Source organism: Erythrolamprus reginae, chromosome 4 (genome assembly GCF_031021105.1).
Source record: "Erythrolamprus reginae isolate rEryReg1 chromosome 4, rEryReg1.hap1, whole genome shotgun sequence".
Classification (NCBI taxonomy): domain Eukaryota; kingdom Metazoa; phylum Chordata; class Lepidosauria; order Squamata; family Dipsadidae; genus Erythrolamprus; species Erythrolamprus reginae.
In genome coordinates this window covers 21031948-21320305 of record NC_091953.1, presented here as the reverse complement: position 1 = coordinate 21320305, position 288358 = coordinate 21031948, and the positions used below count along the sequence as shown (strand labels likewise).

General features: G+C 42.1%; 1 protein-coding gene across 4 annotated transcripts; it reads left to right on the top strand.

Annotated features, from left to right (window-relative positions):
* The first annotated feature begins 140076 nt into the window (after positions 1 to 140076).
* On the top strand, positions 140077 to 286949 carry ARHGAP20 (Rho GTPase activating protein 20). Of its 4 annotated transcripts, none has more exons than XM_070749755.1 (15): positions 140077 to 140269; positions 166783 to 166868; positions 229951 to 230121; positions 241612 to 241761; positions 243093 to 243134; positions 245117 to 245201; positions 248689 to 248766; positions 252481 to 252547; positions 267532 to 267720; positions 268338 to 268516; positions 276283 to 276444; positions 277989 to 278098; positions 278858 to 279047; positions 282862 to 282976; positions 284473 to 286949. In XM_070749755.1, exons 1-15 carry the CDS (start codon positions 140147 to 140149, stop codon positions 286149 to 286151), a joined length of 3426 nt encoding a protein of 1141 aa, XP_070605856.1. In that variant the 5' UTR covers positions 140077 to 140146; the 3' UTR covers positions 286152 to 286949. The 4 variants fall into 4 exon arrangements, with proteins under 4 accessions (XP_070605856.1, XP_070605855.1, XP_070605858.1 ...); XM_070749754.1 differs by having other exon boundaries at positions 166780 to 166868; XM_070749757.1 differs by lacking the exon at positions 140077 to 140269 and adding an exon at positions 141257 to 141450.
* Positions 286950 to 288358: the final 1409 nt, after the last annotated feature.

Genomic DNA, 288358 nt, shown 5'->3' with positions numbered 1-288358 from the left:
CCCCAAACGCGCGCGCGTTGCTGGGGAAAGCGCGCGCGTTTGGGGACTCCCTATATCCGCTCCCCAGCTGGGGAGCGGATCTAGGGAGTCCCCAAACGCGCGCGCTTTCCCCAGCTGGGGAGCGGAGCTGGGATGTCCCCAAGTGCGTGCCGCCCGCCCGCCCACGCCGTTGCTCGCGCCGCCGCTGGGGTCTTACGGGGGCAAGAGGGGGAAGACCCAGGGAAGCCTCTGCCCGGCGGGGAAACTCCACCATCTATGCATGCGTGGAAGGGCACGCATGCGCAGATGGTGGAGTTTACTTCCTGGTTGAAAACTCGCGAAATAGCCCTTTCGCGATACTTGAACACGCGAAACTCGAGGGTTCACTGTATATGAAGGTCTTGGCATACACAGGAAGAAAACCGAATATGCCAAGACCTTCATACCTGTACCCGTGCGATTGGGGAAACCACAGGGAGGGTGGAGGCCCTGTTTCCTCCCAGGAGATTCCTAGAGAGGCCCCACAGAGGCTTCTCCCTGCCTTTTCCGGCCCTGTTTCCTCCCAGGAGATTCCTAGAGAGGCCTCACAGAAGCTTCTCCCTGCCTTTTCTGGCCCTGTTTTCTACCAGGAGATTCCTAGAGAGGCCCCACAGAGTCTTCTCCCTGCTTTTTCCGGCCGTGTTTCCTCCCAGGAGATTCCTAGAGAGGCCTCACAGAAGCTTCTCCCTGCCTTTTCCGGCCCTGTTTCCTCCCAGGAGATTCCTAGAGAGGCCCCACGGAGGTTTCTCCCTGCCTTTTCCAGTTACAGTTTCGGAGGTTCGGGTTTGTAAGTGGAAAATGGTTCTTGAGAAGAGGCAAAAAAATCTTGAACACCCGGTTCTTATCTAGAAAAGTTCATAAGTAGAGGCGTTTGTAGGTAGAGGTACCACTGTATTTGTATCTATCCTAGTCTCCCCTAATTTTCAAATTCAGCAAAAACATGTGATGTATGTATGTATGTATGTATGTATGTATGTATGTATGTATGTATGTATGTCTGCAGGATGCGGTGCCTGTCATAAATATGAGGTCTGGTCATCAAGCTGATTTTTTAATACCATTCTCACCCTGAATAGAAGGTAAATGAGGCAGTTAGTAAGTGAGTTAACATGTGTGCCTTGTTATTAATCACTCCCATATTCCACGTCATATCCCACATATCACTTCCGCCCGCATGAACTTGTAGTTCTGTCTTTGTTCCGTTCTTCTCCAGACGCCATTATGTAAGCTGCTTATATTATTTTGTCTCTCAAGACATTGTTTGTTTTCTGTTTTATAAATAAAGAAATGCTTGTTTTTACTACTACTGATTGGACCTCGTTATATCCATCACCTCGACGGTTAATTAAAGTTCAAACGGACTTTGTTATCCGTGACAAGGACTATCTATAATCTAAAAGCCTACTTGCAAAAGTAAGCCTGCCCAGATACCTTCAGGAATTAGGAAGAGCATTTTGATTGCATTGGCGCTTCAGTTCTGAAAATCTTCCTTAGGAGCTATTTCCTCTTACCCTTTCAAAAGCAGCAATTCAAAAGTTATATTACTCCTATTGACCTCTGGTGGGCTAATAAGAGAATTTTCTCTTATATTTACCGCTATCTTCATTATTTTAATTCTTTTTTTAAATGATAACAGGTATTTTTTAAAGCTGCCTAGGAGCCCATTGAGGTCGAAAGTTAAGATGTACGCATTATTGACAAGCTTGTACCACACACAATTTCTCTGCAGAAAAATCCATACTGGGCTTCTGGCATCTCAAAATAGAGCAGGAAAGAATGCTGTTGTCAGTTGGTTAGTTTCACAACCTTTTTGCTTTTCCATGATTAATGAGCAAGACACAATGGGTATGCTCGGACCCTATGCTAAACTATAAACAAAAAGCTTACCAACCATAACAACTAGCACAGCACATTCAATCATTACTTGGTCTGCTTATTTTTCTGACTTTAGATGTTTCGCCAACGCAGCCATGTTAAAGTGCATCTAGACAAATCGCATTAGAGCAGTATTTTTGAAATTAACACCCTTGAAAATGTCCAAAGATACTTCACCAGAAAAGCCCTTCACTCCACCACTCGAAATAGAATACCCTACGAGACTAGACTTTCAATCCTGGGCCTAGAAAGTTTAGAACTAAGACGCCTTAAACAAGATCTAAGTATTGCCCACAAGATCATATGCTGCAACGTCCTGCCTGTCAGCGACTACTTCAGCTTCAACCACAACAACACAAGAGCACACAACAGATTTAAACTTAATATTAACCGCTCCAAACTTGACTGTAAAAAATATGACTTCAGTAACCGTGTTGTCGAAGCGTGGAACTCATTACCGGACTCCATAGTGTCATCCCCAAACCCCCAACACTTTACCCTTAGATTATTTACGGTTGACCTATCCAGATTCCTAAGAGATCAGTAAGGGGCGAGTACAAGTGCACTAGAGTGCCTTCCGTCCCCTGTCCTATTGCTCTCCTATATCTCCTATACCTTTCTTCTATTCCTATATCTCTTCCTCTACTCTTTCATTGATATGTTCTATTACTATATCTTCTTTTCTATTATTTCTTAGATATATTTTACTATGAGTATCTCCTCTATAACCTTCATCATGTATTTTACTATGTGTATATAGATATATACCCACTAAAACCATCATTGTGTATTGGACAAAATAAATGAATGAATGAATAAATAAATAAATAAATCTCAGCAACTTTCAGATGGTGTGGACTCCTACTCTCAGAATTCTCCCTCCACCATGGCTGGCTGGAGAATTCTGGGAGTTGAAGACTGCATGTCTTGAAGTTAAAACAATTGAGAAACACTGGTTACAGAGCAATGGGTCATCCCGATGAGTATCATCAAGAACTGGCTTTATGGACCAATGGTTCATAACTGTTTACCTATGTCACAATGATATCCAATTGTATATCTTCATCCCTGGTAAGCTAAGCAATGTTCATTCGTTCACTCATTCATTCATTTGATTTCTATGCTGCCCTTCTGTTGTTGATGTCCTAGAGCAGTGATGGTGAACCTTTTTTCCCTCGGGGGCCGAAAAAGCATGCACGCACACTGTCACACATGCACGAGTGCCCACACCCCTAATTCAATGCCTGGGGAGGGCGAAAACAGCTTCCCCCGCCCTCTGGAGGGCAGAAATGGCCTGTTTCTCAACTTCTGGTGGGCCCAGTAGGCTTTTGCCCTCCCCAGGCTCTAAAGGCTTCCCTGGAGCCAGGGGAGGGCAAAAATTCCCTCCCCCATCCCCCCAGAAGCTCCCTAGAAACCAAAAACACCCTACCAGAGCCTCTGTGAGAGTCAAAAATCAGCTGGCCGGTACACACATGTACGTTGGAGCTGAGCTAGGGCAATGGCTCACGTGCCAACAGATATGGCTCCGCGTGCCACCCATGCCATAGGTTTGCCATCACTATCCTAGAGGCTGCGGGGTCTGGATAGGCGTCAGCTTAACCCTGGCAAGACTGAATGGCATTGGCTTTTAGGGACAATTCAAAGTGTTGGTTATGACCTATAAAGCCCTTCGTGGCATCGGACCAGAATATCTCCGGGACCGCCTTCTGCCGCACGAATCCCAGCAACCGATTAGGTCCCACAGAGTTGGCCTTCTCCGGGTCCCGTCGACTAAACAATGTTGTCTGGCGGGTCCCAGGGGAAGAGCCTTCTCTGTGGCGGCCCCGACTCTCTGGAATCAGCTCCCCCCGGAGATTAGAACTGCCCCCACCCTCCCTGCCTTCCGTAAACTCCTTAAAACTCACCTCTGCCATCAGGCATGGGGGAATTGAGGCATTCCCCCTCCCTCCTCCGGGCCTACATAATTTATGTATGGTGTGTCTGTGTGTATGTCTGGTTTAATAATGGGTTTTTTAAAATGTTTTTTAAATTTATTAGATTTGTTATGAATTGTCTTATTGTATGCTGTGAGCCGCCCCGAGTCTACGGAGAGGGGCAGCATACAAATCTAATTAATAATAATAATAATAATAATAATAATAATAATAATAATAATAATAAAATAACTTCCGTATGTGGAAATTTACAATCTTTGGAGCTGGATGGGTTACACTGTCCCAGACAGACCCAATGCACAGTCTGGAAATTGTTCTGGATTTAGGACTCCTGCTCAAAGAACAGGTGGCAATTATAGCCAGGGCAGCCTTTGCACAGCTTCATCTTGTGCGCCACGTTGCGCCCATTTCTGGCTAGTGAGATTTTATTCTCAGTCACTCATGTCCTAGTCATCTCCAGAATGTAACATGCTTTACACGGTGACTGCTCTTGGAGAATATCTCCAAGCCGAAGTAGCGCAGTGGTTAAAGTGCAGCATTGCAGGCTACTTCAGCTGACTGCTAGCTGCAGTTCAGCAGTTCAAATCTCACCAGGCTCAAGGTTGTCTCAGCCTTCCATCCTTCTCAGGTGGGTAAAATGAGGGTCCAGATTGTTGGGGGCAATATGCTCTGTAAACCGCTTAGAGAGGGCTATAAAAGCACTATGAAGTGGTATACAGTGTTCCCTCGATTTTCGCGGGGGATGCGTTCCGAGACCGCCCGCGAAAGTTGAATTTCCGCAAAGTAGAGATGCGGAAGTAAATACACTATTTTTGGCTATGAACAGTATCACAAGCCATCCCTTAACACTTTAAACCCCTAAATTGCAATTTCCCATTCCCTTAGCAACCATTTAGATCAGGGGTCCCCAAACTTTTTACACAGGGGGCCAGTTCACTGTCCCTCAGACTGTTGGAGGGCCGGACTATTAAAAAAACGTGTGAACAAATCCCTATGCACACTGCACATACATTATTTAAAGTAAAAAACAAAATGGGAACAAATACAATATTTAATATTTATTCTTCCTTTCTCTCTCTCTCCCTTTCTCTCTGTCCTTCTGTCTTTCTAGTTCTCTCTCTTTCTCTCTGTCCTCTCTCTCTCTTTTTTTTTCTCTCTCTTCTCTCTTTCTCTCACTCACTCTTTATATCTCTCCCTCTCTCTCTCTCCCTTTCTCTCTCTCTCCCTTTCTATCTCTCCTCTTCCTTTCTCTCTCCCTCTCTATCTTTCCCTCTTTCTCTCCCCCCTCTTTCTTTCTCTCTCTCTTCTCTTTCTCTCACTCTTTCTCTCTACCTTTCTTTCTCTTTCTCTCTCTCCCTTTCTCTGTCCCTCTTTCTTTCTCTCTGTCCCTCTCTTTCTTTTTCTCTGTCCCTCTCTTTCTTTTTCTCTGTCCCTCTCTTTCTTTCTCTCTGTCCCTCTCTATCTTTCTCTCTGTCCCTCTCTCTTTCTCTCTGTCCCTCTCTTTCTTACTCTCTGTCCCTCTTTCTTTCTCTCTGTCCCTCTCTTTCTTTCTCTCTGTCCCTCTCTTTCTTTCTCTCTGTCCCTCTTTCTTACTCTCTGTCCCTCTCTTTCTTTCTCTCTGTCCCTCTCTTTCTTTCTCTCTGTCCCTCTCTTTCTTTCTCTCTGTCCCTCTCTTTCTTTCTCTCTCTTATCTCTGTGTGGGGGGGGAGGCGGCTGCTTGAAAACCCCTGACCTCCATCGCCTCCCCCCCACGGCACAAGGCGAGCACACCTCGCCGCTGACACAGGCGGCGGGGACTGCCCTGTCCCCGTCCCCCTTGCGCAAAACTACGCAGCCCCAGATCGCTCGCTTCTCCAGCCAGCAAAGCCGACTGCCCGGCTTTGCTGGCTGATGCAGGAAAGGAAAGCCTCACATTTAAAAAGCACGCCACTTTCTGGGACTGCGGCGCCGTGGTGGCCTTCAAGCGCGGCCCTTCGCGGCGCCCCCCACCCGTTCCTGCAGGAAGAGATCGGGCACTTTACCGGGAGGTGGAGGCGGCGTGGGGCCGGACGCTGGGTGCCGGGGAGGGCGAAGGCGTGGACGCGCCTCTCAGCTGCACAGCGGAACGGGGATGGAGATCCGCGGCGGAGTCCGGCGCTGGGGCCATGCGGGACCGCTCATCCAGGCGCGCGTGGACCGGCAAGCCTGGATGAGCGGTCCCGCATGGCCCCAGGCTCCCAACGCCGGACTCCGCCGCGGATCTCCATCCCCGTTCCGCTCTGCAGCTGAGAGGCGCGTCCACGCCTTCGCCCTCCCCGGCACCCAGCGTCCGGCCCCACGCCGCCTCCACCTCCCGGTAAAGTGCCCGATCTCTTCCTGCAGGAACGGGTGGGGGGCGCCGCGAAGGGCCGCGCTTGAAGGCCACCACGGCGCCGCAGTCCCAGAAAGTGGCGTGCTTTTTAAATGTGACGCTTTCCTTTCCTGCATCAGCCAGCAAAGCCGGGCAGTCGGCTTTGCTGGCTGGAGAAGCGAGCGATCTGGGGCTGCGTAGTTTTGCGCAGGGGGGACAGGGGGACAGGGCAGTCCCCGCCGCCTGTGTCAGCGGCGAGGTGTGCTCGCCTTGTGCCGTGGGGGGGAGGCGATGGAGGTCAGGGGTTTTCAAGCAGCCGCCTCCCCCCCACACACAAACTTAGCCATGGTGCACTTAGCTGTGACTTTCAGTGGACAGTTTTTCACTCACCGCGGAGGAGGAGGGGAGGAGGAGGTGGAGAGGCAAGGGGGCGGGGAGGAAAGCGGCCCTGCAATTGGCCAATTTCTTTCTCGCCTTTAGGGAGAGGAACTGTTGCTGCTCTGCCATAGGGCAGCAACAGTTTCTCTCCCTAAAGGCGACAAAGGAAGGGGCCAATTGCAGGCCCGCTTTCCTCCCCGCCCCCTTGCCTCTCCACCTTCTCCTCGCTGAGCAGCCGACCGCGGTGAGTTGACAGGAGATTCGGGAGCTTATTTTATCGACCAGTAAAATCTCGTGAGCTTGCCACGGGCCGGTTAAAAGACCTCGTTGGGCCGCATCCGGCCCGCGGGCCGTAGTTTGGGGACCGCTGATTTAGATTATTACTCACCATGTTTCTTTATTAAAGTTTATTTAAAAAAATATTTATTAAAGGTGGACGAAAGTTTGGTGATGATATATGACGTCATCGAGCAGGAAAAACCGTGTTATAGGGGGGAAAACCGCAAAGTATTTTTTCATTAATATTTTTGAAAAACCGTGGTATAGACTTTTCGCGAAGTTCGAACCCGCGAAAATCGAGGGAACACTGTATAAGTAAATGCTATTGCTAGTGCTATCTGAAAGCTCCAACTGGGGCAAAGTGTGGCAGTGCAAGTAGCAATGTGTGCTCCAAGAACTCAACAACTTACACTTCTCCTTTGTGGGCTGAACTGGTTGCCAATTAGCTTCTGGATCCAATTCAAGGATGGTTGATTATGACTATTATTATAGTATTATTAATAGATATTAATAATATTCTTAATATTCTTAATAAATAATATTAATATTATATAAATACTGCCTATAATTTTGTGGAGTTAATTAACATATATAGACTATATGCACATGATACTTGGTTACTTGGGGTGGAGTGGAGGTACATTTATTGCCAGAAATTACTGTATTTTTTGGACTATAAGATGCACCGGTGTGTAAGACACACCAAAATTTCAAGAGGTAAGTAAGAAAAAATGTTTTTGCTTTGGGTTTATTTGGGAGGCCTGCAAAGAGCTCCTGAGGGCTGGGGGAAGGCAAAAATGTCCCTGTTTTTGCAAAAAAAAAATAGCTTGTTGTCTCCCCCACTTGTTTTTTTGCAAAAGCAGGTGTGTTTTTGCCTTTCCACCGCCTCCAGGAGCTTTCTGCAGGCTTCCCAGACCCTCTGCCTATACCAGTTTTGCAAAAAGTGGGTCCATTTTTTGCAAAAATGGGGCACAGGGGCAGAGCTTTGGGAGGCCCCAAAATGGATGTATCCGGTGTAGACGGCACACCGACATTTCCACCCTCTTGTAGGGGGGAACAGGTGTGTCTTATACTCTGAAAAATACGTTACTCAAAAGGAGATTAATTGTAACCCAGTCCCTGGTTTGTTTGGGACAAACTGCCTTATTTCAGTCCAAACTAACAGAACAGAATTGTTCAAACAGTTTGAAGGGGTTAATCAACCCTTGATAGAGCATTATGTCTGTTCTCCATGCTTCTGAAACAAAGACAATAATTAGAGAGGCCCTGAAAAAAATAGATGTCATCATCCAGCTGATAACACGTAAAGATAAGGTCATTGGTGATTGGACATTTCAGGTACATGGAAGTTCACAGAGAGAAATCAGCCATCTCATAAAAACATCTCTGAAAGAGTAGTAGATCCTTGGAACAAACTTCCAGCAGACGTGGTTGGTAAATCCACAGTAACTGAATTTAAACATGCCTGGGAGAAACATATATCCATTGTAAGATAAAATACAAAAAATAGTATAAGGGCAGACTAGATGGATCATGAGGTCTTTTTCTGCCATCAGTCTTCTATGTTTCTATGTTATATAATACTAAATATTTTACTATTGCAATATCAACCCTAGTTTTATACTCGTTCTTAATAATAATTCATTTAAAATCTGTGATGTGTATAGGGACTTGGGAAAACTAATTATATCCTGATTTAATAAATCCTTTTTTAATTATTGAAGACCCCAAAATGTCAATTGAGATCAAATGCACAAGAGCACATTGTTTACAATTCTTTCAGTGAAATCAAGCCTTCCTTGTTAGAAAGTATATTTCAAACATCTGCCTTTCAAAGTACACACAGAATTATTATTTCAAGAGATCTGAAGTGGATGGCAGATGTAATCCTAACTGGCAGGGACACAAGGTTGCTTATTGTTTCATTAAGACACAGGAAAGCCAAGTAATTACGCCTATACTTGGTTGAGAAATTAAGATGACTAATGAAGAATAACAGCTTTGAACTGCGACTCTAAGCATGAATCCTGTAACAATTCATTATGTATGAGAAGCAGTTCTGAATACTTGAAAAGTATTCAACAAGAGATAGGTGACTGGATGATTATGGTGATGATGTTATCCATTCAGCTGAGTCCGACCCTTGGCAATCTCAAATACAAACCAATCAATAATAATAATAATAATAATAATAATAATAATAATTTATTAGATTTGTATGCTGCACCTCTCCGAAGACTCGGGGCGGCTCACAACAATAATAAAAACAGTGTAAGATTGAAACAAATCTAATAATAAAAAAGATATATAAAAACCCCAAGATTAAAATCATACAACACATACATACAATGCAAGAAGCGTAGTTAACAAGATGTCTGAATTCCTCCTCCTCCTAGACTTTAGTAACCGAGTAGTTGATGCATGGAACTCACTACCTGACTCCGTAGTATCATCACCAACCCCCCAAAACTTTATCCTTAGACTATCTACTGTTGACCTCTCCCGATTCCTAAGAGGTCAGTAAGGGGCGTGCATAAGTGCACCAGCATGCCTTAGCTCAGAGCCATCTCTCAGTATGGCGATGGCGCCCTGAGCATGTCATGGCCCTTGGAAGCACAGCGCTGCTCCCAAAGGCCACAACTCGCTCGGGGCGTCATCACTGCGTGCGTCAAGAGATTCTTGCAGCATGGGAGAGCAGAGAGCAGGCCACGCAGCCAAAGTTCAGGCAGGGTGCTTTTGTTGTTGGCCCCAGCTGCAGCTCTAGGCGCAACAACGAGATTTGGCTGCTGCGCATGTGCATCAACTGAAATCTCTCACGCGGACATCCTTCCTGCAGCAACAATTGCTAGTTTCTTTGATTCCATGCATGCACGACAGCAAAAAACCTGGTAATTTTTACTGGAATTACACCAGTTGTGTGTGAACAGTGTGTGCATGCCCGGCAACTGTGGAGCGAAACTACACACTCCATTGCTGCCACCGGAACTGCGTCCCCCACCATTCCGGGTCGGGACCATCCCTGTGTACAGGGACAAGTTATCTGTGGAACCACATTTTCCTAAGGACATCTACCCATCCTACCAGATTAGATAGAGTAGGCGTTCTCCTAATCCCTTCCTTTAAACTTTGCCAACTTATGACTGCTAGAAAGCATGGCTTGTCCATGGCAACTCTTGCCCGACAAAATATTATTCTCCCTGCAATTTGACAAGTCCTTACCATGTCCTAGCCTTGTGTGAAGCACTAAAGACCTGGCTTTTACCCCTAGCACTGTGATAAGATGAGGTGACAGAACACCAAAATCTTGGCATGCACCAGGTTTTGGTTTTCATGTGTTTTGATATTTGGTTCGGTTAGTAGCATTAATATAATTTTTATATTATTTTAATTTTAATATCTTAATTTTTATTTGAGAGGTGCCCAATTTGTTATAATATGGGCAGCTATATAAATGCTATAAATAAGTAATAAACAAGAAAGAATATATTTACCCTCCTAATTTATTAATATGCTACTATAATGTCTTGAATTGTATGTAGTCTTTTGGGTGTGAAGTGACCAGAGTAGAGGAGAATAAAGGATTCACAAGTATTTGAGAAAATGTTTTTTGTGATGCAGCCCTGAACTCTTATTTATTTATTTTATTTATTTATTTATTGGATTTATATGCCGCCCCTCTCCGAAAACTCGGGGCGGCTAACAGCAATCGTAAACAGTGTACAATAATAATCCAATACTAAAAGCGAATTAAAAACCCCTTAATATAAAAAACCAAACATACATACAAACATACCATGCATACAATTGTAAAGGCCTAGGGGGGAAAAGGAATCTGGCGGCAGAGGTGGGTTTTAAGTAGCTTACGAAAGGCAAGGAGGGTGGGGGCAATTCTAATCTCTGGGGGGAGTTGGTTCCAGAGGGCCGGGGCCGCCACACAGGCTCTTCCCCTGGGTCCCGCCAAGCGGCATTGTTTAGTTGACAGGACCCGGAGAAGACCCACTCTGTGGGACCTAACTTATCGCTGGGATTCGTGTCGCAGAAGGCGGTCCCTGAAGGCGGTCTTAGTCTTTCTAGCGGCTGCCTCCTCTGTAGCTTGTGGTCAATGACCACAACCAATCACTTTTCCATTGTTTTAATCCATGAATCTCACATCTTGCATGCCATATATTTCCCTCTGCCTTAATACAATACTTCACATTTTCCTTCCTAAACATCTTGCTTTCCTCAGCCCAATCTGTTGAGATTACATTGTAGTTTGGTTATGTTTTCTAAGGCGTTTGCCAGACTTCCCAATTTTGTGACATCTATAAATGTAATAAGTAGCTCATCAATTCCTTTTTCCACATCATTAATAAAGATATGGACTAATACTGACCCTAAGAGAAATTCCTGCGGGACCACAGTGGTTCTGCCCTCCAGTTTGATGTGCTCTGATGACGGACTCTCTGAATGTGTTTAGCTAGCTACATACGGATCTACCTTATTGTGGTGCATCCCAACTACATTTTAATAGCCTGCAGGGAGTATGTAAAGCTGATCTTCAATTCAATTCAATTTATTAGATTTGTATGCCGCCCTTCTCCGCAGACTCGGGGTGGCTCACAGCAATAATAAAAAAACCAATATACAATAGCAAATCTAATAATTAAGATATCTAAAAACCCTTATTTAAAACAATACATTCACACAAACATACCATGCATAAACTATATAAGCCAGGGGAGATGGCTCATTTCCCCCATGCCTGACAGCAGAGGTCAGTTTTAAGACGTTTTTCGAAAGGCAAGGAGGGTGGGGATAATCCTAATCTCTGGGGGGAGCTGGTTCCAGAGGGTTGGGGCCGCCACAGAGAAAGCTCTCCCCCTGAGCCCCGCCAGACGACATTGTTTAGTCGACGGGACCCAGAGAAGGCCAACTCTGTGGGACCTAACTGGTCGCTTGGATTCATGCGGCAGATGGCGGTCCCAGAGATATTCTGGTCCAATGCCATGAAGGGCTTTATAGGTCATAACCAACATTTTGAATTGTGACTGGAAACTGATCGGCAACCAATGCAGACTACGGAGTGTTGGTGTAACATGGGCATACCTAGGTAAGCTCATGATTGCTCTCGCAGCTGCATTCTGCACGATCTGAAGTTTCCGAACACTCTTCAAAGGTATCCCCATGTAGAGAGCGTTACAGTAGTCGAACCTCGAGGTGATGAGGGCATGAGTGACTGTGAGCAGTGACTCCCGGTCCAGATAGGGCCGCAACTGGTGCACCAGGCGAACCTGGGCAAACGTCCCCCTCGCCACAGCTGAAAGATGGTTCTCTAATGTGAGCTGTGGATCAAGGAGGACGCCCAAGTTGCGGACCCTCTCTGAGGGGGTCAATAATTTCCCCCCCCAGGGTAATGGACGGACAGATGGAGTTGTCCTTGGGAGGCAAAACCCACAGCCACTCCGTCTTATCAGGGTTGAGTTTGAGTCTGTTGACACCCATCCAGACCCCAACAGCCTGAAGTATTTTTATATAAAAATTTGGAATATAATTTCCACTGTTTTATAATTTATCCATTAGTCTGTAAGTATCTTTCACTTTTTGCGTATTATCTAAAGAAAATCAGAATACTTTGCTTTATTATATAAAAGTCTTCGGAGTCTTCGGAGTCTTCGGAGAGGGGCGGCATACAAATCCAAATAATAAAAATAAATAAATAAATAAAATGAATTAAAAATATATCCTTTGATTATATAACAGATCTCTTTCATTACCAATATATGACAGTGATATCACCATCAGACTTAAAAGACTTCTCAATATAGATTTTGTGGGCTGCCTTAAGTCATGTGATAGCATTTAAGCATAGCTAGTATTATTTTAGTAAGGAAGAATAAAATTATTATTAATTACTCTTCCCCACTAAAGTTTGAATGCTACAATTTAAAAATTCCTGATACCATATCAGCTGGATATCCTTATTCTACAAATCTTTTAAATAAATATATAAGCTGTTGTAGATAAAAATTATAAAATGTGAATTAAAGATATTGAATTCAATGTTTACAAGACTTTTGCCAAGCATTAATTTATTAGTCAGGATCATTGGTCAACTATGCTTGATTACATTTTGTTCTGTCCAGCTTTCTCTCCCTTTTTTGTGGTAATATATTACTGATTCCCCCCACCCAGCTTCCAAGTTTCTTTAATATTTCGACTCTATCCAAGCCAATGAGGAGGAGGTCACAATCAAACATTTGTGGGATGTTGGACTACAGAACCATGACAATACTTGGTTTGCGTTCTCTATAAACCGGTAAAATCTATGATCTAATCAGATGCTTTATCCAAATCCAATACATTTTGTGGAATTCATTTGTTTCAAGCATTTTTCGTATTAGACTATCTTTCATCTGCTCTTTTTAGTACAGTACACTCCAATAAATGTACAGCAGTAAATTAATCATGACAATTATTCCCAAATTGAAGGAGCAAGTATTAACTGAACTATTATTAAAATAAACAGATAACTTCAAACACATATTTTATTACTTGCAGAAAACTCCAATGGTCATATTGTAGCTGTGTGTGAATGTTTGTGTGTGTGTGTGGATACTCCAGGCCTATTGGTTGTACATCTGGAAAACTATTATTCTCTAGCTAGTGATCTCATTTGACTAATGCACACCGTCTAAGGGACAAAGAGTAAAATGATGATTTATTTGGAATTCTTACTGAGTTTGCAATTTGTTTATCTGCAGAAAATGATCGGTATAGGTATCAGTTCTCAACCACTATGATGCCAACACTATGCACTATACATGCTGAGCCTTTTCATACTTGGGTTGTTCCATTGCATACAAGAATGCAAACTGGGGGGGGGAGGCAGTTTGCATCACAATGTATCTGTTGTCATTTTCACTTCCAACTCCATTCCCCTCCCAACCCAGAAACAGTACCTATAAATACTCCAATTTTAAAGAGAAACTATGGCCCAGAATACTAGATGGTCATCAGGAGGGATCAATTTAGATGCTTGCTCACACGTAGAGCTTAATGCCCTGGTAAGGCCACACTTGGAATACTGCATTCAGTTTTGGTCACCACGTTGCAAAAAATATATTGAGACTCTAGAAACAGCGCAGAGAAGAGCAACAAAGATGATTAGGGGACTAGAGGCTAAAACATCTGAAGAACGGTTGCAGGAACTGGGTATGGCTAATTTAATGAAAAGAAGGACTAGGGAAGACATGATAGCAGTCTTCCAGTATCTCAGGGGTTGCCACAAAGAAGAAGGAGTCAATCTATTCTCCCAAGCACCTGAGGATAGAACAAGAAGCAATGGGTGAAAACTAAACAAGGAGAGAAGTAGCTTAGAACTAAGGAGAAATTTCCTGACAGAACAGTTGATCAGTGGAACAGCTTGCCTCCAGAAGTTGTGAATGCCCCAACACTGGAAGTTTTAAAGCAAATTTTGGATAACCATCCATCTGAAGTAGTGTAGGGTTTCCTGCCTAAATAGGGGGTTGGACTAGAAGACCTCCAAGGTCCCTTCCAACCCGTTGTTGTTGTTGTTGTTGTTGTTGTTGTTGTTGTTGTTGTTATCGTCGTTTGGCAGGCCCCAGGGGAAGAGCCTTCTCTGTGGTGGCCCCAGCCCTCTGGAACCAACTCCCCCTGGAGATTAGAATTGCCCCCACCCTCCCTGACTTTTGTAAACTACTCAAGACTCATTTATACTGCCAGGCATGGGGGAGTTGAGATATTCCTTCCCCCAGGCCATTACAAGTTATGCATGGTATGTCTGTGTGTATGTTTGGTTTTATAATACGGGTTTTTAGTTGTTTTATTATTGGATTGTCACATGCTGTTTTTATCATTGTTGTTAGCCGCCCCGAGTTTATGGAGAGGGGTGGCATACAAATCCAATAAATAATAATAATAATAATAATAATAATAATAATTATTATTATTATTATTATTATTATTATTATTATTATTATTATTATTATTATTATGTCAATACAACACAGCAAACGAGATCACTATGCTGGATTTCGTATTCCATCACCTGTCAGGCGCTTCCCAAGCACCTAGGACTGCGTGATGTAGCGGCGAATTATGTTTGCCGATCCCAGTAAAGCGGCCTTTTGCAATTGACAGATGGAGATTTTGTCAATTCCGATGGTTTTCAAGTGTCCGCTGGGATCCTTTGGCACTGTGCCCAGCGTGCCAAGTACCACTGGGTTCACTTTCACTGGTTTATGCCAGTGAATATTATTATTATTATTATTATTATTATTATTATTATTATTATTATTATGTGTGGTAAGTATTCTCTCCCTTCAGTTACACTGAAGATCTGGTCCTTATATTAGAGAAGAATTTTCTACAATGAAAAACACTACTGTACATATTTATTTATTTATTTATTGGATTTGTATGCCGCCCCTCTCCGTAGACTCAGGGCGGCTAACAACAGTAATAAAAACAGCATGTAACAATCCAATGCTAAAACAACTAAAAAACCCTTATTGTAAAACCAAACATACATACATACAAACAAACAAACATACCATGCATAAATTGTAAAGTCCTAGGGGGAAAGAATATCTCAGTTCCCCCATGCCTGACGGCAGAGGTGTCAATTCCCTACCAATTAGAAGCCAGGATTCAATGTGTTGTTAGAAGGAGCCTGGTTTCCAGCATTGTGCATGCATCGCCATCTTATTTTTAGCTTTTTCTGGGGAGGGAGGTTGTTTTCATTTATTTTTTTGCACTGTGCATGCACGCAAGCGTGAAAAGCAAGTTAAATTAGAACCCACCCTTGGTTCAATTGTATCTGATTCTATGAAAACAGCCTGGAAAAGTCCCTGCAGTTTTGTTGTTGGGTTTTTCAGAAGTGGTTTGCCATTGCCTTCTTCCTAGGACGGAGAGAAAATGATTAGTCCAAGGTCACCCAGCTGGCTTTTACTGAAGTCTCCCACTTCGCCTTCTTTTCTTTTTCTTTTTTAAAATTTTTTTTATTTTACAAATGTGACATACAAGACAAAGGAAAGAAACCACATAAAAACATATATATACAACATTTGGGAAATGAAAGTTTCCCCACTTTTTTTTTGGATATTTGATCAGAGAATTACACTTCTTTTACATAATATTAATTTTTGAATTCTTTTATTTGACGTGTTGCTTGGCATAAATTTTTATTAATTTATTTCTTTTAGCCAATCATAAAATTTTGCCCATATTTTATAGTAATCTGATTCTTCTTTTCCCTCTAATCTTTTGGATAGCCTGTCCATCTCCGCACAGTCTAGTATTTTTTTAATTATTATGTTTTCTTCCGGTATTTTATCTGTTTTCCACTGTTGGGCATATACTATTCTGGCAGCTGTTAGTATATGTATAACTAGATACAGTAATACCTCATCATACGAACTTAATTGGTGCAAGGAGGAGGTTCGTAAGACGAAAGGTTCGTAAGACGAAACATTGTTTCCCATAGGAAACAATGTAAAGTCAATTAATCCGTGCAACCAAAAAACCCCCCGGAAAAAAACGGCTTTCGGCGACTGCTGGGAAGCCGCGCGGCTGTTTTAAAAGGTGACAGCCGGCCTGGGGGGCTTCCCAGCACCCCCCCGAACCCCGAACCCAGGTTCGGGGGGGTGCTGGGAAGCCCCCCAGGCCGGCTGCGACCTTTTAAAAGAGCCGTGCCGCTTCCCATCTGTCTCCTGAAGCCGAACGGCAAAGCCGAACTTCCGCGTTCGGCTTCAGGAGACAGGTGGGAAGCGGCGCGGCTGTTTTAAAAGGTCGCAGCCGGCCTGGGGGGCTTCCCAGCACCCCCCCGAACCCCGAACCCAGGTTCGGGGGGGTGCTGGGAAGCCCCCCAGGCCGGCTGCGACCTTTTAAAACAGCCGCGCCGCTTCCCACCTGTCTCCTGAAGCTGAACGCCAAAGCCGAACTTCCGCGTTCGGCTTCGGGAGACAGCTGGGAAGCGGCGCGGCTGTTTTAAAAGGTGACAGCCGGGCTGGGGGGCTTCCCAGCAACCTCCCGAACCGAACCCGGGGTTCAGAAAAATTTTCCCTCTTCTTACGAACTTTGTTCGAGTTACGAACCGGCTTTCGGGAGGCTTCTGGGAAGCCCCGCCGCTCGGCTGTCACCTTTTAAAACAGCCGTGCGGCTTCCTAGCAGTCTCCGAACGCCGGTTCGTAACTCGAAAAAAGTTCGTAAGAAGAGGCAAAAATTTTCTGAACCCCGGGTTCGTATCACGAGTTGTTCGTAAGACGAGGGGTTCGTATCTTGAGGTACCACTGTATCTTACTTCTTTTTCTATTTTTTTTATTAAAAATACCCAATAAATATAATTCTGGTTTTTTTTCGATTTCTTCATTTGCTATTTCTTTTAACCAATTTGTCATTTTATTCAAAACTTTTTTGCCTGTGTGCATGTCCACCCTTGGTGGTAGAACGTGCCTCTTTCTTTTTTACACTTCCAACATATTGGAGAGGTTTTTGGGAACATTTTTGCAAGTCTTTCTGGCGATAGGTGCCACCTGTAGAACATTTTTAATTGATTTTCCTTGAATGCGGTCAATCTTGTCATCTGCCAATTGTTAATCCATAATTTTTCCCATTTTTCCGGTTTGATTGTGTAGCCAAACTTCATTCCCCAGCTCATCATATTCTCTTTTACAATTTCCACTTCTGTCTCATAACGGATCAAAAATTTATATATTTTACCGATTAATTTTTCATCATGTTTTAATAGTGTCCTGTCCATTTTCATTTGGTGTAAATTAAATTACATTTAGGGGGTTTTTTCACCCTCACTGCTTTCTTGCCTAACCATTCCTAGGTCCACTTGAGAACTTCATCTTGAAAAAATGCTACGCTAATATAATAAATCTCCCTAATATAAACTCAGAGTGAGAGTTGGCTTAATTGCCATTTCCATTAACTGCTTACATGAAAATATTCTGATGAGCTTTGGCAGATTTTTCCTAACACTTTGGGTTTTTTTAGAGAAAAAAAAACCCTGTTATCCCTTTGTGTGCATGAGTGTTATTTTTGGATTTCGGTGCTAATAAAACACCTTCCCAATCATATTGGAGAGCTCAAGAAGAAAAAAAACAGTATCTGTTTCTAATTGTTTTCTTATTGTTGGTTTTCAACATCACATCATTCCTGCTGATGTCTGCTGAAAAAAGCCTTCTGGGGGAATATAATATTTCTGGCTGTGAGACGGTGATCAGACTGTATGGCAGGATGTTTATGGGAAGGGAAAAAATGTTTTGATCTGAGGCTTTTTTTTTTTGTAGGTGGGGATTCCCTGTGTTAATTTGGATATGATTCGGAATGATGGATTATTTTGTATGGTTTAATCTTGCGTTATAATCAGGAACATTTTTACTAATAGCCACTATTTTTCTGCTTTCAGTTAAGGTAGAGGTATATACAGTATTCCCTCGATTTTCGCGGGTTCGAACTTCGCGAAATGTCTATACCACGGTTTTTCAAAAGTATTAATTTAAAAATACTTCGCGGGTTTTTCCCCTATACCACGGTTTTTCCCGCCCGATGACGTCACATGTCATCGCCAAACTTTCGTCTGCCTTTAATAAATATTTTTTTTAATAAACTTTAATAAATAAACATGGTGAGTAATAATCTAAATGGTTGCTAAGGGAATGGAAAATTGCAATGTAGGGGTTTAAAGTGTTAAGGGAAGGCTTGTGATACTGTTCATAGCCAAAAATAGTGTATTTACTTCCGCATCTCTACTTTGCGGAAATTTGACTTTCACGGGCGGTCTCGGAACGCATCCCCCGCAAAAATCGAGGGAACACTGTACAACATATTTTTGCTGAATTGAAAAGGAAGGGAGACTAGTATAGACCTATTTCAAGGTTATTTCCTCTCATCAGCTAGCCATACCCTTATTGAGATTTGAACCATTAAAATCACCCTGGTATTCCCAAATATGGAAGGAAGCAACTCTGCATTCCTTTTTGCCTCTCGGCCCCATGCAGGGGCCATTCCAAGGCAGATAAATTGTTTTTATAGTTGACAAACTATAATTTACATGTTTATGTACTGTATTTTTGTTGATAAGTAAAAAGGAAGGGAGCCTAGTATAGATCTATTTCAACCTTGTTATGGTCTCATCAGCCAGACATACCTTTACTGGAATTTGAACCTGTAGCGTGCTGCCTGCAAGGCAGGGTATTAACCTGTGTGCTACAGGCTCGCTTCCGAATATCCTGCCTTGCATGTAGCCTGTGATATGTAGCATATAAATATCACAAAATAATATAAATTATTTTTATATTATAAAATATAAAATTTTTAATTTTAGTTTTTTAATTAGTTTTTAATAGGAAAGTGAACACAAGAACAAGGGGAGCACAATCTGAGGTTAGTTGGAGGAAATATATTATTTTACTGAAAGAGTAGTAGATGCTTGGAACAAACTTCCAGTAGACATGGTTGGTAAATCCACAGTAACTGAATTTAAACATGCCTGGGATAAACATATATCCATCCTAAGATAAAATACAGGAAATAGTATAAGGGCAGACTAGATAGATCGTGAGGTCTTTTTCTGCCGTCAATCTTCTATGTTTCTATAAATAAAATAAAATAAAATAAATAATCTACATTTCTAAAGCTGGCCTTAGCTTAATATCTGCTTGGGGGCAGGGGCTCTGAGTTTCTGTTGCCCTTAAGATTTTTATTTCTCTTAAACATTTTATCCTATTTTTTAATATTTCTCAAAATATTTCATTCTTCTAGGAGAGGGGTGGGTGCTAGCTTTCTACAAAACAATAAAAATGACAAATACAGGTACAAACAAACGTAATGCATGAAAAAAGTACAAAAGCTGAAGCACTTCACACATTATCTTCAGGCACAAACCAATCCTTTAGTCTGCGAGAAAAGCCAATTTTGCATTGCCTTCTGGTCGGAGCCATCTGGCTCTCCAAGGGGGAGGCTGTACATCCCAGCCTGTTTGAACGAAAGGCATCACTGTGTGAGAATTTGGTGTCAAAGCAGCTCCATGTATTTCTTCTTTAGCTGAGGACTAACCCAAATAATTAAAAGGTTGCCTTTCCTTATGCAGCAGTGAACATGGTTTCCTCACCCACTGTGCTTCAGTTATTTTAGGAGTCTAAAAGCAGATGCTGGCTAAATTTAGCAGGGGTGAAATTGGCAAGAATTCTGGCTATTCTTCCCTTTCATCAGAGGACAAAGAAGATTTCAAATAGCCATGCTGTGTGGGGTGTGCAACTGTGCATGTGTGTTCCTTTTTGCCTATAATGGAAAGCGATGGAGATATTGAATGGCTTTTGAGTCCTCTTCTTCTTCTTCTTTATTATTATTATTATTATTATTATTATTATTATTATTATTATTATTATCATCATCATTATTAATTTATTATCATTATCATTATCATTATTATTATTTTTTAATTATTATTATTTTATTATTATTATTATTGTTATTATTATCATCATCATCATCATCATTATTTATTTATTTATTCATTCATTCATTCATTTATTTATTTATTAAATTTGTATGCCGCCCCTCTCCGCAGACTCGGGGCGGCTCACAACAGCAAAAGAAAACAATATACAGTATAATACAAATTCAATAAGTAGAAAGCTAAAAACCCATAATTTTTTTTAAAAAACATGCACGCAACATACCATACATAAACAGTATAGGCCTGGGGAAGATATTTCAGTTCCCCCATGCCTGATGGCAGAGGTGGGTTTTAAGGAGTTTGCGGAAGGCAAGGAGGGTGGGGGCAGTTCTAATCTCAGGGGGGAGCTGGTTCCAGAGGGTCGGGGCTGCCACAGAGAAGGCTCTTCCCCTGGGACCCGCCAAACGACATTGTTTAGTCGATGGGACCCGGAGAAGGCCAACTCTGTGGGACCTAATCGGTCGCTGGGATTCGTGCGGCAGAAGGCGGTCCCGGAGATATTCTGGTCCGATGCCATGAAGGGCTTTATGGCCGGTAGTTGCTAAGAATGGCTGGGTCCAGGGAAGGCTTCTTGAGGAGGGGGCACAAAAGTGCCTCCTTGTAGGGATCCGGAAAGGACCCCCTCCCCAAAGAAGCATTGACAATCTCCTGGACCCAGCTCCATGTCACCTCCCTGCTGGCGGAGACCAGCCAGGAGGGACACGGATCCAGTAAGCAGGTGGCGAACTCACAGCTCCAATGGCCTTGTCCACTTCATCAGGTGTCACCAGATCAAACTCCTGCCAGACAAGTACGGACCCCAGTCACCTCGACTGACTCGTTGTCAGTCGACTCTGTTATCCAATTGGAGTCGAGTTCCCCGCGGATCCGAGCGATTTTATCTGAAAACACATATTTCCAATGGTTTAGGAACCAAGACACCACTCTTCTATCAGTTTCCAAATGGGTTCAACCACATGCAAATAGACTTCTACAAAAAAAACACAAACCCTGTATCATGGGAACTTGTGAGCCAAATTTCTGATTCTTTGCATTTTTTGCAATTTTTTAAAAAAATTCGGCACTGCGCATGTAAGCGCGCAAAACACACCCGCGAGGTGCGGCCATGCAGAACAGGAGGAAGCAAACCAGCAGCAAGGTAAGTTAGAACGCACCCCTGAGTTTGTTAATAATTTTATTATTTTATGGTAGGGGGCAGTAATGGACTGCTGCCCCCACGGGGGGGGGGAACGCAGTGGGGGTAGTAGGTTTATGCACTATTTATTGAATCCTTAATAGTTTTTTAAATTGTCCTTCCCTCTCTAGCACCTTAGTATGATCCTTAATTACTTTTAAAATAGGAAATAATCAAATAGTATATTTTTACCCATAAACGTTTTGATCATTTTAATCATTATCTAGAAGTGAACTTTTATAGCAATTGAAGAAAATTGAGCTACTTGCCCAATCTGTTATCATACTGAACCTTGTGGTTTCAGTACAAAACCTTAAAATGTTCCTGTGCTCCTCAACAAATAATGCTGTCTATCATTTGTCCTTTTTGTGGCTATTCAATGAATGAGACTTAATCAAATGAAAAAGAGTCCAAGCAGCTATTTGAAAACCTTTAAGCCACCCCCTGGTCACATGATGGTCAAGCCACTTCCACCTGGCCACAAAATAAGCCACATCCACAGCGTGGCAGCAAATTTTTTGGCAGCCCATCAATGGTAGGGGGTCACCAAGCCATGGGTGTATTAAAGGATCATGGCATTAGGAAAGTTGAGAACTACTGTCATAACTCATAAGATAAATCACTCAGTGATAGTCATAGGATACTAAATAAGGGATCAGCATAAATCATACTAGGATGTTAAATAAAAACAATCAATATAAATAATAAGATAAAGGGAACAAAATTATAGTCAAAGAAATTGATATCTAAGAAGATATCGAAATAGGTGATTGGAAAGAGGAGAAGCATAATAATAATAATAATAATAATTATTATTATTATTATTATTATTATTATTATTATTTATTGGATTTGTATGCCGCCCCTCTCCGTAGACTCGGGACGGCTAACAACAATAATAAACACAACATGTACAATCCAATAATAAAAAACAACTAAAAACCCCTATTATAAAACCAAACATACACACAAACATACCATGCATAAGTTGTAATGACCTAGGGGGAAGAGCTATCTCAACTCCCCCATGCCTGGCGGTATAAATGAGTCTTGAGTAGTTTACGAAAGACAGGGAGGGTGGGGGCAGTTCTAATCTCCGGGGGGGGAGTTGGTTCCAGAGGGTCGGGGCCGCCACAGAGAAGGCTCTTCCCCTGGGGCCCGCCAAACGACATTGTTTAGTCAACGGGACCCGGAGAAGGCCAACTCTGTGGGACCTTATCGGTCGCTGGGATTCGTGCGGTAGCAGGCGGTTCCGGAGGTAATCTGGTCCATTGCCATGTAGGGCTTTAAATACAGCCGTACTAGATAGTTTGACAGTGTTGTGGGAGTTACATGATGGCATGTGCCTTTAACCACACAGCAAGGATGCTTGGTGATTGGCATGTGGTTGACTTTTAAGCAACGAAGTGCTTTTAGCTTGAAAATGGAGCAGTTATAAAAGCAACAGCTTTTGCAAGCCTTTTCTGCTGCTTTTTTTCAAAATTCTGGCATCTTTTCAAAATCAAAACCAATTTTCTGACCTTCGTTTATTAAAAATAAATCTTTTTTTTTAAAAAAGTGTTCTGACCGATGATGATTTCCAGAGCTGAAGCTCAGCATGAGTGCTTGACAAGGTCCTTTCTAGAACTGGATGCGGTAAAATAATGCCCGAGATTATCTGTACATTTAGAGCTGTTAGCACTAATTTATCCCAGCTAGTCTCTCTAGGGATGCAAGATAAATAAAACCTTGAGCAACAATGAAGGTGATTATATTTAATGACGACTCTGTTTGTGAGGAGTTTATAGGGTGTTAGGAGGGCCATGAAGCAAACAACAAATTGAAGCACGGATCAGGAAAGAGCAGGCATTTTAGAAGGATAAGTAAAATCCATTTGGATACAATGAACAGAGCAGATGATCTCATCGGTTTTTCAAAACAGTTGATTGATAATAGGAATTTTACCAATATTTATGACTTCAGCAACCAAGTTTTCGAAGCGTGGAACTCATTACCTGACTCAGTAGTGTCAACCCCTAACCCCAAACATTTTTCCCTTAGACTATCCATGATTGACCTCTCCGGGTTCCTTAGAGGTCAGTAAGAGGCGTACATAAGTGCACTGGTGTGCCTTTCGTCCCCTGTCCAATTGTCTTTTCTTTCTCTCACTTATCATATATATTTTCTTTCTTTCATATATCCTTTCCTCTAAGTTCACTTTTACCCTTATATATATTACTACATGTCTATTTTTCATCCTATGTATTTGTGTATAGGACAAATGAATAAACAAAATAAAAAATAAATAAAATGTACAGAAGGTTATCAATGTCGTTGAGTAATTGTCTTGTAAGGAGGATTACATTTCATAGAAAAAATATATAGAATATATATACATAGTCCATAATAATGAGTAAATGAAACATCCTTATAAAGGACCCAGAAAAGGGAAAAATTGAAAAATCAGAAAAGAAATATAGGGAAGAAAGAGATAGAAGGAGGTATGGGAAATAAGGAAAGGGGTGAAGGAGATCAGCACAATCGCAGCCGTTTGCAGGATATGCAACATAATAGTAGGGTAGAGTAGTAAGTGTATGTGATAAAAAGATATAAAAAATTAATATGAAATTAAATCCATAGTAAATAATTATAAATGAAATAGTGTGGTTTAATTCTTAATTCGGGTTAGTTTAGAAATTGATAGAAAATTGCAAAAATTGAACGTGTATAATTTTAGAAGAGTTGTGCGTGCGTGTGTGTACATACACTTTATATAGTAAATAATCCGGGGGGGGGGGGGCTACTGCCCGGACAGGGAGAACACAGTTGGGTAGCAAAAATGGAGCTCCACCCCAGAGCACCCAATTTGCACTGAAAGATGTTGAAACAAAATGCATAAGCCACACCCACAGTGTGGTAGTAAAAGTTTTGGTAAACCATCACTGCTCGTGCCTGTCAGTCATCAAAGAGCCAGTCGCGAAAGCAGTGCAAGGCTCCGCCCACTCACTCGGACGCCACTATTTGGGTTCTTTTACCCTCTGCGTATGCATGGGTGGGTGGGCGGAGCCTGGCGCTGCCTTCACGACCGCTCTCCGATGACTGACAGGCACAAGGAAACCAGGAGCATTTTACCCTTGGTATAGCAATAGTATACATTCTGGCTCAACATAAGAGCACATAACAGATTTAAACTTAATATTAACCGCTCCAAACTTGACTGTAAAAAAGATGACTTCAGTAACCGTGTTGTCGAAGCGTGGAACTCATTACCGGACTCCATAGTGTCATCCCCAAACCCCCAACACTTTACCCTTAGATTATCCACGGTTGACCTATCCAGATTCCTAAGAGGTCAGTAAGGGGCGAGTACAAGTGCACTAGAGTGCCTTCCGCCCCCTGTCCTATTGCTCTCCTATATCTCCTATACCTTTCTTCTATTCCTATATCTCTTCTTCTATTCTTTCATTGATATGTTCTATTACTATATCTTCTTTTCTATTATTTCTTAGATATATTTCACTATGAGTATCTCCTCTATAACCTTCCTCATATATTTTACTATGTGTATACCCACTAAAACCCTCATTGTGTATTGGACAAAATCAATAAATAAAATAAACCTCTTTGTAAAATGAAACCTGCCAATTTCTCACAGATCCCACTTCTTCCGACACTGTCTAAACAACACAGGCTGCCTAGCATAAAAGTCCATTCATCGTCTGAATTAATTGCAACATCGAAAACCTTACAAGAACACTTATCAGGATGATACAGCAATGTGTTTTAATAAGCATTTCAAAATTCAAAGATATTTTTATGACGCGGAGGAAGGGGGGAGCTAATTAATTTCAGGCTGATTATGCTTGTAACATAACAAGGGCTGGCAGCTTCATCTCAAAGGACAAAGATGAAACAAGCCAGCATATATAATTATAACTGATTTCCATTTTCCTTCACTCTGTAAAGATGAATGACTGAAGTCATAATTAAACCCCATGTTGAATCAGAGGCACTTTGTGTGAGAGAGAAAAAAGATGTTTACATTAAAGGTGGTTTGTGCAAGAAAAATGACAAAAGGAAGAAAGCTCTTCCTACATGGTTTAATTAAGAGAGAAAGGTGAATTTGATATTCCAAACGTTGGCGAGGCAGCTATTTATTCTCTTGAAAAAATAGTAGCAGAGACGGTACTTAGAATCTACTTTATTAAAAATGAGGCACGAGAAGAAGCAATAAAAAGGACTTTAAAAATAGGGTTTCTTTACTATCTACAAGGGCCATGTTTGCAGAAAACAATAACACACCATAAATTTTGGCCAACTGCATACTGTGCTGCAGATGTGTGTAACTGTACTTTGTGCCTGCACTTCTAGCCTATTTCATCTGGTAAGATAAATGACTGAGGTTGAAACATCTCCTAAGCAATAATGAGTTCTGGCTAGGAAAATAAAATCTGCGCTGGGGGGGGGAATTATTGACACCCCTCAGAGAGGGTCCACAACTTCGGTGTCCTCCTCGATCTACAGCTCACATTAGAGAACCATCTTTCAGCTGTGGTGAGGGGGGCGTTTGCCCAGGTTCGCCTGGTGCACCAGTTGTGGCCCTATCTGGACCGGGAGTCACTGCTCACAGTCACTCATGTCCTCATCACCTCGAGGCTTGACTACTGTAATGCTCTCTACATGGGGCTACCTTTGAAGAATGTTCAGAAACTTCAAATCGTGCTGAATGCAGCTGCGAGAGCAATCATGCAGCTGCGAGTCTACGGAGAGGGGCGGCAGACAAATCTAATAAATAAATAAATAAATAATAAATCATGGGCTTCCCTAGGTATGCCCATGTTACACCAACACTCCTCAGTCTGCATTGGCTGCTGATCAGTTTCTGGTCACAATGCAAAGTGTTGGTTATAACCTAAAAATCCCTTCATGGCATCGGACCAGAGTATCTATGGGACCGCCTTCTGCCGCACGAATGCCAGCGACCAGTTAGGTCCCACAGAGTTAGCCTTCTCCGGGTCCCGACAACTAAACAATGCCATCTGGCGGGACCCAGGGCAAGAGCCTTCTCTGTGGCAGCCCCGACCCTCTTGGAACCAGCTTCCCCTGGAGATTAGGATTGCCCCCACCCTCCTTGCCTTTCATAAATTCCTTAAAACCCACCTTTTCCATCAGGCATGGGGGAACTGAGTCATCTTCCCCCTGGCCCATATAGTTTATGCATGGTATGTTTGTGTGTATGTCTTGTTCCAAAACGCACTACCGTAGCATAGCACCTTTCGGTTACAGTAGCAGTCATCAGTGATGTTAATGCTTAAATAAAATGTTATTGAATGCTTTTAATATTACAAAGGAAATGATAACATTTTAAGCACCGAAATTCAACGTCCCATTTTCAGATTTTTCCGTTTGACCAAAAATCCATTTTTAGAAACCAAATATCATATCCATAAGTATTTTTACTTTTTCACATTTACTGTATCTTTTCTCTGAATGTATTTCTTACTATATATATATATGCAAAATCCTTTAATGAAAACTATGTAAATTTCAAAGGTCAATAGTGCTACAGGGTGTCCAGAGAACTTGCTTTCAATTTCAGTTTATAATTATTATAAATTGCAAGTGCTGTAATTGCAAACCACAATTATTTGACAGTGTTGGATTTTAGAAATCATATAAGGAGCCAATGGATTTTTCATCTGAATCCAAAAAGCCTTATTTCAGAAATGTTCTATTCTTCCTTGAACTCAAGAGGCCCTAGTTGGACTGCTTTTTAGTATGAACAATTAGTGCAAAAATCTGCAATGTTTTCATCATGGTCAGGCTGCACATTTATCTTTGTAGAAGCATTTGGCAAGAGTCGGGAAAAGCTATCTGCTGAGCATAAAAACAAAACAAAGTATTGGATTTCATTCTTTCTTTTTCTTCTCCACGGCAGAAGTTTGGGGGTTTTTTTGTTGCCTATATAAATGTGTGTCAAGGCAACATTGCAGTAACCCTTGTCTGAATTAATTTCCTCTTTTGCTATCTCCAATTTAAGCAATGTTTTGATCAGCTCTGAGCAAAATGAAAGAAAATGAGACATTCTGGGGGAGTGATGGGGAACCTATGGCACAAATGCCACCGATGGCATAGAGAGCCATATCTGAGGGCATGTTAGGCATTTTTTAATTTATTTATTTGTTTGTTTTGTCAAGTGAAGATATAATAATATTAAGATACATGACACTAGTAAAAGTAAAAATTTGAAAAAGAGTATTAGAAATAATAATATTCAAATACAGTGGTACCTTGTGATATGAACCCCTCGTGATACGAACCCGGGGTCCGAAAATTTGTTGCCTCTTCTTACGAACTTTTTTCGGCTTACGAATCCACCGCAGATCGCAAAATGGCGCTTTGCTGGGCGCCACCGCCCAGCTGTCACCTTTTAAAACAGCCAGGGGGGCTTCTCGGCATTCTCCCGAACCTGAATCCGAACTTTTTGGGTTCGGATTTGGGAGGCCGCCGAGAAGCGCCACCGCCCGGCTGTCACCTTCTGAAACAGCCGGGGGGCTTCTCGGCGTTCTCCCGAATGCCGAACCCGGACGTTCGGGTTTGGGTTCGGGTTCCAGAGGCCGCCGAGAAGTGCCTGGCTGTTTCAGAAAGTTTTTGTGATCGGTGGCGGCGTTTTCGGCCGATCTTATTTATTTATTATTATTATTTATTTATTTATTATTTAGATTTGTATGCCGCCCCTCTCCGCGGACTCAGGGCGGATCTTGAGGCTAGAAAGGAGGTGGGGAAGCCTAATAGGGAATTCCATGAGCGGAGCTTTGACGTCACGAAGATGTCCGACCGGTCATTATTGTTGTTGTTGTTGTTGTTGTTGTTGTTGTTGTTGTTATTATTATTATTATTATTATTATTATTATTATTATTATTATTATTATAGAAACATAGAAGATTGACGGCAGAAAAAGACCTCACGGTCCATCTAGTCTGCCCTTATACTATTTCTTGTATTTTATCTTAGGATGGATCTATGTTTATCCCAAGCATGTTTAAATTCAGTTACTGTGGATTTACCAAACACGTCTGCTGAAAGTTTGTTCCAAGCATCTACTACTCTTTCAGTACAATAATATTTTCTCACGTTGCTTCTGATCTTTCTCCCAACTAACCTCAGATTGTGCCCCCTTGTTCTTGTGTTCACTTTCCTGTTAAAAACACTTCCCTCTTGAACCTTATTTAACTCTTTAACATATTTAAATGTTTCGATCATGTCCCCCCCTTTCCTTCTGTCCTCCAGACCAGTGTTTTTCAACCAGTGTGCCGTGGCACACTAGTGTGCCGCGAGACATGGTCAGGTGTGCCGCGAAGAAGGAAGCTCAGGTTCCGGTCTCATAACTTTTTGCTGAGAGAGAGAGAGAAAGAAAGCAAGAGAGAGAGAAAGAGAGAGCAAGAAAGCAAGAGAGATAGGAAGAGTGAGAGAGAGAGAAAGAAAAAAAAGAGAGAGAGAGAAAACAAGAGTGAGAGAAAGAAAGCAAGAGAAACAGAGAAAGAGCGAGAAAGAAAGAAAGAGGGGAAAAAGAGAGAGAGGGGGGGAGAGAGAGAGAAATGAGCAAAAAGGGGAGGAAAAAAGAGAAATGAGAAAATGATTGAGACAGAGAATGAGAGGAAAGAGAAACAAAAGAGAGAGAGAAGTGACTCTTGATTTAAAGCATATGACAAAAAGCACCCAAAGAATAAGAGAGAAAACCCCCCCAGCCCTCACCTGTTTTTGGAAATGGTTCAAGAGTGTGTATACACACACACACACACAAGGGGGAAGGAGACAGGGATGGAAAAAGAGAGGAGAGTGTCTTAGGGTGTCATTTTGTGTCATTTTGGTTGGTGGTGTGCCCCAGGATTTTGTAAATGTAAAAAATGTGCCGTGGGTCAAAAAAGGTTGAAAATCACTGCTCCAGACTATACAGAAGTCTTTCCTGATATGTTTTATGCTTAAGACCTTCCACCATTTTTGTAGCCCGCCTTTGGACCTGTTCAATTTTATCAATATCTTTTTGTAGGTGTTGTGGTTAGCTCTGGCCCAGCTCCTGTCCCAAGGACTGTGGATGTGGGGGAGACATCCACATGCTGCAGGCCTGTTTTGCCCCCCCCCGGTGGAATCTGCTGATGAAGGCTCCTTTGACCAAGAAGACATGAGTGACAGGGAGGAGGAGAGTGTGGCAGACAGCTCAGAAGGAGAACAATTATCTAGCTCCTCCTTGGATTCAGAACAAGAGTTAATGATACAGCCACGCATGCAGAGAGCGATGCATAGGCAACAACAACTGAGAGATTATTATCAAAGAAAATGAGGCCACCTGTGGTTGGGTGGGGCTGTGGTGATTAGTGAGGCTGCTATAAATAGCAGCCTGTGGGTTTGGCCATTGTGGAAGATTATCTGATCATTGTGTTTCGTGACTGCTTTACTGACTTTGACCTTTTGTGTGCTGATTTTTCCCTGCTTTGAAACTAAACCAGGGCAAAGTGTGTTTCACTTTGTGAAAGAAGAAGGATTGTGAATTGCCTCACAGCTGCAAGCTAAGTATCACAGAACTGATAAGGGACTTGTACAAATTACCAGTTTGTTTGGAGACAGTGCTCTTGGCTATACCAAAAGGGGGCTTAGTTTAAGTGACTGTTCATTATAAAGAACATTGTTTTGAATTTTCAAACGTGTGTGTGTCTGAAATTTGTACCTGTGAATTTTTGGGAGGAGTCTACCAGAGAGCCCGACAGAACAGTAGGTGAGGTCTCCTATCTAATGATAATTAATTATCATTATTATTATTATTATTATTTAGTGCTTAATTTATTTTCCTTTTAATGTAGCCATTACTACAGTTTAAAGATACAGTCGTTCTATGTGGGGAATTTAATAAAAGGGTCTGTTTTATTTGCTTCATGTGCTGCATCTGATCAGGCAAACTTCTAAAGGAATCTGCAAACATTTTGGAGAGCTCTCTATAGGATTCACCACTGAGAATGGGGTACATACTTGTAGTGCTTAAGAATGTCCCATCCAACCCTCGCCAAGCCTGTTGGCCAGCAATGTAGTTTACATTTCCTTTGCTCCACCAGCTTGAATATTTATGAGGTGCTATATGATTTGGTGGTGTCTGGTTCCATGTCTGATTCTGATGTCATCTGTTTTAAATTTAGAATGTCAGTTCTGTTTTCTAATGCATACTAATTTGTTTCTTTAACAAACTATAGAAAGAAAGGGGGGAAAAACCATACTGATACGTTGCATAGAAAAAAAGCCATGGTGATTTAGAAAATTCCTATTTGACCATGGCTGAATTTAGTTATGCTTAAATATGACTGTGTTGAATACAACACAGTTGGGTGGGTTCATACAAAATAACTTTGATACTAATCTACGATACATAGTCATATTAGAATCTGAATAAAAGAATCTGAACTCCAAATACGAACTGAATAATCAAATTATCACAGATAACCCCCACTTGGTTAAAGACCTCGGTATACTAACAACAAAAGATTTAAGTGCCAAAGCCCACTGCAACAACATAGCCAAGAAGGCTTCAAGAGTTGTAAACCTAATCCTACATAGCTTCTGCTCTGGCAATCTCACACTACTTACCAGAGTTTACAAAACTTTTGCCAGACCCATCCTCGAATACAGCTCATCCGTTTGGAACCCATATCGCATCTCAGAAATCAACACCCTGGAAAATGTCCAAAGATACTTCACCAGAAGAGCCCTTCACTCCTCCACTCGAAACAGAATACCCTACGAGACTAGACTTTCAATCCTTGGCCTAGAAAGCCTAGAACTAAGACGCCTTAAACAAGATCTAAGTATTGCCCACAAGATCATATGCTGCAACGTCCTGCCTGTTGGCGACTACTTCAACTTCAACCACAACAACACAAGAACACACAACAGATTTAAACTTAATATTAACCGCTCCAAACTTGACTGTAAAAAATATGACTTCAGTAACTGAGTTGTCGAAGCGTGGAACTCCATAGTGTCATCCCCAAACCCCCAACAATTTACCCTTAGATTATCTATGGTTGACCTATCCAGATTCCTAAGAGGTCAGTAAGGGGCGAGCACAAGTGCACTAGAGTGCCTTCTGTCTCCTGTCCTATTGCTCTCCTATATCTCCTATACCTTTCTTCTATTCCTATATCTCTTCTTCTATTCTTTCATTGATATGTTCTATTACTATACCTTCTTTTCTATTCTTTCTTAGATATATTTTACTATGAGTATATCCTCTATAACCTTCATCATGTATTTTACTATGTGTATATAGATATATACCCACTAAAACCCTCATTGTGTATTGGACAAAATAAATAAATAAATAAATGAAAAATTAACTGAATTCAGATAAAATGCTAAAATACAACCGGTCACACAATTTCAGAGCTATAAAGTATGTGTGTCAGAGAGGGAAAGACAGAGAGAAGAGAAATGACAAATTATGGATTTACAGCTTCTTATTGTAGTTATGATAACTTTTATACTGATCCATAATTAACTGAGCTATGGTTTATTGATTAATCTCAATTGATTGACTAATTGAACCATATAATAACTGCATCCACATACTTGACCCACAAAATCAGGTCTATAACTCCTGAAGTATATAAAACAGGTCCTCTAGATTAAGAAGCAAAATGGCAGTTTTGATATCTCCTCTTTCTTATCCTTCATTAGAGTTGAAAAAGTCAAATGTGGCCCTTCTAGCACAAGCACATCCAGCTTAACATCACTCATGTGCCTGTGGTAGCTTGAGCACTCTGCCAACAAAAATGGGCTCCCAAGCTCCGTTTTCAGCTACCATGGCCTCCTGCAACCCTCTGCCAATGAAAATGAAGCTTGGGAACCTGTTTTCTCTGGCAGAAGCATCACAGGCAGTCCTTCGCTAGTCCCAGTATGGCCCCACAGGCCAGATCTAAGCACCCCGTGGGCAGGATCCCCATGGGTCTCTGGCTCTGTTCCCTCTAAGCTGCTAAGGTTTTTCTTACTTTGAATGTTCCGGGCGGGCTGGCAGGGGGATGGGGAGCGTGCGCACCTGCACGCCCGACATTGAAAATCACCTTCACCGGCCTCCGCTGCGAGAAGAACGGAGAGAGAAAGAGAGAGAGTGAGAGCAACAGACAGAGCAAGATAGAGAGAAAGTGAGAAAGAGAGAGAGAGAAAGAGGGGGGGAGAGAAAGAGATAGTAAGTGAGAGAGAATAAGAGAGAGAAAGAGTGAGAGAAAGAAATCAAGAGAGAAAGAGTGAGACAGAGAGAAAACAAGAGAGAGAAAGAGAAAGAAAACAAGAGAGAAAGTGAGAAAAAGAGAGAGAGAAAGAGCGGGGGAGAGAAAGTAAGTAAGAGAGAGAGAGATGAGAGAGGAAGGAAGAGAGAGAGAGAGGAAGAAAGCAAGAGAGAGAGAGAAAAGAGTGGAAGGAAGAGAGAGAGAAAGAGAAATGATAGAAAAAAGGGGAGAAAAAAAGAGAAATGAGAAAATGATTGAGGCAGAGAATGACAGGAAAGAGAGAGAAACAGAGAGAGAAGTGACTCTTGATTTAAAGCATATGGTAAAAGCACTTAAATAATAACAGAGGGGAAAAAACCCAGCCCTCACCTGTTTTTATTAATAGTTATGTTTTTGGTTTTGCTGGTTGTTTTAGTTTTAATAGTAATGGATTTTGGGTTTTTTAAATTATTAATTTCTTTTAATAAAAAGAAGGGATTTTATTTATTTATTTGCTTGTTTGTTTGCTTGTTTGTTTATTTGTTTATTTATTTTTCTATGCCGCCCAGTCCCTAGGGGACTGCCGCTCAGACACTATACTTTTCCGCCCACATCGGAAAAAAATTAGAGGGAACATTGGTCTCTGTGCCTTGAGATTGACACCCTTGCACTAGAGGAAACTCTCCTGAAACAACTTCTTCATCCCCCTCCACCAAAACTCTAAACCAGTGTTTCCCAACCTTGGCAACTTGAAGATATTTGGATTTCTGGGAGTTGAAGTCCAGATATCTTCAAGTTGTCAAGGTTGGGAAACACTGCTCTAAACTGATCTAACTTCACCATGCTTTCAATCCCAGTTTCAATATTGCCATCTTCCAAAGTTGATGAAAATAGAAGTATCAGCAGAGTTATTGCTGAATAACTCAACTTGGCCATTGAGTTGAGCCATTTTGTGTACTCAAACAATATAGGGCCCACAGATTTGGGTTGCCCAAATTCAGATGCCCACAAGATAGCCGAAAAGAGAATTTTCCCTATTTCTTTGTTGCCTTTTGGTGGTCATCTTCAGCAAAGGTCAGATGGTCCTAACAATATGGGAGTGAGTTGTACAATACATGTTTAAGTAAAATAAAAACATAATAACTAATCAATCACATTTGAGCTGAGATCTAATGGTAAACAAAGGCTTATCAATACAGAAAATTAGTAATGGATTCATCAACATCCTTTCCAGTATGTTGAACAAGGAGAATAGGAAACATGTTTCTTTCCTGTTTTAATTAACCACACTTTTTGTACATCTGAAGCCAAATTATGCTACTTTTTAGCAACAGAAGACAGAAATTAGCCAAATTCATACAGCATCTGTACAAGATGTACAGATTGCCTTGTTTCAACACCTATTAAGAAGGGCTTAGAGTTCATGCGGAATGCTAAATTGCAATTAATGAGAAACAGAACTTTTTATATGGTTCTTGTCTCTTGTTGCCTAAAAAAAATAACATTTCAGAAATAAAATATATTCATAACTCTGAAAGGTTTAGACAGAAATTAAATACCTTTCATAAATTAAAAATGTCACCCATATCCTAATTGCCCATATTTCACTACGGTTCAGAATAACGTCCAATAACTTAGGGAGTACTATGTTCTTCAGCTCAAAACACATGGCCAGTTCAGGGACAATGAGAGTTGTGTAAAACACAAAGAACAGCAGATTGGGAAACCTGGCCTGAACTCACATAACATCCAACATTTGCAATTTAAAATAGATACATCAGCATATCAAAGCTATGAGTAACCAATGTGAGCAATCCACAGCAATCCACCGGGTATAGTGGGCGACTTATAGCATAAAGGAATTTTGGAGCTAGTCGTTTCCAGAAAATACGGTCTCCTGGGAAACATTTTTTATATATATATATATATATATATGAACGCGGAATGCTACACATATGGTGCGTTTCAAAGCTTTTGTGCATATCTAGTCTCCCTAGCACTAAGATAGAACTATGTTTAAATAGAACGGTGTTAAATAGTTATCTGCGTTAACTATGTTAAATAACAGGCAAGGGTAGAAAGTATGATGATACTGATCGGGCAAATGTCCTTTGAAGAAGGGCTTGGGCATCCTCCTCGATCCACAGCTGACCTTGGAACATCATCTGTCGACTGTGGTGAGATAGGCGTTTGCCCAGGTTCGCCTGGTGCACCATTGCAGCCCTATCTGGACAGGGAGTCTTTACTCACAGTCACTCATGCCCTTATCACCTCGAGGCTCGACTACTGCAATAGTCTCTACATGGGGCTATCTTTGAAGAGTGTTCGGAAACTGCAAATTGTGCAGAACGTAGTCATGCGAGCGGCCATGGGCCTGCCTAGGCAAGCCCATGTCTCTCCAACACTCCATGGTCTGCACTGGCTGCCAACTGGTTTCTGGATGCAATTCAAAGTGTTGGTTATGACCTACAAAGCACTGGATGGCATCGGACCAGACTACTTGCAGGACCGCCTTCTGCCGCATGAGTCCCAGCGACTGGTTAGGTCCCACAGAGTCTGCCTTCTCCAGGTCCCATCAACTAGACAATGTCGTTTGGCGTGATCTAGGGTAAGAGCCTTCTCTTTGGTGGCCCCGGCCCTCAGGAATCAACTCCCTCCTGGAGATTCATATTGCCCCTACTTTTCCCGCCTTTCGTAAGAGTCTGAAGATGCATTTATGCCCCCAGGCCTGGGGTCATTAGATGCTACACCCTGTCTGATGAATGTGTTGTGAGCTTGTTGACTGAATGTGTATGTTAGTATTTTAATTGGTACTTAGGTTTTTTTTAGATTATCAATTTTAATTAATTGGATTTAGGATGTACAGTGTTCCCTCTATTTTCGCGGGGGATGCGTTCCGAGACTGCCCGTGAAAGTCGAATTTCCGCGAAGTAGAGATGCAGAAGTAAATACACTATTTTTGGCTATGAACAGTATCACAAGCTTTCCCTTAACACTTTAAACCCCTAAAGTACAATTTCCCATTCCCTTAGCAACCATTTAGATCATTACTCACCATGCTTATTTATTAAAGTTTATTTTTAAAAAAATTATTAAAGTTGGATGAAAGTTTGGCAATGACATATGACGTCATCGGGTGGGAAAAACCGTGGTATAGGGAAAAAACCCGCAAAGTATTTTTTAATTAATATTTTTGAAAAACCGTGGTATAGACTTTTCACGAAGTTCGAACCCGCAAAAATCGAGGGAACACTGTACAGTATATTGTTTCCTATATATTGTAAGCCGCTCCAAGTCTTTGGAGAGGGGCAGCATATAAATCCAATTAATAAATAAATAATAAACAAGTGAAATACAAATAGTCCTGGACTTCAAACCACAACTGAAATTGGAATTTTCATCACTAAGTAATTTATTTATTTTATTATTTATTTATTTGATTTTTTATGCCGCCCTTCTCCTTAGACTGAGGGTGGCTTACAACATGTTAGAAAAATTTTGATTTTTTTTTTCCTTTTTTTCCTTTCTGGGCTCTGGGTATGTTTTTCCTATCGCAGTAAAAGAGTTTGAGTGTGTATAATTTTAGAAGAGCTGTGCGTGTGTGTGTGTGTACATAAACATACACTTTATATGGTACATAATGTATATTTTTGTGTGCCTGTGTGTTATATGTATGTATGCATATGGCATATATACATAGAATTAAATAGTATATTTTGGATGTTCAGTAATAGTAAACAGATAGGGAAATTTTATCTCTCTGAGGCAAGGAGAGGCCAGGCACCCAAACCCTTGACACGAGTGACATCAAGTTGGCCACCTTTAAGCCAGTCGCATGACCTTTAAGCCACCCCCGGTCACATGATCGTTAAGCCACACCTACCCAGTCACATAGCCAGCAAGCCACACCCACAAAATAAGCCATGCAAACAGTGTGATAGTAAAAGCCCTTCACTGGATGTATATATTTGAAAGTACATTTTTCCACCAAGTTGAAATATCAACCAAACAGAAGGGATGATAGTACATTCTGTTTTTTCTTAGTTCAAACCTGCAATGCAATTTTAGAAATTGGCAGAACATTCTGAGATTGGAGTGTTCTGATCAAAGCATGGGATTGTTTGGCAATTTAAAGTAGATATTATTTTTTGAAAAAGAGAATTGCAGCTAATATGATAAAGCTCCTTGGTTGCTGATTAACTGCATATTAATTTATCACAATTTTGGGATCAATCAATGTATTTTGTAGTCATTCTCAAATCTACAGAACGTACTTGACCTGCTGTCAGATTTGGAGAATTTTTTTAAAAAAAATATTGAACAAACATTATACCTCTCGGCAGCCTTTTCAATTCTCTTAAAACTTGTACTCTTATTTCTGTCCCAAGCACAACAATGCTTGGACATTATAGAGAAAGACTCCTGTAATTGACTGTTGTTATTCAATATTTGTGAAACACAAAGTTAGCCTGTATATGCAATTCATATACAATTTATTTATTTATTTATTATTTATTTATTTATTAGATTTGTATGACGCCCCTCTCCGCATGTGCAGTACTAACATATATAAGTGAAGTCCAAGATGTGGCCTATAGTAAATTATAATTTAGTCACTAAAATTATGTTAAATATGATAGTATCTAAAATTACAAACAAAGTAATATTATCTAAAATTTAAATGAATTACAGTTAGATAGAGTGCGTCGTGGAAATTTGACCTGTTAGGATCTGATAGAGCTTCTGTACACAAAACCTAGGTGAGTGGTGGGTTCTAAATGATGTTGCTACTGGTTTGTGTGCTTGTGCGTGCACAGAAACATCCCAGGTGGGTGGGTGGAGACTCTTGCCAGTAGCGCTACTGGTTCTAAGAACTGGTCCAAACCGGGAGCAACCCACTGCTGACCTAGGTACATGAGTTGTGACCAAAGGTAGCTTGACCATGAGCAACATCTAGGCATTGGCTGAACCTGGGTGGCCAGAACATCTATTAATCAGAAATAGGTGGAATCTGGTTATATTATTCCTTATATTGCTTTGAATCTGGTTCGGAACTCTCCCTAAAAGGACCCATGGAGAACATATTCTGTAGTTTCTATCTCTCCGGAATCACAATGGCTATGCAATAAACTATATGACAATCATTTTTATAATACTTAACACAGTACTAATATTCTTTGTTTAGTATATGTAAAATGTTATTATTATTACTATTACTACTACTGCTGTTTTTATTTAAAGCTTAACTCCAGGGAGGATGCTACACTTAATAATAACTTCTTGGCTACACTCATTTTACTCCGTATGAACAGCTGGTAGTATTTTGCACAGCACTTGGACATGTTACTATATTATAAAGTCCAAGTTAAAAGAAATATAATCTCTCATCTCATCAAAGCAAATAAATTCATGATGTGCAGAAAAATCTTACCCATCAAAATCTTTCATACGATGATCAGGGAAAAGTGCTGTTATATTTATGGGTCAGTTCCTGCATGCAATAAAAGTAGCAATTAAATAACCCCTTCTCCACTAGGTACTTTTAAACTTCAAATCCTTCTCTACTAGGGATTTTTAACTTCAAATGTATGTACTTCTTTTCTCCGTAAAATATATTTTTTTCTTTAACAACACTAGAAAGTATCATGTTAGGTCCAAATTTAATGAGTACTGTACTTATTTGTTCAAATCTGCAAGTATTGGGTATTAGGGGGACTACAATCTGGTCTGAAAAAAATCCAAATGACCAATAGATGTAGCAAAGAAATAGGTACAGTAAACTCTTCTCTTTTGCTGACATCTGAATTAGATAACAGGAAGGGAGATCATGATCATAAGAGACAGAAAGTTAGACCTTGCCCCTCTGGCCAATAAAGGTGATATATGGTGTGATTGGATTGTATGATTGTATACAGTGGAACCCCGACATAAGAGCTGCTCTACTTAAGAGCAACTCGAGATAAGAGCTGGGAGGGGAGAGATATTTTTGTTCTACTTACAAGCCCAAATTCGAGATACAAGCGCCAAGGAGCTGTCTCCTGAAGCCAAACGCTAACTTCCGCGTTCGGCTTCAGGAAACAGCTGCGAAGCGGCGCGCATGTTTTAAAAGGTTGCAGCCGGCCTGGGGGGCTCGGGGGGGGTGCTTGCAGCTTTCTTTCTTGCTCTTTTTCTTTCTCTCTTTTACCTTCCCTTCCTCTATTTCTTCTTTTCTTTCTCCTTCCCACCTTCTTCCCTCCCTCCCTCCCTTCACTCATTCCTCTCTTACTCTCCCCTTTCATAAGTTTCCTTGCTTCCTTCCTCTGTTCCTGTCCCTTCCCCCTTTCTTTCTTTCTTTCTTTCTTTCTTTCTTTCTTTCTTGCTCTTTTTCTTTCTCTTTTACCTTCCCTTCCTCTATTTCTTCTTTTCTTTCTCCTTCCCACCTTCTTCCCTCCCTCCCTCCCTTCACTCATTCCTCTCTTACTCTCCCCTTTCATAAGTTTCCTTGCTTCCTTCCTCTGTTCCTGTCCCTTCCTCTTTCCTTCCTTCCTTCCCACCCTCCGTCCATTCATTCACCCATTCCTCTCTTGATCGCTTAAAGCCGGTCCCTGGTGCAAAAAGGGCTGGGGACCTCTGTCCTACAGGATTGGGTGGCAGAGAAGTTGAACATATGTAAATTTAAAAGTTTAAGAAAGTTTACAAGTTAAGTGAAAGAAACTTCATTATTCATTTATATGTACATGTACATTTCTTCATTAAAAACATGTCTTTTCTGCATAATTTAGACTAACTTTGTGAGTTTTTTGAGGGCTGGAACCAATTAAAATTATTTACATTAATTCCTATGGGGAAAAGTCGTTCGAGATAAGAGCTGCTCGACTTAAGAGCCCAGGTCCGGAACGAATTAAACTCGTATCTCGAGGTACCACTGTATTACATAGAGGTTTTAGTCGTATTTTTAAATATTAGATTTGTGCTATATGCTTATGTCTGTATCTATTCTGTGAGCCGCCCTGAGTCTTCGGAGAAGGGCGGCAAACAAAACTAATTAATAATAATAATAATAATAATAATAATAATAATAATAATAAGCATTGCATGGACAGTTTTTGGAGAAGATTGAAGGCAAAGTGGATAAAGAAAAGACCTGGTCATGGCTTACAAGTGGAACACTCAAAAAGGAGGCAGAAGGACTAATACTGGTGGCACAAGAACAGGCCATTAGAACAAATGCTGTCAAAGCCAGAATTGAAAAATCAACAGACGATCCATAGTGCAGACTCTGTAAAGAAACAGATGAAACAATCGATCACATACTCAGCTGCTGCAAAAAGATTGCACAGACTCACTACAAGCATAGACATGATGCTGTGGCACAGGTGATCCACTGGAACTTGTGCCGGAACTACCATTTACCAGTGGCAAAGAACTGGTGGGATCATAAGCCCAAAAAAGTGGTTGAAAATGAGCAAGCAAAACTACTGTGGGACTTCCGACTTCAGACTGACCGAATTCTGAAGCATAACACACCAGACATTGTGATCGTGGAGAAAAAGAAAGTATGGATCATCGACATCGCAATCCCGGGGGACAGCAGAATTGAGGAGAAGCAGCTAGAGAAATTAGTGAAATACGAAGATCTAAAAATCGAGCTGCAACGACTCTGGCATAAGCCAGTGAAAGTGGTCCCAGTGGTCCTTGGCATGCTGGGCGCAGTACCAAAGAATCTCAGCGGACATTTGAAAACCATCGGAATTGACAAAATCTCCATCTGTCAATTGCAAAAGGCCGCTTTACTGGGATCGGCAAACATAATTCGCCGCTACATCACGCAGTCCTAGGTGCTTGGCAAGTGCCCGACTGGTGATGAAATACGAAATCCAGCATAGTAATCTCGTTTGCTGTGTTGTACTGACATAATAATAATAATAATAATAATAATAATAATAATAATAATAATAATAATAATAATAATAATAAATTGGTAAAGGCAATCAAACCAATTGATAGTTTGTAGCTAGGTTAGGCTGACTTGATCTTAGCAGCGGTGGGTTGCTTCAGGTTTGGCCCGATTCTAAAATGACATTATCAATCTTAGAACTGATTTGTTCTTTGAATTAATTGTTCAGATGTTTTTTCTTCAATTTTTCATCTATACAATTAAATTCAAGAGGTCTTGAGTGCAAAAGACCATTGAGTATTTTCCGGTGGAGAACCGACTGAACTATTTGAACACAAAATAACATACTGTATGTATATTGTACCGTGTTGTTTCTGGCACAGCTAACAAAATTTCAGCTGTGTAAAGTTCAAGCACAAAAAAAAAGCCCATCAAAACTTTCCCTAGCAACATGAAAGCAAAATGCACACAAGCATTAGCAGAACTGGGGTTTACAAAGTACCTCCTTGATAAGAAAGATAAAAATGACACTCAAAGTGTGTACAAAGACTTCAACTGATTGTGGATAAACAAACACTCATTGAATGTGCTTATGTTAGAACTGTAAACTCAAGAGATCAAAAATCTCTGTAAGAGTCTGTATATTTTCTTTTTATCATTATTCTACTTTGCTCAAAATTGTTTTTCAGAGTAAATTTTGGCAACTTGACAAAAAGGCACCGTCTCTAGGGACCGCCTGCAGTCCCGATCTCTCTTTTTTGTGATAGTTATTCAGCAGAAAACTATCAGCAGAAAACTATCAGAAAAAGAAAACTTTTTCCTGAAGTAATGGAATCACAAAATCATAAGTTTGATTAACACATTGCACTAAACTCATCAACTCGATGTTCGACTACTGTAACGCTCTCTACATGGGGCTACCTTTGAAAAGTGTTCGGAAACTTCAGATCGTGCAGAATGCAGCTGCGAGAGCAATCATGGGCTTCCCCAGGTATGCCCATGTTACACCAACACTCCGCAGTCTGCATTGTTTGCTGATCAGTTTCCGGTCACAATTCAAAGTGTTGGTTATGACCTATAAAGCCCTTCATGGCATCGGACCAGAATATCTCCGGGACCACTTTCTGCCGCACGAATCCCAGCGACCAGTTAGGTCCCGCAGAGTTGGCCTTCTCTGGGTCCCGTTGACTAAACAATGTCGTTTGGCAGGACCCAGGGGAAGAGCCTTCTCTGTGGTGCCCCCGACCCTCTGGAACCAGCTCCCCCCAGAGATTCGAACTGCCCCCACCCTCCTTGTCTTTCATAAACTTCTTAAAACCCACCTCTGCCGTCAGGCATGGGGGAACTGAGACATCTCCCTGGGCCTATACAGTTTATACATGGTATGTTTGTGTGTATGTTTCCTTTTAATAATGGGTTTTTTAGTGTTTTTAAATTATTAGATTTGTTTTTACATTGTCTTTATTATTGCTGTGAGCCGCCCCGAGTCTACGGAGAGGGGTGGCATACAAATCTAATAAATAAAAAAATAAAATAAAATAAATATACCGTAATTTGGGTTGTTTAGTTTTGAATTAATATGTTGTGTGAATCCAAGGGGATTGCTTTGTACATCATTGATCATCATTGAGTATATTACATCAATACACTTTATTTATGATCAGAAGGGCCAAAAGCAAAGTATGTAATTATAATTTGATATTGGGTAAAACAGTTTAATAAATAAAATATTTAATAAATATTACATAACAGACTTTAAATCCCAGCTCACTTATTTGTTACTAAAAGCTTTGTTTTCTTAGCCGTAGTTAGAATGGTTGCATTGAATTAAAATGCAAACAAAAATCTATTGAAAAATCACCCACACTAACCAGGTATTCCACTTTCTAGGATAATAATCCAATCTCCATAAAAGTAGCTGGGTAAAAATATTATTGAGACAAACTGAAAGGCACTGCAGCAATTCAGAACACCATAAAAAGAAAATATACTACCTATACATCATCTTCTAACAAAATGGTTACCCATATAGCTTTATCTAAAAGTTTCTGGCCACTCCACCCAGTATCAACACAATATAAACATATTTAAACAAAGGTGAACATACTTACTGCTCTCAATCAACATTGTGTAAACCACAGCAGGTCAGGAGTAAAACAAGTATTTTCTATGAAATGGCTAAATAAAACAATTTCTTTAGATATATGTAATTTCAATTTAAATAAGATTGACCCAACAGCTTAATGATACCTGCATGACAAAAGTGATCAGAGACATCATGAAATCAAGAGCGCAGAATGACTGAACAAAATTATTGTATTGCTACAAAATCCATTTGCACAAAGTAGTGTGCTTCGCTGTTTTAAAATTGAACATAGCTAGTTTAGCAATTCCTTGAATGATTGCATAAAAACCTGACATATGAAAATAGCTATTTATTTATTTTTTTATTTTATTTTATTTATTCATTTGTCCAATGTACAAATACATAGGAAGAAAATAGACATGTGTATCACATGATTCTTGACAAATGTATATTTTATTTTATGTACGTTGAGAGCATATGCACCAAGACAAATTCCTTGTGTGTCCAATCACACTTGGCCAATAAAAATTCTATTCTATTCTATTCTATTCTATTCTATACAAAAGAGGGTGAAGGTGAACTTAGAGAGGAGGATATATGAAAGGAAGAGAATACAGTGTTCCCTCGATTTTCGCTGGTTCAAACTTCGCGAATAGCCTATACCACGGTTTTTCAAAAAATATTAATTAAAAAAACCTTCACGGTTTTTTGCCCTATACCACGGTTTTTCCCCACCCGATGATATCATATGTCATCGCCAAAATAATAATTTTTGCAAATAAATAACAAAAAAAATAATTATTGTTAATAAATAATTATGTTTATAAATATCAGGATCACTAAGTGTCTTATTCAACAGTGAATACCAGTAATAATGATGAGTAAATGGTTGTTAAGGGAATGAGAAACTGCAGTTTAGGGTTTTAAAGTGTTAAGGGAGGGCTTGTGATACTGTCCATAGCCAAAAATGGTATATTTACTTCCGCATCTCTACTTCGCGGAAATTCGACTTTCGCGGGCGGTCTCGGAACGTATCCCCCGCGGAAATCGAGGGAACACTGTATATAAGATAGATGAAAGAAAGGAAAGACAATTGGACAGGGGACGAAAGGCACACCAGTGCACTTATGTACGCCCCTTACTGGCCTCTTAGGAACCTGGAGAGGTCAATTGTGGAGAGTCTAAGGGAGAAGTGTTGGGGGGTTAGGGGTTGATACAATTGAGTCTGGTAATGAGTTCCACGCTTCGATAACTCGATTGTTGAAATCATATTTTTTACAGTCAAGTTTGGCGCGGTTCGTGTTAAGTTTGAATCTGTTGCGTGCTCTTGTGTTATTGCGGTTGAAGCTGAAGTAGTCATTGACTGATAGGACTGGTTGCAGCATATGATCTTGTGGGTGTTTTAGGCGCCATAGTTCAAGGCTTTCAAGGCCCAGGATTGTTAGTCTATTTTCATAGGATATTCTGTTTCGAGTGGAGGAGTGAAGGGCTCTTCTGGTGAAATATCTTTGGACATTTTCAAGGGTGTTGATGTCTGAGATGTGGTATGGGTTCCAGACAGATGAGCAGTAGTCTAGGATGGGTCTGGCAAAAGTTTTGTAGGCTCTTGTGAGTAGAGTGAGATTGCCTGAGCAGAAGCTTTGTAGGATCAGGTTAACAACTCTAGAGGCTTTTTTGGCGATATTGTTGCAGTGGGCTTTAGCACTTAGGTCATTCGATATTAGTATTCCAAGGTCTTTTACTGAGTGTGGGTTAGCAGTGAGAGATTGTTTATTCAGTTCGTATGTGCGATTAGGATTCTTTTTGCCAATGTGGAGGGTAGAGCATTTGTTGGTTGATATTCCACTGGTTTTAATCATAGTTTTACTCTCTGAAGTGCTTTATTCACCCAAACCCAGGATGGTGCAGGGGGGTAACAGTTGACACAGGACCACAAAAATTTGATTTATATCTTTGAATAAACTTAGAGCAGTTCCCTCCCTGAGCCTCACCCATGTTATACAGTTGCTAATAAAGATAAAATAGGGTGGGGTTAAGGTTAAACCGTATCTGCTAATTCCTGGGAGAAAAGACTAAATAAAAATGTAGTTCATCACCGAAATTTACTATGTTGTTTTGGCAGTTTGCTTCATCGTGTGGATTTCAATTACCTGAGCCCTGTTTTCTTCACTTTATATTGAAGACATATTTGTGGCTGAATGTGGACTATTTAAGCAACCTCCACCTACTTTAAATGTAGCCCTGTAGACAGATGGTATATCTGGATTGCAAAAAACAAATTAAAATGAAAGAAAATTGGAAACCCTAAACCCAAATTTAGAAAGGAAAATTAAATTGATACCAAGAATAAATATTAACAAATCAAAGCATTACTATACCATTGAGAAAATATAAAATATAAAATTGATACAATAACAAGAAAATCAAAAGGTTGTATACATATGTAATAAATATGTAATAATTATTAAAAGGAAGATATTCCTTTTTGTATTATGTATAAGCTGCAAGCCAATCACACTACCTTTTAGGTGGTGCAGACTCTAAGCAATGATACCAAACATTCTATGTATAAAGCAAGATGCTTTATTTTCTTTTTCTTTTTCCTTTCTTCTTTCTTTATGTGTATGTAGTGTATATATTGTTATTTTGTCATTTTTTGTTATATGTTTTAATGTATATATTTAATAAAGTCTTTAAAAAAAATAAAAATAAATGTAGCCCTGTGCATCAGGCAAAATTTATTCTAAGCCCCATTTCCTAATTATTTTGATGTTCAGGTTATAGCTGTCATCTAGTGTTAGAGATGAGGAAAGAAAATAGTTTCAAGATGATTCAGGAATCTGCCTTTTTAAAAGATGTTTGCTTTTCAAATGACATTTTTTAAAAACTGAATTTCTGCTATTGTTTATTTGTGAGTTTAATTATATCTCAGGATAATCTGGAACTCTAGGCAAATATTGACTAATTGTATAGCCCCAACTGTAGAAAATTCTATTTCTCTTGTTTTGGAAGTAATCTTGATATGAGCATGAAAGTTGCAAAAGATTGGGAACCTTGTTGAAATTTGCTTGTATAATCCAGTTTGACACCTCTTGGCCTACTACATACGGTACTTTCTGCTCTGTCTGCATGAAGTTGAATGTGTATACAGTGATCCCTCGATTTTCGCAATCTCGATCTTCGCGAAACGCTATATCGTGATTTTTCCCACCCGATGACGTCACTCTCTTCCTTCCTTTCTCATCTTTCTTTCTCTCTCTCTTTCTCTATCTTGCTTCTTCCTCTCTCACACTCTCTTCCTCCCTCTCTCATCTCTTTCTTTCCTTCTCTCTCTTTCTCTATCTCTCCCCCTCTTGCTGGCGGGCGGGCGAGCGGGGGCATCAGCGAGGAGCCGGGGTTTCCCCTTTGCATGGGCGGCGGGGAAACCCCGATCTTCGTCTGCTCGCTGCTGCTGCAGCAGCAGCGAGCAGACGAAGATCGGGGTTTCCCCGCCGCCCACGCAAAGGGGAAAGCCCGATTCGGCTCCTCGCTGCTGCTGCCGAGCAGATCAGCTGCTGGGCGGCCGCAGCAGCAGCGAGCAGACGAAGATCCGGGTTTCCCCGCCGCCCACGCAAAGGGGAAAGCCCGATTCGGCTCCTCGCTGCTGCTGCCGAGCAGATCAGCTGCTGGGCGGCCGCAGCAGCAGCGAGCAGACGAAGATCCGGGTTTCCCCGCCGCCCACGCAAACTCCACCATCTGCACATGCGCGGCCTTGGAAAAAGGGCGCGCATGCGCAGATGGTGTTTTTACTTCCGCAACCCTACATCGCGAAAAATCAATTATCGCGAGGGGTTTTGGAACGGAACTCTCGCGATAATCGAGGGATCACTGTATTTCATATCCATGTCGCTTTATCTTCTATTCTCTAGTCTTTGGAAACATGTCTCAGTGCCATCCTGGTTAATGGTTTAGCAGATTAAAGTGGGTCAATGAGATGAGTGACCATTCTTCCTTCCTTCCTTCCTTCCTTCCTTCCTTCCTTCCTTTTTTTTCTATTTGGTGTGGGTTATCACCTTTAAAGCCCTAAATGGCTCAGGGCCAGACTATTTATGGGACTGCCTCCCTCTTCATACCTCACTGCAGCCAGTAAGGGCCCACAGAGTTGGCCTTCTCCAGGTCCCGTCTGCCAAACAATGTCGGTTGGCGGGACATTGGGGAAGAGCCTTCTCTGTGGCAGCTCTGGCCCTTTGGAACCAACTGCCTCCACCCTACCGGTCTTCCGGAAAGACCTGGCTTTTCCATCAGGCCTTGAATTAGGCTGGTTGCAAGTACAGTGGTACCTTTATTTAAGAACTTAATTTGTTCTGTGACCAGGTTATTAAGTAGAAAAGTTTGTAAGTAGAAGCAATTTTTCCCATAGGAATCAATGTAAAAGCAAATATGCGTGCAAACCCATTAGGAAAGAAATAAAGCTTGGAATTTGGGTGGGAGGAGGAGGAGGAAGAAGAGGAGGAGGACAGTCGCTGCCCAGAGCGAAGGGAGCATTTCTTTTCTCTGGGCGTTGGCAGAGATTTATTCCCTCTCCAAGCGCCCAGAGAAAGGAAAATGCTTCGTTCACTCTGGACTGCCAAAGCCTCCTTAAGCGCCACCGAAAGGCCCCTCTGGCAGCCCAGAAAAACCCGAGATGGCCGGGATTAAAGGGGGAATGGCAGGAAACTGGCCGGGCCTTCGTGCTGCTCTCAAATTTCTTGGGGAATTGTTCCAGGCTCGGGTTCTTAAGTAGAAAATGGTTCTTAAGAAGAGGCAAAACAATCTTGAACACCCGGTTCTTATCTAGAAAAGTTCTTAAGTAGAGGCATTCTTAAGTAGAGGTACCACTGTATGTCTGTTTTTTATATTACTGTTATTACTGACCTTTACTATTAGATTTTAACTGTTTTTATTGTTGTTGTATTTATGCCGATTGTTAGACATTCAGAGTCCGTTTGGAGTGAGCAGCATATAAATACAATAAATAAATACAATAAATGAATAAATACATACATACATACAAACATACAAACTTATTCTGTGGATGCAGATGTGATTCCTTGTGGTTGCCATATTAGAGGGGTTACCAGACTTGGTTGAAACAGTTATCTTTGTTTATTCGCTGACAGGAGCAATACAGTACACTCTCACGGATTCTTTATAACAAATTCTTGGTGCGCTAACAAGCAAATGCCGCGAAACACAGTATTTATACAAACCAGCCCCAGCAACAGGCAACTTGACATTGATACAATTTTTAGTGCCAAAGCAGCCAACCAATCAGTAAAGAATATGCAAATCCTAGAACTTTTGACTTTTCCCTAATAACTTGAACTGCATATGGTGGTACCTCATCATACGAACTTAATTGGTTCCAGGAGGGGGTTCGTAAGGTGAAAAGTTCGTAAGATGAAACAATGTTTCCCATAGGAATCAATGTAAAAGCAAATAATGCGTGCAAATCCTTCAGGAAAATCCCAAACTTTAGAAGGGAGGTGAACAGAGGGCAGGGAGGAGCAGCTAAAGGGGGCGGGTGGAAGAAGCAAGGCTAGGCTAAAAGGTGAGTGGGACGGAAGAAAGGCAAGGGGGGCGCCCCTCCCTTTTCTTTCTTAAAAAGACACCGTTTCAGTGCCTTTGCAAGCATGCAAAATCTTTACTCCTCCAAGCTGCCCCTCCCTTTTCTTTCTTAAAAAGACACCGTTTCAGTGCCTTTGCAAGCATGCAAAATCTTTACTCCTCCAAGCTGCCCCTCCCTTTTCTTTCTTCAAAAAAGGGGGGGGAAAAGAAACCCCTTCATCCCAGCAGCAGCTGCTTAGTTTGGAAGAAGAGGCAAAAAAATCTTAAACACCGGGTTCGTATCTTGAAAAGTTCATTAGAAGAGACGTTCGTAAGATGAGTTACCACTGTACTTAACAAAGAGCTCCTGCATTTCAAAATTATTGATAGCACCCTTGGAAGTGGAAATTAATTCTGTTCCCTATTTCTCTTTCCTAGTTCTATAACTGAAAATCTATCTGTCAGATTAAGTTTATTCCAGGAGTCTTTCTCAATACCTTCTAGCATTGTGTAGCAAAGAGATGGAGACCGCCAAAGTCTTATGCCATGCCTTGTCTGTTTAGGCTTAAAATACTGAAACATGCATCTTGAGATCTTCCAGTAGTTTTTGCTGTCTTTAATAATCAGAATGAAAGGACACAACACAAAATGTCCACTTGTATGTACAAGTGTTGCTAAGTAAATGTAGAACACAAGTCATGGGTGCCTGCACACTGTCACTAAAGGTTAGTAATTTGTTATCTCTAAACATAAACACCATTATAACATGCAAAGAACATCATTAATCTCTTGTCACTTTTGGAGCATACAAGTTTCACTATAGAGTCTGGAAAACTGACAACTCTTTGTATTTAACTCTGCAGGTAGCCCATATGATTGATAAATGAACCTACGGTAATGTCAAAGACCAACGTTTCCAAGAAATGTTTGAAATGTCCTAGAATCAGCCTCCTTCAAAGTTGAAATGGCTGAACATCTGATTTTTCAACTTGACGTGCTTAAAGATACAAATTCCAAGGCATGCAAGGTAAAACTGAAAGAAGTAAACTAATTTGGTCCTCTTTAACAAATTTTCATTAATTAATCGTATCTGTTTTTCTCTTCTGGAAGTAATTAAAGAAGTCGAAGAATTATGTTCCCTTTTGTATACCTATAATTTTTATAGAAACATAGAAGTCTGACGGCAGAAAAAGACCTCATGGCCCATCTAGTCTGCTTTTATACTATTTTCTGTATTTTATCTTAGGATGGATCTATGTTTATCCCAGGCATGTTTAAATTCAGTTACTGTGGATTTATCTACCACGTCTGCTGGAAGTTTGTTCCAAGGATCCACTACTCTTTCAGTAAAATAATATTTTCTCATGTTGCTTTTGATCTTTCCCCCAACTAACTTCAGATTGTGTCCCCTTGTTCTTGTGTTCACTTTCCTATTAAAAACACTTCCCTCCTGGACCTTATTTAACGCTTTAACATATTATTAATGCTTTTGATTGTAGTAGTAAAATCTAACTAAAGAAAGAAAAAAGAATAGGGAGAAATAAGTACAAGAAGAAAAGAAAAAGAGAAAAATAAAAGTAAGAATATAACAGAGACAAAAGAAGTGACTTCCAAACTTCATCACAAGTATAAACAAATGTAGTAAGTCTTCATCCTCTCTAAAATTACAAACAATGATCTCTCCATCTCATATTGCATGTTGTATCTACAAAAAAAAATCCATACAACATAATCTTTTCAGTCCTGATATCAGCAGAAAGTCCATAAAGGGTAACCAGAACAACATATCCTGTTTTAACAAATAAACTAACTGTGTATCCCATTCTTCAAATATGCTAGTTTTCAAGATGTGTTAAAGTATGGTGCTCTTACTTCCTGGCCATTATGGATGTACCAAATCAAAAGCCGAACAGGCCAATAAGGCTAAAACAAGATGAAGGGAGTTGATTTTCTGATCCTGGATCTGTATCCTTTCTACTACATTGGACTAAATGGGCATTATGTTTTTGTTAGTACAGGGTACATGGTTGTTAGGGATTGCCATTGTAAACTGCATATTGTACACTTGTACCAAACTTGTGCTTAAAGAGTTAATGTGCACTTAAAGAGTTAATTTGTACTTGAACAGTTAATATTCAAGGCTGTTTCGTCACTTCCTCATTGAAGCTATAAAAGCTTATTATTCTGCTCAGTCATTTCCTTTTCACTTTGCCTGAGAGAGGGGGAGCTGTGTTTACGCTTCGTGCGTATCTTCTTGTATTAGCTTCGTGCTTATAATCTATATTGTATCTTGCTTTATGCTTCCAATCTTGTGCTTATTATCCTGTATTTGCTTCGTGCTTATTCTGGATTGTTTATATTTTGTTTATATGTAAATAATACTTATTTAACTAAGTCTGTGTCTTGGCTTTATCACACATCCATGCTCTGTTAAAATTCTCTGCTCAGTGATGTCGACGGTTTCATAGCCTAGCTATACCGAGACAAACCAACAGTTTTGCACCTATTTTATTTCAACAAGTTTTTTGGCTCCATGAATGGTAGCGGTGGAGACGACAGGGGGGCAGGAGATAGTTAACTTAATCTCATACATGTGTATATTTATTACTTAGATTTGTATGCCGCCCCTCTCCGTATATAAAGCTTTGGATGCTCTCATACCCTGTGTAGGCCTGGTTTTTGATGGGATGCGGCAGCGGTGGGTTTCTCCTGGTTCGGACCTGTTTTTAGAACCGGTAGTGGTGGTGGCAAAAAGCTCTGCTCACCTACCCAGGATGTTTCCACACGTGTAAAAGCATTGTGCGCACACCCGTGAACTGGTAGCAAACTAATTCAGAACCCACTACAGGGCTGCAGACCAGTACTGGTCCGGAGCCTAGGGTTGGGGACGTCTGATTTTAAGTGTACAGTTAAAAATTTGAAGAGGGAACCTGAGAATTTTCTAGGTCAAAATAAGATTTATTGTTGCCTAATGTAAAGCCCAAGATAATGCTCATCTCCATTTCAGAATTTGACATAAGTTGGCAGATAAAGGATTTCATCTTCCATCGAGTCCTTAGCAGATTTCTTTAAGGGGTTCTAGATTAAACCACATTGTATGTACCAGCACGTTCATTATTTTTAAAAATACTGGAGAGAATTTGAAAGCACACTCTAGGAATTCGTTAACACTCTATTCCCAAATCCTCCTTTTGTCTCTATCACTTTGCTTCATGAAAAGGGTTACCACCTCTTAGAAAACAACGTGCATATTCAACACCTGGATTAGCTATCACTGTTTATGTATTGAATCAGTATAAAATCAATATTAGCTGTAGTTCGATTGAAATTGTCCATCACCACTACTACCACCATCATCAAATGTAAGTGATTCGATAACCTCTTTAAAAAAATTTTTTAATCTTTATTAAATATATACATTAAAAGACCTCACAAAATAGACAATACTGTATAACATAATATAAACAGGAAAGAAATAAAAATTAAGTTGAAAAGTAGAAGGAAAAGGAAAAGATTAGAGAGATTAGATTAGATTAGATTTATTGGATTTATATGCCGCCCCTCTCCGCAAACTCGGGGCAGCTCACAACAATAATAAAAACAGTACATAGTAACAAATCCAATGCCCATCAATCTAATTACAATTTTAAGTTAAAAAATTCATAAAACAGAGAAAGAGAGAAAAGAGAAAGGGTAGTTATGCCAACTATCTAGTTGATATTTTCTTAACAAATGACCTATGATTTCCGTTTCTATAATGGATGTATACTACCCCTCACTTTTGATTATTTACAGTGAAGTTTTTATTAGGTTTAATTGTATGTATGTGATCTTTACCAGTTGTTATGTGTTTCTATTGATGAACAGTCATTTGAAATTTGGTTTGATAACTTCTTTATTATGAATCTGAAAAAGGTTTTCCCCCCCACCCATTCTGTCATTATTCATTCTGAACATTCTGTTCATTTCAAAATAATAATAATTTGCCTAACAGTAAGACATCTGGCAGCGACAATCTTTTTGGGTGAACTGTGATCTAAGTTAATGTCAGAGAAATCTGATGGAAAATGACTAAGCTATTAAAGTTTGTTTTATTTTTCATAATCTGTTTTTTTCATAATTCCTGTTTTTGTTACAGGACTTCTTATTTAACTGAAAATAATTGTGGTTTTTAGAAAAGGGGAGGATGCAATGGTTGACTGAAACTCTAAATCCTTGGTTATGAGAATGGTATGGACATATTTAAGCATTCATTGCTGCCAGGGCTCTTAGCAATTTCTCAATCTTGTGCCACTAAGCCCTGCCTTCATGCTTCCTATCGCCAAATCCTTTAAATTGTTGATGGCTTTCCACAATAGGATTGGGATCATGCCAACTAGCAATTACAAATAACATGAAAGGATAAAATTGACTAAGACGGGTATGCTGCAGTCAGAAGAATAACAAATTTTCATGCTCATGAAACCAATGGATTTGCCCATAGTTTATTCCTGGTGAATGAGTTCTAATGATGATGCATCGGCCTTTGAAATTATGGACTTCATCAAATATGTAATTAGAAGACCACTCTATATTGCTTTGATTTAAGATGGACAAAGGGAAAGTGCGTCAATCAAATATATAAATAACTTTTTGGAATGCCAAGATGATTGGAATGGTTATTATCTAATGGAATTTCTCAGCAACAAATTAACTATTATTTTATGAGAAGTACCGTAGTTGGCCACCTGAACATTCCATTTCTGACCTTGTTAAAAGAAAGTGATGTATGATACTCTTGTTTAAATGTTGTCATGGGTCTCCTTATGCTTTTCTTGTTTAGTTTTTACGTTTTGTGTTTTGCTGCATTTACTTTTTTTTAAATATTTCATCGAAACCAGCTGAGTTATATAACAATAAATTCATAAAACTTTTTTTAAAAATTTTGGACATGAGACAGAACTAGCTAACTTATATCAGGGCACTGAACTTCTGGCCCTCCAGATACAGTATTAGATAATTAGAATTCCAGATGCTAGAATTAGTTTCAGTCAATACAGCTAATGATAATGGAAGATGGGAGTTGTAGTCCTAACAGTACATGGAAAATTATATGTCCTCTTTTCAGCTATACAGGATTTTTATAATGGATCAGACGTTTACATTGCTTCTTATTAAATATTTGAGTGTGTGCATGCCATTCTTTTAATTTTTCTAAAAATATTTTGCCTGACTTTTCTTGAACTCTAACAATCTTAGTTGTTTAGGAAAAATAACACAGAAGTTGCTTGGGTAACCAAGCAAGTTTTGACCACCTACAGCTAATATTCAGATGATAAATGATAAAAAGGGGAATATTCAAAAGATTGGTTGTCAGATTATATGAGGCTCATTATGAATTTTACTGAAGATGGAACTAAGAGTCAACAATGATATCACTACATTTTTATTGTGTTTACATGCTGTGCTGAGAAAGAAAGGCATGGCTAACATCATCATTTGATCTAGCTCTTCTTTACATAATGCATTTTAACTGAGGTTTAACTTATCCTGTTAACTGAACTGAAAAAGCTACCATCAAAGTACAAACTGCAAAGTAGATTTGTAACTTTGATTTGGCACAGTTTGCAATGCATGTTTAGTGCATGTTCAAAATGATAGACGATTTAGGTTTCACAATGCAACAGGTTGTGAGAATGATGACAAAAGAACAAGAGGAAGAGCTGCAACCAAGATATTTATTTATTTATTTATTTATTATTAGAGTTGAAAGGGACCTTACAGGTCATCAAGTTCAACCCCCTGCTTCAGCAGGAAATCCTACATCACTCCAGCCAAATCGCAGTCCAATCTCCTCTTGAAAATGTCCAAAGTTGGGGAGTTCACAACCTCCGCTGGCAGGCCGTTCCACTGGTTGATCGCTCTCACTGTCAGGAAATTCTTCCTTATCTCCATGTTGAATCTTTCCTTGGTCAACTTCCAACCGTTGTTTCTCGTCCGACTCTCTGGTGCCCTGGAAAATAGTGTGCTCCCCTCCTCTCCGTGGCAATCCCTTAAGTATCTGTATACAGCTACCATGTCCCCCCTAGCCCTTCTTTTTATTAGACTATCCATGCCCAGTTCCAGCAACCTTTCCTCGTATGGCCTGGTTTCTAGTCCCCTTATCATTTTAGTTGCTCTTTTCTGCACCCTTTCCAGAGTCTCTATATCTCTTTTGAAGTGTGGTGACCAGAACTGGATGCAATACTCCAGGTGTGGTCTGACCAGGGCCTTATAGAGTGGTATTATTACCTCTCTGATCTTGGAGTGTATCCCCCTGTTCATGCATCTTAGGATTGTGTTGGCTTTTTTACCTGCTGCTGCACATTGCTGGCCCATGTTTAACTGGTTATCCACCGAGACTCCAAGATCCCTTTCACAGTCACTTATGGTTCACTTATTGACCAGACAAGGGGATGAAAAGTAATTTGAGAAGATGTCTCAGGCTTGACCCTCCCTAGTTCTCTTTATGATTTGGGGGGGGGGCAGAAGAGGCACATTGATACTTGCAAGATTATGTTAGTCTAATCCAGGGGTGTCAAACACATGGTCCATTGGCCAGATCTAGCCTGTGATTAGTTGCAGAGTTAGTCTGCGGGCAATCCAGGAGACAGCAAGGACCAACCCCTGCCACCCCGACCCTGGCCACACCCACTGTCAGCCGCTATGAACAGACCACACCCACCCTGGCCCAACAAGGGCAAACAAAATCCCGACACAGCCCACAGCGGGATTGAGTTTAACACCCCTGATCTAATCCTATAATAAAGTAGTATTAGTATTCATTTGGTTTTCTAATCTGGTGTGCCATGGAGAGCTGGCAGGAAAATACATTAAGCTTTAGTTTGTTTCTTAATCCATATTTAATAACAACAACAACCCTTCATGGCATCGGGCCAAAATATCTCCGGGACCGTCTTCTGGTACATGAATCCCAGCGACCGGTTAGGTCCCACAGAGTTGGCCTTCTCCGGGTCCCGTCAACTAAACAATGTTGTCTGGTGGGACCCAGGGGAAGAGCCTTCTCTGTGGCAGCCCCGACCCTCTGGAACCAGCTCCCCCCAGAGATCAGAATTGCCCCCACCCTCTTTGTCTTTCGTAAGCTCCTTAAAACCCACCTCTGTCGTCAGGAAGGGGGAAGTGAGATATTCCTTTCCCCCCAGGCCTATACAAGTTATGCATGGTATGTTTGTGTGTGTGTATGTTTTGCTTTTTAATAAGGGGGTTTTAGTGACTTTTAATTATTAGATTTGTTATACATTGTTTTTATTATTGCTGTGAGCCGCCCCGAGTCTGCGGAGAGGGGCGGCATACAAATCTAATAAATAATAATAATAACAACAACAACAGAGTTGGAAGGGACCTTGGAGGTCTTCTAGTGCAATCTCCTAGATAACAAATGGTTATCTAGCATCTTCTTAAGAACTTCCAGTGTTGGAGCATTCAACATTGAATGCTGACATTGGCACTCCTGTGAGCATACATACAATTGTGAGCAGGATAGAGAGGATAAATATAGTAAAAAAAACAGGGTGTCCAGCAAACCTGGAAAATGGAAATCAGGGAATTATCAGGGAAATCGGCAGTTTGGGAAATATCAGGGAATTCATGAAAAAAATGGAATAAATCAGCGGGGGGGGGGAACCAAACTGTATTAAAATGTTTAAAAGTCAGGGGAAAATCATGTAAAAAAAAAGTATTGCACTGCCTGGCAGAGTCAAGCAGAAATGAGCATAACTATGGCAACAACTTGCTTCCTCGGCTACCGATATTTCTCCATGGCTTAGCTGTTTGGTATGATGTCATCTATGACCGTGCCTTAACTAGATCGCCAGTTACAGGGAAATGTCAGGGAAATATCAAGGAATTTCAAAATGCTTTCCCCCTGGATACCCTGAAAAAAAAGAGGGTGGTTATTTTTTCAATTTCTTCCACTATTGTTATATACTATAAAGTCCTTCATGGCACCGGACCATATTATCTCAGGGACCACCTTCTGCTGCACGAATCCCAGCGACCAGTTAGGTCCCACAGAGTGGGTCTTCTCCGGGTCCCGTCAACAAAACAATCTCGCTTGGCGGGACCCAGGGGAAGAGCCTTCTCTGTGACGGCCCTGGCCCTCCGGAACCAACTGCCCCCAGAGATTAGAATTGCCCCCAAGCTTCTTAAAACCCACTCTGCCGCCAGGCATGGGGGAACTGAGATACTCTTCCCCCCTAGGCCTTTACAATTTTATGCATGGTATGTCTGTATGTATGTTTAGTTTTATAATAAGGGTTTTTAACTGTTTTAATATTGGATTGTTATTATATGCTGTTTTATTACTGTTGTTCAGGGCCGCCGATAGACCGGTATTACTGGGAGTGGTGTCACGGGCCCGGCGAAATTGAAAAATGGGGGGAGGGCCGGGGCCCGCCAAAAACTCCCCAACCCCGATTGCAACGAACTCTGCCTCTGCCGAACTTCTCCGACAGCCCCGCACCTTCTTCCCACCCCCGCGAGGAAAGAAGGCAGGGAGGCCGGCAGACAGGCAGGGAGCCCCGATGGCAGCCGCGGAAGGAGGAGTCACTGCGGGGGTCCGGAAGCCAAGCCACGCTGCTGGGGAAGCGGAATTGAGGAAGCCGGGAGAGGGCTGAGCCCGGCCGGCTACTCTGCCGATCTTGTGTCCCCCCCCGAGGATTGCGAGGGCAAGAGAGCCGCGCCTTTCGGCCTCCGGAGGTGCTGGGCCGTGGTTTGGGGGGGTGAACACCGCCCGCCGCCCGGAGCCAATAGCTTCTTTTCGCTTGCATTCCTGCTGCTGGCGCTTGTAGCAGGTAAGCGCGAGGGGGAGGCAAGTGGAGATCCAGGTCCCTCTTTTCATGCATCCACTCAGTGAGCCTTTCTTTGGAGTTGCCTTTTTCTTTCTTTCTTTCTTTCGTTCTTTCGTTCTTTCTCTCTTTCTCTCTTGCTCTTTCATTCTTTTTTCTTTCTCTTGCTTTCTTTCTTTCTCTTTCTTTCTCTCCTTCCTTCTCTCCTTCCATTTCTTTCATTCTCCATCTCTATTTTTATTTCTCTTTCATTCTCTTTCTTTCTTTTCTCTTTCTTTCTTTCCTTCCTTCTTTCTTTCTTTCCTTCTTTCTTTCTTTTGTTTCTTTTTCTTTCTTTCTTTCTTTCTCTCTTGCTCTTTCATTCTTTTTTTCTTTCTTTTGCTTTCTTTCTTTCTCTTGCTTTCTCTCCTTCCTTCCCTCCTTCCATTTCTTTCATTCTCCCTCTCTATTTTTATTTATCTTTCATTCTCTTTCTTTCTTTCCTTCCTTCTTTCTTTCTTTCTTTCCTTCTTTCCTTCGTTTGTTTCTTTTTCTTTCTTTCTCTCTTGCTCTTTCATTCTTTTTTCTTTCTCTTTCTTTCTTTCTCTTGCTTTCTCTCCTTCTTTCCCTCCTTCCATTTCTTTCATTCCCCCTCTCTCTTTTTATTTCTCTTTCATTCTCTTTCTTTCTCTTTCTTGCTTTCTTTCTTGCTCTTTTTTTCCTCTCTTTGACCTTCCCTTCCTCTATTTCTTCTTTTCTTTCTCCTTCCTACCTTCTTCCCTCCGTCCCTTCAGTCCTTCCTCTCTTACTCTCCCCTTTCATAAGTTTCCTTGCTTCCTTCCTCTGTTCCTGTCCCTTCCCCCTTTCTTTATTTCTTTCCTTCCTTCCTTATTTCTTTCCTTCCTTCCTTCCTTCCCTCCCTCCATTTCTTGCTTTCCTTCTCTTTCCTCCCTCACTCCCTTCTTTCACTCCTTCCTCTCTTCCTCTCCCCTTTCACACCTTTCCTTGCTTCCTTTGCACCCTTCCTCTGTTCCTGTCCCTTCCCTCTTTCCTTCCTTCCTTCCCACCCTCCGTCCATTCATTCACCCATTCCTCTCTTGATCGCCCCTTTTACCATTCCTTCCTTCCTTCCTTCCTCCCTCCCTCCCTCCCTCCTTCCTTCCTTCCTTCATAGCTGGCCGCGCCTTTCTTCCCTTCCTTCCAGATGGGAGTGCCCCCTCAAGACACCAGCCCGATTGCTGGTACCCTGCTTTTTCTCTCCCCTCGTCCTTTCCAGTTCCTCGCCAGTGTCTGCCAGGTGTGGGATCCCCCTCCCCTCTCCCCTCGCTAGAAAGCACATGGTTTTGTCAACAAGGCCTCTTCCAAGAAGGGAGAAGTGCCAAGGAGCCGTAAATAAGCCATGCTCCACCTGACCAATGCCAGGAGGCTCTTTCTTTCCCTCGCCGCTCCCGCTTCTTTCTTTCTCCTGGATGAGTCCACACAATCGGCTTAACCCAGTTCCTGAAATAGCCTATGGCAGTGTTTCCCAACCTTGACAATTTGAAGATATCTGGACTTCAACTCCCAGAATTCCCTAGCCAGCGTTTGCTGGCTGGGGAATTCTGGGAGTTGAAGTCCAGATATCTTCAAGTTGCCAAGGTTGGGAAACACTGGCCTATGGGACCACCTCGCTTGGCATGAAGCGGGAAATGATCCCCAGGGGATGGAGTGGCTTGGCGACTTAAAATAGTTTTAAAATGGCGGGGGGGGGCCAGACACTTAGGCTGTATGGGGCCCCAAAATTCCTGATGGTGGCCCTGCTGTTGTTAGCCGCCCCGAGTCTACGGAGAGGGGCGGCATACAAATCCAATAAATAAACAAATAAATAATAAAATATAAAGACAGACACATTCAAAAACTATATTTATTTAATAGCAACGGACTGCACATTGCAATAAGTATAATTTTAAAATAGCCACACAATTCCTGAAAACTAGATTAATTCTTTGATGTTGCTTACAGAGATATAGATTAGTGGGTGATCTCCAGCCACTGTTACAGTTGTCACTGAGGAGAAAACAGCCTGTTATTTAATTTTAGTGGCTGGGAATGAAAACAGCTCAGAATTTTTGCCAGGAATCTGTTTATAAAGAAAGGAGAATATTCTTCTCTTTATCATTCAAAATGAAAGGCAGTGGCTCAGAAAAGATAAAAGATCGGAGCTTTCAGTGGAATCCTCTGTAAGATCTAGGGAATGCGATATGCTGCCATGGTCCATACTAATGGTTTTCAATAGAAGGCAAACATTGCAAAATGCTTAGACCGAGCATCTGCGTTCAAGATTTTGAAATGTTACAAGCAGCATGTAGCTGCAGTTTAATATGCTTTCTGGTGTTCTGATCAGAATTTGATCCAGAATGTAAATTAAGTCACATTTTAATTAACATTATAGTTCATTTCTCCAACCTCCATTAAGTTTTATGAGGAAATTTAAAAGATGCATTTAGGGAGATTCTGCTAATAACATCAGTGGTTTTTTAAAAATTATTATTATTATTATTATTATTATTATTATTATTATTATTATTTAATTAATTAATTAATTAATTAGATTTGTATGCCGCCCCTCTCCGAAGACTCGGGGCGGCTCACAACAATGATAAAAAACAGTATTATAATGAAACAAATCTAATATTAAAAGAAATATATAAAACCCTATCATATTAAAACCAGACAACACATACATACCAAACATAAAATATAAAGAGCCTGGGGGAAAGGTGTCTCAAATCTCCCATGCCTGGCGGTATAGGTGGGTCTTGAGTAGTTTACGAAAGACAAGGAGGGTGGGGGCAGTTCTAATCTCCAGGGGGAGTTGATTCCAGAGGGCCGGAGCCACCATAGAGAAGGCTCTTCCCCTGGGGCCCGCCAGATGGCATTGTTTAGTCGACGGGACCCAGAGAAGGCCAACTCTGTGGGACCTTATCAGTCGCTGGGATTCGTGCGGTAGCAGGCAGTTCCGGAGGTACTCTGGTCCAATGCCATGTAGGGCTTTAAAAGTCATAACAAACACTTTGAATTGTGACCAGAAACTGATCGGCAGCCAGTGCAGGCCATGGAGTGTTGTAGAAACGTGGGCGAATCTGGGAAGTCCCACGATGGCTCTCGCGGCCGCGTTCTGCACGATCTGAAGTTTCCGAACACTTTTCAAAGCTAGCCCCATGTAGAGAGCGTTGCAGTAATCGAACCTCGAGGTGATGAGGGCATGAGTGACTGTGAGCAATGACTCCCTGTCCAAATAGGGCCACAACTGGTGCACTAGGCGAACCTGGGCAAATGCCCTCCCCGCCACAGCCGAAAGATGATGTTCCAATGTCAGCTCCAAAGTAATCTAATTCCTGCTGATAGAAAGTGGAAATAGGAACTATGTAGCTCAGGGGTCCACAATCCCTAGTCCCACGATGGCAAACCTATGGCACATGTGCTACAGGTAGCACGCGGAGCCATATTAGAGGGTATGCTAGACTTTGCCATGTTTCAGCTCCGGCCAGCTAATTTTCAGCCTTGGGAAAGGCTGTTTGGTCCTCTGGATGCTTCAGGGAAGCTTCCCTGAAGCCCCGGAGGCAAAAAAAATTCCCTCAACAGACAAAGCAGAAGTTCAGAAAAATGCACTTCTGGTTTGCTCGTTCTGCTGTTTTTCGCACTCTGGGAAGTTCAGGGAAGCTTCCTGAAGCCCTGGAGTGCAATAAACAGCACAATGGGCAAATCGGAAGTGCATTTTCTGAACTTCCGGTTTGCCCGTTGTGCTGTTTTTCGCACTCCGGACAATGTACCCTCTAATTTTTTTTCAGTCTGAGCGACAGTCCCTTTGGGACTGGGCGGCATAGAAGAATAAATAAATAAATAAATAAATAAATAAATAAATAAATAAATAAGAAAAAATCCCTTATTTTTTATTAAAAGAAATTAATAATTTAAAAAAACCAAAATCCATTACTATTAAAACTAAATCAACCAGCAAAACCAAAAACATAACTATTAATAAAAACAGGTGAGGGCTGGGGTTTTTTCCCTCTGTTATTATTTAAGTGCTTTTACCATATGCTTTAAATCAAGAGTCACTTCTCTCTCTATTTTTCTCTCTTTCCTGTCATTCTCTGCCTCAATCATTTTCTCATTTCTCTTTTTTTCTCCCCTTTTTCTATCATTTCGCTCTATCTCTTCCTTCCACTCTTCTCTCTCTCTCTTCCTTCCTCTCATCTCTCTCTTGCTTTCTCTCTCTCTCTTTCCCTCTCTCCCCCCTCTTTCTCTCTCTTTTTCTCACTTTCTCTCTCGTTTTCTTTCTCTCTCACTCACTCTTTCTCTCTTGTTTTCTTTCTCACACTCTTTCTCTCTGTTGTTCTCTCTCTTTTGCTATCTCTTTCTCTCCCCCCTTTCTCTCTCTCTCTCTCTCACTTTCTCACTTTCTCACTTGCTGTCTGTTGCTCTCACTCTCTCTCGATCTCTCTCTGTTCTTCTCAGTGGAGGCCGGCAAAGGTGATATTCAATGTTGGGGGGGTGCGGGCGTTTGCGCACGCTCCAAATCCCCCTGCTAGCCCCCCGGAACATTCAAAATAAGAAAAGCCTTCGCCGGCGAAGGCTTTTCTTATTTTGAATATTCCGAGCGGGCTAGCAGGGGGATAGGGAGCGCGCGCAACCGCTCGCGTGCCCCCGACATTGAATATCACCTTCACCGGCCTCCGCTGCAAGAATGCCTGCTCCGCCTCTCCTGCAATCCCCTTGCCGAGAGCCCGGGACGAAAGTGCTCTCGGCAAAGGTGAGACGGGCAGGGTGTGTGTTCCGGGTGCAGGAGGAGCCGCGCCGAAAGGCAGGAGGCGGCGGAGGAGCAGAGGGGGTGGGCGGGGGGCAGCGCCGAAAGGCCGAGGGGCCGGAGGAACTGTGGGGAGGCAGGGGCGGCCGCGGCTCCCTTCCCTTCTGCTCCCGGCGCCTCCCTGCCCCCCCCTGCGGGCTGGCATGGGGATGGGGAGCGTGCGGCCGTGAAAAAGACTGTGTGGGGGGGTGTATTTTGGGGTGCGTGAGTGCACGCGTGCGCAGCTTTCGGGGAACGGTGACTCCGGAACTTCAGAAAGCTTCCCTGAACCTTCCGGAGTGTAAAAAACAACGGCAAAACAGAAGTGTGTTTTCCCAAACTTCTGGTTTGCTCACTTGGCAGAGATGGGCTGCTAAGGTGGAATGGTGATGTGTGCTCACTCCTGTGGCTCTGAGTGCTAGCGGAGTCCGGCGCAATTCTGCTACTGCAGATGTGCAGGTAGCAGAATTGTGCGCGGAGATGTAGGTACGCCCGTGTTTCGGCACATTTTTTTGCTTCGGTGTGTGAATGGAAGCAAAAAGACGTGCCAAAACACGGGTGCCTGCATTGGCTGCTGATCAGTTTCTGGTCACAATTCAAAGTGTTGGTCATGACCTTTAAAGCCCTAGATGGCATTGGACCAGATTACCTCCGGAACCGCCTGCTACCACACGAATCCCAGCGACCGATAAGGTCCCACAGAGTTGGCCTTCTCCGGGTCCCGTTGACTAAACAATGTCATTTGGCGGGCCCCCAGGGGAAGAGCCTTCCCTGTGGCGGCCCCGGTCCTCTGGAACCAACTCTCCCCGGAGATTAGAATTGCCCCCACCCTCCCTGTCTTTCGTAAACTACTCAGGACTCATTTATACCGCCAGGCATGGGGGAGTTGAGATATTCCTTCCCCCTAGGCCATTACAAGTTATGCATGGTATGTTTGTGTGTATGTTTGGTTTTATAAATAAGGGTTTTTAGTTGTTTTATTATTGGATTGTCACATGCTGTTTTTATCATTGTTGTTAGCCGCCCCGAGTCTATGGAGAGGGGCAGCATACAAATCCAATAAATAATAATAATAATAATAATAATAATAATAATAATAATAATAATAATAATAATTATTATTATTATTATTATTATTATTATTATTATTATTACCTAGCAGAATTGTGCTGGACTCTGCAAGCACTCAGAGTCACGGGGGTGTCACCGTTCCACCTTAGCAGCCCACCTCTGCCATTTGGGCATTTTTTTTCACCAGGCTTCAGAAAGGCCGGTGCGCATGCGTGGGGGCACTGTATAGAGGTGGGTGCACATGCATGGGGAGGGGGGGGAAGGGGTGTGAGCATGTGCACGCATGCTAGCCCAGCCCTACTCACCCCTTTTGGGTCTTCCTAGATATACCCATGTCTCTCTAACACTCCAGGGACTGCACTGGTTGCCGATTGGTTTCCGGACACAATTCAAAGTTTTGGTAAAGACCTTCAAAGCCCTACATGGCACCGGACCAGATTACTTACCGGACCGCCTTCTGACACATAAATCCCAGCGGCCGGTTAGGTCCCACTGAGTTGGCCTTCTGCAGGTCCCGTCAACCAGACAATGTTGTTTGGTGGGGCTTGGGGGAAGAGCCTTCTCTGTGGGGGCCCCGGCCCCCTGGAATCAGCTATCCCCAGAGATACATATTGTCCCCACCCTCCTCGCCTTCCGCAAGAGTCTTAAGATTCACCTATGTCGCCAGGCCTGGGGCAATTAGATCTTGCACCCCTGACCAATAAATGTGATGCATGGTGTGATTGGATTGTCTGATTGAGTAATATATAGGATTTTTAGCTGTAGTTTTATATTAATGTATTAGATTTGTTTTGTACTTGTGCTTTGTTTTTATATATATGCTGTGAGTTTTCAGAGAAGGGCGGCATGCAAATATTATTATTATTATTATTATTATTATTACTATTATTGATAATAATATTTATTTATTTATTCAATTTTTATGCCACCCTTCTCCTTAGACTCAGGGCGGCTTACAACATGTTAGACCTTCTTATAGTTTTCCACTAAATAAATAAATAAGATAATGAATGAGATTGCTCACATTCCATACAAATGGAATGGTATAGTATCACCTACATGGGATTAGAAGACTTCCAAGATCCCTTCCAACTCTTGTTATTTTGCATTTATTTATTTATTTATTCATTCATTCATTCATTCATTCATTCATTCTTCATTCATTCATTCATTCATTCATTCATTCATTCATTCATTCTTCATTCATTCATTCATTCATTCAATTTTTATGCTGCCCTTCTCCTTAGGGCGGCTTACAACATGTTAGCAATAGCACTTTTTAACAGAGCTAGGCTATTGCCCCCACAATCCGGGTCCTCGTTTTACCCACCTGGGAAGGATGGAAGGCTGAGTCAACCTTGAGCCGGTGATGAGATTTGAACCGCTGACCTTCAGATCTACAAGTCAGCTTAAGTGGCCTGCAGTACAGCACTCTATCTGCTGTGCCACCCCGGGTCATTAATAATAATAATAGTAATAGTAATAGTAATAGTAATAGTAATAATAATAATAATAATAATAATAATAATAATAATAATAATAATAATTGAAAAGTATTGAGACGCCAGACCAAGAGTTAAACAGTGGTTCCCTTTATTCAGCTCTTTCTGCAAGTGACAATCAGCTGGGAACTCACCAGCCGGCAATGAGAAACTCGGCTCTATTTATACTCTTAAGGCTCGCGCCAAAAGAGCTGTCCCGCGTCTGAGCCAATCAGACGCTACCTTGTCTTTTCAATCTGCCTGGAGACAGCATTCTCCTCAGGCAACTATTTGCATGGCATATTTACATACTTAACACCCCTCCCTCCTTAGTCAATTGCATACTGTCCATCAGTTGAGCCATGTGATGAAATCCTCCAATCGAGTAGGTCTGCGCGAGGCTCGCTCAGACCTGCGCAGATCAGTTGAGTCAGGGACTTCGTTGGTGGAGGTTGGCTCTCTGTCGGATCCGGAGCTTGGCTGGGCCCGAGTGGGGGCTCCGGCCCGCACCGCTGTCTGGAATGGAGCTGAATCGACGTCGGAGGAGGAGGATGGTGGCTCGTCGGTGTCGAGGGAACGTTCCAGCCTCGGTAAGCCCAAATCTACATCCAATAATTCTGGTTGTACATAAGAGTCTGCTTTGGGGGAAGATGTTACAATGGCGGTTTGCTTATTATCAGAGTTAATCCGCCCTCTTAAGTAATCAATGTGCCGTTTCCAAGTACGGCCATCCTCTGTTTGTACAAAATATGTTTTCGGCCCCGTTTGTTGAATGATTTTCCCTTTTACCCATTGAACTCCCCCATCAAAATTTCTGGCAAATACACATTGGCCTAAATACATGCTTCTTTCAGGTAATACAGACATTTCACCTTGACCCATGGTATTTGAATAGCGAGGGTGCAACCTGTCTAAAGGAGACCTTAGTTTTCGCCCCATTAAGACTTCTGCAGGGCTTTTATGGGAGGCAGCATTAGGTGTCATATGTTGCATTAAAAGGAATTGGTCTAATTTATGTTGTATTTCCCCAGGGCCTGCTCTGCGCAGCGCCTCTTTCGCCACACGTACGTAGCGTTCAGCCAATCCATTAGCCCATGGGGAGTAAGGGGAAATTAGCGCATGCCTGACCCCTAGGTTACTCAAGAACACCTCAAACTGTCGGGCGGTCAGTTGTGGCCCATTATCTGAAACAAGTACGTCAGGACACCCATGGGTTGCAAATAAATGATACAGAGCCTTAATAGTGGCACATGTGGTTATATTTTGCATTGCCACTATCTCTACCCACTTAGAAAAAGCATCCACGACAACCAAGAAATACTGGGATCCAATGGGGCCAGCAAAATCTATGTGTAACCTGGACCAAGGTCCAGTGGGCTCTTCCCATTCCATAGGGGCAGTTCGAGGGGGATTGGGCCGTGACTCCTGGCAAGGGTCACACCTGGCTACCCAATGCTCAATATCGAGATCAAGGCCCGGCCACCACAGGTATCCTCTAGCCAACCCTTTCATTCTGACAATGCCTGGGTGTCCCACATGTAACATAGTCAGTACCTTCTTCCTAAGTGTTGCTGGAATGACCACTCGATCCCCCCACAGTACACATCCTTTTAGGTAGGACAATTCTAGTCGTTTTGTCTTAAATTCTGCCAGTCCCCTCTCCTCTGGTCCCCCATGCCAACCCCTGTGTATACAATTTATGACTGTTTGAAGAATTGGATCTGATTTAGTATGCTCAGCCACTTCCCTGGCTGAAGTTAGAGGGGTTTCTTCTATTTCTAATAGTAGTACATCTTCAGAAGAAACTGGGTCTTCCCCTCTTTGTGCCAAAGGGCACCTACTTAGTCCATCAGCGTGGCTTATAGCTTTCCCCCCCTTATGGATTAAGGTATACTGATAACTGGAGAGGAATAGAGCCCATCTAATTAGTCTAGGGGACATGAACGGAGGGGTAGGTTTATCTGAAGACAATAGTCCCAAAAGGGGTTTGTGGTCAGTTATTAATTCAAACCTCCTTCCAAATAAGTAGTTATGAAATTTCTTAATGCAAGCTATTAAAGCCAGGGCCTCCTTATCCAGCTGGCTATAGTTCCGTTCAGAGGAGGTTAACGTTCTAGAGAAAAACGCTATAGGTGCTTCAGTATTGTCTGGCATTACGTGGGCCAATACTCCGCCCACCCCATAAGCCGAAGCATCGCAAGTAAGCCTTATGGGCAAGACCGAACTGTACTGCACCACCACGCTATTAGAAGTCAATAAGTTTTTTATTAGAGAAAATGCTTTGCGTTCAGGTCTGCCCCAGGTCCAGGGAATTCCCTTCTGAAGGAGTCGGTGGAGGGGTTCTGCGACCATTGCCTTCTGTCTCAAAAAAATAGAATAAAAGTTCAGAAGACCTAAGAAAGCTTGTAGCTCAGTCTTATTTGTTGGTTCAGGTGCTTCGGCAATTGCTTTTAATTTTTCAGTTGTGGGGTGGATACCCTGACTGTCTATTCTATACCCTAGAAATTCAATGCTTTTGGTGCCCCACACACACTTGTCTGCTTTTACTCTGAGCCCTTTAGATTGGAGGCGTTGTAGCACAGCCCTGATCCTATGGTTCAATTGGGGAATGGATTTAGCCGAAATTAGGATATCATCGAAGTAGGGTATGGTTCCTTCAAGACCCGTTAAAACACGCTCCATTAGACTCTGAAATATACCGGGGGCTATGCTTACCCCGAATTGCAACCTGGTGCATCTGAAGGCACCTCTGTGTGTGACAATTGTCTGGGCCAAAGAGGTTGGCTCATCGACCGGAAGCTGCAGGTATGCCTGAGCAAGGTCGATCTTTGCAAAAACCTTTCCTTCTCCTAAGGAGTGCAGGAGGTGCTGAACCACTGGTATGGGATAAGGGTGATGCTGAAGGGCCTTATTTATAGTGGATTTATAGTCCGCACAGACTCTTAACGAACCGTCCGGTTTTAATGGTGTGACAATTGGAGTCTCCCATGGCCCTTGCTCTACAGGGACTAGAATTCCCTGAGCGATAAGTTGGTCTAGCTGGTGGTCTAGTTTGGGCAGTAGAGGTAAAGGAACCCTTCTTGGCTTCAGGCGGATGGGTGGAACCTTTGGGTCTATGGAGAAAGAAATAGGGTCCCCTTTATAAGTTCCCAAAGTGGGGCTGAATACTTCAGGAAACTCATGTACAAAGTCTGGGGTATCAGAGGGAGATTGAAGCATACATATGCCAGAGATCTCAATCCCTAAGGGGGGCATCCAGGTTAAACCAAGGAGGGAATGCCTTGCCCCATCTACAATTACCAAAGGTAGGGAACATTTTACAGATTTGAATTGTACAGGAATATCAACTTTACCCAATACAGGGATGACATGTCCCTGGAAATCCCTTATAATTAAAGTAGTTTGAGTTAACTTAGATTTACACACATTTGGCATATACATTTTGAATTTGTCCCAAGGCATAATAGAGTGTTTAGACCCGGTGTCCAGTTCTAAATCACAAGGCTTGCCATTTAGAAGTAGAGAAATAATGATTTTGGTGCCTTGCGTTGCATTTGCGCAATTTACGTAAGTTTGACAGTTACCTCTGTTGTAGTCGCGGTTAGCGGCTGAGTTGGTTTTCCGGTTGAAAGATCTTGGAGGCCGGTTTTCTCGTGCTTGTGGAGCCTGGTAGGAGAATCGCTGTTGGCGAGGAGCGGAAAAGGTTTCTTCAGGCAGGGGAGCCCGGCAGGCCTCAGCGATGTGACCGCGCCGATTGCAGCGGCGACAGATGGCATCCCGGAACGGGCAGCGAAGTCGCGGATGATTTCCCCGGCAACCCGGGCATGGGGCTGGTGGGCGAGGGTATCTCGGTTGTCTTGAGGGGTCGTTCGGAAGCAGTAGGCATGTGTCGGCGGCGGCGGCTGGAGGGCTGAGGTCGTCTGCTGGGTCAGCTGCAGAGGAGATTTTGGAGACGGATTCTTTGTTTACGTGGCTTTGGAGGTCCTTGGCTGCTGCTTCGGCGACCTCGGCAGTCTGGGCGAGTTTAATGACGGTTTGCAAAGTAGGTTCGTCCTCGGTGAGGAGTTTGTTACGCACAGTGGCGTTTTTCATGCCGAATATAATCGCGTCTGTTAGTCGAGCTTCTGGGCTGTCAAAACGGCATTTTGACAGTACAGTTCGGAGTCTGGTGGCGAATTGGTTAATAGACTCAGCTTCTCGTTGGGCCATCCTGGAGAACTGATGGCGGTATACCACAGCTGGCTTCGTGGGTTTGAAATGACCCGCAAGCTTGGATTGTAAGTCTGGCCACGGCACGTTCTTGGCTGGAAGCGGATCGGTGAGCGTTTGAACCAAATCGAAAATTTCGGGGCCGCAATAGTTAAGGAAGATGGCTCGCTTTCTGTCGTCTTCGGCGGTCCCCATACCGGCGGCTTCCAGGAAGATTTCGAAACGGGTCATGTAGGCTTCCCAAGACGCCTTTTCGGGGTCGAAGTAGTCGGGTGCTCGGCCGATCTGCGAAGGATTCATCTTGCTCGTAGGTTCTCTCCGGTTCTTGTCGCCAGTGAAAAGTATTGAGACGCCAGACCAAGAGTTAAACAGTGGTTCCCTTTATTCAGCTCTTTCTGCAAGTGACAATCAGCTGGGAACTCACCAGCCGGCAATGAGAAACTCGGCTCTATTTATACTCTTAAGGCTCGCGCCAAAAGAGCTGTCCCGCGTCTGAGCCAATCAGACGCTACCTTGTCTTTTCAATCTGCCTGGAGACAGCATTCTCCTCAGGCAACTATTTACATGGCATATTTACATACTTAACAATAATAATAATAATAATAATAATCCTATCCTATCCTATCTTCACCACCACCAAGTGAAATCTTTCTTTTTGTTCTTTCTTTTATGCCAGAAGCTGTTCACGATAATGGAACAATCTGAAGTGAAAATGTTCCCCCGTTATTGCAGAACCCATCCAGAGAAAGACCCGAGCTGCTTCCAAATAGCAGGCAGAACTATTTGAAAAGCACTTAAATTGACTTAATTAATGATTTTTCTTTTAATGGGTTACTCCCCTCCAACCCACCCCCGTACACATAATAATATGTGTGCTCTATGAATTGGCTCAGAATATTCCAAGCCAGAAAGAACACAGTGTTTTATTCTTTGTAATTTGCCAGCATGGGATTCTGCAGGCAGGCCCAGTGGGTAGGAATGGCCTGAACCGGTCCAGAGAACATCCCTGCTGGCAACTCTGTCACAGACATTTTTTAAAACCCTGGGAGAATAGGAACATCTCATTCATCCATGCAAACAGATCAAGCACTAAGCGAAGGAAATGTCAAAGGGGAAAAACAAACGCCCTGTGCACCCCTGCTGTCGGATCATGTATGACATGAACTATATGTGAGTCAGCAATCCCATGCACATTTATTTGAAGTAATTCCTATTGAACTCCCCAGGGAGTCCTTGCCATAGGATTAGGTTCTGTAAGCGATAAAATATCAGCTAGATTTACATGTTGAACCAAGCTCTACAATCTTGCTTTAAGGAACAAGCCAATTATGTCTTAGAAACATAGAAACGTATCAGCTAAAAAAGTTGGATAAGATCTGTAAACTGAACAAACAACATGTGATATATGTATTTATGAAAACAATAAAAAGAAATTAAAAAGAAAAAAAGAAACATAGAAACATGGAAGATTGACGGCAGAAAAAGACCTCATGGTCCATCTAGTCTGTCCTTATACTATTTCCTTTATTTTATCTTAGGATGGATATACAGTATGTTTATCCCAGGCATTTATTTATTTATTCATTTCTCCAATACACAAATACATAGGAAGAAAAATAGACATGTAATAGTAATATATATAAGGGTAAAAGTGAACTTAGAGGAAAGGATATATGAAAGAAAGAAAATATATATGATATATGAGATAAAGGAAAGACAATTGGACAGGGGACGAAAGGCACACCAGTGCACTTATGTACACCCCTTACTGGCCTCTTAGGAACCTGGAGAGGTCAATCGTGGAGAGTCTAAGGGAGAAATGTTGGGGGTTATTGGTTGACACAATTGAGTCTGGTAATGAGTTCCACGCTTCGATAACTCGATTGTTGAAATCATATTTTTTACAGTCAAGTTTGGAACGGTTCGTATTAAGTTTGAATCTGTTGCGTGCTCTTGCATTGTTGCGGTTGAAGCTGAAGTAGTCATTGACCGGTAGGACGTTGCAGCATATGATCTTGTGGGCAATACTCAAATCGTGTTTTAGGCGCCGTAGTTCTAGGCTTCCTAGGCCCAGGATTATTAGTCTATTTTCGTAGGATATTCTGTTTCAAGTGGAGGAGTGAAGAGCTCTTCTGGTGAAATATCTTTGGACATTTTCAAGGGTGTTGATGTCTGAGATATGATATGGGTTCCAGACAGATGAGCAGTAGTCTAGGATGGGTCTGGCAAAAGTTTTGTAGGCTCTTGTGAGTAGTGTGAGATTGCCTGAGCAGAAGCTGCATAGGATCAGGTTAACAACTCTAGAAGCTTTTTTGGCGATATTGTTGCAGTGGGATTTAGCACTTAGGTCATTCGATATTAGTATTCCAAGGTCTTTTACTGAGTGTGGGTTGGCAGTGAGAGATTGTTTATTCAGTTCAGCATGTTTAAATTTAGTTAATGTGGATTTACCAACCATGTCTGCAAGAAGTTTGCTCCAAGCATCTACTACTCTTTCAGTAAAATAATATTTTCTCACGTTGCTTCTGTTCTTTCCCCGATTTTTTGGTGATTTTTGCTTCTACGCATGCGCGGAAGGAAAAATATCAACAAAAACCACCAAAATCTCACTCAAGTGTGCATCCTCACATGAGATTTTGCTTGGTCTGCATACGCAGAAACCAAATCACACATCAAAAGGCACGCGTGCACCCACCAGACACCCGCACACCCGCAACGACCTAGGAGGGCGCACTGGTAGCATCAAAGACGAGGGCCTTCACTGCTTAGTGAAGGCCCTAGTTCTGTGTTAGCAAAAACTTCAGAAGAGAAGGATTTAGGGGTAGTGATTTTTGACAGTCTCAAAATGGGTGAGCAGTGTGGTCGGGCAGTAGGAAAAGCAAGTAGGATGCTTGGCTGCATAGCTAGAGGTATAACAAGCAGGAAGAGGGAGATTGTGATCCCGCTGGTGAGACCACATTTGGAATACTGTGTTCAGTTCTGGAGACCTCACCTACAAAAAGATATTGACAAAACTGAACGGGTCCAAAGACGGGCTACAAGAATGGTGGAAGGTCTTAAGCATAAAACGTATCAGGAAAGACTTAATGAACTCAATCTGTATAGTCTGGAGGACAGAAGGAAAAGGGGGGATATGATCGAAACATTTAAATATGTTAAAGGGTTAAATAAGGTTCAGGAGGGAAGTGTTTTTAATAGGAAAGTGAACACAAGAACAAGGGGACACAATCTGAACTTAGTTGGGGGAAAGATCAAAAGCAACGTGAGAAAATATTATTTCACTGAAAGAGTAGTAGATCCTTGGAACAAACGTCCAGCAGACATGGTGGGTAAATCCACAGTAACTGAATTTAAACATGCCTGGGATAAACATATCCATTGTAAGTAAAAATACAGGAAATAGTATAAGGGCAGACTAGATGGACCATAAGGTCTTTTTCTGCCGTCAGTCTTCTATGTTTCTATGTTTCTTAAGGCCAGTTTTTCACACAACCGTTGCAGCATCCCCATGGTCACATGATCGGAATTCTGGCACTTGGCAACTGACATGTATTTATGACAGTTGTACTGTCCCAGGGTCATGTGATCATCATTTGTAAGCTTGTGCGAAGTCAATGGGGGAGGGCAGATTTTTTTATGTACCCTTGAATTATATGAATTGAATGGTCCTGCCTCAGCTGTGAACCAAGAAGGCTTTAGCAAATGTTCTCTCTCGTCTTCATGAATTGTTAGTACATTGGTACTCACCTGTTTTTGTGGTTGCCATGTATTAAACTACTAATGGTAGTCTGTGACTGTAAAGATGCAATATGTCTTTAAGACCTTTGGCTGGTTTGGCCATAAGAGGGCGCCATTCCCTGTGGGGAGAGTTATCTTTGAGAGTAGCTTTGTGCGGTTTCTACTCTGTTATTGATATCTGTATATATTTGTAAATAATACTTTGTTAAATACAGTGATACTTCGTCTTACAAACGCCTCATCATACAAACTTTTCGAGATACAAACCCGGGGTTTAATATTTTTTTGCCTCTTCTTACAAACTATTTTCACCTTACAAACCCACCGCTGCTGCTGGGATGCCCCGCCTCCGGACTTCCGTTGCCAGCGAAGCGCTCGTTTTTGCGATGCTGGGATTCCCCTGCTGGGATTTCCCTGCAGCATGGCAAAAACACAGAAGTCTGGAGGTGGGGTTTCCTATGGAGGGGATTCTCAGGGGAATCCCAGCAGCGCAAAAACGGCTGGCAAAAGGGGTGAATTTTGGGCTTGCATGCATTAATCGCTTTTCCATTGATTCCTATGGGAAACATTGTTTCGTCTTACAAACTTTTCACCTTAAGAACCTCGTCCCAGAACCAATTAAGTTTGTAAGACAAGGTATCACTGTACTAAGTCTGGGTCTTTTAACGGCTAGGCCACATAAATCTAAATTAACACGGTAGTGCTTACGTCTGGATAAATACACCTTGATCTGTTTTGTGATTCTGGTTTTGTCACTCTGCTGTGTGTATGTTGAGGGTTTCGCACAAGGCTGCACCGAGACATACTAACATGAATCTCAGTGGATCTTTGTGAGGCTTTTATTTTTACCAGAAAGGGATGGGCAATTTTGCCTATTTTAAGCAGTTCCAGTCAAAGATTCTTGTGAATAACAGATTGCTGTGATACCGTGCTTCCTACAATTAATCAGACTTAGCTGCAGCAAATTATTCCGTTTCCTATTTTGAGCTTTATTTGGGGTGGGGTGTTTTTCTGAAAACAACTGAAATAGCAATAGCACTTAGACTTATATACCGCTTCATAGTGCTTTACAGCCCTCTCTAAGGGGTTTTACAGAAATGGTGATGGCAAATTATCAGGTTCTATTTATTGTTACTAGCAAGGGTAAATAGTGCCTGCAGTGAGTGGTTAAGGATGGAGGCAAATGATGAGTTACAATATACAATATACATGGCACCGGACCAGAATATCTCCGGGACCGCCTTCTGCCGCACGAATCCCAGCGACCGATTAGGTCCCACAGAGTGGGCCTTCTCTGGGTCCCGTCAACTAAACACTGTCGTTTGGCGGGTCCCAGGGGAAGAGACCTTTCTGTGGCGGCCGCACGAATCCCAGCGACCGCTTAGGTCCCACAGAGTGGGCCTTCTCTGGGTCCCGTCGACTAAACACTGTCGTTTGGCGGGTCCCAGGGGAAGAGACCTTTCTGTGGCGGCCCCGACCCTCTGGAACCAGCTCCCCCCTGAAGATTAGAACTGCCCCCACCCTCCTTGCCTTTCGTAAACTCCTTAAACCCACCTTTGCCGCCAGGCATGGGGGTATTGAGATATCTCCCCCGGGCCTATACAATTTATGTATGGTATGTCTGTGTGTATGTCTGCTTAATAACGGTTTTTTAAAAATGTTTTTAAATTATTAGATTTGTCTTGAATTGTTTTATTGCTGTTGTGAGCCGCCCCGAATCTACAGAGAGGGGCAGCATACAGATAGATAGATAGATAGATAGATAGATAGATAGATAGATAGATAGATAGATAGATAGATAGATAGATAGATAGATAGATAGATAGATAGATAAATAGATAAATTACAATATGATTGAGCCATGGTGGTACAGTGGTTAGAATGCATTACTGCAATTACAACGATTTTTTGTGAAAACAAATCTTTATGTAACTAAATTAATTGATAAAGGAGGTTTAAAAATAATAATAATAATAGAGAAAACATTGATAACCAAAAAGAACAACAGTGAATGCCGATGACTTCTATTCACCAGAAAATAATTTTATATGCAACAGGACTGTAACTCTCCTTCTCTCAAGAGGAAATTGATGATATTTTTATATTATTTGTAATTTTGTAATTGTCCAGGTGTTTTTTGTTTGTTTAGAAGTGTATGTATGTTTTTCTATTTTCTTTTTTGTGTATTGCAAATATTGCAAATATGCCCATAGACTAGCACTGACTGAACCTGTTCTGTGATGTCATTGTGACATCACCAACAGGTTGCTACCAGTTCAGGCAAACTGGTCCGAACCGGAAGGAACCTACCTATAAACCAAATGCAATACTCACAGCCTGCAACCACTAGTTTATTTTCGGATGCTAACAAAACACCAGCGTGGCAAACACAGCAACATGAAGGAATACCATAAACAATACGAGGAGGTTCTACTAGCCCTGAACTGGAAAGGTGGGGCAAGAAATGGTAGCGGCAGAGTGTGCTTGACATATGGAGCCCATCAGATAAGTACGTTGATTCTTGGAGCACCTTGATTTCTGCAAGGTTAGATTAACCCAGAGCAAAATAATCTCAAACTGGAATCAGAAAGAGAGTTTCTTCATCCCTTCGCTACTATTCGCTTATTCATTTATCAAATTTTACTTTTAGTTCATTCTTCTTTTTTTGCACAACTTTAGCAGAGAGAAAAAGCCACATTAAAATGTATATGCCTTTTTTGCATTCTAAAGTGGTACCTCTACCTACAAACACCTCTACTTACGAACATTTCTAGATAAGAACCGGGTGTTCAAGATTTTTTTACCTCTTCTCAAGAACCATTTTCCACTTACAAACCCGAACCTCCGAAACTGTAACCGGAAAAGGCAGGGAGAAGCCTCCGTGGGGCCTCTCTAGGAATCTCCTGGGAGGAAACAGGGCTGGAAAAGGTGGGGAGAAGCCTCCATGGCGCCTCTCTAGGAATCTCCTGGGAGGAAACAGGGCCGGAAAAGGTAGTGAGAAGCCTCCAAGGGGCCTCTCTAGGAATCTCCTGGGAGGAAACAGGGCCTCCCAGTCCAATCACACACATTATTTGCTTTTACATTGATTCCTATGGGAAAAATTGCTTCTTCTTACAAACTTTTCTACTTAAGAACCTGGTCACGGAATGAATTAAGCTCGTAAATAGAGGTACCACTGTATTTGCTAAATGGATGCGGGCGCACGTGTGCATGCATTGGGGGCGTGGAGATGCATGTACATCTATTTCTGCTACCAGAGCCCCAATCCCAGCTGTATCGTCTGCAACCCATTACTGAGTGCAACCAGAATCTCAAAACAGATCAAGGTATATTTATCCAGATGTAAGCACTACCTTGTTAATTTAGATTTACAGAATGAGCCGGGGTGGCGCAGCAGGTAGACTGTTGTACTACAGACCACTGAAGCTGACTGTAGATCTGAAGGTCAGCGGTTCAAATCTCATCACCGGCTCAAGGTTGACTCAGCCTTCCATCCTTCCGAGGTGGGTAAAATGAGGACCCAGATTGTGGGGGCAATAGCCTAGTCTGTTAAAAAGTGCTATTGCTAACATGTTGTAAGCCGCCCTGAGTCTAAGGAGAAGGGCAGCATCAAAATTGAATGAATGGATGGATGGATGGATGGATTAATTAATTAATTAATTAATTAATTGAATGAATGAATGAATGAATGAATGAATGAATGAATGAATGCAGAATAACAAGAGTTGGAAGGGATCTTGGAAGTCTTCTAATCCAACCTCTTGCCCATGTAGGTGATACTATACCATTCCATTTGTATGGAATGTGAGCAATCTCATTTATTATCTTATTTATTTATTTATTTAGTGGCAAACTATAAGAAGGTCTCTAGTAGTTGTTGTTGTTCAGCTAACTTATTTTATTTATTTATTTACTTATTTATTGGATTTGTATGCTGCCCCTCTCCGCAGACTCGGGGCGGCTAACATCAGTAATAAAACAGTATATGACAATAATCCAATACTAAAAACAGTTAAAAACCCATTATATAAAAACCAATCATACATACAGACATACCATGCATAAAATTGTAAAGGCCTAGGGGGAAAGTGTATCTCAATTCCCCCATGCCTGGCGGCAGAGGTGGGTTTTAAGCAGCTTACGAAAGGCAAGGAGGGTGGGAGCAATTCTAATCTCTGGGGGGAGTTGATTCCAGGGGGCCGGGGCCGCCACAGAGAAGGCTCTTCCCCTGGGTCCCGCCAAGCGACATTGTTTGGTTGATGGGACCCGGAGAAGACCCACTCTGTGGGACCTAACTGGTCGCTGGGATTCGTACAGCAGAAGGTGGTCCCTGAGATAATCTGATGAAATAAATCGGGACAGCTGCATCTTTTAATAAGATTTGTTAGTGAGAAACGGTGCTATAAGATTACTGACAGAAACACCAGCCTGAAGATGACGAGTGGGACCTCGTCGAAACGTCGCCAGAAATTTCCAAATCCTACACGGGAAGAGACCCGAATATACCAAGACCGTCATACCTGTACCCGTGAAAATCTACGAAAACAAACAAATATATATATATATATATATATTTGTTTTCGTAAATTTTCACGGGTATATGTATGTAGATTGTTCTGAGTTCGGGTTTTGCCCTGTGTAATATTTTGCATGTCTATTCACATCACCGAAACGTCGCATAGACATGCAAAATATTACACAGGGCAAAACCCAAACTCAGAACAATCTACATATATATATATATATATCATATACTGTATATTCTCTCCTTATCTTTTATATCATATATATTCTCTCCCTCCCATCTACTTCTCTTCTTTTTACTTTCTATCATTATATATATTACTTAATGTCTATTCTCTTCCATTTGTATTGTATATTGGACAAAGAATAAATAAAATAAAAATTAAAAAATTGTGTGGATATTAATAATTCAACCGATATGGAATCCCTCTGTTACCCTTTGGAAGAGGAAAGCATTTATTGGTAGATTTTAGATTAATGACAGAAGTTGGTTGATTTTAATGGCGAGCATAATCCATTAGTAGCAGCCATCCATGCTAAAAAATAAAATTAATTTATCAGAAAAAGCCACTGAAATGGCCATGAATGATGTAAAAGTTGCTGTTCAAAGGCTGTATATTAAAGCAAGCTTGGACGTGGAGCACAATCATTTTCGCTAGGGCGATGAGACAATGCTCCTTTTGTGTTTCCCATCTTAATGGCCAATAGCTCAGCTTCAAAACAGAGGTCACTTTTATTATATTTAGTGACTCTCCCAGCCCAATAACACTGTAATAACAATTCCACGTCAGAGCACATCAAAGGCATCAGAGAGGCTTTCCCCTAATTTTTATGCTTATAATCAAAAGGCCCCAAGGAAGATCTTTTTATTTGACTGCACAGTAGACAATTAAAGTAGGGTCAGATAGGATCTTCTGCATTCAGGAATTGATATGCAAGAAGGATCTGAGTTAAGTCACACCCATAATAAATGGGGCAGACTTCCAAGAGGGCAAATGAAAGAGGCATTTTTTTTTCCAGTTGGCATACTATACTATACCTTTTGACGAAGAGCCTTGACTTCCCCATCAGATAGATTGGACTTCTCTTCCCACAACTGTCTGGCAATGGTTCAAGAGAGGCTTATTTATAGATACCGGTTGATTTTATTTTTATTTATTTATTTTATTTTCATTATTTATTTATTTAGTCCAATACATAATACACATTGAAGAGAATAGATATGTAGCAATATAACTAAAGAAACGGATAGAAGAAAAGATATAAAAGTATAGGTGAACAAATTTGAAAGGAAGAAAGGATAAATGAGATATAAGAGAGACAATTGGACAGGGGACGGAAGGCACACTGGTGCACTTATGCATGCCCCTTACTGACCTCTAAGGAACCTGGAAAAGTCAATTGTGGATAGTCTAAGGGAGAAATGTTGGGGGTTAGGGTTTGACGCTACTGAGTCAGATAATGAGTTCCACGCTTCGACAACTCGGTTGCTGAAGTCATATTTTTTACAGTCAAGTTTGGAGCGGTTAATATTAAGTTTGAATCTGTTGCGTGCTCTTGTGTTGTTGCGATTGAAGCTGAAGTAGTCATTGACAGGTAGAACAGCATATGATCTTGTGGGCAATACTTAGATCGTGTTTTAGGCATCGTAGTTCTAAACTTTCTAGACCTAGGATTAATAGTCTGCTTTCGTAGGGTATTCTGTTTCGAGTGGAGGAGTGAAGGGCTCTTCTGGTGAAGTATCTTTGGACATTTTCAAGGGTGTTGATGTCCGAGATGTGGTATGGGTTCCAGACAGATGAACTGTATTCAAGGATGGGTCTGGCAAAAGTTTTGTAGGCTCTGGTGAGTAGTGTGAGATTGCCAGAGCAGAAGCTACGTAGGATCAGGTTAACAAGTCTAGAGCCTTTTTGGCTGCATTTCCACACTGCATTGCACTTCAATTTTTTCACAGGAAAGAAGCTACCTATAAGCCACTGTTCAATTTTGACATAAATGGCTTCTTTGGCCCCTCTTTCAAACCAGCAATCCTCTCTGTCCAAAGTATGGACTTTGTGGTCTTCAAAAGAGTGGCAGGTGCAGAAAGTAAGAAATGAATAAGATGATGTAAGAAAAGGAAACATGGCTGAAAGTAGGTTACATCAAATGGCCCTTCACTCCTCCACTTGAAACAGAATACCCTACGAAAGCAGACTATCAATCCTAGGTCTCGAAAGCTTAGAACTACGTCGCCTAAAACACGATCTAAGTATTGCCCACAAGATCATATGCTGCAACGTTCTTCCTGTCAATGACTACTTCAGCTTCAATTGCAACAACACAACAGCACGCAACAGATTCAAACTTAATTTTAACTGCTCCAAACTTGACTGTAAAAAATATGACTTTAGCAACCGAGTTGTTGAAGTGTGGAACTCATTACTTGACTCAGTAGTGTCAACCCCTAACCCCCAAACATTTTTCCCTTAGACTATCCACTATTGACCTCTCCAGGTTCCTTAGAGGTCAGTAAGGGGCGTGCATAAGTGCACCAGTGTGCCTTCCGTCCCCTGTCCAATTGTCTCTCCTTATCTCATTTATCTTTTCTTCCTTTCGAATATGTTCACCTATACTTTTATATCTTTTCTTCTATTCTTTTCTTTACTTATATTATTACATATCTATTCTCTTCAATGTGTATTATGTATTGGACTAACTAACTAACTAACTAACTAACTAACTAACTAACTAACTAACTAACTAACTAAATAAATAAATAAATAAATAAATAAATAAATAAATAAAACCACTGACAATACCTTGCTATTTCATTTGTATATTTGGAAGCTGTCACTAACTTCGTTGGTACATATTCCTACTTTATACAATGGTTATTGTTCTTTCATTTCAGAAACTCTTCAATTCTTCAGCCACAACATTCTTGGTCTTCCTCTTTTTCTTGACCCATCCTCTCTTCTTTCATCTACAGTAATCCCTTGCTACTTCACGGTTCATCTTTTGCGGATTTGCTATTTCACGGGTTTTCAAAGGGGGTTTAAATCCATTGAAAAATTTTAAATCCATTAAAAGTTCATAAGATTCTTCTACAGTATTACAGTACTTTATTAAAGAAACTAGTATGATATCACATATAGTTCCAGCTGAGAAACATTATAGAGTGACTGTTTAATGCAAAGGGTGAGCTTTAAAAGTCGAAATACTCGTTAAATACATGAAAAATATCTTTCCTCTACTTCACGGAAATTCGTTTTTCACGAGTGGTCTTGGAACACATCCCCCGCGAAAAACGAGGGATCACTGCATTTGTTTAGCGGTTTAATCCCTATTGTTTCTGTATCACCAAATTATGCTTACTGCCTTTCTATTAGCCATTTTGTATTCCCTCTGCATTCCTTCAGCACTCATTCAATCCTGACCTTAATTTTCTGGTTTTACTACACATGCTTCTTAAATTCAACTGATGTTCAACTGACTTTTATATTCCCTTTAACATACTCAACTCTCCCTTCCATATACCAAATATGACTTCAGTAACCGATAAATTGACAGAGACATTGTTTTCTTTTACAGGTTATTCTCATTTCTTTCAGCAAATATTTAATGAACAACAAACATTCATTCCTTGCAGTTCCGTTCCAAGACCCCTCGCGATAATCGATTTTTCGCTATGTAGGGTTGCGGAAGTAAAAACACCATCTGTGCATGCGCACCCTTTTTTTCATGGCCGCGCATGCGCAGATGGTGGAGTTTGCGTGGGCGGCGGGGAAGACCCAGGGAAGGTTCCTTCGGCTGCCCAGCAGCTGATCTGCTCGGCAGCGCAGCGAGGAGCCGAATTGGGGTTTCCCCTTTGCGTGGGCGGCGGGGAAACCCCGATCTTCGTCTGCTCGCTGCTGCTGCGGCCGCCCAGCAGCTGATCTGCTCGGCAGCGCAGCAGCAGTGAGCAGACGAAGATCGGGGTTTCCCCGCCACCCACGCAAAGGGGAAACCCCGATTCGGCTCCTCGCTGCGCTGCCGAGCAGATCAGCTGCTGGGCGGCCGAAGGAACCTTCCCTGGGTCTTCCTCGCTGATGTCCCTGCTCGCCCGCCCGCCTGCCGCCCGCCCGCCACCCGCCAGCAAGAGGGGGAGAGATAGAGAAAGAGAGAGAAGGAAAGAAAGAGATGAGAGAGGGAGGAAGAGAGTGTGAGAGAGGAAGAAGCAAGATAGAGAAAGAGAGAGAGAAAGAAAGATGAGAAAGGAAGGAAGAGAGTGACGTCATCGGGTGGGAAAAATCGCGATATAGCGTTTTGCGAAGAACGAGATCGCGAAAATCGAGGGATCACTGTATAATTGATTATTTATTTATTTATTGATTGATTGATTGATTGATTGATTTGATTTGTATGCCCCCCTCTCCGTAGACTCGGGGCAACTCACAACAATAACAAAGACAATGTAAGAACAAATCTAATAATTTAAAAAACACTAAAACCCCCATTATTAAAAGCAAACATACACACAAACATACCATGTATAAACTGTATAGGCCCGGGGGAGATGTCTCAGTTCCCCCATGCCTGACGGCAGAGATGGGTCTTAAGAACTTTACGAAAGGCAAGGAGGGTGGGGGCAGTTCTAATCTCCGGGGGGAGCTGGTTCCAGAGGGTCAGTGCCGCCACAGAGAAGGCTCTTCCTCTGGGTCCTGCCAAACGGCATTGTTTAGTTGACGGGACCCAGAGAAGGCCAACTCTGTGGGACCTAACTGGTCGCTGGGATTCGTGCAGCAGAAGGCGGTCCTGGAGATATTCTGGTCTGATGCCATGAAGGGCTTTATAGGTCATAACCAACACTTTGAATTGTGATCGGAAATCAGCAACCAATGCAGACTGCGGAGTGTTGGTGTAACATGGCCATACCTAGGGAAGCCCATGATTGCTCTCGCAGCTGCATTCTGCACAATCTGAAGTTTCCGAACACTCTTCAAAGGTAGCCCCATGTAGAGAGCATTACAGTAGTTGAACCTCGAGGTGATGAGGGCATGAGTGACTGTGAGCAGTGAGTCCTGGTCCAGATAGGGCCGCAACTGGTGTACCAGGCGAACCTTGGCAAACATTCCCTGGTTAATGTCAAATATTACAAACCCTAAACATAACTTTTGATATTCAATACATTGTTTTAGATCCGTGATGGTGAGCCTATGGCACATGTGCCACAGGTGGGATGCAGAGCCTTCTCTGCGGGCATGCCAGCTGGTGCCCCAACCTAGCTCCACCATGCGGGCGTGCGGGCCTACCCCTTGCTAGCTAATCTTCAGGTTTCTGTCACGCATGCATGAGGGGTGGGGTGTTGCGGTTTGAAGGAAAATTAAAGTCTGTTAGGACCTTAACCCCGCGGAGGCCAATGGATGAAAGCCATAGTCATTTGTTCAAACAAGATATTTATTTAAAAAAACAACAGAAATAAACAAATAAAAGATTGTCTCGAGGGACAGCATAACATATACGTCTTACATGATGGAGATTCTTGGAGGAGAAGAGGAAAGGAGTGAAGAAGAAGGAGGAAGTTGAGTGAGATTGGCAGGATATTGCATCATAATAGGAGGATCTAATAAGGCACACATTAGTTAACTGTTTCATTACTGAGTGTCTCTGAGGGGCTGTCAATATACAGCGTGACATGGGAAGCATGCAGGGGATGCACACATGCTTGTACGGGGGAGTGAGATACATGTGCAGGGAGCGTTCACAATGTATTTTGGGGCTTCACGTGGCCCCACACCCCATTTTGGGCTTGGAAAGCCTCCTGGACCAACCTGGAAGCGAAAAATGGATAAGGATGGGGGCAGGGGGCATGTGCTGGGGGGGCGGGGGAGCACAGGGGAGTTATGTACTCATGCACCAGAGGTTGCATGCATGGGGCAGGGCACAAACGGGGCACATACATGCATGGGGGTGCACACATTGCATTATAGGTGTGGGCGCACATGGGCGCTTTCAGCATGCGAAGACAGAAAAGGTTAGCCGTCACTGTTTTAGATGATTACTCCTGATTGTAACAGGGATTCATTATTATTTATTTTATTTATTTATTTAATTGGATTTGTATGCCGCCCCTCTCCGATGACTCAGGGCGGCTCACAGCATATACAAAAACAAAACAGTAATAATAATATGGATCCAATTAATTAATTGATTGATTGATTGATTAATTAATACTACATTAAAACAGCCATTAAATTTAATTTAAAAAGAAAATCAATCAAACCAATCATTCAGCACTCATACTTAAAAACAATAATTGGGCAGGGGAAGATTTAAAAGTCCCAAGCCTGGCGGCAAAGGTGAATTTTTAAGCTCTTTCGGAAGGCAGTGCGAATCTCTGGGGAGAGCTGATTCCAGAGGGTCGGGGCTCCCACAGAGAAGGCTCTTCCCCTAGGTCCCACCAGCCGACATTGTTTATAATAAGAATAAGAATAATAATTTCTTGTCCTGTCTTTTGAAACAAGTTTGAATTCCAAAGAGCAATACCTATTCAACAGAAATTGAGAATTATGTTGGAGATTGATGATGTTCAGCTGTTTCCAATTTTCAGTGAATTATTATGTATTAGTTTTTAAAATTATGTTTATTATTTACTTATTTAATTAGTTTTGAGATTATCAGACAAAAATTAACCAATAAAAATATATTTATTTGTTATCAACCCATCGGGCCATTAGAAAGAGTATTTGAATCTAGACAAGTGAAATGAACATTTTCCCTATCCAATAAGAGAGCACATCAACTTTTAAATACAGTGGTACCTCGAGATACGAGTTTAATTCGTTCCGGACCTGGGCTCTTAAGTTGAGCAGCTCTTATCTCGAACGACTTTTCCCCATAGGAATTAATGTAAATAATTTTAATTGGTTCCAGCCCTCAAAAAACTCACAAAGTTAGTCTAAATTATGCAGGAAGACATGTTTTTAATGAAGAAATGTACATGTACATATAAATGAATAATGAAGTTTCTTTCACTTAACTTGTAAACTTTCTTAAACTTTTAAATTTACATATGTTCAACTTCTCTGCCACCCAATCCTGTAGGACAGAGGTCCCCAACCCTTTTTGCACCAGGGACCGGCTTTAAGCGATCAAGAGAGGAATGGGTGAATGAATGGACGGAGGGTGGGAAGGAAGGAAGGAAAGAGGGAAGGGACAGGAACAGAAGAAGGAAGCAAGGAAACTTATGAAAGGGGAGAGTAAGAGAGGAATGAGTGAAGGGAGGGAGGGAAGAAGGTGGGAAGGAGAAAGAAAAGAAATAGAGGAAGGGAAGGTAAAAGAGAGAAAGAAAAAGAGCAAGCAAGAAAGAAAGAAAGAAAGAAAGAACGAAAGAAAGAAAGAAAGAAAGAAAGAAAGAAAGAAAGAAAAAAAGGGGGAAGGGACAGGAACAGAGGAAGGAAGCAAGGAAACTTATGAAAGGGGAGAGTAAGAGAGGAATGAGTGAAGGGAGGGAGGGAGGGAAGAAGGTGGGAAGGAGAAAGAAAAGAAGAAATAGAGGAAGGGAAGGTAAAAGAGAGAAAGAAAAAGAGCAAGAAAGAAAGCTGCAAGCACCCCCCCGAGCCCCCCAGGCCGGCTGCAACCTTTTAAAACACGCGCGCCGCTTCGCAGCTGTCTCCTGAAGCCGAACGCGGAAGTTAGCGTTTGGCTTCAGGAGACAGCTCCTTGGCGCTTGTATCTCGAATTTGGGCTTGTAAGTAGAACAAAAATATCTCTCCCCTCCCAGCTCTTATCTCGAGTTGCTCTTAAGTAGAGCAGCTCTTATGTCGGGGTTCCACTGTACTAGGATATCATTGATTTTCCTCTCCATTAGTGTAATGATCTAGCTGGCCTTAGATAACCATTTCTGTTTATCTAAGGCCATTCCAGAGACTACTATACATCTCTGTCCTCCAGATATTCAATCCCACATTCTATAACTAGCTAACAATAGAAGCATTACAAATTCACAGATCCCTCTAGGCAAGTTGATAAGAAGTCATATATACATGCACACATACATACACACCGTAGATGGTACGTTTATTGCAAAATGCAGAAATCATATCAAGATAGATATGCATAAAAAAATACACACACATGTCTATGTCCCTGCCTATTCTCTCCAGATTTTAAATGGTAGATCTTTCCCTTTTTCTAGGCAGCAAAAACTGGCCCATTCTATTGAAAATAGGGAACATTACGTAATAATTATATCTGTCCTGAGAATTATTGATTTCCACCTCATTGTCTTCAGTCCTTACCTGACCAGTAAAGTAGTTAGCAGTCATCTTTCGCAGATGCTTTATTTTGGATTCCTGGACTGAACGAAAAGATTTGTTCAATGGCCTAAAAGCAGGGGTCCCCAAACTTTTTACACAGGGGGCCAGTTCACTGTCCCTCGGACTGTTGGAGGGCCCAACTATATAAAAAAACTATGAACAAATCCCTATGCACACTGCACATACCTGGTTTTAAAGTAAAAAACAAAATGGGAACGTATTATTTAGAGGAGGGAGAAGGTCTGAAATTCATATATGTTTATGTTTTGTTTTTAATTTTCTTTTGTTGACATCTGATTGGCTATACAAGGTTTTCTTGGCTTATGAAAAACGTATAAAGAAAGAAGGAAGCACTTTGGCATAATGGTTAATAAGTTAGAAATATAATTGGTGTTGCACTTTTTGAAGGAACATTAAGGAGGGAATTTAATTAAAAGAAAATGAATGTAACTGGATGACAAAATTAGAAAAAAAAACTTTTGCAACTTTTTTGATGATTGATATTAGTTACTAACAAAATACCGCATTTTATTCATGGAAAATTAGATGGTACACTGTGTTGTTTGAATGTATGTTGAGAGAAAAATTAAAAAAATTACCCCTGCCCCCCAAACAGTCCTTCCTTCCTCTGTCCCTCCATTCATTTCATTCTTCCTTCCTTCCTTCCTTCCTTCCTTCCTTCCTTCCTTCCTTCCTTCCTTCCTTCCTTCCTTCCTTCCTTGTTCCCTCCATTTCTCCTTCCTTCCTTCCTTCTTTCCTTCCTTCCTTCCCTCCTTCATTCCTCTCCACTTCTCCTTCCCTCCCTCTCTTTCCCTTTTCTTTCTTTCTCTCTCTCTCTTTCTTTTCCCTGTGCTCTTGTCACTCATTGGCAGGCCGGATAAATGGCCTCAGTGGGCCGCATGTGGCCCGCGGGCCGTAGTTTGGGGACCGCTGCCTAAAAGTGTAATTCTAAAAATTAAATTACTTAATTAAATCATTTAAACAACTTCAATTCTGTGACTTCGTAATAGGATAAGCTTGTTAAACTTAAATGTTTATTTACCAAAAGAAACAAAGGAGGCTACACATATTTAACTCTGAAATGCCGACACACACTTTTCTAATTATTCTGTTTCTAATGAAACTGGGGCTTAGGTTTTGGCATGAGCTTGGATATAACAGCTGCACATATGAGTAAACAGTATGGCCCAATGTAAAATCAATGCTCCATCGCATTCCCTCGCTGACCTTTGATGCATCCTTCTGCTGGATATTCTCTGTATTCTGTGGCTTTCTCTATTAATCTACTGTGGTTTTAACCATTCATCCTGTTGCACAAACTGACCTAGATCAAAATCTTGTGTATGTGTGTCAAAAATTGCTGGAGCATTTCAGTTTATATTATGCAAGAACAGCATATTTATTGCTTAGACAGTTTACTTCCCCCTCTAGTGTGAAAGGGGGAAAAACATTACAGGAGGAATATTACATCCTTGGGAAGCAGGGAAGTGGATAATGAGAAAGTTATAGGTAATAGGTTACAACATTTGTTCTTGGCATGGCAAGCAGGAAATGGTTAATCTGGCGGTTGGGAACCACAAAGAAGACAAGATGGAGCTTGTTTGAATATCATTGGTGGAATTACAGACAGGCAAAAAACTACTAGAGATTATTTCTAATGATTATTTCTAGAAGACAAAGTAAACAGGTATTTATAAAAGGTAATGTAAAAAGGTAAACATGTATAATTCAAAGTGTTGGTAATGACCTATAAAGCCCTGCATGGCATCAGACCAGATTACTTGCGGAACCGCCTTCTGCCGTATAAGTCCCAGCGACCGGTTAGGTCCCACAGAATCGGCCTTCTCCAGGTCCTGTCAACTAGACAATGTCACTTGGCGGGGCCAAGGGGAAGAGTCTTCTCTGTGGGGAGTCCAGTCCTCTGGAATCAGCTCCCCCCAGAGATTCACATTGCCCCCCCCACCTTCCGCAAGAGTCTTAGGCTTGCGGCAATTAGATCTCAGCCTCCTGGCCAACGAATGTTATGTATGGTTGTAGTTTGAATGGGCATGATTGATTTTTAACATAATTGGGGATTTTAGATTAGTTTACCTAGTTTTAATTAATTGGATTTATCCACTGTATTTTATTGTTTCCTTTTATATGTTGTAAGCTGCCCTGAGTCCTCAGACATGGGGCGGCATATAAATCCAATAGATAGATAGGTAGGTAGGTAGGTAGATTAGATAGGTAGATAGATAGATAGATAGATAGGTGATAGATAGGTAGGTAGGTAGGTAGATTAGGTAGGTAGGTAGGTAGGTAGGTAGATAGATAGATAGATAGATAGATAGATAGGTGATAGATAGGTAGGTAGGTAGATTAGATAGATAGATAGATAGATAGATGATAGATAGATAGATAGATAGATAGATAGATAGATAGATAGATAGATAGATAGATCCCCCAGTTACAAGCGTATCAAAAACACTATTTGAATGAACTTAATTTAATCAATAAGCCACTGCTAATAACTGGCTTAGCAGTGGAGACACACACACACAAATCAAAAAAGCAATCCTTTCTTGCAGAAAGTTAGCTGCTAATTAATTTTCATTTGCAGCTGATGTAATTCAGACAACTAACTCAAAATAATGCAGTTAGTTCTTGTTATCTTACATAATGTCCAAGGGCTTGGCAAAATGGCCAAGAAATCCGAGCAGAGAAACAGGGATTCACAAGGCAATTCATGACAGACACATGAGAGTAAACTATTGTTCCCTGCAGCCTTTCAGCTGCCTCTACTGTTCTTAAGTAGACTAAGGGAGTAGCCAATTAGCCCCCATTCTTACTCCCGAGGAGACCTCCTCTGGAGTAACCATTCCTGTCTCTTGGCAGCTCTGCAGGCTCTGGCATCAAGAAGAGGCGAAGCTACTTCTTCCTCATCGATGCTATGAGGTGCTGGAAGTTCTGAAGGCCCTGGCTGAACCTTTGCCTTTGGCATTGAGTCCTTGCCATCCTCTCCACTATCCAACTCACAAGCCACTGGCGCATCACCAAGTCGGTCTCCTCTTGAACAGGATCCGCTATCAGCTGCATGGGCTGCTGGTGGACCACAACACAACCCACCACTGAAATCACTGTAGTTGTTAAGAGAATCTTGAGCAAATCTATTTCCCCCCATTCACTTTGCTTGTTGAAAGCCAGTTGGGAAAGTCATGAACGGTGAATATGTGACTCCAGGATATTGAAGCCATTGTAAATGCATGTTGCTTGTCTTCATTTGTCTCCATTCCATGCAAAATAAAAATAAGCTCTCAAATCAGCCAATGTAATCAAATATACTGCTCAAAAAAATAAAGGGAACCCTCAAATAACACATCCTAAATCTGAATGAATGAAATATTCTCATTGAATACTTTGTTCTGTACAAAGTTGAATGTTCACAACAGCATGTGAAATTGGTTATTAATCAGTGTTGCTTTATTATTATTATTATTATTATTATTATTATTATTATTATTATTATTATTTATTAGATTTGTATGCCGCCCCTCTCCATAGACTCGGGGCGGCTTACAGCAATGATAAAATCAATATATCATGACAAATCTAATAGTTAGAATCTAAAATAACAATAATACATTTTAAAAGTCTAAAAAACAAGAAACCCCAAAATATAAAAACATACATACAGTCATATCATCCACAAAAAACTACATAGGCAGGGGGAGATGTTTCAGTTCCCCCACGCTTGACGACAGAGGTGGGTTTTAAGGAGTTTACAAAAGGCAAGGAGGGTGGGGGCAGTTCTAATCTCTGGAGGGAGCTGATTCCAGAGAGTCGGAGCCGCCACAGAGAAGGCTCTTCCCCTGGGTCCCGCCAAACGACATTGTTTAGTTGACAGGACCCGGAGGAGACCAACTCTGTGGGACCTAACCGGTCGCTGGGATTCATGCAGCAGAAGGCGGTCTCGTAGGTACCCGTAGGTGCTTCCTAAATGGACAGTTTGATTTCACAGAGGTTTAATTTACTTGGAGTTATATTGTGTTGTTTTAAGTGTTCCCTTTATTTTTTTTTGAGCAGTGTATATTCAGAGCTGGTTCAGAACCAGCCCAAAACCTACAGTTGGCTGTGCTATTGGTCCTCCACTGATTTGGGTATTTTTAAAAGTTTCATAGAAAAAAAGGAAAATGTAATACTAGAGTGTGTCTTTATAGAAGCATCTAGATTTGGGATCCAAACAACCATTTTTGCTCCATGCTGAAATGAAACCAATGTGGTAGCACTTCTGCTATTAATCCAAATACTATTCTATAGTAGTAATACTTTTCCCAGAATGACTTGGCTACGATTCCCTTGTAGCGCCATCCCCAAACAGAAGACAGAGAAACTGCACTCAGTAATATATTTGCTTTCCCAGCTCGCAGCTCCTGCGACTAGGAGTGGTTTTGAACTTTGGACATAATGGTCTAACTGGTAAAGGATGGAATGCTTCTTTACAGTGTCACATCTGTTGCTCCAAAGTGTAATTAGTTCTTCCAGTAACTTGGAAGCTTTCTTGCTTCAATGATACCATTCCTGCTTTATTTAACTGTTACGAGAGCTCAGATTTCAGAGCTCTTCAAATTTCCGAAGAGAAATTTAATAAAACATTTCTTTATTACAGCTCCAATATAAACAAAAATGCAGCAATCAACTGCAATCTTTTCAAAACGGAATTATTGTAAATATGTTTAAACCTGGAAGACAAAGTGAATAGGAAAGGTACTGTATGCCAGAATATTGGAATAGCCTGATTCAGAATGCTTACGATATGGCGATCAGTCATTCAGGTTAGCAAGAATTAACAAATTGCCCAGTTACATTTAGTAGATGATTCTTTTGTTTCTAAAGGGAAAAACGTCTTTGTTCACTACTGGAAACCTTCTATAATGCCGAATCAGTAAGAATATTAAGATACACTATTATAAAATATTAATATACACTAATGACTGCATCTCAAACAATCCATCTGTTAAACTACTGAAGTTTGCAGATGATACAACAGTGATCGGACTCGTTCGAGACAATGATGAATCCGCATACAGACGGGAAGTTGAACAACTATCCTTGTGGTGTGACCAGAACAATCTAGAACTGAACACACTCAAAACCATAGAAATGGTGGTAGACTTTAGGAGAAACCCTTCCACCCTTCCACCTCTCACAATACTAGACAACACAGTATCAACAGTAGAGACCTTCAAATTTCTAGGTTCTATCATATCTCAAGACCTAAAATGGTCACCTAACATCAAAAACATCATCAAAAAAGCACAACAAAGAATGTTCTTTCTGCACCAGCTCAGGAAGCTCAAACTGCCCAAGGAGCTGCTAATACAGTTCTACAGAGGAATCATTGAGTCTGTCATCTGCACCTCTATAACTGTCTGGTTTGGTGCTGCAACCCAACAGGACCGACACAGACTTCAGAGGACAATCAGAACTGCAGAAAAAGCAATTGCTGCCAACCTGCCTTCCATTGAGGACCTGTATACTGCATGAGTCAAAAAGAGGGCAGGGAAAATATTTACTGACCCCTCACATCCTGGACACAAACTGTTTCAACTCCTACCCTCAAAACATCGCTACAGAGCACTGCACACCAAGACAACTAGACACAAGAATAGTTTTTTCTGAACGCCATCACTCTACTAAACAAATAATTCCCTCAACACTGTCAGACTTTCTACTAAATCTGCACTTCTATTCTACTAGTGTTTCTCATCATTCCTATCACCCATTTCCTCCCATGTTGACTGTATGACTGTAACTTATTGCTTATATCCTAAGATTTTTATTAATATTGCTTCTTCATTGCTTATTTGACCCCTACGACAATCATTAAGTGTCGTACCACATGATTCTTGACAAATGTATATTTTATTTTATGTACGCTGAGAGCATATGCACCAAGACAAATTCCTTGTGTGTCCAATCACACTTGGCCAATAAAATTCTATTCTATTCTATACGAATATACAGTACAGTGATCCCTTGAGTTTCGCGTCCTCGAGCATTGCGAAAGGGCTATATCGCGATTTTAAAGCAATTGTTACCATCTCGATCCTCGCGAACGCTATATCGCGATTTTCCGGAAATTTAAAATAAAAAAATAAAAAATACGTGCTTGGTTTTTCCCGCCCGATGATGTCACGCGTCATTGCTGGTTGGCCGAAATCTCGGCCAATCAGCTTTGCCATTGCAATCAGTTTTGCAACTTTTGCAAAAGTTTTTGCAGCCGTTCCTTCGAGCCGTTCCTTCGAGCCGTTCCTTCGAGCCGTTTCTTCGAGCTGTGTCTTCCATCTGTGCCTTGGAGTTGTTGTGCCTTGCATCTGTGTCTGGGATCTGTTTCTTGGATCTGTGTCTGGGATCTGTTTCTTGGATCTGTGTCTGGGATCTGTGTCTGGGATCTGTTTCTTGGATCTGTTTGTGAAGACTTCTTTGAAGATGGCACCTAAACGTTCCATGCGGAGTGGAGGCGGCGATGCTAAAAAGACCCGGAAGATGCTGACAATCAAGGAAAAGATTGAACTGTTGGACATGCTGAAAGCGGGACATTCTAATGTAGAGGTTGGTCGCCATTATGGGCTCAACGAATCGACTATGCGATACATTAAGAAAGATGAGAAGAAGATAAGGCAAACTTCTCTGATATCATTCAACAAGGCTGCCAAAAGAGTAGTGACGCCTAGAAACAAACGCCTTATGAAGATGGAAGCTGGTTTGTCTGTGTGGGTAGAAGACTGCCGAAAAAAGAGCATTGCTTTGGATACAAACACTATCCGAACCAAGGCGCAGCAATTGTACAACCGTCTTGAAGACACAGATGCAGATGGGGTAGACCGAGGTAAGGACTGGTGTTTTTTATAAGTGTATTTAAGTGTTTTTTAAGGAAGGAGGGAGGGAGGGAAGGGGGGAGAGAAAGGAAGGAGGGATGGATGGAAGGAAGGAGGGAGAGAAAGGAAGGATGGATGGATGGAAGGAAGGACTGTATGCTTTCATTCAAGTCACTTCTCTCTCCCCCTTTCCTGTCATTCTCTGTAGATGAAGGCGCTGATGACCCTGGAGACCCCCAGCCGTCAACATCTTCTGCTTCTTCAGCCTCAGCCCCAGCCACATTCACAGCAAGCAAAGGGTGGTTTGAGAAATTTCAACGGCGCTATGGCCTGAAGAGTGTGTCATTGCACGGAGAAGCTGCCTCAGCAGATACAGGTGCAGCCGAAAACTTTGTCCAGGGCACGTTTAAAGACCTAATTGCAGAAGGGGGCTACCTTCCAGAACAGGTGTTCAACATGGACGAAACAGGCCTGTTCTGGAAGAGGATGCCTTCAAGGACTTTCTTGATGCAAGATGAAGCCAAAGCCCCTGGCTTTAAGGCCATGAAAGATCGGGTGACTTTGATCATGTGTGGGAATGCAGCAGGCTTTTTGCTGAAGCCAGGGCTAATCTATAGGTCACGAAATCCAAGAGCCTTCAAGAACAGAAATAAGAATTCATTGCCAGTGTACTGGATGCATAATCCTAAAGCATGGATTACAAAACCCCTCACGCGGGACTGGTTTCATCAATGCTTCATCCCACAGGTGCAGGTTTATTTGGCTGGCAAAGGACTCAATTTCAAAGTGCTTCTCCTAATGGACAATGCTGGAGGCCATGATCACCTGGAACATGAACATGATGGGGTGCAAGTCGAATTCTTGCCACCAAACACCACATCGCTTATCCAGCCGATGGATCAAGGTGTTATCCGCGCATTTAAGGCACTGTACATGCGCAATTCTCTTGCAAGCATCGTGGAAGCAATGGATGCTGATGCAAACTTCACATTGAAGGCCTACTGGCGTCAGTACACAATTGCATCTTGTCTGACGAACATTCAGAGTGCCTTAATGGATATGAAGTCACAGACAATGAATGCCTGCTGGAAGAAATTGTGGCCAGAAGTGGTGCATGCTCACAGGGGATTTGCTCCCGAAGAAATTCAAGATGCTGCAGTCCAGAACTCTGTGAAGCTGGCACAGGCACTGGGTGGAGAAGGCTTTGTTGACATGACACCAGAGGAAGTCAATGGTTTGCTTGATGAGCATGGCCTACCGCTGACAGACAGAGATCTGGAGGAGCTGACCAGGTCAGCGAGTGAAGAAGAGGAGGAAGAGGGAGCTGAAGAAGCTGAGGAACAAGAAGATGTTGGTCTAACGCTTGAGCGGCTTGCAGAAATGAACAGAGCTGCTGCAAATCTCCAACGCATGGCGGAACTTTGGGATCCCCACATGACTCGCTATTTTCAATTTAAGGCCTCCCTTGACAACACCATTGCACCATACAGAGCCATGTTAGCCAAGGAAAAGAAAAAGCGCCAACAACTGCCCATAACTATGTTTGTCACGAAAACCAAGAGGTCTGCCACAACATCACCTGCAGCGTCCATTGTAGACATGGTGATAGAAGAAGATCCTGATTTATCCTAGTTATGCTAACCCCCCCCCCAAAAATGTAAAACTGTAAATAAATATTTTTGTTATTTCTATCAGGATGACTAAGTGTTATTCAATGTGTACAGTACAGGTACAGGTACAGGTAGAGGTACAGTACAGTACATTAAGGGGATGGGAAATGGTAATTTGTGGGTTGACAGTGTTGGGACTGAGTGGCATAGAGAAGAATGAATGAATGACTGAGTGAATGAAATTCAAACACAGGTGAGGGCTGGGTTTTTTTATTCTGTCATTGTTTAAGTGCTTTTTACGAACCTGGTTAAAAATTAAGTTTGGAATCACAAACTAAAGTTTCCTCACTGAGAGCTAGCAACTTGGTTGGGCAGGGCAAAAAACCTGGTTAAAAATTAAGTTTGGAATCACAAACTAAAGTTTCCTCACTGAGAGCTAGCAACTTGGTTGGGCAGGGCAAAAAAAACTGGTTAAAAATTAAGTTTGGAATCACAAACTATAGTTTCCTCACTGAGAGCTAGCAACTTGGTTGGGCAGGGCCAAAAACCTGGTTAAAAATTAAGTTTGGAATCACAAACTAAAGTTTCCTCACTGAGAGCTAGCAACTTGGTTGGGCAGGGCCAAAAACCTGCTTAAAAATTAAGTTTGGAATCACAAACTAAAGTTTCCTCACTGAGAGCTAGCAACTTGGTTGGGCAGGGCCAAAAACCTGGTTAAAAATTAAGTTTGGAATCACAAACTAAAGTTTCCTCACTGAGAGCTAGCAACTTGGTTGGGCAGGGCCAAAAACCTGGTTAAAAATTAAGTTTGGAATCACAAACTAAAGTTTCCTCACTGAGAGCTAGCAACTTGGTTGGGCAGGGCCAAAAACCTGGTTAAAAATTAAGTTTGGAATCACAAACTAAAGTTTCCTCACTGAGAGCTAGCAACTTGGTTGGGCAGGGCCAAAAACCTGGTTAAAAATTAAGTTTGGAATCACAAACTAAAGTTTCCTCACTGAGAGCTAGCAACTTGGTTGGGCAGGGCCAAAAACCTGGTTAAAAATTAAGTTTGGAATCACAAACTAAAGTTTCCTCACTGAGAGCTAGCAACTTGGTTGGGCAGGGCCAAAAACCTGGTTAAAAATTAAGTTTGGAATCACAAACTAAAGTTTCCTCACTGAGAGCTAGCAACTTGGTTGGGCAGGGCCAAAAACCTGGTTAAAAATTAAGTTTGGAATCACAAACTAAAGTTTCCTCACTGAGAGCTAGCAACTTGGTTGGGCAGGGCCAAAAACCTGGTTAAAAATTAAGTTTGGAATCACAAACTAAAGTTTCCTCACTGAGAGCTAGCAACTTGGGCAGGGCCAAAAACCTGGTTAAAAATTAAGTTTGGAATCACAAACTAAAGTTTCCTCACTGAAAGCTAGCAATTTGGGCAGGGCAAAAAAACGGGGTGAATCGGGGAGAGGGGCGAATCGGGGAGAGCTAGCAACTTGGGAGGGCAAAAAAACGGGGCGAATCGGGGAGAGGGGCGAATCGGGCGGGCGGGGTGTAGCGGCGAGGAGCTCGGAGGTGCTGGGGGTGGGTGGCCGGCATGGAAAGTAAACATTGCCAGCCTCCGAACTGCCGTCGCCCCACCATCTGCGCATGCGCGGCCATTTTTTTTAAAAAAAAGAGAGATCACGCATGCGCAGATGGTGTTTTTACTTCCGCGCCGCTACTTCGCGAATAATCGATTGTCGCGAGGGGTCCTGGAACGGAACCCTCGCGATAATCGAGGGATCACTGTATTCAGAAAGTTAAAATTAAATATAACTTTAAAAAATATTCCTAAAATATCGAAGAATCATTTATACTGTACTTTGTCAGTGCTTTATCAGATGAGATGGAAATATATACATAATAGATAAATTATGTTTAAGTTATTATTTAACTCAGGGGTCCCCAAACTTGGCAACTTTAAGACTTGTGGACTTCATCTCCCAGAATTCTCCAGCCAGCTATGCTAGTTTGAGAATTCTGAGAATTGAAGTCCACAAGTCTTAAAGTTGCCAAGTTTGAAGATCTCTGATTTAACTACTCGCAACAGAATACCCTACGCAACTAGACTTACAATGCTAGGTTTAGAAAGCTTAGACTTATGTTGCCTTAAACACAACCTAACCATAGTCCATAAAATAATCCGCTTTCAACGACTACTTCAGTTTCAACCACAACAACACACGGGCACACAACAGATACAAACACAAAGTAAACTGCTCCAAACTCAACTGCAGGAGTTACAACTTTAGTAACTGAGTAGTTAATGCATGGAACTCACTACCTGACTCTGTAGTATTATCACTTAATCCCCAAAACTTTACCCTTGGACTATCCACTGTTGACCTCACCCGATTTCTAAGAAGTCGATAAGGAGCATGCATAACTGCACCAGCATCCTAATGTTTCTCTCTTATTAGTATCATGTATATAAACATTGTTATATCTTTGTATACTACCAATACGTACTTGGCAGAATAAATAAATAAAACCCTGTTTCTATAGGAAAATTAATGAATGTGTGAGAGATCACCCTTTTCAAGAAGTGTTAATGGAAAATTAAGTAAGTGGGATTGGACATAAGTTCATTTTAAAGACAAGTTCATCCTCATGGAAGCAATATATTTTCCCATGGAAATCTGTTTTGCTTAAGTCAACCTACTCTGTACATTCCATTTCATTACAGATGGTATAAAACAACTTTAAAGAATAACGAAAAAGCTCTCCGTGAAGTGTCAAGGGGCAACACAATTCCGTGGAATAAGCAGCGTGTGTTTATAAATAAAAGAGCTTGCCAGACAATCTTGATTACTTATTGTGACAGTGTTTTAATATTCCTGGACAATAGGAATGCTGACAGTGAAAGGACTCTGTGAGTTCGTTAAAATAATTGATGCAATCGCACTTCAAAATATTGATATTGGCATGGATACAGACAATATCGCAGAGGCTGGATATTGCCAGAAAAACTATAAACATAAGGTTACAGCAAATCACATGCTATCCAACTGAGCAAGGATCTCAGAGAAGTACCAGCTGACATACTTTTACTGATCTGTTTCAGATGCAAAATGCCTTTAATAACAATCTGATTAGCTTCTTAACAGAAATTTTAAAATGGGAAGAGAAGAAACCATGGGCAGAAATCTATATTTACAAATGAGAGAATTACATAGAGAATAAAACAAATACAGTGGTACCTCATCTTACGAGCGCCTCTTCTAACGAACTTTTCGAGATACGAACCCGGTGTTTAAGATTATTTTGCCTCTTCTTCCGAACTATTTTCACCTTACGAACCCAAGCAGCTGCTGCTGGGATGAAGGGGTTTCTTTTTTCCCCCTTTTTTGAAGAAAGAAAAGGGAGGGGCTGCTTGGAGTAGGAAAGATTTTGCAGAGAACAACGTGCTTGCAAAGGCACTGAAACAGTGTCTTTTGAAGAAAGAAAAGGGAGGGGCAGCTTGGAGTAGGAAAGATTTTGCAGAGAACAACGTGCTTGTAAAGGCACTGAATGGGTGTCTTTTTAAGAAAGAAAAGGGAGGGGCAGCTTGGAGGAAAGATTTTGCAGAGAACAATGTGCTTGCAAAGGCACTGAAACGGTTTTTTTTGAAGAAAGAAAAGGGAGGGGCAGCTTGGAGTAGGAAAGATTTTGCAGAGAACAACGTGCTTGCAAAGGCACTGAAACGGTGTCTTTTGAAGAAAGAAAAGGGAGGGGCAGCTTGGAGTAGGAAAGATTTTGCAGAGAACAATGTGCTTGTAAAGGCACTGAATGGGTGTCTTTTTAAGAAAGAAAAGGGAGGGGCAGCTTGGAGGAAAGATTTTGCAGAGAACAACATGCTTGCAAAGGCACTGAAACGGTCTTTTGAAGAAAGAAAAGGGAGGGGCACCCCCTTGCCTTTCTTCCTTCCCACTCACCCTTTAGCCTAGCCTTGCTTCTTCCACCCGCCCCCTTTAGCTGCTCCTCCCTGCCCTCTGTTCGCCTCCCTTCTAAAGTTTGGGATTTTCCTGAAGGATTTGCACGCATTATTTGATTTTACATTGATTCCTATAGGAAACATTGTTTCGTCTTACAAACTTTTCACCTTACGAACCTCCTCCTGGAACCAATTAAGTTCGTATCATGAGGTAACACTGTTTATAGATTTTTTAAAAAACCAGGCTGTGCTATAAAGGTTGATTCTTCAGTTTATTGATGAATTCAAGAATTTAGAGATGGACTTTAACTGATGGTCATGGGCGTTTTAAAAGGAAGCTGTGTATAGGACTGTATCAATTTGGACACTTCGTACAATTTCCTGAATCACAGACAGAAAATCTTAAAACCAGCTACGGAGGAGCAATAAAGATGGAGGGTTATTATCTTCTTTCCCATGCTTGGAAGCTTCCCAGGTACAGTGGTACCTCTACTTAAGAACTTTTCTAGATAAGAACCGGGTGTTCAAGATTTTTTTGCCTCTACTTAACAACCATTTTTTACTTAAGAACCTGAGCACGGAAACATTTCCCAGGAAATTTGAGAGCAGCACGAAGGCCCGGCCAGTTTCCTACAATTCCCCCTTTAATCCCGGCCATCTTGGACTTTTCTGGGCTGCCAGAGGAGCTTTTCAGTGGCTTTCCCCCTCTCGCCCGCCTGTGTTTCTCTCTCTGGTGCAGTGTATGGAAGGCAGCCTCGCGCCAGGTGTATGGGAGGCCTCCTCCTCACGGCTTCAGAGTCCCTCTTTTTTTTTTAAGCCTTAAAGTTTTGGATTTTTAAAATTCCCCTCCCCTCACTGTCTTCCTTTGACAGCGACTATCCTCCTCCTCTTCTTCCTCCTCCTCCTCCCCCCACCCAAATTCCGAGCTTTTATTTATTTCCTAATGGGTTTGCATGCATTATTTGCCTTTATATTGATTCCTATGGCAAAAATTGCTTCTACTTAAGAACGTTTCTACTTAAGAACCTGGTCACGGAACAAATTAAGTTCTTAAGTAGAGGTACCACTGTATATAAATTTACATGCTAAAATATGAACATTGGGGTAACATTTAAAATAGAATTATGCAATATTCACCAGTTTAAATTAATTGGATTAGAATGTTTAAACTGTTACTTTTATATGTTGTTGTTGTTGTTGTTGTTGTTATTATTATTATTATTATTATTATTAATTAGATATGTATGCCGCCCTTCTCTGAAGACTCGGGGTGTTGTAAGCCGCCCCGTGTCCTCGGAGAGGGGCGGCATATAAATCCAGCAGTCTGTTCAAATGCTGTTGATGGACATCTTCGATGTTGTGCTTTCAAATTCCATCAGATTGGAATCAGAATTCCATCAGATTGGAATCTTTTCAGTCCCGGTTGATCTGTGAAGTAAGATTTTGGGCCACCCTGGAAGCAAACTATCGCTGAGAAAATGAAAAATATTTAAGTCTTAGCTAGCTTTGGCATCTTCTAAAGATGTTGGAATTGTGTCATCTCAAATTCCCCAATTCTCATTTGTCTTTGCAAATGCAAATTTGCTGAAAAGGTACAGAATGAGACTTTTAAGTTACACACCACACACCCCCTCAATTGTGAGAACATTGTTTTGTTCAAGTTGATGCAGGTTTGGGCTCAGGTGCATTTTCTGTTTTGATGTCTTAGCTTGAAAGTTTGTGGTTGCAGAGAGTGGACACTTGACAGGGAAGTGCACCCGAGGATTGATTGATTTGACGGAAGAATTGTCTCTTAGAAGCTTGGCGTGCCGATTGTTTTTCAGCATTGCAATGTAATGAAGTAATGCAGAAATTACGGCATCCTTCAAAATGTGGCATTGCAAATATTAAATTCAGTGCAATGTCTAAAACAAGCCACTTATTCTGAGAAATGCTATTACTATAGATTGTAGCCATTCAAGGCAACAGCATTTAGGGCCTGAAAAAATACAGATTGTATTATATCACACTGTAAGTCATCCGAATTCCTATAAGATCTGACATACATCTTCACATGTCTAAATTATAGTTCATGGACAATGACATTTTATTTTTTGGACTGCTCAAAATTAGCCCTGTGGGCAAAGAACTTGTCCAGAATCTAAAATGCATTAATTTTCCTATCAGACCTCAAGAAAACATCAATTGCCACTTATTTTTTTCAACCAAAAGTGAACTCCTGCTGGACAGAATATAGTAGTAAACCTCAAAACAGCAGGCAGAACTAAGATACTGGTCCTTTGGATGTTATTCTAGGCAATACTTAGGCTTAATTAATTGCAGGAACTGGGCATAGCTAGTTTAATGAAAAGAAGGACCGGGGGGACATGATAGCAGTGTTCCAATATCTCAGGGGTTGCCACAAAGAAGAGGGAGTCAACCTATTATCCAAAGCACCTGTGGGTAGAACAAGAAGCAATGGATGGAAACTAAATAAGGAGAGAAGTAACTTAGAACTAAGGAGAAATTTCCTGACAGTCAGTGGAACAGTTTGCCTCCAAAAGTTGTGGGGAAAAGGAATCCTCAATCTGAGTATTGTATTGGCAGTTCTGTGTTAGCAAATACTTCAAAAGAAAAGGATTTAGGGGTAGTGATTTCTGACAGTCTCAAAATGGGTGAGCAGTGCAGTCAGGTGGTAGGGAAAGCAAGTAGGATGCTTGGCTGCATAGCTAGAGGTATAACAAGCAGGAAGAGGGAGATTATGATCCCGCTATATAGAATGCTGGTGAGACCACATTTGGAATACTGTGTTCAGTTCTGGAGACCTCACCTACAAAAAGATATTGACAAAATTGAACGGATCCAAAGACGGGCTACAAGAATGGTGGAAGGTCTTAAGCATAAAACGTATCAGGAAAGACTTATTGAACTCAATCTGTATAGTCTGGACGACAGAAGGAAAAGGGGGACATGATCGAAACATTTAAATATGTTAAAGGGTTAAATAAGGTCCAGGAGGGAAGTGTTTTTAATAGGAAAGTGAACACAAGAACAAGGGGACACAATCTGAAGTTAGTTGGGGGTAAGATCAAAAGCAACATGAGAAAATATTATTTTACTGAAAGAGTAGTAGATCCTTGGAACAAACTTCCAGCAGACGTGGTAGATAAATCCACAGTAACTGAATTTAAACATGCCTGGGAAAACATACAGTGATCCCTCGAGTATCGCGAGGGTTACGTTCCAAGACCCCTCGCGATACTCGATTTTTCGCAATATAGTGGTGCAGAAGTAAAAACACCATCTGCGCATGCGCGCCCTTTTTCCATGGCCGCGCATGCGCAGATGGTGTTTTTACTTCCGCACCTGGGAAGACCCAGGGAAGGTTCCTTCCGCCGCCCAGCAGCTGATCTGCTCGGCAGCGCCGCAGCAGCGAGGAGCCAAAGATCGGGGTTTCCCTGCCGCCCACGCAAAGGGGAAACCCCAATCTTCGGCTCCTCGCTGCTGCCGCGCCCGCCGCTTGTCCGCCCGCCGCTTGTCCGCCCGCCGCTTGTCCGCCCGCCGCTTGTCCGCCCGCCACTTGTCCGCCGCTTGTCCGCCCGCCGCTTGTCCGCCGCTTGTCCACCCGCCGCTTGTCCGCCGCTTGTCCGCCCGCCGCTTGTCTGCCGCCTGCCTGCCCGCCCACCCGCCGCTTGTCCGCCCGCCGCTTGTCCGCCGCTTGTCCGCCGGCCGCTTGTCCGCCGGCCGCTTGTCCGCCGGCCGCTTGTCCGCCGGCCGCTTGTCCGCCGCCTGCCTGCCCGCCTGCCCGCCTGCCCGCCGCTTGTCCGCCCACCGCCTGCCCGCCGCTTGTCCGCCCGCCGCTTGTCCACCGCCTGCCTGCCCGCCCGCCCGCCACTTGTCCGCCCGCCGCTTATCCGCCCGCCGCTTGTCCGCCGCCTGCCTGCCCGCCTGCCCGCCGCTCGGTGCACGAGAGAGGGAAAGTGAGAAAAAGAAAGAGAGCAAGAGGGGGAGAGATAGAGAAAGAGAGAGAAGGAAAGAAAGAAAGAGATGAGAAAGGAAGGAAGAGAGTGAGAGAGAAGAAGAGAGAGAGAGAAGAGTGGAGTATTTTTTAATTAATATTTTCTGAAAAATCGCAATATAGCATTTCGCGAAAGCCGAGATCGCGAAAATCGAGGGATCACTGTATATCCATCCTAAGATAAAATACAGAAAATAGTATAAGGGCAGACTAGATGGACCATGAGGTCTTTTTCTGCCGTCAGACTTCTATGTTTCTATGTTTCTATGAATGACCCAACACTGGAAGTTTTGAAGCAAATGTTGGATGTCAGATGTGTCTGAAGTAGTGTTAGGGTTTCCTGCCTAAACAGGAGGCTGGACTAGAAGACCTCCAAAGTCCCTTCCAACTCTGTTGTTGTTGTTGTTGTTATTTAATTAATTATAGCATGGATATTTAGGAGATAAGCAAATCCTTGTAGACTAAGCTGCTGTATTTTTATACTTTTTAATTGGATGGCCTCTTCCCAAAGGAACTTGAACTGGGTTTTGAGTGAAATCTAAAGAATATTCCCTAGCTAGCCTTTCAGAATCATAGCTCCACTTTTCATATGCTTCTCTGAAGATGGATAATGTTGTGGTTGGCTCTGGCCCAGGGAATGGGGAGGTGGATGCAGGGGGAAATTCAACATGTCACAGGCCTGTGTTATTGCCGACAGAATCAGATCAGAGTTTAGTTTCCTCGGACGAAGAAGAAGGTGGGAGTGACTCGGCAGAGGAGGGCTTGGCACACAGCCAAGGCAGTCAATCTTCCTTATCTTCTATAGCTTCAGATGATGACATGGACCCACGCAAGCGCAGAATTATGCGTAGAAGAAACCAAGTATAAACATATTACAGGAAATAAGGAAGGCCACCTGTGTTTGGGTGGGGCTCCAGTAATTAGGGCTGCTGCTATAAATAGCAGCAGCCGGGTTTGGCCATTGTGGAAGAATATCTGTTGCAGTTTCATCAGGAATCTTGTATGCTGGACTTTGTTGAAGTGTTTCTGGTCTTTAAATTTGTTTATAGGTACTCTCTGACTTCTGACTTGTCACTTAGGGATCATTCAAAGTTATGAAGGACTCTCCCTCCCCCCCCCAAAAAAAGCTATTTACAATCTGATGTTGGAGTTCTGACGTCACCCCTCACAGTCACATGACAGCATTTTGACAATTGACCTGCATTTACAGCCCTTTGCAGCATTCTGTGGTCTCATGACCACAATTGACTATGATTTTGTTTGAAGTCAGTATTTCCTTCTCAGGTCAAAATAAACAATGGCTTCATTTTAACAATTGCAATGTGTCATTTACAGATTGTGGTATTTGCTTTACAACTGTTGGGTTTGCATAATGACCACCACAGAAAGGGTTGTAAAAACAAGCCCAGGTTACCCACTATCATGACTTATGACTGTAATTACCAGGCTCTATCTATCTATCTATCTATCTATCTATCTATCTATCTATCTATCTATCTATCTATCTATCTAATTTGTATGCCGCCCCTCTCCGTAGACTCAGGGCAGCTCACAACAGTAATAGAATAAACAATGTACAATACAAATCTAATAATTAAAACTAAAAACCCATAATTTAAAAAACATGCACACAACATACCATACATAAACAATATAGGCCTGGGGAAGTTATCTCAGTTCTCCCATGCCTGACGGCAGAGGTGGGTTTTAAGGAGTTTACGAAAGGCCAGGAGGGTGGGGGCAGTTCTAATCTCAGGGGGAGCTGGTTCCAGAGGGTCGGGGCCGCCAGAGAGAAGGCTCTTCCCCTGGGACCCACCAAATGACATTGTTTAGTCGACGGGACCCGGAGAAGGCCAACTCTGTGGGACCCAATCGGTCGCTGGGATTCGTGCGGCAGAAGGCGGTCCCGGAGATATTCTGGCCCGATTACAGTCATAAGTCAAGGAATACCTGTATTTTAATTGTAAATATTAGGGGTGAGAAAAGGAGCGCCTGAGCGACATGTCAGCCCTTTTATACAGGGCATCCGACGCGCCCTGTCAGCCTCCCAGACCATGCACTGGTAGCGCAATGACTGGTGGGCAATCTCGTGCATTCACCCCCAACAGTCTCACCCATCCACCCCCAACAATCGGCAAAAGCCAGGTCCATGTTATCCAGCCCTCGACGCAAATGCCTGCCCGCCACTGAAGCGTCCGGCCTTACAATTTTATTAGTAAGCTGCGCTGAAAAAGGTAATTATCATTATAACATATCTGTCTCTATCGATCTGTTGTCAATCCTGTTTCATTTAGGTTTGGCATTTGACAGCTTTTGCACAGTCATACTTCATATCCTAATGCCCTCTAGATTGCTCACCATGGTCAATACTGGCTAAGAATTTTACCATGTACTGTCACAACCTCTCACAAACATGTATTGGGTAATGTTGTTATAAACAATAAAGTCTGGCATGATTTTTTTTAAAAAGACATACTGTTACAGAAAAAGAGAAGTATGGACATCCTAACCATAGAATCTCAATTTATAGTTCCTTCAACTCGTCCCAGAATATATGGATGAAGGTTGATATTGTTGGAAAGCTTAGGATGACACCAGTAGTATGTTTTTGAAGATGTGCAAAAGAGGACACATTTATTGCACGTTGAATGTTGCATAAATGAGAAGATTTCAAGAGGTGACATGTCCTTGACAACATGAGCCAACTGAAATTCTGTCTTTCACAACAGTTGAAGATATGTGAACTTTATTTATTTCATAGATTTATCCTTTTTCCCCCAACCTTTTAAAATCATGCAGAGAATAGAAAATAGTTTGTGGGGAAAGCAGCCTTCAACTTTTGCTTCTATAAATACTTTCTGACACCCACAGGCTAATCTGTAAGATTGGGATAATAGTGAAACTACTTTGCAGTTCTTTGAAGATAAAGAAGTTAAATCCCAAAGCGCTTTGTAAATGAAAGAAGGCATAATAATGAGAGTTAACTGACAGGTGGTGCTATAGTATAGGGCTGGTCCGTAGACCAGAAAGTCCCTGAATAATATCCCATCCCCAGTCTTAGAGCATATCTGAAATATGTTCTTAAGCAGGTTTTTTTTTGTGCTCATAGCAGCTTGTCAGCTTAAGAAAATCCTGTCAAAGTTGAGACACTCTGACAGCAGCCTGTAAAGTATTCAGTGGGCTACTATAAATGACCTTCCCTGGTTAATTCCCCCGATTTTCTGTTTTCTAACATTCTAAAAAAACAGTTGTTAATTGTATGCATTCTTCTTCCTGTCTTACAAAGTTGAATTCAGTTCATGTTTTGTCGGGCTCTCTGGTAGAATCCTCCCAAAAATTCACAGGTACAAATTTCAGACACACACACGTTTGAAAATTCAAAACAATGTTCTTTATAATGAAAATTCACTTAAACCAAGCCCTCTTTTGGTATAGCACAGAGCACTCGTCTCCAAACAAACTGGTAATTTGTACAAGTCCATTATCAGTTCTGTGATACTTAGCTTGCAACTGTGAGGTAATTCACAGTCCTTCTTCTTTCACAAAGTGAAACACACTTTGCTCTGCTTTAGTTTCAAAGCAGGGAAAAATCAGCACACAAAAGGTCAAAGTCAGTAAAGCAGTCACGAGACACAACGATCAGATAATCCTCCACAATGGCCAAACCCACAGGATGCTATTTATAGCAGCCTCACTAATTACCACAGCCCCACCCAACCACAGGTGGCCTCATTTTCCTTGATAATAATCTTTCAGTTGTTGCTGCCTCTGCATCGCTCTCCGCATGCGTGGCTGTATCATTAACTCTTGTTCTGAATGCAAGGAGGAGCTAGATAATTGATCTCCTTCTGAGCTGTCTGCCACACTCTCCTCCTCCCTGTCACTCATGTCTTCTTGGTCAGAGGAGCCTTCATCAGCAGATTCCACTGGGGGCAAAACAGGCCTGCAGCATGTGGATGTCTCCCCCACATCCACAGTCCTTGGGGCAGGAGCTGGGCCAGAGCTAACCACAACAGTTCATATAGTGAGAGTAAAAGCATCAAAAGACACAGGTAGTCAAGCATAACAATCTGCTTTAACATTTAAAAAATATCCGTTGTTATTGTCCTGTAGGACAATTTTCCTGTTGGCAGAATATTTTTTCAATCTCTTTTTCTTCTTTCCCTTTACTTTTACCAGGACGTTTGTTTTCATTTAAAAAAAAAATATTTACTGACCCCTCGCATCCTGGACACAAACTGTTTCAATTCCTACCCCCCAAAACGTCCCTACAGAGCACTGCACATCAAGACAACTAGACACAAGAACAGTTTTCCCCCGAATGCCATCACTCTGCTAAACAAATACTTCCCCTCAACACTGTCAAACTATTTACTAAGTCTGCACTAATATTACTACTATTTTTTTCTTATCGTTCCTAGCACCCATTTCCTCTCACTTATGACTGTAACTTGTTGCTTGTATCCTTAAGATTTTTATTAATATTGATTGCTTCTTCATTGCTTATTTGACCCCTATGACAATCATTAAGTGTTGTATCTCATGATTCTTGACACACGTATATTTTCTTTTATGTACACTGAGAGCATTTGCACCAAAGACAAATTCCTTGTGTGTTCAATCACACTTGGCCAATAAAGATTTCTATTCTATTCTAAAAGTCCTTGAGGTGTTTTTGAAAAATAATCTTGCAATGTTTTGAACCAGCAACTTTCTCTTTAAAGAGCAATTGTTGTAAATGTGGTGCTATTTTAACACTCAATATAAATACAGTGATGCCTCGTCTTACAAACGCCTCGTCATACAAATTTTCGAGATACAAACCCGGGATTTAAGATTTTTTTGCCTCTTCTTACAAACTATTTTCACCTTACAAACCCACCACCGCCACTGGGATGCCCCGCCTCCGGGCTTCTGTGTTTTTGTAATGCTGCAGGGGAATCCCAGCAGGGGAATCCCAGCAGCACAAAAATGGGCGCTTTGCTGGCAACAGAAGTCCGGAGGTGGGGTTTCCCAGTGAGGGGAGCCTCAGGGGAATCGCAGCATCCCAAAAACACAGAAGTCCGGAGGTGGGGTTTTGAGGACTTCGGTGTTTTTGCGATGCTGCAATTTCATTGATGCTCCCTTCACTGGGAAACCCCACCTCCGGACTTCTGTTGCCCGCAAAGCGCTCGTTTTTGCGATGCTGGGATTTCCCTGCTGGGATTCCCCTGCAGCATCGCAAAAACACAGAAGTCCAGAGGTGGGGTTTCCTAGTGAAGGGAGCATCAGTTTCCCATGGAGGGGAGCCTCGGGGGAATCCCAGCAGCGCAAAAACGGGTGCTTCGGCTGGCAAAAGGGGTGGATTTTGAGCTTGCACGCATTAATCACTTTTCCATTGATTCCTGTGGGAAACATTGTTTCATCTTACAAATGTTTCACCTTAAGAACCTCATCCCAGAACCAATTAAGTTTGTAAGACAAGGTATCACTGTATAGAAGACATTTGAGACCATGGTAACTATTGATCGTTGAGGTTAGCCTGGTATGAAGTAAAACAACTCAAACCAGACAGGCGAGCTTGAGGTGATGGGAGGAAAGCAATATTGTGGAATTGGAGGAGGAAAATGTGTCCAGAAGTAGCATTTGTGTTTTCGGGGATGGGGGTAGGAGGGTGAGTAGAAAGCCATATTACCTATTGTTGGCCTCTAAAAATGGTTGCTTGTTTATTCTAGTGATGGGTCAACTGGTAGTGCAGATAAGCTCTTAGTCCTGCTGCTGCTGTGCAATACAGGAATGATCTTTGTGATGGCTTGTTGCAAGGATTATTGAAATAATGGCTGATTAAACATTGGGTTAAGCCTTAATGCTGTTTGCTTGTTTTTGGCTTACTGTGACACGTGAATCAGGGTGTTCTGGTTTGTTCAAGCAACCAAGCATTAAAAACCATGGCTTAGTATTATGTGAGAAGACAATAATTGCATATACACATATCGGAAAGCTCAGAAATTTATAACTACAAGTTTTATGCATGCTTACTTGAAATCCTTGCTTTACTAAAGAAATTTGCATAAGTTTAAAGTAATACTTTAAAGCAATACTCCTCGGGGAGGGGCGGCATACAAATCCAATTAATAAAATAAAATAAAAAATACTTATTTGAGCAATGTATATGCTGAATAATAAACAGCACTGTCAAGATTAGGTGTGCAAGCGTTAACAAAATAATGATAATAGCTTTTTATTATTTTTTATTATATAGGAGACTGAAAGATTTATCTGTGAACAAAAATGTTGGTTTATACTTATAAAATCATTAAAGCAAGCTTATATTTGAGTTACTTTCGAAACTACATATTCTCGTCCAAAATTCACAAATTGCCCCAATTTGTATATAAATTTAAATTAAGAATAAGAAAATTCCACAATATAAGGACCTGCAAACAGAATCATTGTGGCAAAAGAAAGCAAAGACGATGCCAATAGTAATAGACATCTGGAGTACCACTTGAAAACTATCAACATTGATAAAATCACCATTAGTCACCAGGCAAAAGCTTGGAACAGCTTTTATGTCCTGAGACATTGCCTTTAGCATCATGAAAAACTATAATATCTGCCTATTCCATGTCCTTGGGAAGAACTCGATTAGCTATTAAAAATGTTGAAGATAGCCTAAACATTTAGCTGACTGTGTGACCAACCATAATAATAAAAAATAAAATTTTAGCAGTGTCTCCATTCCCTTTAAAGGTATCTCATTCTCTTCCTACATCCCATCATCAAAGAGCCAAGGAAAGCTGAAATTGAAATACGTACTGTACTAATGAAAAGTATCAATTCTGACAAAATGGACAGCCTTGGGCAAACCCTAGCTCCAGTCATCCGAAGATGCCATTATAATTTTAGATTTGAAATTATCGCCAGAGGTGATGTTCTGGGTGTCTAAAAGAATCAGCTGCATTGCCAACAACGTATGAGTTATCTAATTAGCTATCATATAATGCAAAGACAAATGTCTCATTAGTATCTTATTAACTCCAACACTTACGTAAGGCTCTGTTGTGCAATTCAAAGTGTTGGTTATGACCTATAAAGCCTTACATGGCATCAGATCAGATTACCTGCGGGATCGCCTTCTGCTGCATGAGTCCCAGCAACCGGTTAGGTCTCACAGAGTTGGCCTTCTCCAGGTCCCGTCAACTAGACAATGTCGTTTGGCGGGACCTAGGGGAAAAGCCTTCTCTGTGGGGGCCCCTGTCTTCTGGAATCAGCTCCCTCCGGAGATTCGTACTGCCCCCTCCCTCCTCGCCTTCCTTAAAAGTTTGAAGACCTATCTGTGCTGCAAGACTTAGGGCCATTAGACCCTAGCCCCTTGGCTGACGCGTGTAAGTATGACTTACTCTACAAATGGGAGTGAATTATTTTAAATGTTATTAGGGTTTTTTAAGACTTTTTAGCTATATTAATTGGATTTTTAGATATGTGTACTGCTCTCTACATGGGGCTACCTTTGAAAAGTGTTCGGAAACTTCAGATCGTGCAGAATGCAGCTGCGAGAGTAATCATGGGCTTTCCCAAATATGTCCATGTTACACCAACACTCCGCAGTCTGCATTGGTTACCGATCAGTTTCCGGTCACAATTCAAAGTGTTGGTTATGACCTATAAAGCCCTTCATGGCACCAGACCAGATTATCTCAGGGACCGCCTTCTGCTGCACGAATCCCACTGACCGATTAAGTCCCATAGAGTGGGTATTCTCTGGGTCCCGTCAACTAAACAATGCCGCTTGGCTGGACCCAGGGGAAGAGCCTTCTCTGTGGCGGCCCCGGCCCTCTGGAACCAACTCCCCCCAGAGATTAGAATTGCCCCCACCCTCCTTGCCTTTCGTAAGCTACTTAAAACCCACCTCTGCCACCAGGCATGGGGGAATTGAGATACTCTTTCCCCCTAGTCCTTTACAATTTTATGCATGGTATGTCTGTATGTATGTTTGGTTTTTATATTAATGGGTTTTTAATCGTTTTTAGTATTGGATTATTATTGTACGCTGTCTTATTATTGCTGTTAGCCACCCCGAGTCTCCGGAGAGGGGTGGCATACAAATCCAATAAATAAATAAATAAATATTGTTTTGATATGTTGTGAGCTGCCCCAAGTCCTCAAAGAAGTGGCATTCAAATCAAATCAAATTAAATCAATCAATCAATCAATATGCTACAATGTGATGTTGAAATTTTTTTTTTGCTAAATGCTCAGCAAATACTCATTACCAGCTGTGTAGGGTGGGGTCATGCTAATCAGAAGGAATAACCACAAAGGATGCATGTAGGTCAAAATCAGCAAATTTGTTTATAAAAAAAGACCAGAGCTTCAATCATTACATCGGTGGCACAGTGGTTAGAGTGCAGTATTGCAGGTTACTTCTGTTGACTGCCATCTGCCTGCATTTTGGCAGTTTGAATTCCACCAGGTTCAAGGTTGACTCAGCCTCCCATCCTTCTGAAGTAAAATGAGGACCCAGATTATTGCTGGCAAAATGCTGACTCTGTAAACTGCTTAGAGTAGTGATGGCAAACCTATGGAACCATATTGGAGGGCACACTTTGCCCAATTTCAGCTCTGGCATGCGCCAGAGGATTTTTGGCCTTGGGGAAGACTGTTTCACCCACTGGAGTCTTGAGAGAAACTTCCCTGAAGCCCCAGAGAGTGAAAAATGGCCTAACTGGAAACCAGAAGTCCTGAAAAATGGATTTCCGGTTTGCCCATTGTGCTGTTTTTTGCACTTCCCTGAAGCCTCTGCAGTGTGAAAAACAGCACAACGGGCAAAACAGAAGTCCGTTTTTCAGAACTTCCAGTTTGCTCATTGGGCCGGTGTCCAATGAGGGGGACATATAGCTTCAATCGGGGATGTCCATTCTGGCATAACTAAAAAGTGGTCTTTTTTATATCATTCCAAACCTCCAATAATGCCTTTCTAATTGTATGCCTCTTGAAATAGGAGTGTGTTTTATACTTCTCATACCATATAAAAGCATGCCAGCCTAGCATTAAGTCATGGCCTTCCAAATTTAGTAACCTTCCATTTTCTAAAGTAAGCCATTCTTTGATCCAAGATAAAGCTGCTGCTTGATAATATAGTTTGGTGAGATTTTTTTAACACTCCGGCAAGCCTCATCTTGACTTTTGAGATGTCCCCTCTGTTGTCCTACATTAAATTGCCTTGTTAGGACAAGTACCCTACATCACTCAATATATCAGCTGGAATTAGATTTGAGTAGAGCTGCCGCATGCTGTGGGCAGAAATGACTTATTCTGTAGTTTCTTTTTATGATTCAAGACTCTGCAACACATAACATGGATAGTGTCATGGCTTCCTTATGGTCTTTTGTCACATCTTAATGCTCTGGTGAGAACGTCAAATAACCATGGATGTTTAAGCTCAGCGAGAAAATCAACCGGGAGAGGATGCAGCTAAAATTGCAAAGACCCTGCTATCAGTTTGTTTCTGATTCAGTAAGGCGGTGCTTCTCAATTATTTTCTGTTACGTCCTCCCCCCTCCCCAGCAAGAAGTAAACATTTCACGCCCGTCCCTGTTCTGCCTGACCGGCCTCAAGCAATGATTAATGGTCCAGGAAAGAAGGTCAGACACACACGTGCTTAGTTAGTCAGCAAACTTGTATTAAACAGTAAAGAAAAAAGTCTAAAGCAAATGGTCCTTACTTTCAGGAGTAACACATAGGATTCTTTGAAAATTCAATCAGCTACAAAGTTCAGTGAAAAGCCAACAAATACAAAAGTCACGGAGCATAAATATTCCAAGAGTCTCTGAATATTCACAGCACAAAAGCAGCAACTTTTCCCAGAGTTTTCAACTCCCACAATGCTGAGTTGAAATCCAAGAGCAGGAACTTCAAAGCAGGAACAAACGACGCCACACAAACCACCCAGATAATCAGCCACAGTTTGCCTTGGCCCCGTTTCCATTTTATGCCGTTAGCCCTCATTAAGGGAGCCACACCCAGCCCAGGTGTGCTTATCATGCTTCTTAAAGCGATCCCTTCTTTGCAAGGCCCTTCGGTTGCGTAAATTAATGTATTGTCCTGCAGACGAACTGAGAGAGGATAAACTGTCTGACGAATTGCCAGCCCCCTCCCCTGAACTGTCTGCCAATTCTTCCTGGCTGTCAGACGCATCTTCCTGGCTGTCTGCTACATCATCCTGGCTGTCAGCCAGGCTTTCCCAGTCACTGTGTGCCGTGTCTCCCCCATCTGTGGGGGCAACAGCTGGCCCAGGCCCAAACACAACAGTCCCTAACTCTCCGATTTGGGCCCCAATGGAATTTTAGTATTAATATTTATTATTTTACTTATTATACGCTGCAAGCAAAGTATTGGCTGGGGAAGGCTGCTTTACCCACTTACCTGGGAGTAAATCACACAAGCCCTTCATGGCACCGGACCAGAATATCTCCGGGACCGCCTTCTGCCGCACGAATCCCAGCGACCAGTTAGGTCCCACAGAGTTGGCCTTCTCCGGGTCCCGTCAACTAAACAATGTCGTTTGGCGGGACCCAGGGGAAGAGCCTTCTCTGTGGCGGCCCCGACCCTTTGGAACCAACTCCCCCCAGATATCAGAGTTGCCCCCACCCTCCTTGCCTTTCGTAAGCTCCTTAAAACCCACCTCTGTCGTCAGGCATGGGGGAATTGAGACTTTCCCTCCCACTAGGCTTATAAAATTTATGTATGGTATGTCAGTATGTATGATTGGTTTCTAAATTGGGGTTTTAAATTAACTTAAATACAGTGATACCTCGTCTTACAAACGCCTCGTTATACAAACTTTTTGAGATACAAACCCGGGGTTTAAGATTTTTTTGCCTCTTCTTACAAACTATTTTCACCTTACAAACCCACCGCCGCCGCTGGGATGTCCCGCCTCCGGACTTCCGTTGCCAGCGAAGCACCCGTTTTTGCGCTGCTGGGATTCCCCTGAGGCTCCCCTCCATGGGAAACCCCACCTCTGGACTTCTGGGTTTTTGTGATGCTGCAGGGGAATCCCAACAGCACAAAAACGGGCGCTTCGCTGGCAATGGAAGTCCAGAGGTGGGGTTTCCCAGCGAGGGGAGCCTCAGTGAAATCGCAGCATTGCAAAAACATGGAAGTCCGGAGGTGGGGTTTCCCATGGAGGGGAGCCTCAGGGGAATCCCAGCAGCGCAAAAATGGGCGCTTCGGCTGGCAAAATGGGTGAATTTTAGGCTTGCACGCATTAATCGCTTTTCCATTGATTCCTATGGGAAACATTGTTTCGTCTTACAAACTTTTCACCTTAAGAACCTCGTCCCGGAACCAATTAAGTTTGTAAGACAAGGTATCACTGTATTAGATTTGTTTACATTGTATTATTATCGCCCCGAGTCTGCGGAGAGGGGCGGCATACAAATCTGATTAATAAAATAATAAATAAAATAAATAAATACTGAACTTAGTGAAGCCTGTTTATGGCTAGGCAGGCACAGGCTACCATGGTTAGGGATCTCTTTTGATATGGGGCCAGGCCAGCTTAATCAAGCCGATGTTTTGGGGTCGCCGGCCTGGCCCATAAATGCCGCGTCTGCCGGGCACTCACAACAAAGGTTGTGGGAGAAGGCTTTAGGGTGCTGTTTGAAGCTTTCACCCAGCTGCAGAGGATGCTCCTCCTTGTCCAGCAGTAGGTTCGCCATGCCATTCAGCACCCGCCAAGAACAAGAACACACGCAGATGCCCTGCCCCAGCTGGCTGCCTTCTCTTCTGGGCTTGGAGCAGCATGTAACTGGGAAAACACTCCCCGTCTGGGAAAATCAATTGAGAGGGACCACTCATGTTCCCCGGGGTGATACATGCCCCTGGCATTGCTTCACGCCCCCCAGGGGGGCACACCCCACAATTTGAGAAGGACTGCAGTAAGGGATGAATGGTTAATGATTAGATTAGATTAGATTTATTGGATTTATATGCCGCCCCTCTCCACAGACTCGGGGCGGCTCACAACAGTGGCAAAAACAGTACATAGTGACAAATCCAATGCCCACCAATCCAATTACAATTTTAAGTTAAGAAATTCATAAAACAATCCCAATATATATAAAAAACAAGCACACAATCAATCAAACACCAAAACAACATGGGCAAGGGGGAGATGTTTTAGTTCCCCCATGCCTGACGGCAGAGGTGGGTTTTAAGGAGTTTACGAAAGGCAAGGAGGGTGGGGGCAATTCTAATCTCAGGGGGGAGCTGGTTCCAGAGGGTTGGAGCCACCACAGAGAAGGCTGTTCCCCTTGGTCCCGCCAGATGACATTGTTTAGTCGACGGGACCCAAAGAAGGCCGACTCTGTGGGACCTAACCAGTTGCTGGGATTCGTGTGGCAGAAGGCGGTCCAGAAGATATTCTGGTCCGGTGCCATGAAGGGCTTTATAGGTCATAACCAACACTTTGAATTGTGACCGGAAACTGATCAGCAACCAATGCAGACTGCGGAGTGTTGGAGTAATATGGGCATACTTAGAGAAGCCCATAATTGCTCTCGCAGCTGCATTCTGCACGATCTGAAGTTTCCGAACACTTTTCAGAGGTAGCCCCATGTAGTGAGCGTTACAGTAGTCGAGCCTCGAGGTGATGAGGGCATGAGTGACTGTAAGCAATGACTCCCGGCCCAAGGAGAAAGATTAGAGATTGAAACCAGAAAGGAGTCTTCCAAAGGGAAGACATATCACCTTAATACAAGTTGCTCCACCAGACACACATCAGATATGATGGACCAGTGTTTCTCTACCGTAGCAACTTTAAGATGCGTGGATTTCAACATCCAGAATTCCATGCTGGCAGGAGAAGTTTGGGAGTTGAAGACCACATATTTAAAATTGCCAAGGTGGAGAGTCATTGTGTTAGACTCAGAATCTGAGACACATCTCAGAATCTTCAAGTAACACATGTATGGAAGGGGTGTGCTTCTTAACAAATAGTTAGTAGCCATTTCCCCATTCTTGAAAGCCCAGCAGGTAAGATCACCTGGATCTGAATAATTGAATTTTAAAAATCTACACACATTCTCTTATTTTACCAGCTTGAAGTTGTTACAACAATTGGTGGTAGGTTGCTGTTGGTTCAGACTGGTTTGGCCGAACCAGTGGCAGAAATTTGCCTCCATTCACCAAACCGGCAGTGACGGTCAGCTGGCTACACCCCGGAACTGGTCCTCCGGTCACCATTCCTTGAAAGTGGCTGTCAAAAAACCCTCTGCGCATGTGCAGAGGTTCATCTCCCTGAGATGACGTAGCACTTCCGACGTGGCACAAACGAGGTAGCACCATCCCTGCAACAATTGGTATACAGTGATCCCTCGATTTTCGCGATCTCGATCTTCGCGAAACGCTATATCGCGATTTTTCCCACCCGATGACGTCACTCTCTTCCTTTCTCATCTTTCTTTCTCTCTCTCTTTCTCTATCTTGCTTCTTCCTCTCTCACACTCTCTTCCTCCCTCTCTCATCTCTTTCTTTCCTTCTCTCTCTTTCTCTATCTCTCCCCCTCTTGCTCTCGAGCGGCGGGCGGCGGGCGGGCGAGCAGCAGCGAGGAGCCGAAGATCGGGGTTTCCCCTTTGCGTGGGCGGCGGGGAAACCCCGATCTTCGGCTCCTCGCTGCTGCGGCGCTGCCGAGCAGATCAGCTGCTGGGCGGCCGAAGAAACCTTCCCTGGGTCTTCCCCACCGCCCACGCAAAGGGGAAACCCTGATCTTCGGCTCCTCGCTGCGGCGCTGCCGAGCAGATCAGCTGCTGGGCGGCCGAAGAAACCTTCCCTGGGTCTTCCCTGCCGCCCACGCAAACTCCACCATCTGCGCATGCGCGGCCATGGAAAAAGGGTGCGCATGCGCAGATGGTGTTTTTACTTCCGCACCACTATATCGCGAAAAATCGAGTATCGCGAGGGGTCTTGGAACGTAGCCCTCGCGATACTCGAGGGATCATTGTATGCTTATTTGGCAATGTCAGTCAGTTTCTAAAATTCCTGGTCTGCAAGAGGAGATAGACAAAATGTGAAATATAAAGTAAAGTTGTATTATATAGAATTTGTTTTTAACTGATTCTGTAACTACTTTTTGGACTTGATTTTTCTCTTGTGTCTTATATCCTTCATTTTTGGGTGCATGATTGCTTTAACAAATGAAGAATGTACAAGTGTTGTGCTGACTGCATAGGTAGCAGTCGCAGAAAATCTTAATGAAAGCTAAGTCATTTTCTTAAAACAAAATCAAAGGGATGAGATAGCAAAATATAATAGCCAAGAGAAGCAAATGTTGGCAAAGAAAATAATGATAATAATTGGGCTTGGGTTTATAATAGTTATTGCTTTCCAGACAAAATGTCAAGACTTGATGACTTTGGGTTATATTCAGGATAGTGCAAGACACAGAAAAAATAGGTGTGCCCCAATTAGTCAACAAGAATCTGGATGAATTATTTGATCATACACAAAGAACTGGAGTCTAGAAATAAAAGAAGGTTGTCAGAAAATTACTGTGGCTGTCAAATTGCCATGAACTCTGGTGGCCTGGACAGATGTGCTAAATGCTTCACAATTGGGTTATTTTCCCCCCAAACTGCTCTAAATTAGCCAATGCAAAGGATTGCTTTTGTGGGTTTATTGGCAGGGTGGTGGCTCTAAATTTGATAGGCAATGCACGATTTCACTTCCTGAAATTTAATCAGGCACCTCTTCTTAATCCAATTATACATGCAAGCAAACAAAGTAATCAAGTCTTTCTCGTTCCTGATTGTCTCTATGACGTCTTCTGCTGTGGCACCTTTCTTCAAAACAAAATGGAGCCTAAACTAGAATCTTAAGCCCAAATCTCTTTGTAATGCGACACAAAACATAAAACACCAAGATATACATGTTCACAAACCTAAAACGTTTGATATTTTGGTAACTCAAAGCATTCTAACAACCGGTCAAGTCATTTGGTTAAGCAGCAATAAAGGTCAAATGCAAAGAAAGGGACATCACCTCAAAGTTGACCGTGAGGAATTTGGCTATTTTTATCCATTAAAATGCTGACAATATACAATTTTTGTCTTCCTATCACAGGGAAGACACCACCCAAAAGCAGCCCCTGCTTCCAGAGCCCATAGCAACAGCCATATTTCAATTTATTCTCCTTCCAAATATTTCCCTGAGGCATTCTTAGAAGTATAGAAAATGGTTTTGCAATGAATTTCATTATTAACCCATCCAGTTCAGAAATGACCAATCTGTGACCCCTTGCAAGTCACAACGCTGTTGTCAGCCCCTGAAACGTCTTGCAACACATTGCAGAATTTTGACACAGAGATTAGCAAAATGTGATGCAGGGTTTTTTTTTCTTTTGGGAGTGAGGAAACTTAGCATTTTTAAAAAACAGAAAAATCCAAACATTTCTCAAAATAGGAAGACCAAACTCTTTGCTAACCGTGGTTCTCAAAAACTTAAGATTGCCCTGATCTAACCTGATACTCTCCAGAAGGTATTACAATGTCTATCATCTCAATGGCCATGGTGGCTATGAATAATAATTGAAAGTCCAAGAGATCTGGAAAATGCTAGTCTGCACTGACTTTTTGAGCATTTGTGTTGGTTATGACCTATAAAGCCCTTCATGGCATCGGACCAGAATATCTCCGGGACCGTCTTCTGCCGCACAAATCCCAGCGACCAGTTAGGTCCCACAGAGTTGGCCTTCTCCGGGTCCCGTTGACTAAACAATGTCGTTTGGCAGGACCCAGGGGAAGAGCCTTCTCTGTGGTGGCCCCGACCCTCCGGAACCAACTCCCCCCAGATATCAGAGTTGCCCCCACCCTCCTTGCCTTTCGTAAGCTCCTTAAAACCCACCTCTGTCGTCAGGCATGGGGGAATTGAGATATTCCCTTCCCCCTGGGCTTATAAAATTTATGCATGGTATGTCTGTATGTATGATTGGTTTCTTAAATTGGGGTTTTTTTTACATTACTTTTAATATTAGGTTTGTTCATATTGTCTTTTTACTGTTGTTAGCCGCCCCGAGTCTGCGGAGAGGGGCGACATACAAAACTAAGAAATGAATGAATGAATGAATGAATGAATAAATAAATAAATAAATAAATTTGGGACAAATTTTTCTTCTATAATAACTCTTGACAATGATCGGCCGGCTCAAAATCACCTAGAAAGGTTCCATAGTTGATGGGGTCTTTGACCTCCTTAATCCAGCCCCTTCACTTTTATACCATACATGGCTATCAAGCAAGATGTATCAATGTAACCCAGAACCTTTGTTTAGCTTTTTTGAACAAACAATTCCTTTCCCCAAGTGATGTCAGCACATAAAGGTGTCTTCTAATGAGTCAGACCCTTAGTCCAGCTCTAGTGTTCTGACTCATGTTAACATTCTTACTACAGCTCGGTGTACGTGTTTAGCAGCTTTGTGCTGGATTTAATCTCTTTATGGTGTTAAAAGAGAAATATAGAAGATCTAAAGACGCTTTGAGGACTTTTAGATGGAGTTCCCCTAACATCACGATCTAAAATACATATACATGAAGTCAGGAACAAATATATGATTAGAAGCAGTAAGAAAACACAGGGAAGTTAAGAAGCATAATTTGTCTCTTCTAGACTTTCCTTCCAACTTGTCTAATGGTAAGTGAAAGAGGCAGGGCAATTGCACACTAAAATCTTCACCTGAAATAATCTTTTGGCTGAGAAACAGCAATGTTCTTATTAAATAAATTATTTTTAAAGTGGTTTTTTTTGTTGAATTGGGGATGCAAATTAGTTCCAATGAACAATGATTGTAACTACTGGTAAGTGGATCTGAGGAATTGGTGATTAGGGGACGTTTTATGGCTGCTGGCTATATATGTAATTATGATTGCAACATTCCCATATGTAAGAAGTAGGATTCAGGAATTGAAAAGCTTGCTTGCTTGCTTGCTTGCTTGCTTGCTTGCTTGCTTGCTTGCTTGCTTGCTTGCTTGCTTGCTTGCTTGCTTGCTTGCTTGCTTGCTTGCTTGCTTGCTTGCTTGCTTGCTTGTTTATTTATTTATTTATTTATTTATATATCGCCCCTCTCCGCAGACTCGGGGTGGCTCACAACAACAATAAAACAATTCAAGACAAATCTAATAATTTAAAAACATTTTTTTAAAAACCGTTATACACACAAACATACCATACATTAATTGTATAGGCCGTGGGAGATGTCTCAATTCCCCCATGCCTGCCGGCAGAGGTGGGTTTTAAGGAGTTTACGAAAGGCAAGAAGGGTGGGGGCAGTTCTAATCTCAGGGGGGAGCTGGTTCCAGAGGGTCGGGGCCGCCAAAGAGAAGGCTCTTCCCCTGGGACCCGCCAAACAACATTGTTTAGTTGACGGGACCTGGAGAAGGCCAACTCTGTGGGACCTAATCGGTTGCTGGGATTCGTAACTTATTTATGAGGATTATGCTGCAAATCCTGCCTATTTATATAGCATATATAACAATTTTTTAGCAAACTCTTATCCAAGAGAACAAGATGAACTGAAGATTGCCAAGTTTCATTGTGCATAGAATAAGACACATTTTAATACTTTCTCAAATAAGCCACAATTGGCTGAATTCACATATTGTGCTAAGTTATACACCCCAATTTATTAATTTACTAACTTTATATAGTTGCCTATATCACCCTTCTGGGCAGCAAACAAATAAAAAAAATAAAGCCAAACAATTAACATTATTAAAACAAAATCATTAAAATACAATAAAAAATAACACAGGGGAGAAAGCATTACCTAATACAATATAGCCATGTAATAGGCTCCATCACATTTCCATGGCACCCATAGGTCAATGGCAGAACCAAGTTTTGATTTCTGCAAAATCAATAAGCTAGGACCAATCTCACCTTGTGGGCAGGAGAGATGATGTTCCAGACAGTGGGGGCCACATAGAAAAGAGTCTTCTCCTGGGTTACGCCAAACAAAATTCATGTCCATAATGCCGGTTTCCAAATATTACAGTATAAATCAGTGATGGCGAACCTTTTTTTCCTTGGGTGCCCAAAGAGCGTAAGCGTTCACTATGACACATGCATGAGTGCCTAGACCCATAATTCAATGCCTGGGGAGGGCAAAAACAGCTTCCCCCACCCACGGAGGCCCTCTGGGGGCTGGAAACAGACTATTTCCCAACTTCTAGTGGGCCCAGTAGGCTCACGTATTGCCCTCCCTAGGCTCCAAAGGCTTCCAAAGGGTAAAAATGCCCTCCCCCATCCCTCCGGAGGCTCTCTGGAAGCCAAATACAGCCCTCTGTGCAAGCCAAAAACCAGCTGGTCGACACACACATGCACACTGGAGCTGAGCTAGGGCAAAGGCTTGCTTGCCAGCAGATATGGCTCCGTGTGCCACCTGTGGCACCCGTGCCATAGGTTTGCCATCACTGGTATAAACCAATAATAATCCAGCAGATGATTAATGGTTTCATTGGCAAAATGTGCTAAAATATACAGGTATGCCTCCAGCTATGATTACAAATTGACCCCAACATTTCTGTTTTATTTTTTATTTTTTTTATTTTTTTATTTTTTATTTGTTTGTTTATTCATTCATTCATTCATTTATTTATTGGATTTGTATGCCTCCCCTCTCCGCAGACTTGGGGCGGCTAACAACAGCCGTAAAACAGTATATAACAAAATCCAATATTAAAAACAGTTAAAAACCCATTATATAAAAACCAATCATACATACAAACATACCATGCATAAAATTGTAAAGGCCTAGGGGGAAAGTGTATCTCAGTTCCCCCATGCCTGGCGGCAGAGGTGGGTTTTAAGCAGCTTATGAAAGGCAAGGAGGGTGGGGGCAATTCTAATATCTGGGGGGAGTTGGTTCCAGAGGGTCGGGGCCGCCACAGAGAAGGCTCTTCCTCTGGGTCCCGTCAAGCGACATTGTTTGGTTGACGGGACCCGGAGAAGACCCACTCTGTTGCTAAGCGAGAGGGTTGTAAAGTGAATTTTGCTGCATTTTACCACCTTTCTTGCCAGAGTTGGTAAGTGAAACACTTACCAACTCAGTTGTTAAATTACGAGGGTCGCCAAGTAAGCAATTCACCACATTTTTTTCTCAGCCTACAGTTTATGGTACGAATGCGAAACTTTAGATATACAGTGGTCCCTCGATTTACGCGTTCTCGATTAGCGCGAAACGCTGCAACGCGGTTTTTCAAAAAATATTAATTAAAAAATAAGTCCGCGTTTTTTTCCCTACATCGCGGTTTTTCCCGCCCGATGACGGGGAGGACTATTATATACAAAGTTATTATATAATTCTTGTTCCCACAATTGTTTTCCATCCTTGATATCATATATTCTGATAAAATAGGATCTTTGTGGATTGTCTTTTACAAGGCAAGCTACACCACAGCATTTCTTTGACCACATACCGTAGCATTGCGCTCCGCTGCATATATCTGGACCACCATAGAGCACATTGTCACGCATTTCTTGCCGAGGAAGCCGAAGAGGCTCTCGTTCTCCTGCGGGGTGAGCAGCAGGGAGCCCACGTTGGAGACCCTCCGCGGCGGCGGGGGCTGCTGCTGTTGCTGCTGGCTGTTGTTCATGGCGGCCGCCGGCGGCGCCCGGCCGGGATTGCCAACCTTTCCGCCGCTGCCTCTCTTAAGCTCGCCTGGGGGCGGTTGGGGGGTTGGGCCCCGCGTCTCCTGGAGGGTGGCGGCGCAGCAGCCTGCCTCCCCCGCGCTTTACTGCGGCCGCATCGGGGCGGCGACCTGAGGGGGCGCCGCGAGCGGGTTGCGGAGCGGCGGCAGCAACTCCTGAAGGGGGCTCCCGCGCGAGCCAGCCGGGAAATCCTCGCGCCTTCCGCCCGCTCTCCCGACAGGCACTAAACTTCCAACTTCTCCCCGGCGCCGGCCGTGCAATCCAACATGGCAGGGAGCGGAGGCGCGGGCGAGACCAAATGCCGCGGAAAGCAGAGGGGAGGACGTGGGGTCGAGGCGCCTCGGGCCGGCCAGCCCACGTCGCCGCTTCTCGGCCCGGCGCCCCTCGGGTTGGACTCTCTTTCAGCCGCCGCCGGTCCGGAGAGCGTAGGCGAGGCGGCCCGCGGTTCACCATCCACATCCTCCAGTTTGTTGTTCTCATGGCGCTCTGGCAATTCTCCATTCCTTTCGTCCTTCAGAGCTTTTAAGAATGACGGTGAGCGGGGCGAATCGGGCAGGCGGGGGGTAGCGGCAAGGAGCCCGGAAAAATCACCATTGCATTGCCAGCCTCCGAATTTGCGTCGCTCCACCTTCTGCGCATGTGCGGCCAGGGCGCGCATGCGCAGAAGGTGTTTTTACTTCCGCATCCAGTATAACGCGGAAATCGGTTAGCGCGGGAGGTCTTGGAACGTAACCCCCGCGCTAACCGAGGGATCACTGTACATTATTTGAATTGTCAGTGCATTTGTAAATTTTGCATTTCTTCAGACAGATAGCATAGCTGCAACACTGTTTCGAAACGGCGTCTGTGAGTGGTGTACTTGTGTCGTCATTGAATTTCTCACTGCGGAGAAAGAAACTATTGGGAACATTCACAAACGTTTGTATATAGATTATGGAGAATCTGCAATCGACAGAAGTATGGTTAGTTGCAGAAGACATTTTGAGGATGACAAAGAGGTGATTCTCACAGTGCAGAAATGGCTTCGTGACCAGAACAAGGAGTGGTACTGATGGGGCATACATGCCCTTGGGTCTCGCTGGAGGAAGGCCATAGAACAGGACAGAGATTATATGGAAAAATAGGGAGTGTAGAAGAAACATCATACTTTCTTGTGTGTAAGTTTCATTGTGTTCAATAAATAATTGTTGAAGAAAAAAAATGTGGTGCATTACTTTCTGGGCGGCCCTCATAATTGTATGGTTGTTAAGTGAATCTGATTTCCCCCTTGACTTTGCTTGTCAGAAGGTCGCAAAAAGTGATGCCATGACCTTGGGACACAGAAAGGGTCATAAATATGAATCAGCGGTCAAGCCCCTGAATTCTGAATATGTGACTGTTCTGTCGGGCTCTCTGGTAGACTTCTCCCAAAAATTCACAGGTACAAATTTCAGACACACACACGTTAGCTTGCAGCTGTGAGGCAATTCAAAGTCCTTCTTTTTTCACAAAGTGAAACACCCTTTGCTCTGGTTTAGTTTCAAAGCGGGGGAAAATCAGCACACAAAAAGTCAAAGTCAGTAAAGCAGTCACGAAACACAATGATCAGATAATCCTCCACAATGGCCAAACCCACAGGCTGCTATTTGTAGCAGCCTCACTAATTACCACAGCCCCACCCAACCACAGGTGGCCTCATTTTCTTTGATAATAATCTCTCAGTTGTTGTTGCCTATGCATTGCTCTCCGCATGCGTGACTGTATCATTAACTCTTGTTCTGAATCCAAGGAGGAGCTAGATAATTGATCTCCTTCTGAGCTGTCTGCCACACTCTCCTCCTCCCTGTCACTCATGTGTTCTTGGTCAGAGGAGTCTTCATCAGCAGATTCCACCGGGGGGAGACAAAACAGGCCTGCAGCATGTGGATGTCTCCCCCACATCCACAGTCCTTGGGGCAGTAGCTGGGCCACAGCTAACCACAACATGTGACCCTGTGGATGATGTGGTGGTTGTAAGGGTGACAAATGGTCATAAGTCACTTTTTTCAGGGCTGTTGTGACCTAAAGGAACTTTTGTCACTTGAGGACTACCTGTGACTATGAAATCTGCCCCCACCAAAATGCAGATTACAACAACGAAATATCTAACTCTTTGCTGTTTAGTGGCTATCTGGAGTTTCGTAGCACAGATCTGATAGCCCTAGTCTTAACACAATGCAGTGTACCTACCAAAGTGAGAATCAGTTTGATAATAGTATTTGTAAAAGGATCTTCGCATTTTAATTGATCACAAATTGAACATGTCAGCAATGTGATGTGACTTTTAAAAAATGCAACTGCAACTTTAGGCTAAATCGCTAGAAATATAAATTTTTCTAACAAAAGAGGAGCGATATTGCGCATACCTCACCTGACATAGCTCATCCAGTTCTGGATACTACAGGGGATTAAGATAAAGGCAGGCAATGATTATCAGTGGAGTGGAAATTAAGTCTTTTAGGGTGAGACTGAAAGAACGGTGTATGTTTAACCTTGAACAGAGATGACTCAGGAGGCACATACTAACATTCCTTAAGCATCTGAGGCATTCACACAAATGAAGGCATGACTTGTTTGTTATTGTTGCAAACTTTAGGACACAGAATCATAGTCTTCAGTAATAAAATCATTCTGGTTGGATGATGATGATGATGACGACGACGATGATGATGACGATGACGATGACGGTGACGATTATTCTTATTATTCTTATTATTCTTATTATTATTATTTATTGGATTTGTATGCCGCCCCTCTCCGTAGACTCGGGGCGGCTAACAACAATAGTACAAATCATCATGTAAATCCAATACTAAAATTAATACTAAAACAATTTAAAAACCCTTATTTATAAAACCAAACATACATACATACAAACAAACATACCATGCATAAATTGTAAAGGCCTAGGGGGAAAGAATATCTCAGTTCCCCCATGCCTGACGGCAGAGGTGGGTTTTAAGGAGCTTATGAAAGGCGAGGAGGGTGGGGGCCATAGTTCCCTCTAAGCTGAGCAGTGAGCAATCGCTCACTTAAAAATCATCATCAACTCAGAGTTTTTCAAACCTGCCCAGAAGCCGAGAGGGAAAGAGTGAGAGGGAAGGAGAGAGAGAGGAAGAGAGAGAAACAGATAGAAAAAAGAGAGGAAGGAAAAGAGAAAGAAAAAGAATGGGAGTAAGGAAGAGAGAAAGAAAATCAAAATCTAGTTTGAAACTAGCTCAACTATTTAAGTGGCATTTTGATATTGATAGAGTTTCCCTATTATGAGCTCACTGTTATAGACACACAGTACAGTATTTTATTTTGAAATTCTCTGAGGCAAAACAGGGTGGGTTTTTTGTTTGTTTGTTTGTTTGTTTATTTATTTATTTAATATTTCTGTGCCGCCCAGTCCTGAAGGGACTGTCGCTCAGACACTATACTTTTCCGCCCACCCCCCCAAAAAATTAGAGGGAACACTGGTGGGGGCAATTCTAATCTCCGGGGGGAGTTGGTTCCAGAGGGCTGGGGCCGCCACAGAGAAGGCTCTTCCCCTGGGGCCCGCCAAACGACATTGTTTTGTTGACGGGACCCGGAGGAGGCCCACTACCGGTCGCTGGGATTCGTGCGGCAGAAGGCGGTCTCATAGGTACCCTGGTCCGGTGCCATGAAGGGCTTTATAGGTGATGACCAACACTTTGAATTGTGACCGGAAATTGATCGGCAACCAATGCAGACTGCAGAGTGTTGGTGTTACATGGGCATTTTTGGGAAAGCCCATGATTGCTCTCGCAGCTGCATTCTGCACGATCTGAAGTTTCAAAGGTAGCCCCATGTAAAGAGCATTACAGTAGTCGAGCCTCGAGGTGATGAGGGCATGAGTGACGGTGAGCAGTGACCCCCGGTCCAAATAGGGCCGCAACTGGTGCACCAGGATATTAGGAATCATGTCCTAAAATAAGAGCAGTGGACCCAGGGACCTCAAGAGACTGTCTGGATGTGTTCTGCTTTGGAAACCAGAATTCAGTGGATGTACAGTACTAAAGTGAAAGTGGATTAGATGGCTTCAGAGCAACCTATTCTAATCCTCTGATTATAGAGGATTCCCAGATTTATTATGCATCCTAAAGCCCATTGGATAGACAATAACTCCCAATTGGATTCAGGGCAACCTATTGCTGAATCAATATGCTTGGGACCATCCTATCAGGCTGCAATCCTAAATTTATTTTTTCAAAAGTGAATTCCAAAATGATCATGAGCACTGAGATTTTAGAAAACGTGCTTGTGATTGCAACTACAGAACAGTTCTGCCTTTACTGAATCTGCAGTGGGTCCACATTTATTTTTTCAAAAGTGAATTTCAAAATGAGCATGAGCACTGAGATTTTAGAAAATGTGCTTGTGATTGCAACTACAGAACAGTTCTGCCTTTACTGAATCTGCAGTGGGTCCACATTTATTTTTTCAAAAGTGAATTTCAAAATGAGCATGAGCACTGAGATTTTAGAAAATGTGCTTGTGATTGCAACTACAGAACAGTTCTGCCTTTACTGAATCTGCAGTGGGTCCACATTTATTTTTTCAAAAGTGAATTTCAAAATGAGCATGAGCACTGAGATTTTAGAAAATGTGCTTGTGATTGCAACTACAGAACAGTTCTGCCCTTACTGAATCTGCAGTGGGTCCACATTTATTTTTTCAAAAGTGAATTCCAAAATGAGCACGAGGACTGAGATTTTAGAGAATGGGCTTGTGATTGCAACTACAGAACAGTTCTGCCTTTACTGAATCTGCAGTGGGTCCACCATTCCATCTTCATGAATAGCATGAGAAGAGAAATCTTAGGCAACACATACACACACTACATGAACAGGAATATCAATCTGCTAATTTGGGACCAATGTTTTTATCTGCTTTTCAGACTGAGATCAGGCACATGTCATACGAATGCCAGAAAAAAGTCTGATCAAGGTACAAAATAAACCAACATTATTTAAATCCTTACTCCTGTACTGGGATCGTTTGCTAATGTTTTGCTCCATGGTGTGCAATTCTTGGCTTATATCCCACAAGGCTCACGGAAATAAAATGTGACATTTTCCAATAGGATCTGCCTTTACGTACTTGAAAGAGTCTCCTTATGTTCCTAGGATGTGTACACTATGCCTATTCTTTCAGCCGGCTTGAAGCACTACATGTTCTCAAACTTCTAGAAAACACAGTTCACCAAGTCCCGTTTCCTCTGAGTCATGTCTAGTACTTGCAAAGCTGTTGTGCACAGCATTCTGCTGGCTTTCTTGACTAAAGAGGGAAAGTAATTGAGCAGTAAAAGCCAATAAATATGTACAAAAGTGACACTATTTTATTCCAGTCAGTGGGGAGCATTATATGGTATATTAAACTTATTTGAATCCTTGGTTTATGAGCCTGGGTGGATCCACATATCATGTTATTTTAAATAATGGTTGGGTTCACACAATATTCTAATCCCGAACCAAATATATAGAATATGAATATCCAGCAATAAGATTTATAAACAATAGGCTATGGTTTAATGTGATTCTGACTTAGGGTATCCTGTATGAACTTTAACAAAGTGCATTCTGTTTATTTGTGGCTAAACCAAATGTGCTTCACAACTATGATTAACGGTCATCTATATTTTTTAGTCTTCTTCTATCTCAGGGGTGTAAAACTCAATTTAATTGAGGGCCGCATCAGGGTTGGCTTTGACCTCTGGGGGCTGCGTTGGTGTGGCCAGGGTGGACTTTTATTTATTTAATTGGATTTGTATGCTGCCCGTCTCCGAGGACTCAACGACATGGCCAGCTCGACGGGTGTGATGGCCTCGTACAGCCCTCTGCCAGTGAAAATGGAGCTCAGATGGGGGCAGTAGTGGGTTCCTACGGTATGGTAGCGAAAATTAAGCTAATGCTCAGCTCCGCGTCTCCAGCATAAATGCGTGTCCAAGTGAGATTTTACTTCTGCGCATGATTATTTTATTTATTTTATTTATTTATTCGATTTTTATGCCGCCCTTCTCCTTAGACTCAGGGCGGCTTACAACATGTTAGCAATAGCCCCTTTTAACAGAGCCAGCCTATTGCCCCCAGAATCTGGGTCCTCATTTTACCCACCTCGGAAGGATGGAAGGCTGAGTCAACCTTGAGCCGGTGGTGAGATTTGAACCGCTGACCTACAGATCTACAGTCATCTTCAGTGGCCTGCAGTACAGCACTCTACCTGCTGCGCCACCCCAGCTCAATTGCACATGCTTTTACATGCAATTAAGCACAATTACACCCAAGCACGAGAGTTTGGTAAATTTTTGATTCTGTCCATGCGCGGAAGCAAAAAAAATATCATTGAAATCTCTTTCGTGTGTGTGTGTCCCCCTTGCAAGATTTCGTTTGCATGAGCAGAAGCAAAAAATCTCACTTGGATGTACACACGCACACACCAGAGACATGGAGCTACGTACACAACACACCAGTAGCAGAGAGAGCAGCAACCTCCACCTGGGTGTTGGGGTTGCATGTGGCTCTCCTGAGCTGTTTTTGCTGGCAGAGGCGGTCTTTGCTGCTTCCAGGGTTGCCCCACAGGGCCAGATCTAAGCACCCACGAGCCAGATCCAATCCGTGGGCCTTGAGTTTAACACCCTTGTTCTACCTAATTGCCAAGGCCTACATGAAGCGGAATGTCTTTCAAAATGTCGCAAATAATTAATAAGTGGATTGTCTTAGAAAAGTGTTCCCAACTTGATGTTCTTTGACAATGTAGTAACTACAACTACCAACTAGAATTTATGAAACCCATATACAGTGTTCCCTCGATTTTCGTGGGGTATGCGTTCCGAGACTGCCCGCGAAAGTTGAATTTCCGCGAAGTAGAGATGCGGAAGTAAATACACTATTTTTGGCTATGAACAGTAACACAAGCCTTCCCTTTACACTTTAAAACCCTAAATTGCAATTTCCCATTCCCTTAGCAACCATTTAGATTATTACTCACCATGTTTCTTTATTAAAATTTATTTTAAAAAAATATTTATTAAAGGTGGACGAAAGTTTGGTGATGATATATGACATCATCGAGCAGGAAAAACCGTGGTAAAGGGGGGAAAACCACAAAGTATTTTTTAATTAATATTTTTGAAAAACCGTGGTATAGACTTTTCGCGAAGTTCGAATCCGCGAAAATCAAGGGAACACTGTAATTTAAAGTTGTAGAAACACTGCTCTAATCCCTCATCTATTCCTTTATATCAGGGGTGGGCAATTAATTTTGCCATGGGGCCGCATGAGAAATTGGGATGGTTTTAGAGGGCCGGATCATGGCCTGGCCTAAACACCCAGACCCACTCTACAGACCCCCAATTGTTTGCTTTACGGCAACACGGTGCACCACAGTCACTGCGCTGGAATGTTTACGTGGCTTCTGTGCTCGGCCGCTCTTGGTAGGAGGTCGGGATCCGCTCCAGTGCAAGGATGAAAGAGCTCACCACATCTGCCGGGACTCCTCCGGTTCCTGCTTTCCTCATGATTCATCAGGAAAGCAGGAACCGGAGGAATCCCGGCAGACACGGTGAGCTCTCTCATTCTCACACTTGAGCGGACCCCGACCTCTGTGGACCGGTCACAGACAGCGGGCAGGCCGGTCACAGACAGCAGGCAGGCCGGATGTGGCCCACGGGCCGCCCCTTGCCCAGGCCTCCCACCCTTCCACCTCTCACAATACTAGACAACACAGTATCAACAGTAGAGACCTTCAAATTTCTAGGTTCTATCATATCTCAAGACCTAAAATGGTCACCTAACATCAAAAACATCATCAAAAAAGCACAACAAAGAATGTTCTTTCTGCGCCAGCTCAGGAAGCTCAAACTGCCCAAGGAGCTGCTGATACAGTTCTACAGAGGAATCATTGAGTCTGTCATCTGCACCTCTATAACTGTCTGCTTTGGTGCTGCAACCCAACAGGATCGACACAGACTTTAGAGGATAATCAGAACTGCAGAAAAAACAATTGCTGCCAACTTGCCTTCCATTGAGGACCTGTATACTGCACGAGTCAAAAAGAGGGCGGGGGAAATATTTACTGACCCCTCCCATCCTGGACACAAATTGTTTCAACTCCTACCCTCAAAACGTCGCTACAGAGCACTGCACTCCAAGACAACTAGACACAAGAACAGTTTTTTCCCGAACGCCATCATTCTACTAAACAAATAATTCCCTCAACACTGTCAGACTTTCTACTAAATCTGCACTTCTATTCTACTAGTTTTTCTCATCATTCCTTTCACCCATTTCCTCCCATGTTGACTGTATGACTGTAACTTATTGCTTATTTATTTATTTATTTATTTAGATTTGTATTGCCGCCCCTCTCCGCAGAATCTTATATCCTAAGATTTTTATTAATATTGCTTCTTCATTGCTTATTTGACCCCTATGACAATCATTAAGTGTTGTACGACATGATTCTTGACAAATGTATATTTTATTTTATGTACGCTGAGAGCATATGCACCAAGACAAATTCCTTGTGTGTCCAATCACACTTGACCAATAAAAAATTCTATTCTATTCTATTCTATATAGAGAAGTGTGCAGTGCTATGCATAAACAATCACCGTAATAAAATAAAATCAAAATGGAGCTCTATATTTCCTGGAGAGGAAAACATGAGGTACAGGACACTGATTCTAGGTCAATACAAACAGCCAAAAAAAAAAAGGTGACAAAATATGTTATGGGCACACCCTCAAAGTTGAGACCAATCCCAGGAATCTAACAGGGTGTGAGTATGTAGCACCTGGAGCTTGTGGTTCATTTAACTTTGTGTGAATTTCTTACACATAATGAAGTTTCAGAAAAACATCAAAAGGCATATTTAGTTACTTCTGTTCTCATGGTGTGTGATTCTCAGTTCCTCTGGTATTAATTCCAACCGAGCTTGGAGAAAAGTCAAGTATGTGAACTTGGTTTTAACTTGTAGCATCTCTATAATTATGCCATGTTTGTTTCACCCTCAAAGGAGCTTCCGCTCTTGAGACTTCCAAGATTTTTCTAGAACACAAAGAACCAGAAAATCCTCAAGCTGTTATCCAAGAACTCAAACTAATTCAGTGCTTGTTCGCTTTTTTGAAAAAGAAGATGTCTTTGAATTAAAAAAGAAGCAATAAAAGAATGCAGCAAACTTAACTCATAAGCAGGAATCAACACCAGGATTAACATCAGACAAACAATCAAGGACTTACCAACTCAGACAAACAAGCAGTAATGTCCAGCCTAAACAAGGAAGTTCCAAAGAAAAAACAACATCTACAATGATAGGGCAAGCTACAGTATATAAACAGAGAGCAAACTTCCTTGCATCTAGCACTGAGAGTGTTATCTAGCCAGGTAATGAAACATCTGCATGAAAACGATCAGCTTCAAAGAGCACCAAAAGAAGTTTTTCGTTTGCAGAAATATGCCTCCATATTAGGCTCACACACCATGTTTCTTTAAGCCATGTTTCTTTAACCGGACAATGGCTAGATACACACATGCTAGGTCCAAATGTTGTTTGATGTAGTATATTTTGAGAATCCAGGCAGCATGGTTTACAAACTCAAGATTTATTATGTAATGCAGTGATGGCGAACCTATGGCACAGGTGCCACAGGTGGCATGTGAAACCATATCTGCTGGCACATGAGCAGTTGCCCTATCTCAGCTCCAATGTGCATGTGTGTCCTGGTCAGCTGATTTTTGGTTCTTACAGACACTGGGTGGGCAGAGAGCCTCTGGGGGAATGGGGAAGGGAGTTTTTACCAGGGAAGCCTTTGGAGACTGGAGAGGGCGAAACACAAGCCTACTGGGCTCATCAGAAGTTGGGAAATAAGCCATTTCCAGCTTCAGAGGCCCTCCAGTGGGTGGGGGAAGCTGTTTTCACCCTCTCAAGGCATTGAATTATGGGTGTGGGCACTCACACATGCGCGATAGCGCATGCCCACGCTTTTTCGGCACCCAAGGGAAAAAAGGTTCGCCATCACTGATGTACTGTGTTATTCAAATCCAGCCAACTGTGCCTTAATAGATTCCTAAAGACAAAATTGGCCATTTCAGTCAAAAGATTAATCCCACTGTACAGTGTAAAAATAAAAATTAAAGCATCCTCCTTTGATGTCTGTCTAGCAACTACTTCAGCAAATCAAATAAAGAAAATACTGTAAAGGACCAATCCATGGATGATTGCTTTGCTAATAAAGCACAACAAAGCAATAAACTAATCTTATTGTTAATAAGTTTTGGTAACATTGAATGTTTATGCATCTTTCCATATTCGTTTACTCCATGCTTACATCCAACAAAAGAGAACGGGTGTGTGCAGTGAAGGGCTACTAAATTTTTTACTACCACACTGTGGGTGTGGCTTATACAGGACGCCCTGCATTTTCTTTCAATATCTTTCAATGCAAATTGGGTGCTCTGGGGTGGAGCTCCATTTTCACTATCCCACTGCATTCCGCCCCCCTTCATCCAAGCAGCAGCCTACGCTTGGGTATATGACAGCCTTACAAATACAGTATACAATATCTACCATCCATGGATGTCTATGAGGCTGGAGGAATTTATTTAATAAAAATAAATATTGCAGTCACCACACTGAATCTTCTTTTAAAAAAATTTTGCATTGCATGTGCAACTGATATACAGTGGTACCTCGACATACGAGTTTAATTCGTTCCAGACCCAAGCTCGTAAGTCGATCAACTCTCATCTCGAACGAATGCCTTTAGACTTTGTTTTTCGCGCCAAGATAACCGGAAGCAAGGAGATTCTTGCGCCACCTAGTGGAAGCTCGGCTCGTATCCCAAATTTGAGTTCGGGTGTCGAACAGAAATTTCCCTCGTGTCGTGGCTCGTAACTTGGAATATTCGCATGTAGAGCAGCTCGTATCTAGAGATACTACTGTATAATCATAGCCATTATCTTGTCTTTTTTTTACTACCCTCTGTGAAAGACACCTGCATTTACAAGTTATCTTTTCCAATACTAATCAGGTCTGATTTTTTCTTCTTCATTGGATATCATTTCTATTCCTTTGATCATATATTATGCATCCTGTAAACATATTGCTTGATGTGTTTCAGCTTCTCTGAACCTTTCTTAAAGGATGGAGTTAAAGAATTGGACAGAATATTTAATTCAGAGTCTGATCAAATGAAATGAAACAATTACTTTTCATGATTTGGAAATAAAACTCACATTTGGCTACATTATTTGCTGGTTCATATTAAATTTGCAATTATTCTGAGTTCTGTTTTGTCAAGTCAGGTATTCTCCATCTTTTGCTGGGTATTAAATTTTTGCTTTTTAAGTGAAGAACTGAAGGTTTATAACAAGGGTTTGTCTATAAACCAGTGGTGAAATCCATTTTTTTTACTACCCTTTCTGTGGATTGGTGGGCATGGCAGGGAAATGATGCTGCAAAATCTCCATTCCTACCTCACTCATGGGGAAGGATATTGCAAAATCTCCATTCCCAACCCACTCTGGGGCCAGTCAGAGGTGCTATTGGCCAGTTTTCTGAACTATTCAAAATTTCCGCTACCGGTTCTCCAAAACTTGTTGGAACCTGCTGAATTTCATACCTGCTATAAAGAAACCTTGAATTAGGATAGATTTACACAACACATTAAGTTAATATGCAATTGGCTAGTTTGTCTTTGTCTGTTGTATGGGCACAGCCAGTGTGCTTAATTTATGATTCACTATGTAAGAGAACCTGACCAAGTACTTATGAGTTATTAATAGATTGCATCAAGCTCATGGAAGAATTAGCAGAGTGAATAATATACAGTTTATAGAACATGGAAATAGATTTCACTGCTTCTTCACTGCTACTCTGCACCTGCCTCTAATTAGCGGCTTAAGCAAAGATAAATTAGGACTCACAAGCTAAATATCTGCCTTTTGTGAAAACAAAAACCACTTCCCCCCCCCCAGCCATGTTAAATTAACTTTACTTTCTGCATTTGCAGCAAATGAATCTATCATGCTTGCAGGTTTTGCATAACACCAGAAGTTAAACTATGGTTAGTGGGTTTGTGATTTGGTATGTTAATAGAATAGAATAGAATAGAATAGAATTTTATTGGCCAAGTGTGATTGGACACACAAGGAATTTGTCTTGGTGCATATGCTCTCAGCGTAGATAAGTTAACATAGTCACAATATCCTAGTCAAATTTCATTTAAAATTTGGAACTTTGTTATAATTTTACTGAATAATTATTTAAGATGATTTTCTCCTCAGGGAATTGTACAGTACTTAGCTTTGGGATAGTTTTTAGCAGTGAAAAAATAGGAATAAAAACTTCAAAAATATTTCATTAAATGAGCATTAAGTGACATACTTAAGTCCTATCGATATATACAGTGTAAATATACAGTGTTCCCTCGATTTTCGCGGGTTCAAACTTCGCAGAAAGTCTATACCACGGGTTTTCAAAAATATTAATTAAAAAATACTTTGTGTTTTTTTCCCAATACAGTACCACAGTTTTTCCTGCCCGATGTCAACATTTGTCATCGCCAAACTTTCGTCCGCCTTTAATAAATATTTTTTTAATAAACTTTAATAAATAAACATGGTGAGTAATAATCTAAATGGTTGCTAAGGGAATGGGAAATTGTAAATTTAGGGGTTTAAAGTGTTAAGGGAAGGCTTGTGATACTGTTCATAGCCAAAAATAGTGTATTTACTTCCGCATCTCTAATTTGCGGAAATTCGACTTTCGCGGGCGGTCTCAGAACGCATCCCCCGCGAAAATTGAGGGAACACTGTAAATGGATACCCTGTTTTCCCCAAAATAAGACATCTGCACCTGTGGAGGTAGCAAAATCGTGCATGGAGCTCTAAGTGCGCCCGTGTTTCGGCAAGCATGGAAACAAAAAAAAGTTGCCGAAACATGGGCACACCTGAGGCTCCTTGCGCAATTTTGCTACCTCCACAGGTGCAGAAGCAAAATTGCGCTGGCCCTGCAAGCACTTACGAGCCACGGCGGCGAGCGCACTTTAGCATTCCAGCTAGTAGCTGAACATGCATAATCAATGGCTATATGTAATAAAGGTGCTAATTCTCATATGCAACTTCACATATGAAGACCCTCAATGACCTTGTTTGTATGGCATTTTTAAATTATAGTAACAAGCTATCTAAATTTTGGTTTAATATGTTGTTCGAACCCTTTCCATATGGCTCATTTTCTGGTTCAATTGTTATGAAAACCCATATGGTTGGGGTTAACTGATTAAATCATAGTTAAAATGGGAAGCATTCATGTTTGTTTTAATTTCTCCTTCGCAAAGCCAAGGGCTTCTGAATTCTACACCCATAAGCAGAGAAATGTTTTTTCCCCCCCTTGGAATGGAAGTCAATCACTGTTTCCTTGTTTCAATATCCTCGTTCAGAGCAATCCGATACCTGTACTACTCATTGATTCACTCAATTTCTTTGGGTCAGCAGCAATTTGACCGTAGCTGTCTATGGCTAATTCGCAGGAGGGATACTGCAAGTGATTTTTTTCTTAATGTAAATGTTCAAGCCACAAAAGTATGGGCTTCATTTTGTGTTAGAGAAACAATCTTGTTTCTCTCTATCCTAGCAAAATAAACCTGCAGGAGGTCTTGCAATATCGACAACTTTGGTCACAATTCCCTCATTTTTACAGTTGACCAGCAAAAATATGCCTATCTTATTTTTCAAACTATTCATGGACTTCTGACTCATTTGTATTTGTTTGTTTGTTTGTTTGTTTGTTTGTTTGTTTGTTTGTTTGTTTGTTCGTTCGTTCGTTCGTTCGTTCATTCATTCATTTATTTATTGTTAGAGTTGAAAGGGACCATGAAGGCCATCGAGTTCAACCCCCTGCCTAAGCAGGAACCCTATAATACACCAGTCAAGTGGCATCTTCTCTTAAAAATGTCCAGAGTGTTGGAGTTCACAACGTCCGCTGGTAGGTTGTTCCATTGGTTGATCGCTCTGACCGTCAGGAAGTTCCTCCTTATCTCCTTGGTCAGCTTCCAGCCATTGTTCCTCGTCCTGCCCTCTGGTGCCCTGAAGAATAAAGTGATCCCCTCCTCTCTGTGACATCCCCTCGTATACTTGTAGACTGCTATCATGTCCGCTCCGGCCCTCCTTTTCTCTAGGCTATCCATGCCCAGTTCCCTCAGTCTCTCTTCGTAAGTCTTGGTTTCCAATCCCTTAATCATTTTGGTTGCTCTTTTTTGCACCTTCTCCAGAGTTTCAATGTCTCTTTTGAAGTGTGGTGACCAGAACTGAATACAGTACTCCAGGTGTGGTCAGACCAGGGCGTAGTAGAGTGGTATTAAGGCTTCCCTGGTCTTGGAGTGTATTCCCCTGTTGATGCAGCTTAGGATTGTGTTGGCTTTTTCAGATGGCAAACATTGTTGGCACATGTTTAGTTGATTGTCCACCAAGACTCCGAGGTCTCTTTCGCAGTCGCTTCTGCTAAGAGGGGTTTCTCCCAGGTTGTATGTGTGTCCATGTAATAAAGACTGGTATCTTGAATTCCTTGTTTTACAACCATTATAACAAACTGATTCATGAAACTTTCCTTACCATAATCATCACAGAAGCAACTTGGTTTTAACTGATCATTGTTATATCCAACCTTTTTTATAACCATGGCAACTCGATATTAGACTTGCAGGGGTCTGCAACCTTGGCAACCTTATGACTTGTGGACTTCAATTCCCAGAATTCCTCAGTCAGCACATGCTAGTTGAGGAATTCTGGGAGTTGAAGTCCACAAGTCATAAAGTTGCCAAGGTTGCAGAATGCAGATCTCTGTATTAGAGGGATTCTGAAACTCACTTCAAAACAAAACCCGAACCTCAGAATTCTATAGTTCTAAGATTATGTAAAAGCACTTTACATCAAATCTTAAACAGTTGAAATAGTTCCCTCAAATCTAAGATCTATTTTTAATGATTCTACAATGTTTTAAATAAGTATTATCTTTTAACTGTTGTTTTATAACTATTTATTTTTCACCTTAGAGTGCTCTTTCCATTTTCTTTTGCAAATCCATTAAAACAATCAACACAGAAAAATAAGCACTTGCTAATCAGGGATAGAAACATATTGGCAAAAGTCTAGGAAAGGAGTTGCTATTCCACATGCAGCTACCAGAAAATGACTTCATTAAAACTTATTTTAAAGTAAGTAGATTGTAGACAGACAGGTTATTTTTTCCCTGAGAGTATACATTTTTTCAATATTTTTAATTCTGTAGACAGGATGTGGTCAGGTAAAGATTACAATATTTAGCAGTTTAAAAAATAGCAAATTATCACTATTTTTATGACACACATTGATGTATATGCATTTCCATTTAAAATCAGTACAGGAACTTATTTTTCCCAACAACAACTAATAAGTGGGATAAATTGCATTGACAGGAAATTAATTAAGAAAAAATTTACTCAGTGACATTCCAGGGCTGATGGCAAACTAGAACTTGCAGTCCTGTTCCTAGTTTGACACCTTATTAGCTATAACATGTTGATTCTCATGGGTTGGGTTTTAAAAAAAATATCCGGTCCTTTTAATGTGCTAGCATTTTTAAATTATGTACTGTAATTCCTTATTCGAAAAACCACCTGGTGGGTATAAAACACTTGATAAGCAGCATAAATTTGGCTATCACATTAGAAAACACCATGTACTGTACAATAGAACCACTCGCCACGACCATAATTTGTTCCATAATTTTGATCGCAAACCGATTTGGTCGTAACCCAAACCTAATTTTGGAAATTTGGTGCTTACAAAAAAAAATGGTGCGGAAGGGAAAATCAGGTGTAAAAAAAATATATTCTTGGGTCAGAATTCGATTTGGTCATTGTCAGAAGTGTCTGTGATCAGAGGTTCTACTTTATGTAGAAAAACATGACGTAAGAAGGTATTAGATGAGTGTCATTTTCTTATCCTGTTGTCCTAGAATTCAGCATGATATACAGGGGAGCATTCTCTTTGATTTCAGAGAAATTATGTGAAAAAAATGAGTTTCTTCCAAGTTGAAAGATAGGATAAAATATAAAATAGCAAGAAGTACAAAGGTATGCACAAGCTGCTTGCTGTCATAGTATGAGAATGTTTAACTTGAAAAGTCAGCTAAAATTGCTTTAAAATGAGATCTAATATTCCCTTAAATCAGCAATGAGTTTGAATGCGAGAAAGATAAGACAAACAAGAATATAAACTTAAAATTTCTGGCTCTACTTTTCCTAGTCTCCCACACAGCATTACAGATGTTTCTTATTTTAAAAAAGCATTTTCTTTCTCCTCACATCACAAGTCTTGCAGAGCTTAACAGATGCCCCTTATTTTTGTAATTTTGCATAATGCAGCATCACTCTGTAAAGTTAACAATCCAGCTAACAATCTTCATATAACTTCATCATAAGCCTCTTTATTTGTTCTAATAGCATGAATATGGATTTTTTAAAAAAAGATGTAAGTTTTAAACTGAAAAGTTCATTCTATCAATAGTTTTGAAACATTTCCATTAAAAATACTGGGAATGGAAGACTAAGTTTATTTTACATAAATTCTACAAATTTTACACAATTCTACAAATTTTACATAAATATAAATTCTGGTTTGTCGTTGGTGAAAGGAGCTTTATTCAAATTTGTTATAGCCACGCAGATTTGACTGATTCAGAATTGCAATTTACTTAACCATGGTTTATTGAATAAACTACAATTGGAAGATTTTACCTGAAGGTAAAGCAAACCATGATTTGCAAGCCATAATGGCTAGATTTGCACAGCTAACTTTGTCAGAACAGGAAAAAATGCATTCTATGTAAGTCTAGTCAATATATTTTTCATTTTATTTGCTTCTGTGGCAACTTCTTTATTTCACCTTAGATACTCACTGCATTTTTTTGGAGATGCGTGATTTCAGGCTATATATTTTGATAAATCTGAAAGTTGTAGACTAGACAGAAATCATACATATACATGACAAGGAGCTTGTCTGGCATAGTGCTTAAGGCATCAAGGTAATAAGCAAGAGACTTTGAAGTTCTAGTCCTACCTTAGGTACAAAGCATATACAGTACAGGTATCTCGCAGAAGAATCACAGACATGCTAAAGACATTTTGGTCTAGCATGTTGTGTAAATCCATCCAGTTCACAGTTCAATATGTTGCGAGAAACAATTTCATAGAGCATTGAAGTCCAGGTAATTTCCAGCACAGTATAGTTAAAATAGTCAAGATGGATGCTGCAACGGTGTGATCAGATTTCGGCCTTTATATTTGTGCATTGTGAAATGGGCAAAAGTTCGATTTAATGTTGTGGACATCATTTTGACCATATCTTGGGGACACCCCCCCCCCCACACCAAATCTAGCCAAATGCTGAACGTAATGTCTGTGGCCAATTCTCCACATTATTAGTATTATTGTTGTTGTTATTGTTTGTTGTTGTTATCATCATCATCATCATCATCATCATATTTGTATGCCGCCCATCTCCGGGGTCCTTATTATAAGTAAGCCATACTACAATGTGACTGTAATTTTATGTTATATGTTTTATGTTATATTTTATTTGTATTTGGCTGTGAGGCACTCAGAATCCTTGGGGAGTTTAGTGGCATATAAGATCAAATAAGTAAGCAAGCAAGCAAGCAAGCAAGCATGCAAGCAAGCAGGCAAGCAGGCAAGCAGGCAAGCAGGCAAGCAGGCAAGCAGGCAAGCAAGCAAGCAAGCAAGCAAGCAAGCAAGCAAGCAAGCAAGCAAGTAAATAAATAAAATTTAAGCTTGTGGTCATGAATATAAGCCATTCTGCCTCAGGGCTTTAATTCAAAATTAAATGTGACTGAGGTGCTTCTTTCTTTTAAAGAAAATAGCAGAAGGAATAGTAGGGAATTATGGGTTACTGGATATTTATAAGGTGACCAACTGTCTTCCTTTAGGGAGGACAGTCCTTCTTTTGTAGGTTCTAGCCTTCCTCGAAAAGTGTCCTCCTAGCTGTCCTCCTTTTCAATATTTTAAAACTAATCTGTTAATCTCTGTATTCAGAGATGCTATCCCAAACTATTACGCATCATATGACAGTACAACTCGGAAATACGTGATGCACAGGGCACAGGAGAACTTCACGTGTCTCGCACTTGTCTCCCACCACTGCCTCTACCTTATACTTCGTGTTTATTTCTAACGGAAGTAGGAAATTATTTCTTTCCCATTGAATATTATAGCTGCAGCACTTCCTGTACATGAAGGCCATTTCTTGCTCCAAAATTTCCAATACATTGCTAGACAATGATATTTTGCCAAAGAATATTAATTCAATGGAAAAATATTTGTTTAATTAAATTAAAAAGGACGTAAGCATCATGAGTGCATTTTTTTTGGAATTAATAAAATGGTTCATTTATTTACGTTGTACTTTATTCTTAAAAATTTCTCATCCTCCTTTTCATTGTAAAAAAAAGAATTAGTCACCTTAATATTTGTTCTTTTGCATCCTTCATCTAGTTCACACAGTTCAATATATTGTGAGAAACAATTTTATAAAGCATGAAATCCAGGTAATTTCCAGCATAGTATAGTTAAAATAGTCAAGATGGAGGCTGCAACGGTGTGATCAGATGTAAGCAGAATTAGTCTATTTTTATTTGAATTAATAAAATGTTTCATTTATTTACGTTGTACTTTTTTCTTAAATTTTTTTTCGTCCTCCTTTTCATTGTTAAAAAAAAAAATTGGTCCCCTTAATAATTTGTTCTTTTGCGTCCTTCATAAAACGACAGGCAGAGAAAGACCAGCAGCTATAAAAGCTTTGCCTGAAAACACAACTCCAGACCTATTACGTGTTATGAAGTCGTATGGATGTGGCGAAGTATTCAATCAATGCTTTTGCCTGGAAGCATCTTTTTTTCTCTTTCTCGTTTTGGACTGGGGCAGAACTGCATTTGCAAGCACGCCGTCCTTGCTCGGAGTAAGTAAGACCCTGAGTTAACCTGAGTTAAACGGGCCTTCTTAGGAAACCGCTACAAGATCTGGCTTGTTTCCCGGGTTGCCTTCTCTTACTTCAGTTTCACAACCGAAGAGTTGCCAACGTTGCAACGGGGATTTTCTCTCCTTGCGCCCTCAGCAATTTCAGGGGGTCTGACAAAAAACATTTTTACAGTTTTTGATCGACTCCAGATGAAACGCGATGGAGTCTCCTTCTTGAATCAATTCGATATACGGTACAATAATAGTGTATTTAAAAAAAAAAAAACCCGTGGCCCGTTAGTAGGGAGCGGAGGAAGAGCGGTTGCTTTAGTAATATTTTGTTTGTTTGTTCTTTGTATTTGTGGCATACAAAGATAATATTTATATACATGATACTAGTAAAAAAATATTGAGGAAACGTAATATGAGGGAAACGGGTAGGTTTGTTTTTTTATTAATTTGCAAAGGGCTTCTTCGGTGGCAGTCCTGGAAGTCCAAAGACTCGATATAAATCTCTATATAAGACTCGATATATTTATATATATAATACGAATATTAAGGTATCCCTTCTTTCCCTCAGACGACCGCGCCCACCCCCCACCTCGGAATTCTGCAGTTTGTGGGCGGGGCTAAGGGAGGCGATTAAAATAAGAGGCGGGGCTTCCAAAGCACGCCGGCTAGGGCTTAGATTCCCCTCCGCAGGAGAAGGGGCGGGGCTTGCGCCTCGGCTTCCATTTCTGGGTGGAGCCACGCTACAAAACTCGGGGAGGGGGAGGTGGCCTCTTAGGTGGGCGTGGCCAGCCGCGCCGCTGTCTGCCGCAGCTCGCTTTTCGCCTCGTTTTTTTTGCGCGGAATCCGCTGTCGGCGCCGGCGGCGCTGCTTTTTTTTTGCACGCTTTTTTTCCCCTTCTCTCCCTCCTCTCCCTTGCGCCGCTGCCTTCGTTCCTCCAATGAGAGGTATTCCGAGGAGGGCTGCTTCTTCTTTTCCACGCCCGGGATCGCGGACGGAGCCTGGGATGCCCTCAGGCTCGCGCTGGGCTGTTTGAAAAAAGCAGCGCGAGGCGGTCGGAGGGGAAATCTCATGGAAGCCATGTCCCCGCAACAGGATCACGTCGGCCAGGGGCGATCTTCCTCCCTGACCGGGGGGAATCGGGGCTCCGGGGCTCCGCCGGAGGGCAAAAAGGTGAGAGAGAGCTCCCGACGCCGCCTTGCAGAATCACCTAGGGCAGTGTTTCCCAACCTTGGCAACTTGAAGCTATTTGGACTTCAACTCCCAGAATTCCCCAGCCAGCGAATTCTGGGAGTTGAAGTCCAGATAGCTTCAAGTTGCCACGGTTGGGAAACACTGCCCTAGGGAAGCCGGCTCCGGTCTTGCGCGGGATCCTTCCCTCTACGACCCTTGCAGATTGATGATCTCCCCCCCTCAACCCACCCACCCCCGGTTGCTCGTTTCCTTGGAAGTCAGGCCGTTCAATTGCAACCTTTTCCCACGCCCGGGGGTTGGGTCGCCGTCCTGCAGTCCCACAACCTGAAAGAAGCCTCGGCGGGTTGACTTGACTTGATCCCGGCGGGATCCCCTTCAGGATCGAGGCTGCTGGCTCTGCGATCTGTTAAAAAAAGGTGTGGGGGTGGAGATGGAAAGGTGACCTTTTTTGGTGGGGATGGGGGTTTCCCCGGGGGCTGCTCGGGTCTCCCCTTCCCTCTTTCCCCCTTCTGCCTTCCTTCGGGGGTTTTCTCTCTTTTATGCCCTGGGCGGTTTAATCCTCCTTTCCCCTGAATGGAGGTGTTTGAATAGCATAGCATAGCATAGAACAGAACAGCATAGCATAGCATAAAATAGAATAGCATAGCATAGCATAGAACAGAATAGCATAGCAAAGCATAGAACAGCATAGAACAGCATAGCATAGCATAGTGTAGCATAAAATAGAACAGAATAGCATAGCATAGAACAGAATAGAACAGCATAGCATAGCATAAAATAGAACAGAATAGCATAGAATAGAATAGTATAGAACAGAATAGCATAGCATAGAATAGCATAGAATAGAATAGAATAGAATTCTTTATTGTCTTTGGTACAGATGCTCTCAGTGTGCATAACTCAGTTTGCCTCCACGACTCGCAATTGCAACGTGAGGACGCGATCCTATGAAGATCGCCATCCCGGCGTCACCTGGGGGGGGGGGGGGAGACGGAACGCGTCCTTTGGGCCCGCGGCGGTCGTTCCTCCTCCGAGGACTTTTTTGGCAGCCGTGGGTCACTCGCTGTGTTGAGTCGTGACTCGGAGGAGCGCGCCCGCCCGTCCTCCCGCCCGCCCGTCCACAGCTGAGCTCCGATCTCCAGCGCGCTGGTGCCGCGCAATCTACGCCGCCTCCTTTCCCGAGCATCGGAGAAGCCTCCCGCGTGGTTGGAAGGGGAGGTGCGTTATTTTCACACACATACACCCCTTCTTTCCTGAGGGTGGGTTTGAACTCCCCTTGCCCGGGTTCTCTGGGCCTCGCGGGGGCCTGCGCTTGACCGACCGATGGATGGAGGTGAGCGCGCGGATTGACGGATGCGCTCTTGCAGCTGCGCGGGGAGCGCGCTCGTGGCTTATAAATATTATTTTTTTGAGTGTGAGGGTGTATGTATGCATGCATGCATGCATGCATGTATTTATGAATGCATGCATGTATGTATGAATGCATGCATGTATGTATGAATGTATGTATGAATGTATGTATAAATGGGTGAATGTGTGTACGTATGCATGTATTAATGCATGTATGAATGTATGTATGTATATATGTATGAATGTATGTATGTATGTATGTATGTATGAATGCATGAATGTATGTAAGTCCGCGGTCCGGTAACTTGAAGATGGTCTCCTGGTCTCATATACCTAGAATAACAGAATAGAACAGTGTTTCCCAACCTTGGCACTTGAAGCTATCTGGACTTCAACTCCCAGAATTCCCCAGCCAGCAAATGCTGGCTGGGGAATTCTGGGAGTTGAAGTCCAGATATCTTCAAGGTGCCAAGGTTGGGAAACACTGGAATAGAAGATTGATTGATTGATTGATTGATTGTATTTCTATGCCACCCATCTCCGAGGACTCGGGGCAGCTCACAACATATAAAATATACAATACAAAATATCTTAATAGAATAGAATAGAATTCTTTAATGACCAAGTGTGATTGGACACACAAGGAATTTGTCTTTGGTGCTTATGCTCTCAGTGTACATAAAAGAAAATATAGATTTATCAAGAAACATGGTACAACACTTAATGATTGTCATAGGGGTCAAATAAGCAGTGAAGAAATTAGGTAGTATGAATGGTATTCAGTAGACGATATATGTTTACTAATTTGACCTGTCTGATGTATACTGCTCAAAAAAATAAAGGGAACACTCAAATAACACCTCCTAGATCTGAATGAATGAAATATTCTCATTGAATACTTTGTGCTGGACAAAGTTGAATGTGCACAACAGCATGTGCAATTGATTGTCAATCACTGTTGCTTCCTAAGTGGACAGTTTGATTTCACAGAAGTTTGATTTACTTGGGTGTTATATTGTGTTGTTTAAGTGCTCCCTTTATTTTATTTTTTAGCAGTGTATGTTCTTTTTTAGTGGGGAGAAAAATCATAAGAAAAATAATCTTTGTAATTAAAACTGTCCACTCAGGGAAGGATTTAGAGAGGGTAAGAGGAAGTAAGAAAGAAGGAGAGAAAGGAGAGAGAGTCGAAGGAGAGGCAGAGAAGGAAGGAGTAGGAAAGGGGAGTAAAGATGCAAAGGTAGGTAGGTACTAGAGGTGGAAGAGTCACCTGAGATAGAAAGAGGGGAGAGAGAGAAGATTGAGATGGATTGAATAATAAAATTAAAATTGGAATGCAACTTCGGTTATTGCGCTATTGTTTTTAAGCCACATTATATGTACAGTATATTGATTTCTATTGAAGGTATGTGCACAAAAGCATGGGAAATTGATTGTCAATCAGTGTTGCTTCCTAAGTGGACAGTTTCATTTCACAGAAGTTTGATTTACTTGGAGTTATATTGTGTTGTTTAAGTGACCCCCCCCTTTTTTTTTGGAGCAGTGTATATTCTTTTTTAGTGGGGAGATGTATGTTATCTATGTTTTTGATGTGGAAGGGGAAAAAAACTTTCCTGGAAAATGGTCTCATCCTAAGGACTGGGTGTTCTGCTAGCATTGCCTTTGGAATAACGGGCGTTTTATTTTATTTTATTTATTTATTCTTTGTCCAATATACAATACATATGAAAGAGAATAGACATTAAGTAATATATATAATGATAGAAAGTAAGAAAGAAGAGAAGTAGGAGGAAAGGAGAGAAAATGTATGATATATGAGATAAGGAAAGAAGATTGGACAGGGGACGATAGGCACATCAGTGCACTTATGTACGCCCCTTACTGGCCTCTTAGGAACCTGGAGAGGTCAATCGTGGAGAGTCTTAGGGAGAAATTTGGGAGGCTGGGGGCTGACACCACTGAGTCTGGCAATGAGTTCCACGCTTCGACAACTCGATTGTTAAAGTCATATTTGTTACAGTCAAGTTTGGAGCGGTTGATGTTAAGTTTGAATCTGTTGCGTGCTCTTGTGTTGTTGCTGTTGAAGCTGAAGTAGTCATTGACCGGAAGGACGTTGAAACATATGATCTTGTGGGCAATACTTAGATCGTGTTTTAGGCGCCGCAGTTCTAAGCTTTCAAGATCCAGGATAGTTAGTCTATTTTCGTAAGGTATTCTGTTTCGAGTGGAGGAGTGAAGGGCTCTTCTGGTGAAGTACCTTTGGACGTTTTCGAGAGTGTTGATGTCCGAGATGTGGTGTGGGTTCCAGACAGATGAGCTGTATTCAAGGATGGGTCTGGCATAGATTTTGCAGGCTCTAGTCAGTAGTGAGAGATTGCCAGAGCAGAAGCTACGTAGGAAGGGGAAGTAGGAAAGAAGGAGAGAAAGAGAGAGAGTAGGAGGGGAGGTAGAGAAGGAGGGAGGGAGGAGAGAGAGTCCAAGGAGAGGCAGAGAAGGAAGGAGTAGGAAAGGGGAGTAAATAAGAGTTGTATCTTCCTCTGTGCTTTTTCAGTGGAAGAGGCGTCAATCCGAAAAAGGATGGCAAAGGCACCTCGTTTTGGTTTGAGTGCTTTCCTGCCCTGAAATTGTTCCTGTTGAATATCAAAATCTGAGGTTCTCCCTCCCCTCTTCCTAAGCTGCCTTCTGGGTAGGAACTTGAGTGGTGAGACTTAAACTCCGAGGCATGGGGGGATGCTAATGGGGAGGGTCCCAGTGCTTTCTATACTTTCCTCCTGCCTTTAAAATAACTTTACATAAGGGAGGCTAGTGTTGATATTCCCAGATTAGATTTCCGGGAGGGAAGGAAAACACTGAGCATAACACAACCAATAAGTGTGTTACCACAACTTATTTGGAGTGTGTGTGGGTGGGTGTTGTGTCTTTTCTACTAGATTCCAACGGCCGAGGAATTCTAGAGATGTACAAACAGGACATCAGGATGTTATCGTTTCTTTCTATATTTGTTTTCCTCTGACAGCAACTAAATTATGACACAGGCTGGACCTGGAGCTGCTTTTCAATATTACTTTATTTAGGAATAATATCAGGTTGCATTTCAAAACAGTTTTTTTTAGAGTGGGGTGTAGAGCAGTGTTTCCCAACCTTGGCAACTTGAAGGTATTTGGACTTCAACTCCCAGGATTCCCCAGCCAGCATTCGCTGGCTGGGGAATTCTGGGAGTTGAAGTCCAAATGCCTTCAAGTTGCCAAGGTTGGGAAACACTGGTGTAGAGAACTAACACCATTTTGTAATGTTGAACAATCTGCTTCAGGACTGGCTTGTTTTAGCCAGACTTGCATTGTTCTAAAAAATATATTGCATTTGTTTCTTGTGGTTAAGGCTCCAAGCTTAAAAACTGGGAGACCATTAGGCATGAAAGCCAGCAGGGTAATTTTGGCCCACTTACACTCTCTCAGCCCTACCCACCTCATAAGGTTGTTTGCTGGGAAAATAGGAGGACGAAGGAGTATTATGAATGTTTGTCTCCCTGCTTATTTATGAAATAAGAAAGGTGGGATATAAATACATTTTGTGACCACTGGTAATGTTCAATTCCAACTGGATTTATGCAATTCTTTTTCTCGTTCTTGTCTTTATCCAAAGCTTATGATTCTCCCCAGCCTTCCACAATCTTTCTTTTTTTATCTATCTATCTATCTATCTATCTATCTATCTATCTATCTATCATCTATCTATCATCTATCTATCTATCATCTATCTATCTATCTATCTATCATTTATCTATCTATCTATCATCTATCTAACTATCTATCTATCATCTATCTATCTATCTATCTATCTATCTATCTATCTATCTATCTATCTATCTATCTATCTATCTATCTATCTATCTATCTACTGTATCTATCTATCTATCTATCTATCTATTAGATTTGTATGCCACCCCTCTTTGCAGACTCGGGGCAGCTAACAACAGTAAAAAGACAATGTAAACAAATCTAATATTAAAAAATCTAAAAAACCCAATTTAAGGGAGCAGTCATACATACAGTCACACCATACATAAATTTTATAAGCCTGGGGGAAGGGAGTATTTCAATTCCCCCATGCCTGACGACAGAGGTGGGTTTTTAAGAGCGTGCAAAAGGCAAGGAGGGTGGGGGCAACTCTGATATCTGGGGGGAGTTGGTTGCATAGGGTCGGGGCCGCCACAGAGAAGGCTCTTCCCCTGGGTCCCGCCAAATCGACGGGACCCGGAGAAGACCCACTCTGTGGGACCTAACTGGTCGCTGGGATTCGTGCGGCAAAAGGCGGTCCCGGAGATATTCTGGTCCGATGCCATGAAGGACTTTATAGGTCATAACCAACACTTTGAATTGTGACCGGAAACCGATCGGCAACCAATTTTAAGTGTAGAAGATGCTTATTTGGGCTGCTTAAGAATGCAAACTGAAAGAATGAGTTTCTTCATAGTATATTTTATTTTTTATTTATTTTATTTATTTTTGTCAAGTACGTATTGGTAGTTTTAGTATACAAAGAAATAACACTGTCATATATGCATAAGATTGGTACTAATAAGAGAGAGACTTAGGAGAGAGATGGTAGGCACACTGGTGCACTTATGCACGCCCCTTACTGACTTCTAAGGAATCGGGTGAGGTCAACAGGGGATAGCCTAAAGGTAAAGTTTTGAAGGTTTGGTGATGATACTACCGAGTCCTCAGTTGTTTGTAATGGCTAGTGATTCTTACACTTGGCGCTAGTCATTCTTTTGAAAATTTTCCACATTCTTTGACGTATTTTTAGTTTGGCATCCAAGACAATGAATGGCTTGTCCCTGTTAGAGATCAGCTCTCTTCTACAGACCTGTGTTGCTGCCACCCATTTATGAAATCTGGATGACTTTTTTCTCTTGCAGATATAAATAGAAATGGCTCCGAGACCATACTTGTTATAACAATCTGTTCTGTGGGCTTCTGTCATATTTGTTGATTGCAAAAACCTTTGCAACAATTAGAATGCAGATAAATGAGCTCTTTTTAAAACGTGTTTCCAGGTTGCCAGTTTTCTGACTCTAATGTCGCTTACTCTAGAATAGTGGTGGTGAATCTTTTCAGCACCGAGCGCCCAAACTGGAACGCGCATGCACATTTATTTTATTATTATTTATTAATCAAATTTGTATGCCGCCCCTCTTTGTAGACTCGGGGGGGGGGGGGGCTAACGAAAGTAATAAAACAATATAAACAAATCTAATATTTAAGTTAATTTAAAAAGAAACCCCAATTTAAGAAACCAATCATATATGCAGACATACCATGCATAAATTTTTTATAAGCCTAGGAGGAAGGGAATATCTCAATTCCCCCATGCCTGACGACAGAGGTGGGTTTTAAGGAGCTTACGAAAGGCAAGGAGGGTGGGGGCAACTCTGATATCTGGGGGAGTTGTTTCCAGAGGCCTGGGGCCACCACAGAGAAGGCTCTTCCCCTGGGTCCTGCCAAATGGCATTGTTTAGTCGACGGGACCCGGAGAAGGCCAACTCTGTGGGACCTAACTGGTCGCTGGGATTCGTGCGGCAGAAGGCGGTCCCGGAGGTATTCTGGTCCGATACCATGAATGTGGACGCCGGAGCCCTGGAAACTTGAAGACCAGCTTGCTGGTGTGCATGCATGAGCCAGGCAACTGGTCTTTTGGTTTAATGCCAGCCAACTGGTCTTTGCATGTACTGGACCCCCGGAAACTCGAAGACCAGGTGGGCCAACTGATCTTTGGGTATCTGGGGCTCCAGCACATGCACAGATCAGCTCGTGCCAGAAACCAAAACAGCAGCTGGTGACAACACGCGTGGCCACAGAGAGGGCTCTGTGTGCCACTTTTGGCCTTTGGTTTGCCATCATGGCTTTAGAAGGCATCTTCTTGACTTTCGAGACTACAGATGGAGTGTATTGTGAATTCAAAGATGGGTCTAATAAAAATGGGATGGAGATGGATAGAGCTTTGAGTGATTTATATCAGGTGGTAAAATTTCAGATGATGATGATGAGTGTTGTTATTGTTGTTGTTGTTGTTGTTGTTGTTATTATTATTATTATTTAGACTTATAGCCCACCCCTCTCTGAGGACTTGGCGGGGGGCTTACAACATATGCAAAACAATACAATTCTTAAATCCAATAATAACTGAAACAAGCAGTCTAAAACCCCAATTTAATTTAAAAACAGTCATTTTTAGTCCACCAACATGCATTCCATTCAACATACGTTCATTCATAGGCAGGGGCAGATGACTAGTGTCCTCAACACAAGTGCGTCTCCAGACATTTAAGGAAGCTGAGGAGAATGAGGGCAGTGCGAATCTTTGGGAGGAGCTGATTCCAGAGGGCCGGGGCCACCATAGAGAAGGCTCTTCCCCTAGGCCCTGCCAAGCAACATTGTCTAGTTGGCGGGACCTGGAAAAGGCTCTGACTGGTCGCTATGTCAGAAATAAGTTTATTTCTGAAAGTAATATTACAATGCAAGTACAGTAAATGGTTTGTAACCATGAGAAAGGCTAAAGTAAGGCATAATAGAATAGATAGAATAGAATAGAATAGAATTTTTATTGGCCAAGTGTGATTGGACACACAAGGAATTTGTCTTGGTGCATATGCTCTCAACGTACATAAAATAAAATATACATTTGTCAGTAATCATATGGTACAACACTTAATGATTGTCATAGGGGTCAAATAAGCAATGAAGAAGCAATATTAATAAACATCTTAGGATATAAGCAACAAATTACAGTCATACAGTCAACATGGGAGGAAATGGGTGAAAGGAATGATGAGAAAAACTAGTAGAATAGAAGTGCAGATTTAGTAGAAAGTCTGACAGAGTTGAGGGAATTATTTGTTTAGTAGAGTGATGGCGTTCAGAAAAAAACTGTTCTTGTGTCTAGTTGTCTTGGTGTGCAGTGCTCTGTAGCGACGTTTTGAGGGTAGGAGTTGAAACAATTTGTGTCCAGGATGTGAGGGGTCAGTAAATTTTTCCCCGCCCTCTTTTTGACTCGTGCAGTATACAGGTCCTCAATGGAAGGCAGGTTGGCAGCATGTAATCATGGGTTTGCTAACTGTGCTGCAACCTGATTGGATGTAACCTATATAATAGCAGTAACACCCTTGCATGGGTGTGGTTACAGTAGTTACAGTAGTTGCCTGTTGCAGCGTTTTTCATTGAAGACTTCAATTAGATACACTATAGTTGTGTACTGTGGCTACTTACCATCTGCATGCATAAACCTCTCCCAACACGCTGGGGCTCATGTGGCAGAAGGCGGTCCCGTAAGTAATTTGGTCCATTGCCATGATTGTATTGGTCTTAGAAAAATAAAAACTAATAAACTAATCCCTGTCCCTGCCACTAATCATAAATTTAAAGCTTAAAGCTCTGTTGGGAGAATTGGCGCTAGACTTGTGGTTGGGGGTCACCACAACATGAGGAACTGTATGAAGGAGTCGCGGCATTAGAAAGGTTGAGAATCACTGCCCTAGAGCCTCGGTGGTGCAGTGGTTAGAGTGCAGTACTGCAAGATACTTCTGCTGATCACCAGCTGTCTGCAATTTGGCAGATTGAATCTTAGTAGGCTCAAGGTTGACTCTGCCTTCCATCCTTCCAAGGTCGGTAAAATGAGGACCCAGATTGTTGGGGGCGATATACTTACCCTATGTAAACCGCTTACAGAAAGGGCTGCAAAGCACTGTGAAGTGGTATATAAGTCTAAATGCTATTGCTATATCTGAAGTCTACCTGCCGTAATTTAAGAGCTAAAGTTTCAAGCTTCGGTATTTACATTTAGTAAATTTTGAGTACAGGAATTTTAAAGCAGGATTTCTAGGAAAGCAATAGACAGTGATCCCTCGTTTTTCGCGGGGGATGCGTTCCAAGACCACCAATGAAAAATGAATTCCTGTGAAGTAGAGGAAAGATAGTTTTTAATGTATTCAACGAGTATTTGGACTTTTAAAACCTACCCTTTGAATTAAACAGTCATTGTATAATGTTTCTCAGCCGGAACTACATGTGATATCCTACCAGTTTCTTTAATAGAGTACAGTAGTACTGTAGAAGAGTTTTATGAACTTTTAATGGATTTAAAATTTTCAATGGATTTAAGCCCCTTTTGAAAACCCGTGAAACATAGAAACATAGCAACATAGAAGACTGACGGCAGAAAAAGACCTCCTGGTCCATCTAGTCTGCCCTTATACTATTTTCTGTATTTTATCTTAGGATGGATATATGTTTATCCCAGGCATGTTTAAATTCAGTTACTGTGGATTTATCTATCACGTCTGCTGGAAGTTTGTTCCAAGGATCTGCTACTCTTTCAGTAAAATAATATTTTCTCATGTTGCTTTTGATCTTTCCCCCAACTAACTTCAGATTGTGTCCCCTTGTTCTTGTGTTCACTTTCCTATTAAAAACACTTCCCTCCTGGACCTTATTTAACCCGTGAAGTAGCAAACCTGCAAAAGATGAATCACGAAGTAGCGAGGGATTACTGTAGTACAAGCAAGGATGAGTACCCAGCTTCAGACAACAATGTGAGAAAAGCTAGAATTGTTATCTGAATAGTGCAGCAAGATTTTAAAAATAAAGGATGGCAGAATTTAATAGGGAAAGGAGCATTTGAATTCTATCTCAGGCAGGGAAATTTTGGGTTAAGATGAAGTAACCAATTAAGTGATCCTTGAGGTTGGAAACCATCACTTTAGTAATTAGGATATTCCAAGTGTTAATATGGTGTTGTACTGCTTGTATGCTCCTTGTACAAAATTCCCCCCTTTCACTCTTCTGTGTGTGGGCTTGCCACAGTGTAAGAAATCTGGCAAAAAAAAAAAAGTGTGATTTATGAGTCAATGATACATTGGGATCCTGAATACTTCAGCATCTTCTTCCTTCTCCCCAGTTTTAAAAGCTCGGTTCCTGCTAGAGTCTATTCCAGAATAAATAGAACGAAGAGTAAAGGTGGAACCAAGCTAAGGAGGAAATCTCCTATTTGCAGGGTTTGCATTAAAATGTCATAAAATCCCGGCCAGCACATTCTCCTTAGAGAATTAGTACAGCAGGCTGCCAGATGCTTATTGGGATTTTAAAGTCTGCCTGGGTTATTATAGAGCACATCATAAATATTTCCAGTCCCGATCACGTTGGGAGGAGAAAAATGGGAACACCATATATGTAGTTTCTCCCTTGGATGTCAGCCCTGAAGCCCAGCGTGAGACTGGTGTACTAATAAACAGCTCCCTGGAGTCAAGGACATTGAGCATCTGAAATGTTCTGCAGTTTAGCATTCAATCGAATGTTTCATTTCAACAAGAAATCATTTTAGTTTATCCTCACTGGAATAAATGCGTTGGTCTGTTGCACTGGGCGACAGAAATGTTCAGGACATCCAAAACGGCAAACGAATTTGCCGGAGGAGAAGGTTTTCAGTTTTCATGACCACCGGAGCATCATGAATAACAAGACCTCTTCCTTTGGGGTGTGTAAATCTCACCAAATTAGCTTCTGCAAATGCATAAGTAAGATGGCATAGTAAATACAGTGGTACCTCTACCTACAAACGCCTCTACTTACGAACTTTTCTAGATAAGAACCGGGTGTTCAAGATTTTTTTGCCTCTTCCCAAGAACTATTTTCCACTTACAAACCTGAGCCTCCGAAATTGTAACCGGAAAAGACAGGGAGAAGCCTTCGTGGGGCCTGTCCAGGAATCTCCTGGGAGGAAACAGGTCCAGAAAAGGTGGGGAGAAGCTTCTGTGGGGCCTCTCTAGGTATCTCCTGGGAGGAAACAGGGCCTCCACCCTCCCTGTGGTTTCCCCAATAGCACACATTATTTGCTTTTACATTGATTCCTATTGGGAAAATTGCTGCTTCTTACAAACTTTTCTACTTAAGAACCTTGTCACAGAATGAATTAAGTTCGTAAGTAGAGGTATCACTGTATATGGTTTTTTTGTACAATAACACTACGTCCTGGAAAACTCTTCAAAGTTCTTGAGAACATTTTATTTATTGATTAGAGTTGCGGTATTTGTAAAGTCTGCATAATATGCAGAAGAACTTAATATATGACTGATTGGGTTGATGGATATGAGAGGTGTGTGATGTTGATTGAAAGTTTTGAGTAGAAATAGAGAGATCCAAATTGTAATCAAACTTCAGCCACCTAAGTTTATTAGCTTAATCTCTTGATCCAACCTTTTTATATTTTAATTTTATTTTACCAAATGTCATTTTCAGTGATACAAGCAAATCCTCAAAGAAGGATAAGGGATATTTTGGAAAAGTTATTGTCAAGTTATTATCCTATCCTGTTGTCCTCTAGAGCTTCTCTTCTCATACAGTAAACCACTGACTAGCATGTTAGTTGTGTTAGGTTAAATTAAGGCAGTGCTTTTCAATTATTTTCTGTTACACCTCCCCCCAGGAAGAAATAAACATTTTGTGCCCCCCCCCAATTCTCCACCCACACATGTCTCGTGGCCCACCCCACACGACCTCCCACCCCAAATTGCGCTTCACCGCAACATGCTTGTTCTACCTGACACTTGTAGCGGTACCTCCATCACTTTCCTTGGCGTTGTGTCAAGGGCAGCCCATTCTAAAAATGAATGTCTCATGAGTTTGAAAAGTTTGAACTCACAAGAAACATAGAAACGTAGAAGTCTGGCGGCAGAAAAAGACCTCATGGTCCATCTAGTCTGCCCTTATACTATTTTCTGTATTTTATCTTAGGATGGATATATGTTTATCCCAGGCATGTTTAAATTCAGTTACTGTGGATTTATCTACCACGTCTGCTGGAAGTTTGTTCCAAGGATCTACTACTCTTTCAGTAAAATAATATTTTCTCATGTTGCTTTTGATCTTTCCCCCAACTAACTTCAGATTGGGTCCCCTTGTTCTTGTGTTCACTTTCCTATTAAAAACATTTCCCTCCTGGACCTTATTTAACCCTTTAATATATTTAAATGTTTCGATCATGTCCCCCCTTTTCCTTCTGTCCTCCAGACTATACAGATTGAGTTCATGAAGTCTTTCCTGATACGTTTTATGCTTAAGACCTTCCACCATTCTTGTAGCCCGTCTTTGGACCCGTTCAATTTTGTCAATATCTTTTTGTAGGTGAGGTCTCCAGAACTGAACACAGTATTCCAAATGTGGTCTCACCAGCGCTCTATATAAGGGGATCACAATCTCCCTCTTCCTGCTTGTTATACCTCTAGCTATGCAGCCAAGCATCCTACTTGCTTTCCCTACCGCCTGACTGCACTGTTCACCCATTTTGAGACTGTCAGAAATCACTACCCCTAAATCCTTCTCTTCTGAAGTCTTTGCTAACACAGAACTGCCAATACAAAACATCAATACAAGATGTTTTCTTTTAGAATAGGCTGCCTTGGACACAGTGCTGAGGAACGCAACGGAGGTACCGGTACCAGTACCAGTGTAAGGACGCACGTCCTACTCCCTGTGGCAAAAAAAGCACGTTCTCTGGGGGTCACACGCCCCTCTGGCATTGCTCCGCACCCCCCACTATTTGAGAAACACTGAATTAAGGGAAGAATTATTGCTTGTACTGGTTTTCTTCAACTTAGTGCTTTTCAAAGATACCATACTGTACTTTTCAGAAATGTAGGAGTGCTGGCTGCAAACTCCTTGATTCTTGTGCAAATCAGCCTATTGTGAAATTGTTTGAGTAGGATAAGTAATAAATCATGATTTATTTGCATTGCAAATCTACAGTAGCTTCACACACCAAGCCGAAGCCAAAAATACATATCTAGTACGATGCGGTTGTATGAAGAAGGTATGAAGAGAACAAAGTCCGCTGGTAGCATTTCTGTATGTGTATTTTGTAGTTGCATAGCAGGCAGAAGTTCAAAAGGTGAATAAAAGTTTAATACAACAACAGATTATTATCTTAAGAGCTGCATGGATTTCTGCTTGTCTTGTATTGGGAGACCCGCCAGAAAAGCTACTTGTGAACATTGCTCTTGGTATGATAAGCTGTTTCTGTTCATAAATCATTTTTTTAATATGAAAACTATTGAAGTTAAGAATTCTTTGTTATAAAATGCTTTGCCTTTGGGAGTCCAGTTCTTGCATCAGGTGACTATGTTGAACGCCTTGAAGTCATATATCGAGCCTTTGTATTCTGAATCGTCATGGTACAGAACTTCTTACGGGACCTGGGATTCAAGCTGTTTTCAGTGATTAATATATAGTGGTACCTCTACTTACGAACTTAATTCGTTCCGTGACCAGGTTCTTAAGTAGAAAAGTTTGTCAGAAGAAGCAATTTTTCCCATAGGAATCAATGTAAAAGCAAATAATGTGTGCGATTGGGGAAACCAGTGGGAGGGTGGAGGCCAGTGATGGGCTCCTATGGAAACGGTCAAGAACGCAGTTCCGGTAGCAAAATTTGGAGCTCAAGCCCAGAGCACCCAACTTGCACTGAAAGATGTTGAAACAAAATGCATAAGCCACGCCCACAGAGTGTTAGTAAAAATTTTGGTAGCCCATCACTGGTGGAGGCCCTGTTTCCTCCCAGGAGATTCCTAGAGAGGCCACACGGAGGCTTCTCCCTGCCTTTTCCGTCCCTGTTTCCTCCCCGGAGATTCCTAGGGGAGGCTCCACAGAGGTTTCTCCTCACCTTTTCCGGCCCTGTTTCCTCCCCGGAGATTCCTAGGGGAGGCCCCACAGAGGTTTGTCCCCACCTTTTCCGGCCCTGTTTCCTCCCAGGAGATTCCTAGAGAAACCCCAGGGAGGCTCGGATTTGTAAATGGAAAATGGTTCTTGAGAAAAGGCAAAAAAATCTTGAAAACCCGGTTCTTATCTAGAAAGGTTCGTAATTAGAGGCGTTTGTAGATAGAGGTACCACTGTAGTTCATTAAAGAATATTACCCCAGCTTTCTATGTAGATTATGTAAATGCTGGAAAAAGAAATCCAGTGATTATGACACCCTGACTTTAAAGTTGCAGAGTTAAATGTAAGCGATGTTGAACTTAGAGCATCGTACACATTAGAAAGCTGAAAATGATTCCAAAAGAAAGAGTGAAACTAGAGCCTAGAGTCCCCCCAAGGTCCCTTGAATTTGTCGATGTCTTGAACTATTTAAATCATTTTTATCACTGTTTTTGTTACTCTGACATCATACGACCATATCTGTCAGAAATTATCAGGTACTATATTATTGCTAAACATTGAAGTCTGATGATCTCCATCTGGGAATCGTAAGAGCTTTTTCGTCCAAAACATCTAAAGGCCCTTGGGTTGAGATTGGAAGAAGCTGCTTCCAATAAATATTGTTTTAAAAATAATTGTTATGTATATGCTTCTTCATTTCACCAGGTCTAGGGACATCTTAAAAAATAACCTGAAATTATCACTTAGCAAAACTCAATTTGAATGACTACAAATTTTCTCCATCAGACTAGGAGCCTGGGAAAAACCCCTCTCAGCAGTAGCGACGGCGAAAGAGATCTCGGAGCCTTGGTGGATAATCAACTAAACATGAGCCAACAATGTGCAGCAGCAGCCAAAAAAGCCAATACAGTCCTAAGCTGCATCAACAGGGGAATACACTCCAAGACCAGGGAAGTCTTAATACCACTCTACTACGCCCTGGTCAGACCACACCTGGAGTACTGTGTTCAGTTCTGGTCACCACACTTCAAAAAAGACATTGAAACTCTGGAGGAGGTGCAGAAAAGAGCAACCAAAATGATCAGGGGTTTAGAAACCAAGACTTACGAAGAGAGACTGCGGGAACTGGGCATGGATAGCCTAGAGAAAAGGAGGGCCAGAGCGGACATGATAGCAGAGGGGTTGCCACAGAGAGGAGGGGATTACTTTATTCTCCAGGGCACCAGAGGGCTGGACGAGGAACAATGGCTAGAAGCTGACCAAAGAGAGATTCAACCTGGAAATAAGGAAGAACTTCCTGACGGTCAGAACGATCAACCAGTGGAACAACCTACCAGTGGACGTTGTAAACTCCAATACTCTGGACATTTTAAAGAGGAAATTGGACTGCCATTTGGCTAGGATGCTATAGGGTTCCTGCTTAGGCAGGGGGTTGGACTTGATGACCCGCATGGTCCCTTCCAACTCTAACAATAAATAAATAAATAAATAAAAACTTTATGGCTTCAGAATTGTACCTCTTATTCAGATTCTGCATTTCCCTTGACGAAGGGTTTGAGAGAATTTTGAGGCCCGTATTCTTTGTTACCATGGTTTCAAGGCCTGCTCTGTGGTGGGCATAGAGCCTGTGCCCAAACCTGCGCCCTCAGTTCTCAACCATTCAACCCGTTATTCGCAGAGTTCACACCAGAGGTGGAAGTGGTCCCGGCACCGCAGTTATTCCTGGACAACGTCCAGCGTCAATGGTCTGCTTCAGCTTCTGGACCTATGCCTTCTTCCCTTGACCATAAACATTGTAATATACAGGGGATGGACAAAAAAATGGAAACACTTGACTTTTTGGCATCATAATGTTTGAACATGTTCAAATCAATCAAAACGACACATTTTATTTTTTAAAAAAAATCTGTTATTTGATACGTTTTTTTAAACTACCTTTTTTTTTTACAGAAATTTAAGGAAATTGGTTATAACCTTCTAGAAATGGCAGACCTCTCAGACTTTCAAAGAGGCCAAATTGTTGGTGCTCGAATAGCAGGCACTAGTGTAACAGAAAGTGCCCAAATGTTTGGCATTTCAAGAGGTAATGTCTCAAAGTAATGACTGCTTTTGAAAGAGAAGGGAAAACGTCCTCAGCCAAGCACAGGTCTAGTCGAAAGTCGAAGTTGTCCAAGACAACTTCGTCTCTAAAGCGAATTGTTAGAGCGGATCGCAAGACCGCAGCTCCTAAAATCACTGCAGACCTCAATAGACACGTGCAGAACCCAGTTTCCACAAAAACTGTTCAAAGCGAGCTTCACAAATCTGGATTCCAAATCTGGATTCCAAATCTGGATTTTCAAGGTGTTTCCATCTTTTTGTCCACCCCCTGTAGGTCCAGAGTTAACCTCCTTTCTGACAATCCCTACAGTGGATGCTCCAGTGGTGGCCCTACCTTTTTTTTCACTCACATACAATAATAATAATTTAATTATTAGATTTGTATACCGCCTCTCTCGGGAGACTCGGAGCGGCTCACAACAATTACAGCAATATAACAAATCCAATCATAAAAAGACGTCATTCTAAAAACCCATCATTAAAACCATACAACACAATCATACCATACATAAATTATGTGGGCCCAGGGGTGTCTCAGTTACCTTATGCCTGATGACATAGGTGGGTCTTCAGTAGCTTACGAAAGGCAAGGAAGGTGGGGGCAGTTCTAATCTCCGGGGGGAGTTGATTCCAGAGGGCCGGGGCCGCCACAGAGAAGGCTCTTCCCCTGGGGCCTGCCAGACGACATTGTTTAGTCGACAGGACCCGGAGAAGGCCAACTCTGTGGGACCTTATCGGGTCCTTATCAATCACCAAAAATTAGGGATTAGTACATCTGTGTGCACGCCTCCTGCAGGGTAAGGTGGATTTGGTAAAATATTTGTCCTGATTTATTTAATATGCAGTCTGACCAAACATATTGTTGTCAGGTGATACAATAAAGACTTAATTTACTTGATATGAATTTGAGTGCAGTGGTCCAAATTTCTATCAACCGATTGCCCCCATCTAACAGAACAAGTGAGTTGTAGCCAAATCAGCCTGTGTAAGGCAATTAAAGGTACTGGTATGTTAATTTTACATGAATCATTTGCAGCAGCTTGTAGCAGTTGCATAATAACTTTATTATGCAAATGACATCACTTATGCCAGTTGCATAAAATGACATGATTAATGTAAATGAAGCAATTCAGTATTTAACATTAATGAACACCTCCCCCCTCCAAATTGGTCCAGTTATGATTTCACTGTACTGCAAAATGTATATTGCTAATTCCTGGGTGATATTGAAGTGGGTCATATATCATCCGGATGTTGTACATTAGACAAGGTGTACTGTGATGTGAATGAATCATAGACTTATTTTAAAGAAAGGATGTTTAGAATTTTGCCTCTTTATCATTGTTGTAATTTTGTTTCCATGCTTCATAATTATATCCAATAATTAATCCAAAACCACTCAAGTTGTTTAGAGTTTTATAACATGATTTATAAACATGAGTTTAGAGGTAATATTCCAGATTACCTCCGGAACCGCCTGCTACCGCACGAATCCCAGCGACCGATAAGGTCCCACAGAGTTGGCCTTCTCCGGATCCCGTCGACTAAACAATGTCGTTTGGCGGGCCCCAGGGGAAAGAGCCTTCTCTGTGGCGGCCCTGGCCCTCTGAAACCAACTCCCCCCGGAGATTACAATTGCCCCCACCCTCCCTGTCTTTCGTAAACTACTCAAGACTCATTTATACCGCCAGGCATGTGGGAGTTGAGATAGCTCTTCCCCCTAAGCCTTGGTCATGCATGGTATGTTTGTGTGTATGTTTGGTTTTATAATAGGGGTTTTTAGTTGTTTTTTATTATTGGATTGTACACGTTGTGTTTATTATTGTTGTTAGCTGCCCCAAGTCTGCGGAGAGGGGCGGCATACAAATCCAATAAATTATTATTATTATTATTATTATTATTATTATTATTATTATTATTAATGTTAAGCAAAGCGATAAATTTAGTTTTGTGATAATTCTATGACCTTGAGAGCCCATTGCTGAATAATAGTATCCAAGATCCAGCTGTCCTCCATGGCAGTAAGAAATCTGAATGGACATCAGAAATTGGCACATTTTATGTAGATCTTTCTGTGCTTGGAACAAGCATAGGGCTTTCTAACACAGGTCAGTTTTTTAAATCCTGTTGGAAAAAGAGGATGGGCATACTCTGCTAATCTGCTTTTTTATTTATGTACATTTGTGTGCACTCATGTGAGTCCTTGGTTGAATGGCTGGAATTTTTAAAAGATGATGATTTGTGCCGAAATTGTGTAAAGTAACCTTGGCATTAAATCCTATGGGAGGAGATTTTGTAGTGCTCCCACCCTCCTCGCCTTCAGTAAGAGTCTAAAGCAGTGGTTCTCAACCTGAGGGTCGGGACCCCTTTGGGGGTCAGATGACCATTTCACGGGGGTCACCTGAGACGCTGGGAAAAGACAAATTTCCATGGCATTAGGAACTAAAGCTTCTATTCTGGCATCTTGGAACATATTTTTACAATCCGACCAATCAGGTGTTTACAGTGGGGCCGTCTCTCTGACCTTCCTGCCAATCAGCTCAAAGCTCTGTTGGGAGAATTGGCGCTAGACTTATGGTTGGGGGTCACCACAACACGAGGAACTGTGTTAAGGGGTCGCGACATTAGAAAGGTTGAGAACTTCTGGTCTAAAGACTCACTTATGCCGCCAGGCTTGAGGACATTAGACTCCAGTCCCCTGGCCAACGAATGACATGTATGTGGTTGTTGAGTGGGTTGTTGATTTTTAATGTGTGTTTAGTGTGTTCATATTAATTGGATTTGGATTTGTATCACATTGTTATACATTGTGAACTGGAGAGGGGTGGCATACACACACACCTCCCCCCCCCCCAGTAGTACCTCTACCTAAGAACGCCTCTACTTATGAAATTTTCTAGATAAGAACCGGGTGTTCAAGATTTTTTTTGCCTCTTCTCAAGAACCATTTTAATAATAATAATAATAATTTGTTAGATTTGTATGCCACCCTTCTCCGAAGATATTTTCCACTTACAAATCCAAGCCCCCGAAACTGTAACCAGAAAAGGCAGGGAGAAGCCTCTCTGGGGCCTCTCTAGGAATCTCCTGGGAGGAAACAGGGCCAGAAAAGGTGGGGAGAAGCTTCCGTGAGGCCTCTTTAGGAATCTTTTGGGAGGAAACAGGGCCGGAAAAGGCGGGAGAACCCTCCGTGGGCCCTCTCTAGGAATCTCCTGGGAGGAAACAGGGCCAGAAAACGCAGGGAGAAGCTTCCGTGAGGCCTCTCTAGGAATCTTTTGGGAGAAAACAGGGCCAGAAAAGGCGAGAGAAGTCTCCGTGGGCCCTCTCTAGGAATCTCCCGGGAGGAAACAGGGCCTCCACCTATCCTGTGGTTTCCCCAAACGCACACATTATTTGCTTTTACATTGATTCCTATAGGAAAAATGGCTTCTTATTTCAAACTTTTCTACTTAAGAACCTGGTCATGGAACAAATTAAGTTTGTAAGTAGAGGTACCACTGTATGTATGTATGTATGTATGTATGTATGTATGTATATATTTATATATATAAATAAATTTCTTTTAAACATTCCAAAACCAAAGTGATTTTATTTTCTGTTCTAAGAAACTTGTCTGAGGGAACAGCGAGTTGTAACATTTCTATTATTTTATACTTTTAATTTAAATTTCCCCCCTCATTTTTCACTATTGACCATCTATCCCACTGATGTCAAACTCAAAAGTTTTTTTCCCTTTGTGGAGATGGGATGGGCGTGGCCTGCAGGATGCTAGTTTGACCACCCTGGTTTATACTACCATCAATTTTCACTATATACATGATGTTTTACAGGCATCCCATCTGTTCAAACTTGGGACAGCTGGGGGGAATAAAATGCTTATAATTCAATTTTAAACGGAAAAATAAGGCTGATAATGTGCTTCAAATCTCTAGACGTAGACTTGAACTTTTTTTTATGACCAAAATTGTTCATTCTGTTTGCTTGGCCATACTGAATATTTTAGTAGGTAGATTTATCCTATATTTATTTGGATTACAAGTTTATTTAACCCTGTGCTTTCTCCTTCTTATGGGGAGGTTGTGCAAATTTTTACAAAATTGAAATCACAATAGCTCTTTGCCACCTTGTTTATTTCTTGTATTTTGTATTTTTAGCGCACACTGGTAAATGAACATTTTGCCTAACTTTAAGTATTCCAAGAGAATGTTTCAAAAACATTCTTTTGTTTGTGGTGTCTGAAAGAGAGTTGAGTTCCTAAAAAAGTACACTGGACATGATTTGAAAGAGAGCTCTTGCACATGCCTGCAATTTATTAAAACAACCTTGTGTGTCAGGTTGGAAAAAATGGTATTACTGTTTTAATGAGTCCATTAAAGCAGCTCTTGCATGGTGGACATCCGCAGTGTTGTAATATTGTCAGGATATCATTGCCAGCTTTGATTATAATCCTCCCCATTCTAGCTCTGGTCTAGTCTGCTCTGCTTTGGTTTGCTTTGGTGACTAATTGCCACTGGACTGCTTGAAATACAGTAGTTTTGAAGAACCCTTAAGTGACCATGATAAGCATTTTGGGCATTGCAGACGCTGGAAGTAGTGGATTATATCTTAGTGGCTATGATTATTTTGAAGCAAGATTTTGAATCCTAGCAAACAATTCTTGCTTCTGAAAGTTGGTGCAGGAGAGAAACACATACATATACTGTACATTTCTATTCCACTTCAAGTATTTTCCAGTTCTTATAATTGTGGAGGAAAAATGGAACGAGTGTTGGGCTTTCTTTGTTAAGATAATTAAAGACCAAATGAAACATAGATCCCATTTCTAATCTGGTTCCTTTTTTAAAAAAAATGCACGTCTTTCTAGACTTTAATGGAAATGGCAATAGTTAAAAATGCATTGTTAAAAATGTGTATTATTTCATCAGATTTAATTTCTCCCAACCGTTTTCTATTTCTATATCTTTCTATTAACTGTTATACAAATCCTATAGAGATTTGTAGTATATCCCATTTTGGGATAGGGATTAGAAGACTTTCAATTCATCCAACATATAAACCTAAATCCCAATTCAGACATTTCTTAAATAGTTGCCTGGAATGTTGTCTGTTACATGACGTTATAAAATTTTTCCTTTCATTCAGGAAACAGAACACAAGTCACTGTTTCGTGACTGAATACTGTAAATAGATCTTCGACTAAGCCCGGAGAAATAATAATCCATTTGTCTAAAAATGAAACTTTTTGATTTTTCTTCCTTGGCAGAAATGCAAGTTGTCCACAAAAATAATGGCAAGGGCTTTAGATTTATATTAAAGCTTTGTATTTCCACCCAGGAACGAGAGACTGCAGTACAATGAGTTCATGCTATAGCTTGGAATGTGTGTGTATGTGTAAAAACATCAATTTATCTTTAAAATATCTTCGTATCAATATAGCTAATCGTTCCAACATTTCAGGTATGACAGGAAACAGCGCAGCATCCATCAGTCTTGAAGTAAATATGAATATTGAAAATCAATAATGGGCCAAGTTGGATTAATTGACTGAAAGAAAGGAAGTATACAGGTAGCTCTCAACTTATGACCGGTTGCTTAGCTGTTATTTGAAGTTGTGATAGACCCTCCAAAAGGTACAGTGGTACCTCTACTTAAGAACGCCTCTACTTAAGATCTTCTCTAGATAAGAACCAAGTGTTCCAGATTTTTTTGCCTTTTCTTAAGAACCATTTTCTACTTAAGAACCTGTGCCAGGAAAAATTTCCCAGGAAATTTGAGAGCGGCACGAAGGCCCGGCCAGTTTCCTGCCATTCTCCCTGGGTTTCTCTCTCTGGCGTAGTATATGGGAGGCAGCCTTGCACCGGGTGTATGGGAGGTGCCTCTTTTTTTTTTAAGCCTTAAAGTTTTGGGGGGTTTTGATTCTCTTCACCTCACCTTCTTCCTTCGGCAGCGACTGTCCTCCTCTTCTTCTTCCTCCTCTTCCTCCCACCCAAATTCTGAGCTTTTATTTCTTTCCTAATGGGTTTGCACACATTATTTGCTTTTATATTGATTCCTATGGGAAAAATTGCTTCTACTTACAAACGTTTCTACTTAAGAACCTGGTCACGGAACAAATTAAGTTCTCAAGTAGAGGTACCACTATACTTACAAATAAATTTTAAAATTCGGACAGCTCCTCTTCTACAGTGAACTCATTTTGAGCACTTGGTAGTCAGCTCTAGGAACAGTTGTTCATGTGATCACAATTTACAGTGTTTTGCTGAAAAACGGTTTTCTTCCAGTTTTCGGCAAAAATGAACAGTGTTTGCTTAAGAACTGGAGATTCACTTGATGATGATGATGATGATGATGATTTGTGTAATGACTGCTACAAAAACAAGGTTGTAAAATCGGGCCAGTAATGTGACAGCTCATTTTACCACCCTGAAGACCGTAATGGGCAAACTCCATTAGAGTCAAAAGCTAAGGACGACTTTTTATGTTTTGAATGAAACATAAACAAACCTAATTTATCCTTCTTCTGTATAAAAACATGTTGCTCACCATCTGCAGGGTCTTATAATACTTCTAAAAATAGCTTGTCAATGTTTTTACGGTAGTTCTCTAGCCAATATAATGAAGGCAGTCTATTGCCTGTGAATTTCTCTGAGGATGCATTCTGTTTCATGTCTGTTTTACAGAAAGGGCCATCAATATTTAGTTTGTTTGTTTGATTATTTATTTATTCAGTTTCTACAGCCACTCATTTCAACCAAGTGATGTTGGGGTGGCTGGGCGCTTGTCATTCTAAAACTATAAAACAGTTAAAATAAAAACAAAACAAAACAAAAACCAATAAATAAATGAAAAACAATAAAGTAAAGACAAGTTTATTACCTTAACTTATATAATGCTCTGAACTACAAATTGTTCAGAGTAGCAACCAAATGTTCTGAGTCTGAATTGGAAAATTGGAAAGTTTTAACTTGCATTTCATACTTCCCTTTTTATGTTTGTCATTTGAGTTTAATTTTTTGAGAATCTCTTTCAGCCAGCAGCCGTTTGCGGCTTTTGTAAACAGTTATTAAGTGCAACCACTAGTACTTTTGCCTTTATACTAAAAAACAAATCCTCAGAGGGACCGTGTTTCAACTGATGCAATTTGTGCTGATTCTGTTAATGGTTGAATTGGCTCAAGTATGAAATAGAACTGCCCTTAATTAAATTAAATTAAGAGTGAGCCAAGTTACAACAAGCACGATCTTCCTGAGAATAACAAAAAACAATGTGATGGATTGTTAATTAAAATAAGTTTAATTATTATTTATTGCTTGTATATTGAGTACTGTATTATCATTCTACTACATATTTATTCTACTAGTTTTTCTCATCATTCCTATCATCCTTTTCCTCCCACTTAGGACTGTATGACTGTCCCTTGTTGCTTGTATCCTAAGATTTTTTATTAATATTGATTGTTTCTTCATTGCTTATTTGACCCCCTATGACAATCATTAAGTGTTGTACAACATGATTCTTGGCAAATGTATCTTTTTCTTTTATGTACGCTGAGAGCATATGCACCAAGACAAATTCCTTGTGTGTCCAATCACACTTGGCCAATAAAAATTCTTTTCTGTTCTATTCTCTTCTGTTCTATTCTATTCTATTTATTTATTATGTTATCTCTATCCAAGGCTGAAATGAAACAATAAAACTGTAAAACAGACAAATAGAAATTTCATAAAGCCAGCATACATAAACTCATTAGTTAATTTAATGTACCGGTAGTTATTTTAATGTAGATTCCAGTCCTGAAACCAGCCGTTTTATGGTCATCTATGCCCTATTCTTTAATAGCTTACACCAGTGCTTCTCCATTGTTTTCTGTTAGCCCCCCCCCCCCACTCCCCAGGAAGAAGTAAACATTTCGTGCCCTCCAACTCTCTGCCGGGACTATTGTTTGCAATATTCGGCACGTTTTCACTGAAAAAACTCAAGCAGCTTATCAGCTTGATTGGGGTGTAATGTTGTCCGTTGCCAACATTTTAGACACAGTAAACATATCGGTCTTTCCTCATCTCCCACCGTAGTCACAGTGAAGCCAAGTGCTACACGCTACGTCATATTTCCTCGTCTTAGCTTTCAGGAGACTTACGCTTGTCTCATTATCTCTGTCTCTCTCCTCCTTTCATTTCATCCCTGTTAAATATTTTTCCATGTTGTCTCTTAAGGGCTTGTTATCTGCACTTCATATCTCCTGCTCTGTGCTCTGTGCTATTGTTTGGTGCAAAAACTCCCTGCAGGAAAAAAAAGCATGTTCCCTGAGGTTATGTGCCCCCCCCCCCGGGTGCCCCATCCCACTATTTGAGAAGCACTGCCTTACACAAAGATGTCTTGACAACGCTTCTGGGTGGCAATACTGTAGGGAGGAAATTTTCTTGTCTTTGATTGGCAGTCTGCGCCAGAATGAATGGACCTTGACTGTTGACCTCTGTAGCGTCAGTCCTCCTGTCTTCTTGTGATTCTATTTCTTTCATTTATTGAGTTATTAAGATGTATTTTGTGTTCGGGGGGAGGGAAGTGCACCAAGGGAGGCTCATTCAATTTCATTGTACACACAAAGGAGGCTGGGGGTGACACACACAAGTGAACTTCTGGTTGGCCCGTTGGACCATTTTTACCATCTTCAGGCTTCAGGAGGCTTTCCTGAAGCCTGGGGAGAGCGAAAACAGCCCAAAAGAAGGTCGAAAATCAGCTGGCCAGCATAGGTTTGCCATCACTGTCCTAGACACGATTGAATTGGATCCAGAAGCAGATGATTAGGACAGTGATATATACCTGCAGAGCTGTAGTTTTAAAATGAGTGGAGCAGAATTAAGCTACCCCAGTTGAAAATAAGGTAGTCAAGAACACATATGGGCTGTACCTTTTACTTCTGATCTAGATAATTTGTAGTACAGTATTCTAAAAAATTCTCCTCCTCTGTTAGGATTGAGAAAGGTTTTCTACTTCTCCGTCTTAAATGATCTTCAGATGGAACCGATTTTGTTTCTTTGTAGTTTTAGATCTTTCCTTCCATGTTATAAAAATGTCTCCTAGAGCAACCTCAGCGATAATGGGCTGCATAGAAGTTTAATAATAAAAATGGTCAGGTTTAATTTTGTTTTGATGTTTCAGCAGAAAATGAAGAGCTTGGCCCAAAGACGTCAGTCAGCACCATCCCTGGTTCTCAGCAAAGCTTTGAACAAAGCCAGAACAAGTGCCAGGTAAGATGGACTCTTACTCCTTCTGGCTTCATTTTCATCACAGTGTGGTTTTGATGAGTAACTGTATCCTACGTGGCTAAACTAGTACCTGGAGGATAAACTGTAAACAGGTAGATGTTTAGAATGTTCTTGCCTTGGGCAACTAGGTGGTGTGGCAAAGAAAGCAAAGTTAATAGAAAAACAGTCTCCTCCCCAAATTCCATCTCTGTTCGAGCCAGTGGTGAAATCCAAATATTTTTACTACCAGTTCTTTGGATGTGGCTTGATGGGTGTGATGTGGCTTAGTGGGCATGGCAGGAAAAGGTTACTACAAAATCCCCATTCCCACTCCACTCCAGGGGAAAGATACTGCAAAATCTCCATTTAATTGTTTGTTTGTTTGTTTATTAAGTTTGTATGCTGCTCAGCTCCCAAAGGACTCTGGGTGGCTTACAACAGTTAAACAATATAAAATAATTTAAAACTCCAATTAATGCAGTCTTTTTCAGGCCGGATCTAGAGATGTGTCGATCGATCACGGCCTCAGGCTTGCCAGCAAAGCCAGGTCTTTAAGGGTGGCCAGGGTGGGGGCAATGCAGATCTCTGGAGGTAGTTGGTTCCAAAGATCCAGTGCCACCACAGAGAAGGCCCTCCCCCACGGCCCCGCCGACCGACACTGTTTAGCCAATAGGACCTGGAGAAAGCCAACCCTGTGGGCTATAATCTGTTGCTGGGAGCTATGCAGCAGAAGACGGATAGCTCCCATTCCTTCCCCACTCCAGGGGAAGGATACTGCAAAATCCCCATTCCCTCCCCACTCCAGGGAAGGATACTGCAAAATCCCCATTCCCTCCCCACTCCAGGGGAAGGATACTACAAAATCCCCATTCCCTCCCCACTCCAGGGGAAGGATACTGCAAAATCCCAATTCCCTCCCCATTCCTGGGGGAAGGATATTGCAAAATCCCCATTCCTGGGGAAGGATATTGCAAAATCTCCATTCGCACCCCACCCCTGGGGCAAAGCTAAGCTGATATTTGCTGGTCATCCAAACTACTACAAATTTCTGCTACCAGTTTTCCAGAACCTGCTGGATTTCACCCCTGGTTCTAGCCTTAGATTACCAAACCCAGACCTAGAAAAAGACTGTGTATCCTGAGACTCCCTGGTTTGTGAGAGTTGCAAGGAGTGTCTCTATTTTGCAGTGCAATGGTGAAATTGTTTGTTTCTTGAGTTGACATGATGGGAATTTTACCCCCCAAAAGGCACAAAGACACATATTTCTGCCAGTAAAGCAGAGTTTGGTGACAGGATGATTTATTTACTGGCTTGTTTTAACTATGGTTTTGTATCTGAATTCTGGCTTCTTAGATCAGCTGTTTTCCAGCAGCCATAAATAGGTTGGTGTGAGTGGAAAATAAAGTCTTATTCTTTTTATTCTAAATCAGCTCCGATATCCATAAATGCTTAGACATGCACATCGCATGTTATGAAGATTTTAATAATAATACAATTCTAGTTAAATCTGTAGTTGATATGCTTCTGGTTTAAGCTAAAGGTACTGGAGTTCAGTCTATGCATTAATTTCATTCTTAATAATTGTTTTCACCAATGCTTCTGATTTTTGCTTTCTGGGGTGATATTTTTCCATTCAGAAAAAAAGAGGCTGTTTTCTTAATATGTTACAGACTAATAACAAAATGACCATAAATTTTTTGGAAAATAATTTACAGCAAAATCATTACTTGGACAACTATAGTAAAAATACATGTTTGGGAGTATCTTTTAGCCACCATAGCATTTCTTTGCTTTTATGTAGACTATAGCTATAGGTTCAGTTAATTCTGCCAAAATTCAGGGCAAGAGATTTTGATTAATTTTCAAAAACATTGTGTGCGTCCAGGATAGTAAGAAATATGAATTAAAATGCTGCTTTGTAATAAATCTATGGTATGAAAATTCTTTGCAAGGATAGTTTCGTTGGACAGTTTGTAAGATGTAGTGTTTGGCAACAATTTCTGCAAAACTACATTTCACTGTACAATGGTTAACAGATGATAAAATTACTAGGATGTTTGTATAGAATTTTTTTCTCCAAGTGCTCTACATTGGCCACCTCAAGATTAACTTATTTTTTTTTATATCTTTGCGTTTAATTATTAACCAATAAATTTCTAAGGCTATAATTATAACCTCTCCTACTCTTATAATTTATTGGAACTGCAGCTATTCAAGTCATTGGCAAAATTGCAAGCAAACACTACTAGCTTATGTAAATCAACGCGTGGGTCTCCATTCAGTTGGTTCTCTCTCCTTCTCAAAATTGTTTCTCTATTAACACGAATCATTCTTCTTCATCAATAAATGATGTTTGTATTTTCTACTGCATGTGTTCTGAAAATGCTTAATTCTTATGACTTGCTTTTTCTTCTTCTCAAAGAACTGATGAAGAACAATGATGAATGGTATATTTAACACCTTAAATGTTTTGTTGTAAAAATTATTTTAATATTTATTCATACTTTTTAAACAAAATATTAAATTTAAATAGATTACAGTTTTCCTTTGGTACAGTTTCTTTTGGGACTAAATAGTAATGTTAATAGAGTCTCACTCCGATATCTTATGAGTACAGTATTTGATTAATGACTGCAAAGCTTCTTCCCAGCTGCATCTTATATCTGCAGAGGTTTTATATGAATGTCCTATTTTAGCAGCTGATTCATCTCTGTATTTATTGACCTTAATGAGAGAGTTGGGTTAGGAAATACTTGGAAAAGTTGGCACATTTATATTTTCATGGCCTTTTATAGGCAATTCTGAGATATCTTTTTTCCTGCTGCATGACAATTACATCAAAATGTAATGTTCGCCATAGGCTACTGATTTAAAACAGTTAAAATACAGTAACTCATCTAAAATAATATTTAAATGTTCAATTAGATTTAATATTTCAAAGTAGCATTTTTTATTTAAAATTTTTATTTAAAAAAAACATTTTTGGTTTAAAACTTGATTTATAATTGTGTGGCTTCCACTTTGCAAAATAGCTATTGTTGAACTGAGTTGAATCATTTCTGACAACTACTGCGAGCCCTTCTACGTTACTGCAATTTATTTCTGCACAGTTGTTTTCTAAATCTGAAGTACATTAGATTAGATTAGATTTATTAGATTTATATGCCGCCCCTCTCCGGAGACTCAGTATTTTTCAGCTTTACTGAAAAGAAACTTGTATAAAAGTGAAATCGAAATCTGTGACTTGATTTAAAAAGGGCAATATAATCAAACTCCTATTATGAATTCTATAGCTCAGTGATGGCGAACCTATGGCACAGGTGGCAAGCTGAGCCATATCTGCTGGCACATGAGCTGTTGCCCTAGCTCAGCTCCAACGTGCAAGTGTGTGCTGACCAGCTGATTTTTGGTTTGCACAGAAGTTCTGGGAGGGCGTTTTTGGCTTCCAGAGAGCCTCGGGGGAGATGGGGAGGGCGTTTTTACCCTCCAGGGAAGCCTTTGGAGCCTAGGGAGAGTGAAACACGAGCCTATTGGGTCCACCAGAAGTTGGGAAACAAGCCGTTTCCAGCCTCCAGAGGCCACCGAGGGAGTGGGGGAAGCTGTTTTCACCCTCCCCAGGCATTGAATTATAGGTATGGGGCACTTGCGTATGTGTGATAGTATGCACACACACTTTTTTGGCACCCGAGGAAAAATTGGTTTACTATCATTGGTATAGCCTGTTCTGTCGAGCTCTCTGATAGAATCCTCCCGAAAATGCACAGATACAATTTCAGACACACACATGTTTGAAAATTCAAAACAATGTTCTTTATACCGAAAATGCAAATAAACAAAGCCCTTTTTTTGTATAGGAAAGAGCACTTGTCTCCAAACAAACTGGTAATTTGTACAAGTCCCTTATCAGTTCTGTGATATTTAGATTGCATCTGTGAGGCAATTCACCGTCCTTCTTCTTCTTTCACAAAGTGAAAAACACTTTGCTCTGGTTTAGTTTCAAAGCGGGAAAAATCAGCACACAAAGGTGAAAGTCAGCAAAGCAGGCACGAAACGCAACAATCGGATAATCCTCCACAATGGCCAAACCCACAGGCTGCTCTTTATAGCAGCCTCACTAATTACCACAGCCCCACCCAACCACAGGTGGCCTCATTTTCTTTGATAATAATCTCTCAGTTGTTGCTGCCTATGCATTGCTCTCCCCATGCGTGGCTGTATCATTAACTCTGGTTCTGAATCCAAGGAGGAGCTAGATAATTGATCTCCTTCTGAGCTGTCTGCCACACTCTCCTCCTCCCTGTCACTCATGTCTTCTTGGTCAGAGGAGCCTTCATCATCAGATTCCACCAGTAGCAAAACAGGCCTGCGGCATGTGGATGTCTCCCCCACATCCACAGTCCTTGGGGCAGGAGCTGGGCCAGAACTAACCACAACATAGCCCAACCTGTGGTACACCTTTGTTGTGAATCTCTCAAAACTGGTTTCATAATTATTTCTGAAACAAAGTCATAGTGATTATCTCCTTCTCCCATGATCCAAAAGTAGGGCTAGAAGTTTGTAAATTTGTGAAAATAACACTTCTTTTTGGAGGTGTCATCTACCTCCCTTTTTGGCCCTATCCTTCCTGTGTTCCTACAATTGATATTTGTTTGAGTCCTCGTTCTTGTTTGTCATTGCAAAACAGTTTCCTTGAATATAAAATGAAAACCTAGTTAAAATCAGATAAATCCTCACGGCCGAGAACCATGAACCAAGTGAGGATGGAAAGTGAAAGTGCAATAATGATATCAACCCTTTCTATCTAAAATTGTACAGGAAGAGAGGAGCTGTGTTAGTCTGCAGGTAGGCAAACATCAGGGGGAGTTGCGTGGCATTTTTCAGACTAACAAATTTTATTGAAAGGTGTTTGAGCATCTGATGAAGTGAGCTACAGTTCACAAAGTCTTACACATTTTAGTAAAATGTGTTAGTACGGAAGGGTGCAGATTCCTGGTTGTTATTTTTTAATTATTATATCAGATTAACTGGGTTAATTAGTGTTCTTATATCTAATACTTATCCTAGTCCAACCTGAATTACAAATTGAAGCAAAAATAGAACGTTAATAATATTTGTCAGAGTTATTTTGAATTTGCGTTGGAAATGTGGCGGATACCAGAAACAAGGTAGTTTTCTCAATAAAGACACGACAGCAGGAGTTCTTTCTTCAGAAGGCTCTTCTACGTCTTCAGTAGTATCAAAAAGTAACAATTTACTCTATACTGTTTTAGAATAGAATAGAATAGAATTTTATTGGCCAAGTGTGATTGGACACACAAGGAATTTGTCTTGGTGCATATGCTCTCAGCGTACATAAAATAAAATATACATTTGTCAAGAATCATGTGGTACGACACTTAATGATTGTCATAGGGGTCAAATAAGCAATGAAGAAGCAATATTAATAAAAAATCTTAGGATATAAGCAACAAGTTACAGTCATACAGTCAACATGGGAGGAAATGGGTGATAGGAATGATGAGAAAAACTAGTAAAATAGAAGTGCAGATTTAGTAGAAAGTCTGATAGTGTTGAGGGAATTATTTGTTTAGTAGAGTGACGGCATTCGGGAAAAAACTGTTCTTGTGTCTAGTTGTCTTGGTGTGCAGTGCTCTGTAGCGACGTTTTGAGGGTAGGAGTTGAAACAGTTTGTGTCCAGGATGTGAGGGGTCAGTAAATACTTTCCCCGCCCTCTTTTTGACAGATCATCAACCAACCACACCATATTAAACCACTAAACCAAACCATCGATCCAGACCACACCCCCACAAAATGTGTATTACATTATATACATGTACTGACCAATCAGATCATAGAACAGATTGCATCATTCTGCTGAAGTACCATGACTCAGCATTCATTTTACTTCTACTGTACTTGTAATGTTACTACAGATTTATACCCTGATAATATTTGGACCAGGAGTCACTGCTCACAGTCACTCATGCCCTCATCACCTCGAGGTTCGACTACTGCAATGCTCTCTACATGGGGCTACCTTTGAAAAGTGTTCGGAAACTTCAGATCGTGCAGAATGCAGCTGCGAGAGCAATCATGGGCTTTCCCAAATATGTCCATGTTACACCAACACTCCGCAGTCTGCATTGGTTGCTGATCAGTTTCCGGTCACAATTCAAAGTTATGACCTATAAAGCCCTTCATGGCACCGGACCAGATTATCTCAGGGATCGCCTTCTGCTGCACGAATCCCAGCGACTGGTTAGGTCCCACAGAGTGGGTCTTCTCCGGGTCCCGTCAACTAAACAATGCCGCTTGGCGGGACCCAGGGGAAGAGCCTTCTCTGTGGTGGCCCCAGCCCTCTGGAACCAACTCCCCCCAGAGATTAGAATTGCCCCCACCCTCCTTGCCTTTCGTAAGCTCCTTAAAACCCACCTCTGCCGCCAGGCATGGGGGAATTGAGATGCTCTTTCCCCCTGGGCCTTTACAATTTCATGTGTGGTATGTCTGTATGTATGTTTGGTTTTTTATATTAATGGGTTTTTTAATCAGTTTTAGTATTTATTGGATTATTATTGTACATTGTTTTATTACTGTTGTTAGCCGCCCCGAGTCTTCGGAGAGGGGCGGCATACAAATCCAATAAATAAATAAATAAACAAACACACACACACACACACACACATAAATATTGTCCGATCACTTTTGTCTCTGGCATTTGCCAATCAGTTTGATCTCTAAACAATCTTGTTTGTTGTCATAGTTATATGAGTGCGAGTTAATTCTTCAGTTCTCCTTTTCCTGTCATAACCTCACCTATCAGATAAGGGTGTTGTCATGGCTTCTTCCATAAATAATAACTTCCACTGAAAATACTGCAACCAAGTTCACACTAGACATATTTTGCGTATGGTAACATCGAACAGCATCTGCTCACTTATGGCCTGGGTTTTTTTTGGAAAAAACAGACTCCACTAAACCTTTATTAAGGAAGAAATTTGTGAATATGGAAAATACAGATATGATCTACTTGTTTAGCTCTGAAATTTTATTGTGTGGGAAGTGTTTCAGTGGTGACTCTTCTGTTGTAATCATAGGTTTTTAAATTTGTCTGAAACAAAACATCTCTCTTTTTTTTTGCTTTTCTATGGAGAGATATTAATTAAAATCAAGACTAGCTAACGATTATATTAGTATGAGCCAAAGAGACTTTTGTTTGCATAAAGCATTAAACCTTATTGTATTACTTTCTGTTTTGGAACAGAACAAAAATGTTAAAAAGGGATAATTTTTTTGACTACAAATCCAAGGGGCTAAAAGATAAGTACAGCTTTCTGGTTCTCTGTTGATTCTAGTAGATAATTGGCTATGATGGTGTAGATCTGGCTGACCAACTGCAAATTATGTCCCTTCCCTCAATAGTTATTTGGGAAAAGTTTGAACATATGAACATTATTAATTAATTTGGACAGGATACTTGGAACTGTGAGATTGGCCACTTGATTTTAGATCCATGTCTGCTTCTATCTATCATCTACATAAAGTTAATGTTCTTTGAATTATAACCTTTCTTTCTTTCTTTCTTTCTTTTTCTTCCTCCCTCCCTCCCTCCCTCCATTCATTCATTCATTCTATTTCTAGGCCACCCAATCACGTAGGACTCAGGACGGCTTACAATAATACAAATATAATATAATAATAAAAAGAAATCAAATAATCAAATATAAACTATAAAAAAAACCATTATAAAACCCATATACTAAAACTATAGCAACCCCAACCCCTTGTAAAAACCATAAATCCAATCTATCAAACAACATATACAGTGGTCCCTTGATTTTCGCGGGTTCAAACTTCACGAAACGGCTATACCACGGTTTTTCAAAAATATTAATTAAAAAATACTGTTTTTCCCCCTATACCACGTTTTTTCCCTGCCCAATGACGTAATACGTCATCGCCAAACTTTCATCCACCTTTAATAAATATTTTTTTTAATAAACTTTAATAAATAAACATGGTGAGTAATAATCTAAATGGTTGCTAAGGGAATGAGAAATTGCAGTTTAGGGGTTTAAAGTGTTAAGGGAAGGCTTGTGATACTGTTCATAGCCAAAAATAGTGTATTTACTTCCGCATCTCTACTTCGCGGAAATTCGACTTTCGCAGGCGGTCTCGGAATGCATCCCCCATGAAAATCGAGGGAACACTGTAGTTGTTTGGCTGTGCTAGATGTTAAGATTCATGGCCGCCAGGCTTGTCAGCAAAGCCAGGTCTTGATGGCCTTTCGGAAGGCCAGTAGTATGGACATGGGGGGGGGGAGTTGGTTCCATAGAGCCGGGGCAGCTATAGAGAAGGCCCTCCCCATGGTCCCGCCAACCTATATTGCTTAGTTGACAGGACCTGGAGAAGGCCAATTCTGTGCGATCTTATTGGTCTCTGGTAGGTATGTGGCAGGAGACAGTCCCTTTTTTTTTAAAAAAAAAGTTTTTTAAATTTTATTTTTTGTTTTAAAAAAATAAAAGTTGAACTTTTATATAATTTGCAGGTTTTATATACTTTTTAAAATGGAGATAAAACTGATAGGTAACACATAGCAACAGAGATTTTGTGTTTATTAGGGAAAGTATGGGAGAACCTATTGGTAGAGTTTAAAGAAGGATCAGCCTAGGATCTCTACGTAGCTACAAGCGGACTAAGCCCAACCCTCCCCCCTTGAATTCCATTGACCCTTTGTAACAAATAGCAGTGCTAAACCTTAATTGAGAATATTCCTGTGCACAGTCATAAGTATCCATAAATCAATTTTATTGGAATTTCACATGTGGACCTGATCTTTTATGCCCAACAATTCGTTTTGCTTTAAAATCTATTAGAATCCTATTCATAATTCTAATTTTAGATTTGCAGGCACATAGGAAAAGATGTGGTTTTTAAGGAATTTCTTCCATCCATGATGAACAATACCAAAGCTCCATGCTTCATGGAAATTCTTCTCTTGTCTAAATCACAGTAAACGATCTTGACATTTTATTTTCCAGCTCTGCGCCAAGTGCTAAATATTCCTAGATAACAGCGATCACATATGTTATCTGGTAATGCAATCAGTTGAGCTCCAATATGGAAATACAGTGTGTACCTTAAAGAATTGTACTCTGTGTCCTCAAGGGTTTAATTTGGATGGTCTGAGTTATGTGGCTGAGAGATAGTAGAAGATTTAGTAAATATAAATTATCAAAAGAACTTAACTGTCCAATTCCGGTAGACAGTGTTCCGTAAAAATATGCCCCATGGGCTGTTTTCTAAAGCAGGAAGAGCGTTGGCTAATCCTCTACATTCATTTTTTATTTTTAACACGCATAGGTTTTTATCTCCACATGGGAGAAACATGACCACACTTCCATTGTCACCTTTAGGTTTCTAAAGATGTTGCCCATACATTTAGCTGCTGCTAATCTTACCAGAAGACTTGGAGGTGTTTCAACCTTAAAAAAAAACCCTTTTCTAGTCAAATGCTAACAGATTTGCTGTTTTTTTAAAACTAATTTATTTATTTATTTTTTATTTTATTTATTTTATTTATTTTGTTTATTTTGTTTATTTTTGTTTATTTTTGTTTATTTTTGTTTATTTTATTTATTTATTTATTTATTAAATTTGTATGCCGCCTTTCGTCCCCTGTCCAATTGTCTTTCCTTTCTCTCACTTATCATATATATATTCTCTTTCTTTCATATATCCTCTCCTCTAAGTTCACTTTTACCCTTATATATATTACTACATGTCTATTTTTCTTCCTATGTATTTGTGTATTGGACTAATGAATAAAATAAATAAATAAATAAATAAATAAATAAATAAATAAATATAATCATGAAATTCATTCCCTTGGCTATTTTTTAAAAAAAATGTTATCCCTAATTGCATGCTTGTTCCAACAGCTCATATTTTAACTTACTCTACCCTTCTTAAATAAAACTCTGAAAACGTAGGATGTGGGGAAGTTGATAACAACTGTATCCAGAGAGATGGGATTGAGAACTTCATTTCTAAGAATCTGCAAGACCAGCATGGCTATATTGCTGTTCAGAATTTAAAGCCGTACAATTGTTTTGCAAGCAGTTGAATGTGTAACATTATCATACTGAGTAATTGTTCTATTGTATCTTCAGCTGCAAGTCATAGATAGATCCTGCAGAGCATTCTATTGAGGGAGAATTAAAAACCATCTAACCTCATAGTTATGAGGGCAAACGCTGTTGCTATTATGGAGCAGTCCCAGAATAAACATGGATATGACCTGCACACCTGAGAAAACACCTTATTTCAGCTCTGTATATGGAACACTCAATAATGGAAAGTCCTTTTGTCATTTACTGATTTGGCAGTACAGTGATACCTTGTCTTACGAACTTAATTGGTTCCGGGAGGAGGTTCGTACGGTGAAAGGTTCGTAAGACGAAATAATGTTTCCTATAGGAATCAATGGAAAACCGATTAATGTGTGCAAGCCCAAAATTTACCCCTTTTTCAAGCCAAAGCGCCCATTTATGCACTGGTGGGATTCCCCTGAAGCTCTCCTCCATGGGAAACCCCACCTCCGACTTCCGCATTTTTACGATGATGTAGGGAAATCCCAGGATCACAAAAACGGGCGCTCCGCTGGCAACGGAAATCCGGAGGTGGGGTTTCCCAGCGAGGGAAGCTTCAGCGAAATCGCAGAAACACGGAAGTCCGGAGGTGGGGTTTCCCATGGAGGGGAGCCTCAGGGGAATCCCAGGATCACAAAAACGGGCGCTTCGCTTGCAACGGAAGTCCGGAGACGGGGCATCCCAGCGGCAGTGGCGGGTTCATAAGGCGAAAAAAGTTCGTAAGAAGAGGCAAAAAAATTCCGAACCCCGGGTTCATATCTCAAAAAGTTCATATGACGGGTTCATATGACGAGGTACCACTGTATTGGGTTACTACCTGGTGCACAAAAATGGAGCTGTGCGCGCAGCTCCGGGTGACCGGCAGGCGGGCGCATGCATCTGAGCAAGATTTTGCTTCTGCGCATGCGCTCAAGCAAAATCTTGCGAGAGGGCGCATGTGTGTGTTAAATTTCAGCAATTTTTCAAAAAACATTGCTGAAATCTTGCATGCAGGCGCGTCCTCTCATGAGACTTTGCTTCCTGCGCATGCGCAGAAGCAAATCTCACTCAGATGTGCACGCTCATCTGCCGGTCACCCAGAGCTGTGCACGCAGCGCGCCAGTAGTGGCGGCAAATAGGAACTCCCGCCTGGTGATTGGGCAAGAGAGCTACCCTTCCCTGTTAGACCCTTGTGATCCAGCTCAAAGTGGAGAGAGATATTTTTATTTTTCAGCGATGGGGAAGTGAAAAAACTTTGGAAAAAAAAGTGCATTCCTTTGTCATTCATATGACAAATAAGCAGTGTTTCCTTGTTTTAAGGTAGTGAACTGTGAGATAGAGGTAGCCTTTGCTTTCCATTTTTCCTTCTGTGTGTTTATCCATTCCTAGCCTCTCTCGCTCCATTTTTCTTCTATTGATGTCATTTGGCACAAATGCAGTACTTAAAATTTCCTTTTTGGCTCTCTCAGCCAAAGCTTGGAATGTGTCACTGATCTAGGAACTCAGCTATGTGCAATACACATATCCATGTTGGTTTTGATCTCAGTTGGTATAAGGCAGTGGTTCCTAAACTTTTTTAGCCCACTGCCCTCTTGGTGCTACAAACTCATCCTCACTGCCCCCATCCCCACCCACCCTAGGTGGGCGTGGCCTGGTGGTCAGATGACCGGATGGGTATCTACCCATGTGTTGAGACTCACTTAACAACATTCTTGCTTAACAACCAAAAGTTTAGGGTCAGTTGTGGCCATAAGTCTTTTCTTTCTTTCTTTCTTTCTTTCTTTCTTTCTTTCTTTCTTTCTTTCTTTCTTTCTTTCTTTCTTTCTTTCTTTCTTTCTTTCTTTCTTTCTTCCTTCCTTCCTTCCTTCCTTCCTTCCTTCCTTCTTCTCTCCCTCCTTTCCTTTTCTGTCTGTCTTCCTACCTACCTACCTACCATCTTCTTTCTTTCTGTCTTCCTTCCTTCCTACCATCTTTCTTTATGTCTGTCTGTCTTCCTTCCTAAGAGCCCTCGCTCCACCCCACCTGTCCTCTCATCTCCAAACTGTGTCTGTCGGCTGATCTCTTTAGGGGGGAAAAAATACAGAAACTCTTTTTGCTGCACAAAGTTGTTAATTGCTTGCCCTTGCGAGAAGAATTTCTGTATTTTGCAATGTGGTGGGAAAAGCATGGTGAACCACCTGCTGCCCCCCTGGCTCCTCTTAGCGCCCCCCCTACCACCACCCTTGCCTCTTACCGCCTCCCCCTAAGTGTTTGCATCGCCCTCCCAGAGTGAGGGCATGCAAGAGTTATTTGGTGCTGTCATCCTGTGATTTTTTTTCCTGTAACATTGCTTATGGATTGAAATTGGCTTCAAAACTGGCGAAACTGAAGTGGCTATACCTTCAGAAGTCAGAATCAAAATAGAGATTTTATTTATTTATTTATTGGATTTGTATGCCGCCCCTCTCCGGAGACTCGGAGCGGCTAACAGCAATAAAAAAACAGCATATAATAATAATCCAATACTAAAAACAGTTAAAAAACCATTATTATAAAAACCAAACATACATACATACAGACATACCATGCATAAAATTGTAAAGGCCTAGGGGGAAAGAGTATCTCAATTCCCCCATGCCTGGCGGCAGAGGTGGGTTTTAAGCAGCTTACGAAAGGCAAGGAGGGTGGGGGCAATTCTAATCTCTGGGGGGAGTTGGTTCCAGAGGGCCGGGGCCGCCACAGAGAAGGCTCATCCCCTGGGTCCCGCCAAGCGACATTGTTTAGTTGACGGGACCTGGAGAAGACCCACTCTGTGGGACCTAACTGATCGCTGGGATTCGTGCAGCAGAAGGCAATTACTGGTACTTTAAAAGCTTTTGGATTAATCTATAAGGAATTATGCCTTTGCCTTGTTCTGCCCATTTATGCAAGGTGTCTTCAGAAGTCCTTCTCTGGATATTACTTTGGAAGCTAACTGGTTGGGGATTAGGGACAAGCATAGCACCATGATTTCTGGAATATCTTTTCTGGAAGTTTTATCTGGCATAAAGTTCTTATGACATTCCACCCCTTGGAGAAGAAGAGATCTTGTTTTTATGGCCTTTTACAGTTTGATTTTGGGCTTTATTCTGTTGTTGAATATTATTCTGGATTTCCTCCAGCAGTGGGTTCCTCCCAGTTTGGCCTGGTTCTGCAAACCGGTATGAGCAGCGGGAAGCTCCGCGCACCTGATTAAGATGCTTCTACACATGCACAGAATCTGTGCGTACATGCGAGCTGGTAGCAACCTAATTTAGAACCCACTACTGGTTTCCTCCAACCTCCAACTTCTTACTTGCTTTGGAAATAGCAGTCATTCAAGATGCATATTCATTCAACAGATAAATAGGTCAATTTTAAAACAAGAGTACAGTATTTATGAATAAAAATGGCCCTGAGACAGAAAGCACAAAATATAATGGTTGAAATTCGCTGTTTTTATATGCATGAATGGTTTCAAGTATTTTGCAAGAGAGCCTAAAACACATTTTGCAATTCAATTCAATTCAATTCAATTTATTAGATTTGTATGCCGCCCCTCTCCGAAGACTCGGGGCGGCTCACAACGACAATAAAAACAGTATAACAATGGAACAAATCTAATAATAAAATTACATGAAAAAACCCCAACAATTTAAAAACCATACCACACATACATACCAAACATAAAATATAAGAAAGCCTGGGGGAAATGTCTTAATTCCCCCATGCCTGGCGATATAGGTGGATCTTGAGTAACTTGCAAAAGACAAGGAGGGTGGGGGCCGTTCTAATCTCCGGGGAGAGTTGATTCCAGAGGGCTGGGGCCGCCACAGAGAAGGCTCTTCCCCTGGGGCCCGCCAAACGACATTGGTCGACAAGACCCGGAGAAGGCCAACTCTGTGGGACCTTATCGGCCGCTGGGATTCGTGCAGTAGAAGGCGGTGCCTACCTGTCCATGATGCAGGCTAGCTAGAATATCTGAAAGGGGCAAAGTTAGACATTTAAAAATCCAACTGCATCAGAAAACTCCAGAAGATTCTTTTCAAATTTTTGCAGATTTCATGAGTAATTTGAAAGGAGAACTGAAGCATGAAGCTCAAGAAACACAAATTACAGCTGGTATTTGTATTATTTAAAGAGTTATGTCCTAATATGCATCTAATTAATAACTGACTTTATCATTTTAATAAACAGGATGTGGTTTAATTTTTGGAGCTCTTAATTGAATTAATATGATTCATCATATTGTACTTGATGTGCTTCTCATTCCAAATATTATCTTCCTTATTCATTACAATGAACTGGTGAATTTATACTTGGATGATTCTAATTATATGAGACTTATTTTCCAGTAAAGAAAATAAGTCCAAAGCCAAAATACCCATAATAATTTTTATTTATTTGTTTGTTTGTTTGTTTGTTTATTGGATTTATATGCCCTCTCCATGGACTCGGGGCGGCTAACAACAGTGACAAAAACAGAATGTAAAAATCCAATACTAAAAACAGCTAAAAACCCTTGTTATAAAACCAATCATACATACAAACATACCATGCATAAATTGTAGAAGCCTAGGGGGAAAGATTATCTTAGGTCCCCCATGCCTGACGGCAGAGGTGGGTTTTGAGGAGTTTACGAAAGGCAAGGAGGGTGAGGGCTATTCTAATCTCTGGGGGGAGTTGATTCCAGAGGGCTGGGGCCGCCACAGAGAAGGCTCTTCCCCTGGGCCCCGCCAACCGAACATTGTTTAGTTCAGTGTTTTTCAACCAGTGTGCCATGGCACACTAGTGTGCCGCGAAACATGGTCAGGTGTGCCGCAAAGAAGGAAGCTCAGGTTCCGGTCTTGCAACTTTTTGCTGAGAGAGAGAGGGAGAAGGAGAGAGAGAGAAAACAAGCAAGAGAGAGAGAAAGAGAGAGAGGGAGAGAGAAAGCAAGAGAGAAAGAAAAGAGAGAAACAGAGAAAAAGCAAGAGAGAGTGAGAGAGAGAGAAAGCAAGAGAGAGAGAGAGAAAAGGAGAGGAAGGGAGAAATGAGCAAAAAGGGGAGGAAAAGAGAGAAATGAGAAAATGATTGAGACAGAAAATGAGAGGAAAGAGAGAGAAACAAAAGAGAGAGAAGTGACTCTTGATTTAAAGCATATGATTAAAAAGCACCCAAAGAAACCCCCCCCACCCCTCACCTGTTTTTGGAAATGGTTCAAGAGTGTGCATACAAACACAAGGATGGGGAGGAGACGGATGGAAAAAGAGAGGAGAGTGTCTTAGGGTGTCATTTTGTGTCATTTTGGTTGGTGGTGTGCCCCAGGATTTTAAAATGTAAAAAATGTGCCGCGGCTCAAAAAAGGTTGAAAATCACTGGTTTAGTTGACGGGACCCGGAGAAGGCCAACTGTGTGGGACCTAACTGGTCGCTGGGATTCGTGAGATAATCTGGCCCAGTGCCATGAAGGGCTTTATAGGTCATAACCAACAATGTGAGGAGAACAGAATTTCTGCCTGTCTTTCTACAGTATTTTCTCATCAGCAGCTGAAATTAGTGACCAAACAGTACTCATCATATGAAAAGAAACTGCTATAAAATCTTGTGGTCTTTTTTTCCTCTCTCTCAGCCTACAAAAGATTACCCTAGAAGATCTGAAAAATTATCTGAAATAATTTATATACCTCAAAATATTAAATATACTTTGGGGAGCAAAAATCTGAATGTGTGTGATTAAAATCCATTGTGACCTTTACTCTTGGCTGCAACAAAGCAGTGATGCATAAAATTTGATGTGATTAACATTGATAAAGCCAGATATTGCTTTTCACTGGATATGCAAACTACCCAACAGAGATAAATAAGATAAATAAATGTGCTTATCTCTGGTAGTTTTTGTAGGTCCATGAAGTATTGTGAAGATATTACCTCAGGTCTTGATTATTTGTTCGAATTAATAAACCATTTTACAAAGACCCGTACTGTAAAACTGATCAAACATCTTGTTTAAGTTTTACCAGATTCACCTCCAACAGTTTGATGTTCAGTGGTACCTCAAGATACGAACCCCTCGTCTTACGAACAACTCGTGATACGAACCCGGGGTTCAGAAAATTTTTGCCTCTTCTTACGAACTTTTTTCGAGTTACGAATCGGCGTTCGGAGACTGCTGGGAAGCCGCGCGGCTGTTTTAAAAGGTGACAGCCGGGCGGCGGGGCTTCCCAGAAGCCTCCCGAACGCCAGTTCGTAACTCGAACAAAGTTCGTAAGAAGAGGCAAAATTTTGCTGAACCCCGGGTTCGGTTCGGGAGGTTGCTGGGAAGCCCCCCAGGCCGGCTGCGACCTTTTAAAACAGCCGCGCCGCTTCGCAGCTGTCTACCGAAGCCGAACGCGGAAGTTCGGCTTTAGCGTTCGGCTTCAGGAGACAGCTGGGAAGTGGCGCGGGTGTTTTAAAAGGTTGCAGCCGGCCTGGGGGGCTTCCCAGCACCCCCCCGAACCCGGGTGACCGGCAGGCGGGCGCAGTGTGTTTCTTTCTGTGTGCTTCTTTCTGTCAAATAGCATTCATCAGCTGGGATTGCTATAATAGCTTTTTATCAGATCGGTGTGGAATAAGGTTTAATTTCATCATATAACTATATTAATTTTTTATAATAAATTTTATTGATTTTTGTAATACAACATATAATACAGTGCTCAATGATCTGTGCACCCAGCACCAGACAACATTCAAACCCCACACCAAAATGAGGGTATATATAACCTTTTAAGCTAAGATCAAAGAGAGGGGCGGCATACAATCCAATTAAATAAATAAATAAAAATATATAAGGCCAAATAATAAGGCCGAAATAGCGCTATCCCAGTCTCCCTTAATTTTCAAATTCAGCAAAAAACCCATGTGATTATATATATGTATACACACACACACACACACACACACACACACACATACATATACATACATATATGTCACATGTTTTTTGCTGAATTTGAGACTAGGATAGATCTATTTCGGCCTTATTTTGGCCTCATCAGCTAGCCATACCCTCACTTGGACTTGAACCTGCAACCTTTGCCTTGTAAGGCAGAGAATTAACCTCTAGGCTACAGTATCCAATCCCTTCAGCTCTGCACCAAGGAAGGATTACATATTTTTGTGTCGAATCACCCTGGTGTATTGAAGAAACATCACAGCTCCTTTTTTGCCTCTCAGCCCAACCCAGGACCATTTCCAAGGCAGTTAATTTTATTGAGATATATATCAATGCATATATATATGTATCAAATGTTTTTAGCTACAGAATATAGTTGTCGGCTATGAATAAATTAACTGCCTTGAAATGGTCCTGGGTTGGGCCTAGAGGCAAAAAGGAGCTGTGACATTCCTTCAATATACCAGGGTGATCCGACATAAAAAAAACATATATATGTATGTATGTATGTATGTATGTATGTATGTATGTATGTATGTATGTATTAGATACTGTATTATAAAGTATTAATACAATTATATTAATGTAAAATTATCTTCTGATGCAGGGATGAGCCTATGGGGTTCCAAGTTTGCTGAACTATATATAATTTTCAGTATTCCTCACCATTGGTTTTGTCACGTTGGGGGGATTTTGGAATTGTTCTTTTCCAACATTTGGAAGGTCATAAACATTCCCAATTTCTAGCAGAAATGAATTATATAAATAATCTGCACTGAATGAAAGGTAGCAGAAGTAAATGAGTCTGTACTGATTTATCCATTTTAAATGTTTTGAAATAAAATATCTATCAGATCAACTGCTGATATAGTCCAGATTTTTGTTTTGTATTGCCCAAGGGAAGGACATTTTAATAATCTCATTAAAGTTCAAACTTGTTTTCAGCAGCATATTGCCTACCCTGATATTTTGTAGTTAGTTGCCATGAATAGCCTAACATTTTCTGTTATAGCCTGGCTTTCATCATCAGGCTTTTAACAGGATGAATAGGAAGATATTAACTGATTTAGAGCAGTAGAGAAATACAGCTCTGGCGATCCCATAGCCTCCAATCAAAATAGATTTTGACCATGAGGCTTAGCAAAGAGTTGCCCTTCGAGTGAACAATATGAAGCTTATCGAAGATAATGCCGACTGTATTTATTTATCTAGTGTGCTGGTTTAGGTGGAATTTGGGTCACTGTGTATTTACTGTACTTTTGTCACAGCCGTCAAATCAGAAGAATAAAGAAAAAGAGGTTAATCCGCAGAGGTGAATTTCTATACAGTGGGACAATCAAAATACACTGCTCAAAAAAAATAAAAGGAACACTCAAAGGACACATCCTAGATCTGAATGAATGACATATCCTCATTGAATACTTTGTTCTGTACAAATTTGAATGTGCTGACAACAAAATGAAATTTTTATTTATTTATTTATTTATTTTGTCCCATACACAATAATACACAATGAAGGTTATAGAGGATATAGTAGAGAAAAAATACAAAATATAGGAGAGACTATAGGACAGGGGACGAAAGGCACTCTAGTGCGCTTATGTACGCCCCTTACGAATCTGGAGGGCTTATATACGCCCTCTTAGGAATCTGGAGAGATCAACCGTGGATAGTCTAAGGGTAAAATGTTGGGGGTTAGAGGATGATACTACAGAGTCCGGTAATGAGTTCCACGCTTCGACAACTTGATTACTAAAGTCATATTTTTTACAGTCAAGCTTGGAGCGGTTAATATTAAGCTTGAATCTGTTGTGTGCTCTTGTGTTGTTGTGGTTGAAGCTGAAGTAGTCTTTGACAGGTAGGACGTTGCAGCATATGATCTTGTGGGTAATACTTAAATCATGTTTAAGGCGTCGTACTGTAGTTCTAAGCTTTCAAGACCCAGGATTGTAAGTCTAGTTTCGTAGGGAGGAGTGTTTCGAGTGGAGGAATGAAGGGCTCTTCTTGTGAAGTATCTTTGAACATTTTCAAGGGTGTTAATGTCTGAGGTGCGATATGGGTTCCAAACTGATGAGCTGTATTCGAGGATGGGTCTGGCGAAAGTTTTGTAAGCTCTGGTAAGTAGTGTGAGATTTCCGGAGCAGAAACTACATAGGATTAGATTAACAACTCTTGAGGCCTTCTAAGCGATGTTGTTGCAGTGGGCTTTGGCACTTAGATCTTTAGTTATTAGTATTCCGAGGTCCTTGACCGAGTGGGGATTATCTGTGATAATTTGTTTATTAAGTTTGTATTTGATTGTCAATCAGTGTTGCTTCCTAAGTGGACAGCTTGATTTCACAGAAGTTTGATTTACTTGGGAGTTATATTCTGTTGTTTAAGTGTACCCCCCCCATTTTTTTTGAGCAGCATATAATTTAAAGTTTTATATGCAAATCAAGATCATGCTCTTCAATGAGCTCTGGTTTCTTGATTTAATCTTTTGGTAGCTATCCGGTTGTTTTAGTTTTTTCAATTTGAGGTTTCGTTTGACCTCCGAAGAATAGGCCTCAGCTTTATCTTAAATGGATAGCCAGGAAATTTATATTTCATTTGTGGAACTTAGTTTGACATGTGGAATCTATTAGCTTGAAAAGTTCAGACAGTTGTCTAATTACTTGGAGGCCCGTAAGCCTGTACAGTGTTGAAAAGAATATTTTTAAACACCAAATTGGCAAAGAAGGGGATAATCGGGCCTACGCCTGCCTGCCTGATATCCAGTCTCATTGAACCAATAAAACTTGCCAGATCCTAAAAAGGCTCTCCAAGCCACTGTAAACAACCCTGTTCTTTAACATGCTTTCCCCACACTGCCAAATAATCACATATGTTTGCATCCGATTAAGCTGCTGTTGAAATGGGCTTATTGATACACTGTTTTGGGTGGAAATGTTCGTGTTATGTGTAGCTCTTGGTTAGTGGCACTCCCAAAATGTGAACATCGTTTTAATCAAAATATGCTTCACGTTGTAAAACTGGTTCTGCCATTTAAGATTCAAGATGGTGATTTTTGCATTAATGAATGTAGAGGTGAGCAATCATTTTTTTTGCCTGAAGCTGTATTTCTCCCATATGCCCTGTTTGGAATTCACAGGTGGCTATAGCTGTTGATGTAAAAAATATATAAACAAGTTAACAGTTTGGGGATTAATATCCCTAACAGGGCAAACCAGAATACCTCCGGAACCACCTTCTACCGCATGAATCCCAGCGGCCGATAAGGTCCCACATACAGAGTTGGCCTTCTCCGGGTCCCGTCGACCAAACAATGTTGTTTGGCGGGCCCCAGGGGAAGAGCCTTCTCTGTGGCGGCCCCGGCCCTCTGGAATCAACTCCCCCCGGAGATTAGAACGGCCCCCACCCTCCTTGTCTTTCGCAAGTTATTCAAAACCCACCTATATCGCCAGGCATGGGGGAACTAATACATCTCTCCCAGGCTTTCTTATATTTAATGTTTGGTATGTATGTGCTGTATGGTTTTTTTAACAGTTGGGGGTTTTTATATAATTTTTATTATTAGATTTGTTCCATTGTTATATTGTTTTTATTACTGTTGTGAGCCGCCCCGAGTCTTCGAAGAGGGGCGGCATACAAATCTAATAAATTATTATTATTATTATTATTATTATTATTATTATTATTATTATTAAATCAGCCCAATTTGGGGAAGGGAAGATTAAGGTATTTTCAATTTCTGTAAAACGGTCCAAAATTAAATTTGAAAGTTTTGTTGTTGGAGCTCTAGATTCCTACCAATAATCCATAGGTTATCTCCCCATTTAAAAGAATAAGAAAGTATTCAGAATTTGCAAACTATTAAAAACAGTTACTGTGTTTTCCTCCTTTCTGAATTTGGATTGTAAACCTTTGGGAAGGTTTAGTCACCAGGGATTTTTTAATAACATAAGACTTTTATTTTTTTGCTTGTTTCTCTCTCTGCATCTAAGATGGTTGCAAGTTGCCAAATAATCTGTGGTCTTCTTGATTTTGAAGCTGATGACATGATGAGAATTGCCGTGAAAGTGCTTGGACATCTCACTGGTCTTTGTCCACTTCACAGCCTTTCTACTTTCTTTGTCTTGTTGAAGACTGATTTCCATTTGGAATTTCTCTACATCTGTGTGCTGGTTTTGCACCACAAAATTTTTATAACTGATTTTCTGACCAGTTGGAGCAATTCATTTTGTATTGAAAGGACATAATAATTAGAATAGGTAGAATTACTGGGACATAATAGTAACTTGCTGTTTCGCTTGTAAGAATTGCTTTGCTAAAAAATTAGAAGAATATTACTGTAAAGAGGTTATTGGAGAAAATCTTTCTCACAAAAACGAAGAGCTTTTACTGTACTTGTTGACTAGATTAATATTCCACCTTTTATTTAGGAGTCAGTGGCAGTGTACAGTGGTACCTCTACTTACGAACTTAATTTGTTCCATGATCAGATTCTTAAGTAGAAAAGTTTGTAAGAAGAAGCAATTTTTCCCATAGGAATCAATGTAACAGCAAATAATGAGTGCGTTTGGGGAAACCACAGGGAGGGTGAAGGCCCTGTTTCTCCCAGAAGATTCCTAGAGAGACCCCAAGAGGCTTTTCCCAGCCTTTTCCGGCCCTATTTCCTCCCAGGAGATTCCTAGAGAGACCTCACAGAGGCTTCTCCCTGCCTTTTCCGGCCCTATTTCCTCCCAGGAGATTCCTAGAGAGACCTCACAGAGGCTTCTCCCTGCCTTTTCCGGCCCTGTTTCCTCCCAGGAGATTTCTAGAGAGGCCCCACAGAGGCTTCTCCCTGCCTTTTCTGGCTCTGTTTCGTTCTAGGAGATTCCTAGAGAGGCCCCACAGAGGCTTCTCCCTGCCTTTTCTGGCCCTATTTCCTCCCAGGAGATTCCTAGTGAGGCCCCACAGAGGCTTCTCCCTTCCTTTTCTTGCCCTATTTCCTCCCAGGAGATTCCTAGTGAGGCCCCACAGGGGCCTCTCCCTGCCTTTTCCGGCCCTGTTTCCTCCCAGGAGATTTCTAGAGAGGCCCCACAGAGGCTTCTCCCTGCCTTTTCCCGCCCTGTTTCCTCCCAGGAGATTTCTAGAGAGGCCCCACAGAGGCTTCTCCCTGCCTTTTCTGGCTCTGTTTCGTTCTAGGAGATTCCTAGAGAGGCCCCACAGAGGCTTCTCCCTGCCTTTTCTGGCCCTGTTTCCTCCCAGGAGATTCCTAGAGAGGCCCCACAGAGGCCTCTCCCTGCCTTTTCCGGCCCTGTTTCCTCCCAGGAAATTCCTAGAGAGGCCCCACAGAGGCTTCTCCCTGCCTTTTCCAGTTACATTTTCGGAAGCTCGGGTTGTACGTTGAAAATGGTTCTTGAGAAGAGGCAAAAAAATCTTGAACACCTGGTTCTTTTCTAGAAAAGTTCGTAAGTAGAGACATTCTTAGATAGAGGTGTACACACTTCTTGCTTGTCCTATTTTTCCATTCAAGAAGAAGCCTGGGAGATGCATTAGGTTGAGAAAGAGTAGCTGCCTTCCGATCATACAACAGTGGCTGCCTTCAAAATCATTCAACCTGCTTAGTGTTTCCATCAGCCTATCTGTCTCTGCTCCTTATCTTATCATTGCATCTTGACCATTGCATTTCTTCCTGTGATGATTACGGTACCTTTAGTTATAAAATGGTATATGGTCATTGGCAAAATAGCAATTGATATCTATGTCCTTCAACTGATCGATATCTTTCTCTTCAATCGATTTAAGGGAACTTGGATGGGATGCAAACTGTTACCCAATTTATATGTTATTCTTGCTGGCAAATGAAGCATTTGAATCCTGTTGCCTATTGAATAGAATGAATACTACTGAGGTTTCTATGGAATTGAGGTGTGTGTGTGTTTATGTGTATTTATTTTAAACCTTGCTATTGTCAAGACACCATCTTCTTACAAAACCGTATTTAATTTATGAAATAATAGGAATGCGGCTCGTTGTGACTTCTGCTATGAATGAAAGTTGTTGTTGAAAGCCAGGGCCATTCATTTTGCAATTTGAAGTGTGTATAATGCCTATTTTTCAAGATATGGTGTATTATTATAGACATATAATCTCTTGGCACCAATTTTTCTCCAGCTTATTCTCCAGCTGTTGGCATATTTACTGGATGATTCTCCTTTCCCATCACATCGTAAGTTAGAAACCGATGGCAATTTTTGGAAAGGTTCCAGAGGAAATCACAGGTGGTCCTGTGAACCAAACTGCACAAAGAAATCATAGGTGGTCTTGTGAACCAAACTGTGCACTTTTTTTTCCTGAACCCATACCCATTGGTGAATTAGAAGAAATAAGACAAGCAATAGCTGTTTTGGCAAAATATAGTTTTGCCTTTGTCACTGATTCATTACATGAAGTTGGGTGTTGAATTGTAGTGACCGCATAGATTTTCTCCAGGACAGTCTCTTGCCAATCTATTTTTATTTATTTTATTTATTCATTTGTCCAATACAGTAGTCCCTCGCTATACCGCGCTTCACCTACTGCGGCTTCACTTCATCGCGGGTTTCTGAGGAAGTCGATCGGCAGATTTAAACAGCCCGCCGAACTCGACCGTCAGGTTTTAAATATATATATATATATATCTTAAATTGTAAATACTGTATTTAAATACTGTATCTAAAATAAATACTGTGTGGGAAGGATTTATAAACACTTAAAACAATGAAAACATACCAAACAATTACAATATAAATACTTAAATAAGTACTATCAGTCGATAAATTCCCCATCGCGGATTTCACCTATCGCGGCCAGGTCTGGAACGTAACACCAGCGATAGGTGAGGGACTACTGTACACAATACATATGGAAGAGAATAGACATGAAGTAATATATATAAAGGTAATATGTAAAAATAGAGGTGAAGATATATGAAAGGAAGAAAATATATATGATATATGAGATAAAGGAAAGACAATTGGACAGGGGACGAAAGGCACACTAGTGCACTTATGTACGCCCCTTACTGACCTCTTAGGAACCTGGAGAGGTCAATCGTGGAGAGTCTAAGGGAGAAATGTTGGGGGTAAGTAAGTAAGTACTTTCAACCGTGCATTATTTGCTGCTCTGCTGCTAGCTGTTGTCTTCTTCTCTTTCTTTCCAAATGTTCCCTTTTTTATTCAACTTATATGGGAACACTTAAACAACACAACATAACTCCAAGTAAATCAAACTTCTGTGAAATCAAAGTGCCCACTTAGGAAGCAACACTGATTGACAATCAATTTCACATGCTGTTGTGCACATTCAACTTATTCAATGAGAATATCTCAGTGAGAATAATTCAAACAGTCAATGAGAATAGTTCATTCATTCAAATCTAAGATGTGTTATTTGAGTGTTCCCTTTATTTTTTTGAGCAGTGTGTGTGTGTATGTGTGGACGAAAAAAGCACATACCCACACACACACACAAATGTGAATGTGTTTGTGTGTGATTTTTTTTTGTCGAGTCCCCAGGTTCAAATCCCAGTAAGGGTGTGGCTACCTGATGAAGGCAAATAAGTTCGAAATAGATCTATAGTAGTCTCCCTTACCTTTTCATTATCAGCAAAAATACAAAAATATGTTATTGATGCAGAAATCAGGTAGAAAAACCAGCCTTAGAATTGACAATGAACATATTGATGTAGTGGATAGTTCCTTTTTTTAGTATCATTAGCCATTGTGGTGCAGTGGTTAGAATACAGTAGTGCCAGTTATTTCTGCTGACTGTTGATTTGGCAGTTCGAATCTCACCAGGCTCAAGATTGACTCAGCCTTCCATAGAGAGAAACAACAATCCAGAAATCTACCTGGCAGAATAGTGTGGTTGCTAAGAATCAATATTAGCTGCTAGAATGACATGAATCAAAATCTTCAGCCAGTGCAACTGTGGGAGTTTTGACTTTTTCTGTTGCAACACCAGCAAACTAATTACGGTATGACAAAACGTCAGCTTTAAAATATTTGGCTTTTGTCTGATTACTGCAGACAGGTGTTAATAAAAACCATATTTTTGTAAGACTTGAGGGATGATTAAGTTGCCTCTTTTATTTAAAAAAGTAACTGAGAATCTCTGATCATGATCTGCAGAGGAAATAACCAATCCTTTTAAGGGAACTTAAACTTCCCCTCTGTGTCTGTTTGTGTAAGCGTATAAGAGAGAGATTCATTATGCAGGGAATGGGGTAGGGAGTTCCTTGGGTTACTTCCCTTTTGGATTACTGCCACATGGAAGCTACAGCTGGCCTCAAATGCACAATGATAGAGACCCCTTGTTTTATCCAGGTTGCACTTGTGTGAATTAAACTACCTACCAGCTTCCTACCAGGTGCAATTCAAGGTGTTTGTTATTACCTTTAAAAATCCACATAGCACAGAACTCGGTTATCTGCAAGACTGCCTTTCCCTAAAGATTACCTCACCTACTATGTTAGATAGAATAGAGATGCTTTACTTAGGGGCCCTGGTGGCAAAGTGGTCAATTGCAATATTGTGTTGGGAAACTTCAGATCGTGCAGAATGCAGCTGCAAGAGCAATCATGGGCTTTCCTAAATTTACCCATGTTACTCCAACACTCCGCAGTCTGCATTGGTTGCCGATCGGTTTCCGGTCACAATTCAAAGTGTTGGTTATGACCTATAAAGCCCTTCATGGCATCGGACTAGAATATCTCCGGGACCGCCTTCTGCCGCACGAATCCCAGCGACCAGTTAGGTCCCACAGAGTTGGCCTTCTCCAGGTCCCGTCGACTAAACAATGTCGTCTGGCGGGACCCAGGGGAAGAGCCTTCTCTGTGGCGGCCCCGACCCTCTGGAACCAACTCCCCCCAGATATCAGAGTTGCCTCCACCCTCCTTGCCTTTCGCAAGCTCCTCAAAACCCACCTCTGTCATCAGGCATGGGGGAATTGAAATTTTCCCTCCCCCCTACGCTTATAGAATTTATACATGGTATGTTTGTATGTATGATTGGTTCTTTAAGTTGGGTTTTTTTAGATTACAGTGGTACCTCAAAATACGAACCCCTCGTCTTACGAACAACTCAAGATACGAACCCGGGGTTCAGAAAAAATTTGCCTCTTCTTACGAACTTTTTTCGTGTTATGAACGCCAAACCCGAACTTCCGGGTTTGGCGTTCGGAGGCTGCTGGGAAGCCGCGCGGCTGTTTTAAAAGGTGACAGCCGGGCTGGGGGGCTTCCCAGCAACCCCCCAGCCCGGCTGTGACCTTTTAAAACAGCCGCGCGGCTTCCCAGCCGTCTCCCAAAGCCAAACACCAAACCCAAACTTCCACGTTCGGTGTTCGGAGGCTGCTGGGAAACCCCGCCGCCCGGCTGTCACCTTTTAAAACAGCCTGGGGGCTTCTCGGCGGCCTCCCGAACGCCGAACCCGGAGATTCGGGTTTGGCGTTCGGCATTCGGGAGGTCGCTGAGAAGCCCCCAGGCTGTTTTAAAAGGTGACAGCCGGGCGGCAGCGTTTTTTTTGCGGGTTTTTTTTTTGGTTGCACGGATTAATTGACTTTACATTGTTTCCTATGGGAAACAATGTTTCGTCTTACGAACCTTTCGTCTTACGAACCTCCCCCTGGAACCTATTAGGTTCGTAAGACGAGGTATGACTGTATTTTTAATATTAGATTTGTTTACATTGTCTTTTTATTGTTGTTACCCGCCCCGAGTCTGCGGAGAGGGGCGGCATACAAATCAAATAAAATAAAATCAAATAAATAAATAAGTAAGTAAATAAATAAATATAAATAAATAAATAAATAAATAAATTGCAAACCCTGCCCACAGTCTAAAGTTTGATCCTGAAGGGGGCTCAAAATTGACGCAGCTTTCCATCCTCCCGAGGTCGATAAAATGAGGACCCCAAATTGTTGAGGGCAATATGCAAATAACGCTTCAACAATAAATTAAAAACAATTCGAAACTCGTTAATAATGTAACATTAAGCTTGATATGTTCACAAAACAGCTGCCTTTTTTCTCCTGAACTTCAGAAAACGCTTGGCCTATTTAAAAAGACTTTCCATTGTTAACAGAATGTTTTCGTTCTTGGAATCTGGCTGTCCTAGCACTCGAAGAGATCCTGCAGATGATAAAAATTCAAAAGAGGATTGGCTGTCCTTAAAAGAAGGAAGCTTCTGTTACTTTTTTCTCTATTTTCTATTGGCTGTCACATGAGTATAATATATGAGTATAATTTTTCACCTTCACCAAAAACTTTCTTTTGCAACTTTTCAAAGGAACATATCAAAACAACAACCAGGGTGTATTTATTGATTGGGTAATGTCATTAGTTACAATGTGATTATTATTATTTATTAATTGCACCATTTAATTCAATTGATATTTTTGAATAGATGTGTTAGAAATTGCCAGGTGTGCAACTTCTCTTGTACATGTTGCTTTACTTTTCATATTCTCTGCCTCAATATTTTAATTTAAAATCCCTACAGTGTCTTGGAAAAGAAGTCTGAAAATACAAGCTTGAGGTTGAAAAGGCTATTTATTAATTGTTACTGTTTAAGTATGTTCTTAAGAGGACAGAAGGAAAAGGGGGGACATGATCGAAACATTTAAATATGTTAAAAGGTTAAATAAGGTCCAGGAGGGAAGTGTTTTTAATAGGAAAGTGAACACAAGAACAAAGGGACACAATCTGAAGTTAGTTGGGGAAAGATCAAAAGCAACGTGAGAAAATATTATTTTACTGAAAGAGTAGTAGATCCTTGGAACAAACTTCCAGCAGACGTGGTTGGTAAATCCACAGTAAATGAATTTAAACATGCCTGGGATAAACATATATCCATCCTAAGATAAAATACAGGAAATTGTATAAGGGCAGACTAGATGGACCATGAGGTCTTTTTCTGCCGTCAGTCTTCTATGTTTCAATGTTTCTTCTTCACTGTTACACTCCATTACAGCGATAGCTAACCTTTTTTCCCTCAAGTGAGAGAAAGTGCATGTCTGTATGCAATAGCGTGCCCACGTGCCCACATCCATAATTCAGTGCCCCCCAGGCATATACATGTGACACCCCCCCCCCCCCGTGCTCCACCGCTTCCATAGATGTATGCACGACACCCCCGAGCCCTGTTTTGGGCCTAGCAGGCCTCCCTGAAGCCTCTGGAGGCCGGAAAAGGCCTGTTTCCAGATTTCCAGTTTGCTTAGTAGGCCTATTTTTCTCCGTCCCTGGCTCCAGAGGCTTTTCTGGAGCCTTCAGGAGGGCAAAAACGACCTCCCTTAGCCCTCCAGAAGCCATCCGCAGGCCAGAAAGGCTTAAGTTTAAGTTTAAGTTTAATCAGATTTGTATGCCGCCCCTCTCCACAGACTGAGGGCGGCTCACAGCAATAACAATTCAATGTAAATGTAAAACAAATCTAATATTTAAGTTAATTTAAAAAACACCACAAATTAAAACCAATCATACATACTAGCGTACCATGCATAAATTTTATAAGCCTAGGGGGAGGGAACATGTCAATTCCCCCATGCCTGATGACAGAGGTGGGTTTTAAGGAGCTTACGAAAGGCTAGGAGGGTGGGGGCAACTCTGATATCTGGGTCCCGCCAAACGACATTGTTTAGTTGACGGGACCCGGAGAAGGCCAACTCTGTGGGACCTAACTGGTCGCTGGGATTCGTGCGGCAGAAGGCTTGCTTCCGAACTTCCAAGAGGCCCATTTTTTGCCCTCTCAGAGCTTCCGTGTAAGCTGTGTACTTATGTGACATCCAAAACTGGCCACATGGAGGCTCCTGGGAGGGGAGGCATGGGCAGGGCCAGCTGACTGGCATGCGCATATGCGCGATGGAGCTAACCAAGGATTGATGGACAAAATTCAGGTTTTGAGGATTCAAAAAGTGCCCATTAGCAATAGTTTAAAAAATTAAAATTAAAATCAAGGGACGTTAGATTTAGGGAGTGAAGAATATTGTTGAACAGCTGTCAAATACCAGAAAAATGGCAATAATATTCTGTTCATGGACAAGATGTGGATTTTGTTCATTTGTTGCAAAATTCGATGTGATTTTTTTTTTCAGAACACAAGAGAACTAGGGTAAGAGTATTTGGATGATAATGAATCAAAATTGCATTGTACAGTGGTACCTCTATTTACGAACTTAATTCGTTCCGTGACCAGGTTCTTAAGCAGAAAAAGTTTGTAAGAAGAAGCAATTTTTCCCCTAGGAATCAATGTAAAAGCAAATCATGCGTGCGATTAGGGAAACCACAGGGAGGGTGGAGGCCCTGTTTCCTCCCAGGAGATTCCTAGAGAGGCCCCATGGAGGCTTCTCCCTGCCTTTTCCGGCCCTGTTTCCTCCCAGGAGATTCCTAGAGAGGCCCCATGGAGGCTTCTCCCTGCCTTTTCTGGCCCTGTTTCCTCCCAGGAGATTCCTAGAGAGGCCCCACGGAGGCTTCTCTCTGCCTTTTCCAGTTACAGTTTCGGAGGCTCGGGTTTGTAAATGGAAAATGGTTCTTGAGAAGAAGCAAAAAAATCTTGAACACCATGTTCTTATCTAGAAAAGTTCGTAAGTAGAGGCGTTCTTAGGCAGAGGTACCACTGTATTATGTCATGCTTCCATGAAACCAAGTATGGTATAATCATTAGGAGGTGGACCGAACAAGAGATAGGAAAGTAAGTAAGACGTGTCAAAGGAAGCCAACTCAACAATTGTATGATTCTTGAACTGGAGAATCAAGTTCAACCCCTTTCCTCGGCAGGAAAACTCAGGGCTTTTATGGGCTAATCATTCTCTCCCAGCCCAACCTATATCACAGAGCGACTGTTGTGGGAGAAATGGGAAGCAAGCCTTGAACTCCTGAATAAAAGGAATGTTTGATCATGAATCTGATAAATTAATACTTCCCCACTTTTACTGCTTCATCTTTCTTTTGTTCTTTCTTGTAGTTTGATGTATTTCAGCCTTTCTCAGGTCTTTCTCTCTCCTATTCCAAATCTGTGAACTTCTCCTTTCCTTTTACATCTCATTTCAAAGACTGCTTCATCTGATGTGCTAATTTTTCAAACTCAGATTATTATTATTATTATTATTATTATTATTATTATTATTATTATTATTATTTAGATTTGTATGCCATCCCTCTCCACAGACTCGGGGCGGCTCACAACAGTGATAAAGAACAATATGTATTGACTCTTCCTTTCTGATTCCCAGCTGATTTTGATTCAGAACAGCAATGGGTTCCTCCCAGTTTGGACCGGTTCTATAGAACTGGCAATAAACCTGGGGTGATGTCACGGTGCTGGTTCTGTCAGTGCCGGTTCCTGGCCGCCACCATCTTTTTTGGGCGGGAGGCAGTGATGGACTGCCAAACTTTTTACTGCCACACGGTGGGTGTGGCTTATTTTCTGGGTGTGGCTTCACTGTCATATGACCGGGTAGGAGTGGCTTGCCAGCCATGTGACCTGGTGGGAGTGGCTTGACAATCATGTGACTGGTGTGGCTTAAAGGTCATGTGACTGGATGGGAGTGGCTTACCGACCAAGATAAGTTTTCAAATAGGTGCTTGGACTCTTTTTCAATTGATTAAGTCACAATATTTGAATAGGACAAATGATAGACAGCATTATTTGTTGAGGAAACACAGTAACGTTTTTGTACTGAATCCATAAGGTTCAGTATGATAACAGTTTAGGCAAGTAGCTCAGTTTTCCTGAATTGCAATAAAAGTTCAGTTCTAGATAATGATTAAAATGATAAAGCGTTTATGGGGTAAAAACATGCTATTTAATTATTTCCTATTTTTAAAGTAATTAAGGATAATAAGGTAGTAGAGAAGGAAAGACAATTAAAAAAAAACCTATTAAGTATTCAATAAATCATGCCTAAACTTACTACCCCCACTTGATAACATTGAAAGCTATTCCATACAGAAAGAGGAGAAACAGTAGTTTCAACAGAAATTTCTTCCATTCAAAGCAAGCTATTCTTGGCAAAGAAAGAAGAAAATGTGCCCTTTTGAAGTGTATGCAACCAGAGAGCGGGCACAAATTGATTTTGTGATACCACTGTTCATTTATTCTCTCTTTGTGCAAATAAATAAATAAATAAATAATCCTTAGCCTTCAACTTGTGTTGTTAAAATACATTTAACAGCAATACATCATGCCCTTATCACCTCGAGGTTCGATGACTGTAACGCTCTCTACATGGAGCTACCTTTGAAAAGTGTTCGGAAACTCCAGATCGTACAGAACGCGGCCGCGAGAGCCATCGTGGGGCTTCCCAGATTCACCCACGTATCTACAACACTCCGTGGGCGACATTGGCTGCCGATCAGTTTCCGGTCACAATTCAAAGTGTTGGTCATGACCTTTAAAGCCCTACATGGCATTGGACCAGAGTACCTCCGCACGAATCCCAGCGGCCGATAAGGTCCCACAGAGTTGGCCTTCTCCGGGTCCCGTTGACTAAACAATGTCGTCTGGTGGGCCCCAGGGGAAGAGCCTTCTCTGTGGCGGCCCCAGCCCTCTGGAATCAACTCCCCCTGGAGATTAGAACTGCTCCCACTCTCCTTGTCTTCCGTAAACTACTTAAGACCCACTTATAATGCCAGGCATGGGGGATTTGAGACACCTTTCCCCCAGGCTTATTATAATTTATGTTTGGTATGTATGTGCTGTTTGGTTTTTAATTATGATAGGGTATTTAGTGTTTTTTTTTAAATATTAGATTTGTGCCAGCATAATATTGTTTTTTATTGTTGTTGTGAGCCGCCCCGAGGCTTCGGAGAGGGGCGGCATACAAATCTAATAAATTATTATTGTTGTTGTTGTTGTTGTTATTATTATTATTATTATTATTATTATTATTATTATTTTAAAATCCATGTTATAGTTTCACCGGTGCAAATTAGTAATGCCCAAGCATTGCTCCAAGAACTTCAGTGCTGAATATACGATCTAGCAATGTGTACAATATTAGCTGTGGTATCTGATAGTTTTGGTGACATTTGATTGCATATTCCTGCAGCACTGATTTCTATACAAGTAAAAGTAGTGAATACTTTTGATCCATTCTGCTCTCCTTATGGGAGCAATTCAAGCCTCTTTGAATTGTTCAGAACAATATAAGGACTCTAAGTGCAAATTAAGTAGGCAGATGGCATTGACTAATCAGCGCTTTGAAGTCTACTAATAATGAGAGTTCAGTTTGGTTGCTAAGATCCAGCTAGTTACATGTATAAGTCACATTTCATCAAACAGATCTTGAATTAATCATTTTCAGAAGGTTTGTTTTTAGATAAATTGTTCTGTGAATCTGAAAATTAGACAGTGAAATTTAAAAAGGGAAGGCAGTCATCTGCTTGATAGAATGATATCTTTCCTCACTCCCAAAATGAATGTGACTTTACCATCTTGGTGTGAGGACTACTGAAAGGACATATACAGGATAAAAATATTTAATACAGATGGCTTAAGAAGAGAACTGAAGCAATACTAAAACTAATTAATGAGTTGTTCATTCAGCCCTTGAATTCAGACTTAGCTTCTATGCTAAGATAATAGTAATAGCAATAGCATTTAGACTAATATACCGCTTCACAGTGCTTTACAGCCCTCTCTATGTGGTTCACGGAAAGTAAGCATATTGCCACCAACAATCTGGGTCCTCGTTTTACCGACCTTGGAAGGATGGACGGCTGAGTCAACCTTGAGCCTACTGAGATTCGATCTGTCAAAGTGCTGGCAGTTGGAGATCAGCAGAAGTAGCTTGCAGTACTGAACTGTAACCGCTGCACCACCGATGGTCTTTAGATTGGCTTATTAAGAATCCCTAATTTAGGGGTCCCCAAACTTGGCAACTTTTAAGTCCACAAGTCTTAAAGTTGCCAAATTTGAAGACCTCTGTCCTATATATTTTTAGATTCAAGAGGGAAGACCAAATTGAGAAAATGAAAACGTAAATAATCATGATGTAACCGCCTTCTGCCGCACAAATCCCAGCGACTAGTTAGGTCCCACAGAGTTGGCCTTCTCGGGGTCCCGTCGACTAAACAATGCCGTTTGACGGGACCCAGGGGAAGAGCCTTCTGTGTGGCGGCCCCGGCCCTCTGGAACCAACTCCCTATAGATATCAGAATTGCCCCCACCCTCCTTGCCTTTCGTAAGCTCCTTAAAACCCACCTCTGTCGTCAGGCATGTTGGAATTGAGATATTCCCTTCCCCCTAGGCTTACAAAAAATTTATGCATGGTATGTCTGTATGTATGATTGGTCTCTTAAATTGGGGTTTCTTTTTAAATTAACTTAAATATTAGATTTGTTTATATTGTTTTATTACTGTTGTTAGCCGCCTCGAGTCTGCGAAGAGGGGCGGCATACAAATTTGATTAGTAAATAATAAATAATAAATAAATAAAATATGGTTATTTGTGGAATAATATTGGTGTGGAAATGGTAACTTTTAATTATTTCAATTGAAGTCTTGCTCTAACATAATATTTTCATGGTTGTACCATGGGAAAAAGTAGATGGATTTTTGATGAAAGCATCTCCCCCTTCTTCTGCCCTCTAACATATGTACCATAAGACATAAACAGCTCACAGCTGTTCAGGTTCCTAGTAATTCATCCGGGGCTAAAAAACTCATTAAATAAGTTCAGTCATAAGTGTGTTGCAACCACCCAGTTCATGGATTTGCAAATGTGAACGGCATGTACAGATTCTATCCTTAATATCTGATGGGTAATTTAACAAGGTCAGTTTAAGCAGAACCAATTGCTAGTGCTTGGGGATGAGTAATTTGAAGATCTAGGTAGGACCAGAAAAATCTGGTGCCAAGCCAATGAGAATCAGTCTTGGGATGAAATGTGTAAGTATGCGAATGCAAGATAGATGTGTAAGTACGGGAATGCAAATACTTTTTAAAAATATAAAGTTAAAAAAACTTTTAAGTGTGGCTTAAAGTTGTGAATTAGATATTTTGAATCATGGTGACAGTGCTGAGATAGCAGAGATCTACCTAGGATATATAGCATTTAGACTCATATTCATTCATTCATTCATTCATTCATTCATTCATTCATTCATTCATTCATTCATTCATTTATTCATTCAATTTTTATGCCGCCCTTCTCCTTAGACTCAGGGCTGCTTACAATATGTTAGCAATAGCACTTTTTAACAGAGCCAGCCTATTGCCCCCACAATCTGGGTCCTCATTTTACCCACCTCGGAAGGATGGAAGGTTGAGTCAACCTTGAGCCTACTGAGATTCGATCTGCCAAACTGCTGGCAGCCAGTGATCAGCAGAAGTAGCTTGCAGTACTACTCTCTAACCACTGCACCACCGAGGCTCTTGGTTTTTCTAATTCATGGTACTTGCCTCTGATTGCTTGAGTGAAAACAAACGTATGATGAGATTGCCATCTACCGCTTTGTCTGCGGTAGTTGATTAATTGCCTGAATCGATAAGAGGAATAATCTGTGATAATTCACCCACTGATAATATTAACTGGACTGGATGTTTTCAAAGAGAACTGGTCCAGGTTGCCTCTTTTGCTGGCATTGTTTCCCCAAATAGAAAAACCGAGTTGCAATTCAGGGAAAGTATAGAAATATTAAAATGAAGCAGATCCCTGTCTTCTACTTCATTGTACATGTTTTGACATTTTTATTTTTTTCAAACAAATTGAAAATTGAAGCACAATTATTGTATTAGTCATTTATTTCCTCTTTTGCTTATTTTTTTGTTCCCATCACTGTTTTTCCACTGTTCCATTTTTTAAAAACAGAAGGTTCAATTGGTAACTTTTCTTTCTCAAAAGCTTCTTGAAATGTTTTGATTCCTTTGAAACTCCTCAAGTTTCTAGCAGTATAATACACCTGCTGTTCCTTCGTAGGGATGCCAAAAATACAAATAAGTTCACTAAGTAAGCTGTCTGAAATGTATTCAGTTAGAAATGGTGCAAGTGTTATAAATAAAAGAAATAAATGCATATACAGTGGTCCCCCGATCATTGCGAGGGTTCCGTTCCAGGACCCCTCGCAATGACCGGTTTTTCGCGAAGTAGCGCTGCGGAAGTAAAAACACCATCTGCGCATGCGCAGATGGTGTTTTTACTTCCGCAGCAGCAGCGAGGAGCCGAAGATTGGGGTTTCCCCACCGCCCACGCAAACTCCTCGCTGCCGCTCGCCCGCCCTTCGCCCGCCCACGCCGTTCGCTCGCGCCGCTTCCCAGCTGAGTCCTGAAGCCAATTCGCTTCAGGACTCAGCTGGGAAGCGGCGCGAGCGAACGGCGTGGGCGGGCGAAGGGCGGGCAAGCGGCGGGCGCGCGGGCAGGCAGGCGGCGGACAAGTCGTTCGCTCGCACCGCTCGCTCGCGCCGCTTCCCAGCTGAGTCCTGAAGCCAATTCGCTTCAGGACTCAGCTGGGAAGCGGCACGAGCGAACGGCGTGGGCGGGCGAAGGGCGGGCGAGCGGCGGGCGCGCGGGCAGGCAGGCGGCGGACAAGACAAGTGGCGGGAGCGGCAGCAGCGAGGAGTTTGCGTGGGCGGTGGGGAAACTGCTCGCTGATGCCCGCCGCTCGCCCTCCCGCCAGCAAGAGGAGGAAGACCCAGGGAAGCCACCCAGCAGCTGATCTGCCCGGCGCCATCTACGCATGCGTGGCCATAGAAAAAAAGGGCGCGCATGCGCAGATGGTGTTTTGACTTCCGGGTTGAAAAATCGCCATATAGCCGTTTCGCAATGATCGGGATCGCAATACCCGGGGGATCACTGTATTGTCTTTCAGAGTTTAGTTTAGTTGTTTGCATGGAACCTTTAAAAGTAGAATTTTCAATTGGGGGGAAGTAGGCACCGAAATAGGCATCAGGTTTCCATAGGCCTTTAAAATAGTGATTTCTTTGGGATGTGTTTGGGTAGTGAGAACCTCTGAATTCAAGCAGGACATACAGGTAATCCTCAACTTACGACCAGTATTGGAACCTGAATTTTCAGTGCTAAGTAAGAGAGTCCGTAAGTGAGTCACATCTGATTTTAGGACTTGTATGGCTGTTGGCTTTTAAGCGAATCAGTGCAGTTGTTAAGTGAATCACACGGTTGTTAAGCAAATCTGGCTTCCCCCATTGGCTTTTCTTGTTGGGTTCCAGCTGGGAGGGTCACAAAAGATGATCCCAGGACTTCAAGATTCTGCAATTGCCATAAATAGGTGTGAATTGCCAAGCATCTGAATTTTAATCAAGCATGTGAAGACAGATTCCGGCGGATTGAGCGTATGAAATTTACTAGACTAGGACAATGGTCATGATGGCGGTCTCTGCAAGCGATGTGGTATGCTAAGAGAATGGCAGGGCACAAAAGTTGCCCCTGTCAACCACTGCGCCCAGCCCATCTCCAACTGTCTCAACTCTTGTCCCGCTATTGGAGCAAGATGGAATTTGGGAAGAGGAGAGTGAGGCTGACTATGTGCACCACTCCCTCATTTTACTCCAGTTCACGTGCAAGTCTTGACATCCCCTCCAGTAAAGTTTTTAAGGTCCTCTTTGAACATGATGGACGAACATCATCATCATCATTATAGGGAACATTTGACTGGAGCTTTGTTTAAGGAGATTCACTATGTCCTTTACTATAAATGAATGCATAGGAAATAATGAATCAGTTGCGTTAGACCTAGTTATTCACTAGCTGCCAATAAGGCAAATGACCCAGGCATGGTTTCTGGAGGTGAACTCTATTAGTTGTATTTTAGTAGTCATAAGCCATGGAAGGGACTTATTTCTTATCCAGAGAGGCCCCTGAAGTGTATCCCAAACTTTGACAAAATAATGTGGCTAACGAAATGATTTCACCAGCCAGATCTGCGTGTCTCAATTATTTTCTAATACGCCCCCCCCAGGAAGAAGTAACCATTTTGTGCCCCCCTCAACTCTCCGCTGGGATGATTGTTTGCAATATTCAGCACGTTTTCGCTGAAAAATTTCTCAAGCGGCTTATCAACGTGATTGGGGTATTATGTGATTAAGTGACATCTTAATTTATTTGGCTTCGTGCTGTCTGCTGTCAACATTTTTAGACACAGTAAACATACCGATCTTTCCTCGTCTCCCACCATAGTCACAGTGAAGCCAAGCGCTACATACGCGTCGTCATATTTCCTCGTCTTAGCTTTCAGGAGACATGTTTGTCTCATTATCTCCGTCTCTCTCCTCCTTTCTTTTCATCCCTGTTATATATTTTTCCATGGTGTCTCTTAAGGGTTTGTTATCTGCACTTCATATCTCCTGCTCTGTGCTGTTTGCTATTGTTTGGTGCAAAAACCCCCTACTTCCTGTGGCAAAAAAGGATGTTTTCCAGGGTCACCCCCCCCCCCGGGCATTGTTCCGCGCCCCCACAGAGGGGCCCGCCTCACTATTTGAGAAACACTGCGTCAGATGAAAGTGTTGAGCAAACACCTTCAAAATCAATCATGAAATCCTCTTTGGTGTACTGACTTGTGCTGGACAAAACCTGGCTATTCATTAATCTGTACATTAGGATACTATCTTGTAGCTTGTATTGTATTGATATTGTAAGCAATGGAAACAAACACACTCCTTGGAATTGTTGGTGGAGTATGTATGGTTTGTTTAAGAGGAAAAAGAACATTTTGTTTTTAGAATAGAATAGAATAGAATTTTATTGGCCAAGTGTGATTGGACACACAAGGTATTTGTCTTGGTGCATATGCTCTCAGCGTACATAAAATAAAATATACATTTGTCAAGAATCATGTGGTACGACACTTAATGATTGTCATAGGGGTCAAATAAGCAATGAAGAAGCAATATTAATAAAAATCTTAGGATATAAGCAACAAGTTACAGTCATACAGTCAACATGGGAGGAAATGGGTGATAGGAATGATGAGAAAAACTAGTAGAATAGAAGTGCAGATTTAGTAGAAAGTCTGACAGTGTTGAGGGAATTATTTGTTTAGTAGAGTGATGGCGTTCGGGAAAAAACTGTTCTTGTGTCTAGTTGTCTTGGTGTGCAGTGCTCTGTAGCAACGTTTTGAGGGTAGGAGTTGAAACAGTTTGTGTCCAGGATGTGAGGGGTCAGTAAATATTTTCCCCGCACTCTTTTTGACTCGTGCAGTATACAGGTCCTCAATGGAAGGCAGGCTGGCAGCAATTGCTTTTTCTGCAGTTCTGATTGTCCTCTGAAGTCTGTGTCGGTCCTGTTGGGTTGCAGCACCAAACCAGACAGTTATAGAGGTGCAGATGACAGACTCAATGATTCCTGTGTAGAACTGTATCAGCAGCTCCTTGGGCAGTTTGAGCTTCCTGAGCTGGCGCAGAAAGAACATTCTTTGTTGTGCTTTTTTGATGATGTTTTTGATGTTAGGTGACCATTTTAGGTCTTGAGATATGATAGAACCTAGAAATTTGAAGGTCTCTACTGTTGATACTGTGTTGTCTAGTATTGTGAGAGGTGGAAGGGTGGAAGGGTTTCTCCCAAAGTCTACCATCATTTCTACGGTTTTGAGTGTTTTTAGTTCTAGATTGTTCTGGTCACACCACAAGGATAGTTGTTCAACTTCCCGTCTGTATGCGGATTCGTCATTGTCTCGAATGAGTCCGATCACTGTTGTATCATCTGCAAACTTCAGTAGTTTAACAGATGGATCGTTATTGTACATCCAAAGCTTAGGAATCCATGTTTCTTCACGAGTATACATTTGTTTCCAGATTAAAAATGATTATGCACTAAGAGTTAGATAAACATGGCCCGTTTGTGCTAATTGTATATTTTCCTTGCTCGTTTAGGTTCTCCTTGACCTTCCTATACAGTATCCAATGCTTGATATACTTGTGCTGTGATTGAATCCGTTGTGACAGCTGGTTGTACAATGACCCTTATCTGTTTGCTTGTTTGCTGGGCTCTATTATTGATCATCTGTGTGGGGCGAGGTGTCTGCCTGGGTGAAGCTATCAGCAAATTGATCAGCTTTGTATTTGATTTGACCAAACTGCACTTCTTTTTATAGAATATGATTAATGCCGGGACTTGGCAAACACTGAGCTTTTTTCTGGGTTCGCTGATGTTATTTCTCGCTTCCTTATTTCTGAGAGTTCATAGAGGAAACGAAAACCTTCCCAAAGGACATTTTCAAAGACTACATGGGAAGCATTTTCTTTGTATAAAAGACACAATCAATGTCTTATGGATTTCAAATGTTCCTGAAAGTCTCACTCTAGAGGTCGGTTCCTACAAGTTCTAACCAGTTTTCTCAGAACAGTTAGTAAATCGGTGATGACGTCACGGAGCTGTTTCTGCCAGTGCGGGTGCGTGGGCGCCGCCATCTTAGATGTTGCTTCTGTGCATGCGCAGAAGCTATTTTTTTTACTGCTGCAGGCGCAAGATGGGTAAAATGAGGACCCGGATTGTGGGGGCAATATGCTGGATCTGTTAAAAAGTGCTATTGCTAACATGTTGGAAACCGCCATGAGTCTAAGAAGGGCAGCATAAAAATCAAATCAAATCAATCAATCAATCAAACATAAATAAAACATAAATAAATAAATAAATAAATTCTTTATCGGCCAAGTGTGATTGGACACACAAGGAATTTGTCTTGGTTCATATGTTCTCAGTGAACATAAAAGAAAAGATACATTTGTTAAGAATCATGAGGTACAACACTTAATGATTGTCATAGGGTCAAATAAGCAATGAGGAAACAATATTAATAAAATTCTTAAGGATACAAGCAACAAGTTACAGTCATAAGTGGGAGGAAATGGGTGATAGGAATGATGAGAAAAAGTTAGTAGTAACAGGTAGTGCAGACTTAGTAAATAGTTTGACAGTGTTGAGGGAATTGCCGTATTTGTTTAGCAGAGTGATGGTGTTCGAGGGAAAAAACTCTTCTTGTGTCCAGTTGTCTTGGTGTGCAGCGCTCTGTAGCAACGTTTTGAAGTCGTTAAACATTGTAATCATTAGACATTGTGTGGAATCATCAAATGAGTCACTGCAGTCATTGAGAGAATCATGTAGATGTTAAACAAATCTGGATTCTCTCTCTGACTGCTTGTCGCAAGCCCCCTGGGAAAGTTATAAATGCCACTCATTGACCTTGGGATGCTGCAACCATTATAAACACATGCCAGTTGCAGAGTGCCCAAATTTTGATCATTTGACCACAAGGATGCTGTAATGGTTGTAAATACAAAGATGCCGTAAGGTTATAATTCACTTTTTTCAGCACTCAATAAGTGATTGTAAGCTGAGAACTGCTTGTAAGAACTATTAATGCCAAACAATTCAGATTAGTCATTAATCATGTTTCCTTGTTTTTAAAAAGGCAGTAGATAGTCTTGTCCTGTTCTTGTTCCTCTTTTCAGTAGTCTCTTTGTCTTATTATTCTCCATTCTTTGTGGATTATAAACCCAATATCCAAGATACCTGTAGTTTTACAAAGGTGGATGTAGTACTACCACTGACATTTTGGTTTGGCATTATGTCATTAAATGAATATAATGTAAACATGTCTTCGTGTTGGTTCATTTGGCAATTGATATTAAAATTCCAGTATGAAAATAAACACATTAGTGCACACAATACAAACACGACAATTTATTTAGAAACACGGAAGGGCTCTATTGCACAATTGGTTTCTATTTTAATGTCTTTGATCAGATGATATCACAGTGTTTATTCTCACGCCATAGCATGGATGGGGTTTTTTTTCTTTGCTATTTAATGCTTTCAATATCATTTCCAGGACAACATCTTTTTTGAAATTTTCTTTTTATTTTCGGTATTTGGTTTTTAGATTCCCGTGCGCCCCCCCCCCCCCCATACTGACTGCTGAGCAACTAATTCTTGGAATTACATGCCAGCTGAGAAAACGCTTTCTGGGTAACTTAAATAAGCAGGTAGTCAAGTCAAAGGTCAGGATATTGCATGACAACAAGACCGGCAAAGGAATGAATTTAATAAGAATGGCTGCTTTACCATGAAGATGTGTTATGTGGAAATCCTTTTTTTCTCTGCAAGATGCTTACTTTGTATTTAAGAACACACAATGGGAAATTGTTTTTTTTAAATGTTTTTTTAAATTTATTAGATTTGTTATGAATTGTCTTATTGTATGCTGTGAGCCGCCCCGAGTCTACGGAGAGGGGCGGCATACAATAATAATAAATAATAATAATAATAATAATAATAATAATAATAATAATAATAATAATTTATTGGATTTGTATGCCGCCCTTGTCCGCAGACTCGGGGCGGCTAACAACAATAATAAACACAACATGTACAATCCAATAATAAAAAACAGCTAAACACCCCTATTATAAAACCAAACATACACACAAACATACCATGCATAACTTGTAATGGCCTAGGGGGAAGAGCTATCTCAACTCCCCCATGCCTGGCGGTATAAATGAGTCTTGAGTAGTTTACGAAAGACAGGGAGGGTGGGGGCAGTTCTAATCTCCGGGAGGGAGTTGGTTCCAAAGGGCCGGGGCTGCCACAGAGAAGGCTCTTCCCCTGGGGCCCGCCAAACAACATTGTTTAGTCAACGGGACCCGGAGAAGGCCAACTCTGTGGGACCTTATCGGTCGCTGGGATTCGTGCGGTAGCAGGCGGTTCCAGAGGTAATCTGGTCCATTGCCATGTAGGGCTTTAAAGGTCATGACCAACACTTTGAAATCTTATTACAAATAATAATAAAAATGTACAAAATACATGGACAATTTCTTGATCCGTTCATTTTTAAAAAATCTCTTAATTGCTAGTTAGGAAACAAAGTTGTTATAAAGCATTATTGGTGACATCTTTATTTCTAAGAAAGGTCTTGGAACATATAAACTTCCTTGGAAAAATAAACAAGGGATGGCAATTGCTTTTCTTTGTAAATGTGCTCAAAGGGTCATTCTGCTGGGTGAGCAGATAGAGAGATGTCAAGTAATATTCTCATATATTGATATTTTTTTTACTGTTTTTTGTAAAAGGCCACCTCTAAATGGTCCTACCGGATTGATGTCATTCCATAAATAAGGACAAAGTCATACATAAGGCCAAAAGTATCAGAAAAAGTTATCAGTAAAAACAATGACATCATACAATCTGGTTTCTCTGAGTGATTTTAAAAAAATGATTGGCTGAAAGCCACGTTGCTGTGGAATCAAATCGTGTGCCTGGATTCTGGGTTATTTCCAGGTGCTGCGGTAAACTTTCAAGGGCTAAGATATCCTTGGTTCAGTTTCAAGCCGCAGCTGCTGTTGAAAAAATATAACCTAGCAGTTGCACCACTTGTTAAATTTTAGGAGTGGTTCATTAAAAGGCGATTTAGTTAATAATTTATTGATTCATAATCCTTGTTTATGGCCAGCGTTCTTCATTTTTCTAACATTAATCCCTTTAATGAGTTTTTTTGTTTGTTTATGAATCACTAATATTTGTGACGGAACGGCTTAAAAGGGTTTGCATCCAGGTTTCCTCCCTACGTGGGTATGTTGAATATTTTGCAGTTGAAGATTGCAAATCAGTTATTTCTGCTTCTTCTCAGTATTTCCTATGGATTAGATAATGTTGAATAACGTTGAAATAATAAATAAGACGCACCTTAGTTTGGGGGAGGAAAATAGGAAAAAAGAATCTGCTTACCAGATATTCATCTAGCTAGCGTCCTTAGTCTGGTCAGCTTCAGCACATTATTTTATCCCCTGGCTGGGGCTTTAAAAAAAAACCTTATTCGGAGAGAGTAACAATGAAAGAGCTTGCAAGCCAGTAAGAGCTGGGAATATCATTAGCACCCGGAAAGAAACATTCAGAGCAAGTAGAGCAATGGAAAAAACCCTGCAAAGACTTAGGGCTTGGAAAACATTCTTCACAGAGAGTAACTATGAAAGACCTTGCAAGCTGGTAAAATCTGGGAACATTGCTAGCACCTGGTTATGCTGGAAAGAAACATTCAGAGCAAGTACAGCAATGAAAAAAACTCTGCAAAGAATTAGGGCTTGGAAAACATTCTTCACAGAGAGTAACAATGCAAGGGGTAAGAGCTGGAAACATTGTTAGCACCTGGTTAGGGCTGGAAAGAAACATTTTGTCAAGGCTGCCAGTCAGAATTCAGACAAATAAAACTCAGTGTCCTTTTATAAAGTTCAAAAGTGAATTTATTAAAATCAGAACTTGAAGCATTGAAAGAAAAGTCTGAAGAAAAATGGCATGTTACACACATATCACAACCCCCTTTTAACCCCTGGTTGGGCATGCGCCCAATCTCCATTGTCCAGATGCATCAGGTGGCACAAGTTACTCCTCCCGGACTCTTCAGGAATTTTCCATCTAACGGTCTCCGCCTGGCACCTGGGAAATCGAAACTTACTCTCCTCCTGCACACTTCCCAATCCCCCCCCCATGATCTCTACCCCTCCCCGTCTCTATGACAACCAAGTGAAAGAATGCAGCAGCATAGCGAAGGTTGACACATTTGGCGCAATTTAGAGCAATGAAAAAAAAAACTGCAAAAATTTAGGGCTTGGAAACATTCTTTGCAGAGAGTAACAATGAAAGAACCTGCATGGTAAGAGCTGGGAAGATCGTTAGCACCTAGTTAGGTCTGAAAAGAAAAGGCTTTTTAAAAAAAAACTACTTTCAGAGTATAAAATGCACCTGAATTTTCGGTCCCTTCAAGGGGGGGGAAGGGTGCGTCTTATACTCCGAACAATATGGTATTTCTACTTGGGCTTCCTTTACTTGTACTGAGCTTATAGGATTCAAAGTTCTTCCAGACAATTCAACTGTTCTGAACGCAAGATTGTAGGGGCTATCATGCTTATCATCTATAGCAGTGTTTCCCAACCATGGCAACTTCAAGATATCTGGACTTCAACTCCCAGAATTCCCCAGCCAGCATTTGCTGGCTGGGGAATTCTGGGAGTTGAAGTCCAAATATCTTCCAGTTGCCAAGGTTGGGAAACACTGGTCTATAGAACTCTCAGAACCACCAATAAGTCAGTCATTACTTGTCTATTCTGGTCTATGGCCCAGAGCCTCATCCCGCCTTCTCCAAACTGGGCCTAAACATATATCCCTTTCCTCCTTCACATAAATAAAAGAGAATATAATTAATGTGTTTATTGGCAAGAGCTCTACTGCTTCCCAAGCTTTTAATGCAGTTCAGCTTTTGGACTTCTTTTGCCTAATCACGCAGGCACACTGCCATAAATGGATCCCAGAATCATTTCATTAAAAGCTTTCATGGGACTTTGCAGCATTCATGTCCTTGAAACGGCCGCTCCCTACCCATCAATACAGAGGTATTTTGAAAATGCTCAGAATTGCGATGTTGCATGATCCACTGGGTCTACTTGCTCTACTACCAAGGATGCATTTTCTGTCAAGACTTAAAGAGCAGAAGATACAGAGTGTGTTTTTCTATATATTTTTGAATTGCATGTTTTATTTCCTTATGCTTGTTCTTCATTGTCCTTCTCTCCCTGCGATCAAATTGTCAGGTTTTAGGTTTAACACTGGAATCTGGCAGCTTTGCCTTCTGTATTCTTGCAAAGAAAAAAAATAGTTTACTCGGCAGAATAATAATAATAATAATAATAATAATAATAATTATTATTATTATTATTATTATTATTATTATTATTATTATTATTAATTGGATTTGTATGCCGCCCCTCTCCGTGGACTCGGGGCGGCTAACAACAGTGATAAAAAAAGCATGTAGCAATCCAATACTAAAACAACTAAAAAACCCTTATTATAAAACCAGACATACATACAGACATACCATGCATAAATTGTAGAGGCCTAGGGGGAAAGAATATCTCAGTTCCCCCATGCCTGACGGCAGAGGTGGGTTTTAAGGAGCTTACGAAAGGCGAGGAGGGTGGGGGCAATTCTGATCTCTGGGGGGAGTTGGTTCCAGAGGGACAGGGCCGCCACAGAGAAGGCTCTTCCCCTGGGTCCCGCCAAACAACATTGTTTAGTTGACCGGACCCGGAGAAGGCCCACTCTGTGGCACCTAATCGGTCGCTGGAAAAGACTCTGATGCTGAAAAAATAGCACAAAAAAGGGGTAGACAAAGATGACCCAACAGCAAGTTGAATGGATTCATTGCCGTGGTAGTGTGTACACTCTTGGAAAAGATGGGTTAGAGCAGTATTTCTCAAATGGAGGGGGGGCCCTGGTGGGGCATGGAGTGATGTCAAGGTGGCATGTGACCCCAAGGAACGTGAATTTTTTTGCCACAGGGAGTAGGTTTTTTTTGCACCAAACAATAGCACACAGCACAGAGTAGGAGACATGAAGTGCATATAATAAACGTTTAACAGACACCATGGAAAAATATTTAACGGATGAAATGAAAGGAGGAGAGAGACGGAGATAATGAGACAAACGTAAGTCTTCCGAAAGCTAAGATCAAGAAATATGATGAAGCGTATTTAGCGCTTGGCTTCACTGTGACTACGGTGGAAGACAAGGAAAGACCGATATGTTTACTGTGTCTAAAAATGTTGGCATCGAACAGCATGAAGCCAAATAAATTAAGGTGTCACTTAAACACATTGCACCTCAATCATGCTGATAAGCTGTTTGAGATTTTTCAGTGAAAATGTGTTGAATATTGCAAACAATTGTCCCTGTAGAGAGTTGGGACGACGACGACGACTCATGAAATGTTTATTTCTTCCTGCGGGGGTGGGGATGTAACAGAAAATAATATAGAAACACTGTGTTAGAGACAGATCATCATGGAGAAAAATCTATGTTTGTAGTCACTAAGAATCAACAGTGAGTTGATGGCATGTAATCAATTAATCAAAGTAATTACTAATCTCCTTGGTTTTGTTCCTGGGTTTCAATGTGTATTAATTGTAGAAAGGAAATATAGAGGGAGCTATTTTAAGTCAGTGTAGTTCAGTGATGGCGAACCTTTTCTTCCTCAGTTGCCGAAAGAGTGTGGGCGAGTCACGCATGCCTGAGTGCCCACACCTATAATTTAATACCTTGGGAGGGTGAAAACAGCTTCCCTTGCCTACTGTAGGCCATCTGGAGGCCGGAAATGGCCTGTTTCCCAACTTTTGGTGAGCCCAGTAGACTCATGTTTCCCGCTCCCAAGGCTTCCCTGAAGCCAGGGAGGGTAAAAATGCCTTCCTCCATCCTCCTGGAGGCTCTCTGGAAGGCAAAAACACCCTCCCAGAATCTCTGTGCAAGCCAAAAATCAGCTGGCTGGCACACACATGCACATTGGAGCTGAGCTAGGGCAACTGCTCGCATGCCAGCAGATATGGCTCCATGTGCTACCTGTGGCTCCCATGCCATAGGTTCACCATCACTGGTGTAGTTGGATGTTCATATTACTTTCCATATTTGTCCATACAGTGTTCCCTTGATTTTCGTGGGTTCGAACTTTGAGAAAAGTCTATACCAATGTTTTTCAAAAATATTAATTAAAAAATACTTTGCGATTTTTCCCCCTTTACCACAGTTTTTCCTGCCCGATGACGTCATGTGTCATCACCAAACTTCCGTTCACCTTTAATAAATATTTGTTTTAATAAACTTTAATAAAGAAACCTGGTGAGTAATAATCTAAATCAGAGGTCCCCAACCTTTTTTGCACCAGGGACCGGCTTTAAGCTAGACCAGTTTTCCATGGCCCGGTGGGGGGGGGGGGAGCTAGCTGTCAGCGGCGCCGTAAAAGGGGCGATCAAGAGAGGAATGGGTGAATGAATGGACGGAGGGTGGGAAGGAAGGAAGGAAAGAGGGAAGGGACAGGAACAGAAGAAGGGTGCAAAGGAAGCAAGGAAAGGTGTGAAAGGGGAGAGTAAGAGAGGAAGGAGTGAAAGAAGGGAATGAGGGAGGAAAGAAGGGAGGAAGGAAAAGGAAAGCAAGAAATGGAGGGAGGAAAGGAAGGAAAGAAAGAAGGGGGGAAGGGACAGGAACAGAGGAAGGAAGCAAGGAAACTTATGAAAGGGGAGAGTAAGGGAAGAAGGTAGGAAGGAGAAAGAAAAGAAGAAATAGAGGAAGGGAAGGTAAAAGAGAGAAAGAAAAAGAGCAAGAAAGAAAGCAAGAAAGAGAAAGAAAGAAAGAAAGAAAAAAAGAAAGGCAACTTCAAAGAAAGGCTCACTGAGCATCTCTCACTCTCTCTTTCTATCCCTCTTTCTTTCTTTCTCTTCCTTTCTCTCTCTCCTCTTCCTTTATCTCCTCTCTCTCTCCCTCTCTCTTTCTCTCCCCCCTCTCTCCCCTTTCCCTCTCTCTTTCTCTCTCTCCCTCTCTTGCTATCTCTCCCCCCTTTCCCTCTCTCTTTCTCTCTCTCCCTCTCTTGCTATCTCTCCCCCCTCTCCCTCTCTTTCTCCCTCTCTTTCTCTCTCTCTCCCCCTCTTTCTCTCTCTTCTTCTCACTTTCTCTCTCTTGTTTTCTTTCTGTCTCTTTTGCTTTCTCTCTCTCTCACTCTTTCTTGTTTTCTTTCTCACGCTCTTTCTCTTGTTCTCTCTCTTGCTATCTCTTTCTCCCCCCCTTTCTCTCACTCTCTCTTTCTCACTTTCTCTCTATCTTGCTGTCTGTTGCTCTCACTCACTCTCGTTCTCCGTTCTTCTCAGCGGTGACGCGCGCACGCCCTGCCCGCCTCACCTTTGCGAGAGCACTTTTGCCCCGGGCTCTCAGCAAGGGGGTTTGCAGGAGAGGTGGGGCCGGCGAAGGTGATATTCAATGTCGGGGGCGCACAGGCGGTTGCACGCGCTCCCTATCTCCCTGCTAGCCCACTCGGAATATTCAAAATAAGAAAAGCCTTCGCCGGCAAAGGTTTTTCTTATTTTGAATACTCCGAGTGGGCTAGCAGGGAGATAGGGAGCACGTGCAACCGCCCGTGCGCCCCCGACATTGAAGACCTCCGCTGAGAAAAGCCTTTGCCGGCATTTCCTCTCGGCGTCAAGGAGGCGCAGCGGCGGGCGGAGAGAGGAAGGGGGGGGCAGCGGCGTCCCTCCTGGCCTTGGCGGGCCGCCCGACCCTCCCCACCTCCTGCAAACGCGGCGGGCGGCGGGGGGAGAGCGAGGAACCGGTTCCGGCGGGCGCGGGGCTTGGCTGGCTGGCGGGGGGAGCGCCGCTGGTGGTGCGGAAAGGCCGAGGGGGCCCTGGCGCCGCGGACCGGCTGAAAACCCCCAACGGCCCGGTGCCGGTCCGCGGACCGGCGGTTGGGGACCTCTGATCTAAATGGTTGCTAAGGGAATGGGAAATTGCAATTTAGGGGTTTAAAGTGTTAAGGGATGGCTTGTGATACTGTTCATAGCCAAAAATAGTGTATTTACTTCCGCATCTCTACTTCGCGGAAATTCAACTTTCACGGGCGGTCTCAGAATTCATCCCCCGTGAAAATCGAGGGAATACTGTATTGTTCTTTTTCCCCCAGAATGCTTATTTTTGACTTTATTGAAAGACTTGGAAAGATTGATTGTTGCATTACCCAGTCAAGGACAGGGCTTCATATATGATATCCAGGCAACAAATTGGGAGTTATCTAGACTGAGTCCACCTCTCCCTTGTTTCTTGACGTATTAAAAAAAGTGCAAGGTTCGCCAGTGAGGTTGAAGGATAGGCCAGGAATGGTTATCAGGAACGGCTGTTGACTTTGTCCTTCTTTTCTCCTACTTCCTTTGTTCAAAGGGGATTATATGAGAGAAGCTACTTGGAATTCGAAGGGAAGGGCCTCGTTTCCATCTTTCTGAGCCTTTCAGCATGGGGTCAATTTATCATGCATCCAGTGTTGCTCTGTACTGGTCATACTTTATAACTTCCAGTTAATACTGGAAGGAGCTGATCATAATTTATAACTTCCAATTAATACTTCAGATCGTGCAGAATGCAGCTGTGAGAGCAATCATGGGCTTTCCCAAAAATGCCCATGTAACACCAACACTCCGCAGTCTGCATTGGTTGCCGATCAGTTTCCGGGCACAATTCAAAGTGTTGGTCATCGCCTATAAAGCCCTTCATGGCACCGGACCAGGGTATCTACGAGACCGCCTTCTGCCGCATGAATCCCAGCGACCGGTTAGGTCCCACAGAGTGGGTCTTCTCCGGGTCCCGTGAACAAAACAATGTCATTTGGCGGGGCCCAGGGGAAAAGCTTTCTCTGTGGCGGCCCTGGACCTCTGGAATCAACTCCCCCCAGAGATTAGAATTGCCCCCACCCTCCTTGCCTTTCGTAAGCTCCTTAAAACCCACCTCTGCCGTCAGGCATGGGGGAACTGAGATATTCTTTCCCCCTAGGCCTTTACAATTTATGCATGGTATGCTTGTTTGTAGGGATGTTTGGTTTTACAATAAGGGTTTTTTAGTTGTTTTAGTATTGGATTTATATGATGTTTTTTATTACTGTTGTTAGCCGCCCCGAGTCTACGGAGAGGGGCGGCATACAAATCCAATAAATAAATAAATAAATAAATAAATACTGGAAGGAAATGATTTGTCAAGCAAAGTCTAAAAATACTTAAACGCACTGCTCAAAAAATAAAAGGAACACAATATAACTCCAAGTCAGTCAAAACTCTGTGAAATCAGACTGTCCACTTAGGAATTGACAATTTCACTGATTGACAATTTCACATGCTGTTGTGCACATTCAACTTTGTACAGAACAAAGTATTCAATGAGAATATTTCATTCATTCAGATCTGGGATGTGTTCTTTCAGTGTTCCCTTTATTTTTTTTTAGCAGTATATATTGAACAACTAAGGAGTGTATAATAAAAAAGATAATAAAGATAAGAATAGAATAGAATTTTATTGGCCAAGAGTGATTGGACACACAAGGAATTTGTCTTGGTGCATATGCTCTCAGTGCACATAAAAGAAAAAGATACATTTGTCAAGAATCATGTGGGACAACACTTAATGATTGTCATAGGGGTCAAATAAGCAATGAAGAAACAATCAATATTAATAAAAATCTTAGGATACAAGCAACAAGTTACAGTCATACAGTGTATAACAAAAAGAATTGTGAATGCTTTTTTAGACATCTTTATTTTAATAATCTGAACTAAACGGCCCTGATACAACACAAATGAAGCAATAGATTATTTTGTGTGTGTGCTAAAAAAAAAGGAAAGAAGCCATAATAAGGGTTATTTAAGGATACTTCCTGTTGCTGAAGTAAGAGGCTGCTTGTTCTCAAAAGAAGTCAGTGAGGCTATTTGAGAAAGATTAGCTTGGGTAATACAGCCGTATTTTTGTTTGGGGAATAATCAGAAAGCTGGTGTTTTTGGAACAACATACCTGAGGGCGATGCTGACCGCACCCTTTTTCTGAAACATGAATGGGATTTTGATTCTAGCAAGACGGCATCAATTCAAAGCACTGGAATTATGTTTCTACTTAAAATGTCTTTAGCCGTCACATAGAATGTGATTCTAACACTAAACTGCATGAATGGATGGATAGATGGACGGGTGGACGGACGGACAAGCAAGGCAGAATCCCACGAATCCTGATTTGGTCCCACAGAGTTGGCCTTCTCTGGGTCCCATTGACTTAAGCAATGTCGTCTGGCGGGGCCCAGGAGAAGAGCCTTCTCTGTGGCGGCCCCAGCCCTCTGGAACCAACTCCCCCCCAGAGATCAGAACAGCCCCCACCCTCCTTGCCTTTCGTAAGTTGTTGAAAACTCACTTGTGCCGCCAGGCATGGGGAAATTGACACCTCCCCTAACTCCTTGGTTTATGTATGGTTTGATTGGGTTGTGTGATTATTTTATTATAAGGGTTTTTAAATTGGATTTTAAACATTGGATGTGTACATTGTTTATGATTGTTGTGAGTTTTTGGAGAAGGGTGGCATACAAATCTAATATATTATTATTATTATTATTATTATTATTATTATTATTATTATTATTATTATTATGTCAATACAACACAGCAAACGAGATCACTATGCTGGATTTCGTATTTCATCACCAGTTGGGCGCTTCCCAAGCACCTAAGACTGCGTGATGTAGCTGCAAATTATGTTTGCCGATCCCAGTAAAGCGGCCTTTTGCAATTGACAGATGGAGATTTTGTCAATTCCGATGGTTTTCAAATGTCCGCCGAGATCTTTTGGCACTGCGACCAGCGTGCCAAGTACCACTGGGACCACTTTCACTGGCTTATGCCAAAGTCGTTGCAGCTCGATTTTTAGATCTTCGTATTTCACTAATTTCTCTAGCTGCTTCTCCTCAATTCTGCTGTCTCCTGGGATTGCGATGTCGATGATCCATACTTTCTTTTTCTCCACAATCAGGATGTCTGGTGTGTTATGCTTCAGAATTCGGTCAGTCTGAAGTCAGAAGTCCCACAGTAGTTTTGCTTGCTCATTTTCGACCACTTTTTCGGGCTTATGATCTTTCCCCCTAGGCTTATAGAATTTATACATGGTATGCTTGTATGTATGATTGGTTCTTTAAATTGGATTTTTAAAGATTATTTTTAATATTAGATTTGTTCACATTGTCTTTTTTATTGTTGTTAGCCGCCCCGAGTCTTCGGAGAGGGGCGGCATACAAATCTAATAGTAAATACAAAATACAATTCCTTGCCACTGGCAAATGGTAGTTCCGGCAGAAGTTCCAGTGGATCATCTGTGCCACAGCATCATGTCTATGCTTGTAGTCAGTCTGTGCGATCTTTTTGCAGCAGCTGAGTATGTGATCGATTGTTTCATCTGTTTCTTTACAGATGATGATGATGATGATGATGATGATGATGATGATGATTATTATTATTATTATTATTATTATTATTATTATTAAATGTAAGGTAGATTTAAAGTCCCCCAAAATGCAGAATAAATAAGCTTAAATTGTAAATATTAGAATAACGTTATCTAAGAAGCGGTTTATTCGGGGAGGGGGGCTACAGGTAAGGGCATTTTTACCATGTTTTTAGCAGTAGTGAAGGATTATGCTTCAGATTGCCACTCGGTTTTCTACTGCAGAGTTTGAACCGCAGGATTCAAGCAAGTCTGCAGTTTTTGTTAGACCCTGCCTTCAGGCTGGTTAAAAAAAAACCCAAAACACTTCAGATTCAATTGGCATGTAATAGGATATGCCCATTAGTGTGGTCCTTAGCCACCCAGAGTCATTGAGAGTCGAAAGGCATACAGGTTTAATAGGTTTTAAATTAAATACAAGTTCGGCAAATCAAATTACTGCCATCTTTGTAAATAGAACAGATGTCTAGGTCAGGAATGCTTTCGGATCACAATCCAGGAAGATTCTGCACTGTGAACCAGCAGAGGGCAGGACTAACTGGGAAAGCCCGGTTAATATATGCTGATTCAAAATGTGAACTTGGTTTCTGAATGGAGCCTTGTTCTGCCAAGGAGTCTTTAAACATCTGTCATGAAAACCGTAGATTCAGTGACATGATAGAAGGCGGCACATTTAGCATATGCAGGATACTGTCGAAGCTTGCTGGCCTACTTATTGACCCATGTAAACTATAACCTAAAGCAAACTTTACATACTTTTATAGTTGCTTATAGCAGGAGAGGGTTGTGCGTAATGAGAAAATTGTGGGGGGTTTTCCCGGGGGGCAGGGGGATCATTATTGGAGTTAATATAGTGCAGCAGTTGGGATGGGTAAGATTTGGTTTCAAATGCTCATCAAACCAGTAGTTTATTGATCCTCTGGTGTAAAGATTTTTCTAGTTCAGTTTAAGTGAGTGGAATCTTCCACTTACATATACTATCTTTAAGTTACCAGAAGAAAGTCTGGATATGAAAGTACCAATATTAATAGTTAATACAGTAGTTAAATACGTGAGTGTTTCTCAGAATCTATATCCTTAGGTTTTTGCAGTGCTTTAGTGGCTGAATTTCAAGGCATAATAAGCAACATTTCAATACCATGACATGAACCAGATTGAGAAGTTGTAAAGTTCTTCATCTAGGTTGTTTCAGCCACACTTTCTTGTAGGAATATTTGGGCCCCTTAGAGGCTTTCTTGCTTTGTCTAAGCAAATTCTGATCTTCCATTGCAGTTGTCTCTGCTCTCCATTCACATTATGGTTTTGACAACAAAACAAAATCAAATGGAAGTACAGTGATACCTCATCTTACGAACCCCTCGTCATACAAACTTTTCAAGATACGAACCCAGGGTTTACGATTTTTTTGCCTGTTCTTCCAAACTATTTTCACCTTACGAACCCGCCACCGCCACCAGGATGCCCTGCCTCTGGACTTCCGTTGCCAGGCAAAGGCTTCCCTTGTTGGGAAACCACACCTCCGGACCTTCCGTTGCCAGTGAAGCCCCCATTTTTGCGCTGGTGGGATTCCCCTGAGGCTCCCTTCCATGGGAAACCCCACCTCCAGACTTCTGTGTTTTTGCGATGCTGCAAGGGAGTCCCAGCAGGGGAATCCCAGCATCGCAAAAACGGGCGCTTCGCTGGCAACGGAAGTCCGGAGGTGGGGTTTCCCAGCGAGGAGAGCCTCAGCAAAATTGCAGCATCGCAAAAACACAGAAGTCCGGAGGTGGGGTTTCCCATGGAGGGGAGCCTCAGGGGAATCCCAGCATCGCAAAAACGGGCGCTTCAGCTGGCAAAAGGGGTGAATTTCGGGCTTGCACGCATTAATCGCTTTTCCATTGATTCCTATGGGAAACATTGTTTCGTCTTACGAACTTTTCACCTTACGAATCTCCTCCGGAAACCAATTATGTTCGTAAGACAAGGTATCACTGTATTTCTTGATTCTCCACATCCTTGTTCTCTACTTGAAGGAAACTAGAAAGGGTTTGGGACAGGATCATATCCACTCTTAGCAATTCTTAATAACGCTGGATTGGATCCAAATTGAAGATCAGTGACCTGACTTTCAATGCAACTCTGATTATTTCACTTAATTTCAGTACTGTATCTAGAGTGGAAAATAGACACCGAGCCACAGTAGTATCTCATAGTCATTTATTTCCACTAGTTTATGGGCGGAAACAGCCAATAGATAATCAAACATCTGTAGGAATTATGGAATAATAAAGTACTGTGTGCTTTACAAAGCAGAGAGACAGGATGATAAATCTGGACTATTGCTGACTTGCAAGGCGGCTGCAGATAGTTGCGTTTCTGCCAGTGGATGTGAGTCATATTCATGCTGAAGTTCATGTCCTTCCAGCACCAGCTGTCAGGATTTCCCAAGTCAGCAATATTATTAGACCCCCTGAATATTCCAGCTGCACTCAGCAAGGGTTTGTTACGAACACTGAGATGGTGAAGCTAGGAAAAAGCCAAACACAGCATGAACCTCTATCCAGATCCTGAAAGGTTCTTTGGGTGGCCAGCTGTTCCCATTGCTGTCACTCCAACAAGCAGGAGCAAGCAAGGGAGGTTTAAGGAGTCTAGAAGCAATGTGTAATAGTCAGAGGCAAAGTAAGAAAAGGAAAGTTATGTATAAAACATAGAAACATAGAAACATAGAAGTCTGACGACAGAAAAAGACCTCATGGTCCATCTAGTCTGCCCTTATACTATTTTCTGTATTTTATCTTAGGATGGATATACAGTGATCCCTCGATTTTCGCGATCTCGATCTTCGCGAAACGCTATATCGCGATTTTTCAGAAAATATTAATTAAAAAATACTCCACTCTTCTCTCTCTCTCTTTCTTCCTCTCTCTCACTCTCTTCCTTCCTTTCTCATCTCTTTCTTTCTTTCCTTCTCTCTCTTTCTCTATCTCTCCCCCTCTTGCTCTCCCTCTTTTTCTCAATTTCCCTCTCTCGTGCACCGAGCGGCGGGCAGGCAGGCGGCGGACAAGCGGCGGGCGGACAAGCGGCGGGTGGGCGGGCAGGCAGGCGGCGGACAAGCGCGGGCGGACAAGTGGCAGGCAGGCGGCGGGCGGACAAGCGGCGGGCAGGCAGCCCATTCTAAAAATAAATGTCTCATGAGTTTGAAAAGTTTGAACTCACAAGAAACATAGTAACATAGAAGTCTGACTGCAGAAAAAGACCTCATGGTCCATCTAGTCTGCCCTTATACTATTTTCTGTATTTTATCTTAGGATGAATATATGTTTATCCCAGGCATGTTTAAATTCAGTTACTGTGGATTTATCTACCACGTCTGCTGGAAGTTTGTTCCAAGGATCTACTACTCTTTCAGTAAAATAATATTCTCCGTACTGAAGGAGCGGGTCCAGCAGTCACATGGGTTGCTCATGTCCAATCCGGTGGAACTGAGCCTAGTGTTAAAAAAGCTTGCTGGATCCGCCCCTTCCCCAGAATTCGCTCAGTTCGCATATCCTGCGGTTGTATTGTGATAGCTCGTTCAACATCCTAACACCTTCCCTTCGATCTTTCCTTCAAAGTAGTAAGAATTGTTTATCCTTATTTGTTTACTTGCACTAATAGCGCCAGCCGTTTGTGGCTCGGCTTTTTTTCTTGGGAGAAGTTGCGGTTTCGTTTTCCCCCGGCTGTTTTGCCGTTTACGATCCCCGCTGCCGCTTGTGGATTCCTTTAATCCTTTGGCCTGGAGGTCTTGGTGCAAGTATTGCTTCATTGATTTATTATAGTATTATTGTTAAAGGGCTTAAGAAATACCTCCTGCGGAGTGAGACGCTTCTTTCTAGTCTCCTGGACTTAGTCGATCGCTTCCCCTTTAAGAGTTCTATTACGGAGCGATTTTTCGGCGCGAAGGCCTTCGCGCCCTTTTTAAATTTAGGCCTCTCGTGTTGGCCTTCTGCCAGCCGCGTAGGCCTCAGTCCACCGCTTGGATCCCGGAGTGGGCTTTGGGACGCTCAGGCTTAATTCTCCACCGGCTAAGCCTCCAACCAGAGTGCCTTGGTTACTTTAATTTAAGTTTAGGGAGGCTGGCCACGCTGTATTTGGGGACACGAACTCTGGGTTTGCCCAGATTGCCCTCAAGTCTCAGCAGCTCCGAGGCCTCGGAGCAGGATCCATTCCTCTTGGGAAGTCTTTGAAATCTTCTCCCTAATTATTCAGTTATTTGGCTCAGCCTTGTCTTCTGTTAATTGTCAGACTATGGCTACTTTTCCCAAGAGAGGCACCACTCAAGGTCCCAGAGAGGCCAGGCCTACAGGCGATGAGATTACCAGTATCCCCCAGGCCTCGACCTCCTCTTCTTCAGGGGCCCGCCCCTCGACCAAGGTCACCAGGGCTGAGAAGAGAAGGGACCTAGCCCTACAAAAAATCCATGACAAATCAGCAAAGCGTTTGAAAGTACAGGCCCAAGTACTCAGTAGTCATGACCCCCCAGAGGCTTCTAATCTGCCTTCTTCTGGGGTCACTGTGTTATCTCTGGATGAGCCAAACCTAGACAGACCCCAACCTAACCTATGGGGAATAGGTCCAGAGGAACCAGATATTATTGAAGATTCCCCCCAGCCAGGATCCTCCCAGGCCTTCAGGGATTCTTCTGCCATTCCTGCTGATATTTCTAGTTTACCTCCTGAATTCCAATCTATTTTTTCAGTGTTATCCAAGGCCATTGATGCTAAACTCTCTACCATCAATGCGCTTCCCTTACCTCCTCCACCTCCTCGTCCCTCCCGCCCCTTGGGTTCTTCCCCAGCGGTTAGAGCTCCTATTCAGGATGAATCAGATTCCTCTCAGGACGAATATGAGGATATGGAGGAGGATGAGGACCCTTTTCAAGGCCTCTCAGATGATGAGGAATCCCAAATAAAGGTTCCTTCTCCAATTACTATTTTTCCTTCTCAATTGTTCAAATCTCTCCTCCTCAAAGCTAGAATTTCTACGGGATTGGCGGCCCAGGAGAAACAGGCCTCCACATCCACTGATCCCCCGGAGGAGAATTTACCTTACTTCACAGAGGAACAGGAGGATAACGAGGTAATTCCTATGCCTAAATTGTTTAAAGATGCCTTACTTAAGCAGTGGGATTTCCCAGCCTCTGGGCTTAATCCCTCAACCAAGGACAAAAAGTTGTACAAACTCTCCTCTTCCTATGAGGAGCTCCTATCCTTTCCTAAACCGGATGAACCTGTCAAGATCCTTCACTCGGCGGCTGCTGTGCCAGGCGAAGCAGAGGAAGTCCTCCGCCCAGAGGACAAGCGGATTGAACAAATGCTCAAAAGAGGATTCACCGCAGATTCCTGGGCCATTAAAAGTTCTGCAGCGGCTTCCTTTTTCTCCAGAGCCATGCTTCTGTGGCTTCGCCAACTTCAACAGCATATTCCTCCCGATGACTTGAGAGGTCAACAAGACTTCAACAAGGTCTTTGCAGCTGCTCAGTACGTGGCTGATGCCACTTTACAATCTACTAGATTTTCTGCTAAGTCTATTGCAGCTTCTACAACGGCAAGAAGACTCCTATGGCTTCGCCCTTGGCAAGCAGGAGTACGTCAGAAGTGGCAGTTATCTCTGGGACCCTTAAAGCGCGACCTTCTCTTCGGGGATCTTCTGGATCCACTCCTCACGGAAACCACGGACAAGAAGAAAGTATTGGGTCCAACCACCAAAAAGGCTACCAAAACGCAGTCCTTTCGTCGCCCAGGGCGTCAGCAAGATCAAGCGGCTTCCTATCAGAGATCTCCAGGTCAGTATTCCCCCCGCTTTCGTTCCCAAGGTAGGAACTCCAGGGGCAGAGGTTTTCGCTTCCAAAGGGGAGCGTCCTCTAACAGGGCTTCAAAAAAACCTAGGTGGTAGTTTTTCCTCGATTCCCATAGGTGGTCGCCTAGCCCATTTCGCCTCTAATTGGCGTCTCACCTCCAAGGACCCCTGGGTCATTGACACTGTTCAAACAGGCCTTCTTTTAGAATTTATTTCTCCCCCCCCGAAACGTTTTATTTCTTGCCCTTCTCCCAGGTCCTCCTCAGATTGTAACCGTATGGAGGAGGCCATTTCCCACTTATTGTCCATCAGAGCCATTCAACCGGTTCCTCCCGGTCAGAAGGGTCTAGGTTTTTATTCCATCCTATTTATGGTTCCAAAATCCTCCGGAGGTTGGAGAGCTATTTTGGATTTAAAGAAGCTGAACCTATTCATCAAATATAGGAAGTTTAAGATGCACTCCTTATCATCCATTTTGGCCGCCATTCACCCGGGAGATTTCATGGTCTCTTTAGACCTCACTGAGGCCTACCTCCACATTCCTATAGCCAAATGCCACAGAAAATTTTTACGTTTTTCCTTTCAGGGCAGGCATTTCCAGTATAGGGCGATGCCATTTGGCCTTTCCTCGGCCCCTCGGGTCTTTACAAAGCTCTTGGGGTCCCTGGCGGCCTATATCCGGGCGTCTCCCATTCACATTTTATGTTATCTTGATGATATTTTGATTCATGGGAACTCCCTAGAGAAAGTGAAAACAGACCTTTCTGTCACCATGTCAGTTCTTCAGGACCATGGATTTTCCATCAACTTTGATAAAAGTCATCTCCAACCTTCCACATCCATCTTACACCTGGGATCCGTTATTAATTCAGAATCCTCCCAGGTCTTTCTCTCTCCTGAGAGAAAAATCAGTATAGGGGAGTTAATTTCTTGCATTTTATCTCATCCTTCAGTATCCATAGTAACCCTGTCTTCCCTTTTGGGGAAGATGGTGTCATGCATAGGCATCATTCCCTGGGCTCGCCTTCATGCTAGGGAACTACAGTGGCTCCTATTACCCTTTCAGAGATCGGGGCACAGCAACTCAAGTCGTCGCATTGTCATCCCACCAATTGTTCGCAGATCCTTCAAGTGGTGGAAGTCTCCGGCAATGGACAAAGGATCCCCGTTCAGGTGCCCGGATCAATTTGTCATCACCACAGATGCCAGTCTATCGGGATGGGGCGCCCACGCCCAGGGGATGATAGCCCAGGGCACGTGGTCCCCGGAGGAAGCTTCCAAGCCAATCAATTGGCTAGAGTTAAGAGCCGTTTCCCTGGCTCTGAAGCATTTCTCTCCTCGCATTCCCAACCGGCACGTTCTCATTCTCACCGACAACATTGCCACAAAAAGCCATATCTGCAGACAGGGGGGCACGAGATCCAAGGCCCTCATGAGGGAGGCCCTCAAGTTAGGCCTTTGGGCGGAAAAACATCTTCGGTCGCTCCTAGCCGACCACATCTCGGGGAGCCTCAACGTCCAGGCGGATTGGCTATCTCGAGCAACGATAGACCCAGGAGAGTGGAATCTCCATCAAGACCTGTTCCATCAAATCAGCCTCAGATTCGGCCTACCAGTTCTGGATCTCTTCGCGACCAATGCGAACGCCCAACTCCCTCGCTTTTTTTCCAGATTTCCATCCCCGGGAGCGGAAGCAATCAATGCCCTCCGGAGCCCATGGCCTCCAGGCCTACTTTACGCATTCCCTCCAATTCCAATTCTCCCGGACGTGATTCACAAGGTCCTCACCGAGAGGGCCCGAGTAATCCTAATCGCCCCTCATTGGCCCCGCCGGCCCTGGTTCGCGGATCTCCAACAGCTGTCCGTCCAGGACCCTTGGCGACTCCCCGTTTCGGGGGATATGCTGCGGCAGGGGGCCTCATTCCATCCAGACCCGGAGTGGTTCCACCTCACCGCCTGGCTGTTATCAGGAGAGACTTAGAACTGCGTGGCCACGACCCCGATACAGTGGAGGTCATTTTAAAGGCCAGAAGGGGTTCGACCAATCGAATCTACGATCATACGTGGTCCAAGTTTCACCAGTGGTGTCTACAGGAAGGCCTCTCTCCCCTGTGCATCCCCATACACAGAATCATTTCCTTCCTCATGCAAGGTTTCCATCAGGGACTCTCCACCAGCACCCTCCGGCGTCATCTGGCGGCCATTTCCTCTGTCCTAGCGGGGCCCCGCAGACAGCCTCTCCGCTCCTTTCCAGAAGTTCAGGAATTCCTCAAGGGCATAGCCAACCTCAGACCTTCCAAGGTCCACAGGTATCCATCCTGGGATTTGCCACGGGTTCTCCATTCCCTCACGCAGGCACCATACGAACCCCTAAAATCGGCGTCCCTCAGGTACCTATCCTTTAAAGTAGCATTCCTGGTGGCTATTACCTCTGCCCGACGCATTTCGGAGCTGGCTGCCCTCTCAATCAGGCAGGACCTCTGTCAATTTCATCAGGACAAGGTAGTCTTGCGACTGGACCCCACCTTCTTACCCAAGGTCAGTTCCATGTTCCACAGAACTCAGGATATTGTCCTACCTTCCTTCTGCCTCCAACGAGACCATCCCTTGGCAATTAGATGGCACACCCTGGATCTCATTAGAGCGCTGAGAATCTATATCCAACGCACAGGACCCTTTCGGAGGTCAGAAGCACTTTTTATAGCCTATCACCCCAGAGTCATGGGTGCCAAAGTGTCTTCAACAGTAATAGGCCGTTGGATCAGAGGGACTATATCTAAGGCCTACGAGTCGGCCTCCCTCTCAGTTCCAAGGAACATCACAGCGCATTCCACCAGGAGCGCAGCCACCTCGGCCGCTTGGGCGACTCAAGCCCCGTTGGAGGAGGTCTGCAAAGCAGCCACTTGGGCCTCGCCAAATTCCTTCATCAGGCACTACAAGATTGACTCTTACGCTTCAGCGGACGCTGCCTTCGGCAGAAGGGTACTCCAATCCGTTATCTCACACGATAGCAATCTAATCCCACCCTAGGGACCATCTATTGGGTATGTCCCATGTGACTGCTGGACCCGCTCCTTCAGTACGGAGAATAGGCGTTGATTGCTTACCTGAACGCCTCTTCTCGTACGGTGAGCGGGTACAGCAGTCACTTCCCGCCCTTGTATGTGTCTTCTTCTTTACCTTCCTATAACCTTTCTTCCTCTAACAATGAGAGTTGAACACTACAGAGCTTCACAGCTGAGCCTAGTCTATGGATTCACGAATTCTGGGGAAGGGGCGGATCCAGCAAGCTTTTTTAACACTAGGCTCAGTTCCACCGGATTGGACATGAGCAACCCATGTGACTGCTGTACCCGCTCACCGTACGAGAAGAGGCGTTCAGGTAAGCAATCAACGCCTATTTTCTCATGTTGCTTTTGATCTTTCCCCCAACTAACTTCAGATTGCGTCCCCTTGTTCTTGTGTTCACTTTCCTATTAAAAACATTTCCCTCCTGGACCTTATTTAACCCTTTAATATATTTAAATGTTTCGATCATGTCCCCCCTTTTCCTTCTGTTCTGCAGACTATACAGATTGAGTTCATTAAGTCTTTCCTGATACATTTTATGCTTAAGACCTTCCACCATTCTTGTAGCCCATCTTGTTTGCTTGCTTGTTTGTTTGTTTGTTTGTTTGTGAAGCATGTACAAGACAGTAGGTACAGTGGTACCTCCACTTACGAATTTCATTCATAAGTAGAAAAGTTTGTAAGAAGAAGCCATTTTTCTCATTGGAATCAATGTAACAGCAAATAATGCATGCAATTGGGGAAACCACAGGGAGGGTGGAGGCCTGTTTCCTCCCAGGAGATTCCTAGAGAGGCCCCACGGAGGCTTCTCCCCGCCTTTTCCTGCCCTGTTTTCTCCCCACTGTGTCTTACAGTGTAGCCAAATCAAAATTAGATTAGAATCCGGCTTGCTTTTGAGGAAGTTTGCTTTATAACTTTGGGGAAGGAGAAAGCCAGAAGAAATGTGTGGAATCCAGCTAACCCTAACCCTCCAACTAATATAGAGAGTGTCATATCTTTGATTAAATTTCAAGACCCATTTGTGCATTCATAATTTGTAGCGGCATCATGGACTGCTTAGAATTGGAGTTCTACAGTTAACTCTCTGTTTTATGGACCCCAGTTTAGCAGACACGAAACTTTTGTGCATTGCCATTTTATGCCTACATTAAAAAAAAATCAGTTTGCCTTATCACACACCTATGTTAAATATCCATAAGTAAAATCCTATTTAATAGACAATTGGTTTACTGGTGCTCCTCCCCATCAGGCAGTAAAATTAAGGACTGACTGGTGCAGTGGTTAGAGTACAGTACTGCAGGCTTCTTTTACTGACAGCTGCCTGCCTGCAATCTTGCAGTTCAAATCTCACCAGGCTCAAGGTTGACTCAATGAAACTGTGCCATATTGTGCCGTGGTGGCACAGTGGTTAGAATTCAATATTGCAGGCTCATTCTGCTGACTGCCCGCAGTTCGGCAGTTCGATTCACACCAGTTCAGGTTGACTCAGCCTTCCATCCTTCCGAGGTTAGTAAAATGAGGACTGTTGCTGGGGGCAATAGGCTGACTCTGTAAACTGCTTAGAGATGTCTGTAGAGCGGAAATGAGAAGGAAAATATTACATAAGTGGTATTTTACTCCCGTTCAACTCACACACTTTCAGCAGAATGTCAGGGGGAATTGTTGGCATGGGTGTCAAGACAAAGGAGTGTTTATGCATATGTTTTGGGAATGCCTGATAGTGCAGGAATTTTGGCAAAAAGTGAAAGAGGATATCAATAGAATGCTAAATATACAATGGACTAAGGAAATGGCAGTACTAGTTAAAAGTAATGCGATGGGAGAATTTAGAGAAATAAAAAAAGCAGCAATAGAAAGCGCTCAGGCAGTAATAGTTTTGGGTTGGAAGGATGCGACAAAAATGGACAATGCAAAATTGGTATAGGTACATGGTGGACCATATTCAATTTGAAATTATGGATAAAAGGATAAATTCGAATAATGAAACTGAATTGGGACAACTGATGGGACGGTGGGACAAGGTAAGACGATATATGACGAGCAGAATCCGAGACCAAGCTACAAGAAATAAATTGGAATCACTCTATAATATGTAAATAGATATATTGCTCTTGGGTCAAGTGGACTATACAAGAAACCACCCCCGATTTGGTGGTAGGGAATGTATGTGTGCCTGGGTGGTGGGTACATTTCACTATGCACTGTTTTATGTTGTGTGTATATAAACTTGTTAAAAATTAATAAAAAATAAATTTTTAAAAAAGAGATATCTGTAGAGCAATATGAAGCAGTATAAGTCTATGTGATATTGCTATTGCTATATATTTTTTTAAAAAATCAATCTTCAGTTTGACTCAGAGATTGTTCCTTTTGATTTTGTAACAGGGAAGGCTGCTTCTCCCCAATCAGTCCGGAGACATGTCCACTGGTCCAGTCCTTCCTTTCTGCAGATCGAGCGTTGCTATTGGAAGGACATGTACAACTGAAGACCGGCCTGCAGACTCAGGAACGACACCTGTTCCTCTTTACTGACATCTTTTTGGTTGCTAAAGCCAAGTAAGTTTTCTTGCGGAATATGTCCTCTTGATAACAGTCAACATCCCTTGTTGTATGTTATGTTATGGAGTTGGCGGGAGGCTCAAGATTGCTTTGTTCTGTTTTGCTGTGCTTTGCTTAATGATATTTAAATTTATTTATTTACTTTATTTGGCATACCACATTTGGAATACTGTGTTCAGTTCTGGAGACCTCACCTACAAAAAGATATTGATAAAATTGAAAGGGTCCAAAGACAGGTTACAAAAATGGTGGAAGGTCTTACGCAGAAAACTTATCAGGAAAGACTTCGTGAACTCAATCTGTATAGTCTGGAGGACAGAAGGGGGGGGACATGATCAAAGCATTTAAATATGTTAAAGGGTTAAGTAAGGTCCAGGAGGGAAGTGTTTTTAATAGGAAAGTGAACACAAGAACAAGGGGGCACAATCTGAAGTTAGTTGGGGGAAAGATCAGAAGCAACATGAGAAAATATTATTTTACTGAAGGAATAGTAGATGTTTGGAACAAACTTTCAGCAGATGTGGTTGGTAAATCCACACTAACTGAATTTAAACATGCCTGGGATAAACATATATCCATCCTAAGATAAAATACAGGAAATAGTATAAGGGCAGATTAGATCGACCATGAGGTCTTTTCTTGCCATCAATCTTCTATGCTTCTATGTTTCTATTTATTATTGATTAATTGGATTTCTATGCTACCCCTCTCCGAAGACTCGGGGCGGCTTACAGCATATAAGGGGTGTACATAAGTGCACTAGTGTGCCTTTCGTCCCCTGTCCAATTGTCTTTCCTTTATCTCATACATCATATATATTTTCTTCCTTTCATATATCTTTTCCTCTATTTTTATATTTTTCTTTATATATATTACCTCATGTCTATTCTCTACTATATGTATTGTGTATTGGACAAAATAAATAAATAAAATATAAAATATAAAAAATCAGTAATTTACAATGAAATTAATCTAATGAAATTTAAAATTACATGGCTATCTAAAATCCCTAATTGTATTAAAAATCAATCACACCCATTCTTACCACAATCATAGAATCATTCGTTGACCAGGGGCTAAGATCTAATCAGCTCAAGCCTGACGATATAAATGAGTCTTAAGACTCTTACGAAAGGCAAAGAGGGTGGGGGCAGTATGAATCTCTGGGGGGAGCTGATTCCAGGGGGCCGGGGCTCCCACTGAGAAGGCTCTTCCCCTAAGTCCCAGCAAATGACATTGTCTAGTTCAGTGTTTCCCAACCTTTTTTGAGCCGCGGCACATTATTCACATTTACAAAATCCTGGGGAACATTGAGCGGGGGGGGGGGGGTTTGTAAAAAAAGTTTGGACAAAAAATATCTCTCTTCCTCCCTTTCGCTCTATTTTTCTCTCTCCCTCTTTCTCTCTCTCTCTCTCTCCCTTCCCTCCTCTTTCCCCTCTCTCTCCATCTCTCTTTGTTTCTCCCTTCCTCCCTCTCTTTTTTGCCCTCCTTCTCTCTCCCTCCTTCCTTCCCTCTCTCTGTCTTTCCCTCACCCTCCTTCCCCCCTCTTTCTCTCTCTCTCTTGCTTTCTCTCTCTTGCTGTCTTTCTCTCTTTATCTCTTCCCCCTCTCTCTCCCTCTCTCTTTCTCTCTCTAGCTATCTCTCTTTCTCTCTCTCTCTTTTGCTTTCTCTCTTTCTCTCCCCCTCTCTCTTGCTATCTCTCTTTCTCTCTCTTTTGCTTTCTCTCTTTCTCTACCCCCTCTCTCTCCTTCTTTCTCTCCCCCCTCTCTCCCTCTCTCTTTCTCTCTCTCCCTCTCTTGCTATCTCTTTCTCTCTCTCCCCCCTCTCTCCCTCTCTCTCCCTCTCTTGCTATCTCTTTCTCTCCCCCTCTCTCCCTCTCTCCTTCTCTCTCTCCCTCTCTTGCTATCTCTTTCTCTCTCTTTCTCTCCCCCCTCTCTTCCTCTCTACCTCTCTTGCTATCTCTTTCTCTCTCTTTCTCTCCCCCCTCTCTCCCTCTCTTTCTCTCTCTCCCTCTCTTGCTATATCTTTCTCTCTCTTTCTCTCCCCCCTCTCTTCCTCTCTCTCTCCCTCTCTTGCTATCTCTTTCTCTCCCCCCTCTCTCCCTCTCTCCTTCTCTCTCTCCCTCTCTTGCTATCTCTTTCTCTCTTTCTATCCCCCTCTCTTCCTCTCTCTTTCTCTCTCTACCTCTCTTGCTATCTCTCTCTCCTTCTTTCTCTCCCCCTCTCTCCCTCTCTCTTTCTCTCTCTCCCTCTCTTGCTATCTTTTTCTCTCTCCCCCCCTCTCTCTCCCTCTCTTGCTATCTCTTTCTCTCCCCCCTCTCTCCCTCTCTCCTTCTCTCTCTCCCTCTCTTGCTATCTCTTTCTCTCCCCCATCTCTCCCTCTCTCCTTCTCTCTCTCCCTCTCTTGCTATCTCTTTCTATCCCCCCTCTCTTCCTCTCTCTTTCTCTCTCTCCCTCTCTTGCTATCTCTTTCTCTCTCTTTCTCTCCCTCTCTCCTTCTCTCTCTCCCTCTCTTGCTATCTCTTTCTATCCCCCCCTCTTCCTCTCTCTTTCTCTCTCTACCTCTCTTGCTATCTCTTTCTCTCTCTTTCTATCCCCCCTCTCTTCCTCTCTCTTTCTCTCTCTACCTCTCTTGCTATCTCTTTCTCTCTCTTTCTCTCCCCCCTCTCTTTCTCTCTCTCCCTCTCTTGCTATCTCTTTCTCTCTCTTTCTCTCCCCCCTCTCTTCCTCTCTCTATTTCTGTCTCTCCCTCTCTTGCTTTCTCTTTCTCTCCCCCCTCTCCCCCTCTCTCTTTCTCCCAGTATCCGTGGGGCGACGGCAGGGTGATCAGCTTGAGGCGGAGCTCCAGAACGGAGTCACAGACGGCGGTGGCTAGAAGCCGTACATTTCTGGCGTTGCGCTGGGCATGGACGTGGGGCTTGAGCCTCTGTCCTGGTCCAGCCAGCAGGCAATGCCAGCCACGCAATTCCAGCATTTCCAGCCGCTGCCGTCGGTGCCTCTGTTCCTCTGTTCCGGAGCTCCGCCTCCGGAACAGAGGAACAGAGGCACCGACGATCACCCTGACGTCGCCCCGCGGCTACTGGGAGAAAGAGAGAGGGAGAGAGGGGGGAGGGAAAGAGAAAGCAAGAGAGGGGGAGAGAGAGAGGGACCACCCTGCCACCACCCCACGGCATGGCTCCTGCCCGCTGCCGCTGCCGCCGCCATCACCCTCCCCCTGTGCGCCGCCCTCCCGCTGCCCTCCCACCAAGCCCCAAAGCTCACCTGCTGACAGGGAAGCTCCAGCCGGGCGGGGCGCCGCAACTGCTGGAAAACTTGGAAGGCGCAAAGAAGCAAGCTCAGCTTCCGGTATCACAACTTTTTTCTCTTCGCAAAAAGTTGCGAGACCAGAAGCTGAGCTTATTTCTTCGCGGCACACCTGACCATGTCTCGCGGCACACCAGTGTGCCGCGGCACACCGGTTGGGAAACACTGGTCTAGTTGACGCGATCTGGAGGAGGCCGACTCTGCGGGACCTAACCAGTCGCTGGGATTCATGTATAATTTCTTTAAATTATACAACAGGACATTAGATCATTATCTGTGCCCCCAGTTCACATTGCGATGTTTTGCGCATGTGCACTCTGTACCCACGCGTGTGCGTCCCGTCATGCAATTTTGCTTCTGCTCATGCTCAGTAGCAGGATTCAGCCGGAAACACAGCTGAAGAGCTGATCAGCTGTGTTTCGGCAAAGAAATAAAGGTCAGTATTAATTCGGGCCCACCGGGAGGGCTCTGTTTCAAGCAGCAGAAGAGAGGAAGCCATCCAAACACAGAAAAATATGCCCCAAATTCCCCCCAAAAGAAGATGGCAGCGCCCACGGACTGGCATTGATTAAAACATATCCATGACCAGCGTTCCCCGTAAGCTGCACGCGTGAGCAGGCGCGCGCCCCAAAATACCCCCCCACGCACCCTTTTCCACGGGCGCGCACTCCCCATCCCCCTGCCAGCCCATTAATTATTATTAATTTCTTTTAAATTATTATTTTTATAATTATTATTAATTTCTTTTAATAAAAAAGAAGGGATTTATTATTTATTTATTTATTTTTACTTACTTACTTACTTACTTACTTACTTACTTACTTAATCTATCTATCTATCTATCTATCTATCTATCTATCTATCTATCTATCTATCTATCTATCTATCTATCTATCTATCTATTTATACTTCTATGCCGCCCAGTCCCAAGGGGACTGCCGCTCAGACACTATACTTTTCCGCTCACCCTGAAAAAAAATTAGAGGGAACATTGTCCATGACTCCATTATTATGACACCAGCGGGCCGCTAATGGCTTGGGCGATCTGGTCCAAACCTGGAGGAACCCCTGCATTAGATGCAAGCAAAAATGAATAGCCTTTGATACTCTGTGTGGGTTTTCATTACTAACCAATGTGTTCATCTGAAAACGAGAGGAGACCCATTTGATTTATGACGGGGGCAGAAAGATTGAGTGAATGCTGTGAAATGTTTTTGCTTCTTCACAAGGTAATAATCGAGCAATGTGAAATTCTGGGTCATTAACTTGCAGGGCATTGAGAAGTCACCATTGTTTCTTTCTACTTTGTTTGGCTTTAAAATTCAATGCTGCTACTGCTGTTAAGTAGTTGAATGTAGGAGCTCCCCATCTGTGTCTAACGTGACCTTTGAGAATGCTTCTTCAAACTAGTAACTTCATAAATTGTAGCTTAATGGAAAAATGAAACCAATTCTTCCCTTGCTGTTGTATGGCCTTATACAGTCTTAAGTTACTGGAAATGGAAGTAGCCTTTTATGGTTTGCAAAGAGAGTCAGTCTAGCTGTATTCTGCTAAGAACTTAAATTCTGCATTTATTTTATTTTATATTTTCAGGGCTTCAGTAAAGATGGCGTATCAGTGTTAGATGTTTCACTATGATTAAGGGGTCAAATATTGTTTGGAGCACTGTTTGTTTAAACGTTCTTCTCTATCTTCTCTATCTTGTCAGAGAGGTTTCCCCCACTTCCCAAATTTTTATGAAGGCAACCAGGTAATCTCCCTCAATATAGCATCCAGGAATGGGTTAAATCCGTCTGCTCTGTGATTGGACTGAGTGTCAAAAGCTATGTCTCGGGACTGATTGGGGAAAAACAGCCTTCCCTGTTACAAAATCAAAAGGAACAATTATTTTATTTATTATTTTTATTTATTTATTTATTTTGTCCAATACACAATGAGGGTTTTAGTGGGTATACAGTGACACCTCATCTTACAAACGCCTCATCATACAAACTTTTCGAGATACCAACCCCGGGGTTTAAGATTTTTTTGCCTCTTCTTACAAACTATTTTCACCTTACAAACCCACCGCTGCCGCTGGGATGCCCCGCCTCCAGACTCCCGTTGCCAACGAAGCACCCGTTTTTGCGCTGTTGGGATTCCATTGAGGCTCCCCTCCATGGGAAACCCCACCTCTAGACTTCTGTTGCCAGCGAAGCACTTGTTTTTGCGATGCTGGGATTCCCCTGCTGGGATTCCCCTGCAGCATTGCAAAAACACAGAAGTCCGGAGGTGGGGTTTCCTATGGAGGGGAACCTCAGGGGAATCCCAGCAGCGCAAAAACGGGCGCTTCGGCTGGCAAAAGGGGTGAAGTTTGGGCTTGCACGCATTAATCGCTTTTCCATTGATTCCTGTGGGAAACATTGTTTCGTCTTACAAACTTTTCACCTTAAGAACCTCGTCCCAGAACCAATTAAGTTTGTAAGACAAGGTATCACTGTATATCTATATACACATAGTAAAATACATGATGAAGGTTATAGAGGAGATACTCATAGTAAAATATATCTATGAAATAATAGAAAAGAAGATATAGTAATAGAACATATCAATGAAAGAATAGAAGAAGAGATATAGGAATAGAAGAAAGGTATAGGAGATATAGGAGAGCAATAGGACATGGGACAGAAGGCACTCTAGTGCACTTGTACTCGCCCCTTACTGACCTCTTAGGAATCTGGATAGGTCAACTGTAGATAATCTAAGGGTAAAGTGTTGAGTCAATCTATGAGTCAAACTGAAGATTGGTTTTTGTTAAAAAAAATATAGCAATAGCACTTAGGCTTATATACTGCTTCATACTGCTTTACAGCCATCTCTAAGTGGTTTACAGAGTCAGTCTATTAGCCAGTAGCATTAGGGTTAGAATATCTAATTCAGAGATATTACATTAACTGAGAAACCCAACAAGCTTTAACATCTGCATTGACCACCTACTATTGAAACCAGAGGGGAAGATGTTGGGAAGATGTTTCAGATTAACCAACCTTAACTTATTTTGTTTTTGTCAACTGGAAAAATGCACACCATTCAAATATTCTTACCTATAATTCAATACACTCGGAGTGTTTTATGCATGGCTCATCCCCAGGTACTCATGGTACACACCATTCTCCTTCAGCTGACTGAACAAAATAGAAATTGCATTGTTGATCGGTCCTATCTAGTCCAGGGATCTCCAATCTTGGCAACTTGTGGACTTCAACTCCCAGAATTCCTAAGCTAGCTTCAGAAGTATTAAAGTTGCCAGGGTTGGAGATCTTTGATCTAGTCCTAAATTTTTTTTACCGTGACCCTGAAACATAGAAACATAGAAGTCTGACGGCAGAAAAAGACCTCATGGTCCATCTAGTCTGCCTTTATACTATTTCCTGTATTTTTATCTTAGGATGGATATATGTTTATCCCAGGCAGTTACTGTGGATTTATCTACCACGTCTGCTGGAAGTTTGTTCCAAGGATCTACTACTCTTTCAGTAAAATAATATTTTCTCATGTTGCTTTTGATCTTTCCCCCAACTAAGATTTTTTATGAAGCTTATGAGGAATTCTGGGAGTTGAAGTCCACAAGTCCACAAGCTGCCATGGCTGGAGACCCTTGGTCTAGTCCTGTATTTTTTTAACCGTGACCCTGCCGATTTTTTATGAAGCTTATGAGGAATTCTGGGAGTTGAAGTCCACAAGTCTTAAAGTTGCCAAGGCTGGAGATCCTTGGTCTAATTCTGTATTTTTTTAACTGTGGTCCTGCAGTTGTTGTTTTTTTAAGCTTATAAGTCCACAAGCTGCCAAGGTTGGAGACCCTTGGTCTAATCCTGCATTTTTTTAACTGTGGCCTTGCAGATTTTTCCCCCCGAAGCTTATAAGTACATTAATTACTAATTGATCCCCCAAATAATCATAGGAAGTTTCTATTTCGATTGTCCCCAGGTTTGCATAATTGCTTTTTAATAGAGAAGAATGCATGGCCACAAGTTCAAAACAGTCATTTAGCCTACCCCTCCTGATTCTTTGGCAAAGAAGGATTTTTAATTATGGCCTTTCCTTCATAGTTTTTATGCATAACTGCACACAAATTGTCGCTCAGGTTTGCCTATAGCTATAAAAACTGCAGTACAATGAGGTTGATATGTCAGAGTTCCAGTTCATAACTTTGATTTAATTCTGAATTGTCAGATGAGTAATCGTAAGTGTCAAGCTTGGTTGCACATAAACAGCTTATTCAGCTTCTGCTGTGTTTTAGTAACATCTTTCAAACACTTTCTGTTAATTCATAAGCACAAGGAAGAGAAAACATTATATACATGCTTACAAAACCCTGCACTTACAAGAAACCTGAGATATAATCAGTGTAAGGACCAGGATTTGGGGGGGGGTTTCCAAAAAAGAACTGATTTATATACAGTGATACCTCATCTTACAAACGCCTCGTCATACAAACTTTTCGAGATACAAACCCGGGGTTTAAGATTTTTTTGCCTCTTCTTACAAACTATTTTCATCTTACAAACCCACCGCCGCCACTGGGATGCCCCGCCTCCGGACTTCCATTGCCAGCAAAGCGCCCGTTTTTGCACTGCTGGGATTCCCCTGAGGCTTCCCTCCATGGGAAATCCCACCTCCGGACTTCCATGTTTTTGTGATGCTGCAGGGGAATCCCAGTAGCACAAAAACGGGCGCTTCGCTGGCAACGGAAGTCCAGAGGTGGGGTTTCCCAGCGAGGAGAGCCTCAGTGAAATCGCAGCATTGCAAAAACACAGAAGTCCGGAGGTGGGGTTTCCCATGGAGGGAATCCCAGCAGCCCAAAAACAGGCGCTTCGGCTGGCAAAAGGGGTGAATTTTGGGCTTGCACGCATTAATCGCTTTTCCATTGATTCCTATGGGAAACATTGTTTCGTCTTACAAACTTTTCACCTTAAGAACCTCGTCCCGGAACCAATTAAGTTTGTAAGACAAGGTATCACTGTATCTGCTTTCTTTCCCTGTCCCAGTTTTACTTTCCACAAGTGAACTCCAGTTTCATTTGAGCAGAAGGGGTTTTTTTGTTTTGTTCCACTGCTATTCCTGAAACTGCTTTTCCCTGGGCGAAAAAAACAATCAGCCACTGATGTCTAATGACATGTAATTATCTCCTAAAGCAATAACTGGATATATACAATAAAGCACTAAGCACGAGTCCCCTGTCCTTCACATGCTTTGCTAACAAAGTATTAATAAATTACTTTTTTGGGGGGGGTTGTTATGTTAACAGGATTGGATGATCTTTCCAGGCAGACGTTTTTGTTTTCACAGTTCTTATTGTAACAACTGTATTTTCTCTGATTTGCATATTAATAAACATCGTTCTCGTGTTTTCTTTCCCTCTTGGAACATTTTAATCCAGTATTATAAATGAGGGGTTTTTTTAGGTTAACCTCCTTTCCATATCAGATCTTTCAATTCTGAATGCCATAGGTCCGTGATAGCGAACCTACGACACATTAGATTAGATTAGATTTATTGGATTTATATGCCGCCCCTCTCCGCAGACTCGGGGCAGCTCACAACAATGGCAAAACAATACATAGTAACAAATCCAATACCCACCAATCCAATTACAATTTTAAGCTAAAAAATTCATAAAAAACAACCCCAGAATATTAAAAAACAAGCACACAATCAATCCAACACCAAAACAATATGGGCAAGGGGGAGATGTTTCAGTTCCCCCATGCCTGACGGCAGAGGTGGGTTTTAAGGAGTTTGAGAAAGGCAAGGAGGGTGGGTACAATCCTAATCTCAGGGGGGAGTTGGTTTCAGAGGGTCGGAGCTGCCACAGAGAAGGCTCTTCCCCTGACATTGTTTAGTCGATGGGACCCAAAGACACATGTGCCACAGGTGGCGCTCGGAGCCATATCGAAGGGTACACCAGACTTTTCCCTACATCAGATCCAGCGCGCTTGCGGTGCTCTCCAGCTGGTTTTGGGTCTTGCCGTTTTGCCCTCCAGATCTAGGCACACAAGACAATTTCTAGGGTCCATGCTTGCAGTTGTGTGAGATTTCAGTCTAAAGCAGGGGTGTCAAACTCGCAACAACACATTGTCGTCATGTGACGTATCGCAACGTTTTCCCCTTCACTAAATTAGGAGTGGGCGTGGCCAGCATAATGCGGCCTGCAGCTGCGGGTTTGAGCCCCCTAGTCCTAAGGGTCAGAAGTAGGAGAACAACACAGAAAGACTCACTGCATGTAGTTTTCTCTTTATGCTCACTTGCCCAGAGGAAACATGCTTGATTATTTGTTAAAACAATTTATTACAAATGACATGAATACCCTCATGTTATTAATAAATTATCTGTGGTATGTAATATAAGAGCTGTGTTCACGTAGTAACTATAATATTGGAATGTATGAACAAAAATCTAAAAATCAACAATGAACGGTTTGTTTTATGTACAGTGGTCCCTCGATTTTTGCGGGTTTCAACTTCGCGAAACGGCTATACCACGGTTTTTCAAAAATATGAATTAAAAAATACTTCGCGGGTTTTTTCCCTATACCACGGTTTTTCCAGCCCGATGACATCATACGTCATCGGCAAACTTTCGTCCACCTTTAATACATATTTTTTAAAATAAACTTTAATAAATAAACATGGTGAGTAATAATCTAAATGGTTGCTAAGGGGATGAGAAATTGCAGTTTAGGGGTTTAAAGTGTTAAGGAATGGCTTGTGATACTGTTCATAGCCAAAAATAGTGTATTTACTTCCACATCTCTACTTCGCGGAAATTCGATTTTCGCGGGCGGTCTCGGAACGCATCCCCCGTGAAAATCGAGGGAACACTCTATTTATATTATTATGTTATAGGTATTTATATTTCACATTTCTGAAGCACCAACTATTTCAAAGGGGGATTCTGGGTGGTGTACAATTTAACATCAAAATATAAAACAGTACATAAAAATTAAAATTTCAGGGTTATATTTTCATTTTATGTATACTGCTCAAAAAAATAAAGGGAACACTCAAAAAACACATCCTAGATCTGAATGAATGAAATATTCTCTTTGAATACTTTGTTCTGTACAAAGTTGAATGTGCACAACAGCATGTGAAATTGATTGTCAATCAGTGTTGCTTCCTAAGTGGACAGTTTGATTTCACAGAAGTTTGATTTACTTGGAGTTATATTGTGTTGTTTAAGTGCTCCCTTTATTTATTTTTTTGAGCAGTGTATAATGGCTCTCCACCAGGGTGGGAAGTATCTTTGTCCTCTTTGTATATTTTCAGAATGGTTTGAGAGCCTGCATATAGATTCCTGAGAATATAAATGAATCGGCCCTAATTTCCTGCTGTATTAGGAGCGTTATAAACTTAATGGATAAGATATAGGCTAGTTATTGATGATATTGAAATATGGCAACCAAAATACCTTGTAGCACTCTGTGTGTGTGTAAGAGAGTGTGGTGGAGAGAGAGAGAGAGAGAATATAGGCTCTGTATGTTTTTGTTTCTTTCTTTAGGGAAAGCAAGTAGGATGCTTGGCTGCATAGCTAGAGGTATAACAAGCAGGAAGAGGGAGATTATGATCCCGCTATATAGAATGCTGGTGAGACCACATTTGGAATACTGTGTTCAGTTCTGGAGACCTCACCTACAAAAAGATATTGACAAAATTGAACGGGTCCAAAGACGGGCTACAAGAATGGTGGAAGGTCTTAAGCATAAAACGTATCAGGAAAGACTTAATGAACTCAATCTGTATAGTCTGGAGGACAGAAGGAAAAGGGGGGACATGATCGAAACATTTAAATATATTAAAGGGTTAAATAAGGTCCAGGAGGGAAGTGTTTTTAATAGGAAAGTGAACACAAGAACAAGGGGACACAATCTGAGGTTAGTTGGGGGAAAGATCAAAAGCAACATGAGAAAATATTATTTTACTGAAAGAGTAGTAGATCCTTGGAACAAACTTCCAGCAGACGTGGTAGATAAATCCACAGTAACTGAATTTAAACATGCCTGGGATAAACATATATCCATCCTAAGATAAAATACAGAAAATAGTATAAGGGCAGACTAGATGGACCATGGGGTCTTTTTCTGCCGTCAGACTTCTATGTTTCTATGTTTATATTTTTCTATATTTGAAACCAATTTTAATTGCAGGTCCCAGTTGCATTTCAAATTGAAGAGCAAGGCCCGCCTGTCTGAAATGTGGACTGCTTCTTGCTTGGAAGAGGTCTGTGAGAGCAGCACGAATGCCGACCGATCGTTTGTTTTGGGATGGCCCACAACCAACTGCGTGGCTAGTTTCAGGTACAAGAGATTCTTTTAATTGATTTCTCTACCGTTGCATATATCCAGGGGTGCGATGGCTCAGCGGTGAAAGACACCGAGCTTGTCAGCTGGAGAACTGATAGCCCTGGTTCGAGACTTGAGTTCTTTCCCCAGGTCCTGCCTACCTAGCAGTTCGAAATTATGCAAATGCGAGTAGATTAATAGGTACCACTTCAGTGGGAAGATAACAGCATTCTGGGCATCTGGGCATGTAGCCATGCTGGCCACATGATAACAGAAATTGTCTTCATGCAACATACATTACTGCCTCCCTTGGCCAAGAAACAGGTCGTTCTTTGTCAAGTGGACCAGGTGAAGCCTTATTTGAAAAGAAACCATCACAAAAACAGCATGTATGATAAAAAATGCTCTTTCTAATGAAATAAAAATGAAATGATTGAAGGAAAAAACAGAGCTCTCTGTTTTCTCACCTTCAATCATCTTCATTTTTATTTCATTAGAAAGAGCACGTTTTTTTCTATCACGTATGTTGTTTTTGTGATGGTTTCTTTTCAAACAAGGCTGCAAAAACCAGTCGAGTGGACACCTGGTCCACTTGACAAAGAATGACCCATTTTGCCATATTCCCAGATTTTTAAAAGCTTCTTTATCCTCCCAGACTATTTGAGATGGGTGGTTGGGAGACGAAAATTAGAGACGCAACATGTGTAGCAGAAGAGAACCATGAAAATCAGAGCTTGTCATAGAATAATAATAATTAATAATAATAATAATAATTTATTAGATTTGTATGCCGCCCCTCTCCGAAGACTCGGAGCGGCTCACAACAGCTAAAAACTAGACATTTTAAAAAGTAATTAACAATAGAAGTTAATTAGATTCTCCAACATATACACTCATTTATATATTTTGATTCTTTGTAGTTTTCAGCTTGTTGGGTCTGGGAATCAATTACAAACAAATACAGATTTTAAAATTAAACTAGGCAATGTGATTAAAGTTCTTCTACAGTGTATGTTCCACTCACAAAGCACTTTCTGTGTGCTGTAGTGGCATTTCAGTAGCAGAACAAATCTGGGTTCTGGATGGAAACCTGAAGAAGGACTTTTTATATAAATAAAACTGCAGTCTGAGTTTCCTGGTCTCCAGCCCCCTTTTTTTTTTTTCATTTTCAAAGAGACTTGGCCTGTTGGCTCCTTGCTTAGCATATTTGCATATTTTACTCTGGTACCTTATTTGCAACTTTATTCATCTATTCTGAATTGTTATCTAAGTTGGCTTATACTGTAAAGAGATTCCATTTGGAATTGATTTGTTAAACTTTAAAAATGTGTTCTCAATTATTTCAGTTCCGTGGAGCAAAAAGAGAAGTGGTTCACTTCCCTTCAAAGGTACTTTGCTTTTTTCCCCTGTATTCATATTAGGAAGTCATTGCTATGTTAGCCAGGTGCAAAATTTGTATTTGAAAAGGTTCAAGCACAAAGTATCCTGGTTTAAATTTGAAACAGATGCTTTTAACTTATTGGAAATATTCTGACACCCTCTAACATTCTAGTCCGGAACACTTCCCGCAAGGTCAGAGCTAACCTGTTTGAATTCAAAACAGTTGTTGCAAAATCTTGTCTTTCTAATTTAGATCAAACTTTGGACAGTTTCTCATTTTATATAGTGTACTTCAGAGATATACAGTGGTCCCCCGATTATCGCGAGGGTTCTGTTCCAGGACCCCTCTCAATGATCGGTTTTTCGCGAAGTAGCGGTGCGGAAGTAAAAACACCATCTGCGCATGCGCAGATGGTGTTTTTACTTCCGCCGCAGCAGCGAGGAGCCAAAGATTGGGGTTTCCCCGCCGCCCACGCAAACTCCTCGCTGCTGCCGCGCCCGCCGCTTGTCTTGTCCGCCGCCTGCCTGCCCGCGCGCCCGCCGCTCGCCCGCCCTTCGCCTGCCCACGCCGTTCGCTCACGCCGCTTCCCAGCTGAGTCCTGAAGCCAGAAGGCAAAGGCAAACTTCCGCGTTTGGCTTCGGGACTCAGCTGGGAAGCGGCGCTGGGGTTTCCCCACCGCCCACGCAAACTCCTCGCTGCCGCTCGCCCGCCCTTCACCCGCCCACGCCGTTCGCTCGCGCCGCTTCCCAGCTGAGTCCTGAAGCCAAACGCGGAAGTTCGCTTCAGGACTCAGCTGGGAAGCGGCGCGAGCGAACGGCGTGGGTGGGCGAAGGGCAGGCGAGCGGCAGCGAGGAGTTTGCGTGGGCGGTGGGGAAACCCCAGCGCCGCTTCCCAGCTGAGTCCCGAAGCCAAACGCGGAAGTTCGCCTTGCCTTCTGGCTTCAGGACTCAGCTGGGAAGCGGCGCGAGCGAACGGCGTGGGCGGGCGAAGGGCAGGCGAGCGGCAGGCGGACAAGACAAGCGGTGGGCGCGGCAGCAGCGAGGAGTTTGCGTGGGCGGTGGGGAAACTCCTCGCTGATGCCCGCCGCTCGCCCTCCTGCCAGCAAGAGGGGGAAGACCCAGGGAAGCCGCCCAGCAGCTGATCTGCCCGGCGCCATCTACGCATGCGTGGCCATAGAAAAAAGGGCGCGCATGCGCAGATGGTGTTTTGACTTCTGGGTTGAAAAATCGCGATATAGCCTTTCGCAATGATCGGGATTGCGAAACGCGGGGGATCACTGTATAGCTTTTTCTTTTTAGATCTAGTGGGCACATTTGAAAATTTAAGAATATAGGAAGTTGCTGATCATCTTTCAAAATCTAGGTAGAATACAGTTATTCTAGAACTCGATTAACATAATGCTTATCACGAATTCGCTCTGTCCTACCATAGCTTACTTTTTTTTTCCAGGCAAGCAAGCATATTTCTTTAAAAAAATAAAAATAAATCAGCTTAGATATTTTTTCCATTATTCTTATTTTGGAAGGAAATGTATGGAGTTTACTCTTGGAAATGCTCATTCTTAGAAATGAAGTTGATGCTGGAGGATAATGCTTTGCTTTGTACTATGTCAGCTTCTATATTTTTGAAAAATATTAAAATCATTTGGGGGGAAATGTCTGAGAAATGCTAAGAAATGTGTCTGTGGATATATTGCTGTCTAAATGAAGTTATTTTATGGTCTTCAGAAATATAAACATAAATCCAAATGAGAAAAACTGAGAAATAAATAAAGTGATTGAATTTGATTGAATCCTTAATGTATACTATTTTGTTGCATAACATGAAAAAAATCTGTTTAAAGGAAATAATATATTTCAAGCTTCTTGGCTAGCTTTGCTAAAGATGAAAGTGTTCCTTAATGTTTATAGCTATTATTGAATGCATTGTCACTTCTCTTTTGTGAATTTATTTATAGAAGCTAATTTTGATTTTTGGTTGCTTCAACAGTCGAATCAAAGAAGAGAAAGCAAAGGACTATCCCAAGAGTATTCCACTGAAGATTCTTGCAAAGGATATTGGGAATTGTATATATGTAAGTGTTTCTGAATCCCAGTTTGAATGAGTTCTTCAGAAGCAGCCGTAAAAAATACAGATGATGATCTCCCTTCTCGTAGCAGACTCCGGGCAGCTTACAACAATAAAATGATTACAAAATTAAGATATCTCAATACATAGACTAAAAACAAATAGAAAAATTAAAACCCAATATAAACGGCATGCAATCATAATTCATACTACTAGCCAAAACTACAGCTCAATGGCCCTGGGCCTGCTGGCATAAGTGTGTTTTCAAAACCTTTCGGAAGGCAAGGATAGTGGGGGCGGTACAAATCTCGGCAGGGAGTTGGTTCCAGAGAACCGGGGCCGCAACAGAGAAGGCTCTTCCCCGAGGTCCTGCCAGCCAGCATTGCTTGGTCGACGGGACCCGGAGAAGGCCGATTCTGTGCGATCTAATCGCTGCTCCGAGTCTACGGAGAGGGGCGGCATACAAATCTAATAAATAAATAAAAGCACCTCTGGGACAAATCATTGTTAAACACAACAGTTCAGAACTGTGGAAAATAGATGCATCTTTCTCTCCGGGACTGATCATTATTAAAAATGCAATATAATTACACCAGAAATATTAGTGAGTGGCTTTTTAAAATATGTTTCGTAAACTCCTTAAAACTCACCTCCGCCATCAGGCATGGGGGAATTGAGACATCTTCCCCAGGCCTATATAATTTATGTATGGTATGTTTGTGTGCATGTCTTGTTTTTAAATAAGAGGTTTTTAGATATTTTTAAATATTAGATTTGTTATTGTACATTGTTTTTATTATTGCTGTGAGCTGCCCCGAGTTTACGGAGAGGGGCGGCATACAAATCTAATTAATAATAATAATAATAATAATAATAATAATAATAATAATAATAATAATAATAATACGATCCAAAGTGCAGACTCTGTAAAGAAACAGATGAAACAATCAATCACATACTCAGCTGCTGCAAAAAGATCGCACAGACTGACTACAAGCATAGACATGATGCTGTGGCACAGATGATCCACTGGAACTTGTGCCGGAACTACCATTTACCAGTGGCAAAGAACTGGTGGGATCATAAGACCGAAAAAGTGGTCGAAAATGAACAAGCAAAAACTACTGTGGGACTTCCGACTTCGGACTGACCGAATTCTGAAGCATAACACACCAGACATCCTGATTGTGGAGAAAAAGAAAGTATGGATCATCGACATCGCAATCCCGGGGGACAGCAGAATTGAGGAGAAGCCGCTAGAGAAATTAGTGAAATACGAAGATCTAAAAATTGAGCTGCAACAGACTCTGGCATAAGCCACTGAAAGTGGTGTCAGTGGTACTTGGCACGCCGGGCGCAGTGCCAAAGGATGTCAGCGGACATTTGAGAACCATCGGAATTGACAAAATCTCCATCTGTCAATTGCAAAAGGCCACTTTACTGGGATCGGCAAACATAATTCGCCGCTACATCACGCAGTTCTAGGTGCTTGGGAAGCGCCCGACTGGTGATGAAATACGAAATCCAGCATAGTGATCTCGTTTGCTGTGTTGTACTGACATAATAATGATGATGATGATGATGATGATGATGTTTGGTTCCCTCCCATGGACTAGAACAGCTGGAGATCCCAGGGAATCAGCTTCATTTTATCTGCAAATTGGGGTTAAGTGGAGGGGAGGTGACATAAGCAACCAAATTACTTTTATCACCTTCTCACCAAAGGCAATCTGTATGCAAATCTGCTGACCTACTCCCTCCCGGTGCCAGATATCACTATTTTGCAGAAATGTTAAGCTTTGTTTTGTTCGTGTCATAATGATCCAGCTGCATCCTGGAGCACAAAATAGACTTGAGTTCATACAGCTACAGTTTACCTTCTGTGGCACCGTACTGTATAATTGTCTACATCTCTGCGACGGAAAGCTATTTTGAGAAGCTGAGCTAAAATTCAAAATAGCCTGACGCGCAAGTAACTAAAGGTAGTGTGTAAAATAAATCCCTTATTATTTAAAATCTCAAAATAAGAAATTTTTTTTTTTTTAAAAAACATCTTTGCCAAGATCTAGTTCTAGTTTACATGCATTTAGAGCAGCGGTCCCCAAACTACGGCCCGGGGGCCGGATGCGGCCCGCTGAGGCAATTTATCCGGCCCGCAGCAGCCCACGAGATTTTATCAATAGATATAATAAGCTCCCGAATCTCCTGTCAACTCACCGCGGTCTGCTGCTGAACGAGGAGGCGGTACAGAGGCAAGGGGCGTGGATGATAGGAGGGAGAGAGAGAGGGAGGGAGAGAGAAAGAGGGAGAGATACAAAGAGGGAGAGAGAAAGAAAATGAGTGAGAGAAAGAGAGAGGGACAAAGAAAAAGAGGGAGAGATAGAGAGGAAGAGAGAAAGGGGGATAGATGGAGAGAGAGAGAGAGAAAAAGAGAAAAATGAGAAAATGATGGAGAGAAAACGAGGGAGAGGAAAATGAAACAAATGAGAGAGAAGAAAAGAGGGAGGGAAGAGAGAAATGGAGAGGAAAAAGGGAAGGAGGGAGGGAAGGAAGGAGAAATGGAGGGAGTTTGTTGATTTAAGTTTAAATTACTTTTATTACTTAATTATTTAATTACTTCTTTATTTTAAATATTGTATTTGTTCCCATTTTGTTTTTTACTTTAAATAAGATTTGTGCAGTGTGCATAGGGATTTGTTCATGGGTTTTTTTAATAGTCTGGCCCTCCAACAGTCTGAGGGACAGTGAACTGGCCCCCTGTGTAAAAAGTTTGGGGACCCCTGATTTAGAGCATCTGGTTTTGGTTTTTGTTTTCATCTTTTGAGCTTACATATACCCAGTGAAGAGCTGCAAAACATTTTACTACCACACCGTGGGTGTGGCTTATTGTGTGGGTGTGGCTTGATGGTCATGTGACCAGCTGGGAGTGACTTGACAATCATGTGACCCGGGTGGCTTAAAGGTCATGTCACTGGGTGGGAATGGTCCTCGGAAAGGGGCGGCATACAAATCTAATCAATTATTATTATTAATTATTATTATTACCGACTAAGGTGCTTCAAATAGGTGCTTGGACTCTCTTTCAGTTGATTAAGCCACATTATTTGAATAGCCACAAAAAGGACAAATGATAGACAGAATTATTTGTCGAGGAGCACAGTAACATTTTAAGGTTTTGTACTGAACCCACAAGGTTCAGTATGATAACAGGTAAGGCAAGTAGCTCAATTTTCTTTAATTGCTATAAAAGTTCAGTTCTAGATAATGATTAAAATGATTAAAGGGTTTATGGGTAAAAACATACTATTTAATTATTTCCTATTTTAAAAGTAATTAAGGATCATACAAAAGGTACTAGAGAAGAAAGGACAATAAAAAACTATTAACCCGTTGGTGGGGGCAGCAGCCCATTACTGCATAGACTCAAATTCTGAGTGCTGCTTTTCTTTTTGAGCAATAATACAGGTTCTAATGTTTCTCATTCTTCTTCACAGTCAAAAACCCTAACTGTTACTAACCTGGACACAGCAAACGACGTGATCCTTTTGGCACTCCAGCAGCTTGGAATTAATGTGAGATTGATTGTTCGTTTTTTAAAAATTTCTTTATTTATGTGGGCAAATAATGTTACCGTTTATAGTATTATAAAGTAATCCTGATATTTTTATTTATTTAGACTTCTATGCCACCCAGTACCTTGGTACGTAGCGCAGCTTATGACAAAATAAAATACAATATAGTCTGCGGAGAGGGGCGGCATACAAATCTAAATAATAAATAAATAATAATAAATAACAGCAATAATAAGGGACCGCCTTCTGCTGCACGAATCCCAGCGACCAGTTAGGTCCCACAGAGTGGGTCTTCTCCGGGTCCCGTCAACTAAACAGTGTCGCTTGGCGGGACCCAGGGGAAGAGCCTTCTCTGTGACGGCCCCGGCCCTCTGGAACCAACTCCCGCCAGAGATTAGAATTGCCCCCACCCTCCTTGCCTTTCGTAAGCTTCTTAAAACCCACCTCTGCCGCCGGGCATGGGGGAACTGAGATACTCTTTCCCCCTAGGCCTTTACAATTTTATGCATGATATGTCTGTATGTATGTTTGGTTTTATAATAAGGGTTTTAACTGTTTTAATATTAGATTGTTATATGCTGTTTTTATTACTGTTGTTAGCCGCCCCGAGTCTGCGGAGAGGGGTGGCATACAAATCAAATCAAATCAAATTAATGAATGAATGAATGAGTGAATGAATGATCAATATAAATACCAAATTTTTTAAAACCCATTGTAAAACATTATAAGACCCCATTATAAGACCACCATAAATCCTATCACACAACACGCATACCAATCAACATATTTGGGCCGTGGCTGATGTTAATATTCACAGCCCCCAGGCCTGCAGGCAAAGCCAGGTCTTCACAGCTTTCCAGAAGGCCAGTAGGGTGGGAACAGTATGGACATCGGATGGAGGGGGTTGGTTCCATAAAGCCGGGGCAGCCACAGAGAAGGCCCTCTCCCACGGTCCCGCCAACCTGCGTTGCCTGAAAAACGTCATTTTGCATTATACAAGTTTGGCCAACTTGAATTACTGGGAAAAAGAAAGGACTTAGTTCAGAGGACGAAATATATTGCTTGAATTCAATTTCCCTCCTACTCTGTTAAGTAGAGAATATGAACCATTTTTTCCTTAAAAGCATCCTTGAATAGGACAGTACGGTAGAAGGTCAATTCCTTCAATTAGCATCCCTGTGTTTTGCTTCATTTGATCCAAAACTATTTCTTGTCTATTGCACTTTGGGAAATATTAGACTGGCTGTCGGCTGTCTTATGAATATCTCTCAAACTCTCTGAAGTCAGGAAGTTCCCCGCAGAATAACAGACAGATTTGAAAGTACAGTGATCCCTCGATTTTCACGATCTCGTTCTTCGCGAAACGCTATATCGCGATTTTTCCCACCCGATGACGTCACTCTCTTCCTTCCTTTCTCATCTTTCTTTCACTCTCTCTTTCTCTATCTTGCTTCTTCCTCTCTCACACTCTCTTCCTCCCTCTCTCATCTCTTTCTTTCCTTCTCTCTCTTTCTCTATCTCTCCCCCTCTTGCTGGCGGGCGGCGGGCAGGCGGGCGGGCGAGCGGGGGCATCAGCGAGGAAGACCCAGGGAAGGTTCCTTTGGCCGCCCAGCAGCTGATCTGCTCGGCAGCGCGGTAGCAGCGAGGAGCCGAATCGGGGTTTCCCCTTTGCGTGGGCGGCGGGGAAACCCCGATCTTCGTCTGCTCGCTGCTGCTGCGCTGCCGAGCAGATCAGCTGCTGGGCGGCCGAAGGAACCTTCCCTGGGTCTTCCCCGCCGCCCACGCAAACTCCACCATCTGCGCATGCGCGGCCATGAAAAAAAGGGCGCGCATGCGCAGATGGTGTTTTTACTTCCGCAACCCTACATCGCGAAAAATAGATTATCGCGAGGGGTCTTGGAACTGAACCCTCGCGATAATCGAGGGATCACTGTATATTCAAATTGGGTTCCTAGACACCTAATTTGTGTTTCTGAAATCTTGAAAAAAAGTGGGATTAACCAGCAGGCATCAATCAGTCCATCTTGTACTTTCAAAACAGTCCCTCCAAAATAGTGGAAAATTCAGAATTGGGGTGTCTTCTACCTCTTGAAGATACGGGCTGTTTGATCCCCAACTTATTGCTGGCTTCTAACCAGTGGCATCCATAGGAAGGCTAAAAGAGGCATGTGAGATTGCCACATTTCAATTGGAGACTAGAGGTATAACAAGCAGGAAGAGGGAGATTATAATCCCGCTATATAGAGTGCTGGTGAGACCACATTTGGAATACTGTGTTCAGTTCTGGAGACCTCACCTACAAAAAGATATTGAAAAAATTGAACGGGTCCAAAGATGGGCTACAAGAATGGTGGAAGGTCTTAAGCATAAAACGTATCAGGAAAGACTTCATGAACTCAATCTGTATAGTCTGGAGGACAGAAGGAAAAGGGGGGACATGATCGAAACATTTAAGTATGTTAAAGGGTTAAATAAGATTCAGGAGGGAAGTGTTTTTAATAGGAAAGTGAACACAAGAACAAGGGGACACAATCTGAAGTTAGTTGGGGGAAAGATCAAAAGCAACATGAGAAAATATTATTTTACTGAAAGAGTAGTAGATGCTTGGAACAAACTTCCAGCAGACGTGGTTGGTAAATCCACAGTAACTGAATTTAAATATGCCTGGGATAAACATAGATCCATCCTAAGATAAAATACTGAAAATAGTATAAGGGCAGACTAGATGGATCATGAGGTCATTTTCTGCCGTCAGTCTTCTCTTTCTATGAGACTTTGATTGCAGTACAATAAATGGCATGTCTCTTGATACTCTTCCAACCCCCATTTTCGGCACTTGCACAATACAACACTTTCAGCTAAATGCTTCTCTTTTAGGAACACCCAGCCCAAAATTACTAATAATTCCCCATTCCAAACAAGTAAGCAATTTTTCAAAGGACAATTTTTATCCAATGCCGAAAAATGCCTAAACAGTGTCTTTGCTTGGGAAGCGCCTGACTGGTGATGAAATACGAAATCCAGCATAGTGATCTCGTTTGCTGTGTTGTATTGACATAATAATAATAATAATAATAATAATAATAATAATAATAATAATAATAATAATAATATGCCAATTTTACTTATCAAATTCAACTTGCTTTATTAATGTACTTCTTTAAAAATATCAGTTTTTGGCTTTGTGGACATAACTGTTTTTGTAAAAGAGCTTTCGGACATGTTCCAACTTGTTGGAAGTCTTTGCAAAGGGGGGCTGGAAGCATGAAATCAATGCGAATGGAAACACATTTCAGGATGGAAGAAATACTATGTCTTTCGCTCCTTTCCCCATTCATTTCCTTCCTTTTCAGTTCACAGCCATGCCATGTCACCACAGTCTGGGGAGTTCCCCATGTGGAAACAGCAGCTGCAACCGAGCCCTCTCCATAGTACTTAGATTGCATACAATTGTCACGCCTGGTCAAAATACAGCCTTTCGCGTTTTGACCCAAATGTGTAGGGAGCCTGTCAGAAGCTCTGTCAAGGCACATATTACAACAGATGTGCCAATAGTGTAAATATTTAAGTGTTCTGCTATTTGATTTCTGTTAAAAGTCAGTGACCTCTGCTGCAGTCTGCAACAGCTGTGTTAAGGACACATGTTTTAATTTATAATGTTAAATAAATCAGCTTTGTGTTCATTCTAACAGATGTAGGATTGTATTTTTAAAGGGTTCTGAGAAGGATTATCAGCTGTGGGTTAATTCTGGGAAAGAAGACGCCCCTTATCCTCTTATTGGTAAGTATGTGAAAGCGTATACTAATGGTGTAGGATTTGCTCTGTGTTGTATTCCTTCAAAAGTTTCAGAGTTAAACAAATACAGTGATACCTCGTCTTACGAACTTAATTGGTTCCAGGACGAGTTTCGTAAGGTGAAAAGTTTGTAAGATGAAACAATGTTTCCCATAGGAATCAATGGAAAAGCCAATACAGTGATCCCCCGAGTTTCGCGATCTCGATCATTGCGAAACGCTATATCGCGATTTTTCCACCCGATGACGTCACTCCCTTCCTTTCTCATCTTTCTTTCTCTCTCTCTTTCTCTATCTTGCTTCTTCCTCTCTCACACTCTCTTCCTCCCTCTCTCATCTCTTTCTTTCCTTCTCTCTCTTTCTCTATCTCTCCCCCTCTTGCTCTCGAGCGGCGCGTGGCACCCAGGGAAGGTTCCTTCGGCCGCCCACCAGCTGATCTGCTCGGCAGCGCAGTAGCAGCGAGGAGCCGAAGATGGGGTTTCCCCTTTGCGTGGGCAACGGGGAAACCCCATCTTCGGCTCCTCGCTGCTACTGCGCTGCTGAGCAGATCAGCTGGTGGGCGGCCGAAGGAACCTTCCCTGGGTCTTCAACTCCCAGAGCGGCGGACAAGCGGAAAAGCGGCAGACAAGCGGGCAGGCAGGCGGCTCCTCAGCTGCTGGGTCTTCCCAGGTGCGGAAGTAAAAACACCATCTGCGCATGCGCAGCCATGGAAAAAGGGGCGCGCATGCGCAGATGGTGTTTTTACTTCCGCACCGCTACATCGCGAGAAATCGATTGTCGCGAGGGGTCTTGGAACGGAACCCTCGCGATAATCGGGGGATCACTCTAATGCGTGCAAGCCCATTAGGAAAATCCAAAACATTAAGGCTTAAAAAAAAAAAAGCGGCGGGCAGACGAAGCTGGGGCGAACGGAGTGGGGGGAGGGACAGCGAGAGGTGCCAAGAGGTGGCAGTCCCAAGCAAAGCGAAAAGAGCCTCTCTTGAGCTCTATGGGTCTTTCCCTCCTGTTTTTGCCCACCCCGTTCTGCTCATTTTCCCTACACCTTTCTCCTCTCTTGAGCTCCATGAGTCCCTCCCGTTTTTGCCCACCCCTGGCAAAGATGAAGGGAATCGAGGAGCCTCAGGGAAATCCCGGCGGCTGCTCGGGTTTGTAAGGTGAAAATAGTTCGGAATAAGAGGCAAAAAAATCTTAAACACTGGGTTCGTATCATGAAAAGTTCGTATGAAGAGGGGTTCGTAAGACAAGGTATCACTGTAACAACATATAGGTAGTCCTTCACTTGCAACCGCTATTGCGACTGGAATGTCCATTGCTAAGCAAGGTGGTCGTTAAGTGAGTCGTGCCCAATTTTTTTTTTGCCACGGGTGCTAAGTGAATCATGCAATCGTTTAGCAAATTCGGCTTCCTCCAGTGGTTTTGCATGTTGGAAACTGGCTGAGAAAGGTCATAGATGGCGATCCCATAATAAACACAAGCTGGTGGCCAAACACCCAAATTTTAATCACATGTCCATTTGGATGCTGCAACAATTATAAATGTAAGGGCTGGTTGTAAGCCATTTTTTTCCAGAACTGTTATACAGTGTTCCCTCAATTTTCGCGGGTTCGAACTTCGCGAAAAGTCTATACTACGGTTTTTCAAAAATATTAATTAAAAAATACTTCACGGTTTTCCCCCCTATACCACGGTTTTTCCCACCTGATGACGTCATATGTCATTGCCAAACTTTCATCTGCCTTTAATAAATATTTAATAAACTTTAATAAATAAACATGGTGAGTAATAATCTAAATAGTTGCTAAGGGAATGGGAAATTGCAATTTAGGGGTTTAAAGTGTTAAGGAATGGCTTGTGATACTGTTCATAGCCAAAAATGGTGTATTTACTTCCGCATCTCTACTTCGCGGAAATTCGACTTTCGCGGGCGGTCTCGGAACGCATCCCCTGCGAAAATCGAGGGAACACTGTAATTTGAAATAGATGGTTATAAGTTGAGAACCTCTAACAAAATAGATTAAACTCAAAACAAAATAACATTACTCGTGATTTTGTTATTCAAATACAGCCTAAATAAGAATATTTTTAAAATCATCTAGAACAGTGTTTCCCAACCTTGGCAACTTGAAGATATCTGGACTTCAACTCCCAGAATTCTCCAGCCAGCATTTGCTGGCTGGGGAATTCTGGGAGTTGAAGTCCAGATATCTTCAAGTTGCCAAGGTTGGGAAACACTGATCTAGAACACCAGCTCCCAACCTTTTGGGCACCAGGGTCTAGTATTGTGGAGAAATTATTTTCTGTGTTGCGGACGGGGCGTGGTTTCATGTGCTGCCTGCATCCTGTGGGTGGGGCTTCACTTGTTTGCGTGGATCAGTTTCTGGCATGTTGTGGCTGGGTACCAGTCCACAGACTGGGGTTTGGGGACCCCTAATCTAGAAAAACTTTGCTGTGAGCATCGTATTACTGTATTTTTCGGAGTATAAGACATACCTTAGTTTTGGGGCAGGAAAATAGGGGGAAAAATCTACCTATCAGGTATTCATCTGGCTAGCGTCCTTAGTTTGGTCAGCTTCAGACCATTATTTTATCCCCTAGTTAGGGCTGGGGGAAAAACCTTATTCAGAGGGATTAGCAATGAAAAGCCTGCAAAGACTTAGGGTTGGGAAAAAAACCTTCTTCGGGGGAGTAAGAATAAAAAAAATCCTGCAATCCAAGAAGATTGTGAGCACCTCGGTAGGGGTGAATAAAATCTTTTTCCAAGGGAGTAGCAATGAAAACAAGCCTGCAAAGACATAAGGCTGGGAAAAAAACTTCAAAAGTAGCAATGAAAAAATCCTGCAAGCCGGGAAGATTGTTATCACCTTATTGGGGCTGAAACAAACATTTTCAGACAGAGTAGCTATGAAAACAAGCTTGAGAGCTAGGAAAAGCCAGGGAAGATCGTTAGCACCTTGTTAGGGTGGGGGGGAAATACCTTTGAAAAAGCTACATTCTGAGTATAAGACACCTCCAAATTTTCAGCTTCTTTCGGGTGTGTGTATTTGTCTTATACTCCAATCAGACAATCAGAATAAACTAATTTTAAACTAATTAATAGAATAAACTAATTTTAAACTGATTAATAGACAGCAAAAATCTCCTCCTTATCTGGGGATGAAGTTTCTGAAACCTCTGACTTTCTGTTGGATTGATGGGAATTGGAGCCTATTCATATTATGAAGGCTCATCGGGAATTTAATTTCATATTTGCAAAATCGAAACAGGCTTCACTTATTGCATGAAGCCATTTTATGGTTACGGGTTTGGCTGTGCTGTATGTATATCCAGCCACTGTGGTTTGTAAAATGTGATAAATGGCTTCAGATGTTGTGCAAATCAGCAACAACACCTGTGGACAAATCATGGTTTATCGTTAGTACATCCAAAGAAAAGCAACACAGAATTGTTCCAAATGCAATTCTTATCTACAATAGCTCTTGGCACAGTTACTGAAGATAAGATGACATGTTCTTGGCTGATTTTGTCAAATATGTTTTTTTTTAAAAGTGTGCCGCGAGTTCAGAAAACTTACTATAGCATCCTACTTTTACCTCTTTTTTAAAAAGTGTGTAGTGGTTTTGGCACATTGAGCTAGTTGAGCTGGGGTAAAGGAAAAGAGTATGGAATTTTTATGATTACTTTGGTTTGGGTTTGTTCCGTTTTTTTAAACCAGGAGCAATACAGATAATCATTGGGGTTATATCATTCTCTCAGAAAAATTTATCAACTGCCTTTGATATTTTCTTGGGAGCGTGTGCAAATAAGGATAAGTGCATGCGGTCAGTTGTAATAGATAGATTTGACCTCAGACTACTGAGAACCGAACTTCCAATTCCGACTTGCAGAACGCCTTATTTTGTTAAGCTTGAAAAGATAGGCCTGGTTTTCATAAATCACCCATTGAAAATATCAATGAGAATCCATTTAAACCTCTCATTACAAACCACAAATTGCTAGTAATCAGGCTATTTTTATAAGAAAAGGCTAGACCCCTCCTTCCATTTTTTTTTTCCTTTTTCCTTTTTTTTGTTTTGTCTCTTTTTGCATTCTTGTTCATAGGATTTTGACAGCCTTGTAAGAAGATGAGTTTAGAAAATCTCTTCCCTCCTGTAGGATGGGAACATAGTTTTCTCTTTCTCAAAATAAGCCCTTCCCTGAAAATACAATTTCCTCCGGTTAAGGTTAGGGAGACAGAGCTGGAAATCAGATAAGACGGTAAGAGGAGCCCTGTCTTGTTCCATGTGCTTCAAAATAATAACAACTTCCTGGAAATAAGGCAGAGTACAGTCTTACAAACCCCTCGTCATACAAACTTTTCGAGATACAAACCCGGGGTTTAAGATTTTTTTGCCTCTTCTTCCAAACTATTTTCACTTTAAAAACCCAAGCCGCCGCCACTGAGATGTCCCATCTCCAAACTTCTGTTGCCAGCGAAGCACCCATTTTTGCACTGCTGGGATTCCCCTGAGGCACCCCTCCATGGGAAACACCACCTCCAGATTTCCGTGGTCTTGCGATGCTGCAGGGGAATCCCAGCAGCGCAAAAACGGGCACTTCGCTGGCAACAGAAGTCCGGAGGTGGGGTTTCAAGGACTTCCATGTTTTTGCGATGCTGCAATTTCGCTGAGGCTTCCCTCGCTGGAAACACCACCTCCGGACTTCCATTGCCAGCGAAGCACCCATTTTTGCGCTGCTGGGATTCCCCTGCAGCATCACAAAAACACGGAAGTCCGGAGGTGCGGTTTCCCATGGAGGGAAGCCTCAGGGGAATCCCAGCAGTGCAAAAACGGGCGCTTCGGCTGGCAAAAGGGGTGAGTTTTGGGCTTGCACGCATTAATCACTTTTCCATTGATTCCTATAGGAAACATTTTTTGTCTTACAAACTTTTCACCTTACAAACCTCGCCCCGGAACCAATTAAGTTCGTAAGACGAGGTATCACTGTACTTATTTTGGGGTTGAAAAAAAATATAACACAGGAACTTATTTTCAGGGAAACATGATAAGTCCTAAAGCATTGATGGGATCGGGGTGGATTCTAACTTACTTTACCACTGGTTCGCTTCCTCCCATGCCACATGGCTGCACACACATTGAACACCACATGGCCACACTATGCAGGCATGCACATGGTTCATTGCACGCGCATGCGCAGTGCCAAAAACTCAACCAAAAAAAAGCCAAAACAAGATGGCGTGTGTGCAGTGCCAAACCCCAGCAAAAAATAGCAAGAAAAGTGCCCAAAACAAGATGGCAGCACATGTGCAGTGCCAAAAATTGCAGAAGCAAAAACCAGTTTAAAAATAGCAAAAAAAGAGAGACAAAAGCAAAGTGGCGGCATCCACAGACTGACACCGACAAAATGGGCTCTGTGACATCACCACCCGTTATTCCCAGTTCTACGGAACTGGTGTGAACCGGTACGAATCCACTTCTGGATAAAATCACCTGAACTTAAGGAAACCAAGACTTATATTTTCATCTCTGTTCTGATCATCAGTGGGTGTTGCACAAATGCAGATTGAAAGACAAATTGTTGCCTTTTGGCTTTTTGTTCCTTGCCTGCCATTACTCCCACGGACAGACTTAATGCATTTTTAAACATTTTTAGCCTTTGCAGAGCTTCATAGAAGCACATTGGCATACAATAGATTATTTTAAAACAAGACAAATATGGATTTGAATTTAATGTTAAAATACCTCCTTTTTTCTTAACATCATAAAGTTCCTTAGCGGTGGCCATATTTTTTCTGATCTAAAAAAGAAAGTACAGTACAGTGATCCCCCGATTATCGCGAGGGTTCCGTTCCAAGACCCCTCGCAATAATCGATAATTCGGGATGTAGTGGTGCGGAAGTAAAAACACCATCTGCGCATGCGCGCCCCTTTTTCCATGGCCGCACATGCGCAGATGGTGGAGTTTGCGTGTGGGCGGCGGGGAAGACCGGGGAAGGTTCCTTCGGCCGCCCAACAGCTGATCTGCTCCGCAGCGCGGCAGCAGCGAGGAGCCGAAGATGGGGTTTCCCCATTGCCCAGGCAACGGGGAAACCCCATCTTCGGCTCCTCGCTGCTGCCGCGCTGCAGAGCAGATCAGCTGTTGGGCGGCCGAAGGAACCTTCCCTGGTCTTCCTGCCGCCCAGGCAAAGGGGAAACCCCAAGATCGCTTGCCGCTTGCCCATTCGCCTGCTCGCTTGCCGCTTGCCCGTTCGCCCGCCCGCCTGCTCGCTTGCCTGTTCGCCCGCCCGCCTGCTCGCTTGCCGCTTGCCCGTTCGCCCGCCCGCCTGCTCGCTTGCCGCTTGCCCGTTCGCCCGCCCGCCTGCTCGCTTGCCGCTCGAGAGCAAGAGGGGGAGAGATAGAGAAAGAGAGAGAAGGAAAGAAAGAGATGAGAGAGGGAGGAAGAGAGTGTGAGAGAGGAAGAAGCAAGATAGAGAAAGAGAGAGAGAAAGAAAGATGAGAAAGGAAGGGAGTGACGTCATCGGGTGGAAAAATCGCGATATAGCGATTCGCAATGATCGGGATCGCGAAACTCGGGGGATCACTGTAATTGTAATTGGGATGTTGCAATACAGTGATCCCTCGATTAGCGCGGGGGTTACGTTCCAAGACCTCCCGCGCTAATCGATTTTCCGTGTTATAGTGGTGCGGAAGTAAAAACACCATCTGCACATGCGCGCCCTTTTTTTCCCATGGCCGCACATGCGCAGATGGTGGAGTTTGCGTGTGGGCAGCGGGGAAGACACAGGGAAGGTTCCTTTGGCCGCCCAACAGCTGATCTGCTCCGCAGCGCGGAAGCAGCGAGGAGCCGAAGATGGAGTTTCCCCGTTGCCCAGGCAAAGGGGAAACCCCATCTTCGGCTCCTCGCTACTGCCGCGCTGCGGAGCAGATCAGCTGTTGGGCGGCCAAAGGAACCTTCCCTGGGTCTTCCTGCTGCCCAGGCAAAGGGGAAACCCCAAGAGAGCCAAAAGAGCACCGGGCCGGTTGGTTCCCAACCAAAAGAGTTTACCCCGATTGTCCTCGGTGGGGGAAAACAGCGCGTCGCCAGGCTCCCCATCTTCAAGAGAGGCGCGACGGCTAGCCAGGATCCGCGCAGGGGAGAAAAGGCGCGCGCTCCCAGCCGCTGCGCCCCGCTTGGAGAGCAGCGGCGAGCAGAGCACAGAAGACGACGAGGCTTTCGAGGGCTCCAAGGCGGGCGGCGGCGCGTCCTTCGAGCACGCCGGCGGCGACCCCAAGCTGAAGGCGGCCACCACACACACACACACCGCCGCCGCCATCCACCCCGCCGGGTTCCCCGCTTGCTACCTCTTCGCCTTCTCCCGCCTCCGAGGCCGACCAGCCCAAGCCGCAACAGACACACACACACATACACGCACTCCCTCTCTCGCGCTCACACAGACGCACTCAGACAGAAAAGAAAAAAAAATCCCCAAAAGAGAGGGACAAGAGGCAGGCACAAAGCGGGGGCACAAGGGGAGCTGCCCGGCAGAGGTTGCTTTTTTTCTTCTCGTGGGCAAGTGGAGGGGGGGAGAGAGAAGGAAAGAGAGAGAAGGAAAGAAAGAGATGAGAGAGGGAGGAAGAGAGTGTGAGAGAGGAAGAAAGAGAGAGAGAAATGATAGAAAAAGGGGAGAAAAAAAGAGAAATGAGAAAATGATTGAAGCAGAGAATGACAGGAGAGAAAGAGACAGAGAAGTGACTCTTGGTGATGACGTATGACGTCATCGGGTGGGAAAAACCGTGGTATAGCAAAAAAAACCGTGTATTTTTTAATTAATATTTTTTGAAAAACCGTGTTGTAGCGTTTCGCACTAATCGAGACCGTGCTAATCGAGGGATCACTGTACTCCCAAAGAGTCAGGCCTTCCTGGATTTATTTTTTCCCCTTTTTTTGAAGATGGGCACTACATCAGCTCTTTTCCAGTCCTCTGGCAGTTCCCTGGTCCTCCAAGATCTTTGAAAGATATACAGTAATCCCTTGCTACTTCGTGGTTCATCTTTTATTTATTTATTTTATTTATTTATTTGATTTTTATGTCGCCCTTCTTAGACTCAGGACGGCTTATAACATGTTAGCAATAGCACTTTTTAACAGAGCCAGCATATTGCCCCCACAATCCAGGTCCTCATTTTACCCACTTCAGAAGGATGGAAGGCTGAGTCAACCTTGAGCCAGTGATGAGATTTGAACCGCTGACCTTCAGATCTATAAGTCCGCTTCAGTGGCCTGCAGTACAGCACTCTACCTGCTGCGCCACCCCGGCTCATTTGCGGATTCCTTATTTCACGAGTTTTCAAGGGGGGCTTAAATCCATTAAATTCATTGGAAATTTTAAATCCATTAAAAATTCATAAAATCCTTCTACAGTACTACTGTACTCTATTAAAGAAACTGATAGGATATCACATGTAGTTCCAGCTGAGAAACATGATCAAATGACTGTTTAATGCAAAGGGTGGGTTTTAAAAGTCCAAATACTCATTAAATACATAAAATATCTTTCCTCTACTTCACGGAAATTCGTTTTTCACCTGTGGTCTTGAAACGCATCCCCTGTGAAAAAACAAGGGATTTTATTTATTTATTTATTTATTTATTTATTTATTTATTGATTTATTGATTTATTGATTTAGATTTGTATGCCGCCCCTCTCCGCAGACTCGGGGCGGCTCAAAACAAAGTAAAAAAAACAATCTACAACAAATCTAAATTATTGTTTAAAAATATTTAAAAGACTCAATTTTCTAAACACACATACATACAAACATACCATTCATAAATTGTATCTGCCTGGGGGAGATATTTCAGTTCCCCCATGCCTGACGACAGGGGTGGGTCTTAAGGAGCTTACGAAAGGCAAGGAGAGTAGGGGCAGTTCTAATCTCCGGGGGGAGTTGATTCCAGAGGGTCGGGGCCGCCACAGAGAAGGCTCTTCCCCTGGGGCCCGCCAACCGACATTGTTTACTGTAGTTATCTTTCTAAAATAGCTATATCTACGATAATGACAATCTCCACTTTCGTAACTATGATTTTTCATGTTGCAATTCAATTTGACATGTGCTGAGAACAGGTGGCAGAACCTTATCAACCACGCCTGACTTGAGAAGATATACAGGTCAAGCTTGATTAATATTTGAGTGGGAGAATTCTTGGGCTGAATGCTCAGCTGGGAAATCACAACACACCCTCAAAGAAATCGGTGACAACCCACATCTGTGCTCTTTCTATACAATTCCATAAATTGTATCCATATAGCGCTCCCCCCTTCAATTGGAAATTTAAGGAATCCTCTGATCAGTGAGATACATTTGAAAAGATTCAAGCGGGGCAAATAAAACTTGAATTTTGGATAGTTGTTTTTTTTTTAATTGACAGGAAAAGCCCCCATCCTAAATTAAACAGCTGGAAACTACAGAAATGCTATACTGTATATATTTTCAATGAAATAAGATGTAAAATAGATACGTTGAGCTTCTGTTTGACTTAACAAATCTGTTTTATTACTTAAAAGTAAAACCCAGTCCTCACTACAAGGGATAGAATCTCACTTAGTGATATTTTTCATGTTTCATGTACTTGCAGCTTTTAATTTTGTTTTGAAATATGGTCTCTGGCTGTTGGTACTTAGAGGTGTAAATCATAACATCTCAGTAGATGTTTGGACGGCTTGCAAAAATTTAGCAAGGATTTTTAAAACACAATTATGTAGTGATTATAACAGGAAAATTTAGCAGCTCCTAAATTTGCTTTTGCAATGAACAAAGTGTGGTTAAAACTCTTCTTTAAAAGCAACTGTCTTGCAAATATCCAAGAACAAGTCAAGATTCTAGCAACCAGGAATCTAAACTAGGTTTAACCTCAGAGGGAAAATATTGCACAGGAAGACTGTGGACTGAGATTGGTTCTGCTACTGAATCCAGATTCTGTTTTCTAAATTGGAGTATATTTTTGCTCAGTATCTTAATTCTAAATCAGAGGTCTTCAAACCAGGCAACTTTAAGACTTGTGGACTTCAATTCCCAGAATTCTCCAGCCAGCAAATTCTGGGAGTTAAAAGCTGGAGAATATTTATTCATTCATTCATTCATTCATTCATTCATTCATTCATTCATTCATTCATTCATTCATTCATTTAGTCCAATACATAATACACATCGAAGAGAATAGATATGTAGTAATATAAATAAAGAAAAGAATAGAAGAAAAGATATAAAAGTATAGGTGAACATATTTGAAAGGAAGAAAAGATAAATGAGATAAGGAGAGACAATTGGACAGGGGATGGAAGGCACACTGGTGCACTTATGCACGCCCTTTACTGACCTCTAAGGAACCTGGAGAGGTCAATCGTAGATAGTCTAAGGGGAAAATGTTGGGGGTTAGGGGTTGACACTACTGAGTCAGGTAATGAGTTCCACGCTTCGACAACTCGGTTGCTGAAGTCATATTTTTTACAGTCAAGTTTGGACCAGTTAATATTAAGTTTGAATCTGTTGCGTGCTCTTGTGTTGTTGTGATTGAAGCTGAAGTAGTCATTGACAGGTAGAACATTGCAGCATATGATCTTGTGGGCAAAACTTAGATCGTGTTTTAGGCGTCGTAGTTCTAAGCTTTCTAGACCTAGGATTGATAGTCTGCTTTCGTAGGGTATTCTGTTTCAAGTGGAGGAGTGAAGGGCTCTTCTGGTGAAGTATCTTTGGACATTTTCAAGGATGTTGATGTCCGAAATGTGGTATATGTGAACTGTATTCAAGGATGGGTCTGGCAAAAATTTTGTAGGCTCTGGTGAGTAGTGTGAGATTCCCAGAGCAGAAGCTACGTAGGATCAAGTTAACAACTCTAGAAGCCTTTTTGGCGATATTGTTGCAGTGGGCTTTGGCACTTACATCATTTGATATTAGTATTCCAAGATCTTTTACTGAGTGTGGGTTGGCTGTGAGAATTTGTTTATTCAGTTTATATATGAGGTTTGGATTCTTTTTGCCGATGTGGAGGGTAGAACATTTGCTGGTTGATATTTGAAGTTGCCAGGTGTAAGACCAATCTGCGACAAAGTCGAGGTCTTTTTGGAGAGTAGATGTGTTGTCCATGGTGTTGAAAAGTTTTACATCGTCGGCGAAAACACAGTTGCTTGTGATATGATCGCAGAGGTCGTTGATGTAGAGAATGAATAGAGTAGGTCCTAGTACGCTGCCTTGGGGAACGCCACTTTTAACCGGGACAGGGGTGGAAATTCTGGGAGTTGAAGTCCACAAGTCTTAGTTTGAAGACCTCTGTCCCAGATAGCTGACTCAAACTGACGGTTCTTGGAAGTTCTGGTAAAAGACCAAAATAGGGCCAACTAATCTGATGTGAACTTACTATATGTGAGAAAAGAGTCAAATTACACGTGCATGTTTTCCTTTGAGAGAGGAAGATAACATACATGTATATACAGTATTTCAATATTTCAACTGTTTTTCTTCTTAACTAGTTAAAAGGCTAATGTTGAATGCAGATATATAGAGTTCCCCACGCTGAGGTTTGACCCTGAAGCAATTTGATCTGCCTCCGTTTCCTAATAACCTCTTCCAATTGCCTGGTTCACCATAAGGACTTCACAATCTTAAGCTGAAAACAGCGAGACTTGCTATGAATGCCAGAGTAGCAAAAGTTGGCTTCCTTAAGCAGTCTAAATCCTTCCATTGTAAGGATACACATTAACTTATCCTACTCTGTGGGATGTACTGCTTATCAAGGAAAACTGGAGGAGAAGAAAAGAATAACATGTTTTCATATGGTATCCAGATGTCGTTTTGCAGGCCTCGGGCTACAAACTCAGAAATCTCTGTTATTTCTGTTCATTTGAGATATACAAAAGCCGAGGCTTTTAGTGCCCAGCAGTTGACTTGACTGACATACAATGCTCTGTATTTGCCCTGTACAGGAGAAATAATAATGGCTGTTCTAAGAAATAATAGTGGATATATTTTAAAGTCACTGGATATGTCAGTCCTTCATTTTGGTTGACCTGTGCCCACATATCTAACACGGTCAGTTAGTAAAAGCACACCATAATTTTTCCATTTGTAGCAGACCGAATCTGAAGTTGGGTTAGAAAGTAGGGGAAGACTTTAGAAAATCCTGAGTATCAAATAATTATTTGTTGGTTTGTTCTTGTTTTGTCAAGCATATATAAGATTACAAAGAAAGTATAAACATGAATAACATGAATGTATAAACATGGTTTCGACTGTGGCGAGGAGGGCGTTTGCCCAGGTTCGCCTGGTGCACCAGTTGTGGCCCTATTTGGACAGGGAATCATTGCTCACAGTCGCTCATGCCCTCATCACCTCGAGGTTCGATTACTGCAACGCTCTCTACATGGGGCTACCTTTGAAAAGTGCTCGGAAACTTCAGATCGTGCAGAACGCAGCCGCGAGAGCCATCGTGGGGCTTCCAAGATTCGCACACGTTTCTACAACACTCCGTGGCTTGCATTGGCTGCCTATCAGTTTCCGGTCACAATTCAAAGTGTTGGTCATGACCTTTAAAGCCCTACATGGCATTGGACCAGAGTACCTCTGGAACCGCCTGCTACCGCACAAATCCCAGCAACTGATAAGGTCCCACAGAGTTGGCCTTCTCCGGGTCCCGTCAACTAAACAATGTCGTTTGGCGGGCCCCAGGGGAAGAGCCTTCTATGTGGCGGCCCAGGCCCTCTGGAACCAACTCCCCCCGAAGATTAGAACTGCCCCCACCCTTCCTGTCTTTCAAACTACTCAAGACTCACTTATACCGCCAGGCATGGGGGAGTTGAGACACCTTTCCCCCAGGCTTTCTTTATACTTTGTTTTATGTTTGGTATGAATGTGCTGTGTGGTTTTTTAAATAATGACAGGGTTTTATATGTTTTTTTAGTTTTAGATTTGTTCCACTACTATATTGTTTTTATTGCTGTTGTGAGCCGCCCCGAGTCTTCGGAGAGGGGCGGCATACAAATCTAATAAATAAATAAAATAAATAAATAAATGGTTATGAATACATGATATGGTTACGAATACATGGGGACATTAGGACAGGGATGGCAGGCACATTGGTGCGCTTATGCACGCCCCTTACAGACCTCTTAGGAATGGGGTGAGGTCAACGGTAGACAGTCTAAGGCAGTGATGGCGAACCTATGACACAGGTGCCACAGGTGGCACGTGTAGCCATATCTATTGGCACACAAGCCGTTGTCCTAGCTCAGCTACAACGTGCCTCTATGTGCCAGCCAGCTGATTTTGGGCTCTCACAGAGGTGCTGGAAGGGTGTTTTTGGCTTCCAGAGAGCCTCCGGGGGGATGGGGAAAGGCATTTTTACCCTCCCTGGCTCCAGGGGAGCCTGGGGAGGACAAAACATGAGCCTACTGGGCCCATCGGAAGGTGGGAAACAGGCTATTTCCGACCTCAGAGGGCCTCCTGGGGGTGGGGGAAGCTTTTAATTATGGGTGTTGGCACTTGTGCCTGAGGGATAGAGTGCGCACATGTTCTTTCGGCACCAGAGGAATAAAAGCTTCGCCATCACTGGTCTGAGGTTAAAGTTTTTAGCGTTTGGGGACGAGACCACAGAGTCAGGTAGTTCATTCCAGGCATTGATCACTCTGTTGCTGAAGTCGTATTTTCTGCAATCGAGTTTGGAGTGCTTTACCTTGAGTTTATACCTATTGTATGCTTGTGTATTGTTGTGATTAAAGCTGAAGTCGTCATTGCCAAGAAGGGCATTGTAGCAGATAATTTTATGTGCTTCACTTAGATCAGACTGAAGGCGACGTAGTTCTAAATTGTCTAGGCCCAAAATTTCAAGTCTGGTGACATAAGATATTCTGTTGCAAACAGAGGAATGAGAGAATAGTGTAAATATCTATGGAGATTTTCAGTCATCCAGTTGTCCCAAAGGTGTTTTTTCCAAAGACAACCCAACGTTCTTGGTTTTGCTTGAGGATATTTCACTTCTCATCCTAGACTCGCAGCGGTCCCCAAACTACGGCCCGGGGGCCGGATGCGGCCCGCTGAGGCAATTTAACCGCCCCGCAGCAGCCCACGAGATTTTATCAATAGATATAATAAGCTCCCGAATCTCCTGTCAACTCACCGCGGTCTGCTGCTGAACGAGGAGGCGGTACAGAGGCAAGGGGCGTGGATGATAGGAGGGAGAGAGAGAGGGAGGGAGAGAGAAAGAGGGAGAGATACAAAGAGGGAGAGAGAAAGAAAATGAGTGAGAGAAAGAGAGAGGGACAAAGAAAAAGAGGGAGAGATAGAGAGGAAGAGAGAAAGGGGGATAGATGGAGAGAGAGAGAGAGAAAAAGAGAAAAATGAGAAAATAATGGAGAGAAAACGAGGGAGAGGAAAATGAAACAAATGAGAGAGAAGAAAAGAGGGAGGGAAGAGAGAAATGGAGAGGAAAAAGGGAGGGAGGGAGGGAAGGAAGGAGAAATGGAGGGAGTTTGTTGATTTAAGTTTAAATTACTTTTATTACTTAATTATTTAATTACTTCTTTATTTTAAATATTGTATTTGTTCCCATTTTGTTTTTTACTTTAAATAAGATTTGTGCAGTGTGCATAGGGATTTGTTCATGGGTTCTTTTTATAGTCCAGCCCTCCAACAGTCTGAGGGACAGTGAACTGGCCCCCTGTGTAAAAAGTTTGGGGACCCCTGCTAGAGGCTCAACTGAAGAAGTTTCTTGGATGAGAAGCAAAATGTCTCAAGCAGAACAAAGGAAGTCCTGCTGCCTTTTGAAAAAGCACCTTTGGGATAAATGTAGTGTAAAATAAAGTGGTTATGATGCTTTTTTCCCCTAGGGATTACAGTCCATTTAGAATAAACATTATTGTGACATTCTAGTAGGTCTTGTTGTTTGGAATGTTACTTCTTTTTCATATATGCAAATTAAAATCTCTTCTTCTTTTATGAGCAGGGCATGAATATCCCTTTGGAATTAAAATGAGCCACGTTCGTGACACCTTGCCCCAGGCACAGGGGACAAAGGATGGGGATTGTCCTCTGGATCTTCAGGGAGCTTTCCTAATAGACCAGTTGCCCCGTGAGCTTCAGTGCCAGTTTATTCTCAAGCCAAGTCGACTGGTCACTGGGCATCAGTTGAATGGTGAGTGTTCTCACTTACAAAAAGCTTCATTCAGCAGGTGTCTCCCAGTAGGGTTGTAGGCAGTGGTGGGCTACTAGCCGGAACGCCTAATTGGGCTCGCCCCCATTCTATAATATTATGGCACCCTACCGTCCTCGACAATATACAACTACAACAGAAAACCCGGAATCCACTTGTCATAAGAGGAATTGATAATAAACTCAGGTATTCGGCATGACCTAGTGGGCTACACCTACAACTAGGAGTGGGCTACTAGCCGGAACACCTAATTGGGCTTGCGTCTGAGAATTTGGAGGCCCCGTGAGTTTGAGCGGAGTTATGCTGCTGTGCCCGGGCAGGTAGCGAAATCGTGCACGGAGACGCAGGTGTGCCCGTGTTCTGCATGTGCGGAAGCAAAAAACTTTGCCGGAACATGAGCGCATCTGTGTCTACCTGCACGATTGCACTATCTGCACGGGCGCAGCAGCATAACTCCACTCGATCTCAAAAAAGGTTCCCCATCACTAATCTGTATCCTCATCTTAACACCTTAACCACAAATAATGTTTGAATTTCCACAACAGGTATAGTTTTCTCTCCTAAAATAAACAAAAAGCAAATTTACTTTCTTTCTTCAGAGTTAAGCCAAAAGCCATTTAAAAGGAAAAGATCAATTATAAACTGGGCCTTCTGGCGAGAAACAGGTGCTCCAGTTGACCATTTAGTGCCATCTCCAACATCTTCCAAACCAGGAAAGCTGTTCGGCCTTTCCCTCTCATCCATCTGTGAGAATGATAATCTGCCCAAACCTATCTTGGTAAGTCTTTTTTACATGCTGAGCAGATGATAACTCTCTGGCTAAAGATGTTCACAAGTAGTCCTGGGACACATTTGGGCTGTTGAGAATATGCAACAGTCAATCTCTTTATTGAAAAAATACTAGAACTTACTACCACAATTGAGCTCAAAATTTCTGTTGTTAAACAAGACAGTTGTTCAGTGAATTTCGCCATTAAGTTAGCAACATGGTTGTGTTGGAGTAATGTTTTGCAGAAGCTAGCCCACCCAAATAGCCAAAGCAGCTAGCCAGCATGCCTCAGACCAGGAACATTTATCTTGAAGATAATTGAAGACAAGTACAGCAGAGTTTCTTAGGACAATATTTACTTCTTTCCTAGCAAACCTACACTAACTATTTACACTGTAACTATATCTCTCTAGAAGTTACTATACAAAATACTCACAATTCTCTATCTACTATTCTCAATTACAATATACAGCTACAAGTCTTCAGCCACCGCAAGCCACACTAATTCACAAGCCACTCTGAACCATACTAAGCCACAATACCTTCTAGCCAAGCCACACCTATGCAAAGGTGCATTACATATACAGTGGTACCTCGAGATACGAGTTTAATTCGTTCCGGACCTGGGCTCTTAAGTCGAGCAGCTCTTATCTCGAACGACTTTTCCCCATAGGAATTAATGTAAATAATTTTAATTGGTTCCAGCCCTCAAAAAACTCACAAAGTTAGTCTAAATTATGCAGAAAGACATGTTTTTAATGAAGAAATGTACATGTACATATAAATGAATAATGAAGTTTCTTTCACTTAACTTGTAAACTTTCTTAAACTTTTAAATTTACACATGTTCAACTTGTCTGCCACCCAATCCTGTAGGACAGAGGTCCCCAACCCTTTTTGCACCAGGGACCGGCTTTAAGCGATCAAGAGAGGAATGGGTGAAGGAATGGACGGAGGGTGGGAAGGAAGGAAGGAAAGAGGGAAGGGACAGGAACAGAGGAAGGAAGCAAGGAAACTTATGAAAGGGGAGAGTAAGAGAGGAATGAGTGAAGGGAGGGAGGGAGGGAAGAAGGTGGGAAGGAGAAAGAAAAGAAGAAATAGAGGAAGGGAAGGTAAAAGAGAGAAAGAAAAAGAGCAAGAAAGAAAGCTGCAAGCACCCCCCCGAGCCCCCCAGGCCGGCTGCAACCTTTTAAAACACGCGCGCCGCTTCACAGCTGTCTCCTGAAGCCGAACGCGGAAGTTAGCGTTTGGCTTCAGGAGACAGCTCCTTGGCGCTTGTATCTCGAATTTGGGCTTGTAAGTAGAACAAAAATATCTCTCCCCTCCCAGCTCTTATCTCGAGTTGCTCTTAAGTAGAGCAGCTCTTATGTCGGGGTTCCACTGTATATACTTTTGTCAGCCAATCAGATTACATTACAATCTGCATATTCACCGTGACTAAGCAGTTTTACTTGGTTCAAGTCATTTCAATTATTACAATTCTTCTCTCTGCAATTTGGAATATTACTAAGGTAGGCCCCGATCCTGACAGGTTGTTAAGTGGATCTTGTTTCCCCATTGACTCTATCTATCTATCTATCTATCTATCTATCTATCTATCTATCTATCTATCTATCTACCTACCTACCTATCTACCTGCCTGCCTACCTACCTACCTATTTGTCAAACAAGTATAGTATTATTAACAGAACATAACATAAGTAGAACGTAGTAATAGAAAGGATAATAAGACAGTAGGACAGGGACATTAGGCACAAAAGTGCACTTATGCACGCCCCTTACAGACCTATTAGAAAAGGGGAGAGGTCAATTGTAGATAATGTAAGGTTGAAGATTTTGGGGTTGGGGGAAGCAACAACAGAGTCAGGTAATGAGTTTCAGGCGGTGACCAATCTATTGCTGAAATCGTATTTTCTGCAGTCAAATTTAGAGCGATTTACATTCAGTTTGTATCTATTACGTGCTCTTGTGTTGTTGTTGTTAAAGGTGAAGTAGTCACTGACAGGGAGTACATTATGATGTATGATTTTATGAACAACAGTTAAATCAGTTCGGAGACGACATAGTTGTAAATTTTCTAGATGTAGTATTTGAAGTCTGGGGGAGTAGGGTAATTTGTTACGTGAGGAGGAATGAAGGACTCTTCTTGTGAAGTATTTCTGGACTCCTTCAATCGTATTAATGTCTGATATGCAGTGTGGATTCCATACAGGTGAGCTGTATTCTAGAATAGGTCTGACAAATGTTTTGTATGCTCTGGTTAATAGATCAGTGTTTAGAGAAGAAGCTACGTAAGATGCTCACACGACCCCTGGACACTGCAACTGTCATAAACCAAGGTGTCTGAATTTTGATCACATAAGCCAATTTTTCCAGTGCCATAATAATAATAATAATAATAATTATTATTATTATTATTATTATTATTATTATTATTAATTAGATTTGCATGCCGCCCCTCTCCGAAGACTCAGGGCGGCTCGCAACAATGATAAAAACAATATTATAATGGCACAAATCTAATATTAAAAAACTAAAAACCCTATCATAATTAAAAACCAAACAGCACATACATACCAAACATAAATTATAATAAGCCTGGGGGAAAGATGTCTCAAATCCCCCATGCCTGGCGGTATAGGTGGGTCTTAAGTAGTTTACGGAAGACAAGGAGGGTGGGAGCAGTTCTAATCTCCGGGGGGAATTGATTCCAGAGGGCCGGGGCCACCACAGAGAAGGCTCTTCCCCTGGGCCCCGCCAGACGACATTGTTTAGTCGACGGGACCCGGAGAAGGCCGGAGAATGGACACTAAGTTAACTATTTAAGTCGGGAATTATCCTTATTTGCCATTGTGGACATGACCAGTCATGAAACTAGACTTGGGAAATCTAGTTTGTAGATGGCAAATTAGATTCTTTAAACACTCTGCCATCTCCTGTGAGGTCAGTGGCGGATTGCTACCGGTTCGACTTGTTATGGTGTATTGGTAGTGGCGGCAGCAACCCTCAACCCATCTGCCTGGACATCATCAAAAAACACGAGTGACGTTGAGCTGGCCAACAAAACCAAACCCTGATGCAGGCGTCAATGAAATTGAGTTTGACACCCTTGTTTCAGAGCATAGTAAGAGAATATATGCTGTTAGCTAGGTGGAGTACTATAACAAGACCTGTATCTATTACCTTAATAAGCATCCAATCTTACGACTTGTTCTTTTCTTAGATTTAGGCTTTATGTTGAGATAGTGAAGGCTGAAACCATAAGTTGGCATGTATCTGCCAAAGATAATTTACAAATTAGGAGCTCCTTTGAAGATATCCCTTCCCTTTAGATCAACTTTGTTCTTTTTTCTTCTTCACAAACTGTTTCAACTCCTACCCTCAAAATGTCGCTACAGAGCATTGCACACCAAGACAACTAGACACAAGAACAGTTTTTTCCCGAACGCCATCACTCTACTAAACAAATAATTCCCTCAACACTGTCAGACTTTTTACTAAACCTGCACTTCTATTTCTACTAGTTTTTCTCATCATTCCTATCATCCTTTTCCTCCCACTTAGGACTGTATGACTGTAACTTGTTGCTTGTATCCTAAGATTTTTATTAATATTGTTTCTTCATTGCTTATTTGATCCCTATGACAATCATTAAGTGTTGTATCACATGATTCTTAAAAACATAGAAACATAGAAGACTGACGGCAGAAAAAGACCTCATGGTCCATCTAGTCTGCCCTTATACTATTTCCTGTATTTTATCTTAGGATGGATATATGTTTATCCCAGGCATGTTTAAATTCAGTTACTTTGGATTTACCAACCACGTCTGCTGGAAGTTTGTTCCAAGGATCTACTACTCTTTCAGTGAAATAATGTTTTCTCATGTTGCTTTTGAGCTTTCCCCCAACTAACTTCAGATTGTATCCCCTTGTTCTTGTGTTCACTTCCCTATTAAAAACACTTCTCTCCTGGACCTTATTTAACCCTTTAACATATTTAAATGTTTCGATCATGTCCCCCCTTTTCCTTCTGTCCTCCAGACTATACAGATTGAGTTCATTAAGTCTTTCCTGATACGTTTTATGCTTAAGACCTTCCACCATTCTTGTAGCCCATCTTTGGACCCGTTCAATTTTGTCAATATCTTTTTGTAGGTGAGGTCTCCAGAACTTAACACAGTATTCCAAATGTGGTCTCACCAGCGCTCTATATAAGGGGATCACAATCTCCCTCTTCCTGCTTGTAATACCTCTAGCTATGCAGCCAAGCATCCTACTTGCTTTTCCTACTGCCCGACCACACTGCTCACCCATTTTGAGACTGTCAGAAATCACTACCCCTAAATCCTTTTCTTCTGAATTCTTGACAAATGTATCTTTTTCTTTTATGTACACTGAGAGCATATGCACCAAGACAAATTCTTTGTGTGTCCAATCACACTTGACCAATAAAATTCTATTCTATTCTATTCTATTCATACTAAATGCAATTTCTACATTATTTATGTAACAGAGTTAATAGAACTGAACATTTTCAAACTGTGGCTTCAAACCATGGTTACCGAGGAAACATTTACCATTTACCTTACAGGTTTTTATGTATGCATAGATCTCTCAAAGATTTACCATTTGGCATTGCTTTATACAAATTAGATATATATGCACTATCCTTATCTTCCCCTTAAGGGTACAGGAATCTGTGCATAAGCCATAACTCCCACAGTTACTATATTTGGAAATGAGACATGCCTCAAACATATGGTTCCTTCCAAAAAAAATCGCATTTAAGGTTTGTTTTTTTAAACAACCTTGTAACTTGTAACTCTGATAAGTTTAAATGTAACTAAAAATATAGTCATAAACTCTACTTTGGTTGTTGCACTGTAAAATTGGATCAGTATGAGGAATGATTTCAGATTAGCAAAACATCAAATACTTAAAAAAGAAAAGGGAATGGATATCTCAACACAAATACATGGCAAATACATGGCATTGGGCCAGAATACATCCGAAACTGCCTTCTACTGCACGAATCCCAGCGGCCGATAAGGTCCCACAGAGTTGGCCTTCTCTGGGTCCCGTCGACCAAACAATGTCGTTTGGCGGGCCCCAGGGGAAGAGCCTTCTCTGTGGTGGCCCCGGCCCTCTGGAATCAACTCCCCCCAGAGATTAGAACGGCCCCCACCCTCCTTGTCTTTCGCAAATTACTCAAGACCCACCTTTGTCACCAGGCATGGGGGAGTTAAGATATTCCTTCCCCTAGGCCATTACAAGTTATGTATGGTATGTTTGTGTGTATGTTTGGTTTTTATAATAAGGGTTTTTAGTTGTTTTATTAAATTGGATTGTTACATGTTGTTTTTTATCATTGTTGTTAGCCTCTCCAAGGACTCGGAGCAGTTCATAACATATCAAATAGTACAAAGTGGTATACATCTCAAAAGATCCAATTAATATGACTAAAAGAACTTAAAAACTCCAATATAATTTAAAACAACATTCATGATGACGGAAGAAAGAGGCAGAATGAACATTTCAGAAGTCTTTTAAACCTAAGCCAGTATTCAAAACTACAGCAACTTGTAAGATGGTTAGACCAACTCCCAGAATTCCCATGACCCAGTGTATTTATTATTTTATTTATTTATTCGGTTTTTATGGCTCCCTTCTCCTTAGACTCAGGGCAGTTTACAACATGTTAGCAATAGCACTTTTTAACAGAGGCAGCCTATTGCCCCCACAATCCGGGTCCTCATTTTACCCACCTCGGAAGGATGGAAGGCTGAGTCAACCTTGAGCCGATGATGAGATTTGAACCGCTGACCTGCAGATCTACAGTCAGCTTCAGTGGCCTGCAGTACAGTATTGCACTCTACCTGCTGTGCCATCCCAACTCTATATTTGATGTATTTGCATATCTGAGCTTTAAAAGTTTATCCAGAACTCTTAAAGATACTGCATCCTAACTTCATTCGAAACTGTATTTGTAGACCAGATTATAAAGCTTTCAAGGAGAGATATTGTACATGGTAATAATGGGAGACTTCAACTATCAAGTCATCTATTGGAAATACAGCTCTCTCAAATAATATACACTCTCTCAAATTCCTCAGTGGTCTTGCTGAGGAAAGTTGAAGAAGACAAAGAAATTGGTTCTCACACAATCAATCTGATATTAATCCTAAGGAAGACTTGGTCAAAGAAGTAAAAGTAGTGAGAACCTCAGGAGTTCATGACACCTTAAAATTCAACAAATCACCGAAAGAGAAGCTGGAGAATGGAATAGAATGAATACTAAAATGATGTTGATACAGTGCAAATGGCATTATGTAATGTGGGTACTGCAGTGTTGCAAGATCTTACCATCAGCCTCATGCTGGTGTTTTGGAGGGTTGGAAAGAATTGATGAACCTACTTATGTAAAAGGGGAAATCTTTTACCTAAACTATACTGCAATTTTCAAGGGTTTTTTTTGTCATTTCTCTGATAAATAATATAGTTTCAGAACTTTTTCCTTCAAGAAATCTGATTTTTTTTATTGCATTTAGCCAGATTCAGCATTCAAAGGCCTTAATGTGAAATCTATTACTCTTGTCAGATTAGAGTGAGAACACAGTGAGAACACAATTGTAGTTTTGTATGGAGGAATACAGATTAGTATTCCTCCATATAAAACTACAATTGTGTTCTCACTGCAAACATAGCTATGACCTTCAATGTTTTCCCCCAAAGTACCTCAATTGTTGGGACTTCTGTTGAAGGCCAACTTGAAGTAGCAGTTTGGGGAAAGGACAATGCTGAAATCTTCGGTGTGTGAGTCGGCTATTGAAGAGAAAACTGTTGTTGCTAGATGCTTTTTCAGAATACAGTACAGTGGTACCTCAGTTCTCGACCACAATCCGTTCCAGAAGTGTGGTTGAGAACCGATTTGGTTGAGAACCGAATTAATTTATCCCATAGGAAATAATGGAAATGGGTTTAATTGGTTCCCAGCCCATTGACTTGCTGGGAACCAATTAAATCTACAGTATTTCCTCTATTTCCTATGGGATAAGGATCTGAGGGGACGGGGTGAGAGGGAATGGGAGTCGGAATCCTGACACGCCCCTCCTGGCCGCCCTCTTAACAGCCTCCCAGTCTCTACCTTGTAACTGCTCCAAGCTGCAGGAAGGGTAGGGCTGGCTGCAATACCGGCAGTTTTGGGGGGCTCCTTTCCTCAGCGGTTCAGTTCGGTACCTCCAGGCAGCTGCACCAACTTTTTCCTTCCCGGCAGCGACGGCTCCGGCGGCTTACCTTCATCACATGACGTTCCTGATGCTGCTCCTCCTCGTAGGGAAGCCGCCGGAGCCGCCGCCGCCGGGAAGGAAAAAGTTGGTGCAGCTGCCTGGAGGTACCGAACTGAACCGCTGAGGAAAGGAGCCCCCCGAAGCTGCCGGTATTGCAGCCAGCCCTACCCTTTCTGCAGCTTGGAGCAGTTACAAGGTAGAGACTGGGTGGCTGTTAAGAGGGCGGCCAGGAGGGGTGTGTTGGGATTCCGACTCCCATTCCCTCTGACCTCGTCCCCTCAGATCTTACATTTCGGATAGTAAACAAAATTTTCTGTTCAGTATCCGAATTTTTGTTTGGATACCGAAGCAAATTTTTGCAGAAAATTTTGTTTGAAATCCGAAATGTATGAAAACCGAGGCGTTTGAGAACCGAGGTACCACTGTATCTGTTGAAATCATTTGGCAATTTATGTTTCGTGTACCTATTATATATTTCTTTTTATAGGATATGCTTTGCTTTCTCTATCAAGAGGGACCATTTACGCGGGGTATTTTTAGACGTTCGGCAAATGCAAAATCCTGCAGAGAGCTGAAAGAAAAGCTTGACTCGGGTGAAGATGTGCACCTACTTTGCGAGTCCGTGTTTGTGATAGCCTCTGTGTTTAAGGTAGTTGGAAATCTCTTCCTCTCTGGGTACAATTACTTGACCACTGAAATTGCCTGTCTCTGGATCTTGTTCCTTTAAAAAAAAAATGCTAGAACTCTGAAGATTAGTTCAAGGAACATGTAGACCAGTGATTTTCAACATTTTTTGAGCTGCGGCACATTTTTTACATGTACAAAATAATGGGGCACCTTGAGCGGGGGGGAGTGGGGGGGGGCTAAAAAAATTTGGACAAAAAAATTTTCTCTCTCCCTCCCTTTTGCTCTATTTCTCTCCCTCTTTTCTCTCTCTTCCTTCCTTCCTCTCTCTCTCCATCCCTCTTTCTTCCTTCCTCTCTTTTTTGCTCTCTTTCTATCTCTCCCTGATTCCCGGCCTCTCTTTCTCTCTCTCTTGCTTTCTTTCTCTCTCTCTCTTGCTTTCTTTCTCTTTCTTTCTCTCTCTTGCTTTCTTTCTCTTTCTCTCTGACTTGCTTTCTCTTTCTTTCTTTCTTTCTCTCTCTTTCTTTCTTTCTTTCTCTCTCTCTCTCTCTTGCTTTCTTTCTATTTCTTTCTCTCTCTCTTTCTTTCTTTCTCTTTCTCTCTGTCTTGCTTTCTTTCTCTTTCTTTCTTTCTCTCTCTTGCTTTCTTTCTCTCTCTCTCTCTTGCTCTCTTTCTTTCTCTCTCTCTTCCTTCCTTCCTCTCTCTCTCCATCCCTCTTTCTTCCTTCCTCTCTTTTTTGCTCTCTTTCTATCTCTCCCTCCTTCCCTGCCTCTCTTTCTCTCTCTCTTGCTTTCTTTCTCTCTCTTGCTTTCTTTTTCTTTCTTTCTCTCTCTCTCTTGCTTTCTTTCTCTTTCTCTCTGTCTTGCTTTCTTTCTCTCTCTCTCTTGCTTTCTTTCTCTCTCGCTTTCTTTCTCTTTCTTTCTCTCTCTCTCTTGCTTTCTCTTTCTCTCTCTCTCTTGCTTTCTTTCTCTTTCTTTCTCTCTCTTGCTTTCTCTTTCTCTCTCTCTTCCTTCCTTCCTCTCTCTCTCCATCCCTCTTTCTTCCTTCCTCTCTTTTTTGCTCTCTTTCTATCTCTCCCTCCTTCCCTGCCTCTCTTTCTCTCTCTCTTGCTTTCTTTCTCTCTCTCTCTCTCTTGCTTTCTTTCTCTCTCTCTCTTGCTTTCTTTCTCTTTCTTTCTCTCTCTCTCTTGCTTTCTTTCTTTCTCTTTCTCTCTCTTGCTGAGCTTCGCGGCACACCTGACCATGTCTCGCAGCACACTAGTGTGCCATGGCACACTGGTTGAAAAACACTGTTGTAGACAACTCCGTAAGGAAGTTTTTCCTAATCCTACTGCTTAAAATTGGGGTTTAAGGCAGCATTAACCAACAATTCGGAGACCTAGCACATTGGGTTTCTATAACCCATTGATCTTCCCAATCATACAGTTCTCCGAATACAGTACTTGATTTGAAACTTCTCTTTGGAATTTAGTGAAAGCCTAGGCTCCGTTCTAGAACAGGTAGACTCTCAAACTTTTAAAAAATGTATATTAAGAAATGATTGCTCACGTTTCTTTCCTCTTTCAATAAGGATTTCCTTCGCAACATCCCAGGAAGCATCTTGTCATCTGAGCTGTGTGACCATTGGATTTCTTTAATGGATGAAGGGAACCATGAAGAGAAAATGAAAACTGTCCACAGGTAACATTGCTCATGTGTGTGTGTGTGTAACATATTTTTGCTGAATTGAAAATGAAGGGAGACTAGTATAGATCTATTTCAAGGTTGTTTCCTCTCATCAGTTGGCCATACCCTCACTGGGATTTAAACCTGTAGCAGAGAATTAACCTCTAGGCCACAGGATTTCTCTCTCTCTCTCTCTCTCTCTCTCTCTCTCTCTCTGTGAGTGTGTGTGTGTGTTTGTATGTATGTGTGTCACATGCTTTTCCTGAATTTAAAATTAAGGGAGACTATGATAGATCTATTTTGGCCTTGTTCTGGCCTCATCAGCTAGCCATACCCTCTCACTGGGATTTGAACTTGCAGTCTTTGCCTTGTAAGGCAGAGAATTAACCTCTAGGCTACGGTATCTGATCCCTTCAGCTTTGTACCAGGGAAGGGTTATATGGGGGTGGGGTTGTCGGATCACCCTGGTATATTGAAGGAGCATCACAGCTTCCTTTTTGCCTCTCGGCCCAACCCAGGGCCATTTCCAAGGCAGTTAATTTGTTCATAGCCGACAAACTATATTCTGTATGTGTCACATGTTTTTGCTGAATTTAAAATTAAGGGAGACTAGGATAGATCTATTTCGGCCTTGTTCTGGCCTCATCAGCTAGCCATACCTTCTCACTAGGATAATAGGTTTCAGAACAGAGAGCACTTTTTTAAAAAAAAAAGGGGGGGGGTAATTTTGAGAGTCATTTGTGAAGCCCTTTCTTTTTGATTTTGTGTTTCCAGACTAATGGAACAGCTTCCAAGAGCCAATGTAGTGCTGTTGCGTTACCTCTTTGGAGTATTACACAGCATACAGAAACAGTCCGAAGGCAACCAGATGACCGCGTTCAATTTAGCAGTGTGCATCGCACCCAGCTTGCTTTGGCCTCCAGCTCCTGCAAACCCTGGGACCGAAGGAGAATTCACCAAGAAAGTAAGCAGCCTTCAAGTTCTTCAGGTTCTTTTCTATGGAACCCCTTCAGATATTCTGAGCAAGAGTACAGCATCTTCTCAAATAGCAATAGCATTTAGATTTACAGTAGTACCTCTAGATACGAGTTTAATTCGTTCCAGAATGGAGCTCGTATGTCGATCACCTCGTATCTGGAACAAATGGCTTTAGACTTTGTTTTTCCCCCATGGAGATAACCAGAAGCAAGGATTCTTGCACCACCTAGTGGAAGCTCAGCTCGTATCCCGAATTTGAGCTTGGGTCTGGAACAGAAATTTCGCTCCCATCGTGGCTCGTATCTTGGAATACTCTCATGTGGAGCAGCTCGTATCTAGAGGTACTACTGTATATACTGCTTCACAGTGCTTTGCAGCACTCTCTAAGCGGTTTACAGAGAGTAAACATATTGCCCCCAACAATCTAGTCCCCATTTTACCGACCTTGGAAGGATGGAAGGCTGAGTCAACCTTGAGCCTACTGAGATTTGATCTGTCAAACTGATGGCTGCCGGGGATTTGAAAAAGTAGTTTGCAGTACTGCCCTCTAACCACTGTACCACCGAGGCTCTTATTCAGGATACAATAGAATAGAATAGAATTTTATTGGCCAAGTGTGATTGGACACACAAGGAATTTGTCTTGGTGCATATGATCTCAGTGTACATAAAAGTGCAGAAATGGCTTTGTGACCAGAACAAGGAGGGGTACCAACAGGGCACAGACACCCTTGTGTCTTGCTGGAGGAAGGTCATAGAATGGGCTGGAGATTACGTGGAAAAATAGGCAGTGTACAAGAAACATTTATTTATTCATTCATTCATTCATTCATTCATTCATTCGAGTTTTATGCCGCCCTTCTCCTTAGACTCAGGGCGGCTTACAACATGTTAGCAATAGCACTTTTTAACAGAGCCAGCATATTGCCCCCACAATCCGGGTCCTCATTTTGCCCGCCTCGGAAGGATGGAAGGCTGAGTCAACCTTGAGCCGGTGCTGAGATTTGAACCGCTGACCTTCAGATCTACAGTCAGTTTCAGTGACCTGCAGTACAGCACTCTACCTGCTGAGCCACCCCGGCTCTGAAACATAGAAACATAGAAGTCTGACGGCAGAAAAAGACCTCATGGTCCATCTAGTCTGCCCTTTTACTATTTCTTGTATTTTATCTTAGGATAGATATATGTTTATCCCAGGCATGTTTAAATTCAGTTACTGTGGATTTACCAACCACGTCTGCTGGAAGTTTGTTCCAAGGATCATCATTCTTTCTTATGTGTGCATTACTTTCTGGGCGACCCTCATATCTCTGGCCATTTTATAGAGTGTTTACGTCTGAAATGTGGTGTGGGTTCCAGACAGATGACACAGATGCTTTCCTGTATTAAGCATCCAGTCTGAATTGGTTTAAGGTTGTAGCCTTTCCATGTTCACTTGCTTGAACATATAAGCTTGCCTCAAGCAGGTCACAGTCTGTTTTCCAACAGAAATCAATAATATAATCGCTAATGTGGAGGCATTCCTGGACAAGAATTTGCACTAAAATGTCCTAACAGATGAGGAGCACTCGTCTTCCTTCATTTCTCCTCTTTTGCCAATGTGATCAGTAATCATTGCAGAACATTTTCGGATGTATTGGGAGGCAGCCCAGAACAAACAGGTTGCAATAGGAGGATTGGTGTGGGAGGGAAAGAACTGGCATAGAAATAAGAGAGCACATAATTGACAAGAGATAATAAGGATAATGTTCTAATACCGAGCTGAAGAAAGATCTGTGGGAAAAACCTGCTCCGTGCCAAGGCAACAGCAGGACTAGAAAGAAGTCTCGGTTGGTTTTCTTCATTTATTTTTCTCTGAAAGAACATGTTTTATACATAGGATGTAGCTTTGTCATTATTATTATTATTATTATTATTATTATTATTATTATTATTATTATTATGTCAGTGCAACACAGCAAACGAGATCACTATGCTGGATTTCGTATTTCATCACCAGTCGGGCGCTTCCCAAGCACCTAAGACTGCGTGATGTAGTGGCGAATTATGTTTGCCGATCCCAGTAAAGCGGCCTTTTGCAATTGACAGATGGAGATTTTGTCAATTCTGATGGTTTTCAAATGTCCGCTGAGATCCTTTGGCACTGCGCCCAGCGTGCCAAGTACCACTGGGACCACTTTCACTGGCTTATGCCAGAGTCGTTGCAGCTCGATTTTTAGATCTTCGTATTTCACTAATTTCTCTAGCTGCTTCTCCTCAATTCTGCTGTCTCCTGGGATTGCGATGTCGATGATCCATACTTTCTTTTTCTCCACGATCACAATGTCTGGTGTGTTATGCTTCAGAATTCGGTCAGTCTGAAGTCGGAAGTCCCACAGTAGTTTTGCTTGCTCATTTTCGACCACTTTTTCGGGCTTATGATCCCACCAGTTCTTTGCCACTGGTAAATGGTAGTTCCGGCACAAGTTCCAGTGGATCATCTGTGCCACAGCATCATGTCTATGCTTGTAGTCAGTCTGTGCGATCTTTTTGCAGCAGCTGAGTATGTGATCGATTGTTTCATCTGTTTCATTATTATTATTATTATTATTATTATTATTATTATTACAGTTATTATTATTTTATTAGACTTGTATGCCGCCCCTCTCCGAAGACCATTAAAGGGCATTAGGAAGGTTTACATAACTGCACATATTTTTTTATAGCATGTAATATTCAGGCGGGGATTCCACTTACTGGCTGCTACAGGTACACTCTCTGGGATCATCACGGGCGTGTGGGTGTCTGACGGGCGCGCAGACGCCCATTGACACCAGATTTGGCTTCTGTGCATGCGCAGCAAGTGAAATATCACGTGAGGATGCTCTTGCGTGTGAGATTTTGCCGATTTTCAGGGTTTTCTTGCAAAAAATTGGCAAAATCTCCCATGTCTTCACACAATATTTTGCTTGCTGCACATGCGCAGAAGCCAAATCTTCTATGCATACGCACATGCACGCATCAGGGACACAAAGATGCCTGTGCATCTCAATTTCTGTTACCCGAATCCTGATCCCAGCCCTACCAGTTGCAACCCATTACTGGTAATACTAATACAGTGGTACCTCTACTAACGAACTTAATTTGTTCCGTGATCAGGTTCTTTAGTAGAAAAGTTTGTAAGAAGAAGCAATTTTTCCCATAGGAATCAGTGTAAAAGCAAATAATGTGTGCGATTGGGGAAACCACAGGGAGGGTAGAGGCCCTGTTTCCCCGCAGGAGATTCCTAGAGAGGCCCCACGGAGGCTTCTCCCCACCTTTTCCGGCCCTGTTTCCTCCCACGAGATTCCTAGAGAGGCCCCACGGAGGCTTCTCCCCGCCTTTTCCGGCCCTGTTTCCTCCCAGGAGATTCCTAGAGAGGCCCCACGGAGGCTTCTCCCTGCCTTTCCTGGCCGTTTCCTCCCAGGAGATTCCTGGAGAGGCCCCACGGAGGCTTCTCCCTGCCTTTTCCGGTTACAGTTTAGGAGGCTCGAGTTTGTAAGTAGAAAATGGTTCTTGAGAAGAGGCAAAAAAATCTTGAACACCTGGTTTTTATCTATAAAAGTTTGTAAGTAGAGGCGTTCTTAGGTAGAGGTGCCACTGTACTGAAAATGCTGTGACATTAATTGAAAGGAGTAAAAGTAAAAACAAGTTAAATGTTAAAATTTCCACCTGGTGGGCCAGCAGAGGCAAGCTGGAGTCTGGTAATGAACTCTTTGAACTTACCTTGAATTCCCATGGTGACCTTCCTGCCTTAACCTCAGCATCCTTCTTCGTTCACAGGTTTCTGTCCTTGTACAGTTTCTTATCGAAAATTGCTGCAGGATCTTTGGGGAAGAACTTACTTCTGTCTTTGCAGATATTATGCCCAAGCATGATAACCGGGAAGACTGTTCAGGTAACATAAAGTTAAAAAAAAACAAAAACAGAAAAATGTAGTGGAAGGGAAGAGAAATATTCTAGCTTTTTTACCTAGTTTTCACAACTTCTTGTTTTGGCCTTTTTTTAAATGAGGATTGCAAAATACACTACTCAAAAAAATAAAGGGAACACTTAAACAACACAATATAACTCCAAGTAAATCAAACTTCTATGAAAGCAAACTGTCCACTTAGGAAGCAACACTGATTGACAATCAATTTTATTTGCTGTTATGCACATTCAACTTTGTACAGAACTAAATTTCCCATGAGAATATTTCATTCATTTAGATCTAGGATGTGTTATTTGAGCGTTCCCTTTATTTTTTTGAGCCGTATATATTTCAGATCACACAGCAAACCTGTAAAAAAGGGAAATCAAGGAATTATCAGGGAAATCAGCAGTTTGGGAAATAACAGAGAATTATCAGGGAATTCGTGAAAAAAACCGGAATAAATCAGTGGGAAAAAACAAACTGTATGAAAATGTTTAAAAGTCAAGGAAAAATCAAAGTTTTGTTTTAAAAAAAGGATTGCGCTGCCTGGCAGAGTCAAGCAAAAATGAGCATAACTATGGCAACAATTTGCTTCATCAGCTACCAATATTTCTCCACGGCTTAGCTGTTTGGTATGATGTCATCTACAGCCATGCCTTAACTAGATCGCAAGTTACAGGGAAATGTCAGGGAAATATCAGAAAATTTCAAAATGCTTCCCCCCTGAACACCCTGTGTAGTATTCCTTGTGTAGGTCATATGGATGGGCATGCCCAGATATGCCAGAAACCTCACATGAGATTCTTATTAGTTCACATTATGCTGTTAGTATAAATTAACATGTCTTTCGTTCAGGCTTTGCAATTACAGACGTGGGTAGGCATGGAAAGTTCAGGGAAAGTTCATGTTCTCGGGAACAGACAGTATTATATGAGATCATGAGAAAAGATGGGAGTACTGGGTGGCACCATTAACACATTATTTTACCTAGCTTCTCATAACTTTACTGTAAACTTCTATCACTACACCTGCAGCATTATCTATGATGTTGGCATGCTCATGAATTACAATATCATGTAAAACTGCGCATTTGTTTTAGATGCATTAGGACAGATTTTTATAGAAGACAGATTATTATAAAAAGATGCTATGTGAAATAAGTTAGTATACATTTAGTATAGGTTTAGGCTTAGTTAGGATAAGTTGCTTCTTTTGGCTTCATGCCCTCTTCACTAATAAAGTAAGGCCTTTGGCTTTTTTCACCCTGCAATGCTCTTTGTCTATTTCTGAATCTACTGCGATTCAACAACCCTGCCCAAAAACTTTCCCGTCCTCTTGCACTAACTGCAGCTTCCAAACGCTCCAATAGTCACCTCTGAAAAGTAGTACAATAAACCTACTGTTGTTTTATTCAGTGCTTTTTGTTCTAGACTGAGCTGATGAAACATTTGGTAACGCCTGTTTTCCTATCCTTGCAGATCTCTCTTCTTTTCACCTGAATGACTCCTCCTACGATAGTTTGGAAAACGAATTAAACGACTGCGCAGACCCCGCATTTAACAATCTTTTTAAAAATCGCGGGAAAGAGAACAGGAGTAGGGACTCTGTTTTGACCCTGAGCGACTGCGATTTGGACTCGCCAGAAGCTGGAGATGCTCCGATTAAGTTGCCAATCAAATCCCAGCCGGTATCCATTTCTGTGGGCTTCCATCACAAATCCTCCTCGCGGGAGCACTCTGAGAATGAGTCCCTGTGTTCCATCACATCCGGTTATTCATCAACCGCCATCTCGGATGTTCTGAAAAGCTCCAGGAGGCATAGGCGCTGCTCGGAGCCCACGATTGGTCTTCTTGACTCCAAGTTTACACCGCTTAGTGGGTTTCATGAAAGTGCGGTGCGCAAAGCCAGCTGCGATGCCGTTCTGTCCCATACAAATGAAGACTATCTCGAGCGGTTTCGTTCCCTCCAACTAGAAGGCCAGAAACTTATAAATCAGAATTTGGTGATGGGGGTAGAAGTCAGCGGCAAGGATGGTCCTGAAAGTCATATCCGTGAGAAGAAAGACGTTTCTAACCGTCTCCTCCTGCCGCCGCCACTTCGGTTAAATATCTGCTCAAGGACTAGCTGTTCGAGCCTCTCATCACCAGGAACGTCCCCATCGGGGTCTTCAATGAGCTCTCTTGATAGTGCTTTTTCCCAGTTTTCGGACTATTCGGTGTTTACCCCAACCGAGGCTTCCTCTCCACTAGACTGTTCCTCTCAGCCCCAGAGGAAATTCGGAGAGGTTTCTCCTGATTTTAATCCTTTTTCGGGAGTCCCCCTTGGATCCGGCGTGGGCACTTTTTCCAACCAAGCCAACAATAACCAAACCATCAGCTTACCGATTAAGAAAGATAACCTGGAATGGCTTCCTCATAAAAACCCGGTCACTCTGCATCCCAGCACATGGTTGAAAAGTGGAGCTTCCAGCATGAAAAACTGGACTCTGTGGAAAAGGGAAAGAGCCTCCAAGCAGGATGAGAAAAAGAATGCTTCTGTGAAAATAACTTTGGAGTCGACAACAAGTCCCAATTTAGCTCAGGGGCAACCAGGAATTGGTGCAACTGATGTCGATTCTGTAGCGGGGCGCGTGGGGAGTGGATCTTCTCAGGAAAGTGGGCAGCTGACTAGCCTTCCTTTCTGTGCCATGGAAGCCCAGGAGAAACGGCTAAAGGCCTTGGAGCTTTTAGCAGAGCAAAGCAAGGAAGAGGAAGAAGAAGAGAATTCGACAGTGTTTCTTTCTTGCAAACAGCCCCCACCCAGTCTTAAGCCACCGTCTCAAAACAAACCCAAGCCGGAGGCAGCCCATCAGAGGGTCGTTGAGAGAAAGTTCACGGGAGCTGCCATCCAGCAAGCAGCGGATTCCAAAACTGATAAATCTTCATTGAGCAGACAGCCCAAAGAGGCTGACATCAATTCGCAAAAGGAATATTGTGCTTCTTCACACTTAGCCAAGGCTAAGGATGAATGTTCATTCCAAATGGCTCCAAATAACAGCTTTTCCAAAACCCCGGAAGGAACCGATGCTAATAAAATAGAATGGCGGAAAAAGTTGTGCAGCGATCCCAAATTCAAGGAGACAGACCAGAAATTTTTCACAGAGGAATCCTACGTTTGAGCAACTGATATCAAAGAATGTTATTTCGATTTAAACTTAGCATTGCTTTAAATATCCCCGGGGGACGTCGTCCCATCGGGGGACGGAGGGAACTTGTGCTATTTGAGGGATGAGTGGAATGGTTTTCGTAGCTATATTCTTGCAATTTTTTAAAAGACATTTCCTGGTATCTAGGAAGGTCACACGAAATGTTTTGAGAGAAACACTCGATTGTATAACACTAGCAAACACTTGTGTACGTGCTTGCTATGTAACTTTTTAAAAATAGCTCGTATATATTCTGGGCATAGTAAATTTATGTTTCGTGTCCATGGTGATTTGGCTGTATCGTGTTAAGATCGGCTTGGCCTTCATAGCTTTGGTATTGTATTGCTCTTTTGAAGCCAATGGTCCATTTCATTGCTCTCCAAGAAAGAATATCTTAAAGTTTTTATGAGAAATCCGTTCAATAGTTGCAGTCACTGTCGTCCCTTACCAAGAAGGGGGGGGGGGGGGATTAAAGGATGACTTTTGACTTTTTTTTTGTAACTTAAAAGTCCAAGTTATATGTATATCACAATTCTGTGTTCCATTTGGCTATTCATTTTTATTTGTTCCAATTTTTTTGGTTTTACGATGATGCTGGTGACGGTAGTGCTGGCATTGCAGGCAGAGCTTACATAATTATGTCATGTGTCTTTATTATAATATATTGAAAGTAACGCATTTATCTTCCAAGAGCTTCAATATTGTATAATATATCTTGGTAATTTTTTTTTTTGCATTGTATATGTTCTGAAATAAATGTGTATTTTTGTACATGTGGAAAATGCTCGCCTTTTGAGTGGGTGGGCTCCCCACTCCAGGGGAAGGATACTGTAAAATCTTCATTCCCTCCCCACTCCAGGGGAAGGATACTGCAAAATCTCCATTCCCACCCCACTCCAGGGGAAGGATACTGCAAAATCTCCATTCTCTCCCCATTCCAGGGGAAGGATACTGCAAAATCTCCATTCTCTCCCCATTCCAGGGGAAGGATACTGCAAAATCTCCATTCTCTCCCCATTCCAGGGGAAGGATACTGCAAAATCTCCATTCCCACTCTACTCCAGGGGAAGGATACTGTAAAATCTTCATTCCCACCCTAATCCAGGGGAAGGATACTACAAAATCTCCATTCCCTACTGGTATGCCTAATTGCACACAGCTCCATGGCTCTGGTGCGGGAGCAAGCATTCGACCGAAATTTTTCTTCCTGCACCTGTGCAGGTAGCAAAATCTTGCATGGGAATGCACATGCATGCATGTTTTAGCAAGGTTTTTTGCTCCCATGCCGAAATGCATGCACTTGTGTCCCCGTGCAAGATTTTGCTACTTGCACAGCTGCAGGAAGCAAAATTTCGCTCGAATGCGCGCTCATGCATCAGAGCTGCACGCAATTAGACGTACCTGTAGGAACCCACTACTGTGTGTAAGCATTCACTGAAATACAGAAGTGCATGAAGTCCTCGCTTGATGACCAAAATTGGGACCAGCAACTCTTACTTTTGCCGTGGTTGTTAAGAGAGATATCATGTGATCGCATCTTGCAATTACAATGTTGGTTTCTTCATTGACTCCGCTTGTGGAAGCCAGCTGTGAAGTGCACGAAAGATTATCATGTGACCCAAGGATGCTATGACAATCACAAATATAGTGGTACCCCACTGTAATTGGTTCTGGGAGACATATTGAGTACAAAAAATAAGTACAAATAAACCATGTGACCAACCACATTTCCTATGTTAGTCCCATTTCCTATGTTAGAGACGGGGTGAAAATATGCTACTGGTTTGGCCCGATTCAGGTGTACCAATAGCAACGGCCGCTGGTGGTTCGGAGAACCGTTGGCAGCACGAGGCTCCGCCCTCCTGTCCAGATATCACCATTATCTCTTTTTTTTAACTCTGTGCATGCACAAAGCCTTTGCAAGCATAGAGGTGAAAAAGCATGCGCGATAGCATGCACGCACAATGGCACACACAAATCGCACACTTCCGAACCGATAGAGAAGGTAAGTACATTTCAACGCTGGTTAGAGGCCTTCCCAGCATGGCCGACTTCCTGTCCGACCTCTGGGACACTCCCCCACTTCCTTTTCTAGGGACATTCCCAGCACAACCAACTTATACCAAATCAAGACAAAATCAAATGAGAAAATTAAATTGAATTAAAGTTAATGTGGTAAC

What these genes read in the sequence shown, in the direction of transcription:
- ARHGAP20 (XM_070749754.1), top strand. Translation starts at nt 140,147, where the DNA reads ATGAAGTCGTATGGATGTGGCGAAGTATTCAATCAATGCTTTTGCCTG. An exon ending in GCACGCCGTCCTTGCTCGGA is followed by an intron (nt 140,270 to 166,779) that starts GTAAGTAAGACC and finishes TTGATGTTTCAG; the next exon opens with CAGAAAATGAAGAGCTTGGC. An exon ending in AAAGCCAGAACAAGTGCCAG is followed by an intron (nt 166,869 to 229,950) that starts GTAAGATGGACT and finishes ATTTTGTAACAG; the next exon opens with GGAAGGCTGCTTCTCCCCAA.